The 275,872-nt window shown below is 46.6% G+C and overlaps 1 protein-coding gene across 1 annotated transcript; it reads right to left on the bottom strand.

Annotated features, from left to right (window-relative positions):
• Positions 1–121,444: 121,444 nt before the first annotated feature.
• LOC115081636 (E3 ubiquitin-protein ligase TRIM39-like) lies at positions 121,445–236,924 on the bottom strand. Its single transcript, XM_029586059.1, has 9 exons — positions 236,424–236,924; positions 217,804–217,899; positions 217,115–217,345; positions 213,236–213,258; positions 169,108–169,217; positions 167,977–168,315; positions 138,498–138,503; positions 138,368–138,397; positions 121,445–122,454 (listed from the first exon to the last, which is right to left on the bottom strand). The coding sequence occupies exons 1-9, from the start codon at positions 236,889–236,891 to the stop codon at positions 121,841–121,843; spliced, it is 1,917 nt and encodes a 638-aa protein (XP_029441919.1). The 5' UTR covers positions 236,892–236,924; the 3' UTR covers positions 121,445–121,840.
• Positions 236,925–275,872: the final 38,948 nt, after the last annotated feature.

Raw genomic sequence — 275,872 nt, forward strand, 5'->3', positions numbered from 1 at the left:
ACACACTGTGATAATAAAGATCCTGACACACACCTTGTATTCCTGCACAGCCTCCTGTATGGGGATCACAGTGTGAGATCTGTGACCCCGGGACACACTATGATAATAAAGATACTGACACACACCTTGTATTCCTGCACAGCCTCCTGTATGGGGGTCACGGTGTGAGATCTGTGACCCCGGGACACACTGTGATAATAAAGATACTGACACACACCTTGTATTCCTGCACTGCCTCCTGTATGGGGATCACAGTGTGAGATCTGTGACCCCGGGACACACTGTGATAATAAAGATACTGACACATACCTTGTATTCCTGCACTGCCTCCTGTATGGGGGTCACGGTGTAAGATCTGTGACCCCGGGACACACTGTGATAATAAAGATACTGACACACACCTTGTATTCCTGCACAGCCTCCTGTATGGGGGTCACGGTGTGAGATTTGTGACCCCGGGACACACTGTGATAATAAAGATCCTGACACACACCTTGTATTCCTGCACAGCCTCCTGTATGGGGATCACAGTGTGAGATCTGTGACCCCGGGACACACTGTGATAATAAAGATACTGACACACACCTTGTATTCCTGCACTGCCTCCTGTATGGGGATCAGGGTGTGAGATCTGTGACCCCGGGACACACTGTGATAATAAAGATACTGACACACACCTTGTATTCCTGCACAGCCTCCTGTATGGGGGTCACGGTGTGAGATCTGTGACCCCGGGACACACTGTGATAATAAAGATACTGACACACACCTTGTATTCCTGCACTGCCTCCTGTATGGGGATCACAGTGTGAGATCTGTGACCCCGGGACACACTGTGATAATAAAGATACTGACACACACCTTGTATTCCTGCACAGCCTCCTGTATGGGGGTCACGGTGTGAGATCTGTGACCCCGGGACACACTGTGATAATAAAGATACTGACACACACCTTGCATTCCTGCACAGCCTCCTGTATGGGGGTCACGGTGTGAGATCTGTGACCCTGGGACACACTGTGATAATAAAGATACTGACACACACCTTGTATTCCTGCACTGCCTCCTCTATGGGGATCACAGTGTGAGATCTGTGACCTCGGGACACACTGTGATAATAAAGATACTGACACACACCTTGTATTCCTGCACAGCCTCCTGTATGGGGGTCCTGCACAGCCTCCTGTATGGGGATCACAGTGTGAGATCTGTGACCCCGGGACACACTGTGATAATAAAGATACTGACACACACCTTGTATTCCTGCACAGCCTCCTGTATGGGGGTCACAGTGTGAGATCTGTGACCCTGGGACACACTGTGATAATAAAGATACTGACACACACCTTGTATTCCTGCACAGCCTCCTGTATGGGGGTCACAGTGTGAGATCTGTGACCCTGGGACACACTGTGATAATAAAGATACTGACACACACCTTGTATTCCTGCACTGCCTCCTGTATGGGGATCACAGTGTGAGATCTGTGACCCCGGGACACACTGTGATAATAAAGATACTGACACACACCTTGTATTCCTGCACAGCCTCCTGTATGGGGATCACAGTGTGAGATCTGTGACCCCGGGACACACTGTGATAATAAAGATACTGACACTCACCTTGTATTCCTGCACAGCCTCCTGTAAGGGGATCACAGTGTGAGATCTGTGACCCCGGGACACACTGTGATAATAAAGATACTGACACACACCTTGTATTCCTGCACTGCCTCCTGTATGGGGATCACAGTGTGAGATCTGTGACCCCGGGACACACTGTGATAATAAAGATACTGACACACACCTTGTATTCCTGCACTGCCTCCTGTATGGGGATCACAGTGTGAGATCTGTGACCCCGGGACACACTGTGATAATAAAGATACTTACACACACCTTGTATTCCTGCACAGCCTCCTGTATGGGGATCACATGTGAGATCTGTGACCCCGGGACACACTGTGATAATAAAGATACTGACACGCACCTTGTATTCCTGCACTGCCTCCTGTATGGGGATCACAGTGTGAGATCTGTGACCCCGGGACACACTGTGATAATAAAGATACTGACACACACCTTGTAATCCTGCACAGCCTCCTGTATGGGGATCATGGTGTGAGATCTGTGATCCCGGGACACCCTGTGATAATAAAGATACTGACACACACCTTGTAATCCTGCACAGCCTCCTGTATGGGGATCATGGTGTGAGATCTGTGACCCCGGGACACCCTGTGATAATAAAGATACTGACACACACCTTGTATTCCTGCACAGCCTCCTGTATGGGGATCAGGGTGTGAGATCTGTGACCCCGGGACACACTGTGATAATAAAGATACTGACACTCACCTTGTATTCCTGCACAGCCTCCTCTATGGGGATCAGAGTGTGAGATCTGTGACCCCGGGACACACTGTGATAATAAAGATACTGACACACACCTTGTATTTCTGCACAGCCTCCTGTATGGGGATCACGGTGTGAAATCTGTGACCCCAGGACTCTCTACAAATAACACAGATTGGTCTCTGATCCTCTTCACAGAACAGCTTCAGCTTCTCCTTGTGCTCCTCACACAGATTCTCCTCTTTCTGTCTCACTGAGCTCTCAGAAAGCTTTTTTGCTATTTCTGTCACATTTGCCAGCTTCCTGTTAGTCCTGAGGTTCCTCTGCTGGGAGGTTTGCCTGCATTGGGGACAGGGGAAGTTTGTGTCTCTTCCCTCCCAGGTCCGAGTGATACAGGAGCGACAGAAGTTGTGTCCACATTCAGTGATCACCGGATCTGTAAAATAATCGAAACAGATGGGACAGGAAGCTTCATCTTGCAGACTCTCCTGGGGGTTTGCTGCAGCCATGGCTCTTGCAGGATAGAATGAAAGGTTTCTCTTTCAGTTTCCTGTGCTCTCTGGTGATTGCTTTATCATTAGGGAGTGTCTCTCTGGGACAGGAGGTTTATCAGCTTTCTGCATTCAGCACCATTTGAGCAGTATTTTGTCCTTTTCTCAATACTTTTTACAGCCTTGGAGAGCATTGTTTTTCAAATAACACTGCGGCACAGAATATTACAATCTGTCAGAGGTATATATACTTTTTACAAAATTAAATAACACACAAAAAGTTTTCAACACAGTTTTCAATAGTTTTGAAATCTTGTTTTTATTAACATATTACAGACCATTTGATGTATAATCATAATTTCCAACCCGGTCACTCAGAAACGCCAAAATGATAAAGCTAAGGTAAAGGCAATACATTTATATTTTCCCAGATACACAGTTCCATGTATCACATTTCAAGTATAAATGTTACACCACACATATATATGTTACCATTTTATATGTCCATTTTAAATTATGTTTTTTTATCATTTCTATTTATTTATTAGTATGTCTTTATTTGTTTGTATGTTGTAGCCCCTGATGCAGCCCCATTGTAAGAGGGCTTGTTTAAAGATAGTTGTCTCTGTCCAATAAAGAATCCAGATCGGACATTTGGCTTCTAATTCTGTATTGTTGCCTCCACGGCTTGGTTAGATAGCCTCCCTTGCTGTTTTATCAGTCCATCACTTCTGAGGATAATGTCCTTTTCTCTCTGGAAGGATATATTAAGTTTCAACGATGAGCATCTAAATGAACTCTTTCCAGAAGAACCATTTCTTAAGGACAACAATGGTATTGAGGACTTTATCAAAAAATGGGAAGAGACTATTAACATAAGCAAAAGTCTAGTCAGAAGCAACCTTCATGCCTCAACTCTGTTAGACTATTGCAGGTATAAAAGTATACCAAGAGGCTTGAGAGTCAACAAACCACCCCGTATGTTTAAAGAGGATTCTGAATTTATGACATCCTGGGAAGCCATTCTCAACAAGTGCTCATTGGATCGGATGATATTGATTATTAAGACCACCAAGAAAAGAGAAGAAAAACTGAAACAAACTTTGGATGAACAATTAGAATATTTGAAGAAAAATGATTTATGTTTTGATATTATCTATACTGATTATAATAAAAATGTAGACAGCTTTATACACAGGATTTGAAAAATGATAAATACAATAAATTACAGATTATAAAAATAAAAGAGTATATAGTATATAGTTTGCATTTGCCTAATAAAACCACTTTTAGAAATAACAAAACATATCAACAACCCAAAGTAGATTATCACAGGAGAAACGAGGAAAAAACAAATGACCACATGAGAGCCCAAACCAGGATAGAAATGCTAAAATAATACGCAGCAACACAGATTCAGAGATAGATCCTTCTGCACCTCTGTTTTCAAACTCAACAAGTCAGGTTCAAAAAGTCATTAATTGTAGAGCTGAAACTAGAGCATACGAGGTTGGCAAACTATGGAGAAGAGATTCATCCAAAGACAATGCACCTTACAATAATTGGGATAGACCTTTTTTAAGGGGACAAGGTACATGGAGGGAGAGAGGGAGAGGGAGATACATTCATTATCCACAACACAATCAATACAGCAACCAGTATTAGGTAGTTCTACCACGGATGTAATTGTTGAGGGAGTCTCAGTTTAGTGGACCCTTGGGCCGAACTGTCAGAGACTGGGAGAAGGTGTTTAGTGTCTCTAGCAATCCACAGGTTGGGAGGCAGATGTCAGGCAGGACGTAGATGGTGCTCTTCACCCTGGAAGCTGGTGCTCCCCTGGGAGGAGCCCGTAGGAGCCCAGCCACTGGGACTTAGGTGAGGTTTCACCCCTGGAATCTGAAGCCCCCCCAGGAGGAGCCCGTAGGATCCCAGCCGCTGGGACTTAGGCAAGTAGATTGGAGAACTGGATGGTAACTGGAACCAGACAAGGACAGCGAACCACGCTGTAGCAAAGGACAGGAACTGGAACCAGGCAGGAACTGTAGCAAAACTCAGGTACTGGAACCAAGCAGGAACTGTAGCAAGACTCGGGTACTGGATCCAGGCAGGAACTGTAGCAAAACTCGGGTACTGGAACCAAGCAGGAACTGAAGCAAGACTCGGGTACTGGAACCTAGAGGTGCGCATCCGTTTTCGACGTATTGGCGATCCGCAACGTATTTTGTCCTATCCGTTAAATACGTGGGGAGGCAAAACGCATCGCGACTCCCCACGTATTTAACTTATTATCCGTTTAATTCGCTGCGCCCAGCAGCGCGTGCTTTTCTTCGCCCCCATTAGCTACTAGCTACCTATGATTTGCACAAAATGGTAGCGCCCCTGCCCTACATTCCGGTATCCATGCCGACCTGTCTCACAGTGACTCACAGGAAAGGGTCGGACAGGTCGGCATGGATACCGGAATGCAGCGTATCCGTGCTGACATTTTGTGACATGCACTGAAAGCAGCCAATCCAGTCCAAGAGGCGTGGTCAATGTTAAAAAATACCATTCTAGAAGCACAGTCTAGATGTATTCCACAAATTAAGAAAGGTGGAAAGAAGGCAAAACCATTACCGGCATGGTTAAAAGGGGAGGTGAAAGAAGCTATTTTAGCCAAAAGATCTTCATTCAAAAATTGGAAGAAGGAACCAACAGAAGAAAATAGGATAAAGCATAAACGTTGGCAAGTTAAATGTAAGACATTGTTAAGACAGGCTAAGAGAGAATTTGAATTTCAGACCTATTAGTAAAAATTTGTAACCTATCATTAAAATCATCCATTGTACCTGAAGACTGCAGGATAGCTAATGTAACCCCAATATTTAAAAAGGGCTCCGGGGGTGATCTGGGAAACTACAGACCGGTTAGCCTGACTTCAGTGCCAGGAAAAATAGTGGAAAGTGTTCTAAACATCAAAATCACAGAACATATAGAAAGACATGGTTTAATGGAACAAAGTCAGCATGGCTTTACCCAGGGCAAGTCTTGCCTCACAAATCTGCTTCACTTTTTTGAAGGAGTTAATAAACATGTGGATAAAGGTGAACCGGTAGATATAGTATACTTGGATTTTCAGAAGGCGTTTGACAAAGTTCCTCATGAGAGGCTTCTAGGAAAAGTAAAAAGTCATGGGATAGGTGGCGATGTCCTTTCGTGGATTGCAAACTGGCTAAAAGACAGGAAACAGAGAGTAGGATTAAATGGGCAATTTTCTCAGTGGAAGGGAGTGGGCGGTGGAGTACTTCAGGGATCTGTATTGGGACCCTTACTTTTTAATATATTTATAAATGATCTGGAAAGAAATACGACGAGTGAGATAATCAGATTTGCAGATGATACAAAATTGTTCAGGGTAGTTAAAATCACAAGCAGATTGTGATAAATTGCAGGAAGACCTTGTGAGACTGGAAAATTGGGCATCCAAATGGCAGATGAAATTTAATGTGGATAAGTGCAAGGTGATGCATATAGGGAAAAATAACCCATGCTATAATTACACAATGTTGGGTTCCATATTAGATGCTACAACCCAAGAAAAAGGTCTAGGCATCATAGTGGATAACACATTGAAATCGTCGGTTCAGTGTGCTGCAGCAGTCAAAAAAGCAAACAGAATGTTGGGAATTATTAGAAAGGGAATGGTGAATTAAACGGAAAAGGTCATAATGCCTCTGTATCGCTCCATGGTGAGACCGCACCTTGAATACTGTGTACAATTCTGTTCGCCACATCTCAAAAAAGATATAATTGCGATGGAGAAGGCACAGAGAAGGGCTACCAAAATGATAAAGGGGATGGAATAGCTCCCCTATGTGGAAAGACTAAAGAGGTTAGGACTTTTCAGCTTGGAGAAGAGACGGCTGAGGGGGGATATGATAGAGGTGTTTAAAATCATGAGAGGTCTAGAACGGGTAGATGTGAATCGGTTATTTACTCTTTCGGATAGTAGAAGGACTAGGGGGCACTCCATGAAGTTAGCATGGGGCACATTTAAAACTAATCAGAGAAAGTTCTTTTTTACTCAGCGCACAATTAAACTCTGGAATTTGTTGCCAGAGGATGTGGTTAGTGCAGTTAGTATAGCGGTGTTTAATAAAGGATTGGATAAGTTCTTGGAGGAGAAGTCCATTACCTGCTATTAAGTTCACTTAGAGAATTGCCACTGCCATTAGCAATGGTTACATGGAACAGACTTAGTTTTTGGATAATTGCCAGGTCCTTATGGCCTGGATTGGCCACTGTTGGAAACAGGATACTGGGCTTGATGGACCCTTGGTTTGACCCAGTATGGCATGTTCTTATGTTCTTATGTTTTTAATGATCCTATTGGCCAGCTCCTCTCTAGTATCTCCCATTGGACTGATTCCCCTGACATCATCAGTGAAAGGCAGTTTCCTATAACTCACAGCCCCATTGGCCTCCTCTTCCCATTTATATTTCCCTTCCCCTGAATTCCCCTCCCCCACCACTCTCCCCCCCCCCCCCCCAATAAAGGCAGGGGCAGTCCTTAGTATAAGGGGCGGGGTCTGTGTCACTCCCTGCATGCGCTCCTGCGGCAGGAGGGAGCGGTGCTGGCGCTGGGGGTCTGCACTGGGAGAAGCTGCTCCTGCCACACAGGCGGGAAGGAGAGGCAGAGAGCGGAAAGAGCGGGGCCAGCACAGAGCAAGGGGCAGAGGAGAGTGAAGGCTGCAGGGGCAGCAGATTCACAGCTGAGAAGGGGAAGGGGAGAGGGCTGGGGCATGCAGAGGGGGAGGAGAGGGAGGATGATGTCGGGCAGAAGGTGGGTGAGGGGCAGGGAATAGAGGGACGTGATAGTGATGGAGGAAGAGCCAGGGGAGCTCAGGAGGCTGTAGGGACAGCAGATTCACAGCTGAGAAGGGGAGAGGGCTGGGGGATGCAGAGGTGGAGGGGGAGGTGAGGGAGGATGATTTCAGTTGGAAGGGGAGTGAGGGATGGGGGATGCAGGGATGATGATAGTAATGAAGGAAGAGCCAGGGGAGCTCAGGAGGCTGTAGGGGTGGCAGCTTCACAGCTGAGAGTGGGAGCCTGTGGAAAAGAGACTGCTGAGGTTGGGGGGAAGGAAGAGGAGGAGAATGTTTAGATCAGGCTTGGAGGGGAGAGGGAGGAAGAGGGTAAAGATACTGCTGGTGTAGGAGGGAGGAGAGAGCTGGGGTTACCTATGCCCTGACTCTGCCTAGCAGGGGACCCATTGCATGAGCACCCAGGGCTCTGCCCCCGTGCCCTGAATCTCAGGTAACAGAGAACTGCCCTCTGCTTCCTGCCCCAACCCCTCCCCTCCCAGGAAGCAGGCAGGGGGCAGGAGGGGAAGGGTGAGGCTGGAGGAGACCCTGCAGCAGCTCTCATTCATAGACTGGATCATTTGTATAATTAGTTATATCAGAGGCAGTTACCTGCATATCTGCCAGGATCCATCCACCACTCTGAATTAAAACAAAGAGAAACACGGATCAGAGGTCAGAGAAGAGAAATAAATACAGTGCCAGGCAGAAATATATTTATCAGACTGTGAATAAAACTTACCCAGTCCTGCAGGGGGGGAAGAAACAGTAAGAAATAGAGAAATGGCACCGGTGGCCTTTAGCCCCTACCATGTGACAGGGGCCAACCATTTTGATTAGTGGCATTTTAGATGCTTTCGGCACGGCAGGACCAGCCGCATTGGGTGTTAATTTTTTACCCCATCAGCGTTTGCCCGCGCGGGGGGGGGGGGGGGGGGGTCTAGCGCGGTGAAACCACCGCGGCCTGCGAGGGGAGAGGCCCCTGCAGAGGGGCTGGATTCCTCTTCCTCTTCCGCGTCAAATTCTGACTATATTCGCTTTTTACACAAGGCCTTTTGGGCCAGGAACACTGCAAAGAGATGTGACAGGGACAGAAATTCCTCACCCCCACATTCAAAACCCCGGAAGTGAGCCAGGAGCCGCTCAGAGAAGAATGCCCCCAAGAATTCTCAGAGAAGAATGCCGTCCTTTAAGGTCACAGGCACTGCAGGATGATTCTAGCTCCTTCTCTGAGGTTTCTTTGGACTCACAGGATTAAGGCCTGGCCACACCTCCCCCGAGGGGGGTAGAGGGTGAGGGGGATCTTCAGCAGAGTGCTTCACGAGATTCTCATGGCATGGACGGGGATGACCCTAAGGTGGTCCAGTTAGTCCAGAGCGATGAGCTTATCCCTCTTATCCCGGCTATTTTGAAGAAGTTAGGCATTGAGCCAACACAGGATCCAGCGGTCTTACGGTCCATGGACCCGGTTTTATTGGGTCTGAGGGGCCCGCCTACTACCTTCCTGTTCCATTTTTCGGCGACGGATTTGCTATATCGGGAATGGGATACCCCGGATATGGGCCTTAAGGTTACGAAGGCCATGGATAAGCTCTATCCTCTTCCTAAGGAAGCTCTAGAGCTTCTGCGAGTCCTGAAGATCTACACTGCTGTCGCTGCGGTTACGAAGAAGACGACCATTCCGGTCACAGGTGGTACAGCTCTCAAGGATTGGCAAGACCGGAAACTGGAGCTGCAGCTCTAGAAGATTTTTGAAGTCTCAGCATAGGGGTCAGGGTGGCCATGTGTAGTAATTTTGGTTTGAGAGCGGGCCTGTGCTGGGTTCAATAACTTCTGGCCAACGAGTCTCTCTCCGAGGAGGAAGCCTGGCAAGCGGGGCACCTGGAAGCAGTGAAAGCGTACAGCGCAGATGCACTGTATGATCTCCTGCGGACTTCTGCTTGGTCCATGGTCTCAGCGATCTCCACTAGACGCTTATTGTGGTTACGGCACTGGGCAGCAGATGTCTCATCCAAATCTAGGTTGGGCTCACTTCCTTTTAAGGGTAAGTTGAAGTTCAGCAAGGAGCTCGAAGATTTGGTTCAATCCTTGGGAGAGAATAAGGTCCATCGTCTTCCCGAAGATAGGCCTAAGCAGAGGTCTTCATTTTCCTCCAGATCTCGTTTTCAGGGTGGTCGGAGGACTCGTACGCCCTGAGCGTCCACTTCTTCTTTCCGTCCGTCTACAGGCAGACAACAGTCGTGGTCTCAGTCCTTTCGAGGGCGCTGTTTTGGTAGACCCGGTGCCTCCACGTCTGCTCCAGGAGGCAAAGCTTCGCAATGATGGGCAGCCAGTCCATTCCTCCATGCCAGTGGTAGGGGGCAGACTGTCTCTGTTTTACGAGGAATGGGCCAAGATTACGTCGGACCAGTGGGTCCTCTCTGTGAAAAGAGACAGCTACGCTTTAGACTTTGCATGCCAACCGCGCCAACAGTTTCTGGTCTCCCCTTGCGGCTATGCCGCAAAACGCCAGGCGGTATAGCTTATAGTACAACATCTTTTCGACCTGGGGGCCATTGTTCCGGTTCATCCTTCAGTTCAGCTCACAGGCTGATATTCCATCTATTTCGTGGTACCAAAAAAGGAGGGGTCCTTCCGTCCCATTTTAGATTTAAAAAGGGTAAACAGGTGTCTGCGCATTCCAAGGTTCCGTATGGAAATGCTCCGGTCTGTGATCGCGGCAGTACATCCCGGGGAGTTCCTGGCATCCCAAGACCTCACGGAGGCATACCTCCATGTCAGCATCTGGAAGGATCATCAGCATTTCCTCAGGTTTGCAATTCTGGGAAGACATTATCAGTTCCAGGCTCTGCCCTTCGGTCTGGCTACAGTGCCCAGGACCTTCACCAAGATCATGGTGGTCATGGCAGCGAAGTTGCGCAGAGAGGGGTTTTTGGTACACCCCTATCTGGCCGATTGGCTCATTCGAGCAAAGTCAAAAGCCCTTTGCCAGGAGACGATCCAGCGGGTGTTGCAGTTGCAGTCAGCTCTTGGCTGGGTGATCAATATGGGCAAGAGTTACCTCATCCTCTCTCAATCCTTGGAGTATTTGGGAGCTATGTTCGACACTCGACAGGGTTGGGTCTTTCTAACAAATGACAGGATTGTCAAGTTACAGAGGCAGGTGCAGTCCTTTCTTGGCAAGTCCCACCCCATCGTCTGGGATTACTTACAGCTACTGGGTTCTATGACTTCTATTTTGGAGCTGGTTCCCTGGGCCTTCGCTCATATGTGGCCTTTACAGTCAGCCTTGCTTTCCTGCTGGAATCTGACCTCCGAGCAGTTTCATCTGGTGCTGCCATTGCCAGACTCCGCTCTCTCCAGCCTGCACTGGTGGCTGATCAGGGACATTCTCTCCAGAGGAGTCACGTTGGTGGTTCTGGATTGGACAGTGGTGACCACGGATGCCAGTCTCTTAGGCTGGGGAGCGGTTTGTCTGCAGACCTCGGTGCAGGGGCAGTGGACTCCGAAGGAATCTTGATGATCCATCAATTGCCTAGAGACCAGAGCAGTCTGCCTAGCGCTACAAGCTTTCCTCCCGCTAATACAAGGGAAGTCAGTCAGGGTGTTATCTGACAATGCGACCACAGTGGCTTACATAAAACGGCAGGGGGGCACTCGAAGTCTCGCCATAGCAGAAGAGGTGCGCCTGTTAATAGCCTGGGTAGAACAGCATCTCCTCAGCATAGCGGTGTCCCACATCGCAGGGGTGGACAACGTTCAAGCGGATTTTCTGAGTCAGCATTGTCTCAACCCAGGCGAGTGGGAGCTGGCGAACACAGCCTTTCAACTTCTCTGCGACAGGTGGGCTGTTCCCCATATGGATCTCATTGCAATGTACAAGAATTCCAAGGCCCCACGATTCTTCGCACGCTGCAGGGAATCAGGAGCGGAAGGAGTGGATGCTCTTGTTCTTCCATGGCCGATGACGATTCTCCTCTATGTGTTCTCCCGATGGCCTCTTTATAGGCAAGGTGCTCAGATGCATAGAAGGACACCCAGCGAACATGATCCTAGTAGCTCCCGAGTGGCCGTGCAGGCCATGGTTCGTGGATTTACTTCATCTGGTCGTGGACGGTCCTCTACGTTTCCATCCGATCCCGAAGCTTCTCCATCAGGGTCCAGTCTGTTTCGACCAGGTCGATAGCTTCTGTCTAGAGGCTTGGCTTTTGAGAGGCAGCGCTTGCGGGGCAAAGGTTATTCCACAGCGGTAGTCACTACGCTCTTGCAATCGCGAAAGACTTCTACTTCTTTGTCTTACATTCGAGTCTGGAAATTTTTCGACACTTGGTGTGTGGCGAGGGAAATTGTTCCCACTCGTGCCGCTGTGTCCGATATTCTGGGTTTCCTTCAGGAGGGCTTAGCCAAGGGGCTGTCTTGTAGTTCATTAAAGGTCCAAGTGGCAGCTCTTGGGTCCTTGCACGGTCCAGTGCATGGCATACTGTTGGCCACGCACCCAGATGTTGCTCGTTTCCTGCGGGGAGCGAGACATTTGCATCCACCGGTAAGCTCACCCTGTCCATCTTGGAATCTGAATTTAGTTCTCAAAGCTTTGTGTGCTCCACCCTTTGAGCCCGTGCATAACAAAACCTTGAAGGACTTAACATTGAAAGTTGTCTTCTTAGTGGCAATCATTTTGGCACGAAGGGTTTCTGAACTTCAAGCGCTGTCCTGCCGGGATCCATTCTTGCGCATTTCCGATTCTGGTGTCTCCTTACGCACGGTTCGTTCTTTTCTGCCTAAGGTTGTTTCCTCTTTCCAATTGAATCAATCCGTGGAACTTCTGTTGTTCTCCGATTTGGATAGGGCGGACCCTCTTTCAAGGGATCTGTGCAAACTGGATGTTCGCAGAGCTCTCCTCCGCTATTTGGAAGTTATTAATGAGTTTCGAGTCTTGGACCACCTCTTTGTGCTCTGGAGGGGCCCTAAGAAAGGTAATATGGCCTCTAAGACTACCATTGCTCGATGGTTGAAGGAAGCTATTAATTCAGCTTATTTGCTCCGGGGTCGACCTTTACCTGAAGGTCTTAGGGCACACTCGACTCGTTCTCAGGCCACCTCTTGGGTGGAATGTCATCAGATTTCTCCACAAGAGATCTGCCGGGTGGCTACATGGACGTCGTTGCATACCTTTGCGAGGCAATATCGACTTGATGTTTGGGCACCAGGGGTGGCTAGTTTGGGGGAAGGTGGACTTCGCGTGGGCCTCTCCGGTTTCCATCCCCATTAGGTGCTCACTCTGGTACATCCCAGGAGCCTGGACTGATCTGGGTACGTACAGGGAAAAGAAAATTGGTTCTTACCTGATAATTTTTGTTCCTGTAGTACCACGGATCAGGACCCAAAAAACACAAAGGAAGGCGATCTATAATAGCCGTCAGGATGAACAAAGGGGATAGATGCCAGATGTCTAGTAAATTCCTTTATTGAAGTGGAGACACAAGATTAGCCCGACTCAGGCCGAGTTTCGCCGTTTGAAAACGGCTGCCTCAGGGGCTACAACATAAATAAAATATAATATATAAATATATTAAAACATAATAATATAAATCGAAAAAATGTATTAAAATTATAATAAATATATATTAAAATTGGTGACATATAGGAAGCGCATTAATGCACATAAAATACAAATTATGTTAAACAGCTCTCACAAACACTTATAATTTAAAAACTCACGGTTTGCATAAAGGGATTCAAATCAAGTAGACGTGATAGAGACAATATAAAAAAATTTTAATAGAGACAATATAAAAAAATTTTTTTTTTTTTTTGGGTATTACCTTATATATGTTCTCTCTGATTCACAATTAAAATTATCTGTATGTCGAAGGTCATATAGATGACTATATGACTAACAGCATAATTGAATCTGCAATGGTGTAGAAAGGATGGCATAGTTATCTAGGACAATGATATCAGATATAAACTTAATGAAAAACTGTGTTACAAAAGAAGAGTGCGACAGACTTTGGTTCAAATACTGTACAAATGGGTATACAAAAATTTTTTTTTATAAAATAAATAATTTGATTTATTAATTGGGTAATGATTATGTAGTGAAGGAATAAATGAAGAATGAAAGGATGGATCGGTTAAAATGGACTTTATTGAAACTTGCCCGACTCTGGCCGAGTTTCGCTCTGCCGAGCTGCCTCAGGGGCTTGTTGAACCAGAAACTTGGTTCTATATACTTTTGCTGGTTTTCAAAGATGAAGGAACATGAGTAAACACACCGAATCCCGACTTGTCACTTGTGATTCATAAGTCACTTGTGTGAGCAGTATTGATGCGATTCTTCGTTGAACTAGCACCCGGTCACATACCGCTCTGACAAACGCTGCAAGCGTTCAACGAAGAATCGCATCAATACTGCTCACACAAGTGACTTATGAATCACAAGTGACAAGTCGGGATTCGGTGTGTTTACTCATGTTCCTTCATCTTTGAAAACCAGCAAAAGTATATAGAACCAAGTTTCTGGTTCAACAAGCCCCTGAGGCAGCTCGACAGAGCGAAACTCGGCCAGAGTCGGGCAAGTTTCAATAAAGTCCATTTTAACCGATCCATCCTTTCATTCTTCTGCTGTCCGCTACATTGGATCGGTTACCGGTTTGCTTTCGTGAAGGAATAAATGGAATGTGTATAAATCTTGGATATTGAATTAATTAATAAATGTGAGGTGCTTAATTCAAATAGGGGAATTGTGGCTCCAATATCAATGCGTTATTAAATTGGGTCGGCTTAAAAGCAATCTTATTTATGTTTAACTGCGATCATTTCATATTTTATTTATTTATTTATTTAAAATTTTTATATACCGTCATTCATGTTGCAAACACATCATGCCGGTTTACATATAACAGGGGTGTACAGTGAACAATTCAATAACCTATTTGTGTAGAAGGAAGCAGTTACAAATAACAAGGTAATAGAACTGGGAGGAGAGAAGAAAAGGGAGAGAATAACATTAGGTATAGGTATTTACATTAGTAATAACATTTTTACATGTGGAAGTGGTAGAATCTGGCTGAATAGAATTAATCGGTGTCCGGGAAAGCTTTTTTAAACAGCCAGGTCTTGAGTCTCTTCCTGAAGGTTGTTTTATTAAGGAGCATAGGAGATCGCTCCCGGACCCCCGCTGGATCCCCAGGGACTTTTGGCCAGCTTGGGGGGGCCTCCTGACCCCCACAAGACTTGCCAAAAGTCCAGCGGGGGTCCGGGAACGACTTCCTGCACACGAATCGTTTTTCCGTACGGAAAAACGATTCGCGGCAGAAGCGTAGGAGATCGCTCCCGGACCCCCGCTGGACCCCCAGGGACTTTTGGCAAGTCTTGTAGGGGTCAGGAGGCCCCCCCAAGCTGGCCAAAAGTCCCTGGGGGTCCAGCGGGGGTCCGGGAGCGATCTCCTATGCTCCTGCCGTTGGGGGACAAAAAAACAAAATGGCTCCGGCGCTACCTTTGCCCTGTCATATGACAGGTCAAAGGTAGCGCCGGCGCCATTTCTACAACGCATGGAGGTCCGAGAGTAAAAGATCACACCGGGACCCTTCCTCTGGACCCCAGGTAATTTAAGGCATTTTGGGGGGGTTCGGGAGGGTGGGGGATTTATTTTAAAGGATTGGGGTGGGTTTTAGGGTTGTTTTAGTGTGCCGGTTTTCCCGCCCTCCCCCCCCACTGGACCCCAGGTAATTTAAGGCATTTTGGGGGGGTTCGGGAGGGTGGGGGATTTATTTTAAAGGGTCGGGGTGGGTTTTAGGGATGTTTTAGTGTGCCGGTTTTCGATTTACACGATGTACATGATTTACACGATATTTAAAAAACCCAAACTGCGACGATCCGATTCCCTCCCCCTCCTAGCCGAAATCGATCGTTAAGACGATCGATCACACGATTCACATCTCTACAGGATAATGAAACCCTCCCAGAAATGCCAGGGTGCATGGAGCCCAGAATCCGACTCTGACACTGCCAGTCTGGGGCACAGGTACCCGGCAGACCCCCAATAACTGATGCATTTCTTGTATCTCACCCCCAGGGATAAGCACCGGCTTTCCCGAGTCCACCTGGCTAATAACTCTTTATGGACTTTTCCTTCAGGGACTTCTCCAATCCTTTTCTGAAATCCAAACGCTCTGGCAACAGATTCCATCGCTTGATTGTGCCCTGAGTGAAAAATCCTTCCTACGACTTGTTTTAAATCTGCCACTTGCTACTATCATGGGGCGTCCTCTAGTCCTAGTGAAGTTTCAAAGGGTAAATAACCATTCCCTATTTACCCATTCCACCCCACTCATGACTTATAAATCCTAATCATATCCCCTTCTCTGTCTTCTCTTCCTCCACAAATCTCTCTGTAGAATATACTGAGAGAATTCAGAGATTTACATTTAAAATGTGTTGCATAGGGCAAGCTTTGCAATATGAAATTTTAGCAAATGTAAGAGAAAGTGACAGAATAAATAAGAGATTGGGGAAGACGGGAGAGAACAGGATCAGGAGCACAAACAGAGGAAGGGGAATAGAGGAGCAATCTCTCATCTGTACAGACAGATTGCAGATCTGCATCTGAGAAAGTCCACATTCTGACTGCTAATGATTTAATGCAAACAAATAAAGAAAAATGAAGAGAGAGAGATTCTTCTACCTCCAAAGCTTGTGATCACTTTGTTCACTTGCTGAAGGTATCTCAGTCGGAAATCCAATCTCAGGTCAGTAGAAACAGCCTCTGGTTCTGGAAACTCTGCGTTCTGACACCTACATGTAAGAGAGTAACTGGGATTATTCTGGGAGATGTTCATTCCCAGGGGACAGAGATGGGACAGGTGGAAGGAGGGAGTCATTGGGATTATTCTGGGAGATGTTCAACCCCAGGGGACAGAGATGGGGCAGGTGGAGGGAGGGAGTCACTGGGATTATTCTGGGAGGTATTCACCCCCAGGGGACAAAGATGGGACGGATGGAGGGAATGATTTGTACAAGAAAATTGGTTCTTACCTGCTAAATTTTGTTCCTGTAGTCCCACAGATCAGTCCAGACTCCTGAGTTTTGCCTCCCTTCCAGCAGATGGAGACAGAGAGAAAATTCACAGGCACTACCTCTTAACCCGGTGTGCCACCTGCAGCTCCTCAGTATTACTCAGTACCCAAGCCTAAAATATCTAATATAACTTCTAATAAATCATCTCTAATAAATCAGAGGAAAAGATGAAAATTCATAAATTGAAAACCAAATTTGGAACTTTTTTTGAAAAGACTAATGGGAAACCTATGCCATTCTTCAAATTCTTCAGAATCATTAGGGTAAACAAAACCAGAAAAATGAGCCCTTAACCCCTCCTGGACGGGTCGATGGTGACAGATATATGCGGAACCAATAGACTCTTCAACCAATGGGATATAGTGGCCTTTGAAGCTTTCCGACCTTTATTTGCACCACTCCATAGCACAACAATGTGATTTGACAACCTGAAACTATTTGTGACCTCAAGATACCACAACAAGGCCCTTCTGACATCCAGACATCTTAATTTCTTTGCATGAGACTTACCACTCTCCAAATTTGAAAAGGCTGGAAGCTCCACTATCTGACTTAATTGGAACACTGAAACGACCTTCGGCAAAAATGACGGAACATAGAAACTCCGGAATCCGAACTCCTCAAAAATTGTTCCGTACATGATAGGGCTTGAAGTTCAGAAACCCTTCTGGCTGAACAAATCACCACCAAGACAACCACCTTCAAAGTCAGATATTTTATGGTGGCCCTCTTAAGAGGCTCAAGAGGTGCTTCACACATACCCTTGAGGACCAATTTAAGGCTAGAAAAAGGACAGATTTTACAAACTGTGGGGGTCGCAAATGTTTCGCCCCTTGGAGGAAAATGTTCCACATCTAGATGTGCAGCCAAAGTTGATCCATGAGCCTTGCCCCGCAAGCAGCCTGAGTCTGACACCTGCACACTCAGGGAACTAAAGGACAAACCTTTCGTAAGGCCTCTCTGCAAAAAGGCTATAATCTGCAACCAATGCGCGACAAGGATCAACCTCCTGCTCCATACACCAAGACTCGAAGATTCTCCAAATCCAGACATACACCAAGGAATTAGAGGTCTTGCAAGCTCACAACAGAGTAGAAATAACATCCTCTGGATAACCTTTCTTTCTTAATTGCCCCCTTTCAAAATCCAAGCTGCAAGACAAAAGCAATCTGCTTGACCTGAAAATATAGAGCCCTGCCGCAGAAGATTTGGAAGATGGCCAAGCCTCAGGGTGCCATCCAGTGTTAGATTAACCAGGTCTGCAAACCAAGGCCTTTGTGGCCACTCTGGAGCCATGACAATCACCTTTCCTGGGTGGATCTCTATTCTGCTTACTACCTTGCCCACCAGAGGCCATGGAGGAAACACATAGATCAGAACTTCTTGTGTCCAAGGAAGCACCAGGCCATTATTTTTTATTTATTTATTTATTTCGGGTTTTTATATACCGGCATTCGGGAACGCAGTCCCATCATGCTGGTTCACATAAAAAACAAGGGTGCATCGTAAACAAAACTAAAACAATGGTGCGGAAAAAGGCAGTTACATATAACAGGGAGAATAGAACTTGGCAGGGAGAGAAGAGAAAGGACAGGTTAATAATTCAAACATGTAAACAATAGTGTAAAATAATATACAAATTCAAACATGATAGATAGTCATGGTGTATGTGAGGATAAGGAATGGCGTGGAAGAGATGGATCAGTTTGAGTCCGGGAATGCTTGTGGGTTCCCATTAACCTTTTCTGCTTCATGCTCTCTTCTGCAACTGAAGAAAGGTGGTGCCTTGGCAGTCCTCTGGGTTGCCATCAAATCCATTTGAGGCACGTCCCCCCTGAGAGAAATGAGGGTCATCACTTCCAGCGATAGCTCCCATTCTCTGGGGATCCAACTGTTGTCCGCTGAGATAATCCATCTGCACATTGTTGGACCCCGCTATGTTCAAGGCTGCTAGAGAGACCAGATGCTGTTCCACTCAGGACATCATCATTTCTGCCTCCCGAGCAAACGCTCGACTCTTGGTATCTCCCTGCTGGTTGATGTAGGCCACTGTAGTTGCATTGTCTGACAGGACTCTGACTGCATGGTTGTGTAAAATGGGAAGAAACTCCTGCAGAGCCAACTGCACTGCTCTAGTCTCTAGGCAATTGATGGACCAATTTGCTTCCTTTGCTGCCCAGTGGTCCTGCACTGACTGGGACTGACACACAGCTCCCCAACCAGAAAGACTGGCGTCAATAGTCACCACCAACCATTGAGGAACCTTGTGATCCACCCCGCTGCACTAATGGTCCTGGCCAAGCCACCACGAAAGACTGGACCTGGCAAACTCTCGGGCCGAGCCACTCGCCTGTGCGTGCGATTCAGTATTTAAATTAGGTCCGGTGGTAGAAACGGGCAAAAGGAGGCGCTAGGGACACTAGCGCGTCCCTAGCGCTTCTTTTGGCCCGGAGCGGTGGCTGTCAGCAGGTTTGACAGTCGATGCTCAATTTTGCCGGCGTTGGTTCCCAAGCCTGCTGACAGCTACGGGTTCGGAAACCAGACGCCGGCAAAATTGAGCGTCCGGTTTTCGACCCAACAGCCGCCGGCCGACTTCAAAATTTTTTTTTCTTTTTTCTTTTTTTTTTACTTTTTTACCCTTCGGGACGATATTAAGTCAGAGGGGTGCACAGAAAAGCAGATTTTACTGCTTTTCTGTGCACTTTCCTGGTGCCCGAAGAAATTAGCACCTAACTTTGGGTAGGTGCTAATTTCTGAAAGTAAAATGTGCGGCTTGGCTCCACATTTTACTTACTGAATCATGAGCGAATAGGGATGTGAATCATTTTTTAACGATTTAAATTATCGGCCGATATTTTTAATATCGTCATTAATCGTTAAAGAGTGTGATACAATAGAAATTCCCCAGATTTATCATTAAAAAATCGTTAATCGGGTTAGTGCACACTAACAGAAAATGATACAATTTGACACTTTTCAGTTCAGTTAAGGTCAGCTAGGAATGAATATGTATTCCTATTGGCTGCCCTCTTATTTTGTTGATGTTACCAAGGTTCCCACTGAGGTGATGGTTTAATATATGGAGGATGGGAAATGGAACGGTTGGTAGCTTGACAAAGGGAAGGGAAAGGGGGAGATGAACGGCCAAGCAGTCCCACTCCCTGGTCTCTGAAGGACAGATCTCTTCAGAAAATCAGAGCTGCTGAATGCAGGGGCTGTCTCCCCCTTCACATCCCTCTTCCCCCCCCCCCCCCCCCATTCACTGTGCTCAAGTTTGCAGTTCCTGTGTTAAACTAAACTTTTTTTTCACTAGAGTAGAATAAAATAAAATAAAGTACTTTGTGTATTAAACTAAAGAAACTTTACATAACATGAAATTAAGTACTTCTCTATATTCTACTTTAGTGAAACAAAACATTTAATAAAGAAACTTGCAACCTGAGCTTCAAAACATTAACATACTATAGAAAAACTAAACAAAAAACTTTATTATTAATTTATTATATTTACAGTGGTTAAATTTAAAGAGCATGCTGAGGCTAGACTGGCTACTGGCTAGTGGCCACTGCTGGCACTGTCACTGCTACAGCCTGCTGCCACTTTTTTTTCTCTTTCTGGCTAGTGCGTGCTATATCTGGTAGCAAAATGGCCACGGGGGACAGCACCAAGCACCTCTAGCTAATGAACGTTTCCTCAAATGTTACTTTTAAACCATTAAGTAACAATTTTTGATAGTGCGTACTAACTCACGTTAGTGCGCACTATTCAGAAAAACAATTAAAAAAAAAAAATCATGCCAATCCGATGTTTTTCTCCCCCCAGCCGATCCAGATCGTTAAAATGATCAGGCACACAATTCACATCCCTACGCGCGAATACCCAATAGGGCCATCCCAACAGCGCCCTCAACATGCATTTGCATGTTGAGGGCGCTGTTAGGATCGGCGGGTTGGACGCCCGTTTTCCGCCCCTTACTGAATAAGGGGTAAGGGAAAACGCGTGTCCAATGGCAGCTTAACAGTGCGCTCCGTCTGTAAGCAGTAGTGGGAGATGAAATTCCTCTGACTTTGGATCCCACCGGCATAGCAATGCTTTCTGAAGAGGTTGCATATGAGCAAATGCATCACAAGCTCCCTTTCTTTCTCACACATACACCCTCCCACAAGTTCCTTATAACTCTCTCTCATGCACCCCTTCACACAGGCTCTGTATCACACATACACAATCCCTTCACACAGGCAAGCACCCTCACATACCCAGGATCCCTTTTTCATATACAGCTCCCAATCTCTCACACACATACACACTCCTTCACAATCTTCTCATATAGGCTCCCTCTCTCTGGCACCCACACTCAAGCCCCCCCCCCCCCACACACACACCCACACACACACACTCTATCTCTAACCTCCCCTGCTCTCTCTCTTACACCCTCTCCCTGCTGTCTCTCTCCTTCCCCCCTACTTTTGCTCTCTTTCTCACACCCCTCCCCCTCCCCCTCCTCTCTCTCATCCTCCCTTTCCCTCTCTCCCTTTCCCTCTCTTCTCCCCCTCCTCACACATACACACTTCTCTACACACATTCACTCTCACCGGGGCCTTCATGTTCGCCGCAAGTGGAGCAGATCCCAAGGCACGTGGGGGCCACCTTCTTCGTCATGAACGGCGTGCCAGAGGTCTTCATCTTCGGCGCAAATGGCATGCTCTGTTCCCGGCATGCCGGAGTCTCTTCTGACATTTTCTGTGCAGAATTTGGCAATTCTGTGCAGGGGGCAAATTCTGCATAAATTCTGTGCAGAATTCCCCCAGGACTAGTATTTGTAACTTGAACTGGCCACTATCAGAAATAGGATGCTGGATGTGATGTGTTGTGTGTGCTGGCTGCAGCAGGTCCGTGGCCAGGCCCTCTTACCCTCATTTGCCTGTTCCAGCATCTGGCTCCACTTCCCTCGCGGCCATGGGCCACTGCCTTCAAACTTGGGCCACCCCCGATGCTCCTGCCTCCGCGACAGATGTCTATGCTCCTTATGTCCTCTTCTTTGCCACAGCGGGAAACCAACCCGTGGCCCCGGATGATGATGTTACTGGGTCCCGGTATATAAAGCCGGGCCCAGCCTCAGTAGTTGCCTTTGCAACAGGTCTCCACGCTGGTTGTGTACTTCGTTGCCTCCTTTGGTGATAACTTTCTGTTCCTGGTTCCTGTCTTGTCCATGTTCCTGATCCTGATACTCTTCCTTGTTCCTGTGTTCTGCTTTACTCTATTTGTTCTACGGATTGACTCCTGGACCCGACCTCTGCTTTGCCTGACCACGCTACTGATCATCTCCTGGACCTGACCTCTGCTTTGCTTGACCACCCTACTGATCATCTCCTGGACCCGACCTACGCTTTGCCTGACCACGCTACTGATTATCTCCTGGACCTGACCTACGCTTTGCTTGACCATGCTACTGATCATCTCCTGGACCCAACCTATGCTTTGCCTGACCATGCTACTGATCATCTCCTGGACCCAACCTATGCTTTGCCTGACCATGCTACTGATCATCTCCTGGACCCAACCTCTGCTTTGCCCGACCACGCTACTGACCATCTCCTGGATCCGACCTCTGCCTTGCCTGACTACACTATTGATTGTCTCCTGGACCTGACTATTGACTTGCTTTACCATTCTTCTTTGCCTGCTGTCTGCCCTGATCCCAGCCTGTTCAACGATGCCTCTGCTATACTTATCCTGGACTTGGCCTCTCAGGCTTTGGCCTGTTCTTACTCGGGCGCCCCCTGTCTGCCTCTCGTTCCATTAGGTGCCGGGGTCTCCGGGACTCTGCCTCATCCAGATCAGACCTTCTACTCCTGCTGTTGCTGGTCCCTGGCTGACCTCCTCCTTGTCCACAAGAAGACCTCGGATGGAGGCCCATCTGACTCCATCCGGCCCCGGTACCCAAGGGCTCAACCTGCGGGGAATGAGGGCTGGTATTGGCAAAGCTCTAGCCGGCCTCTGTCAGTCAGCCAGCTCTGACTACCGACGGTGGGGACATGTAGGGCTTGCCCTGTGGGTTGCGTCAACCCCACCTCGGCTCAAGGGGCCACCTCCTACGCAACATGATGGACTCACTGTCTGACCTAATAGGAGAACATTTTATGTTCTTACGTTCTTCTGAACCTTCTTTGAAGAGAGAATGGTGTTAAGTGGAGTGCCTCAGGGATCGGTTTTGGGTTCAGTTCTGTTTAATATCTTTGTGAGTGACATTGTGGAAGGGATAGAAGGTAAAGTTTGTCCATTTGAAGATGATTATAAGATCTGCAACAGAGTGGACATGCCTAAAGGAATAGAGAGAATGAAAAATGATTTAAGAAAGTATAAGAGTGGTTGAAGATTTGGCAGCTGGGATTCAATGCCAAGAAGTTCAGAGTCATGCAGCTAGAGTATGGTAATCCAAAACTGCTGTGTGTGAAGGGGAGTGAAAGACCGATGGGCAAGGAATGGGGGAGGAATCTTGGGGTAATAGTGTCTTGCGAATCATTGTGACAAGGCGATAGCTAAAGCCAGAAGAATGCTGGGCTGCTTAGAGAGAGGAATAACCAGTAATAAAAAGGAAGTGATAATCTCCTTCTACAGGTCCTTGGTGAGGCTGTGTTCAGTTCAGTTCACGTGTATCGAATGGAGGACCATTTGGTATTCTTCTGCCGTCGTTACTATGTTAATATGAGTGAGCATGTGAGATCGTAAGAACATAAGAACATGCCAAACTGGGTCAGACCAAGGGTCCATCTTTGAAATGTTGGAAAGCAATGAGGGCCTCGGGGGACCAGTTCTGGGTATTGCTGCTTTTGTGAGTCATAGACATGAGAGGAGCTACCAGTATCAAGTAATTAGCAATGAAATGGCAATAATAATTTTTGAATCCTAGGAATTGCGGTAGTGCCTGGTCCCACTGGCTGGGGCCATTCTTGTATTCCTTTAAGTTTATCTGGATTCATGGAAAATCCTCGCTGTGAAATGATATATTCCAAGAAAGGTAGACTGGATTGCTCAAAGAGACATTTGTCCAACTTGGCAAAGAGATGATTCTCATGAAGACGATGGAGGACTGTGCGAACATCAGCACGGTGGGTAGATAAGTCTTTGGAAAAGACAAGGATGTCGTCAAGGTACACGACTACTTGATGTACAGGAGGTCTCAGAATATTTCGTTGAACATTCGCTGGAATACAGCAGGGGCATTATAATGACAGAAAGGCATTACCAGGTATTCGTAATGCCCATCCCTGGTATTAAAAGCCGTTTTCCAGATGTCCTCAGGGAATATGCATACCAGGTTATAGGCTCCTCGTAAGTCGAGCTTAGTAAAGATGGACGCCCCTTGAAGGCAATCGAACTCGGAGATCAAAGGTAAAGGGTACTTGTCTTTGCGAGTTATGGCATTCAGGCCATGATAATCAATACATGGCCTCAAGGACCCGTCCTTCTTTGTGACAAAGAAAAATCCCACGAGTCTCAGGCTGTGATAATGGGTAGGTCTGGCCTCAAGGGGGTGTTGTACCTGGTAGGAATTCGATAGGGCAATCAAACTTACGGAGAGGTGGAAGGATATCGGCTTTCTGCTTTGAGAAGACATCCTCAAAGTCTGCATATGGAGCCAGGATGCCAGAGGTAGTGGTCGCCAGAGAAAATGTAGGAGGTGGTACCACCTTTTTCAGACAGGTCTGATGACAAGCTGGGCTCCATTCAGTGAGCTGAAGAGTTCCCCAGTCAAACCGGGGGGAGTGAATCTGAAGCCAAGGTAACCCTAGAACCCTATGAATAGATTTTTCTAAGATGAGGAGTTCCACCTCTTCTTCATGGAGAGCACTGGTGAGAAGACGGACTGGCTCAGTCACCAAGGAGATACAACCGGGCAATGGCTCACGATAAATAGAGGCAATACATAAAGAAGTTTCCAGGGAATGGGTAGAAATACCCAGAAGTTGCACTAGGTCCTTCAGAATAAAGTTCCTCCCTGCTCCAGAGTCTATCAGAACAAGGACAGGGAAGGAACGAGAGTCCCATGTTAAGGTAACTGGTAGAGACAACTGGGGAGCCAGTGAAGTAGCACCCAAGTTCAGGACCCCTACTGAATTTAGGCCTGGAAGTTTCCCAGACAGACTGGACAAGTCTGGAGACGGTGACCAGGAGCCCCACAATAAAGGCATAGGCCTGACTGCCTCCACTGGAGGCACTACTCTGGGGACAAACATCCATGGCCCAATTGCATAGGCTCTTCCTCTTTAGAGATAGGTGGAGTTTCGCCGGAGGTGGGACCCATTGTAGGTGGTGAGCGGGAGCGCTCCATGGTGGATCATCTGGGTGTCCAAGCCTCAAGGTGGCGCTCTTGGAGGCAATGGTCGATGCGGCCTGCCAAGTCAATAAGATCTTCAAGGGAGGACGGTAGCTCGCAGGCCGCTAGCTCATCTTTGAGCTGGGAAGATAGCCCGTCCGGGTAGATAGCGCAGAAACAATCTTCTTGCCAGGATAACTCTGTAGCAAGAGTTTGGAATTCAATAGTGTAATCATACAAAGCTCATTGACCTTGCCATAGGTGAAGAAGGACGGTGCTTGCCACAGCCTGTCATCCTGGATCATCAAAGGTCTGACGGAAGACAGCCACAAAGCGAGACAGCGCTTGTAGGAGCAAACCCGAGCGCTTCCACAGTGGGGAAGCCTATGCCAACGCCTTACCCTTTAGTCGAGACAGGATGAAGGTAACCTTCGTGAGTTCATCTTGGAAGATGGATGTCTACAGAATAAATTGCACATAGCATTGGTTGATAAACCCTCTGCAGAGCTTGGAGTTCCCATTGAAACAGAGTGGAGCTGGTAGGGCCAGCAGAGCCCTAGAAGGTAAGGAAGATGGCTATTGGCTGGCTGGAGCTGGAGCCAGAACTGGAAGACCCGATTGGGCATCAAACTGGGCATGGAGACGCTTGATGGAGGAGGCCAGTGCCTTGAGGCACCGCTGTTGCTCTTGCACCTTGGAAGCCAGTTCTCGGATGGCCTGGAGGGCGGACGGCTCCACCGAGTCCATGGCCTTGGCAACCTGTTGCACTGGAGGTGGACCCTTGGACCCACAGGTGTCCCCACCATCAGGAGGCAGAGCAGGCTGGAGCTTCGCCAATTCCAGACCTCGTTCCCCACAGGTTGAGCCCTTGGGTATTGGGGCTGGCTGGGCTTAGGAGGGCCTCCATCCGAGGTCTTCTTAGGAATGACGAGGGAGTCAGCCAGGGGCCAGCAGCGGTAGTAGAAGTAGATGATCAGATCTGGACAAGATAGAGTCCCGGTGACAAGGGCGCCAAGGAGAACAGGAGACAGGCAGGGAGCGCCCGAGTAAGAACAGGCCAAAGCCTGAGAGACCACGTCCAGAGAAGGTTCAACGGGAATGTCAAAGAGCAAGCTGAAGTCAGGGCAGGCAGCAGGCAAGGAAGAGTGCCAAGACATGCAAGGATCAAACCAGGAGTCAGATCGAGAATGGTCAGGCAAGGGAAAGGTCAAACCAGGAGATGAGCAGGAGCGTAGTCAGACATAGCAGAGGTCAAGCCAGGTATCAATCAGTAGCATGGTAAGATATAGCAGAGGTCAAGCCGGGTATCAATCAGTAGCGTGGTCAAATGAAGCAGAGGTCAAGACAGATATCAATCAGTAGCATGATCAGACGAAGCAGAGATCAAGCCAGGTAACAATCAGTGGAAGTCAAGAAGGGTAAGCACAGTACACAGAAGCAGGAACGGATACCAGGATCAGGAACAGGAACACAGGAAGCAGGAAGAAAACAGGAACCAGGAACACGGGAGGAAAGTAGGAACAAGCAACTAAGCACATGACTAGCATGAAGAGATGTTACCAAGACAAGGAAGCACTGCCTGGGCCCGGCCTTAAGTATCTGGACCCAGTGACATCATCATCTGGGGCCGCAGGGTGGTTTCCCGCCATGGCCCCTTTAAAAGCAGAGCCGATGCGTGCACGACTAGGGTGGGGCGGGGCTCGAGACGACGGTGTCTCCCTGTGGACCACTTGGGGAGGCCCGCCGCGGAGCTGGAACATCCGTGGAGGAGCTGGGAGCATGGGGAATGGCCCGGACATGGAGGCGGCTACCCATGGCCGCAAGAGAGACTGATCCAGGCACTGAGCAGGCAAACGGGGGTAAGTGGTACCGGCCACAGGCCTGCCGCGGCCAGCACACGCAACAGTACCCCTCCTTATGCCAGCAACAAGAGAGGCTTGGAGTGAGGGATTTTCTAATGAGAGCTCCACTGGAAGATGTAAGGAGAGAGGCTGGGACTGAGGGGTTTTCTTATGAGAGCTTCCATGGAAGATGTAAGGAGAGATGTAAGGAGAGAGGCTGGAACTGATTAACATTAATTAACATTGTATTTGTCCCTTGATAATACCTCATGCAATGCTTAAACAAGTTCAAAGTAAGATATTCAGTTAAATTCAGAGACAGAGGGCACTAAGGGTGGTAAAACTGATTCTTTACAAATCTAAAGATCAAGGAGGCTTAGGGTTGCCAAATTTTAACAGTGATGGAGAGTTACAAGGGGGATGGGGATAGATGTGGGGTGCTAAAGAGAGAGAGAAAGGGGCTGAATCTAGAGTCAGGAGAGGGGGATGAGAGGTCTGGGTACCAGGAAGGGAGGCTGTTTTTCTTGTGTGTGGTAGGGTGATGTGAGTTGGAGCAGGTGGGAGAAGAAAGAGTAAGAGTAAGGATGGGAGCCGGGATGATGAAGCAGATGATGATGATGAGGAGGAGGAGGGGTAACAAGGAAGGTCAAAGGGAGAAAGGGAGGAGATGTAGCTGTCACCGTCAGTAACTCTGGGGCTGGCTGCTGTCTTGTCTCCTCTATCTGATGGAGGAGCTTTGCACTTCTAGCCGGGTCACATTTTCCATGATTCTCTGCAGAATCTTCTTCTCTTCCTCCTCCAGTCTGGAGAGAAGGATCTACTTCTCCTCAGTCAGAAACTGCTGTCTCTCCTCAAAGTCAGACTCAATCCTCCGTCTCTCGATCTCTGTCTGGCTCTGCATGGAACAAAGAGATGGAAATCTCAGTAACACTGCCCTGGTTTAGGTGCACAGAGCTCTGGATGCAGGTCCTGCAATGAACAAGGAATCTCTGCTGTTCCCAGAGCCCTCCTGAGCTTTGTGTCACCCTAGGATCCACCACCAGAAACTGCATCACAGGCTTTCAGGAGTCAATCAAAAGCTACAAATATCAAATGCTTTCATCAGAGGAAAGTTATAGGAAAATTGGAAAGCTGGTTTTGCCTCCCTTCCAGCAGATGGAGACAGAGAAAAACTTCGAGAGCACCCTCTCTGAACCTGGTATGCCACCTGCTGCTCCTCAGTATTTACTCGTACCCAAGCAGAACAATAGTACGCAAATAACCATGTAACTCAATTAACTTCCCCTTACCCCCGAACGAGCAGAGGATGAAGAACTGAACTTTGAAATGTGAACCTCCTGGAAACAATATAATAGTCTATGCTACTCTTCAGAAAAGGCTAGAAATAATAGAACTGTACGAGCGGGCTCTCCACACACACCCCTAAATACTTCATTGGGCGGCTGTTTGGACTGATCCGTGGTACTATAGAACCAATTTTCCTTTCCCTGTACATATCTGGATCAGTCCAGACAGCTGGGATGTACCCAAGCTTTCCTAAGTAGGGTGGGACTGTGAGAGCCCCACTCGAAGGACACTGGCACCAAAATTTCCAGCATCCGAATCCTGGATGTCCAAATGGTAGTGTCTGGAAAAGGTGTGTAGAGACTTCCAGGTAGCTGCCCTGCAGATCTCCTGCAGGGAGACCAACTGACATTCTGCCCATGAGGCCGCCTGCACCCTGAGGGAGTAAGATTTCAGCCCACCTGGGAGTAGTCGACCACGGCATATATATGTAGATGAAATAGCCTCCTTCAGCCAACGAGCGATAGTAGCTTTGGGCGCCTTCTGGCCTCTCTTTGGACCATGCCACAGTACAAACAGGTGATCCGATAAGCGGAACCCAGATAGAGCAACAAGGTCCGGTGAACATCCAGCTGCCTCAGCTCCTTCGCATGAGGGTCCTTCAACTGAGCATTCAAAAAAGCTGGAAGCTCCATGGACTGGTTCAGATGAAAGGCTGAGACTACGGTAGGCAAAATTATGGAACTGTTCGTAGCGAAACTGCAGAATCAAAGATGCAGAAAAAAGGCTTCCTGCAGGATAAGGCCTGAAGCTCTGACACCCTCCTGGCAGAGCAAATAGCTACCAAAAAAACACCTTCAGCATGAGATCTTTCAAAGTGGCTTTCTTCAGCGGCTCGAAGGGGTCTGCACACAATGCCTGGAGCACCAAGTTTAGTTTCCATGAGGGGCAGAGATTCTGAGTCAGTGGGTGCAATTGTTTGACTCCCCTGAGAAAGTGCACCACATCTGATGAGTCACCAGGTAAAACCCTTGGATAGGGCCCCTCAAACATCCCAGGGCCAGAACCTGAACCTTCAGGGAGTTGTAAGACAGCCCTTTGTCGAGACCATCCTGCAGAAACAAAAGGACCAGAGTCACTGGAGCTTGTCGAGGATGCACCCCATGAGGCTGACAACATGACTCGAAGACCTTCCAGACACTAGCGTAGGCCTGTGACATCGATGACTTCCAAGCCCGAAGCAGGGTAGATATAACCGCTTCTGGGTAGCCGTTCTTCCTCAACTGTCTCCTCTCAAAAGCTAGGCTGCAAGACAAAAGTGATTCACCTGATCGAAAAATATAGGACCCTGGCGCAGAAGACTGGGAAGATGACCCAGCCGCAGGGGCCTGTCCAAGGCCATATTCATGAGATCCGCAAACAAGTGCCTTTGTGGCCACTTGGGAGCCATGACAATCACTCTTCCCTGGTGAAGCTCTATCCACCTGATTATCTTGCCCACTAGCAGCCAAGGAGGAAACACGTAGAGGAGAATGCCAACCAGTCAAGGGACCATCAGGGCTTTGACTCCCTCCGCACCATAATCCCTTTTGTGACTGAAGACGCTCGGAGCCGTTGCATTTGCCCAAGTCGCCATTAGGTCTACATGAGGTTCTCCCCATCTGCTACAGATCAGACACATGGCCGTTTCGGACAGCTCCCATTCTCCTGGGTCTAGCTGCTGTCGGCTGAGGAAGTCTACTTGTACGTTGTTCGATCCCGCTGCCAACATCTCCAAATTTTGTTCCACCCAGGACAATAGCATTGCTGCTTCGAAAGCTACAGGACAACTCTTGGCTCCCCAGCCGGTTGTCATCACCACCATCCACCGGGGTACCTCCAGATTCACCCTGCATTCCAAATGGTCGTGGGCAAGCCACCATGAAAGACTGGATGGGTAGTGGCTGTAAGTGATAGCGGAAGATGGAATTGTTCTGACAGCGGGTTTCAGTGGGCCAGCAGCGCAGCTTGCAGAGGTCTCATATGCACAAAGGCCCATGGGACTAGCTCTAAGGTAGACACCATGGAACCAAGAACCTGTAAACAATCCCAGACTGTGCATCAGGGGTCGCAGCAAATTCTGGACTTGGCCCTGCAGCTTGCAAATCCTGTCCTCGGAGAGAAAAAAACCTTGCCCACTTGGGTATCAAAGCACACTCCCAAAAATTCCAGGACCTGGGAGAGGTCCTGGAATTCAATTTCGCTTTTGGCGAAGTTGACTACCCAGCCCAGGGACCTCAGGCAACATAAAACTATCTCCAATGCCTGGGAGCATAGAACCTCCGACTTCGTTCAGATAAGCCATTCGTCCAGGTAGGGATGCATCAGAATCCCCTCCTTCCTGAGGGCCACCACTACCACCACCATAACTTTGGTGAAGGTCCATGACATCATAGCAAGGCTGAAAGGTAGAGCACAAAACTGGAAATGTTGCCCCATGATCATGAACCTGAGGAACCTCTAATGGTCCTGTCAGATCATGATATGGAGATAGGCTTCCATCAGGTCCAGGGATGCCAGATATTTGCCCTTTTGCACTGCTGCAATGACAGAACAGAGCGTCTCCATTCGGAATCATGGCACCTTGAGACTCTCATTCACCTTCTTTAAATCCAAGATGGGGCAGAAGTTTCTTTCCTTCTTTGGGTCGACAAAGTAAATGGAGTAACGCCCCTTCCTTTGCTCTAATTGGGGGATGGGAACAATGGCCCCCAGAGACTGGAGTTGACAGAGGGTCTGGTGAATTACAAATTCTTTTTCTGGAGACCCGCAAGGGGACACCAGAAAAAAGTCTCCTAGCAGAAAAGCAAACTTTAATGCGTAGCCATGTTCTATTACATTGAGAACCTACAAGTCTTGACCCACTCCTGGAGAAAGAGGGTGAGACGGCCCCCTATGACGAGATCTGTGGAGTGGGTCAGCCAAAACTCATTGTGCGGACTTGGCCCCGTCGGACCCTTGTCCCGGGCTGTCCTGGGCTGTCCGACATCCACGATATGACTGCGACCAGGGCTGGAACCTCCTCGAGGCTTGCTCTAGCCTGGTCTGGGCCCTGCTCTGGCAAAACCGCCTCTGGCCATGAAAGTGGAAGCAGGCAGAGGAGAAGGGTCTCTGTCCTTTAGACTTATCTTCCGGGAACTTATGGACCTTGTTCTTACCCAGATTCTTGATCAGCTGCTCTAGGTCTTCACCGAAGAGGAGTTTGCCTTTCAAGGGGAGTGCCCCCAGCTGAGCCTTGGAGGAAACATCTGCGGACCAATTGCAGAACCACAATAGTCTATGTGCAGAGACCACCGAGACATTGTACGTGAGGAAGTGCAAAGGAAATCATAGAAAGCATTCGCCCCATAAGCTACCGCCGCTTCCAAGCATTCAACTTGTTTCGCCTCCGGGTGATCAAGATCCTTGGCATTCTGTAGTAACTGCTGTACCCAGCAGAGGCCTGCCTGGAGCATATAAGCATATAACATTGTTTACTGTAAACCGGCTTGATGTGATGTTATCACGAATGCCGGTATAGAAAAAATCTAAATAAATAAATAAATAAATAAGTGCTACATACCACAGCATGAATGCCCAGGGCAGAAACTTCAAATATCTTCTTGAGATAACCCTCTAATTTACGATCCTGGAGATATTTCAGAGCTGCAGCACCTGCCACAGGAATGGTCGTGCTCTTGGTGACCACCGTAACAGAGGCATCCCCTTTCAGAAGCCACAGAAGCTCCAAGACCTCCTCAGGCAAGGGATAAAGCTTGTCCATTGCCCTGCTGACTTTGAGGCCTGTCTCAGAAGCATCCCACTCCCGGAGCAAATCATATAAAGGGAAGGTCATAATCGGCCCTTGCAAGCCCGTGAGAACAGGATCCACTGTATCTGGGCTTGGGTCCAAGGGAGATTACGCAATTCCTAGCTCCAACAGGATATGTGGAATTAGGGGTGCCAACTCGTCATCCTCCTCCACCGACGGTAGGTGTTCAGGTTTGGCATCGGGGTCTGGGGCATCCGGGAGTGGCATGGGGTCCGTAGGACCCTCCCCCGGGTCCAAATCTTCGGCAGTGACCTCCCGAGTGGTCCCCCCCGGGGCCTGGGGATCTGAACTCTCCGGTTCCTGGTTGCTGATGGTGTATCCTCCCTCCTGGGGTTCTTAGCTGGCGGACTCACGGGCACCTGGGGGTTGGGGAGACCCTGCTTAGAAGCACCACTGGCTAAAAAGGTCTGGTGCATTAACAAGATAAACTCCGGAGAAAAAAACGTGGGTCCCATGATATTCCCCTCCGGGAACATGGGGTCCTCACCATGGAGCCCTTCCACTGCTCCTTAGGTAGCCCTAGGGCTGGAACTGGCCTGGGGGAAGTTTCCCCCCCCACACACAGTTATTTATTATTTATTTATTTATTTATTGGTTTTTATATACCGCCGCTCATCAGAGATATCACGTCGGTGTACATAGAACAAAATCCGCAGTTGCGTTTTACATAAAACAGTAAGAAAAACAACTGAGAAAACTTTACATTAAAAACGGTTAAATGCAACAACAACAAAACAATTTATAAAATATAAGTAGATATATAATGATAGTATTATATAAAGTAGTTATAACATTACAATTTATAAGGGTCAAGGGAGAATAAAGGGGGGGCAAGGGAAGGAGAGGATAAAAATTTGGGTAGGGGAGGAAGGGAGAAAGGTGTGAGGGGAAGGGATTATGGACAAGTGGGGCTGCAAATGAGCAAATTCTTCAGTTTTATAAATGGAAAGGAAGGAGCTAGGGTGAAAAAGGTAGGAAAGAGCCTAGTGTTGGCTGTTGTAGAGAGGAGGTGTGAGAGGTTAGAGGAAAAGTGGGGTGTCGTCTTCCGAGGCTAAACTTAATGGAAGAGAGAGAGAGGAGGTAGAGGTAGAGAGGAGAGGGAGAAGGGAGTAAAGCAAGAACATGTGCAGATCATGTGTAGGCTTTTGTGAATAGCCATGTCTTGAGCGCAAATAGCGCTTAAAATCGCAGCCGGGAGCTCCTGAGCAGCAAGCAGCCTCCTGGTGCTCAACTGCTGCAGCCCCGCCCCTACAAACGCGCCCGAGATCGCAGCAGCCGGGGGAAATGCGGCTCTCCAGCCATTCACCACAGCGCAAGCATCGGCTCGTGTGCAGCATGCTGGTGCCGAAGAAGTGCAGGGCAGACGCCGGCAGCCGTGGGAGGGGGAAGGAAGAAAAAAAACACAGACCTCACTTCCAACGTCCTCCCCAGCCCCAAAATCAGCGACCAGCCCCGCATCACAGCCTAATAACACTGCCCGAAGCAAGCTGGAGCTGACCAAAATAAAACACTTTTTTTTTTTAACCCAAAAACTTTAACAGCAGAAAAGAGAAGAAAAGGATATTCCCCTGAAGAGCTGGCAAAAGCTGAAGGAGGAGGGAGCTGGACCACCAGCTGTCACCCTGCCGGCAAATTTAGGGTTCCAACCCCTGCTCGTCCAATGCCTGCAATTAGGGAGGACGTCCCACCAGGACCTCACAACTCCATGGGAGGCCAAAGTTGAATTCTTTCTAATTCCCTTATTTTTTCTTTTTTTTTTTAATCTAGCTTGGATCAAAACCGCAGGTTTTGCATCACCTCCATCTGCTGGAGACAGAGAAATACTGAGGAGCAGCAGGTGGCACACCAGGTGAAGAGAGGGCGCTCTCAGAGTTTTTCTCTGTCTCCTTCTGCTGGAAAGGAAGCAAAACCAGCTGTCTGGAATGATCCAGGTACATACAGGGAACTCTCACTTCACACGTGTTTAGGAGATAAATTTTCATCCTGGAAGGCAAGTAGTTAAAAAGCATCAGGCCCGAGGTATCCCTGGCCTCTAAGGGAGAGAGCAGAAATGATCCCCAATCTGCCTGTCCTCAGCTAATAAGCACCAGAAATACTCCCAGGCCCTCTGTAACAAGGAGTTCCTCGCCCACACCCAGAAGAAGCTGCTGGATTTCTTCTGGGGGTCAGGCAGCACTGGGTCTCTGCAGGGGTCCTGGCTCTCCCGTCAGGAGAGGGTGGGCAAGGGGTCGTGTGTCTGAGAAGTCAGGTGCACACCTTCTGATATAGGCCCTGCAGAGATACCTGTACGCAGACCCCGCTCCGTGATAGGGCCTACTGGCGACACATTTCTTCCACCAAGCGGGCAACCTGCGATACGACTGGCAGATGCTCATCTTAGACACCTCTTGCGGCTGCTGGGATTCCAGAAAGAGGTGCTGAAGGCTTGGACACTGCTGGGACTGGGGACTGGCTAGCAGGCCTAGTGACCTCCTGGGGGAGCCCCTCCTGCACAATCACACTCTGGATCTAGAGGGGTTGGAGGACCTGGCCCTGCAACGCCACCTGGTCAGAGCTCGGGTGACCCGGGTCAGGGACTTGCTAGAAGCTCTGGCCTGAACCGTCGAGCGCCTCCGCGAGCAGGCGCCCGACGCTCTCCGAGTTCTAGCGAACGCCATGCACGAAGGGGCCCCACAGGCTGGGGATCCTAATCCGAACGCACCTTCCAGCCCCCCGGGCTGCTGGCAGGGCCTAGGTTGCCAGAAGGCAGGCCCCCTCGGGAAGCTCAACCTCCTCGTGCCCACAGCCTTAGCAGGCTGTGGGAACTGCCCCTAGTGAACTTCCGAGCTGTGTATCGGAAGGTTCTGAGCCGGCTGGTGGTACATACCATGCACTGCCTCACCCTCGCACCTCGGCCAGACACGCCTTTCAGGGCTTTCTTTATGCACCAAGAACCTGTCTGGTTACATTTTTCCTTCTCTTCACATTGTGGTGACGTGATCGCGCTTCAGGTTTATCTAGAAATGTTTGCAAAGTTTATACAAAAGAATGAGATGCAGGTGACGTCAGAAAATTAAGTTCCCAGCATTTCAAGATTTTCAATCCATCTTTACCCCATTTTAATCAATCGATTTATTTCCTTTTGAGTCCGTCCATGATTGGCATAGAGAGAGACACAGAAATACAGAACAAGGCAACACAGTAAATGAGAAAAGTGGTATAGCTTTATTGAATGCAGAAATTGCCCAATTAGAAGCTCTGCATAAAACATCCCAATCCCAGCCAGTTTATTTAAAACTACAGAGGGCCAGGCAAGCACTTAGTGCACTACAACTAGATGCTATTGCATTACAATTACAGATGGTGAAGCAGGAGCATTTTGAATGGGGCAACAGGCCAGAAGGCTGCTGGCCCGGAAATTGAAAAAGCAAATAGCTCAAAATCAAATTACCAGGAGGAAGTGACGTCACTTCCCATGCTGGTCACATAGAGCGGGGCTCCTCGTCCATTTCAGCGATTAAAGTGCGACTACCCGAGTGATTCAGAGCCGGAAGCAAAGCTTTTAACTGCAGACTTCGTCCGAAACATGACCACTAAAAAAAAATTGGTCAACTTCAAAAAATACTTTTACAACAAAGGAGGGGAAGATCCCGAGGTGGAGGCGCACAAAATGGCGGCGGAAACGGAGTCTGAGGAGCCGGGTGAAGGAGGCAGGGATCCAAGGGGAGTGGACTCAGAGCCCCCATCTCGTGCTGAATTGCACTCCTGGTTCATTGAACTGCGCCAGGATATAAAGATTTTCAAATCAGAGATAGCAGCCACCCTCCAGGAGATGGGTGATGACAACGCTGAAATGGGTCACAGGATTGACGAAGCGAATATCCGCCTCAAGGATCATGAAGAGAAATGGTCAAGCCAACAAAAAGATGTAACTGCCTTGCAAACACAACACATGGACCTTGCAGATAAAATTGAGGACATTGAGAATAGGTCCCAATGCTGCAACTTATGCTTTAAAGGCGTACCTGAGACCACGCACTGGTGACCCAAAAAATTTGTACAATTTTGCTAGGCGAGGTGGGTAGGGATGTGCAGAGGGGCCGCATACGTTCCATTTGGTATTCGTATTCGTCGGGGCCAGATACGTTGTATCCGTTCAGAGGGGGCCTCCGATCTGTTCATACGTTCCATTCGTATTCGTTCCCGGTTAAAATTAAATTAACTACACCCCCCCACCCTTATGACCTCCCCCCCAAGACAGGCCAAAACTCCCTGGTGGTCCAGCGGGGGTCCGGGAGCCATCTCCTGCACTCATGCTGTCGGCTGCCGGGATTCAAAATGGCACCGATAGCCTTTGCCCTTACTATGTCACAGGGGCTACTGGTGCCATTGGTCGGCCCCTGTCACATGGTAGGAGCAATGGACGGCTGGCGCCATCTTGTGCTCCTACCATGTGACAGGGGCCGACCAATGGTACCGGTAGCCCTGTGACATAGTAAGGGCAAAGGCTATTGGCGCCATTTTGAATGCCGGCAGCCGACAGAGGGAGGGCAGGCGATGGTTCCCGGAACCCCGCTGGATCACCAGGGAGTTTTGGCAAGTCTTGAGGGGGGGGTCAGGAGGGTGGGGGTTTTGTTTAAAATCGGCATTTAAGACGGCCGAATGATTCGGCCACGATTCGTTGTATTCATGGGAAATCACGATATGTTTCGCGACGCAACGAATATAACGAATACGGTCCTATACGTTGCAGATTTGCAATATGTTTCAAACGAATGCACACCCCTAGAGGCGGGGACTAATGGTGGATGATCCCAGCCCAGCACGCAGATTGAATGGGTGCACAGGTCTTTGGGACCCAACTTAGGGAATAGACCACGTGATATCGTGGTCTGCTTTCACTCTTTTGCTTACAAAGAAAAAATAGCTACAGCAGCAAGACGACAACGTTCCTGGTGCTGGGAAGAGAATGGAATTGCTCTATATGTGGACCTCGCTGCCACCACACTGCAAAAAAGATTGGCTTTTAAACCAATTACCACCGTACTGACAGCAGCCAACGTTCGCTACCGCTGGCTCTTCCCGTTTGGGATATGGTTCCAGATGGATGGGAAATCATATAGAGCACGCACATTGGAAGAAGCAGCGAGGGCTGTGAAGGAGGCTGGGCTGGCGGTGGAGATCCCAGCCCCGAACACCACTGCATCTAAAGGACACCAGCCCGAGACGCCTCGCTAGCAGCGTGCTCCAATAGGTGGCCGTAGACATCGGAGGAACACCATTGAAGAATTGAGGGCCGATGCCCCTACTTGAACTCCTTGGCAGCTATACTCTTCCATAACTAACTGGATTTCTCCTGCACCAGTGCAAGTTGGTCACAATGTGGTCACTCTGAGGATTTTACGGTTCATAGTATTATTTGGTTCTAATGTTAGGGAATTTATACGCAGCATTGGTTTCAGTTCATACGGTACTTCTAGTGTCGGTTGCTCTGAGGACGGGCAGTGCCATTCACCCGTATGGGTTCTTCCTCCAGTAGATACTGGGAAAGTTGGACCTTTCCCAGATAGTGAAGTGGGGAGGGGAGGGGGAGGGGGGGATGGGTATTTAGCCTCTATACATGTATACTTGCATCAATAAGAGGACATGGTGGGTGCTGTTTCCAAGGTCTTAACTGGTTCTTATCATAGCTAGTCCAAGTGCCTGTAACTAAAAACTCACCTGAGCTAAAAAATTCTAACTTATCCCCATCAATTAAAAAGCAGAATGAAAATACAAACAAAAAACAAACTTTGAAATGTTTGTATGCTAATGCCAGAAGTCTAAGAAGTAAGATGGGAGAATTAGAATGTATAGCAGTAAGTGATAATGAAAAACCCCAAAATCAATCCTTCATATTACATGTATAACTACACTCTGTTCAATTCCAATTCTCAAACAAGAGTTTAGCAATTCACAGCTGTTATCAAAAAAATTTTTTGTGGAAGGAGAGGAACGTTTCATGTACAATTATCATGAATCCCCAACCAGGGTGATATGAATGTGGATATAATCATAAACGGACCTCCTCCAACCAGTGTAGATCATCAATATGTGAACAACACTAAAGTCCAACACTTTTTTTTGAAAAATAATTTTGTGTGTGTGTGTGTATATATCTAAAACATTTTTCTTATTGATAAAGGTGAAATCAATCACTCAGACGATCCAGTTCTTTCAAATGAACGCTCCCAGCAGCCTTGTAAATGATCCCAACAAAGGGTATGGAAAGATGTATTTAAGACATTCATGAAGGCAACCTAGATAGGCATGATGGAAAGTCTCTAATGGCTTAAACATAAGCTCATACAACACCCCGACTTATCTGATGGTTTGAAGGGTCGCCGACGTAGCCACGTTTCAGGTCCATTCAAGGACCTTTCATCAGGGAATCCATCCTCTTATAGATGTCTCGTCGGTCAATGTTGAGCCATTGCCTGCTAGGTCTGTAGCGTGAGTCAAAAGACTCTATCCAAGGCTGACAATGCTTAAAGCTAACGGAAGCGTCCTATTTAAACTGAATGATAGACTAGCTGCGTGACCAATCTCCATCAAGCTCTGAACCAGTGACGTATGCTAGAGTGCAACCAATCAAAAAGAACAGTCTCCATTCAATGCTCAGTGAATCACTCCAAACTACAAAATTGAGTTCCAATCTAATAATTCATTCAACCCTGCCGGGGCTTGTGATCTCAATGTGAAAATCCAAAAGGCTTCCCGCTTATTTAAATGCCTGATCTGATCACCTCCACAGGGGGATAATGGAACTTGATCCAAAATAGTCCATTTCAAATCTGTGAAAACATGACTTGTCTGCACGCAGTGAGAAACAATCGGCGCTGTCAAAGTTGCAGTGTGTAATTTAGATTTATGTTCATTCAAGCGAATTCTGATTTTTCTAGTGGTTCTGCCGATGTATATTTTAGGGCAAGAGCATATGATGGCATAAATAACATGATCCGATTCACATGTGGTGTGAGTCTTGCGAACAACTTTATATTCTGTCACGGGTTCAATCCATATGTCTCCATTGATACTCTGTGGACAATGAGCACAATGTCCACATTGATTATGACTACCTCCCGGTTCGCTGCTGCGGCCATGAGTCACCGCGTGTATCAAAGTGTCACGGATATTCTTGCCACGTGTTGTAACTATTAGCGGAGGATCTTTAAAAATTTCATGTAAAGCCAACACTGGCCAATGTAAACGGATCGAAGCTGCTATAGCTGAAGTGGCAACAGATTGGTTCAATACACACACAAGACCCGGGTCCTGTTTAGGAGGCTTATACGCTAACAAAGACGATCTGTCAGAATATTTTGCCCGCTTGTATGCCCGTTTAACAACCGATTTTGGATAACCATGTTCCAAAAATCTATCGCGTAAAATCTGAGATTGTATTTCAAATTGATTCTGATCCGAACAAATTCGTCTGATTCTAAAAAACTGGCTGACAGGCAAGCCACGTTTGAACGATGGCGGATGGTGGCTATGGAATTTTAAAAGATTATTTTTATCAGTTGGTTTACGATACACTGTGGTAGTGAACTGACCATCCTTTAAACTCACCAACACATCAAGGAAAGGTACTTGATTGAAGGACTGCTGTTTAAGCCATTAGAGACTTTCCATCATGCCTATCTAGGTTGCCTTCATGAATGTCTTAAATACATCTTTCCATACCCTTTGTTGGGATCATTTACAAGGCTGCTGGGAGCGTTCATTTGAAAGAACTGGATCGTCTGAGTGATTGATTTCACCTTTATCAATAAGAAAAATGTTTTAGATATATACACACACACACAAAAAATTATTTTTCAAAAAAAAAGTGTTGGACTTTAGTGTTATTCACATATTGATGATCTACACTGGTTGGAGGAGGTCCGTTTATGATTATATCCACATTCATATCACCCTGGTTGGGGATTCATGATAATTGTACATGAAACGTTCCTCTCCTTCCACAAAAAAATTTTTTGATAACAGCTGTGAATTGCTAAACTCTTGTTTGAGAATTGGAATTGAACAGAGTGTAGTTATACATGTAATATGAAGGATTGATTTTGGGGTTTTTCATTAGCATTGTAGAAATCCTTCTTAAATCGCTTTGGTGCTCATTGATTATAGTTTAGCAGTAAATGATGACATAGACTTAATTGGCATCTCAGAGACATGGTGGAAAGAGGATAACCAATGGGACAGTGCTATACCGGGGTAAAAATTATATCGCAATGACAGAGAGGAGCACTCGGGAGGAGGTGTGGCGCTTTATGACTGGGATGGCATAGAGTCCAACAGGATAAACATCCTGCATGAGACTAAATACAAAATTGAATCTTTATGGGTAGAAATCCCTTGTGTGTCAGGGAAGACTATAGTGATAGGGGTATACTACCGTCCACCTGGTCAAGATGGACATTGAAATGCTAAGAGAAATTAGGGAAGATAACCAAATTGGTAGTGCAGTAATAATGGGAGACTTCAATTACCCCAATATAGGCTGGGTAAATGTATCATCGGGTCACGCTAGAGAGATAACGTTCCTGGATAGAATAAATGATAGCTTTATGGAGCAATTGGTTCAGGAACCGACAAGAGAGGGAGCAATTTTAGATCTAATTCTCAGTGGAGCACAGGACTTGGTGAGAGAGGTAACGGTGGTGGGGCCGCTTGGCAATAGTGATCATAATATGATCAAATTTGATTTAATGACTAGAAAAGGAACAGTGTGCAAATCCAAGGCTCTCGTGCTAAACTTTCAAAAGGGAAACTTTATTGTTAGAAAAAAACTGAAAGGAGCAGCTACAAAAGTAAAAAATGTCCAAGAGGCGTGGTCATTGTTAAAAAATACCATTCTAGAAGCACAGTCCAGATGTATTCCACACATTAAGAAAGGTGGAAAGAAGGCAAAACGATTAACGGCATGGTTAAAAGGGGAGGTGAAAGAAGCTATTTTAGCAAAAAGATCTTCATTCAAAAATTGGAAGAAGGATCCAACAGAAGAAAATAGGATAAAGCATAAACATTGGCAAGTTAAATGTAAGACATTGATAAGACAGGCTAAGAGAGAATTTGAAAAGAAGTTGGCTGTAGAGGCAAAAACTCACAGTAAAAACCTTTTTAAATATATCCGAAGCAGAAAGCCTGTGAGGGAGTCAGTTGGACCGTTAGATGATTGAGGGGTTAAAGGGGCACTTAGAGAAGATAAGGCCATCGCGGAAAGATTAAATGATTTCTTTGCTTCGGTGTTTACTGAAGAGGATGTTGGGGAGGTACCCATAATGGAGAAGGTTTTCATGGGTAATGATTCAGATGGACTGAATCAAATCACGGTGAACCTAGAAGATGTGGTAGGCCTGATTAACAAACGGCAGAGTAGTAAATCACCTGGACCGGATGGTATACACCCCAGAGTTCTGAAGGAACTAAAAAATGAAATTTCAGACCTATTAGTAAAAATTTGTAACCTATCATTAAAATCATCCATTGTACCTGAAGACTGGAGGATAGCAAATGTAACCCCAATATTTAAAAAGGGCTCCAGCTTGCTGGGCAGCTTGCTGGGCAGACTGGATGGGCCATTTGGTCTTCTTCTGCCGTCATTTCTATGTTTCTATGTTTCTATGATCCGGGAAACTACAGACCGGTTAGCCTGACTTCAGTGCCAGGAAAAATAGTGGAAAGTGTTCTAAACATCAAAATCACAGAACATATAGAAAGACATGGTTTAATGGAACAAAGTCAGCATGGCTTTACCCAGGGCAAGTCTTGCCTCACAAATCTGCTTCACTTTTTTGAAGGAAATAATAAACATGTGGACAAAGGTGAACCGGTAGATATAGTATACTTGGATTTTCAGAAGGCGTTTGACAAAGTTCCTCATGAGAGGCTTCTAGGAAAAGTATACAGTCATGGGATAGGTGGCGATGTCCTTTCGTGGATTGCAAACTGGCTAAAAGACGGGAAACAGAGAGTAGGATTAAATGGGCAATTTTCTCAGTGGAAGGAGTGGACAGTGGAGTGCCTCAGGGATCTGTATTGGGACCCTTACTTTTCAATATATTTATAAATGATCTGGAAAGAAATACGACGAGTGAGATAATCAAATTTGCAGATGACACAAAATTGTTCAGAGTAGTTAAATCACAAGCAGATTGTGATAAATTGCAGGAAGACCTTGTGAGACTGGAAAATCGGGCATCCAAATGGCAGATGAAATTTAATGTAGATAAGTGCAAGGTGATGCATATAGGGAAAAATAATCCATGCTATAATTACACAATGTTGGGTTCCATATTAGGTGCTACAACCCAAGAAAGAGATCTAGGCGTCATAGTGGATAACACATTGAAATCGTCGGTACAGTGTGTTGTGGCAGTCAAAAAAGCAAACAGAAGGTTGGGAATTATTAGAAAGGGAAAGGTGAATAAAACGGAAAATGTCATAATGCCTCTGCATCGCTCCACGGTGAGACCGCACCTTGAATACTATGTACAATTCTGGTCGCCGCATCTCAAAAAAGATATAATTGTGATGGAGAAGGTACAGAGAAGGGCTACCAAAATGATAAGGGGAATGGAACAACTCCCCTATGAGGAAAGACTAAAGAGGTTAGGACTTTTCAGCTTGGAGAATTGACGACTGAGGGGGGATATGATAGAGGTGTTTAAAATCATGAGAGGTCTAGAACGGGTAGATGTGAATCGGTTATTTACTCTTTCGGATAGTAGAAAGACTAGGGGGCACTCCATGAAGTTAGCATGGGGCACATTTAAAACTAATTGGAGAAAGTTCTTTTTTACTCAATGCACAATTAAACGCTGGAATTTGTTGCCAGAGGATGTGGTTAGTGCAGTTAGTATAGCTGTGTTTAAAAAAGGATTGGATAAGTTCTTGGAGGAGAAGTCCATTACCTGCTATTAAGTTCACTTAGAGAATAGCCACTGCCATTAGCAATGGTTACATGGAATAGACTTAGTTTTTGGGTACTTGCCAGGTTCTTAAGGCCTGGATTGGCCACTGTTGGAAACAGGATGCTGGGCTTGATGGACCCTTGGTCTGATCCAGTATGGCATTTTCTTATGTTCTTATGTTCTTAGAAAGAGTGATTGGTTTAGATATGCAGTTTCCAATTTGGACACTATATTGTCTATCATGCAGGTAAGATTGGAACCAGTGGAGAGCAGAACCTGAAATACCGATGTCAGTGAGGCGTTCTAATAATATGTTGTGGTTGTCCGTCTCAAAAGAAGAAGAGATATCAAGGAGTATCAAAATATATGAGAGATCTTTGTCTAGGCTTTTTAGTATGCTTGACATTCATTTGAAACTGGGAATGTCTGAATTCGAAAAGTTATGCAGGAAAGCAGACGTATCTAAGCAGACCTTATCGATAATATATCAATTACTACTGACACCTAATGAGTCTAACTTAGCATTTCAGAAGGCCTGGGAAAAGGATCTTCAGTTGGAATGGTTCCCCCTGGGACTGGAAAAATATCTTTCAGAAGATGGGCAAAGGTTATATCGCCACTTCCCTGATAGAAAATTCATATAAACTATTGTACCACTGGTGTATGTACCCCCCAAAACTACATAAATGTACGCCAAGCTTATCAGATCTCTGCTGGTAGGTATGTGCGCTGACAGGCACGTTCTTTCACATGTGGTGGGCCTGTCCCAAAATACAGGAGCTGTAGCAAGGGATGACTCAGTGGACGGGGGATATGATTCCGGGTCTAGAGGCAATTACACCGGGACAGGTGTTATTAGTTTTAAGAATCCCAAGTATTTCAGATGAACACAACAGATTAGCTCACTACATATTGACAGCTACTCATTGCGAAATAGCGAAATTATGGAAGTCACCTGGGGTCCCAACAAAATCAGCCATACAACTTAAGGTGGACAAAATATATTTATTGTCTAAAATTACAGCTTATCAACATAAATGTACTCTTAAATTTGTAAAGACGTGGCATGTTTATTTGACATGGAAAACTTCACAGGACACCGATACTCCCTCATAGACAATCGCTTGTACTGACACTTTGTGTTATATACCACTACAGTGGCTAAGAGATGCGGACTAGTTGCTTGTTTTTTATATACATGTAATGCTATTCAGGATTTCACATCATCTACTATTGCATGTATAGGGGGCGGGGGGAGGGCTAGGGACAGAAAAATTGTTGGGGGTAAGGTGCATGTGTGTGAGTCCCCAATTCGTTTGTCTTTACCGTTACTTATGGGGAACTCGCTATCTTAAACCGGATACATGCTCTGGTATCTTACACTGTGACATCCTCTTTGTTGTTGCACTATTCCTAATGATGTAAGGGATTCACTGCCTACCCCTGAGTTCATTGTAAACCGGTACGATAAGACTTGGTCTTGAGCATCGGTATATTAAAAGAATTAAAATAAACAAATAAATAAATAAATAAATAACATGTTATAGTTAATTAAAAAAAATTTAAATTAAAAAAAAATCAAATTACCAGAATAAGAGCTGCAGAGAGCTCACTCCTGGCCTCCCCTGAGGAAATTCAGCAGCTATTTCAACAATTTTATGGGAACTTGTATAAGGCTGAATCCAGTATTCAGGAGGAAGGGATTAAGTCTTATTTATATCAAGTAGAGCTCCCCTAGTTAACCGACGAAGAAAAGCAGCACTTTGAAAAAGAAATTTCACAAATGGAAATTAGGCAGGTAATAAAAGAGCTCAAGCTCAACAAATCCCCTGGACTCGATGGGTATACGGGCCATTTCTATAAAAAGTTTGTGGATCATTTATCTCCACATCTAATGGAGATGTTTAATGCTCTCCATAATGGAACCTTTCTGTTCCCAGGGTCTAATGTTGCTGGGATTACCATACTGGCCAAGCTGGGCAGAGATCCATTGGAGTTGCGGATCGTATAGACCCATCTCTTTGATCAATATTGACTTGAAGATCCTGGCCAAAATATTAGCTAATCGTTTAAACAGAGTAATGGCAAAGCTGATACACCCTGATCAGGCAAGATTCATTCTGGGGAGAAAGGCCGCAGACAATGTACGAAAGATATTGGAACTGCTATGGTGGGTGAAATAGCAACAGCTCCCCACTGTGCTGCTCTCCGAAGATGCGGAGAAAGCTTTCAACATGGTCTATTGGCCGTACTTGTTTAAAAGTTTAAAAGTTTAGAGAGAATGAATTGTTTCGGAATTGGCTACATAAACTTTATGAATCCCCGATGGCCTGAGTTAAAATCTATGGTGTTTATTCAGATCCTTTCCCAATTCAAAGGGGGACCAGACAGGGATGCCCTTTATCCCTATTGTTGTTTGCGTTTTTTTTAGAACCATTTGCCATCAGGATTAGAACTCAGCCCACAATCTCCGGTATAGAGATCGGGGGAACGGATTATAAAATATCACTCTGCTGATATCCTGTTTACATTGTCACAGCCTCAATAATCCTTGGCTGGAGTGGTGGAAATGCTAACGGAATTCAGCTCCGTGTCTGGATTTCACCTCAATCTCGATAAGTCAGAGGTTCTAAACATATTGACACCATCCGATCAGGTAGCCCCTTTGAAACAGCAATATCCATTCAAATGGGTAGCTCAGAGCATAAAATATTTGGGTATTTTACTTAGCAACAAATTAGAAGACCTTTTTAGCCTAAATTACACTCCCTTGGTATCTAAGGTCTTTAGGGACTTGGAGAATTGGGCTCACCTGCCGATAGCATGAACAGAAAGAATAGCATCGATCAAAATGAACGTCATTCCTAAATCTAATTACCTTTTTCAATCATTACCGATATATATCCCAACTGCTGTACTGAAATGCTGGCAGAAAAGGCTATTTGCATTTATTTGGAAGAACGTCATTCTTCCCTAGGGTTGCAAGCAATATTATGTACAGACATAAATTACGGGGGGGGGGAGTACCCCAGCTGCATTGGTACTTTGCTGCTGCTCAGTTTATCCTAATTACAATTCTCCGCTCAGCTTATCCTGGCATAAACAGGGTGAACAACAACGGTGAGTAACTATTGAACAAGCGATATTGGGAGATATGCCAATTCAGGCCTCACCTGCCAACCCTGGGAGACATGGAGGGTGCAAGGTAATATTCCCCCGTCACTCCAAACCACTCCTCGCATCTGGAAACAGTGGCGACATATATTGGTGGTTAAACGGAGGTATTTTGCCAACACATTATTTTTTCATGATACTAAGTTCATTCCAGGCTGGGACTCACCACTTTTTGAGGATTGGAAATCCAAAGGGATAATTTCTCTTGGAAAAGTGTGGGCATCGGAAGGGCTATCACCTCTTGTTCAGATCACAGACATGTATCGGATAAGGACCACCGCTATATGCCCCTATTTACAACTACACCACTTTATCAGAGAGGAAGCATTTGGGAGGGATCTTGCACTGGGGAAATCGCAGTTTGAATGCTGGTGCAAGCTAGCAGATCGTGTTAGAGGGGGACTCTCAAAGATCCACAGTCTCCTTCAGAAGGATCCTGACCATAAACCAGTAGGGATGTGAATCGTTTTTCAACGATTAAAATTATCGTCCGATAATGTTTATATCGTCTTAAATCGTTATAGAACACGATACAATAGAAATTCTAACGATTTATCGTTAAAAATCGTTAAATCGTGTTAGTGCGCACTAACTCGAGTTAGTGCGCACTAACTCCCCGTTAGTGCGCACTAACTCGATTTAGTGCGCACTAACTGAAAATGATACAAATAAACACTTTCCAGGTCACTGAAGGTCAGTTAGGAATGAATATGTGTTCCTATTGGCTGGCTGCCCTCTTATCTATTGATGTTACCAAGGTTACCACTGAGGTGATGGTTGGGGGGATGGGAAATGGAACTGGAAACTAACGAACACCAACAGAAAATGAAACAAAGTGTTCACACTTCCCAGGTCAGTAAAGGTCACTTAGGAATGAATATGTATGTATGTATTCCTATTGGCTGGCTGTGCTCTTATCTATTGATGTTACCAATATGGTTGGGGGGATGTGAAATGGAAACAGTTGGAAGCTTGACAAAAAAAGTAATGTAATGATCAGCACTCACATGACTAGAACTTGTTTGTTTATTATTTTTGTTAGCAGGCACCTGAAATGCTAGTGCATGTTGAATTTGCCAATCACTGTGCATTTTAGAAAGGTGGTCCTGGCTGGAACTGTACACAGTTCAAATATATGTAATTGATTGTTGGTAAGTGTATTTTTTAAGTAGCCACACTGGCACCAGTATGTTTACTTTTCCTCCTACTTAACTCACTAGCTCAGCTTTGTAAGAAGGGCTTCTCTGCTTGTGTGTTGTTTTTGTTTGGTGTGAGGAGAGCAGAAACATCAGATCTTTATTCAATCTACTACAGTCATCTCTTACAGTGCCCTATCCCTATTAATACCAGGAGTGTTGTGATCTTCCTGCACACAGTGCCCTAACCCTGATACCAGTCTGAGACAGCTCCCTCCCTGCATTACTAGTGAGAGGCTGGCTTCACAGACAGGGGGGAGCTGCCTGACCCTCACTCCTGACTTCCCCCATGTCCCAGCTAGTGAATGGTGTGTGGGTGAGGGGGGGGGGGGGAGGATGGAGAAGTCTGAGACAGCTCCCTCCCTGCATTACTAGTGAGAGGCTGGCTTCACAGACAGGGGGGAGCTGCCTGACCCTCACTCCTGACTTCCCCCATGTCCCAGCTAGTGAATGGTGTGTGGGTGAGGGGGGGGTGGGGGGGGGGTGGATGGTGAAGTCTGAGACAGCTCCCTCCCTGCATTACTAGTGAGAGGCTGGCTTCACAGACAGGGGGGAGCTGCCTGACCCTCACTCCTGACTTCCCCCATGTCCCAGCTAGTGAATGGTGTGTGGGTGAGGGGGGGGGGGGGAGGATGGAGAAGTCTGAGACAGCTCCCTCCCTGCATTACTAGTGAGAGGCTGGCTTCACAGACAGGGGGGAGCTGCCTGACCCTCACTCCTGACTTCCCCCATGTCCCAGCTAGTGAATGGTGTGTGGGTGAGGGGAGGGGGGGAGGATGGTGAAGTCTGAGACAGCTCCCTCCCTGCATTACTAGTGAGAGGCTGGCTTCACAGACAGGGGGGAGCTGCCTGACCCCCACTCCTGACTTCCCCCATGTCCCAGCTAGTGAATGGTGTGTGGGTGAGGGGGGGGGGGAGGATGGTGAAGTCTGAGACAGCTCCCTCCCTGCATTACTAGTGAGAGGCTGGCTTCACAGACAGGGGGGAGCTGCCTGACCCTCACTCCTGACTTCCCCCATGTCCCAGCTAGTGAATGGTGTGTGGGTGAGGGGGGGGGGGGAGGATGGTGAAGTCTGAGACAGCTCCCTCCCTGCATTACTAGTGAGAGGCTGGCTTCACAGACAGGGGGGAGCTGCCTGACCCTCGCTCCGGACTTCCCCCATGTCCCAGCTAGTGAATGGTGTGTGGGTGAGGGGGGGGGGAGGATGGTGAAGTCTGAGACAGCTCCCTCCCTGCATTACTAGTGAGAGGCTGGCTTCACAGACAGGGGGGAGCTGCCTGACCCTCACTCCTGACTTCCCCCATGTCCCAGCTAGTGAATGGTGTGTGGGTGAGGGGGGGGGGTGGATGGTGAAGTCTGAGACAGCTCCCTCCCTGCATTACTAGTGAGAGGCTGGCTTCACAGACAGGGGGGAGCTGCCTGACCCTCACTCCTGACTTCCCCCATGTCCCAGCTAGTGAATGGTGTGTGGGTAAGGGGGGGGGGGGGAGGATGGTGAAGTCTGAGACAGCTCCCTCCCTGCATTACTAGTGAGAGGCTGGCTTCACAGACAGGGGGGAGCTGCCTGACCCTCACTCCTCCGGGGTATTGTGATCTTCCTGCACACAGTGCCCTATCCCTGATACCAGGGGTGTTGTGATCTTCCTGCATGCAGTGCCCTATCCCTATTAATACCAGGAGTGTTGTGATCTTCCTGCATGCAGTGCCCTATCCCTATTAATACCAGGAGTGTTGTGATCTTCCTGCATGCAGTGCCCTATCCCTGATATCGGGATGTGTGCAAGAAGATCACAACACCCCCGGTATCAGGAATAGGGCACTGTGTGCAGGAAGATCACAACACCCCCAGTATCAGGAATAGGGCACTGTGTGCAGGAAGATCACAACACCCCTGGTATTAGGGATAGGGCACTGTGTGCAGGAAGATCACAACACTCCTGGTATTAATAGGGATAGGGCACTGTGTGCAGGAAGATCACAATACCCCTGGTATCAGGGTTAGGGCACAAGTTCTAGTCACATTGACTGATCACATTACTTGTTTTGTCAAGCTACCAACTGTTTCCATTTCCCATCCCCCATATACTGTCAGTAGGAAACTTGGTAACATGAATAAATAAGAGGGCAGCCAATAGGAATACATATTCATTCCTAAACTGACCTTAACTGACCTGAAAAGTGTCAAATTGTATCATTTTCAGTTAGTGCGCACTAACTCCCAGTTAGTGCACACTAACTCCTGTTAGTGCGCACTAACTCGAGTTAGTGCGCACTAATCGGAAAAAACGATTTTTAACGATTTTTTAACTAAAAAATCGTGCCTAAGACAATTTTCTTGCCCTGCCACACGATTTCTATCGTTAAGACGATATGGAAAACGATTCACATCCCTATAAACCAGCATTCATCTTAGCTTGGGAAAAGGACTTGGGCAGGATATTATAGGAGGAGGAGTGGGATCAGATATTTATGCATACTAAAAGGAGCTCAATTTCGGCAATGCTTACGGAAAACAACTACAAAGTTCTACTACGTTGGCACCTCTCCCCCTCTAGACTCCACAGGGCCCGCCTTAGTAAGGATGATTTATGCTGGAAGGGTTGTGGCCAAAAGGGGACATATATCTATATGTGGTGGGAATGCCCCAGAGTGCGACAACTATGGAATGATGACTCCGCTCTTATTTAACAAATTATTCTACCCCCTATACAGCTCCCACCTGAAAGGGTATTATTGAATGCCCCCGCAGATTGCCCAAGGAGCGAGGGGATATTGGTGAACCAAATTTGCTTGGGAACCAGGTGCATAAGAGCAGCAGTGTGGAAAAGGCCTTCAGTGCCCCCACTGGATGCAGTTCTTTTGAAGCTGGATATGATGTGTGAGTTATACAAAGTCACTGCCCACAAGCACCATGCACTTCCTAGATTCTTGCAGATGTGGAGCCTCTATTTACATCTCAAACTCTCTCCTGAGTGAACAAATATAGGTTTCACCTTGTGGTCGCTCAGCCCGGGGAAAGGGCTGAGCGACCTATCGTCCAATGTTAAACATTGGACGATAGGTTTTTTTATACCAAACACCGAAAATGAAGCATACATGGTCATTAATCTATGTTTTGCATAAGAGAATGTTTTTTAGTGTTTTGCAGATGTAGTGTTTAATATCATGCTTACATGCTGTAATGCTGTCATGCTAATATTTGTTTCAATAAGATATCATTTGCAAAAAAAAAAATTTGTAGGCAGGCTTTGCTCTCACTACCAAATATCTTTCCTAGACTCAGTTTTAAGAGGGCTTTTAGTGCAGTTCCCCCCTGCAGCCTTGTTTGGGAGAGCCTCAGTCTCCTATAAAATGGGGGGGGGGGGGGCTGAGCAGGCTTAGTTTAGATCTCCCCAGGATCTCACTGAGAGGAGGAGGAGTTCTGAGGGCTCCCTGGCCTGCAGAGAGAGACTAAGCAGAGAACAGAGAGGGAGAGAGGAGGCAAACCCCAAAAGGAGGGGAGTTTCTGATCTGGCTAAGAAGAAGAGGCATTTTTTTGGTTTCACTGAGCAGCATCCAGATCAGTGAGGTAGATGTTCCCTGCCAGAAGGCTCTGGATTTTCAGTTCTTCAGCCTGCCCTAAGTCTGAGGAGGGGTTGATCCAGCTGTTGAGAGTTTTGAGTAGAGCATGGATGTCTTTGGTAGAGCATTTTTCCAGTGGATTCTTGTGCAAGAGGACCATCTCCCTACTCTCTAATGGGAAGAATTTCCAGATACTTTTTCAGACTCTGGTGAGAGGATACGAAGAAGGAAGAACATGGAGAAAGAGATCATTGTGTTTCTACTTTTGCTCATGATTTTTGCAATCCTCAGTTGGATCTTAATTTTCAAACTGAATTCAATATTTTTCCCCTTTTTGTTGAACACCAACAGAGGACTCTTGGCCGATTTATTTTGCACAGAGTAACTTTGTGATCTGTAGCCCCCGTGATTGTACGATGGATGAATGTGGAGATCAGAGACTATTCTGGGACCCACCACCACACCCAGGCCTTGGAGGTCAACCCTCCCCCCACCCCAGCACCCAGGGTCAAAGTCTGGTATTTGAGCTGTGAGAGAGATCCAGGATTGAAACTGAGGCTCTGGGACATTGCTGTAGGGACCCTCTAACCGAGAGGGGGCTACATGTTAATACATAACCCTGCCCCTTAAAAACAGTAAGGGGGCAATTATCATAGTGCAAAGTCCATGGGTACTTTTTACCAGCAGGTCTTGTGCCAGTTCTCACAGGGAGAGCACCTGCACACTTTCCCTTTGAAAATTACATCCATATTTGCACCTCCTGATTGTGTGGGTACATTTTTTAGTAAAACACTTACCCCAGACCCCAGGAACCCCTCCCACAACTGTGGGTACAACTGCACACAGAGTGGCTCTCCGCATGTAACTTTATCCACTGACACACTGGGCAATTTTCAAAGCTCTTATTTCCTCAGCTACAGCACTGTTTCACCCAGTGAAATGGCTTTGAAAATTCCTCTCTAAATATAAAGAAGAAGAAACTTCAATATATAAAAACCCCATAAGTAAGCATTCAATCAATTAAAACAATAACCAAACAATAAATATCAAAAATAATATTTGACAAAAATTTTAAAGTGAATTTTCAAAAGTTGTGTGCATATTAAATAGCTCGTGCATGTGCAAATAGAACAAAATCGTGTAAATGCTATTTTATTAACCTTGAACATACACGTGCAAATAATTGTGCACAAATAAATTTGTTCATATAAGAAAGGATCAGGCCAGTGGCATTCCAGGGCGAAGCCAACATTTAAGCACATAAATTGCTTTTTTATAATCTGCCAAAGGAATGTTACCTTTGTATATTTACTCCTGCTAATTATGTGGCATAAGTGAGAAGGTACAGAGAAGGGCAACCAAATGATAAAGGGGATGGAACAGCTCCCCTATGAGGAAAGGCTGAAGAGGTTAGAGCTGTTCAGCTTGGAGAAGAGACGGCTGCGGGGGGATCATGAGAGGTCTTGAAAGAGTAGATGTGACTCGATTATTTACATTTTCGAATAATAGAAGGACTAGGGGGCATTCCATGAAGTTAGCAAGTAGCACATTTAAGACTAATCGGAGAAAATTCTTTTTCACTCAACTCACAATAAAGCTCTGGAATTTGTTGCCAGAGGATGTGGTTAGTGCAGTTAGTGTAGCTGGGTTCAAAAACGGTTTGGATAAGTTCTTGGAGGAGAAGTCCATTAACAGCTATTAATCAAGTTTATTCATTTAAATTTTATTTTATTTAAAATCTTTTCTCTACCGTCGCTAAGTCATATACCATCGCAACGGTTTACATGTAGGCACATAAATTAATATAGGTGAGGGCGAACAACAGTACATTCTAACAGTTGCCGCTAAAGGTTCGTTACAATATATCATTAAAGAAAATCAATTGTTTAGTGGAGTAGGTCATGACCAATTGTACCAGTAAGGTACTGTTCACGGGTAAAATTCACTATTCATAGTGTTACAATTATGTTTATAGTGATGTAGAGTTCGTGGACCACTCTACTGTACAATCCTAAGTGCTGTGCGCCGGCATTCTTCTGCCTATTTCTAAATATTTTCTATTCTCCCATCTCTTTATAAAATGCTTGTTTGAAAAGCCATGTTTTTAAACTTTTCTTAAATGTTTTGAGATCTCTTTGCAATCTGATCTCTAGAGGCATTGTGTTCCAAAGTATGGGGCCTGCTAGTGATAAGACCCTTTCTCTCACTTGGGTTAGTCTTGCCGTTTTTACTGAAGGAATGGTTAAGAGATGTAGAGATGCTCATATTTGCATCTAAGTTTTTAGAACTGGGTTATTAATGAGAGTTTAGGGGTAGATTTTCAAACCGCGCGATTTGGCGTACTTTTGCTGGCGCATCAGGCGCCAGCAAAAGTACGCGGGATTTTAGTAGATACGCGCGTAGCCGCTAAAATCCTGGATCGGCGCGCGCAAGGCTATCAATTCCGTATAGCCGGCGCGCGCCGAGCCGCGCAGCCTACCCCCGTTCCCTCCGAGGCCGCTCCGAAATCGGAGCGGCCTCGGAGGGAACTTTCTTTTGCCCTCCCCTCACCTTCCCCTACCTAACCCACCCGCCCGGCCCTGTCTAAACCCCCCCCTTACCTTTGTCGGGGGATTTACGCCTCCCGGAGGGAGACATAAATCCCCGCGCGCCAGCGGGCCGCTAGCGCGCCGGGACGTGACCTGGGGGCGGGTCCGGAGGGCGCGGCCACGCCCCCGGACCGCCCCGGGCCATAGCCACGCCCCCAGGTCCGCCCCCGGAACGCTCCCGACACGCCCCGAAAATGCCGCGCGGTTCGGGCCCGCCCCCGACACGCCCCCGACATGCCCCCGACACGCCCCCCTCAGAAAACCCCGGGGCTTACGGGAGTCCCGGGTCTCTGCGCGCGCCGGTAGGCCTATGTAAAATAGGCTCACCGGCGCACAGGGCCCTGCTCGCCTAAATCTGCCCGGATTTGGGCGGATTTAGGCGAGCAGGGCTCTTAAAATCCGCCCCTTATTGTGAAGAGATTTTAGCACAATGTGAGGTGTGTTTCATTTTTGAGAAATTCTTCAGAGTGCTTTATTTGCAGATCATATAAATAGTTGTCTTATAATGTCTAGGTACATGTTAGCCAGATTTAGGGGTAGATTTTCAGACCGCGCGAATAGGCGTACTTTTGCTGGTGCATCAGGCGCAAGCAAAAGTACGCGGGATTTTAGTAGATACGCGCGTAGCCGCTAAAATCCTGGATCGGCGTGCGCAAGGCTATCAATTCCGTATAGCCGGCGCGCGCCGAGCCGCACAGCCTACCCCCGTTCCCTCCGAGGCCACTCCAAAATTGGAGCGGCCTCCGAGGGAACTTTCTTTTGCCCTCCCCTCACCTTCCCCTCCCTTCCCCTACCTAACCCACCCGCCCGGCCCTGTCTAAACCCCCCCCTTACCTTTGTCGGGGGATTTACGCCTCCTGGAGGGAGACGTAAATCCCCGCGCGCCAGCGGGCCGCTAGCGCGCCGGGACGTGACCTGGGGGCGGGTCCGGAGGGCGCGGCCACGCCCCTGGACCGCCCTGGGCCGTAGCCATGCCCCCGGGCCCGCCCCCGGAACGCTCCCGACACGCCCCCCTCAGAAAACCCCGGGACTTACGCGAGTCCCGGGGCTCTGCGCGCGCCGGGACTGCGCTCATCTGCGCAGTCCCGGGGCTCTGCTCATCTGAAGGCCGGGACCCTGCTACGCCGGGTCCCGGCATAGCAGGGGCCGGCGTAGCAGGGTCCCGGCCTTCCCGGGACCCTGCAGGTCCCGGGAAGGTCCCATAGCAGGTCCCGGCGTAGCAGGGGCCGGCGTAGCAGGGTCCCATAGCAGGTCCTATGGGAGCGCCGGTGAGCCTATGTAAAATAGGCTCACCGGCGCGCAGGGCCCTGCTCGCCTAAATCCGCCCGGATTTGGGCGGATTTAGGCGAGCAGGGCTCTTAAAATCCACCCCTTAGTGTTTTCTCTAATGTGTCTTTTATAGGTAGAATTAGTTGAATATCGTCTGCATAAATGTATTGTGTGATTCCTAGTCCTTCAAGCAGATGGCATAAGGGCAGCATGTATATGTTAAAGAGGGTTGCAGACAGGGCTGATCCCTGCGGTACTCCTGTTTTGAGATTGATTTTTTTCTGATAATGTGTTGTTGATCTGAACTTGAAAAAACCTGTTATTTAGGTATGAACTGAATCAGTTTATTGTTTTGCCGTGTAATCCAATTTCTTTTAGTCTATTTAGTAGTATTTTATGGTTTACTGTGTCAAAGGCTGCTGATAAGTCTAGCATTATTAGAATGTAGTATTTACCGCTATCAAAACCTCTTAGAATGTTATCTGTTAGCGAGAGAAGTAGTGTCTCGGTGCTGTAGTGCTTTCAAAAACCGTGTTGAGATGGATATAGTATGTTATTGTCATTCAGGGAATAGCCACTGTCATCCAAGGAATAGCCACTGCTATTAATTGCATCAGTAGCATGGAATCTTCTTAGTGTTTGGATAATTGCCAGGTTCTTGTGGCCTGGTTTGGCCTCTGTTGGAAACAGGATGATGGGCTTGATGGACCCTTGGTCTGACCCAGCATGGCAATTTCTTATGTTCTTAAGATTAAAATAAAATAAAACCAAGAGCTTTTGGAAGTGGAGGAGATTTAGATAATTATCTGTTACAATGTGACACAGTAGCGCCCAGAGGTTGTTATGGTTTAGAGGTGTTTGGTGGATTCCTTGGTACTGTGGCAGATGACCACGCCCACGGGGGGCAGTCTCATGAGGGACACGCTACCAGTCTAGACTCTAGGAACACAAACACAGATTCAGATCTTTTATTATACAGCTTGAGTTTGTACCACCAGAGGTGGCAGTAGTGGGTTAAGTTCTTGTGATGGTTGTCAGGAATGCAGCTTGCATGTTCCACCAGTGGTGACAGTAGAGAGATGTCCCTCCCGGACAGGATAGGGACGGTTGAAGTTCTCCCAAGTAAGCTGTGAATGAGACAAGCTGAGAGTTTAAGATACTCACTAGATGGTAACTGTAGGTTAGCGATTCCTCTAGATGGTAGGGTGAATAGATGCAAGTACCACGGCAGGAAACGTAGGCCCTCGAGGAGCGAGTACCGGGATCCAGTATGACAACTGAAAGAAGCAGAGAGCCCTCGAGCAGCGGGTACTCAGGTTAGAAGCCCCGAAGGGTGGAAGTACCAAAAGGGTACCAAAAGGGCAGAGAAGCTTAGACCGGTCGAGACCAATCTTTGCTAACTCGTTTGAGCTAGCAACAGGAACAGGCATAAATACCTGGATGTCGTGACGTCAACAGAGGGGGACACCCCCGAGGTTCGCGCCAAGTTTGCAATAAGAATGAGGGTGGCATGCGCGCGCGCACCCTAGTAGGTAATCAGGAAGAACATGGCGGGAGGCTATGCCATAGCCATTCCGGGGAGGCCAGAGAGAGTGGCTTGTAGACGCGGTGGTCGCCATCTTTCCCAGGTAAGCGGGAGGAGCCGGGATCAAGGTGAGGCAGGCGGGGCGAAGCCATTGTAGACTGACGAATGCAACAGTGGTCTTAACAAAGAAATAGATTGGTCTGTGTTTTGAGAGGGGGGTTGGCCTTTAAATGGTGTCTTTGTAGCCTTGGCAGTTTTTGATTGACACTTAAGAATTGGCCGTTTCCGGTGACATCTGTATAAAGTTTGGAGGAAATGAAGGGGTGATTCCCCGGAACGCTGAGGCACCATTAACCCGTTAGGGTGTTTAGGAGATCGAATTGTAATTCCCTCGGTCAGTTTTCAAATGTTTAGTAAGATAATGATTAATTATATTGATGGGAAATTAGGTGGTTGCGGGTCTTTGGGGTTTGGGGTTGCAGAGCTAACATTGTTTTACGTTTTCTGTTTTTGATTTTAATTTTAGGATGAGGGAACAATTCTGAAGGCGTCTATTTGGAAACAGATAGATAATATTTCCCCTGATGAAGGCTTTTTAGCGGAAACATGGTCCATGTTGGGTAACTTTTGAACACTACAGTGGGAGCTACGTATTTGGTTTTTAATACACCCACTCTTTTCAATATTTACCTCCTCCCCCTTTGCCAACTGTTAACAAGTCTTAACCTCATTCACTACATCTATGCAGACGATGTTCAGATTCTGATTCCCATAACAGAATCTATTAACAAATCCCTATCACTCTGGAACAACAGCCTACAAGCCATCACAAATCTTCTCAACAGTCTAAATTTGGTCCTCAATGCTTCTAAGACTGAACTCCTCTTCATTTCCTCCAACCAAGATAACCTCCCGTCTCAGACCCATCACAACCACCTTCTCACACACTCACGTAAGAGACCTTGGAGTAATTATCGACAACCGCCTTAACCTAAAGAATATGATCAAAACCACAACCAAAGATTGCTTCTACAGATTACAGGTGTTAAAAAGACTCAAACCTCTCCTATATTTCCATGACTTTAGGACTGTCCTTCAATCCTTGATATTTGCCAAAATAGACTACTGCAGCGCTTTCTACACAGGCCTACCTAGCTCAACAACCAAGCCCTTACAGATGATACAGAACGCCGCAGCTAGAATTTTGACAAGCACCAAACGGAGTGACCATATTACGCCCATCCTCCGAAACCTACACTGGTTACCGGTCAATCACAGGATTCTACACAAATCTCTAACTTTAATTCACAAATCTATTCATAATATCCTCCATCTCGACCTCGAATTCCCATTCAAACTCCATACCTCAAACAGACCAATGAGAGAAACCTACAAAGGAGCACTACAAGCCCCGCCAACTAAAACCACACGACTCATTTCAACCAGGGACCGAGCTTTTTCTACAGCAGGACCAGCCATCTGGAACAACCTCCCCTCAGAACTCAGACTGGAACCTTGCTTGCTAACATTTAAGAAAAAACAAAACTTGGTGGTTCATACAAGCCTTCCCTGATCCATCAGACTCTCACTAGATAACTAATCCTCTCATGAATAGGGAACTTCACTCCCCTCAACATTCACCTCATTTACTATTTATCTAATCTAATAAGTTAACTGGCTCTAGACCAGACTCGGACATGATTCTCTGTATTTAATTTAATTTAATACTCTCTTAAGACCTTTCTTCTTCCAGCTGAATCAGCTTCCAAGTTCATGATCCTTGTTTTAATGTAACTTTTTACTTTTTTACTTTTCTACTTCCTTACTTTTTTGCTTCCTCTGATTATAAAAAGCTGTTCCTCTTGTTATATGTATCTATCCCCTGTTCGATGTAAACCGACCTGATATGGTATTCATCCTTGAAGGTCGGTATAGAAAAATGTTAAATAAATAAATAAATGTTTGGAAGATAGATTTATAGGAATTATTTAATGAATTTTTGTAGGTGTTTAATAAAGAAGTGCAATAAATTAGAGAAATGTTTATTTATTTTATTTATTTATTTATTTAACAGCTTTTATATACCGGTGTTCGTGCGGGCACATCACGCCGGTTTACAGTAAAACTTGCGAAAGGAGGAAAGTTACAAAAAACAGGGCGCGGGTGTGGGAGCAGGCTAGAAAATACGGGGTGGGTGTGGGGGGAAAGGAAAGGGGAGGAAAGTATAGAAGCTGTGAAAAGTAAAGGAACGTAGCCATAGGTATGGTGGAGAAGTTTACAGCAAGGGGGCTGCGGGGGTGTGATAGCTAATGGGGGGGGGGGGGGTTATACATATTAATTTACTTACATTCTGAATTCTATACATAGACACTTATTTACTTCTAAATTCTATACATAGTAACTTATTTACAACAGATTGCGCGAGGAGCAGTCTAATAGGCGGCATGGGAACGATAATTCCAGGTGGGCATGCAAAGGGATGCGGTGGGGGGGGGGGGAGGGGGGAATGTGGTGGGGGGGGGGGAGGATACTTCAAGGGGAATACTTCAAGGGGATAGTTTACGGGGGGTTGGTTTCAGGGTAGGCCTGTCTGAAGAGCCAGGTCTTGATGCCTTTTTTGAAGTTGGTCAGGGAGGGTTCAAGGCGGAGATGTGTCGGGAGGGAGTTCCAGAGGGCAGGGCCTGCGATAGTGAAGGCTCTTTCCCTGGTGGTGGAGAGATGTGCTGTTTTTAAGGGGGGCGTGTGTAGGGCGCCTGTATGGGAGGATCTTGTGTGGCGATGGGCAGTGTGAAAGTGGGGCATTTTTTTGAGCCAGGCGGGGTTACTTTTGTAGAGAGTGTTGTGCAGTATGGTAAGGGTTTTGTATTGAGAGCGGAAATGGATGGGCAGCCAATGCAGTTGTGCAAGGATGGGGGTAATATGCTCTCTTTTGCGTGTGTTAGTAAGGATTCTTGCCATGGCGTTTTGTAATGTTTGTAGTGGTTTGGTAGTGGATTGTGGGAGACCTAGCAATAGGGCATTGCAATAGTCCACTTTGGAAAATATTGTGGACTGTAGGACTAGACGGAAGTCTTGTGTGTGGAGTAGAGGCTTGAGTTTTTTAAGGATCTGGAGTTTGTAGAAGCCTGCTTTGAGCAGGGACTTGATGTGTGGTTTGAAGCTGAGGTGTTGGTCAAGGGTGACTCCCAGGTCTCTTACAGAGGGGGGTAGGGCGTGGGTGAGGGTGGAGGGGGTGGGTGTAGAGGGGGAGGCATGTAGAGGTTGCTTGGATATGAAGAGTAATTCAGTTTTGGTAGTATTAAGTGCAAGGTGGAGATTGGTTAATAGGGAGTTGATAGCGACTAGGCAGGATTCCCAGAGGAGGATGGTTTCATGGAGGGTTTTTTGAATAGGGATGAGAATTTGCACATCATCAGCATATAAGAAAAAGTCCAGACCTAGGTCAGAGAGCAGGTTGCAGAGTGGGAGGAGGTAGACATTGAAAAGGGTGGAGGAAAGCAAAGAACCCTGGGGGACGCCTTGCTTGAGGGGAACGTGAGCAGATTCAAAGTTATCGAGTTTTATCAGGTATTCTCTGTTAGTGAGGTAGGAGGTAAACCAGTCTAGAACTTATCGGCAATGCCTATCTCTGCCAAGCGGGTAAGAAGGATTTGATGGTTGACAGTGTCGAAGGCTGCCGATATATCTAGTAAAGCAAGAAGGAATGAGTTACCTTGGTCTAAACCGATGAGTATGGTGTCAGTGATAGCTAACAGGAGGTTCTCTGTGTTACGGCCTTTTCTGAATCCAAATTGGGATGGGTGCAGGAGGTGGTGTTCCTCGAGGTAGTCGGAGAGCTGAGTGTTGACTACTTTCTCCAGGACTTTTGCCATGAAGGGGAGGTTGGAGATGGGCCTGTAATTTGCAGGGTCTGAGGGGTCAAGGGAGGGTTTTTTCAGGAGTGGTTTCACAACGGCAAGTTTGAGGGGATCTGGGACTTTGCCGAAGGTGAGGGAGCAGTTGATGAAGTTAGATAAAGGTTTGGCGATAGTGGTGGGAATGGAGAGGAGGGTTTTTGAGGGAATAGAGTCTGCGAGATGAGTAGCGGGTTTCATCTTTTTGAGGATGATTTCAATTTCAAGGGTAGATGTGAGGTCGAATGATTTGAAGCTGGTGTTGCAGTGAATAGGGAGGGGGCAGTTGGTCGTGGGGTTAAGGGGAAAGCGTAGGAGGATGCTGGATATTTTGTGTTGGAAATATTTAGCCAGCTCCTCGCACTTTTCCTTGGGGTGTTCTTCGGGGGTGGTGGGGTGGGGGGTCTTGGTAAGATCTGCGACATAAGAAAAGAGGGCGTTGGCGTTGAATTGTAGGTCGTGAATTTTTGAAGCATGGAAGTCCCTTTTGGCCTTGATAGTGGCTTGCCGGTAGTCGTGCAGTGACTGTTTATATATTGCTTTGTGTTGGGGGGAGGGTTGGCGGCGCCATAGGCGTTCTTTTGACCTGAGGTCCTGTTTCAATTTTTGGAGTTCATTTGTGTACCAGGGTTTTTTTTCGTTCTGTAGGTGGGGGATTTCTTTGTGTAATAAGGGGCAAAGGTCATTGGCTATAGACTTGGTGATATGATTCCAGGAGTATAAGGCTGCATCCGGGTCTGATAAGTCGAGGTTCTTTACAGCCTCGTCTATAGCCATGGTCATGGCTTCAGATGAGCAAGGTTTCCGGAAGGAGATCGTTTTTTTTTCGGGCTGGTAGGATCGGGGAAGGTGAATTCAGGCAGATTTGGGCATTGATGATATAGTGGTCGGACCAGGGTATGGGGGTGGCTGTGGGGCTGTTAGGTGCATAAAGGTGGGAGCTGATAAAGAGGAGGTCGAGGGTATGACCTGCCTTGTGAGTGGGGGAGGCCATGAGTTGTTTGAAGCCTAGGGCTTCGAGAGTGGTTAGAAGGGTTTCGCAGGCCGGAGTATAAGGGAGGGAGTCCACATGGAGGTTAAAGTCTCCAAGTATGACTGAAGGGATGTCTGATTTGAGGTTATCTATAATAAATTCGATGAGGGGGGAGGGGTCGTGTTCGAGAAGGTTGGGAGGGGCGTAGATGAGGCATATCTGTAGGGCTGGTGATTTGAAAAGTCCGATTTCTAGTCTGGGGGGGGGGGGGGCAGAGGGGTTGGGGTTTGAGGTTAAGGTGCTTTTTAGCTGCAAGGAGTAGCCCACCACCTCTCTTTTTGGGTCTTGGGATGGAGAATATGTCGTATAGGTGTTCGGGCAGCTGGTTGAGATAGACATGGTCTGATTCTTTGAGCCATGATTCAGTGATCGCACATAGGTCAGGGTTATCATCTAAGAGCAGGTCGTAGATGATGGGTGCTTTTTTGAGGATGGATTGTGCATTAATGAGGGTTAGGGTAATTGTGGCAAGGCCAAGGAATTGGGTGAGGGGTGATATCATTATGGGAATTAGCGAGTTTCGTGGGTTAGAGGTGTGAGGATGGGGTGTGCTGGGTTTGCGCAGGAGAGGGAGGTGCAAGGTGGGGATGGATAGGATACACATGTCTGAGGGAGAGGCAGGAAACCTCGAACTTTACAGTAGGGGGGGATACGAGGTAATAAGGAGACTGCGAAAACAGAAGGAGGTGCAGCTAGGGGTTGGGGTACAGGTAGGGGTTAGGGTAAGGGACTGAGAACTGACTTATAGTGGTAGGAGATCGCTGTGCGGGGTGTCTGTGATCCCTAAGGGTGGGGGGGGGGGGGGGGGGGGGAGGGCGGAGAAAGGATTAGAAGTACTAAGCTTGGAGGAAGAGGATGATGTTGAGCATTGTGAGGACAAAAACAGGTACATATATTCAGGATCAAAGAACGAACACAGCTATTCAAGGCGTAAATACACACAGGCACTGATATTCAGAATCAGGCGAGGAGTTATACTTATAGTCACAGATTGTTTGCCGGGGGGAGGAAATGGCCGCTTGGCTCTCTTCCTGGTGCTCAGGTGGACGTGGCTCCCGCCACTGGACTGGCGGCAGTTGTGTTCAGGGTTGCAGTGGTTGCTCTTAGCGATGTTGGACGGAAGCGGGAAGGACTTCACCAGTTCCGTGCAATGGTTCTGTACTCGGGTGCGCACGAAGGGGCGCGACAAAGGGGCAGGCCCCTTTGTCGCGCTCCTTCGGCGCGAGACGCCCGGCGCGAGACGCCTGGAGGTATGGCTCCTGAATTTAAAACCCCCTACCGCCGCTGGAAGTGATGTCGTCCGGGGGTGGGTCTCAGGGCCTCTCGGCGGTGCGCGCAGGTCAGAAGCGGCAGGCCTCCCTTCCACGGACCCCGATGGGTCTTCGTCGATCGAGGTGGAGGGAGGGAGCAGGGCCGGAGAATCGCTCAGAGCAGGCAGGACAAAAGGAGCGCCTGGAGGTAGGGCTCCTGAATTTAAAACCCCCTACCGCCGCTGGAAGTGACGTCGTCCGGGGGTGGGTCTCAGGGCCTCTCGGCGGTGCGCGCAGGTCGGAAGCGGCAGGCCTCCCTTCCACGGACCCCGATGGGGTCCGTGGAAGGGAGGCGAGGATAAATGATTAAGATACAGTGCTGTTATGGCTGATACTGTTTGGGGCCCATTGCAAGTGAGAGACAGTAGATTCAAAACAAGGTTCTTTATTCTGATATCATTCTCCTCAGTATAGTATTTAATTATTAAATTTAATCATGTAAAACTTGTAATTGGGTTTCCCTCTCTATTACATTTTGTGGATTTCATTTGGGGAGGTGTTGCTTCTGTGTTTGTCATTTTGTATCACATTTTCTTTAGTAACACTTTTTTGTGCACACTTATTTACAAAAAATGGATGGGAAGGGGAAAAGTAGGGATGAAAAATATTCACAGAAAAAAAAATCCAGGCAGTTAGGGAGGCCCTATCGTCTTAACGATCGAAATCGTCTGGCAGGAGAAGAAAATCGTGTTTGGCACGATTTTTTAGTTAAAAAATCGTTAAAAATCGTTTTTTCCGATTAGTGCGCACTAACAGAAAATGATACAATTTGACACTTTTCAGGTCAGTTAAGGTCAGTTTAGGAATGAATATGTATTCCTATTGGCTGCCCTCTTATTTATTCATGTTACCAAGGTTCCCACTGACAGTATATGGGGGATGGGAAATGGAAACAGTTGGTAGCTTGACAAAAAAAGTAATGTGATCAGTCAATGTGACTAGAACTTGTGCCCTAACCCTGATACCAGGGGTGTTGTGATCTTCCTGCACACAGTGCCCTAACCCTGGCACCAGGGGTGTTGTGATCTTCATGTACACAGTGCCCTATCCCTATTAATACCAGGAGTGTTGTGATCTTCCTGCACACAGTGCCCTAACCCTGATACCAGGGGTGTTGTGATCTTCTTGCACACAGTGCCCTATCTCTATTAATACCAGGAGTGTTGTGATCTTCCTGCACACAGTGCCCTATCCCTAATAATACCAGGAGTGTTGTGATCTTCCTGCACACAGTGCCCTAACCCTGACACCAGGGGTGTTGTGATCTTCCTGCACACAGTGCCCTATCCCTATTAATACCAGGAGTGTTGTGATCTTCCTGCACACAGTGCCCTAACCCTGATACCAGGGGTGTTGTGATCTTCCTCCACACAGTGCCCTAACCCTGACACCAGGGGTGTTGTGATCTTCCTGCACACAGTGCCCTATCCCTATTAATACCAGGAGTGTTGTGATCTTCCTGCACACAGTGCCCTAACCCTGATACCAGGGGTGTTGTGATCTTCCTGCACTCAGTGCCCTATCCCTATTAATACCAGGAGTGTTGTGATCTTCCTGCACACAGTGCCCTAACCCTGATACCAGGGGTGTTGTGATCTTCCTGCACTCAGTGCCCTATCCCTATTAATACCAGGAGTGTTGTGATCTTCCTGCACACAGTGCCCTAACCCTGACACCAGGGGTGTTGTGATCTTCCTGCACACAGTGCCCTAACCCTGACACCAGGGGTGTTGTGATCTTCCTGCACACAGTGCCCTATCCCTATTAATACCAGGAGTGTTGTGATCTTCCTGCACACAGTGCCCTAACCCTGACACCAGGGGTGTTGTGATCTTCCTGCATGCAGTGCCCTATCCTGCCTGCATTACTAGTGAGAGGCTGGCTTCACAGACAGGGGGGAGCTGCCTGACCCTCACTCCTCCCCTCCCCATGTCCCAGCCAGTGAATGGTGTGTGGGTGAGGGGGGGGGAGGATGGTGAAGGGTGAGACAGCTCCTTCCCTGCATTACTAGTGAGAGGCTGGCTTCACAGACAGGGGGAGCTGCCTGACCCTCACTCCTCCCCTCCCCCATGTCCCAGCCAGTCGCACATGCTCAGTGCTGTTCCCCCTCGCCATTTTGATAACAGAGAAGCACGCAGTAGCCATTAGCCAGCCAGAAGAGAAGAGTAAGTGCCAGCAGGCTGCAGCAGGAAAGTGTAAACAGCAAGCACTCAGTCAGTAGTACAGTAGTACCCTACCCACTGTGTAACAGACAGTGCTCTGTAAATTTAACCACTGTAAGTATAATAACTTAATAATAAACATTTTTGTTTAGTTTTTCTTATAGTATGTTAATGTTTTGAAGCTCAGGTTGCAAGTTTCTTTATTAAATGTTATGTTTCACTGAAGTAGCATATTAAATATAAATAGAGAAGTACTTAATTTCAATTTATGTAAAGTTTCCTTAGTTTAATACACAAAGTACTTCATTTTATTTTATGCTATTCTAGTGAAAAAAAAGAAATTTAGTTTAACACAGGAACTGCAAACTTGAGCACAGTCAATGTGGGGGGGGGGGGGGGGTGAAGGCGGATACAGCTCCCTCCCTGCATTACTAGTGAGAGGCTGGCTGGCTGGCTTCACAGACAGGGGGGAGCTTCCTGACCCTCACTCCTCCCCTCCCCCATGTCCCAGCCAGTGAATGGTGTGTGGGTGAGTGGGGGGGGGAGGATGGTGAAGGGTGAGACAGCTCCCTCCCTGCATTACTAGTGAGAGGCTGGCTTCACAGACAGGGGGGAGCTGCCTGACCCTCACTCCTCCCCTCCCCCATGTCCCAGCCAGTGAATGGTGTGTGGGTGAGTGGGGGGTGGGGGGGGGGGAGGATGGTGAAGGGTGAGACAGCTCCCTCCCTGCATTATTAGTGAGAGGCTGGCTTCACAGACAGGGGGGAGCTGCCTGACCCTCACTCCTCCCCTCCCCCATGTCCCAGCCAGTGAATGGTGTGTGGGTGAGTGGTGGTGGGGGGGAGGGATGGGAAGGGAGAGACAGCCCCTGCATTCAGCTCTGATTTTCTGAAGAGATCTGTCCTTCGGAGACCAGGGAGTGGGGCTGCTTGCCCCTTCACCTCCCCCCACCCCCTCCCCTTCCCCTTCTCTCTCCCATATACCAGCAGTGGGGGATGTGAAGGGTGGGACACTTCAGCCCTTTGCATTCTGAGCTTCTGAACTTACTTTTTTTCATCTTCTTTTTTATTTTCTCATTGTAGATGGATCGTGATAGGGAGTCATCCCAACCGTCCTCCTCAAAGGCAGATCGTGATGCTAGGTCCAGGAAGCCCCGGTTCACACAGGCAGATGTGGACCTCCTAGCCCGGCTACTCCTCCTGGATGAGGAGCATCTCTACACCCCCTCAGGCAGCAGGCATAACCTTCAAAGGGAGTCTGCTGCCTGGGTGGCTCTCCAGGAGGAGTTCTGCCGGAGAGCCTCTTACCCGCGTGAGATCGAAGATCTCAAGAAGAAAGGTGAGAGATAATGTTAGTGGTGTATTATATTTATTTATATTTATTTATCATTTTGAAATGGTGGGATTTGTATTTGGGAATTTTGAATGCCACATTAAAAGATAGCTAAGTATTTTTTTATTACTGAATTTTATATATTGCATAAAAAAATAATCTAGTAGGGCATGTTGTATTTGTAATTAATTTATTAATCAATTAATGTTATTCTATTTATTTATTTATTTTATTTATTTAACTTTTTTATATACCAACATTCAAGACGGTGGTCCCATCATGCTGGTTCACAAGAAACAGGGGTGTAATTATAATAAACTTTACCATTTAAACAATAGTGCAGAAAAGCAGTTACATATAACAAGGAAAACAATAACTTGGAATGAGAAGGGAAATGAAGATCAGATAGTTATATATAAGTATAGATAACATTGTAAGAGGTGGCTATTAACGCTAATGTTAACGCTATTTCCTTTCTACCTCTAATTCTCAGGTCGGCATCTGAGACTTCACGTGGGTGATTGGCTTGAGGAGGTCCGCCTGACTTTAGCGCGTCCTTTGCCTGGTAGGTTGTTTGAGAATACTACACAAGTACACAAATATTATTCAATTAATTGTAATGGAATTTGTGTTTAATATTGTTTGTGTCAGTTCCAATTCCTTTTTTTTAAATTTTAACTGTTGTTCTCTGAAATTTGATGTTGTGAGACCCGATCGCGATTGCGTGCGATCGGGTCTCCCTACCTGTTCCCCGCAGGTCAATCGGGACTCCTCTGCTAGCGGTCGGCAGGGCACGGGTTGCGGCGTAATGGCATCCTGCCGGCCAAGGACAGCATCGAAGGAGCCGCGGCTGGCCCCGCCCCTTAAAGGGGCCGGGCCGCGGAAACGAGGTCGGCCCCGGAGATGACGTCAGGTGGGAGGGAGATTTAAACCCCCTCCGCGGTGATTCAGATGCCTTCTCAACAGGTCCCCATCGTGTTTGATCCGGTTTTCCAGCTGACTCCTGCCTGGTTTGGACTCCGTGTTGCCTGCCGCCTGCCTGATCCCTGGACTGCCTTGACTCCGTGTTGCCTGCCGCCTGCCTGATCCTTGGACTGCCTTGACTCAGTATTTGCCTGCCGCCTGCCTGAACCTTGGACTGCCTTGACTCTGTTTGCCTGCCGCCTGCCTGGACCTTGGATTGCCTTGACTCTGTTTGCCTGCCGCCTGCCTGAACCTTGGACTGCCTTTGACCTTGTTTGCCTGCCGCCTGCCTGGACCTCGGACTGCTTCGGATCTGCATTGTCTACTGGAATCCTGAATTGGAGTTTGCGCTGCTTCCTGGGAACTCTGCCCTATACCCCTGCCTGGAACTTGGACTTACTTCTGACTTCTCCGGCCTGTACCCAGCCTGCCAAGGCCAGAGAAGGGTACTGAGGGGTAGCGGGACCGAGACGTCCACCATCTGGAGTCGTGGGGCACCTGGTTCCTCAGGTGGGTGTCTCTCTTTCTCCGGGTCAAGGTCCACAGTATACCGAGCATAACAGATTGAGAAGGCCATGGACCCGGTGGATCTATCAGGGCTTCAGGCAATTCCAGGCCTGGCCCAGCAGTTAATGCAGCAACGTCAACAACAACAACAACAGCAGCTAAGCTTGGAGGCCCTCACAGCTACGGTGGAGCGTTTAGTGCGGCACCTGGAGACACCCCGTGGAGCCGAGGCCGCTGTTCCTGCACCACCTCCGCCTAGCGGGTCTGCTTCAGTTTCTCATCTGCCCGCTCCTCCTCGCTTCTCAGGGGAGGCCAAGTTATGTCGTGGCTTCCTCAACCAGTGCTTCATCAGGTTTTCTTTACAAGCACAGCAATTTCCAAACGATCAAACGAAGACAGCATTTATCATTTCTCTGCTCGACGGGAAGGCTATGGCATGGGCATCCCCCATATGGGAGAAGACGGATCCCATCTTGAGTGACTTATCCAGATTTGTGACTACCTTCCGCCAAATTTTCGATGAGCCTGGAAGATCAGCTACTGCTTCTTCGGAACTACTAAATCTACGTCAGGGGTCCCGCACCCTGGCGGATTTTTCCATCGAATTCCACACCCTGGCTTCTGAAGTAGGATGGCAACCAGACTGTCTAAGAGGCATCTTTTTGGAGGGTTTAGCCCCCCGTATCAAGGACGAACTGGCGGGTAGAGATCTTCCCGAGGATCTAGATTCCTTGCTCGACCTGGCAGGTCGGATAGACCGACGAATCCAACAAAGAGCCAAAGAAGCTAAAACCTCTCGTCAAATGTTTTCCTTGGCTCCCACCTTTTCTCGTCCTTTGGTTACACCTGGTCAGGCTGAAGCTCCAGAAACAAAAGACGAGCCTATGCAGTTGGGTAGGAGTCGGCTGACTGCGGAGGAAAAACAGCGACGACGGAAGATGGGGCTGTGCCTATACTGCGGCAACCGAGGTCATCTTCTGGCTCAGTGTCCCGAACGTCCGGGAAACTTCCGGTCCTAGGAGTCTTGGGGGGGCAGACCCTAGGGAGTATTCCTGCTCCTCAATTTATAGTACCCGTGACTCTTCAAGGCGAAACAGGACCTTTCACCACTCAGGCCCTGGTTGATTCCGGAGCGGGGGGAAATTTCATATTAGCTGAGCTGGTCCGTCAATTACTGATTCCAACACTGCCTAGGGAAACACCATTATTTGTTTCATCTATTCGTGGAGAGAACCTCCCGGGACAGATTTCCTCCTGCACTGCCCCTATTCGCCTTTCTACAGGGGTATTGCACCATGAAGATATTACTTTTCTCATTTTGGAAAAAGCCATCCACCCAGTGGTACTGGGTCTGCCCTGGTTACAACATCACTCTCCTACCATTGATTGGAAAACCCTCCAAATCGCGGCCTGGGGCCCAGATTGCCATAGGACTTGTATTCATTGGACGCATCAATCCACCGTACCGATTGCTGCCACTAAGGTGGTCATCCCATCTCAATACTCAGAATTCATGGACGTTTTTTCCAAAGAGAAAGTGGAGATTCTACCCTGCCATCGAAGATTTGATTGTGCAATCAATTTACTTCCGGACGCCATTCCTCCGAGGGGACGGATTTATCCACTCTCAGGTCCAGAATCTCAGGCTATGTCAGAGTATATCCAGGAGAACCTCGCAAGGGGTTTCATCCGTCCTTCCACGTCTCTTGCAGGGGCGGGGTTTTTCTTAGTACCCAAGAAAGACGGGTCATTAAGACCCTGTATTGACTACAGGGGTCTCAATGCTATGACTCGCAAGGACCGTTACCCTCTTCCCCTGATACCTGAATTACTGGACCAGCTACACGATGCTAAGATATTCTCGAAACTGGACTTACGGGGAGCGTATAATCTGGTTCGAATCAAGCCAGGGGACGAGTGGAAGACCGCTTTCAGCACTCGTAATGGTCACTACGAATATCTAGTAATGCCATTCGGATTATGCAATGCACCAGCGGTTTTTCAGAACCTTATGAATGAGGTTTTTCGGGATATGTTATATAAACAGGTGATTATCTATTTGGACGACATCCTCATTTATTCGAAAGATCTGGCTACCCACCGTAAGGACGTTAAACTAGTCCTCCAACGATTACGAGAAAACCAATTATTCGTAAAATTAGAAAAATGCCTCTTCGAAAAACAGTCAATACCTTTTTTAGGGTTTATTGTATCCACCACAGGATTTCTGATGGACCCTGAGAAGGTGGCCTGTATTCGAGACTGGCCACAACCCACAGGACTTTGAGCCATCCAGAGATTTCTTGGCTTTGCTAATTTTTACCGGAATTTTATCCCGCATTATTCACACATTATTGCACCCATTACAGCCCTGACCAGAAGAGGGGCTGATACCAAAGAGTGGTCACCTGAGGCTCTACAAGCTTTCGAGAGAATCAAGAGTGCTTTCCTTCAAAAACCTTGCCTTCATCATCCGGACCCTAACCGACCTTTCGTGGTGGAAGTAGACGCTTCGGATATAGCGGTCGGGGCAGTCCTCAGTCAGCATTCTGTCCGGGGGGCATTCCTTCCTTGTTCATTCTTCTCTAAAAAATTCTCACCTGCCGAAAAGAACTACAGTATCGGCGACAAAGAATTGTTGGCTATCAAGCTGGCTTTAGAAGAATGGAGGCAATGGTTGGAAGGGGCCCAACATACCATCACCATCTATACGGACCACAAAAATTTAGAATACATCAACAAAGCCCAGCGGCTTAATCCCCGACAGGCCCGCTGGTCCTTATTTTTTTCACGCTTTGATTTTGTCCTAAAATACCGTCCCGCTATAAAGAATGGTCGGGCTGATGCTCTTTCTAGATCCTATGAGACTGGGGATTCCCCTGAGCCCCTTACTCACATCATCGACCCGGCCAAGCTGATGCTTATGGCTACCGAGACGACACCCCCGGGTAAGACGGTCGTTCCCCTCCGACTTCGCCCGAAGGTGCTTTCCTGGGCACACGATTCTTTGTCCGCAGGCCATCCTGGACATGCTGGCACTTGGGATCTTCTATCCCGTTACTACTGGTGGCCACAGATGAAGAGAGATGTACGAGCCTACGTTTCCTCTTGTCCGAAATGCGCGCAGCAGAAACCTTTACCTGGCCGGCCCTGGGGGCTCCTTCAACCCCTTCCGCCTCCTCAAGCACCGTGGACGCACATCTCTACCGATTTCATGGTGGACCTTCCTCGGTCTGGTGGGAACCAGGTGGTCTGGGTGGTGGTTGATCGGTTCTCTAAAATGGTCCATTTTGTGCCCCTGCCCAAGTTGCCCTCTGCTCCTGAACTAGCGGATCTATTTTCCACGCATATTTTTCGCCTTCATGGACTTCCACTCCATATTACCTCAGACAGGGGACCACAATTTACGGCCAAATATTGGAATGGGTTGTGCAAGAAGTTTGGCATCCAACTGGACTTCACGACTGCATTTCACCCGCAAGGCAATGGCCAGGCGGAGCGGGTTAACAGAGGGCTCAAATTATTTTTACGTCTTTTTGTAAATCACCGCCAAGATAACTGGTCCCTCCTTCTACCCTGGGCTGAGTTTGCCCACAACTCCCATATCCATTCCGCCACCGGTCAGTCTCCATTTCAGGTTGTGTTTGGTAGGCAGCCTCGACCCCCGCTGCCTTTACCTCTCGCTGTGGATTCACCGGCTGCTCAAATCTCAGCGCAGCACCTCCGTGAGCTTTGGGTGGCCACCAATGCCTGCCTTCATCAAGCTGCTGCTTGGGCCAAACTGTTTTTCTGCGGGTATTCGGAAAGCACCTTCAGACAGCTTTATGATCTAAAAGACAAATTTATTGATAGCAATACAAAGACAATATAGAAAGAGGAACAAGGAAAGAGGAAGTCGTTGTTTCTCTGGAGAAGCAGGTCAGTGGCAAAGGACATTCAGCTTGCTTCTCAAAGCACAGAGCTCTCGGGCTGGAGTTTTTAAACTTTTTGCATTGTCCAATAGAAATACATTGATGCGCATCTTGGGTGTATTATCTTCTTCTAATATCCAATTATGAACGTTGCTTTATAGTCCAATCAGGTACCGTCTCTGGGGTGTTGCCTTCTTCCGGTATTGAGCTTGCCAAAGCACATGGTGGTGAAATATGTTGCCAGCAAAGTCAGGAAATACATAGCTCAGGCCTAAGGCCTATATACATTCCCCCCTTGAATCGTTTGGGAACGATTCACCAATGAAAGGCTGAGATTGTATTTCCTGGGTTAAATTGGTCATAGCATCAATTTGATATGACCCACCTTTTTGGACTGTTAAAAATGGCTTCCATATTCTTTATGGAGTAGAATCATTCTTTTTATATAACTCACATTCACAATCACAATCACAATTGTTCACGCATTCTCATTATATACTTTGCTTTATTGTCATTCAATCTCACATTCATTCTTCATTCAGATATTGTTCTGGCCTTCTTCCAGTTGATCCAAGATTCTGTAGTGTGCTCCTATTAGCAGCATATAAATCAATTAATCCACTTAATGATTGATTATTGATTATCAATGAATGGTTAGGATGGCTGAAGCAATAATCCATCATTCTACTCAGGGTTAATGCCACTGTCTTAGGTTGCCCACGGTACGCAATCCTAATGATTTGCTACCTGGTGCTTACCCGTCATCGTTAAGCATAACAGCCTGAGGAGATAACATTGCTGCTGTTAAATGAAAGGCTTCCTGTCGTCTTCGCAGATGATATCTCAGGCCATTAAAATAACAAACTTCATTCATTCTCACAATTAACCATTGCAAACTCACTTAGAAATGTAAGCCACTTTAAACTGTGTTTCCCATCAATTAAACCAAATTCTGTGAAAATACAACCTTATCCTTTAGAAAATCTCACTCATTAGCTTCAGAAGGAGATTTAATCATACTCATCATCAGATGTTGACGAACTGCAGCAACTTGAGAGTGTACTTCAGATGTAGAATTTACCATAATATTGAGTCCTGGCACTTTCGACATAGCAGAAGCAAGAGTGCTTCCAAAACGGCGGAAACAAAGGCAAATGCATTATGTCTTAGCCTACCATGCATTTGAACACTATGAGAATATAAACAAATGCTTCAAATCTAAATTAGGAGTAGGATGTCGAAGGAGACATCCATATGGATGAGGGATAAGAAATCTCTGTAACCAATGGGATGGTATCTGCAAACTCTAACTGTGTGGTGTTTAAGAATTGGGGAATCAAATGAATGTCATAATTCTGTCTTCAATTACCAAGAATAACTATATAAACATTTGGGACTACATTAAACCTTTAGACTTACTAAATGTACTCGAATTGAAGAGGACATACTTGTCTGCGCAGCCTATTCACATGAGCTGCCCAAGAACGGTGTGAAGGCTGAACTGACAAACCATGCTGCGGCACATTGCGCCGGTCTGCCATTGGCTCGCAGACATCTGAACAAGTCTGGACTAGGAAGGGCAGAGTGTAGCAACTGGAGATGAATATAACGTGGAAAGCAATAATGAAATCATAGATGGTAAGTCAAACCAGTTATCTATAGTTATCTATGGGACCTAGAGATGAATGATCATCTCAATTAATCATATAATGGATATGAGAGAACTGGGAATAGCAGCAAAACTTTAGTATTTTAAATTAATGTGGTGTGTAACATGTAGATGTATGTAGATATCCAAATCATGGCATTTGCAGAATGGCATATGGGCTTGGAGTATATGGCAATCAATTATTACTGGCATTCGACAAAGCATAGTGTGGTGTAATGCATAACAGTTAGTCTTTGTGTAAAGAGCTGACAACAATTGGGAATGGAACTAATCTGATCAGGGCAATAAGATTCACACAATCATGAGGACTGCATTAATGTAGAGTACAACAACATAAAGGCAAAATATAATCAAGCAAGAGTAGTAAAGTTCAATGATGAGTGACAGATGAATTCTGTGTTAAGGCCGAGACTTCCGTAGAAGGGATGGGAAGAATGGAGTAAGTCCCATAAATGTCGTTTTCAAGCTTTCAGTAAGGTGTAACAGCTTTTCATTCATCACGACCTAGTGGGGATATGTGCTTCTTTAATGGTTTCAGATACCTAATATGGTAAAGTAGCATAAAAGCAAATTAAGCATTTAAAGAAAAGTCATCTGTGGTAAGCTAAACCACAAATAACACGTATTTCAGACATGACATTGAACATATGTTACACTAGACTGACACATACTCATCCATCCAACAAATATACATTCCTTGTCTTCATCACATAGGACAAACAACAGACAACATATAATTTGAGCTCAAAATTCATATCAAAATATGTATCAAAAGAAAAGTGGATCAAAAATCAAAAATCAAAAATGTGTATGAAAAATAAAAGTTCAGAATTCTGTCCAAAAGGTAGAAGTCCTTGAAGACCTGAAAAGTAAATACTAGCATACAATTGAAATATCAAATTAGCAAATATTGTACATATAGATTTCCAACCAATAATATTAAATAAATTTAATCAATAATGTTCTGAGCTTATAGTCAATGTGTCATACCAAATAATTAGAATAATTATAACTCAAATATCAAATAATTAATACTTAAATATGCTACATTTTAAACTAGAAACTATTTCTCCTTTTTTTTTTTCTTCCGTTCACCGCACAGCCAGTGCTGGCAGAACAGATAAGCTGTACTCTGCAGGTTTGCAACACAGACAACTTCCCTTTTTTTTTGTAAAGATACAATTTAACTCTTTAGCTAAAATGTCTTGTCAAACTCATAATTCTCTTCTCAGAATCATAATTCAGCAGCTCAGACTCTAAATTTTAACACTAGTATATGTTCTTGTCAGTACTCCAGTTCAGTATTAAAGGAATGTGAAGTCATTAACGTAACAAAAGGATCAGTATGTAAAGTTGAGAGCAAAGGGGATTTATATTGGTGGGAGATGTGTCTCGCTCCCCCCCTTGATCCCTCTTTTACCACAAACGTACAGTTTAGAGCAGAAAGGAAATAACATGTTGTAAAAGGAAGATATCGCATGCGCTTGGTGATCACCTTAATAAAAATGCATTCACATTGAAAAGAGGAACTTACACTTAAAACTTAAAACTATACGGTACCATTTAAAAATTAACTTACTTATACTAAAAATCCTTATAATGAAAATATACCTGCAAACAATAACATAACTAAATCTTAATAGCTTGAACAATAAGACCAGTAAATACATTAACATGGGAAGCCTAGCAACCCGTCATATCTGTCCACAAGCCCATTAATTTCAGGGCGCTAAACGTCTGTGATGGCTTTACAAAAGTTCTTCAATCTGATAAAAACTGACCACATGCAACTGATCCCAGTGCATGGCTGCTGTCCCTACTACAGAAGACAGGGAAGCACGTAATTAGTCAGGCAAAGTCTGTAGAGACATATCTATTTAATTTTGGATTTTATATACCGGAGGTTCCTGTATGCTATGCGTATCACTCCGGCTTACATGACAGACATCGGGAAGACTGGCAAGGATTTACTAGTCTTATATAAACAAATCCTAGGTAAGCAAATTCTTATCTTAGCTTCTTTGTCCTGAAATGAATATTGCAGTAATGCAAGCAATAGCTATAAAAATAAGGCTCAGAATAAGGAGATCATCCTAAAGGATGGTCGTACTAAATGTGGTTCCATTTAAAACTGTGTTTCATATTAAGTTCACACTGTGTCCTGTCCAAGCTTCACTAAGGTGGCAATGTAAGGTCCTACATACGCAGATACCTTCTCTGATAGGTGTGAACTCACGTTATCTGGGGACATGTATGTTGGTTATTAAAGCCTGGCGTCGTGGTAATGAAGGGGCGTATTTACTCTGACTCCCACTACTCCTCCAATTATTGGGGTCAAATTGTGGTGGAGGCCTATCATTAGGCGGAGGTCTACTTGGTCCCCTTGCAGCATATCTGCCTCTAATATTCCCTCTTGGGAATGAAAATCTGTTGTTAGGCCGATAATGGCAATCCCTACTATAATGACCATATTGTCCACACTGATAGCACTGTATGCCAAGATGATAATGACAATCTTTACTGTAATGGCCAGGTTTTCCACACTCATAACAATTTTTGGGTAGACGACGTTGTGGTGTGGGCCAATCAGGGTGTGGTGTCTCCTCAGGAGATGCTGTAGGAATTAAATGGAAGTATCCTACTGCGGTCATCGCCTTCTCCAAAGGTGGGGAGGGTCCTGTACTCTGCACTAGACATCTGAAGACAGTGTCAGTAGTACTATAAGGAGGCGGTGATGTGGATTCCTTACTAATTTCTTCCTCTTTTTCTAAAAAGGCCTTTGTCATGACAAACCAACTATGAATTTGGACATGGTTTGCCAGGGTTTTTACGTCTTGCCCATTAGATTTACGATACTTGTTTTCCAGAAATGTCATAAGCTGTACGAGCAAGGGCGTGTCAAAGGAGCCTCCTGCTGGCCATGCAAGGAAAGCATCCTTCTCTGCCCACGCTACCCACTTAGAATGGTATTTACGAATCAACTTCTCATTGGGTTTAAGCAGGGCAATGACTTTGTTCAGGGGACATGACTCACTAACCTCTCCTACCATCTTGGGATCTCTCAATATTGCAGACCAGACTACGACACAATTATTAATAATAAATTTCGTGTAGCCACTCTCTTATGAGAAAGAGTGGTTCAACCTTACCTTAATTGTAGTTTTCACCGTACCGTGAATTCACGCTTCCGGTGTGCTGTACTTCTTCAAACGCGAAGGTATTCACAGAGGGACAGGGAGAGACAGCCTGCAGACAGACGAGTACTGAAGACCTATCTACTCCTTTCCGTTTGCCCGGGTTACCGGAATCCACAAGCTCCCGGGGCGGCGTCGCCGAAACAACCGGGATAGGGCCAGAAGGCAGCGTCAGATCTGCCAACTGTTTTCGAACTTATTGGCGCTCGAACGGAATAAACCTATGACTCACTCGTATAAGACAAGTTTTTACTTACCTTTCCAGTCAGCTCCACGTATGTTTGCCCGTAGAATGCTTGATCTGAAGGCTTCTAATCTTGCGTGCTTAATTTTCGCTACGTTTTAGTGTGGGGTCCACCTGACTAGTTCCTACTCCGTCCCTGTAGCATGTTCCCTCGGGGGTTCCAGGCAAGAGTCCCAGGTGGTGTATCGCAGTATTCAGCTTGGGTTTACTGATTGGTACTGTACAAGATCTGCCAGACAGCAGTGCGCGCCAAGGTCTAGGAGATAATAAAAGTTACTGAACAGTTTTTTTTTTTTTTCTTTTCTTTGAGAGTAAGACTTACTTCCTCAAACGCTTCCTTCGTGGTTTCTGAAGTGCTTCAGGTCTCAAAAATCTCAAAGTAGATTCTGGATGCTTCAGGGTAGGTTCCCACTCCCGATCAACGGCACCCTTACTTCCTTCGATGCTGGCAATGAGATATCCCTGAAGGTGTGCTGGTCCGCGATACCCGCATTAGGCCATCCAACCATCCTCTGCTACCATTATGTTTTTCTGCGGGTATTCGGAAAGCACCTTCAGACAGCTTTATGATCTAAAAGACAAATTTATTGATAGCAATACAAAGACAATATAGAAAGAGGAACAAGGAAAGAGGAAGTCGTTGTTTCTCTGGAGACGCAGGTCAGTGGCAAAGGACATTCAGCTTGCTTCTCAAAGCACAGAGCTCTCGGGCTGGAGTTTTTAAACTTTTTGCATTGTCCAATAGAAATACATTGATGCGCATCCTGGGTGTATTATCTTCTTCTAATATCCAATTATGAACGTTGCTTTATAGTCCAATCAGGTACCGTCTCTGGGGTGTTGCCTTCTTCCGGTATTGAGCTTGCCAAAGCACATGGTGGTGAAATATGTTGCCAGCAAAGTCAGGAAATACATAGCTCAGGCCTAAGGCCTATATACAAAACGTATGGCTGACCGACATCGGAGACCTGCTCCCCAGTTTCATTCGGGAGATCGTGTTTGGCTGTCCACCCGTCATTTACGACTGCGTGTTCCATCCATGCGCCTTGCTCCTCGATACATCGGACCGTTCTTCATCTCCAAACGCCTGGGTCCGGTGACTTACTGTCTGCGGCTCCCCTCTACGTTTCGGATCCACAATTCTTTTCATGTTTCCTTGCTCAAGCCTCTGGTCTCCTCCCCGTTTCATGAGCCTCCTTCTCCACATTCCACGATTTCTTCTGAGGACGACTCCGTCTATCAAGTCCGGGAGATTTTGGACATCCGTCGCCTTCATCGGCGATGGGAGTATTTGATCGCCTGGGAGGGGTTCGGCCCGGAGGAGCACTCATGGGAACCAGCTGTCAACATTTTGGATAAGAACTTACTCCATCACTTTCATCGTGCACATCCTGATAAGCCAGGTCCCTCCAGAAGGGGGCGTACGAAGGGGGGTACTGTTGTGAGACCCGATCGCGATTGCGTGCAATCGGGTCTCCCTACCTGTTCCCCGCAGGTCAATCGGGACTCCTCTGCTAGCGGTCGGCAGGGCACGGGTTGCGGCGTAATGGCATCCTGCCGGCCAAGGACAGCATCGAAGGAGCCGCGGCTGGCCCCGCCCCTTAAAGGGGCCGGGCCGCGGAAACGAGGTCGGCCCCGGAGATGACGTCAGGTGGGAGGGAGATTTAAACCCCCTCCGCGGTGATTCAGATGCCTTCTCAACAGGTCCCCATCGTGTTTGATCCGGTTTTCCAGCTGACTCCTGCCTGGTTTGGACTCCGTGTTGCCTGCCGCCTGCCTGATCCCTGGACTGCCTTGACTCCGTGTTGCCTGCCGCCTGCCTGATCCTTGGACTGCCTTGACTCAGTATTTGCCTGCCGCCTGCCTGAACCTTGGACTGCCTTGACTCCGTGTTGCCTGCCGCCTGCCTGATCCTTGGACTGCCTTGACTCAGTATTTGCCTGCCGCCTGCCTGAACCTTGGACTGCCTTGACTCAGTATTTGCCTGCCGCCTGCCTGAACCTTGGACTGCCTTGACTCAGTATTTGCCTGCCGCCTGCCTGAACCTTGGACTGCCTTGACTCTGTTTGCCTGCCGCCTGCCTGAACCTTGGACTGCCTTGACTCTGTTTGCCTGCCGCCTGCCTGAACCTCGGACTGCTTCGGATCTGCATTGTCTACTGGAATCCCGGATTGGAGTTTGCGCTGCTTCCTGGGAACTCTGCCCTATACCCCTGCCTGGAACTTGGACTTACTTCTGACTTCTCCGGCCTGTACCCAGCCTGCCAAGGCCAGAGAAGGGTACTGAGGGGTAGCGGGACCGAGACGTCCACCATCCGGAGTCGTGGGGCACCTGGTTCCTCAGGTGGGTGTCTCTCTTTCTCCGGGTCAAGGGTCCACAGTATACCGAGCATAACATTTGATCTGTGTCTTCGTACAGAACCACACACCAGCAGGGACGTGGCGGGGCTTCCTGGGCCCAGTAGCTGTCAGCAGAGGAGGACGGAGGGAACCGTCACTGGTGGGCCAGGTATTATATTATTAGATAATTGAGCCCTGACCATTGACCAACATGCTGCAAATGTGAATGGGGGATAAATGTGAGACTGAGGGAAGGGGGTATTAGTCACTGTGAGAGGGGAGGGAGGCAGTGGGAGAAAGAGGATGAGTGAGGAAGAAGAACTGTAGAAGAGTGTCATGTTAAAAAATGAACTGAAAAACATTTTTTTTTAATGTAGCACGTTTTTACGGGCTTAATGGCTTGTATTTTGGGCCACAGGGCCAGTACGTATGTTGTAGTACTACTAGTAGTGGTAGTTTGTCTAGTATCTGTCTGAGGCTGAAAATCAAAATTATTGTTTGTGATCAGTCAGTTATATAGGATGGGATAGATGTATGTTATGTTATATATTTATATAATATTATCTCTAATTATCTAGAATGATATCCCTCCACTCTCCCTCTCTGATGTTGTAGAATATAAACTAATTTTTCCAAAACCCTGCAATTTAGTAAACTGAGGGGTTGAATGTATTTTAATATTGTAAACTTGCTGGTGCGTACAATACTGGTTTGTGGCCCTCGAGGACCATAACTGCCCACCCCTGTTCTATATCTTATGTAGAATTTTTTACATTTCTTTACAGGGCAAGAAGAGGCAGCCACAGCCACCAGTGCCACTGCCGGTGCCCAAAGGATGGAGGCAGCCACAGCCGGGCCCAGCAGCACCAGCACCAGCACTGCTGCTTTACTCCCTGCAGGATCTCCTACAAGCTGCGTATGCACTGCACATGCGCAGTTTGGCATATGCTGAAGGAGATCCTGCAGGGAGGAAACACAGCCTCAGGGCAGATGTCAAGGATGTGGAGAGGAGGCTGTCAGCCATGGAGGAGGTCATTCAGGAGCTGAGGGCACAGGTATCTCCTCCTCATGAGATGCCTCGTGAGGAGGAGATGCCACTGCCCTCTGCTCCAGAGCAGGATCCTCCTCTCGGGTTGCCATTCTCCTCTCCATATCCTTGAGTACTGGGTGCTAACAACACATAATTTTTTTTTTGTATTTTGTCATTTTAAAGTTATATTTTTATAACAGTATTATTTAATTTCGTTATAGTTTTGTAGTTAATAAAATGTTTTTAATTTGAGAAATATTAGTGGACTCAATTATTAAAATTATTATAAATTGGGATTTATAGTCAAGAGATTTTCTAACATGCACACAGCAATAAAATTACCAGTGTTATCAATTAGTCTTTCAGTTTCCACTCCAGTCCATCTGCAACTCATCAAGATCAGCCTCAGCTTCCCCCATTTCTCCCAGACCACGACCTAGTCATGATTTCACTGTTAAGACTTATACTATCACTTACTCCAGATAAAGAGCGAGAGTAAATATAAAGCTGCCAAATCTACACATACAGTAAATCTCTTATAAAATAGCGACTAACATACATAAATGTTGGCCTCCACTTGGGAACACCTGGACCATCCTTTTTTTCACATGTGTAGATTTACTCCTGTTGTACTATATAAACAAGTATATGCAATTTAAACACGTAAATGCTGTTTTTTATTAATGCAACTTGAAAATTCAACTTAACATGTATCTGCTCCGCAGGGAGAAATAATTAAATCTCGGCCAGAGAAACCTTTTACTGACCACAGGGAGGTTAAGTAACTCATGACACAACTGGAGATGGTTTTGATTTAGGCACTAACTTAGGTGGTCAGGCTTTATTTCTAGAGAGTGAGACAAATTGGTCCCTATAAACCAGGGTTTTCCAAATAAATAACCACTCACTCAGCCGGATTTTATGCATGATGTAAATTTGCATATACTGAGTCCCCATGATATGCAAATGTATCTCATGCATATTCTTTGTGGATATTCTAAAAATCCAACTGGCTGTGGAATCCCCAGGACCGGTTTGGTAAGCTGAGCTATAAACTGTCTCAGCCTGAAAAATAAACCATGCCCCTATCACAGTATGATATACATTAACTGCTTAGAGAGACTATGGTCAAAACTCAAAAGTACTTTAACTGCCTGTTTTCTAACAGCTGCTAAATAAGCGCACACAGTTGATAGACACAAACTTAGGTTTCTTTCTTGCACATACAAAGTCCTTATTCATCAAGCTGACAAGATAGATGATAACAGCACAGCAGGCACCTGAGGTGAAGAGGCAGGGGCAGTTCTATCATGAGGCAGTGCTTCTGCTGAATGCTCCATCCTGCTGTGTTCCCAAACAACCTTGCATCCCCATCCTAGACAAGAGACTCACTCCTCCTCCCAGTCACAGCGAATTTTCACATTATCAAGCAGCGGAAGGTTCATTTTGATGAAAACCAATTCCTCTACTAAGTCTGGATTCAAACGTGCATGGTGTGGACTCACAATGTTCCCTGTCAATGAAAATTCTCTCACTTTGCTCACTGGTGGGTGGGCAGGAAAGAAAGTGTTGTGCTACTCTGGTAAGATAAGGCCACATTGAAGCTTTTTCTGCCCAATATCTCAGGGGATCTGACTCCATGCTCTGAACTGGCTCAGAGAGAAAATTCTTCACATGAATTTCTGCCACCTTCTTTTGCAGGTATTGTTGCTGGTTAGCAGCACCACCAGTCTGAAATCTGACAAATCTTGCTCTTGCTTTTGAAATAGCACCAGTTTGATGAAATTTGGGAGGAGAATGGGTTGTCATCATGGGAGGGAAGCAGCTGGACTTGCTCTTTTAAGCATCTTACAAGCTGCAACACTTCCTTCGACAAATCTGTCTGATGCAGAAATTCCTGTAATACCTGCTCCAGATCATATATTATAGGAATGATATCACATAATGTGGCTGTAGCTGCACTCAGTGCATCAGTATATTCTTTGAAAGGCTTGAGGACTTACACCATCTGTGCAATGTTTGTCCAGTCCTGACATCCAAGTGGATTTTCCAATCCAATTTCAGATTCCATTGCCAAATCATGCAGAGGTGTCTGTTGTTCAGACAACCTCTCCAACATAAGATAGGTGGAATTCCATCTGGTAGGCACATCCTGAACAAGGTTATGCAATGGTGCCCTAACTGCTTTTTGTTTTTCTCTGAGTTCCTTCCCACTTTTCACACTGCGATTGAAATGCCCAGTTATTTTGCGGCACTTTTCAATCAACCGCTTCAGGGCTTGACGACTAGTACCTTGCACTTCCTTGGCACCTAGCCCCAACGCATCCCTCACTACTAGGTGCAGTGTATGTGCAAAGCATCGGATGCCTTTGAATCCACCATCCTCCAGAGCCTTACTCATATTGGCAGCATTGTCAGTAATGAAATATCCAGTTAAACATTCCATATCACTGCTTCTAAGTAGCCCTTTCCATCCTTCCATCATCCCCTGAATTGTCTGTAAGATATTTTCAGAAGTATGTCTCTGGTCTAGCACTTGAGCATGCAGTAAAGCCCACCGGTATCCTGGAGAAAGTTTTTTGGAGCTGCTGGTGCTACTGCCACTGCTTGTGCTTGTGCTGTCAGTTAATGCCTCATCCAGCTGCCACCAATGTGCTGTTAGAGACAAATATGCATGTGTTGCATTCTTACTAGTCCAAAGATCAGTGGTGAGATGGATGCTCCTTCCCTTTGCCCTTGCCATCACAATCTGCATTTCAGCACGACATTGTGGGGTAGATTTTAAAAGGCGCGCGAATAGCCTACTTTTGTTTGCGCTCCAGGCGCAAACAAAAGTACGCTGGATTTTAGTAGATACGCGCGGAGCCGCGCGTATCCACTAAAATCCTGGATCGGCGCGCGCAAGGCTATCGATTTTGTATAGCCTGCGTGCGCCGAGCCGTGCTGCCTCCCCCCGTTCCCTCCAAGGCCGCTCCGAAATCGGAGCGGCCTTGGAGGGAACTTTCCTTTGCCCTCCCCTCACCTTCCCCTCCCTTCCCCTACCTAACCCACCCGCCCGGCCCTGTCTACACCCCCCCCTTACCTTTGTCGGGGGATTTACGCCTCCCTCCGGGAGGCGTAAATCCCCGCGCGCCAGCGGGCCTCCTGTGCGCCGGGCCGCGACCTGGGGGCGGGTACGGAGGGCGCGGCCACACCCCCGGGCCATAGCCACGCCCCGTACCCGCCCCCAAAACGCTGCCGACACGCCCCCGAAACGCCGCGACGACCGGGCCCGCCCCCCCCGACACGCCCCCGACACGCCCCCCTCCGAGAACCCCGGGACTTACGCGAGTCCCGGGGCTCTGCGCGCGCCGGGAGGCCTATGTAAAATAGGCTTCCCGGCGCGCAGGGCCCTGCTCGCGTAAATCCGCCCGGTTTTGGGCGGATTTACGCGAGCAGGGCTCTGAAAATCTACCCCTTTGAGTACAGGGAAGGAATCACCTGACGGGTAAATGTAGTTCTTGAAGGAATTTTGTAGTCAGGTGCTAAAAGATGGATCAGCTGCTTAAATCCCTCATTCTCTACAATCTGCAGTGGCTGATCATCCACAGCAATCATTACAGCAATTTGTCGTGTCACCACTTTGGATACTACTTGCTTCCTAGTCTGTGAAATTGAAGAAGGACACCACCCCATCTGCTCAACAGTAGCTTGCCGCTGCTGCCGTGGAAGAGGAGAAGGAGAAGTCTGCTTCTGCTTCACATACACACAATCTTCTGAAGTAATTTCCTTCTGTGGCTTCCCTGCAGCTTCTTCTGCAAGCAACAGTGCTCTATGTTCTCTTTCAAGGTGATATTTCATGTTGGTGGTAGTAAGATGTCCAATACTTCTTCCATGGCTCACCATTCTTTTACAATGGATACATTGAGCACATCTCCAATCATCCATAACATTAAAATGATTCCAAATCTTAGATGTTTTTCTACTTTCCCTTACTCTAGGCTGGACATTTCTTGTCATTGTTGTCATCATAGTAGGAGTAGTAGTACTAGGAGTAGAAGTAGCAGAAGTTGTTGTTGTAGTAACCTGCCAATTTTCAACTGGTTTAGGAATAGAGAGGATACTGGCACTGACAGTGGTTTTTTTGGCAATCGGACTACCATCACCTGATTCATCATCACTACTATCACTGTCATTGGTGGTGTTCTTCTCCTCATCCTGAATATCATCATTGTCATCCTCCTCCTCAGACTCAGAGTCCTCTGATTCTTTATTCAACACTTTCTGTAGCACTTCATCTATCAATAAACTTTGCTGCTGCTGCACAGATTTCACTTTCACCTTTCCTGATTTTGCTCCTTCCTTGTCCTGCAAGTTACCTTGCTCTTTTACATTAGCTGCAATAGAAGGGGTATCATTATCAAATCGCAGTTTTTTTCTAGTGACTGGAATTTTCTTTCCAGTAGCACTCTTCTTCTTACGAGCAAACATTTTAAAACTTTATGGCTGCAAGTCCAATCCAGTACCAACAAGTAAGCTGGCACAGCAGTGTACTGAGCAGCACCTAATAGATAAGATATAAAGAAGGGTTAGATACTTAGTTAGTGAGTGACTTCGTCAGTCAGTGACAGGTCACTGTGTGATTAGTAATCTGACTAGTGGCTCACTGGCGTGGCTAGTAGCCAGCCACTAGCCAATGACACTAGGCTACCCCATAATATTATACTTTTACTAGCACTACTAACACAAACAATTTATTTATAAATTTAAGGCTCACGTGCAAGTCCAGCGCCAACACAGCGGTAGTGGCTGGCTAGTGTAAGATGACACACGAGTTTAGTAGTTAGACTGATATTTCAGTATTTATTTAATCAATCACCAGCTGCAGCTAATACAGTCCACTGATTGATTGATAAGATTATATATATAAACGAGACCTGCCTTTTCCCAAAGCTGGAGTCAGTGTCTGCAGTAAAGGAGACCTGCCTTTTCCCCAAGCTGGAATCAATGTGTGCAGGAAAGGAGACCTGCCTTGTCCCCAAGCTGGAGTCAGTGTGAGCAGTAAAGGAGACCTGCCTTGTCCCCAAGCTGGAGTCAATGTGTGCAGTAAAGGAGACCTGCCTTGTCCCCAAGCTGGATTCAATGTGTGCAGGAAAGGAGACCTGCCTTTTCCCCAAGCTGGAGTCAGTGTGTGCAGTAAAGGAGACCTGCCTTGTCCCCAAGCTGGATTCAATGTGTGCAGTAAAGGAGACCTGCCTTGTCCCCAAGCTGGAGTCAGTGTGTGCAGGAAAGGAGACCTGCCTTGTCCCCAAGCTGGAGTCAGTGTGTGCAGTAAAGGAGACCTGCCTTGTCCCCAAGCTGGAGTCAGTGTGTGCAGTAAAGGAGACCTGCCTTGTCCCCAAGCTGGAGTCAGTGTGTGCAGTAAAGGAGACCTGCCTTGTCCCCAAGCTGGAGTCAATGTGTGCAGGAAAGGAGATCTGCCTTGTCCCCAAGCTGGAGTCAATGTGTGCAGGAAAGGAGATCTGCCTTGTCCCCAAGCTGGAGTCAATGTGTGCAGTAAAGGAGACCTGCCTTGTCCCCAAGCTGGAGTCAGTGTGTGCAGTAAAGGAGACCTGCCTTGTCCCCAAGCTGGAGTCAGTGTGTGCAGTAAAGGAGACCTGCCTTGTCCCCAAGCTGGAGTCAGTGTGTGCAGTAAAGGAGACCTGCCTTTTCCACAGCTGGAGTCAGTGTGTGCAGTAAAGGAGACCTGCCTTGTCCCCAAGCTGGAGTCAGTGTGTGCAGGAAAGGAGACCTGCCTTGTCCCCAAGCTGGAGTCAGTGTGTGCAGTAAAGGAGATCTACCTTGTCCCCAAGCTGGAGTCAGTGTGTGCAGTAAAGGAGACCTGCCTTTTCCACAAGCTGGAGTCAATGTGTGCAGGAAAGGAGACCTGCCTTTTCCACAAGCTGGAGTCAATGTGTGAAGTAAAGGAGAACTGCCTTTTCCACAAGCTGGAGTCAATGTGTGCAGTAAAGGAGACCTGCCTTGTCCCCAAGCTGGAGTCAGTGTGTGCAGTAAAGGAGACCTGCCTTTTCCACAAGCTGGAGTCAATGTGTGAAGTAAAGGAGAACTGCCTTTTCCACAAGCTGGAGTCAATGTGTGCAGTAAAGGAGACCTGCCTTGTCCCCAAGCTGGAGTCAGTGTGTGCAGTAAAGGAGACCTGCCTTTTCCACAAGCTGGAGTCAGTGTGTGCAGGAAAGGAGACCTGCCTTTTCTACAAGCTGGAGTCAATGTGTGCAGTAAAGGAGACCTGCCTTTTCCCCAAGCTGGAGTCAGTGTGTGCAGGAAAGGAGACCTGCCTTTTCCACATGCTGGAGTCAATGTGTGCAGTAAAGGAGACCTGCCTTTTCCCCAAGCTGGAGTCAGTGTGTGCAGGAAAGGAGACCTGCCTTTTCACCAGCTGGAGTCAGTGTGTGCAGTAAAGGAGACCTGCCTTGTCCCCAAGCTGGAGTCAGTGTGTGCAGTAAAGGAGATCTACCTTGTCCCCAAGCTGGAGTCAATGTGTGCAGTAAAGGAGACCTGCCTTTTCCACAGCTGGAGTCAATGTGTGCAGTAAAGGAGACCTGCCTTTTCCCCAAGCAGGAATCAATGTGTGCAGTAAAGGAGACCTGCATTTCTACAGCTGGAGTCAGTGTGTGCAGTAAAGGAGACCTGCCTTTTCCCCAAGCTGGAGTCAGTGTGTGCAGTAAAGGAGATCTACCTTGTCCCCAAGGTGGAGTCAGTGTGTGCAGTAAAGGAGATTTGCCTTTTCCACAAGCTGGAGTCAATGTGTGCAGTAAAGGAGACCTGCCTTTTCCACAAGCTGGAGTCAATGTGTGCAGTAAAAGATACCTGCCTTTTCCCCAAGCAGGAATCAATGTGTGCAGTAAAGGAGACCTGCCTTTTCCACAAGCTGGAGTCAATGTGTGCAGTAAAGGAGACCTGCCTTTTCCACAAGCTGGAGTCAATGTGTGCTGTAAAGGAGACCTGCCTTTTCCCCAAGCAGGAATCAATGTGTGCAGTAAAGGAGACCTGCCTTTTCTACAGCTGGAGTCAGTGTGTGCAGTAAAGGAGACCTGCCTTTTCCCCAAGCAGGAATCAATGTGTGCTGTAAAGGAGACCTGCCTTTTCCCCAAGCAGGAATCAATGTGTGCAGTAAAGGAGACCTGCCTTTTCTACAGCTGGAGTCAGTGTGTGCAGTAAAGGAGACCTGCCTTTTCCCCAAGCAGGAATCAATGTGCTGTAAATGAGACCTGTCTTATCCCCAGGCTGGAGTCAGTGTGTGCAGTAAAGGGGATCTACCTTGTCCCCAAGCTGGAGTCAATGTGTGCAGTAAAGGAGACCTGCCTTTTCCACAAGCTGGAGTCAGTGTGTGCAGTAAAGGAGACCTGCCTTTTCCACAAGCTGGAGTCAGTGTGTGCAGTAAAGGAGATCTACCTTGTCCCCAAGCTGGAGTCAATGTGTGCAGTAAAGGAGACCTGCCTTTTCCACAAGCTGGAGTCAGTGTGTGCAGTAAAGGAGATCTACCTTGTCCCCAAGCTGGAGTCAGTGTGTGCAGTAAAGAAGACCTGCCTTTTCCCCAAGCTGGAGTCAGTGTGTGCAGTAAAGGAGACCTGCCTTTTCCACAAGCTGGAATCAATGTGTGCAGTAAAGGAGACCTGCCTTTTCCCCAAGCTGGAGTCAATGTGCTGTAAAGGAGACCTGCCTTGTCCCCAAGCTGGAGTCAATGGGTGCAGTAAAGGAGACCTGCCTTGTCCCCAAGCTGGAGTCAGTGTGCTGTAAAGGAGACCTGCCTTTTCCACAAGCTGGAATCAATGTGTGCAGTAAAGGAGACCTGCCTTATCCCCAAGCTGGAATCAATGTGTGCAGTAAAGGAGACCTGTGCACATGCAATGCACAGGAAGCAATGATGTGACTGCTGGAGTGGTGCACTGCCTGCCTACCTAGGCTTGAATATATTAATGCTGCAGTACTAATAAAAATAAATTATAATTCTGCTAAAATGCCACTAGCTTCGCCAGTGACACTAGGCTAGTAGCCTAGTCAGACATTCACAACCACCTAATAATAATTAATTATTAATTCAGTGATATAATAAATCATTTAAAAAAATTGAGTAGGTTAATATAATAGATGACTGTAGTAGATTGAATAAAGATCTGATGTTTCTGCTCTCCTCACACCAAACAAAAGCAACACACAAGCAGAGAAGCCCTTCTTATAAAGCTGAGCTAGTGAGTTAAGTGGGAGGAAAAGTAAACATACTGGTGGCCAGTGTGGCTACTTAAAAAATACACTTACCAACAATCAATTACCACATATATTTGACCTGTGTAGTTCCAGCCAGGACCACCTTTCTAAAATGCACAGTGATTGGCAAATTCAACATGCACTAGCATGTCACGTGCCTGCTAACAAAAATAATAAACGAACAAGTTCTAGTCACATGAGTGATGATCATCACATTACTTTTTTTGTCAAGCTTCCAACTGTTTCCATTTCACATCCCCCCAACCATTACCTCAGTGGGAACCTTGGTAACATCAATAAATAAGAGCACAGCCAGCCAATAGGAATACATATTCATTCCTAAGTGACCTTTACTGACCTGGGAAGTGTCAACAATTTATATCATTTTCTGTTGGTGTTCGTGAGTTTCCAGTTCCATTTCCCATCCCCCCAACCATCACCTCAGTGGGAACCTTGGTAACATCAATAGATAAGAGGGCAGCCAGCCAATAGGAATACATATTCATTCCTAACTGACCTTCACTGACCTGGAAAGTGTCAATTTGTATCATTTTCTGTTAGTGCGCACTAACTGGGAGTTAGTGTGCACTAACTCCCATTAGTGCGCACTAACACGATTTAACGATTTTTAACGATAAATCGTTAGAATTTCTATTGTATTCTGTTCTATAACGATTTAAGACAATATTAACATTATCGGACGATAATTTTAATTGTTGAAAAATGATTCACATCCCTACTTAGAACACTGAAGATTCTCTTCTGTCTAAGACGCCATCGCAGGTACAGGGATTGTGAGTTACGATTGCAGATAGGAACCGGCACTTGCTCCACTACTGCCACCTCTGGTGGTCTTACTGCCTGTCTAATAAAGAACTATCTGTATCTGTCTCCATATACCAGCCTAGTCAATGGTTCCTCTCAGAGTATCCTCCTGAGGACACTGTCATCTGCCATCAACCCAGGGATTCACCATTTCACCTTAGAGTGCTCATTCCTCACACTTCAAGAGCTGAGCACACTAACTGCTAACTTGTAGTCTTAACCTCTACTGTTGCTAACATCTCTTTCCTCAGGAACTGTATCATACAGATTGCTACTTCCTACAGGAACCATACAGTTACCCATAACAGTTTTCTATCTGATTGCAACCTCATAGCAGAATCCACTACCGATCTAACGGACTGCTAACTCCGCCTCCGGAGTATCACAGATTGCTGCTCCTCCCCCCTGGAGAAGCATATCGCTAACAGAGTACTACTCCCTAGCAGATATCTAGCAGATTGCCAACTCCCTATCAAGGGTCCTTGCAAGATCATTAACAGACTGCTAACTCCTCCCCTCTGGAGGAGCGGAAAGATAATAGATTGCTAACTCCAGTGAATCCGGCTAAGTATTGGAGAAACTAATTACAGCGATTCTGGCTTTAAAGAAAAGAATTGGAGAAGCAGTACTCCTGGAAACTCAGCTAAGGTATCTGATGTTTATAGAATATGGACCCGGCTCACCTTTCTGCTTTGCAGGTTATTCCAATGCTGCTTGCAGGGGAATTTGCATGTATAGCGATTGAATATCCATCGTAACAAAAAGAGTGGATCCACGCATTATCCTAACCCCTTAAGGATGTTCAAAAAATATATTGTATCTTTCAAATATGAAGGCTTGCTTGTCACTAATGGCTGAAGGTGATGATCCACGAAAACAGCTGGAGGTTCCAATATTGATCCGTTTAAGGATACTATGGGTCTTATTGGAAGGTTTGTTAAATTCTTGTGAATCTTTGGGACCGCATATATAACCGGCACCCTAGGTTCACTTTGTACCAAATACGTGTTCTCCATGGTTAAATATTTTGCCCTCTCTATCAGCTGTTCAATGTTATCCTTTAACATATTTGTGGGATCATAATCAATCACACTGTAATACCCTACTTGGGTCAGATATTCTATCATCGCTTCCTCATACTTCACATGGTCCTGCATGACAATGGCACCGCCTTTGTCGGCAGGTTTTATTACCACCTGGTCCATTTCTCCCAATGTTTTCAATGCTTGTCTTTGTCCTTTGGTAACATTTTGGTGAACCCATTGTTATTTATGTTGTTCAAAGTTCTGTATGTCATTCAATACTAATTGTTAAAAATTTTTACATTTATTTATTTATTTATTTATTTATAGATTCTTATATACCGCGGTACGTATATTTCTACATCACCTCGGTTCACAGTGAACAATAAATTAGCAACAGGCTTTACATATAACATGTTCTACAGAAAAACAAGAGTAGCAACAAATTTTACATATAACAGTTAATACATTACGTAAACAGTCAAATAATCAAGTTTTATATAAATAACGGATACAAGAAACCAATATATAGCTCCAGTAAATACAATCACCAAATGAACGTTTAAACGCAGAGTAACTTAATCCAATAAGCCTATTAAAGGGCCGGATTCTAACGTTTAGTTCAAGACGAATTCACAGATTCGCATAATGAAGGAGGTGAAAAGGAGGAGAAGAGTGATAGGCAGAGAAAAACAGGCAAGTGGAGAAAAGAAGTATGAAGCGCAGGATTGGTATCAGTGTAGATCTGTGAGATGAAGGACAATAGAAGAACCTGGTGTGATTGAGCAATTATACAGAAAAACTGATTCTCAAGTTATTTATTGATCATTGATAAAAAGCTTGTTCAAACAACCATGTTTTGAGGTTTTGTTTGAAGGTTTTGTGGCAGGACTCAAGACGTAAGTCCAAAGGCATATTGTTCCACATGTTGATACCCGCTATAGAGAAGGAGCGTTCTCTTGTGGATACATGTTTGATGTGTTTGAGAGGATGAACAGCTAATTTGGCTTGGTGGATATTTCTTATTGCTCTATTAGATGTGTGGAAAATAAACTGATCAGTAAACCATTGCATCTCTTGGTTGTTAATTGATTTATGGATGAGAGAGAGAACTTTAAAATTAATCCTGTATGTTACGGGAAGCCAATGTAGAAACATGAGAGCTGGGGTAATGTGTTCGTATTTTCGCGTATTGGTAAGTAAGCGAGCCGCCGCGTTCTACAGCATTTGCAATGGTTGAATTGTGTTTTTTGGGAGACCTAGAAGTAATGCATTGCAGTAGTCTAGTTTTGGTAAAATTGTGGCTTGTAGCACTGTCCGGAAGTCCTGAGCATGTAATAACGGTTTAATTCTTTTCAGCGTATGTAACTTAAAGAAGCCATTTTTTATTGTAGACGAGATGAACTTTTTTAAGGTAAAGTGATTGTCTATCATGACCCCAAGGCTGCGGACATGTTGCAAATGGGGAACGTCTGCTGTTGGGATAGGTGAATTGTTGGCGGTGTTGTTCTTGTGCGGCGTGATGATGAGGAGTTTGGTCTTGTTAGTGTTTATTGCATGACATTTTTCCATGAGTAGTTCTTTTATTTTAGCAAGTGCCAATTCCCAAGTTTTCAGGGCATTGTCCAGTGAATCATTGATGGGGATGAGGATCTGCATGTCGTCAGCGTAGATAAAATGGCGGAGATCTAATTTATCCAGGAGTTTACAAAGCGGTGATAGATAAACGTTGAAAAGTGTAGATGACAGTGAGAAGCCTTGTGGAACACCTTGTGATAGTTTTCTGGTATTTGATGTTTGGAGACCCATCTTGACACTGTATGTCCTGTCTTTCAGAAAGGATTGGATCCAGCATAAGGCAGTGCCCGAGATGCCAATTTGTGAGAGAAGAGAGAGGAGGGTATTATGGTTTACAGTGTCAAACGCTGAAGAGATATCAAGAAGCGCCAGCAGATAGGAGTGGCCAGAATCCAAGGTTTTTAGAATGGAGTCTGAAAGAGATACAAGCAAGGTTTCGGTGCTATGGTTCTTTCTGAATCCATATTGTGAAGGGAAGAGTAGTTGATTTTCATCTAGAAATTCTGTGAGTTGCTTGTTTATGACTTTTTCTAGGATTTTTGATAATAACGGTAGATTCGAGACTGGCCTATAGTTTGCCGGTTCAGAGGGATCTAGATCGGATATTTTAAGAGTGGGCTTTATAATGGCGTGTTTAAGTTGTGTAGGAAAAACTCCATCTGTTATGGATTTGTTGATGATGTTAGTAATCGCGGGTGCAATCCTATTGGAATAGCAAGGAGTGTTTTTGTTGGCATGATGTCAATTGGGTGTAAAGCCGGTTTGATTTTTTTTAGTATTGCTTCAATTTCTGATGCCGTAGATGTTTCAAAATTTGTTAGAATGGGTGAATTATTTGTGGTGTTTGTGGGCAATAGACTTACCGGCAGCAACGGTGAGGTGAATCGAGCCATGATATTAGTGATCATGTCCTGGAAATAGGATGCTAATTTCTCACATTTATTTTTATCCTCATTTTCTGAATAGATGTTAATTGAGGGGGAGATAATATTAGAGACGTATTGGAAGAGGGCCCGTGGATTGAATTGGTATTGATGAATTTTAGTTGTATAGAAGTTTTTCTTGGCTTCATCCACTGATTTACGATACTTGTGGAGTAGTGATTTAAATTTTTGTAGATGAGTTGAGTCTTGGTTCCTGAGCCATTTCTTTTCCAGTTTATGGAGTTCGCGTTTCATATTTCTGAGGTCCGTGGAGTCCATGGTTTTTTATCTTTCCTCTCTGAATTGATCTCTTTTGTAATTAAAGGGCAGAGTCTATTAGCAATGCTGCTGGTGAGTTGGTTGGCCAGGACTGACAAGCTGAGTTGGCATCAGTGAGATCTAATTTGTGGAGATCATCTGTGAGGGCTTCGATGATTTCTTCCATTTGGCATTTTTTCCTGAATTCAATCGTTTTAATTTTAGGGTGTGTAGATTGGAGATTACTGTTAACTGTGCAGTTAGTGTCTACTCGGTAATGGTCTGCCCATGGTATAGGTGTGCATTGAGGGGGTTCCGTGCTGATTAAAGAGTTCGTGAATATCACATCCAGAGTATGGCCTGCATTATGCGTTGGGCCTGAGACCGATTGTTTAAATCCTATAGCCCTGAGAGTGGAGAGAATTGCTTCACATGCTGGTGTGAGAGGGGAGCGGTCAAAATGTAAGTTTAGGTCGCCTAGGATGATAGTGGGTATATTGATGTTAATGTATTTGGTGATATATTCCGTGAGAGAGGAAGGGTTTTTTTCCAATATGCCTGGTGGTGCATAAATTAAGCAAATTTGAAGGTTCTTCGATTTAAATAACCCAATTTCAGTCTTGTGTGGGGGGAGGCTGGATTGCAGAGAGAGATTGAATTTCTTTTTAGCAGCCAGTAGAAGGCCCCCTCCTTTCTTTTTGGGTCTCGGAATTGAGAATACGTCATATGAGTCTGTTGGTAGTTGGTTTATTATTGAGACGTCCGTGCTTTTGAGCCAGGTCTCAGTTAATGCGCATATGTCTGGGGACTCATCAGAAAGGATATCTCCTAATAGTATGGCTTTTTTTAGTAGTGATTGTGTGTTCAGTAGAAGTATGGAGAATGTCATTAAACCCATGATTTGCGTGAAGGGAGTAGTCATGATAGGGATGAGAGATCTGTAATATGAATTAACTGTCTTCGTTCTCATTGTATTGGATGTGAAGTTAGAGTATTTGAGAACTGGAATGTGTGAGATGAACGTGGTGAATGTGTAGTTCCAAGTAATATCAGTCACTGTATGTGAATGTTTAAACGTGGATAAATTCAATCGTGGAAGCGACAGATTATGAGTCTGTTTAATTGTTGTGTACTAGCGGGGTTTTGTCTGTTGTTGGTTGAGTGCTGATTTGTGTGCTGGTTGTATTGAATGCTGTTAGAGAGCTGCGTGTTGTTACGCAGCAGGTCAGTGACGAGAGCACTGTGATTAGTGTAAGTGATTTTGTCTGGCGCAGAAGGGCCTTACCTCGATAGGCTCAAGCGCCGGTCGCGCGGGTCCCTCTCCCAGCTCCTGCAGCCGTCTGAGGTGATTCACTCTGTGTAGTTGTAGCAGCGAAATGGCTCTTCAGATCGCACCTTTGATTTAAAACATTTGCTGGGCAGCTGCTAATGGCTGCAGTTTCACGGCTGAGACTTCACCCAGGTTGGTGACGCTGTTATGATGAATGAGTAGAGGAGGTCGGCAGCTGAGGAGGCAGTGAGGTATAGTGCCAGACCTGAACGACCGAGGGGTTGCTTCAAGGCTCCCTCGGGGCCCAACGAAGGGGCGAGACAAAGGGGCAGGCCCCTTTGTCATGCTCCTTACATGAGAATCCATGGGCCCCGGGGGGTTCCAACGTGATTTGGGCTTGACTATTATATCAGGGACTTCAGAAGAATTGTTCTGAAAAAACAATTTCAAATTCAATGTTCTAATAAATTTGTACACCGCTATACGGCTCTCAAATGCATCATGGTATGTAGTCAGAATGAATGACAGTCCATTGTTTAACACTTGTTGTTGTGTTTCAGACAAGATTACTGAGGATAAATTGATTATAGCTGATGATCCTTGGTGTTCTGTGTTCTGGCTATGCGTGGATCATCACCTTCAGCCATTAGTGACAAGCAAGCCTTCATATTTGAAAGATACAATATATTTTTTGAACATCCTTAAGGGGGTTAGGATAATGCGTGGATCCACTCTTCTTCTTACGATGGATATTCAATCGCTATACACTCAAATTCCCCAGCAAGCAGCATTGGAAATATCTAACCACGGTGGTCTCAAAAGAATACCAGGAGAGTTTTTGATAACCCTTACTAAATTGGTCTTGTTCAACAACTACTTTTCATTTAAAGAGATAATCTATCACCAAGATCATGGCATCCCAATGGGGTCATCGTTGGCACCGGCAGTAGCCAATTTATATGTGGCAGACTTTGAGGCAAAATACATATATACATCAGAATGGTGGAAATATATTGAACATTGGCACAGGTTTATTGACGACGTTTTTTTCGTTTGTATGATTTTAAACATCTTTATCATATCCCCCCTCAGCCATCTCTTCTCTAAGCTGAAAAGTCCTAACCTCCTTAGTCTTTCCTCATAGGGGAGCTGTTCCATTCCCCTTATCATTTTGGTAGCCCTTCTCTGTACCTTCTCCATCGCAATTATATCTTTTTTGAGATGTGGCGACCAGAATTGTATACAGTATTCAAGGTGCGGTCTCACCATGGAGCGATACAGAGGCATTCTGAAAATCCAAGTATACTACATCTACCGGTTCAACTTTATCCACATGTTTATTAACTCCTTCAAAAAAGTGAAGCAGATTTGTGAGGCAATACTTGTCTTGGGTAAAGCCATGCTGACTTTGTTCCATTAAACCATGTCTTTCTATATGTTCTGTGATTTTGATGTTTAGAACACTTTCCACTACTTTTCCTGGCACTGAAGTCAGGCTAACCGGTCTGTAGTTTCCCGGATCGCCCCTGGAGCCCTTTTTAAATATTAGGGTTACATTAGCTATCCTCCAGTCTTCAGGTACAATGGATGATTTTAATGATAGGTTACAAATTTTTACTAATAGGTCTGAAATTTCATTTTTTAGTTCCTTCAGAACTCTGGGGTGTATACCATCCGGTCCAGGTGATTTACTACTCTTCAGTTTGTCAATCAGGCCTACCACATCTTCTAGGTTCACCATGATTTGATTCAGTCCATCTGAATCATAACCCATGAAAACCTTCTCCATCATGGGTACCTCCCCAACATCCTCTTCAGTAAACACCGAAGCAAAGAAATCATTTAATCTTTCCGCGATGGTCTTATCTTCTCTAAGTGCCCCTTTAACCCCTTGATCATCTAACTGTCCAAATGACTCCCTCACAGGCTTTCTGCTTCAGATATATTTTTAAAAGTTTTTACTGTGAGTTTTTGCCTCTACGGCCAACGTTTTTTCAAATTCTCTCTTAGCCTGTCTTATCAATGTCTTACATTTAACCTGCCAACATTTATGCTTTATCCTATTTCCTTCTGTTGGATCTTTCTTACAATTTTTATTTATTTATTTATTTATTTATTTCTTTTATATACCAACATTCGATCGAGATATCACATCGGTTTCCAGATAACTAAAGGAATAGGGTGGTAACAGCCCTATTTTACATTATAACATGGTAATAAATATAACAAGAATATTTTACATTATAACATGGTAATAAATATAATAAGTTGTAACAGAACTAACAGGAGTACATGGAACATTAGACTATAGTATATAACATATGTACATAAATGGCTTGTTGATGAGGATAAATTATGGTAAGGAGAGCAGGGAGTGTAGGGGGGGGGAGGGGAGAGAAAGGGATGTGTGGGAGGAAGGTAGAGATAGGGAGGGAAAGGGTGGTGTGAGATGCTTGAGTAGGGAGGGAAAGGAGTGGGGCGAGATGCTTGTGGAGGGGGCATGGAGTGGTTGGTGCATTTGGGCGGGTTATGTGTCGGGTGGGAAAGCTTTTAAAAATAGCCATGTTTTTTGAATGAAGATCTTTTGGCTAAAATAGCTTCTTTCACCTCCCCTTTTAACCATGCCGGTAATCATTTTGCCTTCTTTCCACCTTTCTTAATGTGTGGAATACATATGGACTGTGCTTCAAGAATGGTATTTTTTAACAATGACCACGCCTCTTGGACATTTTTTACGCTTGTAGCTGCTCCTTTCAGTTTTTTTCTAACAATTTTTCTCATTTTATCAAAGTCTCCCTTTCGAAAATTTAGCACGAGAGCCGTGGATTTGTACACTGTTCCTCTTCCAGTCATTAAATCAAATTTGATCATATTATGATCACTATTGCCAAGCGGCCCCACCACCGTTACCTCTCTCACCAAATCCTGTGCTCCACTGAGAATTATTTTTATTTTTATTCACTTTTAAACATTACAGCAAGTCAAATAAAACCGCTTATTGAAAAGGAAATGCAATTCTACATACATTGTACAAAATAAATTCTAGATATTGCATGTTATCTCTAGACCTTGTAAGACTGGAAAATTGGGCATCCAAATGGCAGATGAAATTTAATGTGGATAAGTGCAAGGTGATGCATATAGGGAAAAATAACCCATGCTATAATTACACAATGTTGGGTTCCATATTAGGTGCTACAACCCGAGAAAGAGATCTAGGCGTCATAGTGGATAACACATTGAAATCGTCGGTTCAGTGTGCTGCGGCAGTCAAAAAAACAAACAGAATGTTGGGAATTATTAGAAAGGGAATGGTGAACAAAACGGAAAATGTCATAATGCCTCTGTATCGCTCTATGGTGAGACCGCAACTTGAATACTGTGTACAATTCTGGTTGCCGCATCTCAAAAAAGATATAATTGTGATGGAGAAGGTACAGAGAAGGGCTACCAAAATGATAAGGGGAATGGAACAGCTCCCCTATGAGGAAAGACTAAAGAAGTTAGGACTTTTCAGCTTGGAGAAGAGACGGCTGAGGGGGGACATGATAGAGGTGTTTTAAATCATGAGAGGTCTAGAATGGGTAGATGTGAATCGGTTATTTACTCTTTCGGATAATAGAAAGACTAGGGGGCACTCCATGAAGTTAGCATGGGGCACATTTAAAACTAATAGGAGAAAGTTCTTTTTTACTCAACACGCAATTAAACTCTGGAATTTGTTGCCAGAGGATGTGGTTAGTGCAGTTAGTATAGCTGTGTTTAAAAAAGGATTGGATAAGTTCTTGGAGGAGAAGTCCATTACCTGCTATTAAGTTCACCTAGATAATAGCCACTGAATTAACAATGGTAACATGGAATAGACTTTGTTTTGGGGCACTTGCCAGGTTCTTATGGCCTGGATTGGCCACCGTTGGAAACAGGATGCTGGGCTCGATGGACCCTTGGTCTGACCCAGTATGGCATATTATTATGTTCTTACAGGCTGGGGGATGACCTTTCTGCTAAATGTGGTTCTGGAGGGGACTTTGTAATTTGGAACTACGACCTTCAGAAAATGCTTGAAACCCAAATTCTCCACCAACTGCAAGGGCTGGTCATCAAGGGCAATCATTTCCCCAATGCTCTTGGTTACAACATTTGAGGCTGCCTGCCTCCTACCCCGGGATAGCATTACCGCACTCCACCCCATTTGCTCCATGGTGGGTTGTCGCTTCTGCTACATATCAGGGGGTTGCTAGCCTGCCACCTGACTGCTAGAAGGGAATGAAGGCGTGGGCTGACTCTGCTGCTTTTGAGCCACTTTACACTGCTTGGAAGGGGTCCCCTGACTGGTACTGCCACCATCCCCAGATGACAGTAATCTTGTTGGGTATTGCCTCTTCATATGATGCGTCATGCCAAAATTAGATAGATGTCCCATTTGCTTGCCTCTGCTAATATCCCTGGCACAGTAATTACACCGAGCAAAACGCAGGTCATCCATCACGGCTCCAGATCACAGATGTCTTTCGTGATCCTCCCTTCTCTAAAGCCTTTGGGGGTGGATGCTGCCACTGGAGCTGAGGTAGTGGGTGCACCCTGAGAAGCAATTCCAGGGGCCTCAGTCACCCTCTGTGCCTGCGCTGACTGCTCTTCCTCCTCCTCCTCATCATCAGTTTCATCTCTCCCCTGCTGCACTGAAGTGGAGGCTAAGACAGGACTAACTGATCCTCCTAAAGCTTTGTCAGCTATTTATTTATTTATTTATTTATTTGGGATTTTTATATACCGACATTCTCGATACAAATATTAAATCAGGTCGGTTTCCAAAGAACAAAACTGTCGCGGTTAAGGCGTTACAATAAACAGATTTTCTGAACATAAGAACATAAACATCAGTTACAATAAAAACATAAGTTACAATAAACAGATTTTCTGAACATAAGAACATAAATATTAAATATTAAATAGACAACAATAACTCGTCAAATAACGTGCATAAATGTATAAAATAGCTAGGAGTAGATGGTGAGCTAAATTGGGATATACAGGTAACAGTGAACAATGTTGATGGGCATAAATATGAGTAATGCATGAGCTAAAGAACTAATGCATCAACAAGGGAGTCTTTCAAAACAAGTGTGCTGTCCAGATAAGGCGTAATCGGGCTTTGAGGGGATATGGGTGGTCATGGAACTAATAGTGGACTATTTTGCTCTTTGACCCGTGTCGGAGTATTCCTGCGATTCCGGAAAGGCTTGCCGGAAGAGCCACGTTTTTAGGTTTTTCTTAAAAGTTATGTGACATGTTTCTTGGCGTAGATCCGGTGGTAATGAGTTCCAGAGGGTGGGCCCGGCTGTGGAGAGTGCTCGTTTTGTTAGTGAAGTTTTGATCGGGGGAGCATATAAGGAACCTTTGTAGTTGTATCTGATAGGTCTTTGTGATGTGTGAGGGCGGAGTTGCGAGTTTAGATTTAGGTAGGCGATGCCCATAATATCCTTGTGGATCATCGATAATGTCTTGAATGTGATTCTGGCTTTTATAGGTAGCCAGTGAAGGCTGTGAAGAATTGGTGTGATGTGGGCTCTTTTATTTGTGTTGGTGAGTAATCTCGCCGCAGCGTTCTGCACCATCTGTAGGGGTTTTGTAGATAAGACCAAAAGACCTAGCAGTAGAGAGTTGCAGTAGTCTAACTTAGACAGAATTATAGACTGAATTACTAGATGGAAGTCACTGAAGTGGAGGAGTGGTTTCAGATTTTTGAGCACTTGAAGTTTGAAATAACATTCTTTAGTTGTGTTGATAGCGAAGGATTTAAGGTTGAATTGATTGTCGAGACGCACCCCTAAGTCTCTGATGGAAGGGGAGTGGTTAATGGGTGATTTTGCGAATTGGTTTGCGCTTTGGGAGTTGATGAGAGTATGGTTTTCGTCTGGCGAGATGATGAGGATTTCTGTTTTATTTGGATTGAGTATGAGGTTCAGGCTGGATAGCAGAGTATTGATAGATTGTAAGCAATTGTTCCAATGTGCCCAAGTTTTTTGCAGTGATTCTGTGATGGGAAGGAGGATCTGAATGTCATCAGCGAAAATATAATGCTTTAGCTTGAGGCTGGAGAGTAGGTGGCAGAGTGGAAGCAGGTAGATGTTAAAAAGAGTAGGGCAGAGAGATGATCCTTGTGGTACTCCTCGGATTGATTTAATAGTAGGTGATTCTTCGTTATTGATCTTGACTTTATAGAATCTATTCTCTAGGAACGATTGAAACCAGCTATGAGCTTCTCCTTGAATTCCTATATCGGATAGCCGCTCAAGAAGGATGGCATGGTTGACTGTGTCGAATGCGGCGGATAAGTCGAGAAGAGCGAGAAGGTATGGTTGATTTCTTTCAAGATTGAGGAGGATGGTGTCAGATAACGATGCTAGTAGAGCTTCTGTGTTTTGCGATTTCCTGAAGCCAAACTGGAAAGGGGAGAGTATGTTGTTCTCCTCCAAGTACTCAGACAGTTGCTTGTTGACAAATCTTTCCATCACTCTTGAGATCAGGGGAAGGTTGGCGATAGGGCGGAAGTTTGCAGGGTCAGCCGTTGAAAGGTTAGGTTTTTTTAGTAAGGGTTTCAGAATGGCTATTTTGAGTTGATCTGGGACCTTTCCTTGAGTTAAAGAGCAGTTGATGATGTCTGCTAATGCTTTTGAAATTGTGTTGGGAGTCGATAGCAGAAGATTAGAGGGTATGGTATCCAGTGGATGAGAGGAAGGTTTAAGCTTATTGAGAATGATTTCGATTTCCAATGATGATGGGGTCTCGAACGATGATAATCTGCATTCTTTGTAATGTGATGAGGTGCTGGGGGGGCGTTGCTGTCGGCTGTTGGGTGGAGATTGGCTTAAGGAGGTTGGTGATCTTTTTATCAAAGTAGATTGCTAGTTCCAAGGCTTTGTTGGCTGCTTGTTCGTCTGGGATGATAGGTGGAGAGGGTTTTGTTAGGGATGATACAAAAGAGAATAAGGCTTTGGAGTCAAATGTGAAGTTGTGGATTTTTTTTGCAAAGAAGTCTTTTTTGGCCTTGAGGATTGCTAGTCTGTATGTGTTGAGGTGGGATTTGTAGTTTAGAGTTGTGATGGTGGAAGGAGCCTTGCGCCAACTGTTTTCTTTTTTCCGAAGTTCTTGTTTAAGGATTTTAATTGTTGGAGTGTACCACGGATGTCTATTGGCTTGGGGTGGTTTCAAGGATTTGGTGATGGAGGGACAGGATAGATCTGCGACCTCGTTTGTTATCTTGAGCCAGGAGTTGATGGCTGAGGAAGCGTCTGTAAGATCCAGTCGGTTGAGTTCTTTGGTGAGCAGATTGCTGAGACTGTCTATGGAGCAGGGTTTCCTGTATCGTATAGTGGTTGCCGGGTAGATGGGACGAGGCTGGTCTTTAATTTGAAGATTGGCATAGATGAAGTGATGGTCAGACCATGGGACCGGGACACAAGTAGGGTTATTGGTCGAAGTTATGCCGTCGTTGAGAAAGATCAGGTCTAGGGTGTGTCCCGCTTTGTGCGTGGGATCTTTGACAATCTGATTGAAGCCTAGGTGATTGAGTGCTGTGAGAAGGCTGTCGCAGTTATGGGTTAGACGAGCGCTGTTTACATGTAGGTTAAAGTCTCCCATCAAGATGGCTGGTTTGTCCTGCTTAAAATGTTTGGTTGTGAATTCAATTAATGGTGAGGGGTCTGTATCTAAGGTTCCTGGTGGTGAGTAGACTAAGGCTATTTGTAGATGGTCCGAATTGAAAAAGGCAATTTCGGTATTGTTTATTGTAGTGGATAGTTGTGGTGCGAGCCCAAGGCCCTTTTTTGTGGCTAGCAGGATCCCTCCACCCCTTTTTTTGATTCTGGGGACTGAATGTAAGTCATAGAGGTGGTTGGGGAGCTGGTTTAAAAGAACTTAGTCTGTGGGTTTCAGCCATGTTTCAGTAATGGCGCATATATCAGGGTTGTTGTCCGTCAGGTGGTCATTGAGAAGATGGAGTTTTTTTGTGATCGATTGGGCGTTGAATAGTGTGAGCGTGAATAGTGTTAATCCTAGCATTTGAGAGATGGGGGAAATCATAATTGGAATCAATCTCTGGTGTCGGATGCCTAGAATCCTGGGTTTGTTAGATGTGAGTTTGGGAGTGTAAGGGATTGTAGGTATAGGGATAGTGTGCATGTTGAAGTGCTAGTGTGTTATATTGTATCCTTGCTTGAAATCAGGAATTGTGGTTGGGATTACAGGGAGCTGGGAGCCTGAACGGAGGTTAGGTTGAGACTGGTTAGATTTGTGCAAATCTGATCCCGTGGATTCTAAATTTATGGTTAAGAGGTATCTGGGTCTGGATGATGGTGGGCTCCTGTAGAGAGGTGGGGCGTATAGGAGTTGTCTCCTAGGTTGGCGTTGATAGGCTGTCGCCCGCTGAGGTAGTATATTGATAGTAGTGGGAGATTGGATGAGAGGTTGCTGTATGTAGATTAGATGAGAGGCTGCTGGACGAAGGATGGATGAGTGACTGCTGGATGAAGATTAGATGAGTGGTTTCTGAGTGACGATAGAATACTTGCTGGAGATTGCAATGCTGATTGCTGGGTTAGGATAAAGGTGATTGCTGGCGCTTGGTGTAGAATGTACTAGGCACTCTAATGCAGGCAAATGTGAGGCCGTTTGTCTCTGGATGTGTCGTCCTGACCTTGGAGGTTTAAGAGTGAGCGCTAGAGGTATTGGTGAGGATTTTCAATGGCTGACTTGGAGGGTGTAAGCGGCCCTGGCTCTGGGACGCTCCAAGGGGCGCGCTAAGGGGCAGGCCCCTTAGGTCACGCTCCTTCGGTGGGCAGTGGGTAGGCACTAGGCAGTGCCTATCCACTGCCTAGTGCCTACCTACTGCCTAGTGCCTACCTGCCTAGTGCCTACCTACTGTAAAAGCTATTACTTTTTCCGTTTCAGATGAGAATCCCACACAAGATAATTCTTCATCTGAATCAGAAGCAAATAGTGACTGCGCTACATTGTCAACGCTAAGTGTTAGTCGAGACTTCTGTCCCCCTGCTGCTTCTGGGTGTCGACATTTTGTCTGGCATGACTCAGCCTCCCCTTCCCTCACCTCCAAAACTACAGGGTGAGAAACAGGTGGTGGCAATGGCGATGCATCATGGTCAGGTTTCATTTTTTTCTGGATGGAACTGCCTGTCCCTACAAAGAGTTTAGATTGCGACAGGTGCCTTTTTAACTTTAATGGGGGAGTAGCACTAGTGTCTTTTGAAGTGCCTCCTCTGCCAGTCCCAATCACTTGACTACATCTAGCTTTCCCTGACATTATGGATTTAATGTCACTGCCTAGTGCCTACCCACTGCCCACTGTCACAGTGCCTTGCTATGCACTAATGTAACGTGTATGGTTTGCACACACACGCCACTTACTTGTAAGCACAAAAGAGGCAGACTGGGGATTTCACTGCACAGACCGTCCCAATAATAAAGTTCAGTCTGTTAAACTACCCACTGCCCACTGTCACGGTGCCTTGCTATGCACTAAGGCAATGTGTGTGGTGTGCACACACACACAGCTTGCTTGTAAGCACAAAAGAGGCAGACTGGGGATTTCACTGCACAGACCGTCCCAATAATAAAGTTCAGTCTGTTAAACTACCCACTGCCCACTGTCACGGTGCCTTGCTGTGCACTAATCTAATGCGAGTGGTGTGCACACACATGCAGCTTGCTTATAAGCACAAAAGAGGCAGACTGGGGATTTCACTGCACAGACCATCCCAATAATAAAGTTCAGTCTATTAAAGTACCCACTGCCCACTGTCACGGTGCCTTGCTGTGCACTAATCGAATGCGTGTGGTGTGCACACACATGCAGCTTGCTTATAAGCACAAAAGAGGCAGACTGGGGATTTCACTGCACAGACTGTCCCAATAATAAAGTTCAGTCTGCTAAACTGCCAGCCCACTGAAGCCCAGTGCACAGAGAGACTGAGTTGAATTAAACAAACTCAGTTTAAAAAAGCTGGAATTGTTGGCACAGCAGGAAAATGGATGAAATATATTTTTCAATGCAAATTCTACCAAAATTGAATATATCTCTCCCAGCCACAACACCAAAATCATGCTTGCTTGCAGCCTAGCCCAGAGGGTGAATGAAAAAAATGGCACTGCTAGCAGCTTCTCTCCCTGGTACAGAGAGACCATCTCAGATCACCTAAATAATAAACTGCTTAAAAGAAACACAAACAGGGCTAGCTGGCACAAACACTGCAGCCAAATTAAGAATAAAAAGCTTTTTTTCTCTTTCCTAACTAGCCAAAATTGCTCTCAGTGCAGCCTCCTTCCACAAAGCCCACCTCCCCACACCACCCCTGCAAAGAAAGTGCACGGCACGCCTTGTGCTAAAGTATATATAATGCTGGGTCATCAGTAAAATTGTCACAGAACACTGAATGACAGCGCGATTAGCTGCATTCAGTGCATTTCAGGAAAGGGTGGGACAGGTTGGCAGGGATACCAGAATGCAGTGTATGAGCGCTGACATTTTGTGAAATGATTGCAAATGGTGGCGAAGAAAAGAGCGCGTGCTGCGCAACTTATTAAACGGATGATAAGTTATATTCGTGGGGAGTCGCAATGCGTTTCGCCTCTCAACGAATATAACGAATATCAACATATACGTTGAGGATTGCCGATACGGCGAAAATGAATGCACACCCCTACCTGACATAGTAGCACCTAAGCTTGGGATTCCCGCCAGGCTTAGGCGTTGGAGTTTCCCGGATGCACCGGGCAAGCTTGGAGACGATGTCCAGCAGTGCCACAGTAAAGGCAAAGTCCCTCTCTCCGTCAGCAGAGATGCTCGGTTGGAGTTAAACGCCCATGATTTTCCTCCATGGGAACTGCCACAGATGCAGGTGGCGTTGTCATGAGAGGATTACTGGTGGTACATGTCAACTGGTGTCTGGGAACCTTTACATCTAGGCATTTCTGCTGGAGACGATGATCAATCCTTCCAACAAGAGCAATCAAATCTTCTAGAGACACAGGAGTCTCCAGGATAGAAAGTTCATCCTTCAGACTAGAAGTTAATCCATTCAAATAGAAAGCCGCCAGACAATCATCCGTCCATCTGCGTTCTGTAGCCAGAGTCTTGAATTCCATGGTGTACTCAGACAAAGTTCTGAGACCTTGACAAATGTGCAGAAGATCATGTTAAACAACTGCTTGATGCCCTGGATCTCCAAAGGTCTGTTTAAATAGAACCACAAATTCCCCAAGTTTAGTCAGAATGGGATCCGCTCACTCCCACAAGGGAGAGGCCCAGGCTAAGGCTTTTCTCTCCAAACATGATAGAAGGAATAGTACCTTAGAGCTCTCTGTAGGGAAGAGAGTAGGCTGTAGTGCGAATTGCATAAAACACTGGTTGAGAAATCCACGACAAGAACGTGGATCTCCATTGTAACTTGCAGGAGCGGGTAAAGCCAAAGTGGTTCTAGCAAGTGCTGTCTCAGGAAGACCCACCGGATTGGCTATAGCCAAGTGTTGGATTTGAGCACGTAAATCGTCTACTGACAACAGTAGCGATTCCAAGGTCTGATGATGTTGCTTAATGGTGACCGCCATGCCGGTGAAGTCTTAGAAGCGGAAGACTCCGCTGAATCCATGGCTTCAGCAACCTGTTGCGCTCGGAGGTGGACTCTTGACTGAGAGCGGATCTTCTGGGGGTAGGAACCCACTGGAGCCAGCTCAAGGGCGGAGCACAAGAGAGACTAGTACGGAGTTCACCCTGGAAACCCGAGATCTCCCCGAGAGGAGCTCGTAGAGATCCGGGTCGCTTGGTCTTAGGTGAATGATTGGTCTCCAGCGGTAGAAGGTGGTGGTCAGGATGATAGAGATGATCCATAGGTAAGCTGAGTTCAGGATAGGAGACTGGCACGAGAGTCAGTGAACGAGCAAGGTCAGGGCTGGCAGCAGATAAGTACAGAATCCGTGGACAGGCCGAGGTCAGGGCTAGAGGCAGACAACAGCAGGATCCAGGAACAAGCCTAGGTCAGGACTAGTAGCAGATGAGAGCAGGATCCAGGAACAAGCCGAGGTCAGGACTGGTACAAGCGAGAGCTGAAGACAAGTGAACCAGCAACTAGCAATACAGGGGACTGGATTGCTGAAGTGAAGAAGAAGCCTCAGCGACTTCCTTTTATCCAGGAGCTGCTAGGGCATGCCCTCGAGTTGGGTTCCGCCCTGGAACCTATATCCGGAGTCGTAGTCCATGTGCGCGTGCATAGGGCTTGGCCAAAGATGGCGTCCGACTTGGGTTTCGGAGCAGAGCAGGAGGTTCGGCGTTCGGCTTGGTAGGGCGCCGAGAATGTCCGGGATTAGCTGGAATCGCAGGAGAGGGCACGCGAAGTCTCTGAGCTGGAACTGGCACTTGGGTAGGTCTACCGCGGGTCCTCAGGTCCCCCATGGGTATAGCGGTCATCACAGTGGGACATCTGAGCCTGGATGAGCTGGTGGCAGCAGCAGGGGAAGTCATGCCGGAGTCTGGAAGGTGAGAAATGCCGTGTGCAGGCAGGCCGCAGGCGGGGAATGTAACACTCAATTAATCGACTTAATGCAAGTCTGGCTTGCCTACTCTGCCATATGAATTGTCGAAGGGCTTTATTAATCTCCTGAATGTCTTCCTTATGAAGGCAGAGCAGGAGCATCTGAAATAGATATAACCATCTAGGAAGCTCATTCATTTTAAATAGATTAATTCTGCCCATTAGAGAGATAGGTAGATGTGACCACTGTTTCAGGCGATCTTTAAATTTTTTCAGCATGGGGCATATGTTGCACTGATACATTTTATCAATGTCAGATGGAATAAGAACCCCTAAATATTTGAGTTTAGTGTCTGTCCATCGAAGAGGAAATTGGGGTCCCTAGGATTGTTGGAGATTTCCATATACTGTCATTGCCTCCGACTTATCTCTATTAATCTTAAGCCCTGAGAAGAGGCCAGACTTAGTTTGATGGTCAAGTATTTTTTGGCAAAGAAATTTGCGGTTTGGTGAGGAAAATGAGTATGTCATCAGCAAATGCCACTACTTTAAAAGACGTATTTCCCACTTCCAAACCTCTAATTTCACTGTATTCTGCAATGGTCCTCAATAGACATAATGCACAACAGTGGAGATAGAAGGCACCCCTGTCTTACTCCCCTTTGTGGGGTAAAAGAATCAGTAGTATTACCATTGACCAACAGATGTGAAGAGGAGTTTGTGTAGAGAAGAGAAATATATTTAATTACGTTTCCCATAAAACCATAGCAGCCAAGGACTAAAAACAAATAAGGCCATGAGACACGGTAAGGCCTTTTCGGAGTCAAAACTTACTGCAAGTGATGGCAACATCTGGGCTTTACAATAGGCCATTGCCGTTGTTAATTTCACAATATGCAAGCTTGCAGATCTGCCCTTCACAAACCCTACTTGGTTACTGAATATTAAAGAAGGCAAGACAACACTTATACGCATTGCCAGCACATTGGCTAGGAGTTTAAGGTCGCAATATTGGTCTATAGGAGGCGGGTTGAGATAGATCTTTACATGGTTTAGGTAGGACTGTTATGTAGGCTTTATTAAAATCTTTCAGAAACATACCTTTAGCTAGACTGTCTTGAAAAATGTGGCACATAGGTTCTAAAACTTGATCTTTTAAAATTTTAAAATAGTCATATGAAAAGCTATCTGGTCCAGGTGATTTATCCACTTTACTGGCTTTAATAGCAATGGATAGCTCCGTAGGTGTTATGGGCTTGTTTAAAGAGTCTAATTGTTGGGTCGTAAGCTGCGGTAACTGAAGGTTTTAAAAAAACAAAACATCCTCTTTGGGTTGCCCCCCTTATCTATCATCAGTTTATAATTGTGCATAAAAAGAACGAAATAGCTCTCCAATTTCAGCCCCACGCACAGCCCATGTGTCCTGAGGTGTCTTTAATTTTTCTATAAAAGTTTTAATATGGCGGGCCCTTATTAAATTTGCTAGCAACTTACCCGTTTTGTTTCCATACTTAAAGAAATTATGTTCTGGAAATTGGAAGTTCTTCAGGGCCCTCTTTTCGATGCGACCTACCAGCCGAACTGGTCCCCTGCTCAGGCTCGACACAATCAGTGTTTCAGCCCATCGGGGCCCGAGCCTTGGAGCCCCGCTTCGCTCCACTCTCCTGCCAAGCGCTACCCGATCACCTCAACGCAAGACCGCCCACCTTAGGCACATCACTTCCGGCCAGGCAAGCGACCTTTAAGGACCGTGCCGGCCTGGCAGCACTCTTTTCGATGCAACCTACCATTTGATCTGGTCCCCTGCTCAGGCTCGATATAATCGGTGTTTCAGCCCATCGGGGCCCGAGCCTTGGAGCCCCGCTTCGCTCCACTCTCCTGCTGAGCGCTACCCGATCGCCTCGACGCAAGACCTCCCACCCTAGGCACATCACTTCCGGCCAGGCAAGCGACCTTTAAAGACTGTGCCGGCCTCGCAGCGCTCTTTTCGACACAACCTACCAGCCGAACTGGTCCCCTGCTCAGGCTCAACACAATTGGTGTTTCAGCCCATCGGGGCCCGAGCCTTGGAGCCCCGCTTCACTCCACTCTCCTGCCGAGCACTACTCGATCGCCTCGATGCAAGATTGCCTACCCTAGGCGCATCACTTCCGGCCAGGCAAGCGACCTTTAAAGACAGCGCCGGCCCCCGGCGTCGCTTGCCGAAGGAGTGCAACTAAGGGGCATGCCCCTTAGTGTGCCCCTTTGTATTCCCGAGTGTTCCTTAATCTCAGTCTATCTTCCCATTCACTTCCCTTTCTCACCTCCTCAGAAACCCAGACTCCAATCAGACTACCTCAGATTGGACACAGCTATCAACATGCTATAAATTTTCCAACTTTGAAATCCTTACTCAGCCCCTTTACCTCCCTCCAATATTTTTTCTTTTCAAAGCCCCCTCCCATCACTTAAATACTCCCATCACTCCTCCATCTCTCCCCCCCAAACTACACACGCCCTCACTCCATCACTCTCCCTCAAACTCCCCCCTCCCCCCCCCCACTCTAGCAAAATGGCTACATACCCGATACGCAAACTTAAATACAACTACTCCAGACACAACTCACCCCTCCACTCATATTCATGCCCACAACCCAGCTCACTCCTTCCAATCATGCTCACCCCTCTCACACAACTCCTTGGCTTTGCAACTCTCATCATGCTCCTAATTAACTCTCAGTCCTTAAACAAAACAACCCTCATTTTAAACGACTTACTTCTAGAAGAAAAACCAGACTTCTGCGCTCTAACAGAAACTTGGTTAAAAGACACTGACACAGTCTTACTTAACCAACTCCCTAGCTCAGAATATGACATCTTCTCAATCCCCAGACCGAAAAAAAGAGGCGGAGGCCTCCTCCTTGCCTCTAAAAAAGACCTTAAACTATAGCAGCTCCCTGTCAACCTCCCGCTCAAATATGAAGTCGGTCTATTCAAATCACCTCAACTGCAAGTATGCCTAATCTATACCCCACCAGGCACCCTAGAGGCAACCATCTCTCCCCTCATAGAGTTCATAGCAGCAAATATATCCCGCGACACACCAGCCATCGTGTTCGGAGATTTTAACCTACATATCGACTCGCTTCCTCTATCTCCCACTTGCAAATCACTTCTAACCTCTCTCAACGCCATGGACTACCAACAGATCATAACTAACCCCACCCACAGAGCAGACCACTCCCTTGATCTAATTTTCACAAATTCCCTTCTCCATCCAAACTCCCCCACATACACACCGGTACCCTGGTCCGACCACTTCCTCATCAAAGCAACCTGCTCCTTAAAAAACACCATTAAGCGATCCAACACAAAAACAACAATCTAATTCAGAAAACCATGTCCCAGAGATGACCTCATAGACACTCTCTCTGACAATCTCAATAATGTAGACCTCATGGACACCAAATCGGCCCTCACCTCATGGAATCGCATCACCAATGACACAGCCAACAAGTTATGTCCAATAATAATAAAAAGAAATACTTACCTCCGTAAAAACAAAACAACCATGGTACACTCCAGAACTAAAAATCTTGAAGCACAAACTCAGAATACAAGAAAGGACTTGGCGCAAAGATCCTTCCCCAACGCAACTGGCAAAATACAAAACCCTACTAAATGCATACAGACTGAACACCCTCAAAACCAAACGAGACTACTATGTCACCAGAATACACAACCATCATTTCAACCCCAAAGCCCTTTTCTCATTTATATCAGACCTTACCAAAACTTCACTAAAGACCACCCATTGTGAAGAAGCTGAAACCAAATGCGAAGAACTTTCTCAATTCTTCCACAATAAAATAACTAACCTCATTACACGCTTTCCTACCTCCACAACACCTATCAAAACCCCTCCAAAAAACTCCCACGCCAACTTGAACACCTTTGAGATCACCTCTGCCACGGAAATCATCTCAATACTAAAGAAAATGAGACCCTCCACTCATCCCTCAGACACTATCCCTACCAAAGCCCTTTTATCCATCCCAAACACCATAGCCCAACCCATAGCCAATATCATCAATAAATCTATGACCATGGGAAATATACCCAACCAACTCAAACTAGCCATTGTTAAACCAATACTAAAAAAACCAAAACTTGACCTAGTAGATTTAACTATCGCCCCATCTCCAATTTACCCTTTTTAGCTAAAGTTCTCGAAAAAACCGTCAACACACAACTAACTAACTAACTACCTAGAACAGCACCACTTTCTCTTCCCATCACAACACGGCTTCCGTAAGCATTTCAGTACTGAAACACTCTTGACCTCCCTATCCGACTTCATCCTCAGAGCCATGGCCAAGGGCCACACATACATCTTAGCTCTATTAGACATTTCCGCAGCCTTTGACACGATCAACTACCACACCCTAATTGACAGTCTGTCTGAAATTGGCATCTCTGGGATCCCACTCACCTGGTTCAAATCCTATATCAGTAACAGACAATTTAAAGTCAAAATTGGAAATCATGAATCCAAACCTAGCAACATAACACGAGGCATACCGCAAGGTACCTCCCTTTCCTCCACACTTTTTAACATCTACCTCTTGCCCCTCTGCCACCTCCTCGTAAATCTCGGACTCTCGCACTTCATATACGCCGACTATGTGCAAATTCTCATACCAATCACAGACTCCTTATCCAGTGCACTAAAAAATGGGAAAGTGCTCTCTCCTCCATCAACAACCTACTTACACAACTCAACTTAGCACTAAATGCCAACAAAACAGAACTCATGGTCATTGCACCCCAACATCTCAATCCCATACCCACGTTCGCCAACACCTCCCAATCCTTCCCAGACTTCTCACAAAACGTACGAAACCTAGGTGTCACACTAGACACTCAATTTAACCTCCAAAAATTCATTAACTCCACCCTTAAAGAATGTTATTTCAAGCTTCACACACTCAAAAAACTAAAGCTAATCTTACACCTCAATGATTTTAGAACAGTCCTCTAGTCACTCATTCTATCCAAACTAGACTATGCAAATGCCCTACTCTTAGATCTTCCTAAAAACTTTATTACCCCCCTGCAACTGCTACAAAACGCTGCTGCGTGCATATTGACCGGCACACGCAAAAAGGAACACATCACCCCAATTCTCAAACAACTCACTGGCTCCCTGTCACCTCCAGAATTAATTTTAAGTTACTCTCTCTCATACACAAAGCCATCCACAACCCAAATATGCTCTGGTTTACTGATTCTCTACAAATACGCTCCACTACAAGACCCACCAGAACACCCTATCTTGCAACCATATACACCCCTTCCCCCAAACTCATTCATCTTACATCCACCAAAGAACGATCACTGTCCTTAGCAGGACCCACACTTTGGAATTCAATGCCCACCGACCCACGCCAAGAAATTTGCCCAAAAAAATTCAGACAAAAACTTAAAACTTGGCTGTTCACACAGGCCTACACATGATTCCCTCCTCCCCCCCCTAAACTTTTTCACTCCGCCCCCCAGATAAACTTCTGAATTTTCCTGACCCTCCTGCAATACTCAACCCCTCCCCTCACATTAAAATCTTTGTCCCACCACCCCCCCTCTTCCCCTCTCTCTTTCAAAGTACTTAACCCCTAAGCTATTCATTCTTCCTCCCCCCTGCTATACACCCTCCTATAATATTGTTACTTTTGATTTCAACACGTCATACTCCCTTATCTCAGCGCACCCTATCTTTTCTTTACCTCCAAAGTATTTCTCATCCTGTAAAACGTTGTTTCTTAACATACCCTAATGGCAATTTCCTGCCTTATACTACCCTCTCACCTTTAATTACTGTACATAATGTTTGCACCGTTTTGATTGTACATATTGTCGTTTAATAATTTTGCCTAATGTCTTTTCTCATTTAATGATTGTATATAATATCCAAACCTTAATATCCTCTTTACCCTAATTTTATTTCCCCCTTCCCCCTCCCCCCATGTCCCCTCTCCCCCCCTCTCCGTTTAACATCAGTTTCTCTGTAAAAGCCCTGTCGGCTGCATTCCTGTTTTAAGGAAACTGATGTGATGTTTCTAACGAACGTCGGTATATAAAAAAACGTTAAATAAATAAACAAGCTTGGAGTGCACTTACTAAGGGTCACATAATCCTGGTTTATATGCTCTGGAGAGGGCTTTTGAATCATGATACGCTTGGCCCTTACTAATTCAGCTTCCAATTGTAATATCTTGGCATTTATTTTCTCTGGCGCGTTCTTGACAGAGAACCCAGAGGCGGACTTTGCCCACCTCCCACCACTGAGCGAGGGAAGGGAAATCCGCCTCCAGGCGGTGCCAGTTCACCCAGAACTCCTGCACAGCCGCCACCAACTCCTTGTCCACCAGGAGCGAGTTGTTGAAGTGCTAGTGGGTCGACCTGGGCTGCGCGGGGCTGAGCATGACCCTCAGGACCACGAGGTTGTGGTCCGAGAGGGTGGCCATCTCCACTGTGCACCCTGTGGCCCAGTGCATCAGCCAGCGGGACAGATACCACCGGTCGAGGCAAGTGTGACGCACGCACTCCCCCTCCACCTGTACATAAGTGAAGCCGGAGCAGGCATCCGGGTGCTGCTCACGCCAGATGTCCATCAGAGCACTCTGCAGGATAGCCTCCTTCAGGATTTTGGCCTGTGAGGCCCTCCACTCATGGCTCTTGCAATCGAGCAGGCCGAGGGCACCACTTCCTCATCGGGATCCAAGTCACGGAGACGGTCGGACAACTGGTGAAAGAATTCCGCCTGCTCGGTCACGGGGCAGGGGGCGTACACGTTGACGCAATTCACCCTACAGTCCTTGAGCCACAGCCTCACGTGCAGCATCCTGCCCGGCATAACAGCCTCCAAGCCGAGCACCTCCGCCTGCGGGTCCCTCGAAATCAAGATGGCCAGCCCTCCCGAGGTGTGACTCAAGGTTATCTCTCCGTCCCACTCCAGACACCAGGCCGCTTCTGCGTCTGGAGTGGTGTGGATCTCCTGTAAAATGGTCAGAGAGTACCCGCCGTGCTTGATGGCAGAGAGTACCCAGTGCCTGCAGAACCCAGTCCCATAGCCTTTGGCGTTAAGGGTACAGAACATTAAAGCCATTCTCTATCAAGAGGGGTGTTTTGGGTATGGGCACGACTGGCTCCGTCACAGAGCTCGCCGGAGAGTGCATGGTTCATGACCAAATCTTTCCTTGCCCGGAGGGAGGCGGCTCACGAGTGATGCCAGGCCACTAGCTTCACAACCCCCTCCTCAATACGCCACGGACTTTCAACCTCCATAGCTGAAGGAAGCTTCTTCGGCTGGCGTTGGACTCAGGAGGGGGTGCCTCGGGCACCTCGTGGGCAGGGCGGGAGTACCTGACGCTAGCTACTGGGGACAGGAGTGAGAGGGAGGGCTCTGATCCCCGCCTCCGGAGTATCACAGATTGCTGGCTCCTCCCCCCTGGAGGAGCATATCGCTAACAGAGTACTACTCCCTAGCAGATATCTAGCAGATTGCCAACTCCCTATCAAGGGTCCTTGCAAGATCGTTAACAGATTGCTAACTCCTTCCCTCTGGAGGAGCAGAATGATAACAGTATGTTGGCAGAGAAAGACCATTTGGCCTATCTAGTCCGCACATTCATGCCATCTATTCAGCTTTAAAATCCCTACCAGTCCCTCTGAGATCCTCTCTGTTTAAACACATGGCTGGATTACTGTAAAACCATGTACAAGGATCTTACAAGATAGGGACGTCTACAAACTCCAAATGATTGAAAACTCTGCTACACGGCTGACAAAAGGATGCAAGTTACACAACCATTTCACACCAGTGCTAAACAAACACACTGGCTTCCAGTGCCCTGCAGACCCACATTCAGAGCCCTGATACTGAGTCTCAAAGTCCTAAGAGGTGACGGACGTAACTATTGAAGAGAGAGAGACTGTCCCTATGCACATTTCCAGAGCACTAAGACCCTTACACTGGTTTCCAGTGCCCTGCAGTTCCACATTCAGAGCCCTGATACTGAGACTCAAGGTCCTAAGAGGAGATGGACGTAACTACTGGAGAGAGACTGTCCCTATGCACATCCCCAGAGCACTAAGACCCTTACACTGGTTTCCAGTGCCCTGCAGACCCACATTCAGAGCCCTGATACTGAGTCTCAAGGTCCTAAGAGGAGATGGACGTAACTACTGGAGAGAGACTGTCCCTATGCACATCCCCAGACCAGTAAGACCATTACACCTGCTTCCAGTGCTCTGCAGACCCACATTCAGAGCCCTGATACCAAGTCTCAAGGTCCTAAGAGGAGACAGACATAACTACTAGAGAGAGAGAGAGAGAGAGACTGTCCCTATGCACATCTCCAGAGCACTAAGACCCTTACACTGGTTTCCAGTGCCCTGCAGTCCCACATTCAGAGCCCTGATACCAAGTCTCAAGGTCCTAAGAGGAGATGGACATAACTACGAGAGAGAGAGAGAAACTGTCCCTATGCACATCCCCAGACCAGTAAGACCCTTACACTGCCTTCCAGTGCCCTGCAGATCCACATTCAGAGCCCTGATACTGAATCTCAAGGTCCTAAGAGGAGACGGACGTAACTACTGGAGAGAGAGAGAGACGGTCCCTATGCACATCCCCAGACCACTAAGGCACTCACAAGGCACCTCTATTAAAATCTTTCTCGGGAGCAGCTCCTGCCTTATGGAACTCCCTCCTAGAAGAGCTCTGCCAAATACCCACTCCCATTTCAGGAATCAAACACAAGCTTGGCTTTTCCACCAGTCCTTTAATGCAGACTCTTCCTCCTATGGAAATGTGACTGAGAAACCTGCAATGAACTGCCAACTCGCCACTTAGAGCCCGAGCATGCTGCTAAAACATAGCGTTCGGTTTCAGAGCCCTGAGCACTGAGCGCAAGTTACATTTTATTTTATTTTTTTATTTATTTAAGTTTTTCTATACCGGCATTCGCGATAAAAATCGCATCATGTCGGTTTACAATTAACAAGTAGATAGGGAACAAAAGGCAATAAATAACATTGATCTAAGTAATAATAATAATAAAATAATAGTAATAGTAGTAAAAAACGTTAAACAAGAGAAGGCTAAGGAATGCAGTTACAATAAAACAAGGGAGTAATATAACTTGGATCAGAGAAAAGAAGCAGGGGTTTAAATATATATAACATATATGCCAGTCAATGTGCTTATAGCGTTGAAGAATTGCCCTTATGAGGTAGGGATATTAATTACTATGATTAAGGCAAAGTCTGAGCGAATAGGTAATAATGGAATAGGTTTAGTTTAGTTCAGGAAAGGCTTTCGTGAATAGCCACGTTTTAAGTCTTTTCCTAAATGTAGGAAGGCAGGGTTCCTGTCGCAAATCTGGTGGGATGGAGTTCCACAATGTTGGTCCTGCAGTGGAGAAAGCCCTGTCTCTGGCGGTTATGTGCCTCATGGATTTGGAGGGTGGTACTTGTAGGGTTTCTCTATAGGACTCTCTGATTGGTCTTTTGGACGTGAATTTTTTGAGAGGAATTTGAAGGGTGAGCTGAGAGTGTTGATGTATAGCTTTGTAAATAATGGTTATGGACTTATATATGATTCTGTAATGAATTGGCAGCCAGTGCAGATCTTTGAGGATTGGTGATATGTGGTCTCTTCTCCGTGTGTTAGTTAATATTCTAGCAGCCGTGTTTTGGACCATCTGAAGGGGTTTGGTGTGAGATGATGGAAGACCTAATAGCAAAGAGTTGCAGTAATCTAGTTTCGAAAAAATTATTGATTGTAGAATAGTTCTGTAGTCATGAAAATGGAAGAGTGGTCTTATTCTTTTTAAGACTTGGATTTTATAGAAGCAGTCCTTAGTAGTTTGATTTATGAATGCTTTTAGGTTTAACCTGTTATCCATGATAGCTCCCAAGTTTCTTACTTGTGGAGTTTGTAAATTGGGTGGAGGGTTTGTGTCGATGTTACTGTTTTCAGATGAAATTAGGAGGAGTTCGCTTTTTGAAGAGTTTAGTATTAGAGTTTAGTATTTATTTTTAGTATTAGAGTTTAGTATTTATTGCCAAGAGTTTAGTATATAGAGTTTAGTATTTATTGTGTCATTGTATATTTATCTAACGTAGGTATTAATACGGATTTAAAGTTCTGACATAACGCTGTGCCCGTTATTCTAGGTCAAGCTGCAAATAATCCTGGATTATGTGCTCCCATTTTACTTATTGTACCCTGGGTACAACAAGAATTTCTTATTCAAAAAGGTGGGTAATAAAAGCAAATAAAATGTGTGCCTGCGCTTTAATAAAATGAGTATTGGAATTATGTGGCTCCCTGCATTGGAAGAATGCGTGTGCACAGAGATGTGCTGTATTTATAAACACTGCGACTCCTGCCACATAATTCACTAAATAAACCCAAATAAATAAATATAAAATATATGTGTGCTTTTATAAAATGAGCATTGGAATTATGTGGCTCCCTGTATTGGAAGAATGCATGTGGGAGTGTAATTTAGGGCAGAGATGTGCTGTATTTATAAACTCATAATACTGCTGTCACTTTACAAGCAGCGACTGACACTCACTCTTAGGGTCCCGCAGGCATAGATAATGCAGGCTTTCTGCTCCTACTGTTAGTAACCAGTCCCAGCTATTTACACACACCCAACAAACCAAGCTAAAAAAAGCTTCACTTAATCACAGTGTGGTCCCTTCAGGGCATTCTTTATGCACCAAGAACCTGTCTGGTTACATTTATCCTTCTCTTCACATTCTGATGACATGAACGCTCTTCAGGTTTATCTAGAAATGTTTGCAAAATGTTTATAAAAGTATGAGATGCAGGTGACATCAGATGCAGGCACAGTCTCTCTCTCCATTTTGCCAATCTTGAAAGATAAAAATCAAGATCAATTAAATATGTCCAACTATAGACCCATTGCTTCTTTACCTTCAATGTCTAAAATTATTGAATCGGTTGTTTTTCGTCAACTTTCAGACTACATAGAAGACAATAATTTACTTCATGCAAACCAGCATGGTTTTCGAAAAGGCCATAGTACCGAATCTCTATTGATCTCTTCCTTCGATACTATTACTAGAGGATTTGACTCAAATATAGACTACCTTATGGTGTTTATAGACATTTCAGCAGCATTTGACACTTTGAATCATGACATTCTGTTGCTCAACCTGGAACAAATAGGGATAAATGGTACAGTGAAAAAATGGTTTAGTTCTTTCATTTCTGGTCGAATTCAAAGAATAACTGTGGGTAACTCAAAATCTGAATGGTATGCTGTGAAATCTGGGGTCCCTCAAGGATCCACATTATCGCCGCTGTTATTTAATATATATCTGCTTCCATTATGCCATCTACTAACAGGCTTAAATGTGTCCTTTAAAATATACGCTGATGACATTCAGTTTATTGTTCCATTTACTGACAGCTGGAATAAAACCTTCTCCTTGCTTCATTTATATTTAACGGCAGTAAAAACTTGGTTGACACACAGTAGATTAAAGTTAAACACAGCAAAAACTGAATTGTTATTTTTATCAGTAGTGCGAGATTCAAAATTTCAGCCACCGACTACATTTACTTTTGACGGTCAAGACATTGAAATAAAACACAATGCAAAAAACTTGGGCACTATCATTGACACCAGATTATCTATGACAAACAACATATCGGCTGTAGTAAAAAAATCATTTTATAAGCTTCACACTGGCTTCCTATATCTTATCGCATTACATACAAAATTCTTAGCATTATACACAATCTCTTATACAATACAAATTCATTATGGCTCTGCTCTCTTCTCAGAATTTACAAACCAACAAGACAATTAAGATCAATGGATAAATGCATGTTAAAAATACCGTCTATAAAACTTGCACATTTAGAATTTACAAGAAAACGTGCTTTTTCTGTCGCCGGACCAACCCTCTGGAATTCCATCCTAAAAGAAATCCGTTTATTGGCAAATGTAAAAGAATTTAAAAACGCTTTAAAGACATATCTCTTTGCCGTTGCATACAATATCACCTAACAATCCTCACAGTTTTCTGAACCTATCGTCATGAATCACAAAGTTCCGCTATTGATTTTTTGTTAATCTGTTAAAAGCAGCTTTGAATGTATTTGTTCTATTTGATTTTTTTAATTTTTTTAATTTCTGTATTTTTATGTATGTTTTATTTTTGTAAACCGCTTAGTCAGACAGATCCTGTTTAATTTATTTATTTATTTTTATTTATTTAACACTTTTTATATACCGGCATTCGTAGGACACATCATGTCGGTTCTCAAGTAACTGAGAAAGGAAATTACAATGAACGAGGATAGAGGGCTAACTGGAAATAATTGGATAATATACGATACTGGATAAAATACGAAAGTACAAGGAGAGAGAGTCAACGAGCAGAGATACAACTTTGTTGAACGAAATGGAATTTGATTATCCATGTTAAGTTTAGATATGTATAAACAATGTTAAGGAGGCGTGTGTGTGCACTTATGAACTTAGCATATGAACTTATTTACAGTATAAAGGAGGCATGTGCACGAATGTACAATTAAAAGCAGGGGCAGGGGGAGTAGGGAGGGAGGGAACGAGGAGGGGAAAGGAGAGGAGGGTACATTAAGGCAATGGTATATCAATTTGCGGTATATCAATTTTTTTTTAAATAAATAAAAATAAAAAAAATAAAGATTTTCAATCCATCTTCAGCCCATTTTAATCAATCGATTTATTTCCTTTTGAGTCCGTCCATGATTGACATAGAGAGAGACACAGAAATACAGAACAAGGCAACACAGTAAATGAGAAAAAGTCCCAAGTGGTGCATCCAGTCTGCCCAGCAAGCTTTTTTATTTAAGTGTTATTCTTAGGGCAATCTTTGCTCTGTGCAGGATCCCCATAAACCCCATCTAATCTGCTCAAGTTCCTGGTGAAATGCTGTCAGGGTGAGCCCCAAATGTCAGATTCTGTCCTCTACACCAGTGGTCCCCAACCTTTTTTGCACCAGGGACCGGCTTCAAGCAAGACCATTTTTCCATGGCCCGGCAGGGCGGGGTGGGGGTGGGGCAGGGGCGGGGCTTTGGTCATATGGGGGCGGGGTTATGGAGGGGGTTGGATTTTAGTGCACACTTATCATTTAATTATGACATTTATAATGTGAATGTGACTCAACTCACCATAGGTTCAGAATGAGTGGGAGCACTGGGCTGGTTTCCCTTGTTTTCCAAACTTCACACCTCTCTCCTCCACCTGACGCCTTCCCTCTCATGACCTCCCCTGGCTGTGACCAAACCAAGCTCCCAGTCATTCTCACACTGACCCTCAGGGCAGGCTCCCATGCATTCTCACACCACTCCCTCCCCATCCCCCAGGCATGCACACATCCATTCTCACACACACAGACCCCGAGGCAGGCACCCATTCATTTTCACACACACACAGACCCCCAGGCATGCACCCATTCATTCTCACACACACACACACATACACCACACACAGGCAGGCACCTATTCTCACACATACAAACCCCAGGAAGACACCCATTCATTCTCACACACATACACCCCCAGGCAGACTCCCATTCATACACATGCACACACTAAAGGGAGACCCCCTCTCTTTCTTTTGCCAGCAACCTCGGAGCCTCTCTCATTCCTCTGCTGTCACTGATGCCGTGTGGCTATTGGGGAGGCGCTGATTGCTGATTCTGGCACTGAAGCCCATTCTGCTGCCTCCTCTGTGTAGGCCCCATGGGTTTCCACTTCCTCCATGCTGATCTCGTACATTGTGAGATCTGCATAGAGAAAATGCTACTCTTGCACATTCCCAAAGATTACATGTGCCTGCCAATCACTAAAAAGTAATTTATTTTTTTTTACCTTTGCTGTCTGATCTTAGTTTTCTAATTGGTTGGTCACAGGCTTTTTTGTCCACCTTCCCTTTCTTATTTTGTTGCCAATTCCTTTTCTATTGTCTTTTTTTCTATTTCTTTTCTCTCTATCTTCTTCTCTCAAACACACAGTCAGGTTCTCATTCTCACACGCATCTCTCTCTCTCACACACACACACACACACACACACACACACAGGCTCTCACTGTCACATGCTCTCTCTCATACAATCATTCATACACACAGTCTCTCACTGGCACATGCTGTCTCACACACCCAGGCTCTCTCTCACTCCCACATGCTGTCTTGCTCAAGTACAGGCTCTCACTGTCACATGCTCTCTCTCATACAATCATTCATACACACAGTCTCTCACTGGCACGTGCTGAGTCTCTCACACACAGGCTCTGTCTGACTCCCACATGCTGTCTTGCTCAAGCACAGGCTCTCACTCTCACATGCTCTCTTTCATACATGCTGTCTGACTCACACACACACACAGGCTCACTCTCACTCCCACATGCTGTCTTGCTCAAGTACAGGCTCTTACTGTCACATGCTCTCTCTCATACAATCATTCATACACACAGGTTCTCACTGTCACATGCTGTCTCTCTCACACACACAGAGGCTCTCACATGCTGTCTCTGCAAACATTCAGGTCCTCACTCCCACACACAGTCTCTCAACTCATCTCATACACACACACTCTACAGACCCTCAGCCTCTCTCTCACCTCTGGGCCTCCTCTTCGTGGGTCGCCGCAGGATGGGCTCTGCAGCGGCCCTGATCTTCTCGGGCCGCAGCGGCCCTGCTACCGGGCTCTTCCTCTTCTCGGGCCGCTGCGACTTGGGATTCGCGGCGGCCCGTAAGCGCTGCTCCTCTTCTGCACGCGCTGATGCTCCTCCTCCTTCCTTCCCACGCGGTTCTGGCAACGTTTACTTCCGGGGCCACACAGGCAGGAAGGAGGAGGAGCATCAGCGTGTTTAAACGCAATCTTTTTCTTCGGGCCGTGGTGACGTGATCTCCACCACAGCCCTGCCGATCTGCCTGCTGTAGGCATGTCACTGCTCAGCTGCCAGTAGGATGAGGTCCACTGGTGGCCGCATGAGCCTCCCTGCACCCGAGGGCATTGGCTCCCCTCGGAATACCACTGCTCGTGGCACCCCCCAATACTCAGCGCCCTGTGTTTCCACCGGCCCTGGTGCTGGTCTGTGGCAGCGCCGCGGACTGGCAAAAAAACCCCAACGGCCCGGTCCGCGAACCGGTGGTTGGGGACCCCTGCTCTACACCCCTGGACTCTTTATTTATTTGGATTTATCTTGATGGCTTTTCATTCATAATAAAAAGCTAAAAAGCTAAAGCATAAGAAAAACAGACTTAGCACTAAAACACCACACATACAAATAAACTTCCCAACACAGTAACCTGGCACTGGGAGGATCCTCAGAGCTGCTTTATAAGTACAGAAGAAAGGCAGGAGAGTGCCAGTGAGGGTGTGGGAGAAGGTGTAGAGATGAGATTTATTCTCTGCATTGTAAAATGAAACTTCCCCTGCCTCATAGTCCAGGAGAATCCCCACTGCCCGGGGTCTCTCACTCAGGGGGAGCTCGGTTATGGGGGAGGTGAGGGCCCAGCATTTACCTCCAGGGCACAGCCTCACTCCCCAGTATCCCTCCTCAGGTGTTCTTGAGATCTTCCCCTTCCTCTTCACAGAGTCTCTGTACACCCCCAGCTCACAGATACCTCCTTCCTCCATCTTCACCTCCACCTCCCAGTAATGTCTCCCCGAGGTGAAGCCCTTGCGCCCCAGCACACATTGATAAGAATCAAATCTCCGGGGACTGTGGTGGAGGTTCTGCCTTGTCCCTCCCCATCTGACACTTTTCCCATCCTCAGACAGGAGGAGCTCAGGCTGCACAGTTTCAGGATCCAGAGTCACCGGCACTGCAGAGAGGAGAAGACATTAATAAACATGAGCACACACTCCTCATTGGCTCCTCACACATCTCTAACCCCCATTGGTTCCCTTTATCCTCCCCCCCTCACTATTTGAGTCCAAGGCACAAGGCTCTGGTCAGAAAAACAGAACAATTTCACCCGCGCCATTTTTTTAGAGCGCTGGGAGATTAAAAGACAAAACACAGCCTCGGATCAACAGATTGCCCAGTTGGACAAAGGCACGCAATCCGTAGGGAAAGGTACAGGAACCAAAGGAGGACCAGTATGAGACAGTCCTCAGCCAAAACACTGCACTATGGCAGTAAGGAATCACAATGGCCGCAGCCCGTGACCTTTAGTCCCCCCCACCTCAAATTCTCATTGGCTCCTCACTCTCCCACCACTAAACCTCATTGGATGCTTCCAGAGTCACTTACTTTGTCTATGAGAGGAGCTCTGTTATTGGCTGCCACTCACTGGCAGGGCTCAGACATACCAGTGATCCTATTGGCCAGAGTTTCTAATTGGCTAATTCACTGCCGGGCTTCCTATAACTCACAGCCCCATTGGCCTCCTCTTCCCATTTATGTTTCCTTTCTACTGAACCCCCTCCCCCACTACACCCTCCCAATAAAGGCAGGGGCAGTCCTTCGTATAAGGGGCGGGTGTGTGTCACCCCCTGCATGCAGTGTTGCCACCCTTGCTTATTTCCCGCGAGATAGGGTTTCTTTTCCTAGTTATTCGAGGGTTGCTTTTAATTGGGCGGGATTCGTGCTCTGATGGTGCAGTGATTGGCGGCTCCTGCGATGAGGCCTGTCTATAGCAGGCGCACCCTACATTATTGCTGCAGTAAGCCAATCAGAGTTGTAAACTTCACACCAGCATGTTATAGCCGCGCTCGCCAGGCCCTTACCTCCTCAGCGGGGTCCGGTGTTCGGCCGCGAGTCGCTGGATCCAGGGCCGGCCTGGCCGCATGGCGACGGGCTCTCCGCGTGGGAGACGCCGCCGAGCCCCACAGATGACTCCTCCCCCATGGGGGAACGCGCGCGCGCGAAGGGCGGGCTTTTGACGGCCCAGCACCCGGATGTGCTGAACCGCCCCCTGTCTGACGTCAGCACCAGCGGGGAATTTAAGCCGGCTTCTGTCCTTCCTGCTTTGCCTTGCAACGAGGTCACTTCGGTGGGTTAGTTGCTGTTCCAGGTGCTCCTGTTTCTGCTTGTCAGTCTCAGCATTCCTGTTTCGGATTCCTGTTGCCTGTCTTGATCACGGACTGTCTTCTCGCTTCTGATTCCTGCTGCCTGCCTTGATCACGGTTCGTCTCTCTCTCTCCTGCCTTCACTCCTGTTCCAGTCCCGGTCCGGGTTTTCTTCCACGCCAGTCCTCTCCTAAGTCCCAGCGGTCCGGGTTCCTACAGGCTCCTCCTGGGGGGACCTCGGACTTCCAGGGTGAAGCCACCTAAGTCCTAGCGACCCGGGCGTTCACAGCTCCTCTGGGGGCGTCGCGGGTTTCCAGGCGAAGATCCATCTACGGCTGTGCGTGTCTGCCTCCCGACCGCTTCCCAACAAAGGTCGGCCCAAGGATCCACTTCCGGATCATAACAGTTTGCAAGGCCATGGATCCGGCAGATCTCGCCGGCCTACAGGCCATCCCGGGTCTGGCTCAGCGTCTGGTCCAGCAACAACAAGTGTTAGACTCCCTGGCTGCCACCATGGAATGCTTGGCTGCGCGCATGGACGCCGAACCTCAGGCTCCGGTTCCGGTACCTGCACCAGTTCCAGTGGTAACACTTCATTCGCCTACGCAGCTTCCGGCTCCGTCCCGATACTCCGGAGATGCCAAGGCTTGCCGCGGTTTTTTAAACCAATGTTTCGTGCGTTTTGCTCTCCTGCCCAATCAGTTCCCATCGGATGGCGTCAAGGTGGCCTATATCTTTTCGCTCCTGGATGGACCGGCATTGAATTGGGCATCTCCCATGTGGGAGAAGAATGATCCGGCATTGAGTAATTTAAATCGATTTGTGGAGGATTTCAAGGCAGCTTTCGATGAACCTGCACGTCTGACGTCTGCGACCTCAGAGCTGCCCCAGCTCCGGCAGGGCTCGCGGCCCCTTGCAGATTATGCTCTGGAGTTTCGCACGCTCGCCCTAGAAGTAGGCTGGCAAGATGATGCTCTCCGAGGCGTGTTCCTGGAGGGTCTGGCAGCCCGGATCAAGGACGAGTTAGCGACCCGTGACCTCCCGGAGGACCTTAAAGGCCTCATCGACTTGGCAGGACGCATTGACCGGCGGCTTCAACAAAGAGCTAAGGAGGGGCGTCCTCCTCGACGATTGCCCTCATTCTCTTCTGTGCCGTCCAGGTCAGCGAACTCGGGGTCTCGGGGTCCCAATGCTCCGGCTGAAACTTCCACGGAGGAACCCATGCAACTTGGGAGGTAATCTTTGTCGCCCGAGGAGAGGCGGCGGCGTCGCGATCTGAGGCTGTGCCTGTACTGTGGCGGTAAAGGTCACTTCCTCGCACAATGTAAGGAACGGGCGGAAAACTCCCGCGCCTAGGTGTTCGAGAGCAGTGTTCCCTAGGCTGCCTCAATGCAGCTCCTCAATGTACTGTACCAGTGACCTTGAGATATCCCGGTGGTTCTTTTCAGACCCAGGCCCTCATTGACTCCGGGGCTGGAGGGAACTTTATTACGAAGGATTTGGTACAACAGCTTCAACTCGCCACACAGCTTCGAGAACCCCCCTTAAGGGTTACTTCGATTCAGGGTACACCCCTGTCTGGCCGTATTTCCACTGTTACCACACCACTTATTAGGGATGTGAATCGTTTTAGGACGATTAAAATTATCGTCCGATAATTTTAATATCGTCTTAAACCGTTATGGAACACAATACAATAGAGATTCTAACGATTTATCGTTATAAATCGTTAGAATCGTGAGCCGGCACACTAAAACCCCCTAAAACCCACCCCCGACCCTTTAAATTAAATCCCCCACCCTCCCGAACCCCCCCCAAATGAGTTAAATAACCTGCGGGTCCAGCGGCGGTCCGGAACGGCAGCGGTCCGGAACGGGCTCCTGCTCCTGAATCTTGTTGTCTTCAGCCGGCGCCATTTTCCAAAATGGCGCCAAAAAATGGCGGCGGCCATAGACGAACACGATTGGACGGCAGGAGGTCCTTCCGGACCCCCGCTGGACTTTTGGCAAGTCTCGTGGGGGTCAGGAGGCCCCCCACAAGCTGGCCAAAAGTTCCTGGAGGTCCAGCGGGGGTCAGGGAGCGATTTCCCGCCGCGAATCGTTTTCGTACGGAAAATGGCGCCGGCAGGAGATCGACTGCAGGAGGTCGTTCAGCGAGGCGCCGGAACCCTCGCTGAACGACCTCCTGCAGTCGATCTCCTGCCGGCGCCATTTTCCGGACGGAGAATGGCGCCGGCCATACGCGTATGGCCGGCGCCATTTTCCGTACGAAAACGATTCGCGGCGGGAAATCGCTCCCTGACCCCCGCTGGACCTCCAGGAACTTTTGGCCAGCTTGTGGGGGGCCTCCTGACCCCCACGAGACTTGCCAAAAGTCCAGCGGGGGTCCGGAAGGACCTCCTGCCGTCCAATCGTGTTCGTCTATGGCCGCCGCCATTTTTCGGCGCCATTTTGGAAAATGGCGCCGGCTGAAGACAACAAGATTCAGGAGCAGGAGCCCGTTCCGGACCGCTGCCGTTCCGGACCGCCGCTGGACCCGCAGGTTATTTAACTCATTTGGGGGGGGGGGTTCGGGAGGGTGGGGGATTTAATTTAAAGGGTCGGGGGTGGGTTTTAGGGGGTTTTAATGTGCCGGTTTGCGATTTTTAGATTTTTAGATTTTTCACGATTTTTCACGATTTTTCATGATATTTTACCCCCCCAAACGGCAACAATACGATTCCCTCCCCCTCCCAGCCGAAATCGATCGTTAAGACGATCGAGGACACGATTCACATCCCTACCACTTATCCTTCAGACTGGCTTATTTCACACCGAGAAGATTTCATTCTTGATTCTGGAAAAATCGGTACATCCGCTGGTTCTTGGATTACCCTGGCTTCAGCAACATTCTCCTGAGATCCGCTGGAAGGATTTTCAGATCTCCCGGTGGAGTTCCCAATGGTTTCCACTCTTGCATTCGACCTAAGAAGGGGCAACAGATTCTGCTGGCAAATACCGGACCCTTATTACCGTCTCCGTATGCAGACTTCGCAGATGTGTTTTCCAAGGAGAAAGCGGAACTGTTACCACAGCATCGACCCTTCGATTGCGCTATCGACCTGCTTCCAGGCTCCACTCCCCCTCGTGGAAGAGTATATCCCTTGTCTCAGCCTGAGACTCGGGCAATGTCGGACTATATTGCTGAAAACCTTGCTAAAGGGTTCATCCGGCCTTCGAAGTCTCCCGCAGGGGCGGGTTTCTTTTTTGTTGCCAAGAAGGATGGTACCTTGAGGCCGTGTATAGATTACCGTGGACTCAATGCCATTACTAAGAAGAATCGCTACCCGCTTCCTTTAATTCCTGAGTTATTAGACAGACTTCAAGGAGCCCGAGTTTTCACTAAGCTAGATCTCCGTGGGGCTTACAATTTGGTCCGTATCCGTCCCGGGGATGAATGGAAGACGGCTTTCAATACCCGGGACAGGCATTATGAATACCTAGTGATGCCATTCGGGTTGTGTAATGCCCCCGCTGTGTTTCAACACTTAATGAACGAGATTCTTCGGGACTTACTGCACTCATGCGTTATTGTGTATTTGGATGACGTCCTCATTCACTCTTCAGACTTGTCCTCCCACCGGCAACACGTTCGACAAGTGCTCCAGATCTTGCGGGACCATCATTTATATGCAAAATTTGAGAAATGTCTCTTTGAACAAGAGTCGCTGCCCTTTTTAGGGTATATCGTCTCAGCAACCGGATTCCGTATGGACCCCAGCAAAGTGTCCGCCATCTGGAAATGGCCCCGTCCGGTGGGTCTAAAGCCCCTGCAACGCTTTTGAGGTTTGCAAACTTCTACAGACACTTCATTCCTCAGTATTCCCGATTAGTGGCACCCCTAACCGCTCTGACCAGAAAGGGTGCAGACATTCGAGTATGGCCTCAAGAGGCTTGTAAAGCCTTTGAAGACTTAAAAGAGGCATTCCTCCAGGACACCTGTTTACGACATCCGGACCCAACACGGCCTTTCTTCGTGGAAGTGGATGCCTCTAGTATAGCCGTGGGGGCGGTCCTGTCTCAGAACTCTAGTTCCGGACACCTTCTACCCTGCTCCTACTTCTCCAGGAAGTTCACCCCAGCTGAAGGCAACTATGGAATAGGAGACAAGGAGTTGTTAGCGATTAAATTGGCGCTGGAAGAGTGGAGACAGTGGCTGGAGGGGTCCCTTCATCCGGTGACCATTTACACGGATCACAAAAATTTAGAGTTCCTGAATCAAGCCCAACGGCTTAATCCGAGACAGGCGCGTTGGTCGCTTTTCTTTAACCGGTTTGATTTCGTCTTGAAATATCGTCCAGCTTCGAAGAACGTCCGGGCGGATGCTCTATCTCGTTACGAAGTGCGGGAAGAAAAGGAAGATGTCCTTCAACACATCATCGATCCTGCCAAGATCCAGGTAGCCAGTATCACAGTGTCTGCTCTAGGGCGGGTAGTGGTCGCTTGCAGAGATCGCAAGAAAGTCCTCGCTTGGGCTCACGACTCCCTCTCCGGGGGTCACGCCGGAAGAGAAAGGACACTCGATCTTCTAAACCGCTACTATTGGTGGCCCAAGATACGACAGGATGTGCGCCTGTACGTAGATTCATGTCCGGTCTGTGCAAGACAAAAACCTCCCAGTGGACGACCTTGGGGTCTTCTACAGCCATTACCCATACCCACCGAGCCATGGACCCACATCGCCACAGATTTTGTAGTGGACCTACCACCATCTGAGGGTAACTCGGTGATATGGGTCACCGTGGATCGCTTCTCAAAAATGATTCATCTGGTACCACTGCCCAAACTACCTTCGGCGCCTGAGCTAGCGCTACTATTCACGCAGCACATCTTTCGGGCCCATGGTCTTCCGCAAAGCATCGTATCTGACAGAGGACCGCAATTCACCGCCCGTTTTTGGCGTGCCCTTTGCAAGAAATTTGGGGTACAGCTGAATTTGTCCACTGCATTTCATCCTCAGAGTAATGGACAAACTGAGCGCACGAATCGATCATTAAAGACTTTCCTCCGAAGTTTCATCTCCGAGAAAGGGACTAACTGGGTTTCCCTGCTTCCCTGGGCCGAGTTCGCCTATAACAATCATACACACTCAGTTACTGGGCAAACACCCTTTCAGATAGTATTCGGTCGCCATCTAAGACCTCCAGTACCTGTTCCAATTACCGTTCCTTCACCAGCTGCATTGATAGTAGCCCGTCAGTTCCATCATCTCTGGAAAGTAATCCAACGAAGACTTTCCACGGCCGCGGAAAGAGCTCAACGAAGCGCCACTCGCCACCGACGACCAGCGCCAGTGTTTTTACCTGGTACCAAGGTATGGTTAAGTACCAGAAATCTACAGTTACCTAACCGATCTCGTAAGTTGGCACCGAAATACTGCGGTCCCTTTCCAATAGCAGAACGAATTGGATTGGTCTCCTACAGACTTCGTCTTCCTTCTTCTCTCCGCATACATAACGTGTTCCACGTTTCTCTACTAAAGCCTGTGGTGCTCTCACGGTTCCATCGACCAACTACTGATGCGCTATCTTCTTCTTCCACTGGAGAACCCACGTATCAAGTTCGGGAAGTACTGGATGTACGTTTTCACGCCCGTCGTTGGGAGTACCTTCTAGCTTGGGAGGGTTGCGGTTCCGAGGAGAATTCTTGGGAACCGGCTCGGAACATCTTGGACAAGTCCCTCCTCACTCAATTCCATCAGGACAATCCCGGAAAGCCAGGGCCTCTGCGGAGGGGGCGTAAGAGGGGGGGTACTGTTATAGCCGCGCTCACCAGGCCCTTACCTCCTCAGCGGGGTCCAGTGTTCGGCCGCGAGTCGCGGGATCCAGGGCCGGCCTGGCCGCATGGCGACGGGCTCTCCGCGTGGGAGACGCCGCCGAGCCCCACAGATGACTCCTCCCCCATGGGGGTACGCGCGCGCGCGAAGGGCGGGCTTTTGACGGCCCAGCACCCGGATGTGCTGAACCGCCCCCTGTCTGACGTCAGCACCAGCGGGGAATTTAAGCCGGCTTCTGTCCTTCCTGCTTTGCCTTGCAACGAGGTCACTTCGGTGGGTTAGTTGCTGTTCCAGGTGCTCCTGTTTCTGCTTGTCAGTCTCAGCATTCCTGTTTCGGATTCCTGTTGCCTGTCTTGATCACGGATTGTCTTCTCGCTTCTGATTCCTGCTGCCTGCCTTGATCACGGTTCGTCTCTCTCTCTCCTGCCTTCACTCCTGTTCCAGTCCCGGTCTGGGTTTTCTTCCACGCCAGTCCTCTCCTAAGTCCCAGCGGTCCGGGTCCCTACGGGCTCCTCCTGGGGGGACCTCGGACTTCCAGGGTGAAGCCACCTAAGTCCTAGCGACCCGGGCGTTCACAGCTCCTCTGGGGGCGTCGCGGGTTTCCAGGCGAAGATCCATCTACGGCTGTGCGTGTCTGCCTCCCGACCGCTTCCCAACAAAGGTCGGCCCAAGGATCCACTTCCAGATCATAACACAGCAGGTGGGCTCTGTTGGGAGTTTGCTACCTTCCCTGACCGACCAAGGCTCCAACCTCCCTCCCTGCTTTTCCTTGGTGGAGCTCCGAGGAAGTGCTGCTGCACTCCTTAGTCTACCCGAAGTCACCACATTTCCCTTCCTGTCCCTGCTCCCACATGTAGAGAACGAGAGTCTTCCTGAACTTCTCTCCTGCACGGCAGTCCTGCCTCCCCTCCGTCCGTTACCCTTCTTAGCCCTCCCTGCTTCTGCTGCTGCTCTCTCCAGGTGCCTTTTTTCTTCTGCCTGCAGAGTTTTCCTGCTGTTCCAGCTTCTACAAAAGGTAAGGAAAGCCTTTAACTTTTCGACGTTCCTAGATCCGAGGAGGTCGATGACCCAGTGCCGTGTCCCGCTCCAGCCGCCAAGCCCTCCTACGCGGTGGTTACAGCGAAGAGCGCGCCGGGATTGAGTCCGTCCCCCCCCACGAGGACCGCCCCGCTGCCCAGAGCTGGCATCGGGCGTAGGCACGGGTCAAGTGTCCGATTCTGCCAGGGGAGGACCCCCAGGACTAAGCTTTGGCGATGGCAAAGTTGGTGGGCCCCAGGAGTATAGTTTCCTGTGGAAAAATGTACGGTAAGGTGATTTTTTTGGCAAACCTTGCTGCCACGCATAAGGCGCTCATCAAGGGGCTAGTGGTGAAAAGGACTTTCCACCTTTTGGAGCCCCTAGACGGTGTCGGGATGAAGGTGATCCTGTCCAACGTCCCGTCGTTTCTTCCCGACGAAACGGTGGCGGCGCATCTCAGCATGCTCGGGGAGATCAAGTCCCAAGTGTCCACCATCCCGATGAGACACACTGACCGCGCCCTCAAACACGTTGAGTCCTACAGAGAGAGGCTGTGCTGAAGCTGAGGGAAGGGCAAGAGGAGGCTGAGGGGCTGTTCATCATCCCCTTTAATGGATACGCGTATCGCGTCTACTACGTGGCAGGGGAGGTGAGGTGCTTCTCGTGCAAGGGAGTGGTGCACACCCGCAAGGCGTGCCCCTTGGCCAAACTCTCCAGCAGGGCCGCTCCCTCTGCGGCCGCAGCGTTGCGCACCACAGTGGCCAGCCTGGCCCCTCTGAGGATGACTCCGGACTCCTCTGGGCACGGTCAGACTTCCGGCATTTCGTCGGTGCAAAAGGATCCCAGCTCTCCCGTCACGACCGCTTCACGGGCCAGGGATGTGCTCGGAGGGGGTGGGGAGGGGGGAATCAGTGTGTGGGGGGCCAGGGATGTGCTCGGAGAGGGGAATCAGTGTGTGGGGCTGGTGTTTTTTCAATTTGTTCTACACCACTTTTAATTTCATCTAATTTTTTTTCTCATTTCTTCTCCCTGCAGCAGATCACCTTTGTAAGAAAGCCTGTCCATAACTACTACTTCCGTCATTGGCCGCTACGCTACTAAATGGATTTGATCTACTATAGCTAAAGTAAGGAACTAAAATGGAGAAATTACTTGATAATTTCGTTTTCCTTAGTTTAGCCAGATGGACTCAGGACCAATGGGTATAGTGTGCTCCTGATAGCAGTTGGAGATGGATCAGATTTCAATCTGACGTCAGCCCCTAGTACATATACCCCTGCAGGAAGTGCAGCTCTTCTGTATTCTCCTCGAAAAGCGATGTGGATATATGTGTGACTGACTGATAGATTAACTTAATGATTAACTTGAATAACTTTATAACTTGGTTAAACGTTAAAACTTGATTAACATGATTAACTTGAATTGGCTGATTGACTCTAGCTGGAGACTGCCAGTGTACTCAACCGGAAAGCGTCTACACCCGACAGGGTGGATGCCCTAGGTAAACGCAACATAGCTTACCCTTGATTCATGTGTCACGGCAGCCAAGGGTGGGATGCTGAGCCCATCTGTCTACGCTAAGGAAAACGAAATTAGCAGGTAAGTAATTTCTCCATTTCTTAGCGTGTAGCAGAAGCTACTCCCGAACCGGGTGGGAGGCTGCCCGTTGTCCACTCAGAATTGCTCTTGCAAATGCCGTGTCCTCCCGAGCCTGTACATCCAGATGATAAAATCTGAAGAAGGTATGGATGGAGGTCCATGTCGCTGCCCTGCAGATCTCGGCAGGCGATAGCATTCTAGTTTCTGCCCAGGATACTGCCTGGGCTCTGGTAGAATGGGCCTTGATCTATAGAGACGGTGATTTGCCAGCTTCTACATAGGCCGCCTTGATGACTTTCTTGATCCAGCAGGCAATGGTAGCCCGCGAGGCCACTTCACCTTGTCTCTTTCCGCTGTGAAGGACGAAAAGGTGGTCCGTCTTTTGTACGGGTTCTGACATCTCCAGGTATCTGGAAAGGAGTCTGCCGATGTTGAGGTGGCGTAGACTACGGGCTTCTTCCGAATTCTCCAAGCCATCCGTCGTTGGTAGCGAGATGGTCTTGTTCAGGTGGAAGTGTGAGACCACTTTGGGGAGGAAGGATGGAACGTAGTTGGATGGCTCCCAGGGTGAGCCTAAGGAATGGCTCACGGCAGGACAATGCTTGTAGATCCGAGATGCGGCGGGCTGAACAAACGGCCAGCATGAACACCGTCTTTAAGGTTAACAAGCGGAGGGACAGTCTTCAAGAGGTCTGAAGGCGGTTCCCGCTAGGAAATCCAAAACGAGGTTGAGATTCCACAGAGGTACCGGCCACTTTAGTGGTGGACGAATGTGTTTGACTCCTTTCAGGAAGCGTGACACGTCTGGGTGAGAAGCTATGCTGTCGCCCTCGCCCTTGGAGCCGTAGCATGACAATGCGGCCACCTGTCCCTTAATGGAGTTGAGGGACAGCCCTTTCTGTAGACCATTCTGTGTAATTCTCGGCTGTCATGTTGATCCCCAGATTTTCGGGACTTTGTTTTGCACTAAGCAACTGGGTTGCGAAGGACAGCAATACCAATGACTTAGAGTTGTGCATAAGCATAATTACAGTATAACGACTGATGTTTGAGGCCCATTAAGTTTACATGTGCTGTATTGATGTTCCTGTTTAACGTCTGGATTTGCTGTTAATAAACATATTTAAACAAAAAAATTCCAGGATCACGGGAACTTTAAACGAGCGTGGCTTGATGTTGTGGTCTTCGCACCAAGCTTCGAATACTCTCCAAATCCTTATGTATGTTAGTGATATGGAGAACTTACGTGCTCGGAGGAGGGTGTCGATTACAGCCCCCGAGTATCAGCTCTTTCTCAGGCGAGCCCTCTCAATGGCCAGACCGAAAGAGAGAATTGATCTGGGTCCTCGTGGAGGATCGGACCTTGTTGTAGTAGGTCCATGTGTGGAGACAGGGGTAGGGGGTTCCCTGCCAGCAGTCTTCTCATGTCTGCCTACCAGAGTCTTCTTGGCCAATCCAGAGCCCTTGAAGGACCAGCCCCCTGTGTAGGTGAATCTTGTGAATGATTGTGCCCAGGAGGGGCCACGGCGGGAAGGCGTATAGTAGGGTCCCCGGTGGCCAGGTCTGTACCAGGGCATCGATCCCTTGGGACTGTGGTTCCCGCCTGCAGCTGACGTATCTGGGCACTTGGGCGTTGGATCTGTTTGCCAGAAGGTCCATGTCCGGTGTCCCCCACCGATTCACTATCATGTGGAAGGCTGCGGATGACAGCCTCCATTCTCCTGGGTCTAGAATTTCCCTGCTGAGGAAGTCCGCCGTGATGTTGTCTTTCTCGGCGATGTGGACGGCAGAGATCTCCTGTAGATTTGCTTCCACCCACGCCATCAGAGGGTCTATTTCTAGAGACACTTGTTGGTTTCTGGTTCCTCCCTGCCAGTTGATGTAGGCCACTGTTGTGGCGTTGTCTGACATTACTCTGACCGCTTTGTCTCGAAGTCTGTGAGCGAATCGCAGACAGGCTAGTCTGACTGCCCGCGCTTCCAGGCGACTGATGTTCCATCCTGCCTCTTCTGCGTTCCACTGCCCTTGGGCGGTTAACTCCTCGCAGTGTGCTCCCCATCCTCGTAGACTGGCATCTGTGGTGAGAAGGGTCCAGGTTGGAGAGGAGATTCTTGATCCCCGGCTCATGTGGTTGGCCTGCAGCCACTACCGTAGCTGGTTTCGGACTTTGCTGGGGAGAGGTAGACATGCGGTGTAGTTCTGGGATCTTGGGCTCCACCGTGATTACAGGGAGCACTGAAGGGGTCTCATGTGGGCTCTCACCCATGGCACATCTTGCAGTGTGGATGCCATCAATCCGAGGACTTGCAGGTAATTCCATGCTGTGGGATGAGGGTCGATCAGCAAGGTATGTAGCCGGTTCCACAGTTTTGCTCTCCTTGTGGGGGTCAGGCTGACCTTGTCCTCTTTGGTGTCGAATCGGACTCCTAGGTATTCTAGTGACTGTGAGGGCTGAAGGGAGCTTTTGTTTGTGTTGTCCACCCATCCTAGGCTCTCCAGTAGAGCGATGACTCTGCTGGTTGCTTGGTGGCTTTCCTCCGTTGACTTTGCCCTGATCAGCCAATCGTCTAGGTAAGGGTGAACGAGGATTCCTTCCTTCCTCAGTGTTTCCGCCACCACTACTATTACCTTGGTGAATGTCCGGGGAGCTGAGGCTAGCCCGAAGGGTAGTGCCCGGAACTGATAGTGGTGGTTCAGGACCTTGAAGCTTAGGTAGCGTTGGTGTTCCTGATGAATTGGGATGTGTAGGTAGGCCTCTGACAGACCCAGGGATGTGAGAAACTCTCCCGGTTGTATCGCCCTTATTATGGATCATAGGGTTTCGATGCGGAAGCGGGGGATCTTCAGGTGGCAGTTGAATGTCTTGAGGTCCAGGATGGGCCTCAATGTTCCCTCTTTCTTGGGGACGATAAAATAAATGGAATAATGACCAGTATTTATTTCTTGTGGAGGCACTGGGGTTATGGCCTCGAGGGTCAGTAGTCTTGAAAGTGTAGCTTCCACTGCCACCCTCTTGAGGTGGTCATGGCAGGGGGACTCCACAAATTTGTCCGGAGGGGTTCGTAGACAATCCAGATAGTACCTCTCCCGAATGATGGCTAGGACCCACTTGTCCGAAGTTATCTCGACCCATCTGCAGTAGAATAGGGCTAGTCTGCCCCCTATGGCTTCTTTCCTTGGACGGGGCGGCTGAATCTCATTGTGGGGTGCGGCTGGGACCTGAGCTCGAGCTGGTTCGCCTCTTGTTGTACTTGTTCCAAAAGGACTGGTTCCTGCCCATAGGACAAGGCGCTTGATAGTTGTTCCTGTAAGGGTTGAAGCGCTGAGAACTTCTGCCCCTGGAGGCCCTGGGGAAGGGTCGCTGGTTTCTCTTTGCCTTGTCCTCCAGCAGGCATGGCAAAGGGGACTCACCCCATTTGTCGGCCAGTTTCTTTAGTTTGCTGCCGAACAGGAGGGATCCTTTGAAGGGCATCCTTGTGAGGCGCGTTTTGGAAGATGCGTCGGCCGACCAGCTTCGGAGCCAGAGTTGCCTTCTGGCCGCCACCGCAGATGACACTCCTCTGGTTGCTGAGTGTACTAGGTCGGAGGCAGCGTCCGCGAGGAACGATACTGCTGGTTCCATTTCTTCTCCCAGGGTGTTGTTCCTGGTTAGTGATAAGCAGGCACGTGTCACCACGATGCAGCAGGCCGCAATTTGTAGAGACATAGCGGTTACGTCAAATGACTGTTTGAGGATGGACTCCAGCCGCCGGTCATGTGCATCCTTGAGCACAGCTCCACCCTCCACTGGGATGGTAGTGCATTTGCAGACCGCGCAGACCATGGCATCAACTCTTGGACATGCAAGCAGGTCTTTGGTTGCCGGGTCCAGGGGGTACAGGGCTGCCAATGCTCGTCCTCCCTTGAATGTGGCCTCTGGAGAATTCCATTCCAGGTCAAGCAGCTGCTGTGCTGCTTGTAACAGAGGGAAATGGCGAGAAGTCTGTCGAAGTCCCTCCAGTAGTGGGTTCGATTTGGGTTCCCCCGAAGTGCCTGGGCCCGGGGTAGCGAGCTCCGTCAGGCATTGGTTGACTAGGTCCGGGAGCTCGTCCTTTGTGAAGAAGCGTCGCATGGTTCGGTGAGGCTCTGTCCCCAGGGGGAGCTCCCCTTCTTCTAAGGGTTCAGCTTCCTCCTCAGAGATGTCCGAGACCCCATAGGTGGGGTTTTTGGGTATTGGAGGCCTGTGCCTAGGTCTTGAAGGGCCTGGGGCATGGGTGTCCTCCTGTGGAGCATGTGACTGGTCAGCCTGAGGTTCAGTTTGCATTTGAACAAAGGCGTGAATCCCTTTGAAGAACTCCACCCATGAAATCGACGCTGGGTCAAAGCAGGCCTCTTCGCACTGCGTGCACAGGGCGTCGGCCTCCTCGCTTTGTGTGGCTCGGATGTGGCATGCTGGGTAGAGGCCTTGAGCCTTTATCCCTGTTTCTGGAGGTGCTTTGGCTGTCGGCGCGTAAACTCTTTTGCGCTCTGGTGCACTTAAAAAGAGCGTGTAGTTGTGCGCGCAGCTGTGTGTTCAGCCGTAGATATGCACCCAGCTCTGTGCACGCAACTTGTGTGCGCAAGGTTCTATGTGCATGTAAGTTTATGCGCACAAGTAATTTGTGCGCCTAGCTCTAGTTGTGCGCTCTCGAATTGCAAACGGCGCGACGAATAGGGCCAAGATGGCGACAGCAAGCACACGGGCAATATGGCGACCCCCTTGGAGGGTCTCCACGTGGGTCTCCACGTGGGAAGACCCTCGAAAATAGCTAGGGTGGATCAACCCGGTGGCACTGGTCCCTTCCGGTGACCTGTGCTCCTCCTCGGAGACCGGATTCAAGCAGAAGATTTCTACCTTACCTTGTCTTTGGCGCTTCCCGGTTTCGTCCCGGGCGGTCTCCGGCTGCGGGGGGAGAGGGCAAATACCTTCACCGCTGCGCTCGAGAGTGCACCCGCTGCCTCTAAGCCGTGCCCGAGGATCGGGGGCTAGGTCCTCGCCGTGATTCGGCTGCCGGACCGAGGCTTACCTCCGAGGGACCACGGAAATCACCTCGGGAATCTCAACTGGGGAAGGGACCCGAGGGTATCACCGCAGGAGAGCGGGGCTCATCTTCAGGTAGGTTTCTTCTTTAAATTTGGGTTTTCTTCTTTGAATTTGGATCGAACGCTGTGAGAGCGTGCAGATAGTCGCTAACTGCTATGGAGACGGAAAATACTGAAGAGCTGCATTTCCTGCAGGGGTATATGTACTAGGGCCTGACGTCAGATTGAAATCTGATCCTTCTCCAACTGCTATCAGGAGCACACTATACCCATTGGTCCTGAGTCCAACTGCTACACGCTAGGAAAGATATTGCTAAACGTGGGAAGAGGAATGTGAACTAAAATCATGGATTCTCTGTTGTCAGCAATGAGAGTAAGGCTATGTGCAAATTTTGTAAGTGTGACATTTGTGCACATCATGCAGACCTTCTGCAACATGCAAAAAGTTAAGCTCCTTTGTCATCTATGTGACTCACAGACATGGGTGCTTCAATTTCACGTGTTTTGGGCTTTTTTTGGGCTTGTGTTTTTGGAAAAAAGTGCTTGTTCTTTCATGAAAACCTGGCATGCGCTCCTGCGGCAGGAAGTGCAGTAATTGCCCCGTGGGGCAGGAGGGAGCGGTGCTGGGGTCTGCACTAGGAGAAGCTGCACCGGCCACGCAGGCAGGAAGGAGACGCAGATTCACAGCTGAGAGGGGAAAGGGGAGAGGGCTGGGGCATGCAGAGGGGAGGGGGGAGGATGATTTCAGATGGAAGGGGAGCGAGGGCTGGGGAATGGAGGGATGGTGATAGTGATGGAGGAAGAGCCAGGGGAGCTCAGGAGGCTGTAGGGACAGCAGATTCACAGCTGAGAGTGGGAGCCTGTGGAAAAGAGACTGCTGAGGTTGGAAGGGGAAGAGGAGGAGAATGTTTAGATCAGGCTTGGAGGGGAGAGGGAGGAAGAGGGTAAAGATACTGCTGGTGTCTGAGGGAGGAGAGAGCTGGGGTTACCTATGCCCTGACTCTGCCTATCAGGGGACCCATTGCATGAGCACCCAGGGCTCTGCCCCCCCCCCCCCCCCGTGCCCTGAATCTCAGGTAACAGAGAACTGCCCTCTGCTTCCTGCCCCAACCCCTCCCCTCTCAGGAAGCAGGCAGGAGAGGAAGGGGGAGGGTGAGGCTGGAGGAGACTCTGCAGCAGCTCTCATTCATAGACTGGATCTTTTGTATAATTAGTTATATCAGAGGCACTTACCTGCATATCTGCCACGATCCATCCACCTCTCTAAATTAAAACAAAGAGAAACACGGATCAGAGGTCAGAGAAGAGAAATAAATACAGTGCCAGGCAGAAATATATTTATCAGACTGTGAATAAAACTTACCCACTTCTGCAGGGTGGGAAGAAACAGTAAGAAATAGAGAAATGTTAGAGCTTCCAGTTTATAAAACGTCCATGAGAGAACTTGTGACATTTCCTGTGTTATAAAGAAAGAACTTGGCATTTTATATGCGCTAGAATAGAATCATAAACAGATATTTATACAAATGGTAAGTCTCTGTTTTATGTTCATCAGCGGTATAAACCCCCTAGAATTATTCATGTAGTAACACAGTAATGAGGGCAGAAAAGGACCCAATGGTCCATCCAGTCTGCCCAGCGAGCTTCTTATGGGAGTAGCTGCCGCTCCGTGCAGGTTACCCCCAAGCCTTATGTTAAAGGCAGTAATATTTACAATCCACACCCAGCAGCTGTCACACCCATAACAAAATTACTGCTAGCAACATTTTTACAGGGAGAGGAGCCGTCCTGGTGATTCAGACAATGCTGCTTGAACCTGCTTTGCGTTTGGACTTGGCCATAGAAGCCGTCCTGCGCTTTTCCCTGTCTGCGTATCAGGACCCCGGACCATAAAAGTCGAGCCCAGCATTGGTTGCTGTCTGAATCCAATTCCCCTCCCCCACTGTTGAAGTGGAGAGCGATGTTGTAGTTGCATCAGGATCAGGTCAGTTAATTGGCTAAGGGTAGTAATCCCCATGGCTTCTGCTAGGGGTCGCAGCTGCCCCTCCCTGCAGGTTACCCCTCCTTCTTCATTCCCAGTTCCCTGTATGTACCGGGATCAGTCCAGACAGTGGGTTGAGCCTCCTGTCCAGCAGATGGAGACAGAGATAAACGGAAAGGGTATCCTATAGGAGGACAGTGTTCACCCTGCATCCCTTCAGTATTTCTCTGACTCCCGCAGACAGACGAGCCTGTGGTTCCCTCTTTTGTGATATTTCTTTCCTCCTTCAGGTCTTCACTGGGTCAAGCAAGTATTTACAAAAAAAAAAAAGGAACATTGTGTTTTACTTTCACAGGAGACAGTTCTGTCTCCTAGCTCTTGTGGAGTCCTAGGGGGGGATTTTCCCCTTGAGTAATCAGCCTAGGTCTCTCTTTTCCGGTGACCTTTGAATTTTCCCTGCCTAGGGGTGATGCTAGTGGTCCAGTCACTCTCCCTTTTTGATTTGGGTTACCTCTGAGATGTGCTATGCCTCGGGTCCTGTTGCAGAGATAAGCAAGTTTGCTTACCGTAAACGATGTTTCCGTAGATAGCAGGATGAATTAGCCATGCTGTCATGGGATCTGTCAGTCAGGCCCAGGAGGCGGAGCTTGTCAAAGCAGAGAACAGAGCTTTGCTCTCTGCGGCTGCGCGTATGTTCCCACGCAGGAAAGTAACGGAATCTCCTCAGTCTGTGATTAAGCATCAATGTAGTCGAAGACTTGGTGACTGCCAGGGAGGAGGGTGGGTCAGCATGGCTAATTCATCCTGCTATCTACGGAAACATCGTTTACGGTAAGCAAACTTGCTTTTTCCCGTCGATAGCAGGGCTGAATTAGCCATGCTGTCATGGGAGTCCCAAGCTCCCGATCACGTCATTTATGATATATGTGTTTGGACGTGATCTTTGACAGTGTGGCAGTCACCATGGACAGGAGGATAGAGATTGTAGTATTGCTTGCCCTTTCTTCGCATCAGTGGCTGTTTGCTGGTCAAGGCAGTAATGAGATGTGAAGGTATGCAGTGATGACTATGTAGCTGCCTTGCAAATGTCTATGGGTGCACATTCTTCAGGTGTGCTAAGGAGGTTGCTACTGCTCTAACTTGGTGAGCTTTAGGAGTAGACTGTAAATGTAAATTATGTTTGTTGTAACAGAATTTAATGCACTGCGCTATCCAACTGGAGATGGTGCGTTTAGCCACTGGTAGTCCAGGTGCCTTTGGGTCAAAGGAGACAAAGAGTTGAGAAACACGGGAGTCCGACTTCGTTCTTTCTGTGTAGTGTGTTAAAGCTCTTTTACAATCCAGTGTGTGCAGTAGTTTTTCCCTATCGTTTGCATGAGGTTTAGGGAAAAAAGTTGGTAATGGGGTAACAACTTTCGGTAGGAAGGACGGGTGAGTTCGTAGAACTACCTTCTGGTGATGAAATTGCAAGTATGGAGGATAATGGACCAAAGCTTGTAACTCACTAACTCTTCGTGCTGATGTTACTGCAACTAGGAATACTACCTTCCAGGTGAGGAATTTAATGTGTGCCGAGTCCATGGGTTCAAAGGGATAAAGCATGAGCTGTTCCAGAACTATGTTGAGATTCCATGGAACTGGAGGTTTGGATATCGGAGGACGGATGTGTGTTAACCCCTTTATGAAACGAGTCAGTAATGGGTGATTGGATATAGGAATGTCATTGATTGGTCTATGATAGGCGCCTATGGCGCTGAGGTGAACTCTGATAGATGATGTTGCTAGACCAGCTACATATAGAGTATAAAGATAATCAATGAGCAATTCCGGGTAACAGTCCAATGGTGGTACAGCTTTGGAAGTGCACCAGGCAGAGTAGCGTTTCCATTTATAGCTATAATTTTTCCTGGTTGAGAGTTTCCTTGATTGTAACAAAATGAATTGTGCTGAAGTGGAAACTCCTTGTTCTGTCAGAAGGAGCCTTTCAATCTCCAAGCTGTCAAGTGTAGAGATTAGTGTAGCAGATGTAGGAGTGTTCCTTGATCTTGGCTGAGAAGATCTTGACGATTCGATAATAGAATTGGATCCTTGATGGATAGTCGAAGCAGGAAACTGTACCATGGTTGCCTCGGCCAGGCCGGGGCTATGAGTATCAGTTGAGCTTTGTCCGCTATACACTTCTGGATTGTTCTTGTTATGAGAGGTATGGGAGGAAAGGCATAGAGAAGGCCTGTCGTCCACGGAATGAGGAAGGCGTCTTGGGCGATCCTGAATTGGCTTGGTCGAATCGAGCAGAAGTTGGGAACCTGCGCATTGATCTCTGTTGCAAAGAGATCTATCGAAGGTGTTCCCCACTGCAGAAATATGTCCTGGACTAGTTCTGTATTGAGTGTCCATTTGTGGGGATGAAAGATGCGGCTTAGTCTGTCCGCTTTTGTGTTTGCAATTCCAGGTAGGTAAGTTGCTTGGAGATGTATGCAATTCTTGTGAGCGTGTTCGAAGATTGTCAGGGTCTCCTTGCAGAGGGACCATGAACTGGACCCTCCTTGTTTGTTGATGTAAAACATCGCTACTTGGTTGTCTGTGTAGATCATGACCCTGCGTCCTTTCAGGTGGTCTTGGAAGACTCGCAATGCATTGCGAATCGCTCTGAGTTCCAATAGATTTATTTGTAGATTCTGTTCTGAGAGTGTCCATAACCCTTGGGTTTCGAAAATCTCGAGGTGTGCTCCCCATCCCTTGCAAGACGCATCTGTGGTTAGGACTGCATTGTGAGGAGGGGGGCTGAACAACGCTCCTTTGGACAGGGTGGAATCTAGGAGCCACCATGCTATATCTTTTTTCATTTCTGCAGTCAGCGAAACCTTCTGCATCAATGGTTGTGAATGCTGTTTCCATTGGCGCTTTAGACCCCATTGTAGGCGTCTCATGTGTAACCTGGTGTTGGGAACCGTGAAGTTCGCCGCTGCCATGTGGCCCAGAATTACCAAGACTTGTCTTGCTGACGGCCTCTGAGTATGTTTCAAGGTGTGTAGAAGTTGACGGAAATGTGATATTCTGTTGACTGGGAGGTATGCTCTGTTGCACGTAATATCCAGGCATGCGTCTATGAACTGCAACTGTTGTGTTGGTTGTAGGTGTGATTTCTGAAAATTGATCACCAACCCTAGTTCTTGCAAACAGTGTATCACCCGATGGAGGTGATCCAGTAAGACGTTTGGAGTTGAGGTGATTATGAGCCAATCGTCCAGATATGGAAAAATGGTTATACCTTGTTTCCTGAGATGAGCCACCACCACTATCATGCATTTGTTGAATACTCTGGGTGCAGCCGAAAGGCCAAAGGGAAGAACTGTGTACTGGTAGTGTTGATGTCTGTAGCGAAAGCATAGGTAACGCCACGAGGATGGATGGATTGGAATGTGCATGTAAGCATCCTTCAGATCGATGGAGCACATCCAATCGTTGGTCTGAATGAGAGGAAGAATTGACTTCAATGACACCATTTTGAATTTCTCCTTGGTGAGAAATTTGTTCAATTCCCTTAGGTCTAGTATGGGGCGAAGTCCACCCGACTTCTTGGGTATGAGGAAGTACGGGGAATAAAATGCTGCTAAATTGGAGTGTGGGTGGATTTGTCGAATTGCTTGTTGTTTGCGAAGTAAAGCAATTTCCTCCCCCAGTTGTGGATGAGAATTGTGAGTCTTGAGTGTGGAAAGATGAGGCAATATGGGTTTTGTGAGAAATTGGAGTTGGTAACCTTGACGTACTATCTCCAAAACCCATTGATCTGATGTTATTCTTTCCCAGGCTTTCAGGCAAGAACGAATTCTGCCTGGTGGAGCTTGATGTTGTGGTGGCGGCTGAGTAACTAAAAAGATGAAGTCGGTTTTGCTGCAGTAGCCGGCTGCTGTGCCTGCTGCCTCTGGTTACCTGGTTTACCCCTACGTTGGTTTGAGGTATTGTTCTGCGGAGCAGGACGTTGGTAAGTAGGGTATGGTTGGGTTCGAAAAGATTGATAAGATCTATAAGGTCTTCTGGCATATGTTTGCCTACGAGTAAATCCCATATAACGACGTGTAGTCGAATAACTAGGATGTGATGTTAATGATTGTACTGCTAGAGCTTCTTCTTTTAATTTACTGACTGCGTCTTGGAACCTTTCTCCAAACAGGTTATCTCCTGTACATGGGAGGTTTGTAAGTTTCTCGTGCAAGTCTTCACGTATTGAACTGGAATGTAACCATGCTAGTCTGCGGGCTGCAATGGCTGTTGCTGATGCCCTGGATGATGTTTCATGTGCTTCATAGATTGACCGCAAAAGGTGTCGAGAACACTCCTCCATGTCATGAAGAGGCGGAGGTATCTGATCAGCAGTGGAGGAAAGCATACCTTTCATGGCTTGTATGCACTCATATAGGTATTGTACCATGTAGAATTGATGTTGCATAATTCGTGTAGTTAACATCGAGTTATGGTATATTTTCCTGCCAACCTCATCTAGATATTTGTTGTCTTTCCCTGGTGGGAAAGTGGTATGTGACTTTGTTTTCTTGAACCTTTGCATCGCCGACTCTACTACATTTGAAGCATGAGGTAATTGTGGTAGAGTGTATAGTGATGCTTTCTTCATTCGAAATGTTATGTCTGTTTTCCTGGAAACAGCTGCAATTGTATAAGGCGCCTCCCAGGATTTTTGTAAGACTGAATGCAGGATGTCTTGTGGTGGAAGAGATGTTGGTTCCACTTGAGTATCAAAAATCTTTAGACCAAGGGTTTCTGCTCTAGGGTCTGTTTCTTTTTGGACCTCTAGCTGTAGTATGGTACCCATTTTTTCTAGGAATTTTGGGTATGTAAGGTCTTCAGGAGGGGAATACGGCTCCTGTATTTGATCCTGCGAATCCGACAGACATCCCACAGATGATGATGGGGATGTTTTTATTGAAGGAGAATCAAAAGATGTATCATGTATATGAGTTGGCGAGGCTGGTCGGTTTACCATGGGAGATATCGGTGGTTCTGCCGACTGCTCTTGATTAGATTGTGCTTTATGTTCCATAGAATTGTCATCAGCAATATTAGTCATTTTAAATGATGATTGCAGCGTTTCATAAAAACCTGCTAAAGACTGAGACAATTGATGAAATGCTTCTCTTGTATGAGAGGGCATTATCATACGATTGTCTTGTTGTTGTGAGGTACCTGCTTTAAGGTCCATAGAGTTATTTTGAGGTGAAGTAGTAGGAACTTTCCTGTCCTTTTGTTTTTTATTGACTGAAATACATCTTAAATCTTCCGAATCTGAAGAAGTATTAGAGGAAAGAGTTTGTACCACCTCTCTATTTGAGTAGGTACTAGATGGCACTCTACGAGAAGATTTAGAAGTCGAAGGACTTATCTCCCATGTAGCACTCCTCTTTGCCAATCTGTTAAGGTGGGAGTGACCTGAGTGCTTATGATAGTCGTCAGACGATGAATCAGTGCCTGTGGCATCAGCCTCCGAAGAAGAGCTGTGTGAAGGGTAACGTTGTCGCTTCAACTGTGTCTTTAATTTTTGCGGTGAATAATTATGGTTTATGCGCTCAGATTTTGATCTATGCGCTGATTTGGATTTATGTGCGGATACATGTTTACGCGCAGATGTAGAGTTATGCGCAGGTAGGCGCGTATGCGCGACTGTAGACTTATGCGCGCTTGTAGATTTGTGCGCGGAAGTAGATCTGTGCGCGGTTGTAGTTGTATGCGCATATCTTCTTGATACTGAATGCGCAAGGGTTATCGGCGCCGATGTATTCGGCGCCGTGCGCATAGGTTTTTCTGCAGTCGGCACCGTACGCGCAGATTTTCCCGGCGCCATGCGCGTATCTGTTCCGCACGGTGGTTTCTTCTGCGCCATGCGTGCCGGAAGTGCTAGTCGATAAGGTATGCTGCGGCTCTACAGGCTCTGAGGATTTCTGAGAATCCATTGCCCTTCGTTTTTTTATGTTTCCCTTACTTCCCAGAGTGGAGGATTTAGGATCCAGCGACAAAGTTCTCTTCCTTGATGAATGAGCCTCCGACGGATCTCTTGAGGCAAAAAGTTCCTGAAGGCAAAATTCACAATCCTCTCGATTGTGATGTGGTCCGAGACATTTGTAACATCGGTCGTGTCCGTCCATGACCGACGTTACTTTACCACAAGGACAGGGTTTAAACCTCAGTTTTGACATTTTAATTCTATTTTTTAACACTGAGGAGATTCCGTTACTTTCCTGCGCGGGAACACACGCGCAGCCGCAGAGAGCAAAGCTCTGTTCTCTGCTTTGACAAGCTCCGCCTCCCGGGCCTGATTGACAGATCCCATGACAGCATGGCTAATTCAGCCCTGCTATCGACGGGAAAGATTTAATTCCTCTGCTGTGGCAAAACCTATTTAACAGAATCCTCTCAAAATAAAATAAAAAGAAGAAAAAGGCTTCTTCACGGCTGTGTGCTGACCAGTAGGGAAAGAAGCGGCTCCCGCACTTCAGAGCAGACAGGCACAGCTGAGTTCCTTGCGGCAAACTTTACCAGATGCCGAGATCAGCTTTTTGTATTGCCTGTGGGGAGCCTGCTTTGTGGCTCTCCCGCGACGGGCTTTGCTCGGTCTGCTTGCCCGGAGGGGAAGGACCCTCTTTGGCACCTGTTAAATCGACGACCTGAGGTCGGGTCGGGAAGCATGAGGCCGGGCCATCGTCCTCGCAGAAAATCGTGGGAACGGCGGACATTTTGTGCCCAGACCTCGCAGCAGACTCAGAGCCTCAGGGGGGAGGGGAGCCAGATTTTTCTCAGTCGCCGCCTGCCTTAAGCCCTATGGACTCCCCTGGTGCAGATTCTAATCCTCCCCAAGGGGCCCTTGCCCCTCAGTTGCCTGGCAAAGCACACCACTGTTTTTCCACGGAGTTCGTGCTCCTGTTACACAGGTCTTTTTTAGCAAGCTTGGAGGAACAGGGGGATCCCGCTCCGGGTTCCCCCCTCCCCCGGTGAAAATCCCTCGATTGGTTGGTGGCCAGGGCTCTGGCGCTTCAGACTCGCAGGGCGCTACTAGGGTCAGAACCGGACCCGGCGGGCCGGACCCACCTGACTCTCCTCAGTCCGCTCTGCTGCCAGATCTGGATGAGGACCCGGATCTGTCGCTTATGAATCCGCCCGTGGAGGGAGATGACCCACGGGTCCTGAGATTATTTAAATGTGAGGAGCTTGATCCACTTATTCCCTTTGTTCTGGATTGAGGTTCCCTCGTAAGAACCCGCCAGTGCCTCCACTTCCCACACCATGGATCCAGGCCTAGCAGGCCTGAGGGCTCTGCCTCGTACTTTCCTTTTTCATCTTATGCTTATGTAGCTCCTGCTCCGGGAATGGGAATCCCCCGAGTCTGGCCTCCGAGTGGGCAGGGCGATGGATAAGCTATATCCTCTACCGGATCAGGCTCTGGACATGCTTAAGGTCCCCAAGGTTGATGGGTTTGACAGCGGGCATCGAAGCACCACCATCCCGGTGGTGGGGGCGACGACCTTAAAAGATCTTCAAGATCGCAAGTTGGAGCTACATCTCAAGAGGATCTTTTGAGGTGCTGGCCTTAGGAGTCCGAGCGACGGTTTGCAGCAGTCTCATGCAGCGGGCAAGCCTCAGGTGGGTTCAACAACCACTCAGCACCCAGGACCTCCCGTCTGCAGAGGCCGAACAAGCAGAGCGGCTCGAAGGTGCAATTGCGTATGGAGCTGATACCCTTTATGATCTCCTCCAGGTGCAGGCCAGGGCTATGATCTCCGTCAGGGGACTCCTCTGGCCGTGAAACTTGGCGGCGGACTCCTTTTCCAAGTCGCAGTTGGGCACCCTCCCCTTTAAGGGCAAGTTGCTTTTTGGGGAGGACCTGGAACAGCTTATTAAACCCTTGGGTGACAACAAGGTTCATAAGCTGCCTGAGGACCGCTCTAAACAGTCCAAATTCTTTTTTCCTTCATGCTCTTAATTCAGGGGTCAGTGCAGGTACAACAAACTGTGGGGGTCCTTTCAACGGAATACCTCCACCAGATATGGCAACCCCCAAGGATCCGCCACGAAGTCCTTGCAATGAGATGCGGATGACCCATTCCTCCACTCATGCCTTAGGTGGATGTCTGTCCCTTTTTCTTGGGGAATGGGCCAAAATCAGTACGGATCAGTGGGTCCCAGGACCCACTGATCCGTAGTGATTGAAAGAGGTTACACGTTAGAATTTGCTCGGGACCTTCTGAACCGCCATCTAGTCTCCCCATGTGGCAGTCGAAAACGGCCGGCAGTGTGTCAACCTCTCGACAGGCCCCTGGAGCTTGGGGCCATAGTTCCTGTTCCACCAAATGAACAGGGATCCGGCCAGTATTCCATCTACTTCTTCATTCCCAAGAAGGATGGCTCCTTCCGACCGATCCTGGACCTCAAGAGAGTCAACCAGGCGCTCAAGTTTCCCCATTTTTGGATGGAGACCCTGAGGGCGGTCATAGCGGCGGTTCGCTCCGGCGAGTTCCTGGCCTCGCTCGACCTCACGGAGGCTTACCTTCACATCCCAATTCGCAAGGAGCACCAGAGGTTTTTTCGCTTCGACATACTGGGCCGGCACTTCCAGTTTCAGGCTCTCCCGTTCAGGCTGGCCACTGCTCCTCGCACGTTCACCAAGGTAATGGTGGTGGTGGTGGCCTTTCTCTGGCGAGAGGGAGTCCTAGTCCATCCCTACCTGGACGAATGGCTCATCCGGGTGAAGTATCCCGTTCCATGTAAAGGCCTATGCCTATCTGTTCTAAGTTAACTGTAAACTGATACGATGTGCAAACGGTTGTCGGTATATAAAAACTCCAAATAAATAAAGTTTGAGAAGCTCTGTGCGACGGCAGTCAATTGTGTCAGTGCTCACCTCCCTCGGGTGGGTAGTCAACTACTCCAAGAACAACCTCATATCCTCTCAAGCTCTGGAATTTCTGGGAGCTAGTTTCGACACTCGCGGGTCCAAGGTCTCCCTGCCCGAGGCCCGGGTGCTCAAGCTCATGAAGTAGGTACAGCATCTCGTATCTCTCTCATTGCCCACAGCCTGGGACTACCTTCAAGTACTGGGCTCTATGGCTTCCACCATCGATCTGGTTCCCTGGGCGTTTGCGCATATGCGTCCGTTACAGAAAGCTTTGCTAGCCCGTTGGAAGCCATTCTCGGAGAATTTTCAGGTGGTCCTACCACTTCCCGAATCTACCATTGCCAGCATATAGTGGTGGCTCTCACTCGATCACCTGTCAAAGGGTTTGCCCCTGGAGACTCCCCAGTGGATTGCTGTGATGACGAATGCCAGCCTCTCCGGCTGGGGAGCACTGTGTCAGTCTCAATCGACTCAGGGACGTTGTTCCACGATCCAATCCAAGAGGCACATCAACAGCCTGGAGGCCCGGGCGGTCCGACAGGCACTCAAGTTGATCCGTCGCAAAGCAGTGAGAGTTCTCTCGGACATTGCCACCACGGTACCTTACATCAATCACCAGGGGGGCACCAGGAGTCGCCTGGTGGCCTTAGAAGCCAGCAAACTGTTTGCATGGGCAGAGCGCCATTTGGACCGCCTGGTGGCCTCCCTCATTGAAGGGAAGGAGAATGTTCAGTCATCAGCATCTCGATCCCGGGGAGTGGGAGTTGTCAGAAGAGGCCATGGATCTATTCGTGCGCAAGTGGGGGGCTCCCCACTTGGACTTGATGGCCACTTTTGAAGAACGCAAAGGCTCCCAGGTTCTTCAGTCGCGGAAAGGAGCATACTCAGAGGGCGTGGATACTCTTGTCCTGCCCTGGCCTAGCGACGTCCTCCTCTACATATTCCCACCTTGGCCTCTGATGAGAAAGGTACTCAGAACGATAGACCTTCACAAGGGGCTGGTCATCCTTATCGTGCCAGAGTGGCCCCGGAGAATGTGGTTCGTGGATCTCGTGAATCTCGCTCACTTCCCCAACCTTCTACGTCAAGGTCCCGTATTTTTCAGACGGATCGCTTTTGTCTAGCGGCCTGGCTTTTGAGCTGTTGCAGGCCCGTAAGACTTCTCCATCTCTGGCTTATGTTCAGGTTTGGAGAATGTTTGACAATATGTGTGCGCAGACTGGAGTTTCAGCGCGCGAAGCCTCTGTGTCCCTGGTTCTCTCTTTCCTCTAGAATGGCCTCTCTAAAGGTTTGTCTTTCAATTCTTTGTGTGTTCAGGTTTCGGCTCTCGGTTCCCTCTTGGGGAGGCTGGACGGATAAGCAGTAGCGGACCATCTGGATGTCGTACGTTTTCTTAAGGGTGCTAAGCATTTGAATCCGCCTGGCCGGGCTACTTGCCCATCCTGGAGCCTTAACCTGGTTCTTTGTGTACTTTGCGAGGTGCCCTTTGAAACCCTCCAGCGGGCCACGCTCAAAGATATGACTCTTAAAAACTGTTTTTAGTGGCTATTTGCTCGGCAAGGAGGGTGTTGTATTTCCTGGTACTAGGAGTAGCAATTTGTTGTGGCTCCTGCTAGGAGTTAACAATCTGTGATATTTAGAATAGGAGTGGGTGGATCCTTGGACCAGTGGCAGGTGGCCACACCCTTGGGGGAAATCCTGAGAGGGACCACTGGTCAGGCTTGGTGTAGTAGACAGAAACACTAGTTCTTTTATTAGACAATATATTAACCACCAGAAGTGGCAGTAGTGAGCTGGAAATGCCCAGCTGGGCTGCAGTCCCTCAGGCACTGGAACAGCGATCCCAGTGTGGCTGAGCTGTAGAGAAACTAAGAGAGTGAGTAGGCAAAGCATGCAGCGTTCAGGAACAAGACCTTGATGATAACCTCACACAATAGTCTCTTGAGACAGCCCGGGAGTTGGTATGCATTAGGCCCTCGAGGAGCGAGTACCTGTTCCAGGGAAGCTCTGACAGAGAGATTATGACTCACTGATGTTAAGCAACAAAGCCTTCTTAATAAGCAGTACATTAAACCACCAAAGGTGGCAGTAGCGAGCTGGAAGCGCCCGGCTGGGCTGTAGTCCCTCAGGTATTGGGACAGCGATTCAAGACCTGAGCTGTAGAGAAACTAAGAAAGTGAGCAGGTAGGAGATGCTGAATTCTGTAACAAGTCCTTGTTGGTAATACTCACACCGAAGTCTCTTAAGACAACCCAGGAGTTGGAATGCAGTAAGCTCTTGAGGAGCGAGTACCTAGTCCCAGGGAAGGCTCTGAGAGATAGATGGAACACTCACTAATGTTGTAAGCAGCGAAGACTTCTTAGCAGAAGTGGTATTCGGGAGCAGGTCCGGGACATGGGCCCTCGAGGAGCGAGTACCGGTTCCGGACTGCGACCTGAAAAGACAAAGAGAGAGCGAGGCCCCCGAGGAGTGGGTACCTCTAGAGAAGTCCGAGGAGGCAGAGTAGATAGGGTTGCGGAGAGCGAATCCCATCCGCAGATCTGGAGGAAGCGAACCCCTTGCTAACTCGTCTTGTTAGCGAAAGCAGAGACCTTAATATCTGGACCTGATGACGTCATCTTAGGGGATTGCCCCGAGGTTCGTGCCAACATCGGTACATCAGTCGGGCCGTGCGCGCCCTTAGGCATCTGGTCAACCTGGCGGCTTGCAGCGTCGAGCCGGTCCGGGAATACCAGACGAGGACGGCGTGGAGACGCCACAGCAGCTAGCCTTCCATCAACCCCGAAGGGAGTCGCCAACAAGGTAGATAGAGACATAGTTCTCTCTACAACGGTATAGAAAATTTGTATAAATAAAATAAATAAATAAATAAGGTGGGCGGAGCAGAGATGTCGGACAGCGACAGACACAACAGAGGGTTTCCGAGCTGCAAGCTTTATCCTGTAGGGGGCCCTTCCTGTGGTTCTCTGAACACGGTTCCCTCTTTTCTGCCAAAAGTAGTCTCCTCTTTTCATGTAAATCAGTCAGTGGAGCTTCCTGCTTTTTCTCCGGAGGATATTGCTAACACGTCTGGTGGTGACCTATGACGTTTGGATGTTAAGAGTTCTTCTGCAGTACTTACAGGTTACCAGTGACTCAGAGTATCCGATCATCTTTGTTTTATGGAGTGGGCCTCATAAGGGGCAGAAGACCTCTAAAGATACTATAGCTTGCTGGCTAAAGGAAGCGATCGCGTCTGCTTATCTCTGCTGGGGCCGGCCAGTTCCAGAGGGTCTAAAGGCCCACTCTTTGCGTACACAGGCTACCTCTTGGGCGGAGAGTCAGTCGGTCTCTCCACAAGAAATATGCAGAGCAGCTACTTGGAAATCTCTGCATACCTTTGCTCGTCATTATCGCCTCGATGTTCAGGCACCAGTGTTTGGTTCCTTCGGCAGACAGGTGTTTCGAGCGGGACTGTCTCAATCCCACATTAGTTAGGGAAGCTTTGGTACATCCCAATGTCTGGACTGATCCAGGTACGTACAGGGAAAGGAAAATTGGTTCTTACCTGCTAATTTTCATTCCTGTAGTACCACGGATCAGTCCAGACTCCCTCCCATTCTACTTTTTTCAGTCCGCTCGTACTATTTTCCTTTACAGATATGGAGAATGCCTTCTTCCTTGCAGAACTTTTATATAACAAATGTATAAGGCACTGGACGTATCTACCACATAGATAAGAGCTGTTTTCTTGCACTGTTCCAAAATTGCTTGATCTTATTCGGATTCAATTTCCGGTTATGTTAATCTGCTTTTGATAACGTTTATACTGAGGGGCGCAGGGTGAGCACTGTCCTCCTATAGGATACCCTTTCAGTTTTTCTGACTCTATCTGCTGGACAGGGGGCTCAACCCACTGTCTGGACTGATCCGTGATACTACAGGAATGAAAATTAGCAGGTAAGAACCAATTTTCCTCTCTAGCCTTTAGGGATCCACAGTGTTTCCCTTATGCCTTTTTAAACTTGTTTACTGTTTTTGCCTTCACCACCTCTTCTGGAAGGGCATTCCAGACATCCACCACCCTCTCCATGAAGAAATAGTTCCTGATGTTGGATCTGAGTCGACCCTACTGACGTTGTCTTCTTATTGCTATTTGACAAATAATTCTGAATTGTCAGTGCTCCCTCTTTGAGATTTTACTGATTTCTGTGCCAGAAAGTTGTCTCTGTACTGATTTTATATTGTCTCCTTTTCTAAGGCTGATGCTGAGAATAAAACTGAATAGACCTTACAGGGAAATTATGAAAGTGATTTCCAGGGGTAAACAATGAAGGTACAAACACTGAGAGGAGAGGTTTCCAGGGAGGAGATGTTAAAGTTGCACACACTGAGTGTAGGTGTTCTTGGGGGAGGGGGGAAGTGTTAAAGTTGCACACACTGGGGCGGATTTTAAGAGCCCTGCTCGCCGGTGAGCCTATTTTACATAGGCCTACCGGCACGCGCAGAGCCCCGGGACTCGCGTAAGTCCCGGGGTTTTCTGAGGGGGCGTGTCGGGGGGTGGGCCCGGTCGGCGCGGCGTTTCAGGGGCGTGTCGGGAGCGTTTCAGGGGCGGGTCCGGGGGCGTGGTTACGGCCCGGGGGCGTGGCCGCGCCCTCCGGACCAGCCCCCAGGTCGCGTCCTGGTGCGCTAGCGGCCCGCTGGCGCGTGGGGATTTACGCCTCCCTCTGGGAGGCGTAAATCCCCCGACAAAGGTAAGGATGGGGTTTAGACAGGGCCGGGCGGGTGGGTTAGGTAGGGGAAGGGAGGGGAAGGTGAGGGGAGGGCAAAAGAAAGTTCCCTCCGAGGCCGCTCCGATTTCGGAACGGCCTCGGAGGGAACGGGGGTAGGCTGCGCGGCTCGGCGCGCGCCGGCTATACAGAATCCATAGCCTTGCGCGCGCCGATCCCGGATTTTAGCGGATACGCGCGGCTCCACGCGTATCTACTAAAATCCCGTGTACTTTTGCTTGCGCCTGATGCGCCAGCAAAAGTACACGAACGCGCCGTGTTTGAAAATCTACCCCACTGAGTGTAGGTGTTCTTGGGAGGGAGGAGTTAAAGTTGCACACACTGAGTGTAGGTGTTCTTGGGGGGAGGTGTTAACGTTGCACACACTGAGTGTAGGTGTTCTTGGGTGGAGGTATTAAAGTTGCACACACTGGGGTAGATTTTCAGACCGCGCGAATAGGCGTACTTTTGCTGGCGCATCAGGCGTAAGCAAAAGTACGCTGGATTTTAGTAGATACGCGCGGAGCCGCGCGTATCCACTAAAATCCGGGATCGGCGCGCGCAAGGCTATGGATTCTGTATAGCCGGTGCGCGCCGAGCCGCGCAGCCTACCCCCGTTCCCTCCGAGGCCGCTCCGAAATCGGAGCGGCCTCGGAGGAAACTTTCTTTTGCCCTCCCCTCACCTTCCCCTCCCTTCCCCTACCTAACCCACCCGCCCGGCCCTGTCTAAACCCCATCCTTACCTTTGTCGGGGGATTTACGCTCCCGACACGCCCCAAAAACGCCGCGCGGTTCGGGCCCGCCCCCGACACGCCCCCCTCAGAAAACCCCGGGACTTACGCGAGTCCCAGGGCTCTGCGCGCGCCGGTGGGCCTATGTAAAATAGGCTCACCGGCGCGCAGGGCCCTGCTCGCCTAAATCCGCCCGGATTTGGGCGGATTTAGGCGAGCAGGGCTCTTCAAATCCGCCCCACTGAGTGTAGGTGTTCTTGGGGGGGAGGTGTTAAAGTTGCACACACTGAGTGTAGGTGTTCTTGGGAGGGAGGAGTTAAAGTTGCACACACTGAGTGTGGGTGTTCTTGGGGGGGAGGTATTAAAGTTGCACACACTGAGTGTAGGTGTTCTTGGGGGGGAGGTGTTAAAGTTGCACACACTGAGTGTAGGTGTTCTTGGGGGGGAGGTGTTAAAGTTGCACACACTGAGTGTAGCTGTTCTTGGAGGGAGGAGTTAAAGTTGCACACATTGAGTGTAGGTGTTCTTGGGGGGAGGTATTAAAGTTGCACACACTGAGTGTAGGTGTTCTTGGGGGGGAGGTATTAAAGTTGCACACACTGAGTGTAGGTGTTCTTGGGGGGGAGGTGTTAAAGTTGCACACACTGAGTGTAGGTGTTCTTGGGGGGAGGTATTAAAGTTGCACACACTGAGTGTAGGTGTTCTTGGGGGGGAGGTGTTAAAGTTGCACACACTGAGTGTAGGTGTTCTTGGGGGGGAGGTATTAAAGTTGCACACACTGAGTGTAGGTGTTCTTGGGGGGAGTTGTTAAAGTTGCACACACTGAGTGTAGGTGTTCTTGGGGGGGAGATGTTAAAGTTGCAGACACTGAGTGTAGGTGTTCTTGGGGGGAGGTATTAACATTGCACACACTGAGTGTAGGTGTTCTTGGGGGGAGTTGTTAAAGTTGCACACACTGAGTGTAGGTGTTCTTGGGGGGAGGTATTAAAGTTGCACACACTGAGTGTAGGTGTTCTTGGGGGGAGGTATTAAGATTGCACACACTGAGTGTAGGTGTTCTTGGGGGGAGGTATTAAAGTTGCACACACTGAGTGTAGGTGTTCTTGGGGGGAGGTATTAACATTGCACACACTGAGTATAGGTGTTCTTGGGGGGAGGTATTAACATTGCACACACTGAGTGTAGGTGTTCTTGGGGGGAGGTATTAAAGTTGCACACACTGAGTGTAGGTGTTCTTGGGGGGAGGTATTAAAGTTGCACACACTGAGTGTAGGTGTTCTTGGGGGGAGTTGTTAAAGTTGCACACACTGAGTGTAGGTGTTCTTGGGGGGGAGATGTTAAAGTTGCACACACTGAGTGTAGGTGTTCTTGGGGGGAGGTATTAACATTGCACACACTGAGTGTAGGTGTTCTTGGGGGGAGGTGTTAAAGTTGCACACACTGAGTGTAGGTGTTCTTGGGGGGAGGTATTAACATTGCACACACTGAGTGTAGGTGTTCTTGGGGGGAGTATTAAAGTTGCACCCACTGAGTGTAGGTGTTTTTGGGGGGGAGGTGTTAGGGTTGCACACATTGGGGTTGATGCAGTACGATGGACGTTAAGAAGGGCACTCATATTGAGTTCCCGTTTTACTAATGTGCACAAAGCCACCTCCCCTGGGCACTTGATGCAATATTTAAATGAGGGGCCGTGTAAAAAAGGATGCGCTAAGGGAAAATTGTCTCTAGCGCTGAAGTTATTGGGTGCCCACAATTGCAATAAGCTCTCAATACGAGCGTTCACTTTTATTCCACTTCTGGCCAATTCTGCTGAGGGTGATGGACACCCATAGCTAAACGCCCCTTGCTATTGTGTGTGCAGAACTGTTTTTCTAAATGGAACCAATATACATTTATTTTTCAACACCGCAAGCAATATATTTAAGTTTCACAATGATATTAAGTAGGAGGAACCACAGAGGACCACATTTTTTCATTTCTTATGAGCCCTTGACTTGTGGATTGACTTAACACCACCTCTGGGGCTGGAGATGAATCTGTCACAGTCAAATGTGCATTGGGTGCCTTGCGATTTTCTGCATCGTGAGGTGTGGGTAATGGCTAACAATCTCATTTACATGGATTATATATGAGATGAGCGCTTTCGGCTGCGCATTTGTTTTGGACAAACTAATCTCCTTATAGCATTGGATGCTAATCTAGCGCATTCAAAATACGCGTAGACCCAAGCGCTAGGCTGGATGCACTTTATTGTATTGACTCCATTGAGTGGAATTATCCCGGGGAGAGGTGTATAAAGATTGGATGATTTTCCAGGGGAAAGGTGATTGGGGATTTCCCAGGGGATTGTGTGTAAAGGTGCACACATTGAATAGAGGCTTTCCCTGGGGAAGGTGTTAAAGGTGCACACATTGAATGGAGGATTTCCCAGGGAAAGGTGTTAAAGATGCACACATTGAATGGAGGATTTCCCAGGGGATTGTGTTAAAGATGCACACATTGAATGGAGGATTTCCCAGGGGATTGTGTTAAAGGTGCACACATTGAATGGAGGATTTTCCGGGGGGAAGGTGTTAAAGATGCACACATTGAGGGGAGCTGTTGGAGAGGAGAGAGCCCCAGGGCTGCTGCGGAGGCGAGGACGTTACAAAATCTTACCCCCGGAAGATCTACAGGCTCCGGAGACCCAACGTGTGCGGAGGCGACCCCGGTGACGTAGCCGGAAGTCCCAGCTGCTATATAACTAGCAGCTGGTAAGGAGGACCCTTGGGAGCTGTTGGAGAGGAGAGAGCCCCAGGGCTGCTGCGGAGGCGAGGACGCTACAAAATCTTACCCCCGGAAGATCTACAGGCTCCGGAGACCCAACGTGTGCGGAGGCGACCCCGGTGACGTAGCCGGAAGTCCCAGCTGCTATATAACTAGCAGCTAGCGGCGCACCGCCGCCGCCGGCGCGCAGCCTAAGCCGCGCGCTCCGTAAGGCGGCAAAACTCTCTTCATCGCTAAATCGAACTAGCGAAATCTCCAATTGAAATCGCGATCTACAGAAGTGTGAGTAACCCTGTGTGTGTATAGCTTTTCTTGACTTTTATGATGCCCCACACCAAGCGAAAAGGGAAGGTAAGGCCAGATGCCTCAACCCCGGCCAAACCCTCTCCCATACAAAGCAAACTAACAGGGTTTTACCCACCTACAGGCAAAGTAACTCCGGAGTGTCCTATAGCAGTAATGGGGGAAGAGCAAGCTCCTATACTAAAAGGAGATGTCAGTCTAAGTCCCGGAGCTCCCAATACTCCCTCTCCTCCAAAAAACCTCTCATGCTCCAGAGAATCAGGCTCATTTGAAGAACGGACAGCGTTACCTGAAATGAGCACGTTTGAGGAGGTCTCTGAAGCACAGAGGTTAGACTTAGAAGAACTAAGGAGGAAAGACCCTAATATCCATCTTGAAAGGCAGAAGGATGGAATAGGGACCGAAGGGTTGGGGGAAAGATCCCTGAAACCTGGAGGTTCGGACACTGTGTTACTAGTGGATACTGAGTCCAATCAGGAACTTTTAGGAGCAACTGCTTCTCCTACAGCCCTTAATGATACTGCTGAGAGTCCTAAACAAATATCTATGGAGACTTTATGATGTTCTATGATATCTTTACAAAAGAATATCGTAAATTTGAATAATAGCATTAAGGAAATGCAATTAGTGTTGTTAAATATAAATCCTCTTGTATCTAGTAATGGGATAACACTGAAAAAAGTTGAACAAGATATAAATGTCATTAAAAATGTACAATGCAGTATAATAAAGGGAGAAGAGCTACTTTCTAGAAAAGTGGAAAATTTGGAAAATTCAGCAAGATATTTGAATCTTAGAGCAGTAAACTTCCCTAGGTGAAATAAATTTACACCTAGGGAACAGTTGAAAAATTATTTTGTTGATATCTTGCATCTGCCTTCCGATAAACAGCCAGTAATAGCCAATGCCTTTTTTCTAGGAGCAGATAAGCCAGGTGTAAAAACTGATCAGGAAAGTCAGGAGACTCTGAACGTTACTGATCTACTAGAAACATCTTTCAGTGCCCAAATAGAAAGTAGAGGAACTCTTATGATAAAATTTACTCTCTCTTCGGACAGAGACAAGATTATGAAACTTTATATGATAAATCGATCCTCCTTCTACTTGGGACAAAAAATCTGGTTATATCCAGATGTCTCCAAAGAAACCCAGTTAAGGAGAAAGAGATTTATTACTTTGGCAAACCAGGCCCGAACATTTGGGATTCAAATTATAATAAGGTTCCCATGCAAATGTATCATGAGGGTAAAAGGAGAAAAATACAGATATTATGAACCGGAACATTTAGAGAAGTTTCTGAAAGAATTTAGGACCCATAGAGATGCAGGAGAAATTCCCTCCCAGGAATAAAAGATTGGGTTATATTGAAATAGTCCTGTATCTTCTGTAGCTATATAGATTATAAGTTATGGTTTATTTCTTATCTTGCTTGTATGCTCCCCATATGGTTTAGTAAATGGAAACTAGGTGATAATAACTTATGATTTGCAAGTGTAATAGATTTAATTATATTTACCAGTTGTCCATAAAAAATTCTCAAGATTGATTGAGAATTATATATATGTATCTTTTTACTCTGTTATTCAAAGATATAAATAAAGAATTAAAAAAAAAAAGAAAAAAAAAAAGATGCACACATTGAATAGAGGATTTCCCAGGGGAAGGTGTTAAAGGTGCACACATTGAATGGAGGATTTCCCAGGGGAAGGTGTTAAAGGTGCACACATTGAATGGAGGATTTCCCAGGGGAGGTGTTAAAGGTGCACACATTGAATGGAGGATTTCCCAGGGGAAGGTGTTAAAGGTGCACACATTGAATGGAGGATTTCCCAGGGGAAGGTGTTAAAGATGCACACATTGAATGGAGGATTTCCCAGGGGAAGGTGTTAAAGGTGCACACATTGAATGGAGGATTTCCCAGGGGAAGGTGTTAAAGGTGCACACATTGAATGGAGGATTTCCCAGGGGATTGTGTTAAAGATGCACACATTGAATGGAGGATTTCCCAGGGGATTGTGTTAAAGATGCACACACTGAATGGAGAATTTCCCAGGGGATTGTGTTAAAGGTGCACACATTGAATGGAGGATTTCCCAGGGGATTGTGTTAAAGGTGCACACATTGAATGGAGGATTTCCCAGGGGAATGTGTTAAAGGTGCACACATTGAATGGAGGATTTCCCAGGGGATTGTGTTAAAGGTGCACACATTCAATGGAGGATTTCCCAGGGGATTGTGTTAAAGATGCACACATTGAATGGAGGATTTCCCAGGGGAAGGTGTTAAAGATGCACACATTGAATGGAGGATTTCCCAGGGGAAGGTGTTAAAGGTGCACACATTGAATGGAGGATTTCCCAGGGGAAGGTGTTAAAGACGCACACATTGAATGGGGGATTTCCCAGGGGAAGGTGTTAAAGATGCACACATTGAATGGAGGATTTCCCAGGGGATTGTGTTAAAGGTGCACACATTGAATGGAGGATTTCCCAGGGGAAGGTGTTAAAGATGCACACATTGAATGGAGGATTTCCCAGGGGATTGTGTTAAAGGTGCACACATTGAATGGAGGATTTCCCGGGGATTGTGTTAAAGGTGCACACATTGAATGGAGGATTTCCCAGGGGATTGTGTTAAAGATGCACACATTGAATGGAGGATTTCCCAGGGGAAGGTGTTAAAGATGCACACATTGAATGGAGGATTTCCCAGGGGAAGGTGTTAAAGGTGCACACATTGAATGGAGGATTTCCCAGGGGATTGTGTTAAAGATGCACACATTGAATGGAGGATTTCCCAGGGGAAGGTGTTAAAGGTGCACACATTGAATGGAGGATTTCCCAGGGGAAGGTGTTAAAGGTGCACACATTGAATGGAGGATTTCCCAGGGGATTGTGTTAAAGGTGCACACATTGAATGGAGGATTTCCCAGGGGAAGGTGTTAAAGGTGCACACATTGAATGGAGGATTTCCCAGGGGAAGGTGTTAAAGGTGCACACATTGAATGGAGGATTTCCCAGGGGATTGTGTTAAAGATGCGCACATTGAATGGAGGATTTCCCAGGGGAAGGTGTTAAAGATGCACACATTGAATGGAGGATTTCCCAGGGGAAGGTGTTAAAGGTGCACACATTGAATGGAGGATTTCCCAGGGGAAGGTGTTAAAGATGCGCACATTGAATGGAGGATTTCCCAGGGGAAGGTGTTAAAGGTGCACACATTGAATGGAGGATTTCCCAGGGGATTGTGTTAAAGATGCACACATTGAATGGAGGATTTCCCAGGGGAAGGTGTTAAAGGTGCACACATTGAATGGAGGATTTCCCAGGGGATTGTGTTAAAGGTGCACACATTGAATGGAGGATTTCCCGGGGGATTGTGTTAAAGGTGCACACATTGAATAGAGGATTTCCCAGGGGAAGGTGTTAAAGGTGCACACATTGAATGGAGGATTTCCCAGGGGAAGGTGTTAAAGATGCACACATTGAATGGAGGATTTCCCAGGGGAAGGTGTTAAAGATGCACACATTGAATGGAGGATTTCCCGGGGGAAGGTGTTAAAGGTGCACACATTGAATGGAGGATTTCCCAGGGGAGGTGTTAAAGGTGCACACATTGAATGGAGGATTTCCCAGGGGAAGATGTTAAAGGTGCACACATTGAATGGAAGATTTCCCAGGGGAAGGTGTTAAAGGTGCACACATTGAATGGAGGCTTTCCCAGGGGAAGGTGTTAAAGGTGCACACATTGAATGGAAGATTTCCCAGGGGAAGGTGTTAAAGGTGCACACATTGAATGGAGGATTTCCCAGGGGAAGGTGTTAAAGATGCACACATTGAATGGAGGATTTCCCAGGGGAAGGTGTTAAAGGTGCACACATTGAATGGAGGATTTCCCAGGGGAAGGTGTTAAAGGTGCACACATTGAATGGAAGATTTCCCAGGGGAAGGTGTTAAAGGTGCACACATTGAATGGAGGATTTCCCAGGGGAAGGTGTTAAAGATGCACACATTGAATGGAGGATTTCCCGGGGGAAGGTGTTAAAGATGCACACATTGAATGGAGGATTTCCCATGGGATTGTGTTAAAGATGCACACATTGAATGGAGGCTTTCCCAGGGGAAGGTGTTAAAGGTGCACACATTGAATGGAGGATTTCCCAGGGGATTGTGTTAAAGATGCACACATTGAATGGAGGATTTCCCAGGGGAAGGTGTTAAAGGTGCACACATTGAATGGAGGATTTCCCAGGGGAAGGTGTTAAAGATGCACACATTGAATGGAGGATTTCCCAGGGGAAGGTGTTAAAGATGCACACATTGAATGGAGGATTTCCCAGGGGAAGGTGTTAAAGATGCACACATTGAATGGAGGATTTCCCAGGGGAAGGTGTTAAAGGTGCACACATTGAATGGAGGATTTCCCAGGGGATTGTGTTAAAGATGCACACATTGAATGGAGGATTTCCCAGGGGAAGGTGTTAAAGGTGCACACATTGAATGGAAGATTTCCCAGGGGAAGGTGTTAAAGGTGCACACATTGAATGGAGGCTTTCCCAGGGGAAGGTGTTAAAGATGCACACATTGAATGGAGGATTTCCCAGGGGAAGGTGTTAAAGATGCACACATTGAATGGGGGATTTCCCAGGGGATTGTGTTAAAGATGCACACATTGAATGGAGGATTTCCCAGGGGATTGTGTTAAAGATGCACACATTGAATGGAGGATTTCCCAGGGGAAGGTGTTAAAGGTGCACACATTGAATGGAGGATTTCCCAGGGGAAGGTGTTAAAGGTGCACACATTGAATGGAGGCTTTCCCAGGGGAAGGTGTTAAAGGTGCACACATTGAATGGAGGATTTCCCAGGGGATTGTGTTAAAGGTGCACACATTGAATGGAGGATTTCCCAGGGGAAGGTGTTAAAGATGCACACATTGGAGGATTTCCCAGGGGAAGGTGTTAAAGATGCACACATTGAATGGAGGATTTCCCATGGGAAGGTGTTAAAGGTGCACACATTGAATGGAGGATTTCCCAGGGGAAGGTGTTAAAGATGCACACATTGAATGGAGGATTTCCCAGGGGAAGGTGTTAAAGATGCACACATTGAATGGAGGATTTCCCAGGGGAAGGTGTTAAAGATGCACACATTGAATGGAGGATTTCCCAGGGGAAGGTGTTAAAGGTGCACACATTGAATGGAGGATTTCCCAGGGGAAGGTGTTAAAGGTGCACACATTGAATGGAGGATTTCCCAGGGGAAGGTGTTAAAGGTGCACACATTGAATGAAGGATTTCCCAGGGATTGTGTTAAAGGTGCACACATTGAATGGAGGATTTCCCAGGGGAAGGTGTTAAAGGTGCACACATTGAATGGAGGCTTTCCCAGGGGAAGGTGTTAAAGATGCACACATTGAATGGAGGATTTCCCAGGGGAAGGTGTTAAAGGTGCACACATTGAATGGAGGATTTCCCAGGGGAAGGTGTTAAAGATGCACACATTGAATGGAGGATTTCCCAGGGGAAGGTGTTAAAGATGCACACATTGAATGGAGGATTTCCCAGGGGAAGGTGTTAAAGATGCACACATTGAATGGAGGATTTCCCAGGGGAAGGTGTTCAAGGTGCACACATTGAATGGAGGATTTCCCAGGGGAAGGTATTAAAGGTGCACACATTGAATGGAGGATTTCCCAGGGGATTGTGTTAAAGATGCACACATTGAATGGAGGATTTCCCAGGGGAAGGTGTTAAAGATGCACACATTGAATGGAGGATTTCCCAGGGGAAGGTGTTAAAGGTGCACACATTGAATGGAGGATTTCCCAGGGGAAGGTGTTAAAGATGCACACATTGAATGGAGGATTTCCCAGGGGAAGGTGTTAAAGGTGCACACATTGAATGGAGGATTTCCCAGGGGAAGGTGTTAAAGATGCACACATTGAATGGAGGATTTCCCAGGGGAAGGTGTTAAAGATGCACACATTGAATGGAGGATTTCCCAGGGGATTGTGTTAAAGATGCACACATTGAATGGAGGATTTCCCAGGGGAAGGTGTTAAAGGTGCACACATTGAATGGAGGATTTCCCAGGGGAAGGTGTTAAAGATGCACACATTGAATGGAGGATTTCCCAGGGGAAGGTGTTAAAGGTGCACACATTGAATGGAGGATTTCCCAGGGGAATTGTGTTAAAGATGCACACATTGAATGGAGGATTTCCCAGGGGAAGGTGTTAAAGGTGCACACATTGAATGGAGGATTTCCCAGGGGATTGTGTTAAAGGTGCACACATTGAATGGAGGATTTCCCAGGGGAAGGTGTTAAAGGTGCACACATTGAATGGAGGATTTCCCAGGGGAAGGTGTTAAAGATGCACACATTGAATGGAGGATTTCCCAGGGGAAGGTGTTAAAGGTGCACACATTGAATGGAGGATTTCCCAGGGGATTGTGTTAAAGGTGCACACATTGAATGGAGGATTTCCCAGGGGATTGTGTTAAAGATGCACACATTGAATGGAGGATTTCCCAGGGGATTGTGTTAAAGATGCACACATTGAATGGAGGATTTCCCAGGGGATGGTGTTAAAGATGCGCACATTGAATGGAGGATTTCCCAGGGGAAGGTGTTAAAGATGCACACATTGAATGGAGGATTTCCCAGGGGAAGGTGTTAAAGATGCACACATTGAATGGAGGATTTCCCAGGGGAAGGTGTTAAAGGTGCACACATTGAATGGAGGATTTCCCAGGGGATTGTGTTAAAGGTGCACACATTGAATGGAGGATTTCCCAGGGGAAGGTGTTAAAGATGCACACATTGAATGGAGGATTTCCCAGGGGAAGGTGTTAAAGACGCACACATTGAATGGAGGATTTCCCAGGGGAAGGTGTTAAAGACGCACACATTGAATGGAGGATTTCCCAGGGGAAGGTGTTAAAGGTGCACACATTGAATGGAGGATTTCCCGGGGGAAGGTGTTAAAGACGCACACATTGAATGGAGGATTTCCCAGGGGAAGGTGTTAAAGGTGCACACATTGAATGGAGGATTTCCCGGGGGAAGGTGTTAAAGATGCACACATTGAATGGAGGATTTCCCGGGGGATTGTGTTAAAGGTGCACACATTGAATGGAGGATTTCCCAGGGGAAGGTGTTAAAGATGCACACATTGAATGGAGGATTTCCCAGGGGAAGGTGTTAAAGGTGCACACATTGAATGGAGGATTTCCCAGGGGAAGGTGTTAAAGATGCACACATTGAATGGAGGATTTTCCGGGGGATTGTGTTAAAGGTGCACACATTGAATGGAGGATTTCCCAGGGGAAGGTGTTAAAGATGCACACATTGAATGGAGGATTTCCCAGGGGAAGGTGTTAAAGGTGCACACATTGAATGGAGGATTTCCCAGGGGAAGGTGTTAAAGATGCACACATTGAATGGGGGATTTCCCAGGGGATTGTGTTAAAGGTGCACACATTGAATGGAGGATTTCCCAGGGGAAGGTGTTAAAGGTGCACACATTGAATGGAGGATTTCCCAGGGGAAGGTGTTAAAGGTGCACACATTGAATGGAGGATTTCCCAGGGGAAGGTGTTAAAGATGCACACATTGAATGGAGGATTTCCCAGGGGAAGGTGTTAAAGGTGCACACATTCATATCTGGGAACTCTCCTGATTTGGCCCAGAGGCACCGGAAATCTAAAAATTACTGGATCTCCGGACCAATCTTGGAATTCTCTGGGTGCTACAGCAAAACCAATCTGCTTGGACCCGGAAAGAAGAAAGGAACATCCTTGGTCTTGCGTGGCTGAAAAAGGAGGAACTCGATAGAAGAGATCTGAGAGTATGTTGGTGAGTATGGGTGTGAAAGTGAATAACCTGTGTGTAAGGAAGAGGGAGAGAAGTGTGTGCGTGTGTGTTGGTGGGAGAATGGCAGAAGTTAAAGGTGTAAATGGACATGTGGGAGAATGAGCAGTGAAAGTAAGTGTGAACATGTAAGAGTGTTTGAGAGCAAATTTGTGAGCATCCGGTCCCATTGTGCAGTTGCCTTCGCCTGTTCCCCACCCCCTGTTAATCCATGGTAATCTCAGGGTGACTGGAAGTCAAGTTCCCAGGTATGCACTCATTGACTGGAGACATTCCCGGGGGGGAGGTGTTAAAGGTGCACGTGTTGAGTGGAGACTTTTCTGGGAAAGAGTTCTAAAGATGCACACAGCGAGTGAAGGGATTTCCGGGGCTGCTAATGGTTAAAGGCTAAATTTAGCGAGATAACTAGACCTAAATATTCAGCTGGATAAACATCCCACAGAATATACTTCCCAAAATCTGAGGGAAGCTTTGCTTCCAGTGTTTGTCCTAGTGCCGGAAGCATGTAAGTTTAAGGCTGGCGGGCTATGTCCACCCTGCTGCCATTATCATGGTAGTGGGATGGACATCCCTTTATGAGCCAGGAGGGGGTGGAGTTGGGTAAGTGTAAGGAGGAGGTTAGTGGAGGTAGTCTGGGAAACGGGGATTTCATATATGATGCATAGTTCTGATTGGCACTGCCCGTCATGATTGGAAGGCAGGAAAATTGGTGTGAGCAGAAAGGGAACCATTAGGGGCAGTTTCGCTAAGTCCAGCATGAGGTAGCTGCCTGAATGTTTTTATTTTGTGGCTCGTCTATCTGTGTGTCGGTAGTTGGGTTGTCTGACTGTGGTTCTGGAGTAGGTGGTCAGACAGGCTTTGCAAGGGTCTTTCTGTGACTCAGAGGCATGCATTAGGGTGAGCCAAAGTTGGGTGGGGGATAAGGCCTGTTTTTCTGATATCGGGGATCATGGGAGGGGGGGGGGGGTGTGTCAGCGTCACTGTCTGTGATTGAACCGGCCCGGGGTGATCCTGTCTCTGTGCTAATTAAGCCGGTGAATCCTGCATGGGGGAATGCCATGGCGAGTTGCCTTGCGATCCTGGTGTGGCATCATCTGCTGGCCAGAGTAACCTGTCCATTGGGGATTTCATCACTTCAGAGGGATACAGCTCAAGCGAACCTGGGCTGAGTGTGTTGGGCAGACATGTGGCCCTGGCGGGAATAGGGAACGGAGAGTTGGGATCTGCCAGTGGAGTCTCTTTGTCAGGTCTTCGAGATGTTGTGTATATTTGGGTGGATGCTCTGTTTAGTGTCGTCCCTGGGCGGGCTCGGCCTGATGTGAGCACAAGGGGCGAGACTGATTCTTCATCAGGCGTGATTGCGGAGGGATCTCCGTATGGAGAGGTACTTCCTATCAGGGGGAATGGCAGGGCCGATAATATGTGGCTGGGGAGAGTAAAGGCGGGTTGCAAAACCCTCCGGAGGGGACCTAGGAGTTTTGCTACAGGCGCAAGGTTAGGGGCATTGGGGAGTAGTGGTGCTGGTGGTGGGAAGTGGTAAATATGGAGCACTTACGGGTGAGTCAGCCGGGGCACAGAAAGAGAAGTGGGGCCAGGTAAGTATGCAGGCAGGGGCAGGAAGGGTTAAGCCTGCCCTTGTCAGGTTTAGGAGTGTCCAAAAGAGATCTTCCGATTTCACCCGGATGAGCCAATCGTCAAAGTAGGGGTGAACTAAGATCCCCTCCTGCCTGAGAGCTGCTGCTACCACCACCATCACCTTGGTGAAGACTCGCGGAGCTGTCGCCAATCCGAATGGGAGTGCTTGGAACTGATAATATTCCCCCAAAACCATGAACCGGAGGAATCTCTGACGCTCGCGGAGCCCTATGTGAAGATTCGCCTCCGTCAGGTCCAAAGAGGCCAAACATTCTCTTGAGTGGACGGCCGCAATGACCGAGCAGAGAGTCTCCATGAGGAACCGAGGTACTCGGAGAGCCCGCTTCACCGTTTTTAGGTCCAAAATCGGACGAAAAGATCCCTCCTTCTTTGGGACCACAAAATAGATGGAGTACCTGCTGGTCCTGCACTCTTCCGGAGGGACTGGCACAACAGCTCCTAGGGACTTCAACCAATCCAGGGTTTGACTTAGCACCTCTCGCTTTACTTGAGACCCGCAGGGGGGCACCAGAAACAGATCCCGTAACGGGTGGGCAAAATCCAACTCGTAACCATGTTCGATTATACTGAGGACCCACTGGTCTGACGTAATCTTGACCCACTCCTCGAGAAATAGTGAGAGGCTGCCACCCACCACTGGCACCGGGGAGAGGGTCAGCACACCTTCACTGGGATGGTTCCCCCCCCCCCCCATGGCTCCTTGAGAACCCCCGTCACGGAAGGGCCTGCGGCCGCGAAAGGAAGTAGGCGCCAAGACTGAGATCTCTGAATCTGTTGGTGGGCGGGAAAGGCGGGAGCCCTGGCCTGGCGAAACCTGCGCTGTCTCCGGAACCGGGAATGCGCCGTACCAAAGGCTCTGGAGGACCTGGGCTTATCTTCCGGCAACTTATACACCTTGTTCTCCCCAAGAGACTTGATAAGGGCTTCCAGCTCGTCACCAAACAACAGTTCCCCTTTAAAAGGAAGATTGCCCAACTGAGTCGTGGAAGAAACGTCCGCCGACCAGTTTTGAAGCCAGAGGAGCCTCCTAGCTGAAACTGCCATAGCCATGTTGGGCGAAGAAGCCCTTAGCAGATCATATAAGGCATCCGCAGTGTAAGCCACCGCGGACTCCATCCTGTTCGCCTGGTGAGCCTCAGCTGGAGGCAACTGCTGGGAGGTGAGCATTTGCTGAACCCACCCAAGGGTTGCCCGTTGCATGAGGCTACTGCAGACAGCTGCCCGAACACACAGCGCTGACACCTCAAAGATCCTTTGAGAAGAACCTCAAGCCTCCTATCCTGCAAATCTTTAAGAGCAGCAGCCCCGGCCACCGGAATGGTTGTCCGCTTAGTGACAGCTGAGACTGACGCGTTCATGTTGGGGATCCTGAGGATATCCAAGGAGTCTTCGGGCAAAGGGTAGAGTTTTTCCATCGCCCTCCCCACTCGCAGGGTACCTCAGGAGATTCCCTCTCTCGGGTCACAAGCTGCATGAGCATTGGGTGAAAAGGAAAGGTTTTGAGAGGGGCCCGCAAGCCCAAGAGGACAGGATTCCCCTTGACAGGCTCCGTACTGGGCTGCGGGGCCTCAATGTCCAGCTCAGCTAGGACATGAGGAATCAAAGGATCCAGCTCCTCCCGCCTAAATAAGCGGAAAACACGGGGATCGTCCCCCTCTACCGGGGTGGACTCATCAATATCCCCGTCTGTATCTGGGAGGAGCAGGTCCCGGGAAAAGCCCGAAGGACGTGGATCCGGAGCCACCACAGGGGCCGAAGGGGCATCCTGAGCTGCGGTACGTTTAGCCACCTTTGCGGGTGGAGGCTCAGCATCCTGCTGCAGCGCTTCAACCTCCAAAAAAGCCTTGTGCAATAACAATATAAATTTAGAAGAAAAGGGTACCTGTTCCTTTAAGGGCTCCGCTGGGGGAGGAGGGCCTCGGAGTATGCGACCGAACAGGGCTCAGGCTGGGTGGAGAAAGCGGAGAAGGAGGAGACTCCTCTCCCTCTGCAGGAAAGCATAGGCCGGACAAAATGGCTGCCGTTCCCGTGCTAGCCGGGAACGGTGCCGCCTGCGATCGGGATCGCCGGCTGGACCTTCGTGCCAAAATCGCCCCTGAGCCCTCCTCTGATGGGCCTTCCCCCCCTGGGGAGACAGCGTGCACACACTCCTTCACACGAAAGACGTAGCCCCGAGTCCCCACATGAGGAACACGAAAATCCCTATGGCATCCCGGCGACTCTAAAAAAAACCAAACAAAAAACCAGTGAAAACCAGCAAAGGTTACCAAAAGACAGTAAGTACTGCCGAAATTCGGCCTTCCGGAGCTCTGGGAACCTGAAAGAGCGAAGCTCAGGACAGGACACGGCACCCGAGGAATTTCACTTCTCGGGCCGCAGGGGGGAGGGACCGGCCACCGGTTAATCACCCCACTCACCAGACTAGACTGCGCCTCCGGGGATGTTGGCTATCGGGGCGTCCAGCCCCAGCCGTACCTCTACCAAAGCTGCAAACGCCTCAGGAGAATAACACTGTCTTCACTGACTAAAAATGAAACTAAAGGGTGTTTTGGTTTTTTTTAAACAAACTTGATATAGCCAAAGCTGTTATGTCAAAGAAGGGAGAGTTAAACAACTCTGAAAACTACTAGAAAATAAACAATATGATAGGATCAGGACTGCAGGTCCTGCCGACCTCCTCTGCTGGAGTCAGATAAAATACTGAAGGATCGCAGATGGCACACCAGGTTAAGAAGGGTTGCCTTTTCAGTTTTTGCTCTGACTCCATCTGCTGGAAGGGAGACACAACCCAGCAGTCTGGACTGATCCTGGTACGTACAGGGAATAAGAGATTGGGGAAGACAGGAGAGAACAGGATCAGGCGCACAACAGAGGAAGGGGAAGGGGAAGAGAGCAGCAATCTCTCATCTGTACAGACAGATTGCAGATCTGCATCTGAGAAACTCCACATTCTGACTGCTAATGATTTAATGCAAGCAAATAAAGCAAAAGTAAAAGAGAGAGATTCTTCTACCTCCAAATCTTGTGATCACTTTCTTCAATTGCTGAGGGTATCTCAGTTGGAAATCCATTCTCAGGTCAGTAGAAACAGCTTCTGGTTCTGGAAACTCCACCTTCTGACACCTACAGGTAAGAGAGTCACTGGGATTATTCTGTGAGATGTTCACCCCCAGGTGACAGAGATGGGACAGGGGGAGGGAGGGAGTCTCTGGGATTATTCTGGGAGATGTTCACCCCCAGGGGACAGAGATGGGACAGGGGGAGGGAGTGACTCACTGGGATTATTCTGGGAGATGTTCAACCCCAGGGGATAGAGATGGGACAGGGGGAGGGAGTGAGTCACTGAGATTATTCTGGGAGATGTTCATCCCCAGGGGACAGAGATGGGAGAGGTGGAGGGAGGGAGTCACTGGGATTATTCTGGGAGATGTTCATCCCCAGGGGACAGAGATGGGAGAGGTGGAGGGAGGGAGTCACTGGGATTATTCTGGGAGATGTTCATCCCCAGGGGACAGAGATGGGACAGGGGGAGGGAGGGAGTCACTGGGATTATTCTGGGAGATGTTCACCCCCAGGGGATAGGGATGGGACAGGGGGAGGGAGTGAGTCAATGGGATTATTCTGGGAGATGTTCACCCCCAGGGGATAGGGATGGGACAAGGGGAGGGAGTGAGTCACGGATTACTCTGGGAGACGTTCAACCCAGGGGATAGAGATGGGACAGGTGGAGGAAGGGTCATTGGGATTATTCTGGGAGATGTTCAACCCCAGGAGATAGACATGGGAAAGGTGGAGAGAATTTATTTTATTTATTTATTTATTTAATGAGTTTTCCCTGTACGTACCAGGATCAGTCCTGACTGCTGGGTTATGCCTTCCTTCCAGCAGATGGAGTCAGAGAGAACTGAAAAAGAGCGCCACCTATATGCTCTGGTGTTCCACCTGCGATCCCTCAGTATTTCTCTGACTCCAGCAGATGAGAGCGCATAACCTGTGGTCCTGATCCTCTAAATTTGGGAAGGGTTCCTGTCAGGTTTGGTTTAAAATTTCTGGGGAATCCTCTGACTAGATCAACTCTGTGAAAAAATATAATTAAATAAAGAAGTGAGAGCCAAAGCAGGCGAGGCAGGGCATTGCCCTATAGCCTTTTCCCGGACTACCTTGTCACACTGCCCGGTGAGTTAGAGGGGGTGGATTCATCGGTGGGCCGGTCACTCTCCCCCTCAGCTCCAGAGATGCTTAATTCCTCAGAGTTTTTATGTTAGAGGGGTTTTCCTTCCTCTAAAGGCTCCACAAGTTCTGTGTGTTTATTAAAGTTTATTAAAGTTAAAAAAAAAAAAAAGAGAGAGCACTAATTTTTATTGCAGGAGACAGTGCTACAGAACGTAAAAAAAAAAAAAAAAAAAAATTAAATTAAATTTCGGTCTTGGTTTGCCCCATGCCTGTGCGTCTCACCTGGGCCTCCGGAAGGGGTGGCTGGCCGCCCTGACCCCTTTCGCGCGTTTTTTGTCATGCCTAGAGGCACTCTTTGTGCCGCATGGGGAGAGCTGGGGTTCCGCCTCTCTCGCGAGGGCCTCTGCTCCCGGTGCATTCCCGGGGGTGAGGGGCCTTCGCGACGGGCGGTTTCGGGCAGGGGAGCAGCTCTGACACGCCAGAAGGCGCCCGGAGCTGCTTCACTGCCTCACAGTCACAGGCCAGGCTCGCTCCTGATCGCGCAGGTGGCGGCCATCTTGCCTTCCTCCGCGCCGGTGGCGGCCATCTTAAATGACCCAGATAGCGATGCAGGCTCTATGGGGGAGGGAGAAGAGCTTCCCCCCCTGTCCCCGCCGGCACTCAGCCCTCACAAACCCCGCGATTTGCGTAGAGACGATGGCCCAACTCTGTCAGACTCAGCAAGAGGTCCTCCAAAGAGACCTCATCCATTCTCATCGCGATTTGTTTTATTGCTCCATAAAGCATATATGGAAGCTGAAGCTGACTGGGAGCAGGGGTCCCCTGTCCCAGCTAAGCGTTATAAGAATTCCACAGGCCAGGAAGGCCTGGGATCAGGGGTATCTTACATGGTCCCGGCTACGGAACCTCTAAATCAGGGCGTGTCTACGGATATCAGGACCCCCACTCTCAGGACCCCCAAGTACCAGACATGGGGGATGGGGGGGGGGCAGTACGGATCCTGTCGAGGGGGATGACCCACAGATACTCCGATTGTATCACAAGGAAGAACTGGACCCATTAATAGCACATGTCCTTCAGGAACTACAGATCCCAATTCCACAGACACTCAGATTCTTCTCAAGGTGATTTAGTGCTCGCTGGGATCCGTGCTCCGCCACAGACATTTCCTTTCCATCCAAAGCTGTTTCAGATTGTATCCCGAGAGTGGAATACTCCGGAGGCTACCTTGCGGGTCAGTCGAGCTATGGAAAAGCTTTACCCGCTTTCTCTATATTCCTTGGAGCTCCTTAAGGTCCCCAAGGTGGATTCTGCGGTCACAGCTATTGCTAAAGATACCACCATTCCAGTTACGGGTGGCACAGCACTCAAGGATCTCCAGGATCGGAAGCTCGAGGTTCTGCTCAAGCGGATTTTTGGAGTTTCAGCCTTGGGGGTGAGAGCAGCGGTTTTCAGCAGCATGATGCACAGGGCTACCCTCCGCTGGCTACAACAGCTGCTCACGACTCAGGATCTGCCTCCGGAGGAGGCTGAGCAGGCAAACCGCATGGAATCCACGGTAGCATATACTGCGGATGCCTTGCTTGATCTCCTTCGCATCTCGGCCCGCTCCATGGCTTCGGCGGTTTCGGCAAAGCGGCTCCTCTGGCTCCTCCTCTCCCTTCCTCCACCTGTCCCAGGCGGCAGAGTCCAGCTGTCCTGGGCGGCAGACTCCTCATCCAAGGCACAGCTAGGTTCTTTTCCTTTTCGAGGTAAACTTTTGTTTGGAGATGAGTTGGAACAACTTGTTCGCTCCTTGGGGGAGAACAAGGTTTTCAAATACCGGAGGACAAGCCCAGATCCTTCCGTTCCGCAGGCACCTTTCAAGGACGCTTCCATGGGCAGCGTCACTTTCACGCCGGAAGGGGTACTGCATCATACACTTCACAAACACCACCCATGAGATCGCAAGCGTGGACACATTCCTTTCGTGGCAGACGGCCTCCACGAGCTGGCGCATCGCATACCTTCACCAATAATAAGGCGTCCTAATGAGGGGACGCTGGCCCACTCCTCGATTCCAGAAGTTGGGGGACGACTCTTCCAATTTCGGGAGGAATGGGCCAAGATTACCTCCGACCAGTGGGTTCTCGACATTATAAATCACAGCTACGCTTTGGATTTTGCACGGCCTCTTCGCGACCTGTTTCTTATTTCGCCCAGTGGACCCCTGATGAAGCAGTGAGTGGTTTTGCAAATGCTAGTTTGCTTACAAGCCCTGGGGGCCATTGTTCCGGTCCCGGCAGCCGAACAGCGGACCGGTCGCTATTCCATTTACTTCATAGTTCCCAAGAAGGAGGGCACAATCTGCCCGATATAGGATTTGAAGCAAGTCAACAGAGCGTTAAGGATCCCACGCTTCCGCATGGAGACCTTGAGATCTGTCATTGCGGCCGTCCACAAAGGTGAATATTTGGCTTCTTTGGATCTAACAGAGGCTTATCTCCACATAGGTATCCAGGAATTTCATCAGCGGTTCCTGCGGTTCATGATCATGGGGTCCCATTACCAGTTTTGTGCCCTACCATTCGGTCTAGCAACAGCTCCGAGGGTCTTCACAAAGGTAATGGTGTTGGTAGTGGCGAGCCATCGAAGGGAAGGCATATTGGTACACCCGTACTTGGACGACTGGCTCATTCGGGCCAAATCACGGTTACTCTGCGAGCAGGCAGTGCGCTCAGTGTTGAGCCACTGAGTTCCCTCGGCTGGGTTGACAACCATCCCAAGGGCAAGCTGGTTCCATCCCAGAAGTTGGAATTTCTGGGAGTCTGATTCGACACCGGATTGGGCAAGGTTTTCCTACCACAGGTGAGGATGGCGTGTCTAATGTCGCAGGTTCGCCGTCTGTTGGCCTTCCCTCACCGGTGGTGTGGGATTACTTGCAAGTTTTTGGGTATATGGCATCCACACTGGAGTTGGTCCCTTGGGCCTTTGCTCATATGCGACCTTTGCAGGGAGCACTACTTTCTCGTTGGGATCCCAAATCGGAGAAGTTCCAGTTACCTTTGCCGCTCCTCTAACAGGTCAGGTCCAAACTGAATTGGTGGTTTATACTGGATCACTTGCTCCAGGGCGTGGATTTGGAGCCCCCTCGATGGATCATTGTGACGACGGACGCCAGCCTGACGGGTTGGGGAGCAGTCTGTCAGTCTCGGTCCGCTCAGGGTCTTTGGACACTGCCACAGACCAAGTGGTCCATCAATCGATTGGAGACCAGGACGGTTTGCTTGGTGCTGCGCCACTTTCTCCCTCTGATTCAACACCAGGCAGTTCAGATCCTGTTCGACAATGCGGTCACGGTGGCTTATATCAAACGACAAGGGGGCACCAGAAGTCGACTGGTGGCATCCGAAGCGAGCAGGTTGATGGATTGGGCGGAGCAACACCTGTCTCACATAGCAGCATCCCAAATAGCCGGGGTTGACAACGTTCAGGTGGACTTTCTCAGCCGCCAGCAGCTAGATCCCGGAGAATGGGAACTGTCAAACGAGGCTCTAAGGCTCATCATCCAACGGTGGGGGACCCCACGGTTGGATCTGATGGCAACTCACTTGAATGCGAAGGCAGCTCGCTTCTTCAGTCGCAGAAGAGAGTACGGATCGGAAGGAGTAGATGCCCTGATCCTTCCCTGGCCCGCAAATGTTCTCCTTTACGTGTTTCCACCCTGGCCACTGGTAGGAAAGATATTGCGTCGGATCAAATCCCATAGGGGACAAGTCATTCTAGAGGCACCGGAGTGGCCAAGGAGGCCATGGTTTGCAGATCTGATCAACCTAGCGGTAAACGGCCCCTTACGTCTTGGTCATCTGACTCACCTGCTTCGGCAGGGCCCAGTATTTTTCGACCAGGCCGATCGCTTTTGTCTAGTGGCTTGGCTTATGAGAGGCGGCAGTTGAGAAAGAAGGGTTATTCGGAGGTGGTTATTACTACCCTTCTACACGCTTGTAAAACATCCACCTCGGTTACCTACGTGCGAGTATGGAAGGTTTTTGACTCTTGGTGCCGGGGGTTGAAGTTGTTCCCGCGACAGGCTACAGTGTCTCATAATTTGGCCTTTTTGCAGGAGGGTCTGAAGAAAGGTTTGTCGTATACTTCCCTCCGAGTGCAGATAGCAGCCTTGGGATGTTATCGTGGAAAGATTGATGGTGCTTCCATCGCGTACACCTAGACGTAGCCAGATTTTTGAAGGGAGTCAAACACTTACGGCCACCAGTGTGTTCTATCTGTCCATCTTGGAGTCAGAATTTGGTTCTTCGTGGACTGTGTACTTCACCTTTTGAGCCTCTAAAAAGGGCTACGCTCAAGGATTTAACGCTCAAGACGGCGTTTCTAGTGGCTATCTGTTCAGTTAGAAGAATTTCAGAACTTCAAGCGTTGTCCTGTAGAGAGACTTTCCTGCATATTACTGAAATGGGAGTTTCGCACCGTTCCTTCTTTCTTGCCAAAGGTAGTTTCGGCTTTTGATGTCAGCCAGACAGTTGAATTGCCAGCCTTTCCTGAGGCTGATGACACCGCTTCGCGGGAGGAGCTTAGGCAGTTGGATGTTCGAAGAGTACTCTTACAGTATTTGGAGGTTACCAATCCTTTTCGGTTGTCCAACCATCTCTTTGTTTTGTGGGGGTGGTCCTAAGAAAGGAACTAAAGCTTCTAAGTCTACTATCGCCCGCTGGTTGAAGGACGCTATTGATTCTACTTACATTTGTTATGGGCGTGCCGTTCCGGAAGGACTTAGGGCCCATTCTCTGCGCTCCCAGGCGGCGTCCTGGGCAGAGAGTGGATGTGTCTCACCTCAAGAGATTTGCCGGGCGGCTACTTGGAAATCTTTGCGCACGTTTGCTAGGCATTACCGATTGGATGTTAGGGATCCAAAGATGGACTCATTCGGCAGCAATGTGCTTTGAGCGGGACTCTCCAGATCCCACCCCCTTTAGGGCAGCTTGGGTACATCCCAGTAGTCTGGACTGATCCTGGTACGTACAGGGAAAGGAAAATTAGTTCTTACCTGATAATTTTCATTCCTGTAGTACCAAGGATCAGTCCAAGAGCCCGCCCAAAGGAGTAGGAGTCCCGCTTGTCTGCTTGTCTGTTTCTGATGTTTGTTTTTGTTACACAATCTCAGATCACTTGGACAGATGCTATATCGTTCTGTTTTTTGGCACTTCCGACGGGAGTCCAGTAGTTCAAAGTTGTTGTTTGACTTGATCTAGTCATGGGTTGTTACTATACATTTGTCATTCTGCTTTGATATTGATTATACTGAAGGATCGCAGGTGGCACACCAGAGTATATAGGTGGCGCTCTTTTTCAATTCTCTCTGACTCCATCTGCTGGAAGGGAGGCATAACCCAGCAGTCTGGACTGATCCTTGGTACTACAGGAACGAAAATTATCAGGTAAGAACTAATTTTCCTTTATATACCGTCATTCGGAAAAGCCATCAGAACGGTTTACAAAAGCTCAAAATGTTGGATTTTTAACAACTGAGCAAAAAGGGATAACAGGAAGTATATTAAAGAAAGGAGAGATATACAATTGCAAAGATATTAACTGGCATTTGCACTACAGGTTGCACGAAGGGGTGCACAAAGGGGAGGGCCCCTTTGTCGCACCCCTTCGGCACGCGAAGCCTGGTGGCAGGGCGCCTTTCAACGGTCGGAGTTGCCCCCGGTGATGTCGGGGGGGGGGGGGGGCTTCCAATCGGGTCTCTCCCTCACATTGCAGTTCTGTTTCTTTGTTTTTCAGTTTCAAGTGTAATTTTTTTCTTCTCTTCTTTTCCCATGGCGTTGGAGAAGTGCCTCAGGGCATCCAAAGGTGGATATGAGATATAACTACAGGTCCTATCCCTGTCCCCTGGGATTATTCTGGGAGATGTTCAACCCAAGGAGATCGACATGGAACAGGTGGAGAGAATGAGATATAACAACAGGTAAGAGTCACTTGGATTATTCTGGGAGATGTTCAACCCAAGGAGATGGACATGGGACAGGTGGAGAGAATGAGATATAACTACAGGTAAGAGTCACTGGGATTATTCTGGGAGATGTTCACCCCAGGGGATAGAGATGGGACAGGTGGAGGGAGTGAGTCACTGGGATTATTCTGGGAGATGTTCAACCCAAGGGGATAGAGATGGGACAGGTGGAGGGAGTGAGTCACTGGGATTATTCTGGGAGATGTTCAACCCCAGGGGACAGAGATGGGACAGGTGGAGGGAGGGAGTCACCGGGATTATTCTGGGAGATGTTCAACCCTAGGGGCCAGAGATGGGACAGATGGAGGGAGTGAGTCACTGGGATTATTCTGGGAGATGTTCAACCCCAGGGGACAGGGATAGGACAGGTGGAGGGAGGGAGTCACTGGGATTATTCTGGGAGATGTTCAACCCCAGGGGAAGAGATGGAACAGGTGGAGGGAGTGAGTCACCGGGATTATTCTGGGAGATGTTCAACCCCAGGAGAGAGAGATGGGACAGGTGGAGGGAGTGAGTCATTGGGATTATTCTGGGAAGTGTTCAACACCAGGGGATAGAGATGGGACATGTGGAGGGAGGGAGTCGCTGGGATTATTCTGGGAGATGTTCAACCCCAGGAGAGAGAGATGGGACAGGCGGAGGGAATGAATCACTGGGATTATTCTGGGAGATGTTCACCCCAGGGGATAGAGATGGGACAGGTGGAGGGATAAGTTGTACAGGAAAATTGGTTTTACCTGCTAATATTTATTCCTGTAGTCCCACAGATCAGTCCAGACTCCTGGGTTTTGCCTCCCTTCCAGCAGATGGAGACAGAGAGAAACTTCACAGGCACTGCCTCTTAAACCGGTGTGCCACCTGTAGCTCTTCAGTATTATTCAGTACCTAAGCCTAAAATATCTAACATAACTTCTAATAAATCAGCTCTATAATATGCCCCAGAATGAGCAGAGGAAAAGATGAAAATTCATAAATTGAAAACCAAATTTGGAACTTTTCTTGAAAAGACTAAGGGGAAACCTATGCCATTCTTCAAATTCTCCAGAATCATTAGGGTAAACAAAACCAAGCAGACTCTCCAAACATTCCCTCCACCAATGGGTGGGACTCTGAACTGATCTGTGGTACAACAGGAATGAAAATTAGCAGGTAAGAACCAATTTTCCTTTCCCTGTACCTACCCAGATCAGTCCAGACTCCTGAGATGTAGCAAACCTTCCCTAAATGGGGTGGGACTCTGAGAGTCCTGCTCGAAGTACACCACTGAAATTTCCAATATCCGAGACCAGGACGTCCAATCGGTAGTGTCTGGCAAACGTATGCATAGGCTTCCAAGTAGCAGCCCTGCAAATCTCTTGTGGTGACACTCGCTGACATTCTGCCCAGGAAGCTGCCAAGGAACAAGTAGAATGAGCCCTTAACCCCTCTGGGACGGGTCGACAGCGACAGATATATGCGGAAACAATAGCCTCCTTCAACCAATGTGCTATAGTGCCTTTGAAGCTTTCTGACCTTTGTTGCACCACTCCATTGCACAAAAAGGTGATCCAATAACCTGAAACTACTTGTGATCTCAAGATACTGCAACAAGGCCCTTCTGACATACAGACATCTTAATTCCATTGCATGAGACTTCCCACTCTCCAAATTTGAAAAGGCTGGAAGCTCCACTGTCTGACTTAATTGGAGCATAGAAATGACCTTCGGCAAAAAAGATGGGAACATCCTCATAAAGACTCCGGAATCCGAAATCCTCAAAAATTGTTCCGTACATGAAAGGGCTTGAAGTTCAGAAACCATCTGGCTGATCAAATCGCCACCAAGAAAACAACCTTCAAAATCAGATCTTTTATGGTGGTTCTCTTTAGAGGCTCAAAAGGTGCTTCACACATACCCTTGAGAGCCAATTTAAGGTTCCAAGAAGGATACATCTTACAAACCGTGGGGTCACAAATGAGTCGCCCCTTGGAGGAAATGTACCAAATCCAGATATGCAGCCAGAGTTGTTCCATGAGCCTTGCCCCACAAGCAGCCCTAGGCTGACACCTGCACACTCAGGGAACTAAAAGACAAACCTTTCGTCAGGCTCTCTGCAAAAAGACTAGAATCTGCAACCGATGTTCAACGAGGATCAACCCCCTGCTCCATACACCAAGACTTGAAGATTCTCCAAACCCGGTCATAGGCCAAGAAAGTAGAGGTCTTGCGAGCTCACAACAGAGTACAAATAACATCCTCTGGATATCCTTTCTTTCTTAATTGCCCCCTTTCAAAATCCAATCCGTATGACAAAAGCAATCTGCTTAATCTGAAAATATAGGGCCCTGCCGTAGATGATTTGGAAGATGGCCAGGCATCAGGGGGCCATCCAGCCCTAGATTAACCAGGTCCATAAACCAAGGCCTTCGTGGCCACTCTGGAGCCATGATAATCACCTTTCCTAGACCTTTATTCTCCTTTCAACCTTGTCCACCAGAGGCCATGGAGGAAACATATAGATCAGAACTTCTTGTGGCCAAGGAAGCACCAGAGCATCAACCTTTTAAGAACATAAGAATGTGCCATACTGGGTCAGACCAATGGTCCATCAAGCCCAGCATCCTGCTTGCAACAGAGGCCAATCTAGGCCATAAGAACTTGGCAAGTACCCAAAAACTAAGTCTATTCCACGTTACTGTTGCTAGTAATAGCAGTGGCTATTTTCTAAGTCAACTTAATTAATAGCAGTTAATGGACTTCTCCTCCAAGAACTTATCCAATCCTTTTTTAAACACAGCTTCACTAACCTCATCCTCTGGCAACAAATTCCAGAGTTTAATTGTGCGTTGAGTGAAAAAACTTTCTCCGATTAGTTTTAAATGTACCACATGCTAACTTCATGGAGTGCCCCCTAGTTTTTCTAGTATCTGAAAGAGTAAATAACTGATTCACATCTACCAGTTCTAGACCTCTCATGATTTTAAACACCTCTATCATATCCCCCCTCAGCCATCTCTTCTCCAAGATGAAAAGTCCTAACCTCCTTAGTCTTTCCTCATAGGGTAGCTATTCCATTCCCCTTATCATTTTGGTCGCCCTTCTCTGTACCTTCTCCATCGCAACTATATCTTTTTTGAGATGCAGCAACAAGAATTGTACACAGTATTCAAGGTGCGGTCTCATCGTGGAGCGATACAGAGGCAATATGACATTTTCCGTTTTATTCACCATTCCCTTTCTAATAATTCCCAACATTCTGTTTGCTTTTTTGACTGCCGCAGCACACTGATCCGACGATTACAATGTGTTATCCACTATAACGCCTAGATCTTTCTTGGGTGGTAGCACCTAATATGGAAACTAACACTGTGTAATTATAGCATGGGTTATTTTTCCCTATATGCATCACCTTGCACTTATCCACATTAAACTCCTTCTGCCATTTCGATGCCTAATTTTCCAGTATCACAAGGTCTTCCTGCAATTTATCACAATCTGCTTGTGATTTAACTACTCTGAACAATTTTGTATCATCTGCAAATTTGATTACCTCACTCGTCTTATTTTTTTCCAGATCATTTATAAATATATTGAAAAGTAAGGGTCCCAATACAGATCCCTGAGGCACTCCACTGTCCACTCCCTTCCACTGAGAGAATTGCCCATTTAATCCTACTCTCTGTTTCCTGTCTTTTAGCCAGTTGTAATCCATGAAAGGACATCGCCACCTATCCCATGACTTTTTACTTTACCTAGAAGCCTCTCATGAGGAACTTTGTCAAACGCCTTCTGAAAATACAAGTACTGGTTCAACTTTATCCACATGTTTATTAACTCCTTCAAAAAAGTGAAGCAGATTTGTGAGGCAAGACTTGCCTCGGGTAAAGCTATGCTGACTTTGTTCCATTAAACCATGTCTTTCTATATGTTCTGTGATTTTGATATTTAGAACACTTTCCCCTATTTTTCCTGGCACTCAAGTCAGGCTAACCGGTCTGTATTTTCACGGATCGCCCCTGGAGCCCTTTTTAAATATTGGAGTTACATTTGCTATCCTCCAGTCTTCAGGTACAATGGATGATTTTAATGATAGGTTACAAATTTTTACTAATAGGTCTGAAATTTCATTTTTGAGTTCCTTGAGAACTCTGGGGCATATACCATCCGGTCCAGGTAATTTACTACTCTTCGGTTTGTCAATCAGGCCTACCACATCTTCTAGGTTCACTGTGATTTTGCTCAGTCCATCTGAATCATTACACATGAAAACCTTCTCCAGTATGGGGACGTCCCCAACATCCTCTTCAGTAACACCGAAGCAAAGAAATCATTTAATCTTTCCACGATGGCCTTATCTTCTCTAAGTGTCCTTTTAACCCCTCGATCATCTAACGGTCCAGCTGACTCCCCCACAGGCTTTCTGCTTCAGATATATTTTAAAAAGTTTTTACTGTGAGTTTTTGCCTCTATGGCCAACTTCTTTTCAAATTCTCTCTTAGCCTGTCTTATCAATGTCTTATATTTAACTTGCCAACACTTAGGATAATGCATATTTTCTTCTGTTGGATCCTTCTTTCAGTTTTTGAATGAAGATCTTTTGGCTAAAATAGCTTCTTTCACCTCCCCTTTTAACCATGCCGGTAATTGTTTTGCCTTCTTTCCACTTTTCTTAATGTGTGGAATACATCTGGACTGTGCTTCTAGAATGGTATTTTTTAACAATGACCTCGCCTCTTGTACTTCTTTTACCTTTGTAGCTGCTCCTTTCAGTTTTTTTCTAAAAATTTCTCATTTTTTCAAAGTTTTTCCCTTTTGAAAGTTTAGCACGAGAGCCATGGATTTGCTTACTGTCCCCCTTCCCGTCATTAATTCAAATTTGATCATATTATGATCACTATTGCCAAGTGGCCCCACCACCATTACCTCTCTCACCAAATCCTGTGCTCCACTGAGAATTAGATATAAAATTGCTCCCTCTCTTGTCGGTTCCTGAACCAATTGCTCCATAAAAATGTCATTTATTCCATCCAGGAACTTTATATCTCTAGCATGTCCCGATGATACATTTATCCAGTCAATATTGGGGTAATTGAAGTCTCCCATTATTACTGCACTACCAATTTGGTTAGCTTCCCTAATTTCTCTTAGCATTTCACTGTCCATCTCACCATCTTGACCAGGTGGACGGTAGTATACCCCTATCACTATAGTCTTCCCCGACACACAAGGGATTTCTACCCATAAAGACTCAATTTTGTATTTAGTCTCATGCAGGATGTTTATCCTGTTGGACTCTATGCCATCCCGGACATAAAGCGCTACACCACCTCCCGGGTGCTCCTCTCTGTCATTGCGATATAATTTGTACCCCGGTATAGCACTATCCCATTGGTTGTCCTCCTTCCACCATGTCTTTGAGATGCCAATTAAGTCTATGTCATCATTTACTGCTATACATTCTAATTCTCCCATCTTACTTCTTAAACTTCTGGCATTAGCATAAAAACATTTCAAAGTGTGTTTTTTGTTTGTATTTTCATTCTGCTTTTTAATTGATAGGGATAAGTTAGAATATTTTAGCTCAGGTGAGTTTTTAGTTACATGCACTTGGACTACTTTTCTTATTTTTGGAACCTCACTGTTGGGATGCCCTAATTCCAATGCATCATTAGTATCCTTTGAAGATACCTCTCTCCAAACTATGCGCTGCTGAGCGATTGTCGGCTTTCCCCTTTGCTCTAGTTTAAAAGCTGCTCTATCTCCTTTTTAAAGGTTAGCGCCAGTAGTCTGGTTCCACCCTGGTTAAGGTGGAGCCCATCCCTTCGGAAGAGACTTCCCCTTCCCCAAAAGGTTCCCCAGTTCCTTACAAAACTGAATCCCTCTGTGCTCTCTTTTGTGACTGAAGAAATGTATTGCCTTGGCATTCCTCTGGGTTGACATCAAATCCATGTGAGGCACACCCCCCCCCCCCTCCCTGTGAGAAATGAGGGTCATCGCTTCCTGCGATAGCTCCCATTCTCTGGGAATCCAACTGTTGTCTGCTGAGATAATCCACCTGGACATTGTTGGACCCTGCTATGTTCGAGGCCGCTCGCGAGGCCAGATGCTGTTCCACCCAGGGCATCAGCATTTCTGCCTACTGAACAACCGCTCAACTCTTACTATCTCCCTGGTGGTTGATGTAGGCCACTGTAGTTGCATGGTCTGGCAGGACTCTGACTGCATGGTTATGTAAAACGGAAAGAAACCCCTGCAGAGTCAACTGTGCTGCTCTCGTCTCTAGGCAATTGATGGACCAGTTTGCTTCCTTTGCTGACCAGTGGTCCTGCATCACTGGACTGACACACAGCTCCCCAACCAGAGAGACTGGCATCAGTAGTCACCACCATCCATTGAAGAAGCTCGAGATCCACCCCACTGCACTAATGGTCCTGGCCAAGCCACCATGAAAGACTGGACCTGGCAAAGTCTGTAAGCCGTAGTGGGGAGATGAAACTGCTCTGACATTGGATTCCATTGGGATAGCAATGCTTTCTCAAGAGGCTGCATATGAGCAAATGCCCATGGGACTAGCCCCAAGGTTGAGGCCATGGAACCAAAGACCTGCAAGTAATCCCAGACCCTGGGCACTCAGGCCTCCAACAGGTTCTGAACTTGAGTCTGAAGCTTGACAAGCCGCTCCTCCATGAGAAATACATTCCCCAGTCGGGTATCAAAGCATGTGCCTAAGAACTCCAGCACCTGCGAAGGTGAAAGGTTGCTCTTGGACAGATTGACTACCCATCCCAGCAATCTCAGATGATGCAACACCACTTCTACCACACCTTGGCAAAGGACTTCTGACTTCACCCAGAAGAGCCAGTCATCCAGATACAGATGGACCAGCAGGCCCTCCTTTCTGAGACCTGGCACCACTACCACCATCACTTTGATGAAGGTCCTCAGTGCCACTGCTAGTCCGAACGGGAGAACATAGAATTGAAAAATCAGATACAAGGGTTAAGATAACCCTTGTATCTGATTCTCACCCCCCTTAGCGTCTTCTGCTACCCTCTTAACCCCTTTGACACCCCCGTATAGCTCATGACCCACCCTTCTCTCCTACCATCTATATGCCCTCCTTTGTATTTTCCCTCACCCTCTTTCTCTCTGTTCCACCCTCCTTATCTCCGTTATGTTGTTTTCCCCGACCCACCATTTGAATCTCTGAATTACTCAGCTCCACGCTGCTTTTACACCTTCTAACGACAACGTGTTATAGTTTAAAGTTATTGTATTGTTAGTATCATGATCCCTCCATCATAATTGTTCTCCTTAAGATATCTTTATTAATATAGTTGTCTAAGTAACCTTTTATACTCCCTGTTCTCATATACATATATATCCCTTGTATTTTTATTGCATAGATCTATTTATTACACTTATATCTACTGTATATTTGTTTTCCACATTGTTCTACTGTTCTTTGTAAGGGGCTTTGCCCATAAGTTATTAGTTGTATGTAAACCGATACGATGTGCAAACGGCTATCGGTATATAAGAAACCTCAAATAAATAAATAATAAATAATAAATAAAATGCCTCCCCAGGACAATAAATCTGAAGTGCTGTTAATGATCCGGATGAATCCCTATGTGTAGGTATGCCGCTGTCAGATCTAAGGAAGCCAAGAACTCCCTGCTTCTCGCCACTACTATGACAGACCGCAGAGTCTCCATCCGGAAATGGGAAACTTTGAGAACTAGAGTCCTCTTTAAATCAGAATTGGTTGAAAATTTCCTTCCTTTTTGGGCACACAAAATAAATTGATTAACATCCAGTACCCTTCTTGTCCCGGGGAACAGGGACAATGGCCCACTCAAGACAAGCGTCCTGCGCCCACTCAACAGACAAGCGTCCAAAGCATTCTGCGCCCACTCAACAGACAAGCTTCCTGCGCCCACTCAACAAACAAGCGCCCACTCAGACAAGCTTCCTGCGCCCACTCAACAAACAAGCGCCCACTCAGACAAGCGTCCTGCGCCCACTCAACAGACAAGCGTCCTGCGCCCACTCAACAGACAAGCTTCCTGTGCCCACTCAACAATCAAGCGTCCAAAGCGTCCTGCGCCAAGCAACCAACCAACCTGTACTCATCCAGAGCCCTAACCAACTAATTATTTATCTCCTAATTCCAGGCTTTCCTCCCTTCTACCATCCGCCCACCCACTGCGCCAGCTATCCAACAACCCACAATGTCTCTAGTTCTTCCAATACCAATTTTACAACACCACCTCCCATCTAAGAGAATATCTACCAGACGAGCCCTTCACAATAACTTAAAAACCCTCACCCCCATCTTGATTACACCTATCACCCAGCTTTTAGGCCTCTCCCTCTTCTCACTCTCTCTTTTCAATGCACAATCCCTAACAAAAAAATCCCTAATTTTCAATGATTACCTCACCGACGCCAAACCAGATATTTGCGCAGTAACCGAAACATGGCTTAAGCCCTCAGATACGGCTTTAATAAACCAATTACCTACACAGACCTATGATGTCTTCTCACTCCCGAGACTGAAAAAAAGAGGAGGTGGAATCCTTCTGGCCACCAAAAAAAGCCTTAACTTCTCCCAACATCCGTACAGCTCTAACTCAAAACTGGAAGTCGGCTTCTTTACCTCACAAAATCTTCAAATCCTTCTTGTCTACGCCCCCCCAGGGCTCCTAGAATCCGAATTCTCCCCCATTCTTGAAATCACCACCATGCTCATCAACTTGGATACTCCAGCAATCATCTTAGGTGATTTCAATCTGCACATAGACATTCCTTCTCCATCTAACAGCTGCGTAACCCTCCTCTCAGCCCTGTCTGCTATGGGATTCCAACAACTAGTCAACGAACCCACACACAAAGCGGGTCACACTCTGGACTTGATTTTCGTCAATAAAGGCATTACGACTACATCCAATCTGAAGAACAAAAAGGTTCCATGGTCAGACCACACTCTCATCTCTACCTCCTTCGCGCTGAAAGAATCCAACACTCCTAACATCCCCTCACCTTCATTCCACTACAAGAGGCGATGCTCCCTAGAAGACCTTAACACCCAGTTGGTCTCACAGCTCCCATTATTAGACTTCACCGACCCGAACACTGCCATTCGCTCCTGGAACAACATAACAGAAAATATAGCTAATAAGCTCTGTCCTTCAACAACAAAAAAATCTCACACCAATGCTGTCAGCAGACAACCTTGGTTTACCATTGAACTCAGAAAACTAAAACAAAGTTTAAGAAAAAAAGAAGCAATCTGGCGTAAAACCCCATGCGACTCCACTATCTCCTCATACAAATCTATTCTATACCAGTACAAATCCCTCACCTCAAAGTCAAAAAAAGACTATTATGCATCTAAGATTCACAACCTGGTCTTTGACGCCAAAGCCCTCTTCACTTATGTCTCCAGCCTCACCCAAGCCTTACCGCGAGAAATCCCCGGCAACATGGCTCAATCCAAAGCTGAAGAACTTGCTCAGTTTTTCCAAAATAAAATCACCAATCTCCTAACACAACTGCCTCCCGACACCGCCGCCCTCCAGACATATCAACAACCTGCCTACAAAAACGTCAGCTTAAACACCTTTGAACCCGTCTCTTCCATTGAGATACAAGCCATCCTGAAAAGAATGAAACCCTCGTCTCATCCTGCAGACCACATCCCCTCCAAACTACTTCTATCTATTCCAGACACAATAGCCACATCATTGACAAATATCATCAATTGCTCCCTGGCCCAAGGAACCTTCCCAGATGATCTCAAAATGGCCTCAATCTCACCGCTCCTAAAGAAACCTAACCTTGACCCGAAGGACCCCAACAACTTCCGCCCCATCGCTAACCTCCCATTCATTGCCAAGATCATGGAAAAACTAGTGAACTCTCAACTTTCAGATTTCATCGAAGACAACAATCTTCTCTTCACCCCACAACACGGCTTCCGAAAAAATCGAGGCACAGAATCCCTCCTCACCTCGTTGACAGACCTTATCTTATTGGGCCTCGACAAAGGAAACTCTTTCCTATTGATCTTATTAGACCTATCCGCAGCGTTTGACACGGTCAACCACGCCATCCTCCTAAACCAGCTGTCGCCCATAGGAATCAGCGGCACTGTCCTATCCTGGTTCAAAACCTTCCTCAACAACAGAGGCTACAAAGTTAGACTCCAAAACAAGGAATCTTCAAGATTTGACGCCGTCATAGGAGTCCCGCAAGGTTCTTCATTATCTCCGACTCTTTTCAATATTTACCTTCTTCCTCTCTGCCAACTTCTCACCGACCTCAATCTAAAGTATTTCCTATACGCAGATGATATTCAAATCATCATCCCCTTCAAAGACACATACTCTAAAACTCTTGACTTCTGAGAATCATGCCACCTGAAAATCAAACAACTACTCAACAGCCTTCACCTCATCTTAAACTCCTCCAAGACAGAAATCCTACTCATCTCTCCTGAGAACAATAGCTCTAACTCTTCTCTTCCTACCAACCTACCTACCTCACAAGTTAGAGACTTAGGAGTGATAATAGACAACCGGCTAAACTTCAAAGTACATATCAACAAAACAACCAAAGACTGTTTCTATAAACTCCATGTCCTGAAAAGGATAAGACCTCTCTTCCATGCTCAAGACTTCAGAACGATCATCCAAGCAGTCATCTTCTCAAAATTAGACTATTGCAATTCCCTATTGCTAGGTCTGCCCTCATCCTATTCCAAACCATTACAGATGGTTCAAAATTCAGCAGCCCGACTACTAACAGGCGCAAAAAAGAGAGACCACATAACTCCCATCCTGAAAGAGCTACATTGGCTACCCGTATACTTCCGTATCATGTATAAAGCCATGTGTGTCATCTTCAAAACTATACATCAACGCATCTCCCTCAATCTTCAAATACCCCTCCAAGCATACAATTCGACAAGACCTACCAGAGAAGTTTACAGAGGCGCCCTCCAAGTTCCTCCCACGAAAACGACCAGACACATTACCCTCAGAGATCGGGCCACCTCCACAGCTGGCCCTTCTCTATGGAATTCCATTCCTACAGATCTCAGACTAGAACCATGCCTCCTAACTTTTAGGAAAGGACTTAAGACTTGGTTATTCAAGCAAGCTTTCCCAGACACAATCTAATGACACAATCCAAGGACTCAATCCAAGGACTCCCCAAAACATTCAACCATTAACAATACCATTTGTACATAGTATTTAATTAATTTAATTTGTATTTTGTCTAACCAGTTATTCTTTCCTATCTCTTCCTTCTTCTCCAAGTTCTGTGACCCTTGTTAATTGTAACTGTTTCCTTCGATCACCACAGTTTTAGTTTGATGTATTTAATGCACCCCGTTTCATGTAAACCAGCAAGATATGTCCTCATGATTGCCGGTATATAAAAACCTTAAATAAATAAATAAAATAAATAAATATAGCCGCAGTATGGTCTGCTGAATGACCAACTTCTTTTCCGCCATGGCACAAGGAGACACCATAAACAGGTTTCTGAGCGGCCGAGCAAATTGTAAAGCGTAGCCTTGTCCTATCACACTTAGAAGCCACACTTAGAAGCACCCATGAAATGGCTGATTCCAGGTCTGCGACCTCCCCGAGGTCTACCTTTGACCAACACTCAGAGCTGTGCTCCCGAAAGCGAGAGCACACTGGGAGAAAACCTTTGGACCCTCTTGGCTTGTCCTCCAGTAGCTTGTGGACCTTGTTATCTCCCAGATTCTTTATTATTTGCTCCAAGTCTTTTCTGAACAGAAGTTTGCCCTTAAAAGGCAATGCTCCCAGCTGAGCTTTGAACAAAACATCCGCTGACCAGTTCCACCACCAAAGAAGTTTCCTGGCCGAGACTGCCGACATCGTTCGGGAAGATTAGGGAACAAGGTCATACAAAGATAATAGCCACTGCTATTACTAGCAACGGTAACAGGGAATAGACTTAGTTTTTGGGTACTTGCCAGGTTCTTATGGCCTGGATTGGCCACTGTTGGAAACAGGATGCTGGGCTTGATGGACCCTTGGTCTGACCCAGTATGGCATGTTCTTATGTTCTTATCTGCCCCATATGTGAACGCCATTTCCAATCGCTTCACCTGTTCAGACTCCTGGGGTGTCATATTCCTGTCACTTTGCAACTGTTGCACCCTTCGCAAACTAGCCCGGAGCATAAAGCTTCTGCAGACAGCCACCCAGATGCCCAGCACAGACACCTCAAAAATCTTCTTAAGATGCATCTCCAGCTGCTGCCCCAGCTACCAGAATGGTAGTCCTCTTTTTTTAACTGCCAAAACAGAGGCATCCACAGTCGGCACCTTCAAGAGCTCCAGAGTGTTTTCGGGCAAAGGATAAAGCCTATCCATGGCTCTGCTCACATTAAGGCCACTCCCTGACCACAGCTCTTTCACTGACCTGAAAAGGTAAGGTCTTTGCTGGACCCCTCAAGCTGGACATGAGCAGATCCACTTTCTCCAGGTCAGCCTGCTCCTGCAGAAAATATATTCTCAGCTCCGCCAGAACTGACGGGATCAGGAGTCTGAGTTCCTCTCTTTGAAGCAGGCAAACCACCTTAGGATCATCACCCTCTGTAGATGGGGCCATTCCAGCATCATCCTCTGGACCTTGTACCAAGTGAAAAGTATCTGTGTCGGGAGAACCAATCCCAGAAGGCAACACCCGATCCAACTCCTCTGAGGAACCGACCTTGGTGGCCCCTGTCCCAGAAGGACCAGGATCCTCTGAACCCTAGTGGCCCCTGAAGCCCCCTGAAAATCTGGACTTCTTCCTGGGGGGGAGGATCTGTTATCCTTTGCTTAAAAGAGGGTTGCTCCAAGGCCTTATGGGCCAAATAGACTTTATGCAGCAATAAAACAAACTCTGGTGAAAAAGGGGAGGGAACCTCCACATCCTCATCCAGAGGATCTAGCTCCTCCCCCTAGAGGTCCCCTGGGGCCCCTGGGTCTCCTCCATTGAGGGATATACTGGAGAAAGCGCAGGCGGGAGATCCCCTCCCCCTGCTGTAGCTTGTGCCTTACATGCAAAGGAATAAAAAATGGCTGTTTTCTGTCTGTTGTCGCGCTCAGCGGGAATGGATCAATGGCCTCCCATGCTGCAGCTTTAGGCCCACCAGTCCCCTGCTGCAAAGTCAAAGCTGATGTGGCGCCCCCCCCCCCCCCCCTCGATGTGTCCTCCCCACCAGGGAGGCAGCAGTAGAGGCGTTCAGCTCTGCAAAGGTGCACACCAGTCCCTCCACACGTCAATGAAAACGACCACACGGCACACACTGGGAGCTGCAAAGGGAAAACACCGCTGACCCGGAGCCCTTCTGCCAACGACGGGAATCAAGCAAACACATTCCCTGTCCTTTTCCTATTTTCCCCTTTTTTTTTCAATAAACTTTAGAAAAAACAGACAGAAAACATCCAGAAACAGCAACTAGAAGCCTTATCTGAAGGTGGCAGAGGCTTCTCCCAAATCTCCTGAGGGGAGGGAACTGGACCTCCGGCTGTCACCCCTGGTGTGAATCAGCGAACTATGAAGGGTCCCCAACCCCTGCTCATCCTCCTCTGAAAAACCAAGAGGGATGGTCCCACCAGCACCTGCCAACATCCTGGGAGGGAATTTCACCGAATCTATCCTCTTCTATTTCTTCTTGCTTTTTCTTCTTAGGTATAGAACTGCACCTCCTCCATTTTCTGGAGACAAAGCAATACTGAGGAGCTGCAGGTGGCACACCGGGTTAAGAGGCAGTGTCTGCAAAGGTTTTCTCTGTCTCCATCTGCTGGAAGGAAGGTGAAACCCAGGCATCTGGACTGATCTGGGTACATACAGGGAACTACAGGTAAGAGAGTCACTGGGATTATTCTGAGAGATGTTCAACCCCAAGAGATAGACATGGGAGAGAATGAGATATAACTACAGGTAAGAGAGTCACTGGGATTATTCCTGGAGATGTTCAACCCCAAGAGATAGACATGGGAGAGAATGAGATATAACTACAGGTAAGAGAGTCACTGGGATTATTCTGAGAGATGTTCACCCCCAGGAGATAGAGATGGGACAGGAGGAGAGAATGAGATATAACTACAGGTAAGAGAGTCACTGGGATTATTCTGGGAGGTGTTCAACCCCAGGAGATAGAGATGGGACAGGAGGAGAGAATGAGATATAACTACAGGTAAGAGAGTCACTGGGATTATTCTGGGAGGTGTTCAACCCCAGGAGATAGAGATGGGACAGGAGGAGAGAATGAGATATAACTACAGGTAAGAGAGTCACTGGGATTATTCTGGGAGATGTTCAACCCCAGGAGATAGAGATGGGACAGGAGGAGAGAATGAGATATAACTACAGGTAAGAGAGTCACTGGGATTATTCTGAGAGATGTTCAACCCCAGGAGATAGAGATGGGACAGGGGGAGGGAGTGAGTCACTGGGATTATTTTGGGAGATGTTCAACCCCAGGGGACAGAGATAGGACAGGTGGAGGGAGGGAGTCACTGGGATTATTCTGGGAGATGTTCATCCCCAGGAGATAGAGATGGGACAGGGGGAGGGAGTGAGATATAACTACAGGTAAGAGAGTCACTGGGATTATTCTGGGAGATGTTCACTCCCAGGGAATTAGAGGTGGAACAGGTGAAGCGAGTGCAATATACCTACAGGTAAGAGAGTCACTGGGATTATTCTGAGAGATGTTCACCCCCAGGAGATACAGATAGGACAAGTGGAGGGAGTGAGATAAACATACATGAGAGGCTTCTAAGAAAACTAAAAAGTCATGGGATAGGGAGAGATGTCCTTTTGTGGATTACAAACTGGTTAAAAGACAGGAAACAGTCTGATTAAATGGTCTGTTTTCACATTGGTAAATGGTAAAAGTGGAGTGCCTCAGGGATCTGCACTTGCACCAGTGATTTTTAATATATTTATAAATAATGGGAAAGAAATACAAAGAGTGAGGTGATCTAAATTGCAGGAGAGCCTTGTGAGCTTGGAAGATTGGGCTTCCAAATGGCAGATGAAATTTAAGTTCATCAAGTGCAAGGTGATGCATATAAGGAAAAATAACCCTTGCTGTATTTACATATTAGGTTCCGTCTTAGGAGTTACCACCCAGGAAAGAGATCTAGGCATCATCGTGGATAATACATTGAAATCGTCAGCTCAGTGTGCTGTAGTGGTCAAAAAAGCAAACAGAATGTTAGGAATTATTAGGAAGGGAATGACAAATAAAATGGTGGATGTCATAATACCTCTGTAGCACTCCAAGGTCACGAAGATTAGAAGCCAAGATGTCAAATTTTAATCCTTTATTGAAGACTTGGAATGTTCAAAAGTGCCCGACTCAGGCCGAGTTTCGCCCTCTAACAATGGGCTGCATCAGGGGCTGTGACACATAAAAATACATACATAAAAACTCAAATAAATAATAAATATAAAAAACATAACTTAAGACATATAAAATGGTAACATAGAAAATGAGGACATAAAAAGTTTTAAAATTGTGTAGAAATATACCTCTATAGTATCATATAACATTTATACAAATACAGATGGAATATAAACATGCATCAATGGTCTGGAAGGTGTAATATGTAAATTAGAAAGATAAATAGATAAATAAGTAAATAAAAAATAAATGAATATAACTGATGAAAATACATGGTATAAATCCATAATGAAGAAAAACTAATACCTTTGTCTTCTTGTGGTTTAGACCTTGCACATGTATTCAAGAAGTAAAAAGCATCATTTGTATTGGATTACACACAGGTTGCATACGGTTTTCAAACACCTTTAAAAATATTTGAATAGGTGATTAAATGAACAATACAAATAAAACACATAAAACTGTGTAAAATGCTAGAAACCATGAAAAATAAAACTGAATCCATAAAATGACAATGTGTAGTGGGAATAATTGTAAAGAAAAAACACTAAACTACTTTAAATGAATACATAAAATAACAAAGTGTGGTGGGGATAATTCTAAAGAAAAATACACTGAACTACTTGGGAGTAAACACTAAACAAATCTTACTTGGCTGAGATCGAATCCAACAAATTCAAACAAATCTGCTCTATCAATTTAATTTAATTTGACGCAGTAATGATCCCTTTTTTTTAAATATATATAATAAAATTATTTTTATTTTTACTCTTGTCACTGATCATACATTCTTCAGATGCTTGTAGAAAAATTCTATTGGGTAAATAAAACTATCAGTGTTGGGCTACAGGTGATACAAGCCGGGGAACAAACTGTCAAACAAAAATACTGGGGTGTGACTTGGTGAAACACCTATAAAGCGCATCCATAGTGTGCACATCGATAAAATTGAAACAATTAAATAATTAATAATTTAAAAAGTGAGATGTGTGAATGATGAAAATAAAAATGAATACGAAATATGGAAAATGAATTAGTAAGTGGATAAATAAGATTGGAGACACAACCACAAAAAACAAACGCAGTAATGTTCCTTTTTTTTATATATAATAATGTTATTTTTACTCTTGTCACTGATCTTACATTTTTCAGATGCTCATAGAAAAATACTATTGGGTAAATAAAACGAACCAGTATTGGGCTGCAGGTGATACAAGCCGGGGAACAAACTGTCAATCAAAAACACTGGGGTGTGACTTAGTGAAACACATATAAAGCGCATCCATAGTGTGCACATCGATAAAATTGAAACAATTAAATAATAAATAATTTAAAAAGTGAGATGTGTAAATGATGAAAATAAAAATGAATACGAAATATAGAAAATGAATTAGTAAGTGAATAAATAAGATTGGAGACACAACCATCAAAAGTGCATGCGCTAGTCTTAACGGTGCGCTTACAGAAAAACAAATAAAGTTCTATATGCGTGAGACTAGAATCACTTATCCAAGTAAACCGTCTTTAATACAGACTACTATAGCTATGATAAATAGCAAACGGGGTGCTTGTGTATAAAAATAATGTGCGTGTAAAACATGTGAAGTAAAAACCAACTTAAACTAAAAAGAGGCTGTTGGAAAAACTTAAGTATTAATATAATTGGAAAAATTTCATAAGCATTCTTTTGTAAGTAACTTATAACAAACTTACTCGTGGGTATATTTCTTTGCCGTCGCATCTCTTCACGGGTGTAAGCAGAAAAATCAGGAATTGAACCAACCATTTCCGGGAATTTAAACGCTCAAAAAACGCGCGAAAAAAATGTGTCAATCAGGTACAAAAGGGCGTGTCTAAGTGCAACCCGTAAATTTCAGAAACACAGGGTATATAAATGAGGAACGTGAATGTGATGTGAATTAGTCCTGAAAAGTGTAAAAAACGTGAATGTGGAGAAAGTGTGAGTATGAATGGCCATGGAAAGAAAAAAAAGGAAAAAAGTAAAGTAAAAAATAAATGGATGCATGCCTGGAACCTAATATACACCAAAAAATAAATATATCGAAAAGAGTCATTATGAAAGTATTAATGATTTACACTCACTTAGGGCCTCATTTTCCAAAGCTATCGCAGGCTTGCGTTAGCGCGATTTTCTAAAGTATCGCAGGCCTGCGATACTTTAGAAAATGAGGCCCTTAGTCTCTTATCAAACATTTATGTACAATAACCGGATTAAAAATTCAAGACTCTCCAACCGCAGTGCCAATCACAACACCTGAAGAACTAACTGTTAGAAGTGCTAATCAACTCTCTTTCAAAATAAATTATATCGGGCTTGCTCATGGTTCGTTTCTTATACGATTGTATCTCTACATGAATATTAACAAAAAGGAAAAAATAGGAAAAAGTAAACCCAACTAATCATGTAAAGGGGGCGTGTCTCAGTGTGATCCATGTAAATAGGATAAAGAATAATAGATAAAATTGTGAAATCAAGGATACGTGTGTAAAAGGTATACCAAAATGAACTAATGGATAGAAACTATAATTATTTTGTTTTTGCCAATTAAACATAATGTAATCGCTTGAAACACATATATAACCTAATATGTGTAAAAATATATAAATGAACAATAAAAAACAGTTAAAAAAACAATGTACAATTATCCTATTTACATGGATCACACTGAGACACGCCCCCTTTACATGATTAGTTGGGTTTACTTTTTCCTATTTTTTCCTTTTTGTTAATATTCATGTAGAGATACAATCGTATAAGAAACGAACCATGAGCAAGCCCGATATAATTTATTTTGAAAGAGAGTTGATTAGCACTTCTAACAGTTAGTTCTTCAGGTGTTGTGATTGGCACTGCGGTTGGAGAGTCTTGAATTTTTAATCCGGTTATTGTACATAAATGTTTGATAAGAGACTAAGGGCCTCATTTTCTAAAGTATCGCAGGCCTGCGATACTTTAGAAAATCGCGCTAACGCAAGCCTGCGATAGCTTTGGAAAATGAGGCCCTAAGTGAGTGTAAATCATTAATACTTTCATAATGACTCTTTTCGATATATTTATTTTTTGGTGTATATTAGGTTCCAGGCATGCATCCATTTATTTTTTACTTTACTTTTTTCCTTTTTTTTCTTTCCATGGCCATTCATACTCACACTTTCTCCACATTCACGTTTTTTACACTTTTCAGGACTAATTCACATCACATTCACGTTCCTCATTTATATACCCTGTGTTTCTGAAATTTACGGGTTGCACTTAGACACGCCCTTTTGTACCTGATTGACACATTTTTTTCGCGCGTTTTTTGAGCGTTTAAATTCCCGGAACTGGTTGGTTCAATTCCTGATTTTTCTGCTTACACCCGTGAAGAGATGCGACGGCAAAGAAATATACCCACGAGTAAGTTTGTTATAAGTTACTTACAAAAGAATGCTTATGAAATTTTTCCAATTATATTAATACTTAAGTTTTTCCAACAGCCTCTTTTTAGTTTAAGTTGGTTTTTACTTCACATGTTTTACACGCACATTATTTTTATACACAAGCACCCCGTTTGCTATTTATCATAGCTATAGTAGTCTGTATTAAAGACGGTTTACTTGGATAAGTGATTCTAGTCTCACGCATATAGAACTTTATTTGTTTTTCTGTAAGCGCACCGTTAAGACTAGCGCATGCACTTTTGATGGTTGTGTCTCCAATCTTATTTATCCACTTACTAATTCATTTTCTATATTTCGTATTCATTTTTATTTTCATCATTTACACATCTCACTTTTTAAATTATTTATTATTTAATTGTTTCAATTTTATCGATGTGCACACTATGGATGCGCTTTATATGTGTTTCACTAAGTCACACCCCAGTGTTTTTGATTGACAGTTTGTTCCCCGGCTTGTATCACCTGCAGCCCAATACTGGTTCGTTTTATTTACCCAATAGTATTTTTCTATGAGCATCTGAAAAATGTAAGATCAGTGACAAGAGTAAAAATAACATTATTATATATAAAAAAAAGGAACATTACTGCGTTTGTTTTTTGTGGTTGTGTCTCCAATCTTATTATCCACTTACTAATTCATTTTCCATATTTCGTATTCATTTTTATTTTCATCATTCACACATCTCACTTTTTAAATTATTAATTATTTAATTGTTTCAATTTTATCGATGTGCACACTATGGATGCGCTTTATAGGTGTTTCACCAAGTCACACCCCAGTATTTTTGTTTGACAGTTTGTTCCCCGGCTTGTATCACCTGTAGCCCAACACTGATAGTTTTATTTACCCAATAGAATTTTTCTACAAGCATCTGAAGAATGTATGATCAGTGACAAGAGTAAAAATAAAAATAATTTTATTATATATATTTAAAAAAAAGGGATCATTACTGCGTCAAATTAAATTAAATTGATAGAGCAGATTTGTTTGAATTTGTTGGATTCGATCTCAGCCAAGTAAGATTTGTTTAGTGTTTACTCCCAAGTAGTTCAGTGTATTTTTCTTTAGAATTATCCCCACCACACTTTGTTATTTTATGTATTCATTTAAAGTAGTTTAGTGTTTTTTCTTTACAATTATTCCCACTACACATTGTCATTTTATGGATTCAGTTTTATTTTTCATGGTTTCTAGCATTTTACACAGTTTTATGTGTTTTATTTGTATTGTTCATTTAATCACCTATTCAAATATTTTTAAAGGTGTTTGAAAACCGTATGCAACCTGTGTGTAATCCAATACAAATGATGCTTTTTACTTCTTGAATACATGTGCAAGGTCTAAACCACAAGAAGACAAAGGTATTAGTTTTTCTTCATTATGGATTTATACCATGTATTTTCATTAGTTATATTCATTTATTTTTTATTTACTTATTTATCTATTTATCTTTCTAATTTACATATTACACCTTCCAGACCATTGATGCATGTTTATATTCCATCCGTATTTGTATAAATGTTATATGATACTATAGAGGTATATTTCTACACAATTTTAAAACTTTTTATGTCCTCATTTTCTATGTTACCATTTTATATGTCTTAAGTTATGTTTTTTATATTTATTATTTATTTGAGTTTTTATGTATGTATTTTTATGTGTCACAGCCCCTGATGCAGCCCATTGTTAGAGGGCGAAACTCGGCCTGAGTCGGGCACTTTTGAACATTCCAAGTCTTCAATAAAGGATTAAAATTTGACATCTTGGCTTCTAATCTTCGTCACCTTGGAGTGCTACAGAGGTATTATGACATCCACCATTTTATTTGTCATTCCCTTCCTAATAATTCCTAACATGAATTTAGCAAGTAGCACAATTAAATCAAAGAAAACTCAACACACAGTTAAGCTTTGGAATTCATTGCCAGAGGATGTGGTTAATGTAGGTCTGTTTAAAAAAAGGTTTAGATAAGTTCCTAGAGGAGAAGTCCATACATTTCTATTAATCAAGTTGACTTAGGGAATAGTCACTGCTAGTACTGGCATTAGTAGCATGGGATCTATTTAATGTTTGGGTACTTCCCAGGTATTTTACTCCTGGGGGAATTCTGTGCAAAAAAAATTAAAATTCTGCAAACTTTATATTGGTCAAAATAACACTATTTACGTGACAGTCTTTAAGTAATTACATTTTAAATTAATACAGAAAAAAATTATTAATTAAAGATGAGGAATTTTAAATATTTTGAGCAGAATTTCCCTAGAAATTCACTGTAAGAGTGGCCCTTCCACTCGCTCTCCCTACTCCCCTGGCCACTTTGCCCTCTCAAGCCCCAACTCCTCCACCTGCCAGTATCTCTCCCCTCCACCTCTAGGTTCAACCCCTTCCACTCTATCGCCAGTCCCAGAGTTTGACCCCGTTCTCAGTACTGCCCCTCACACAGGCTCCCTCTGTCCCTCCTCTCTCTCACAATGTTCCCTTTCTCTAGTGCACACACACTCCCCCTCATACAGGATCCCTCTCTCTTGCACACACACCCACTCAAGTTCCCTTTCCCTCTCACACATACATCCTCACACAGGCTCCCTATAACTCTGTTTCTCTCTCTCACACACCCCTTCACACAGGCTCCCTCTCACACATACACAATCCCTTCACACATGCTAGCACTCTCACATGCACAGGATCCCTTTTTCATACACACCAGCTCCCAATCTCTCACACACATACACACTCCTTCACAATCTCCTCATGTAGGCTCCCTCTCTCTGGCACCCACACTCAAGTACCCCCCACACACACTCTCTCTCTCACCTCCCCTGATCTGTCTCGCTCTCCCTCCCTCCCCCTGCTCTTGCTCTCACACCCCTCCCCCTCCTCTCTCTCATCCTGTTTCCCTCTCACACCTCCTCTCTCTCATCCTCCCTTTCGCTCTCTCACATCCCTCCCCCTCCCTTCTCTCACACACCTCTCCCCTCCCTCTCCTCACACACACACACCTCTCTACACACATTCACTCTCACCTGGGCCTTCATCTTTGGCGCAAACAGTGCGCTCTGTTCACGGCCTGCCAGGGTCTCCTCTGTCATTTTCTGCGCAGTATTTGGCAATTCTGCGCAAATTCTGTGCAGAATTCCCCCAGGACTAGTATTTGTAACTGTTACAACCACGGAGAGCGCGGTCGCCTCTAAAGCAGTTGTTGTGAGCCCTTGAGCCAGGGCAAGACTCAGGGAGGAGCCCCAAGACCCACCGTGGGAGGTGAGCTGGTGCGAGCATGGGTAGCCAGGAGCAGGACAAGATAAAAATAAGAAACTGCAGGTCTGACCCTCAACCGGACCTGCCCGCCTCAGGATGACCAGCGACGTAATGTTGGTCAATGAACTGTCCGCCGACCGTTCCAAGCCCTTTCAGATCTGCCACTGAGTAACGGCAATAGGCGGCAGGCCGGACAGAGGATGAGGGCAGACGAAGACCTTAAAACATAGAAGACTCTGGAACAAGGTACTGTAGACGAAGGCTTGGGTCAGGGCGAGGACTTGGAAGGATTAGACATTGGCACTGTCCGTCAGGGCGCCCTACACAGCCCGCCCGTGGGGCTGGTCACGGGCCACCCTGTCCTACACCCACGGGAGCGGGATCAGCGCAGGAAAGGAAGCCAGCCTGACGAGAATCCAATGATGGGAACAGGAACCGACCTTGCAATTTACCCTCAGGAAGTCATCTGGCAGACTCGCAGTGCTGGAGGATCAGAGGACTCGGGAAAACTCAGGAGCAGGAACTACTGAAGTAGGAGTGGAACCTTGAAACATCAGACACAGGACATGGAGCAATGATAATAAAAGAAACCACTTAGAACCTGGACCGGCACAGGAGAACCTGGACCAGCATGGCATCCAATCCAAAGGCCAGGATAAGAACATAAGAACATAAGAACATAAGAAAATGCCATACTGGGTCAGACCAAGGGTCCATCAAGCCCAGCATCCTGTTTCCAACAGTGGCCAATCCAGGCCATAAGAACCTGGCAAGTACCCAAAAGCTAAGACTATTCCATGTTACCATTGCTAATGGCAGTGGCTATTCTCTAACAGGTCTATCCAGTACCGAGCGGTAGGAAGAGCTGCGTTAGTGCCCGGCGCATCTGCGGTTGCCGCACGCACAGTGCAGCTCACCTACCGCTCGATCCTGAACTATAATTTCATGCAAATGTAAACCGCGTCTAAGAAGGATCCGTGAAGCGTTAGGCCCGCGCAACCCATTTTACTGGATAGAGCGCCTATACAGTATCCTGGGTGCGCGGGCCTAACGCTTCACGCCACGCTGGTATCTGTCATTTCAAATGACAGGTACCAGGAAGTCAGGACTGCCAGTCCCCCCTCCCCTCCTCCCGAAGCAGGGCGCGAACCACAGCCTTGCTCCGGGAGGAGGGAAGAAGGGACTGGCAGTACGAAGCGGCGAAGCGACTTACTTTTTGCACCCCCTCCGGACATCGGACGACCTCTCCTGCCTCCAGCTGCTCGCGAAGATGGACGCCTGCAAAAAGTAAGTCGCTTCGCCGCTTCACACTGTCAGTGTCTCTTCTTCCCTCCTCCCGAAGCAGGGCGCGAAAAGCAGCCTTGCTCCGGGAGGAGGGAAGAGACACTGACAGTGTGAAGCGGCGAAGCGACTTACTTTTTGCAGCAACGTTTTTTTCGCTTTTTTTTTTTTTTTGCATCGGGAGGAGGGGAGAGGACTGGGGCTGCCCCGGAGACCGGGGCAGCCCCAGTCCGCCTACCCTTACCCCTGCCTCTACCGCAGGGGTAAGGGTAGGCGGTAAGTTAGCAGGTTAAACGCGCGACAAAACGGCAGGGAAAGATAGCGATAGTCGGGGCGCAGGTTACGGGATGCTAGGGAATAGCTAATTCGCTCGTTTGCATGCAATATACATGCTGCGTGCGGAAGGGGTTGGCCGGGGATTTTAGGACGCGGTAGGAGTAGGTTAAAAGGGATTCGGGATCGCAGGAAGGGATAACGCGGCCGGAAAGTGAGTAGAACGCGGCTTAGGAGCAGGGTAAACGCGGCCGTACTTTACAGGATAGACCTGTAAGTGAACTTAATAGCAGGTAATGGACTTCTCCTCCAAGAACTTATCCAATCCTTTTTTAAACACAGCTATACTAACTGCACTAACCACATCCTCTGGCAACAAATTCCAGAGTTTAATTGTGCGATGAGTAAAAAAGAACTTTCTCCGATTAGTTTTAAATGTGCCCAATGCTAACTTCATGGAGTGCCCCCTAGTCTTTCTACTATCCGAAAGAGTAAATAACCGATTCACATCTACCCGTTCTAGACCTCTCATGATTTTAAACACCTCTATCATATCCCCCCTCAGTCGTCTCTTCTCCAAGCTGAAAAGTCCTAACCTCTTTAGTCTTTCCTCATAGGGGAGTTGTTCCATTCCCCTTATCATTTTGGTAGCCCTTCTCTGTTCCTTCTCCATCGCAATTATATCTTTTTTGAGATGCGGCGACCAGAATTGTACACAGTATTCAAGGTGCGGTCTCACCATGGAGCGATACAGAGGCATTATGACATTTTCCGTTTTATTCATCATTCCCTTTCTAATAATTCCCAACATTCTGTTTGCTTTTTTGACTGCCGCAGCACACTGAGCCGACGATTTCAATGTGTTATCCACTATGACACCTAGATCTCTTTCTTGGGTTGTAGTACCTAATATGGAACCCAACATTGTATAATTATAGGATGAACTGAAGAAGGGCCATTTTATAGGGCTGAAGCAGGAAACTCCCTGGGAGGAGCTACAATTGGCCACACCTGGCTTGGCCCTATAATTACAGAGAAGAGCCGCGGGCCGGCCCCTTAGGCATGGCCCAAACCAGGAAGTCCAGGAGAGAGGAAGCAGGCCTCAGGTAGGGCCTGAAGACATTGGTGGTTCCCAGGTCATGAGCAGGAGCTGAATAAACAGTTCAGGAAAGGCCCCGGCTTCATTGCGGCCTCCAGGGAAAAAAGGTGAGAGGCCTCCCATGGCTCCAGCTACGGGAGGGATCGTAACAGTAACTTGGACTGGCCACTGTCAGAAACAAGATGCTGGATGTGATGGACTCGCTGTCTGACCTAGTATGAGAACTTCTTATGTTCTTATGAGCCTTCTCTGAAGAGAGAATGGTGTTAAGTGGAGTGCCTCAGGGATTGGTTTTGGATTCAGTTCTGTTTAATATCTTTGTGAGCGACATTGCAGAAGGGATAGAAGGTAAAGTTTGTCCATTTGCAGATGATACTAAGACCTGCAACTGAGTGGATATGGCTGAAGGAATAGAGAGAATGAAAAATGATTTAAGAAAGTATGAGTGGTAGAAGATTTGGCAGCTGGGATTCAATGCCAAGAAGTTCAGAGTTCTGCATCTACAGAGTGGTAATCCAAAATTGCTGTGTGTGAAGGGGAGTGAAAGACTGGGCAAGGAATCGGGGAGGATTCGTGGGGTAATAGTGTCTGGGGAAGCAGTGTGAAAAGGAATGGGGGAGGAATCGTGAGGTAATAGTGTCTGGGGAAGCAGAGTGACAAGGAATGGGGGAGGAATCATGGGGTAATAATGTCTGAGGAAGCAGTGTGTCAAGGAATGGGGGAGGAATCTTGGGGTAATAGTGCCTGGGGAAGCAGTGTGACAAGGAATGGGGGAGGAATCTTGGGGTAATAGTGTCTGGGGAAGCATTGTGACAAGGAATGGGGGAGGAATCGTGGGGTAATAGTGTCTGGGGAAGCAGTGTGACAAGGAATGGGGAGGAATCGTGGGGTAATAGTGTCTGGGGGAAGCAGTGTGACAAGGAATGGTGGAGGAATCTTGGGGTAATAGTGTCTGGGGAAGCAGTGTGACAAGGAATGGGGGAGGAATCTTGGGGTAATACTGTCTGGGGAAGCAGTGTGACAAGGAATGGGGAGGAATCTTGGGGTAATAGTGTCTGGGGAAGCAGTGTGACAAGGAATGGGGAGGAATCTTGGGGTAATACTGTCTGGGGAAGCAGTGTGACAAGGAATGGGGAGGAATCTTGGGGTAATAGTGTCTGGGAAAGCATTGAGACAAGGAATGGGGAAAGAATCTTGGGGTAATAGTGTCTGGGGAAGCAGTGTGACAAGGAATGGGGAGGAATCTTGGGGTAATAGTGTCTGGGGAAGCATTGAGACAAGGAATGGGGAGGAATCTTGGGGTAATAGTGTCTGGGGAAGCATTGAGACAAGGAATGGGGGAGGAATCGTGGGGTAATAGTGTCTGGGGAAGCAGTGTGACAAGGAATGGGGGAGGAATCTAGGGGTAATAGTGTCTGGGGAAGCAGTGTGACAAGGAATGGGGGAGGAATCGTGGGGTAATAGTGTCTGGGGAAGGAATGTGACAAGGAATGGGGAGGAATCGTGAGGTAATAGTGTCTGGGGAAGCAGTGTGACAAGGAATGGGAGGAATCTTGGGGTAATAGTGTCTGGGGAAGGAATGTGACAAGGAATGGGGAGGAATCGTGAGGTAATAGTGTCTGGGGAAGCAGTGTGACAAGGAATGGGGGAGGAATCGTGGGGTAATAGTGTCTGGGGAAGCAGTGTGACAAGGAATGGGGAGGAATCGTGGGGTAATAGTGTCTGGGGAAGCAGTGTGACAAGGAATGGTGGAGGAATCTTGGGGTAATAGTGTCTGGGGAAGCAGTGTGACAAGGAATGGGGGAGGAATCTTGGGGTAATACTGTCTGGGGGAAGCAGTGTGACAAGGAATGGGGAGGAATCTTGGGGTAATAGTGTCTGGGGAAGCAGTGTGACAAGGAATGGGGAGGAATCTTGGGGTAATACTGTCTGGGGAAGCAGTGTGACAAGGAATGGGGAGGAATCTTGGGGTAATAGTGTCTGGGGCAGCAGAGTGACAAGGAATGGGGGAGGAATCTTGGGGTAATAGTGTCTGGGAAAGCATTGAGACAAGGAATGGGGAAAGAATCTTGGGGTAATAGTGTCTGGGGAAGCAGTGTGACAAGGAATGGGGAGGAATCTTGGGGTAATAGTGTCTGGGGAAGCATTGAGACAAGGAATGGGGGAGGGAATCTTGGGGTAATAGTGTCTGGGGAAGCATTGAGACAAGGAATGGGGGAGGAATCGTGGGGGTAATAGTGTCTGGGGAAGCAGTGTGACAAGGAATGGGGAGGAATCTAGGGGTAATAGTGTCTGGGGAAGCAGTGTGACAAGGAATGGGGGAGGAATCGTGGGGTAATAGTGTCTGGGGAAGGAATGTGACAAGGAATGGGGAGGAATCGTGAGGTAATAGTGTCTGGGGAAGCAGTGTGACAAGGAATGGGGGAGGAATCGTGGGGTAATAGTGTCTGGGGAAGGAATGTGACAAGGAATGGGGAGGAATCGTGAGGTAATAGTGTCTGGGGAAGCAGTGTGACAAGGAATGGGGAGGAATCGTGGGGTAATAGTGTCTGGGGAAGCAGTGTGACAAGGCGATAGCTAAAGCCAGAAGAATGCTGGGCTGCACAGAGAGAGGAATAACCAGTAAGAGAAAGGAAGTGATGATCCCCTTGTACAGGTCCTTGGTGAGGCCTCACCTGGAGAACTGTGTTCAGTTCTGGAGACAGAGACAGGATGGAGGTGGTCCAGAGAAGGGCAACCAAAATGGTGGGTCTCTCCATCAAATGACTTATGAGGAGAGGCTGAAGGACCTAAATATGTCTACCCTGGAGAAGAGGAGGTGCAGGGGAGATAGGAGACAGACCTTCAGATACCTGAAAGGTTTTAATGATGAACAAATGACAAACCTTCCCCGTTGGAAAGAAATCAGTAGAACTAGGGGTCACATAATGAAAATCCAGGGAGGATGATTCAGAACCAATGTCAGGAAATATTTCTTCAGAGAGGGTAGTGGATGCCTGGAATGCCGTTCTGGAGGAGGTAGTGAGTATAGAAACTGTCAGGGGTAGATTTAAAAAGGAGCCCGGATTTTATAAAATCTGATATAAATATTTCTACCCTTAACATAGGGCATGAGGGTAACCAGTAAGGAGCAGCAGTAACTATCACAGGAGACTTGCTGGGCAGACTGGATGGACCATTTGGTCTTTTTCTGCCGTCGTTACTCTGTTAATGAGTGAGCACCTGAGTACAAAAGTATGTACTCACGTGCTCACTCATATTAACTTTGGAGCTGGGATTCTCAGGAACCAGAACCTCTGCTGAATCTAAGCGCAATTTGATTTTATTTACCTGTGCTTTAATGTAATAGAGCTGTCTATTTGCCAAAGATTGTGCCTTGTTCTGTTAGTAAGGGGCAGATTTGATATTGAAACCTGAAAGTGAGCTATTTTGTCCCAGGGGTCAATCTGATCCTTTGTGGCTGTGCTTAGCCAGGAGACCAGAAGCACTAAAGCTTCTTGTGGGTCCCGCAAAGTAAAAGTTTAACATAGTAAGCCAATCAGGGGGAGGGTCTTATCAAACTCAACAACCTTGACCAAGGGTTAACTGTTTAACTGGCTGAAGTTAAAGCTGAATTAGATGCAATAAAGAAAGTTTCACCCACTTTACATTATTCAGGAATTAATTCCCCATTACCACAGAAAAACAAATTTACAGTTGGCTCAGGTAGGATAAGACCTGTGACCCACAAGTCTACCCCCCCCCCCCCTTCACACAGTACAAAACGCCTTCTCTGTATTAAATCGAAGAAGTTCTTGAGAAAGAGATTGAAGTGTTATATGAAACGAATGAAGAAACCCAATGCATACAGAAATTCCATAATACAATCAGTAACCAAAAGAAAAAGCTCACTATGCTGGGTGACTGTCCTCAGAGGCACTAATCTGGGAACTCTCAGCGAGGGAAACCCTACGGTTAAAAGCCTCCCAGGATCACCGGCCAGCAGAAATGCTATTCAAACAGTCAGTGACAATAGGACATTAGAATGTCACCCCCCCAAATACAAATACAAATGCAATAAAAAAAAGACAAAGTGGATAACAAGTCAGCTAAATAAGTCACACAGAGAGTCCAAGAAAAGCATCAACCTGTACCAAAATACCAAAATACCAAAATAGCTGGAAAGCTATGAGCACAAATGCTCGAAGTTTGGGCAATAAAATCCCAGACCTGCAAACCCTAATGGTGGAGGCGGACTTGGACATTGTTGCTGTCACGGAGACCTGGTTCACGGATTCAGACGATTGGGATACGGCAATACCGGGATATAACTTAATAAGAAAGGACAGAGAGGACAGAAAAGGGGGAGGAGTGGCTCTTTATGTCAAAAACAATATCCAAGCATCTGAGCTGCAAGGAAGAAGAAGAAGCTTTATGGGCCGACCTAAAAAAAGATGATGGGACATCAGTTTTTATTGGCGTGGTTTACAGGCCTCCAAATCAAATGGAAGTACTAGACAGAGATCTGATTGAAGACATCCAAAAGATGAGTAAGAAGGGAGAACTGGTGATTGTTGGAGATTTTAATCTACAGATGTAAACTGGAGAATCCCTTCTGTAGAATCTAACAGTAGTAGAGAGATAGTGGATGCCCTGCAAGGGGCTCTGTTCAAACAAATGGTAATGGAGCCTACGAGGGAGGGAGCTACCAATGGAGATAATGTCTCTAATGTCCGGGTGGGTGCCCACCTCAACACCAGTGATCATCAAACGGTATGGTTTCATAATCACTAATACGATACAGAGACGTCGCACAAAGAACAGGGTTTTGTGTTTCAAAAACACGGACTTTGTTGAAATGGGGAAGTACCTGGAGAAAGAACTAGAAGGATGGGAGAAAACGAGAGATATGGAACAACAGTGGGCCAAACTAAAAGGAGCAATTACTGAAGCAACTAATCTATATCTTAGAAAAGTAAAGAAAAGCAAGAAAAGAATGAAACCTATCTGGTTCACAAAGGAGATGGCTGATAAAATAAAAGTTAAAAGAACAGCGTTTAAGAAATATAAAAGATCCCAAAGGGAGGAGCACAAAGAAGAATATCTGGTAAAAATGAGGGAGACGAAGAAAGTAATCAAGAAAGCGAAAAGTCAAGCGGAAGAAAGGATTGCCAAAGAGGTAAAGCGAGGTGACAAAACATTTTTCAGATACATCGGAGAAAGGAGAAAAGTCCAAAGTGGTATAGTGACACTGAAAGGTGAAAAGGATCAATGGGTGGACACAGATGAAGAAATGGCAGAAATATTAAACGAATACTTCAGTTCTGTGTTCACTAAAGAGGACCCTGGAGAAGGACCATCGATAGTTAACAAGAAACTGGAGGGGAGTGGAATGGATGAAACTCCATTTACGGAAGAGAATGTATGGGAAGAGCTAGAAAAACTGAAAGTGGACAAAGCCATGGGACCTGATGGGGTTCATCCCAGGATACTGAAAGAGCTCAGAGATGTTCTGGTGGGCCCACTGTGTGACCTGTTCAATATTTCCCTGGAAACGGGAGTGGTGCCGAGTGATTGGAGAAGAGTGGCGGTGGTCCCTCTTCACAAAAGTGGGAGCAGAGAGGAGGCTGGAAACTAGAGGCCGGTTAGCCTCACCTCAGTGGTGGGAAATGTATTGGAGTCACTGCTGAAGGAAAGAATAGTGAACTATCTACAAGCAGCAGAATTGCTGGACCAGAGGCAGCATCGATTCACCAAGGGAAGGAATTGAATCGAGTAAGAGCGCTCGATGACATCTATTTGGATTTTAGTAAAGCTTTTGATATGCTCCCGCACAGGAGGCTAGTGAATAAAACGAGAAGCTTGGGAGTGAGTGCCAAGGTGGTGGCCTGGATAGCAAACTGGTTGAAGGACAGAAAACAATGTGTGATGGTAAATAGAACTTACTCTGAAGAGAGAGCGGTGTTAAGCAGAGTGCCGCAAGGATTGGTGTTGGGACCGGTCCTGTACAATATCTTTGTGAGCGACATTGTGGATGGGATAGAAGGTAAAGTGTGTCTATTTGCGGATGATACTAAGATCTGCAACAGAGTGGACATGCCGGAAGAAGTGGAGAGAATGAGACGGGATTTAAGGAAACTGGAAGACTGGTCGAAGATATGGCAGCTGAGATTCAATGCCAAGAAGTGCAGAGTCATGCATATGGGGTATGAAAATCCAAAAGAAATGTATTCGATGGGGGGTGAAGTGCTGGTGTGCACGGAGCAGGAGAGAGACCTTGGGGTGATGGTGTCTAATGATCTGAAGTCAGCAAAACATTGTGACAAGGTGATAGCTAAAGCCAAAAGAATGCTGGTCTACATAGAGCGAGGAATATTGAGTAAGAAAAGGGAAGTGATTATCCTCTTGTACAGGTCCTTGGTGAGGCCTCACCTGGAGTACTGTGTTCAGTTCTGAAGACCGTATCTCCGAAGGGACAGAGACAGGATGGAGGCGGTCCTTAGAAGAGCGACCAAAAAGGTGGATGGTCTTCATCAAATGCCTTATGAGGAGAGATTGAAGAATCTAAATATGTATACCCTGGAGGAAAGGAGAAGCAGGAGTGATATGATACAGACCTTCAGATACTTGAAAGGTTTTAATGATCCAAAGTCAACGACAAACCTTTTCTGTTGCAAAAAAATCAGCAGAACCAGGGGTCATGATTTAAAACTCCAGGGAGGAAGACTCAGAACCAATGTCAGGAAGTATTTCTTCATGGAGAGGGTGGTGGATGCCTGGAATGCCCTTCCGGAGGAAGTGGTGAAGGCTAAAACTGAAGGATTTCAAAGGGGCGTGGGATAAACACTGTGGATCCATAAAGTCTTGAGGAATTGAATGAAGAGAAGAGGCATGGGGGGTGGCTTGCGGGAATGACAGCTACTACCTGGTGATTAATACCCTTATTCAATAAACATACACACAGTTAATGCGACTCCAACATTGCTCTATGCTTCAACGGCAAGAGGAAATGTGGGCCAAAGGATTTGCATTCACAAATAAGCATGAGAGTATCTTGCTTCTTGCACTGGTTACTACCCCAAACCATTTAAACATGATACTTCACTTTGAATACATATATAGCGCAACTCACTGCTTCAACAGCAGGGGGGAATGAAGATAAGAGGATCTACATTCAGACAACTACCAACAAGGACTGAATTGCATAGTCTGGGTAAACAAATAAGTATGGAGTAGCTTGCTTATTGCGGTGGTTACTACCCCTAACCAATTAGGCTTGATACTTCACTTTTATGCAGCTCCAGCACTGCTCTGTACATCAATGGCAAGGGTGGAAGGAACCAAAAAAGTTACCAATAAGGGCCCTGACATCAGCGGTCAAAGTAACAGACAAGTATGAGAAAAATAACTATGAAAGCTTGCTGGGCAGACTGGATGGGCCATTTGGTCTTTTTCTTCTGTCGTTACTATGTTAATGAGTGAGCACGTGAGTACGAAGGTATTCAGGACAATCTCACAGGGATCAGAAATCGAAGGATCCAGGTTTAATGCTGTATGAACACAGACTCCCCCCTCCATAGAGATCAGGGAGGGGTGAGGAGTGCGAGCATTCATCAGGCAGCACAGTCCATACAATTACTGCTTGCTGCCAGTGCCAGACCAGACACCACCTCAACATCTCTCTCTGCACTGGGGTAGGGAGGGCTGGAAAGAGATCCATTGGGTGGAGATTGGTGGGAACCTAAGAACATGCCATACTGGGTCAGACCAAGGGTCCATCAAGCCCAGCATCCTGTTTCCAACAGAGGCCAAACCAGGCCACAAGAACCTGGCAATTACCCAAACACTAAGAAGATCCCATGCTACTGGTGCAATTAATAGCAGTGGCTATTCCCTAAGTAAAATTAATAGCCGTTAATGGACTTCACCTGCAAGAACTTATCCAAACCTTTTTTGAACCCAGCTACACTAACTGCACTAATCACATCCTCTGGCAACAAATTCCAGCGCTTTATTGTGTGTTGAGTGAAAAAGAATTTTCTCCGATTAGTCTTAAATGTGCTACTTGCTAACTTCATGGCATGCCCCCTAATCCTTCTATTATTCGAAGGTGTAAATAACCGATTCACATCTACTCATTCAAGAACTCTCATGATCTTAAAAAGCCCTATCATATCCCCCCTCAGCCGTCTCTTCTCCAAGCTGAAAAGTCCTAACCTCTTTAGTCTTTCCTCATAGGGGAGCTGTTTCATTCCCCTTATCATTTTGATCGCCCTTCTGTGTACCTTCTCCATCGCAACTATATCTTTTTTGAGATGCGGCAACCAGAATTGTACACAGTATTCCAGATGCAGTCTCACCATGGTGCGATACAGAGGCATTATGACATTTTCCGTTTTATTAACCATTCCCTTCCTAATAATTCCTTATATTCTGTTTGCTTTCTTGACTGCTGCAGCTCACTGAGCCAACGATTTTAAAGTATTATCCACTATGAAGCCTAGATCTTTTTCCTGGGTGGTAGCTCCTAATTTGGAACCTAGCATTATGTAACTACAGCAACGGTTATTTTTCCCTATATGCAACACCTTGCACTTGCCCACATTAAATTTCATCTGCCATTTGGATGCCCAATCTTCCAGTCTTGCAAGGTCATCCTGTAATGTATCACAGTCCGCTTGTGATTTAACTACTCTGAAAAATTTTCTATCATCCGCAAATTTGATAACCTCATTCATTGTATTCCTTTCCAGATCATTTATATATATATTGAAAAGTACCGGTCCAAGTACAGATCCCTGAGGCACTCCACTGTTTACCCTTTTCCACTGAGAAAATTGACCATTTAATCCTACTCTCTGTTTCCTGTCTTTTAACCAGTTTGTAATCCACGAAAGGACATCACCTCCTAGCCCATGACTTTTTAGTTTTCTTAGAAGCCTCTCATGAGGGACTTTGTCAAATGCCTTCTGAAAATCCAAATACTCTACTTCTACTGGTTCACTTTTATGCACATGTTTATTAACCACTTCAAAAAAATAAAGCAGATTTGTTAGGCAAGACTTCCCTTGGGTAAATCCATGTTGACTGTGTTCCATTAAACCATGTCTTTGTATATGTTCTATGATTTTGATCTTGAGAATAGTTTCCACTATTTTTCCTGGCACTGAAGTCAGGCTCACTGGTCTATAGTTACTCAGATCGCACCTGGAACCTTTTTTAAATATGGGGGTTACATTGGCCACCCTCCAGTCTTCAGGTAGAATGGATGATTTTAATGATAGGTTACAAATTTTAACTAATAGATCAGAAATTTCATTTTTGAGTTCCTTCAGTACCCTAGGATGCATACCATCCTGTCCAGATGATTTGCTACTCTTTAGTTTGTCAATCTGGCCTACTACATCTTCCAGTTTCATAGTGATTTTGTTCAGTTCGTCTGACTCATCACCCCTGAAAACCATCTCCGGAACTAGTATCTCCCCAACATCCTAATTATTAAACTTGGAAGCAAAGAATTCATTTAGTCTTTCTGCAATGGCCTTATTTTCCTTAAGAGCCCCTTTAACCCTCGGTCATCTAATGGTCCAACCGACTTCCCTCACAGGTTTCTTGCTTTGGATATATTTTAAAAAGTTTTCATTATGACTTTTTGCCTCTATGGCCAACTTCATTTCAAATTCTCTCTTCACCTGTCTTATCAATGTTTTACACTTAACTTGACAATGCTTATGTTTTATCCTATTTTCTTCAGATGGATCCTTCTTCAAATTTTTGAAGAATGTTTTTTTGGATAAAATAGCCTCTTTCACCTCACCTTTTAACCATGATGGTAATCGTTTTGCCTTCTTTCCACCTTTCTTAATGTGTGGAATACATATGGACTGCGCCTCTAGGATTGGATTTTTAAACAATGTCCAAGCCTGTTGAACACTTTTAACCTTTGCAGCTGCATCTTTCAGTTTTTTCTATTTCCTCATTTTATCAAAGTTTCCCTTTTGAAAGTTTAGTGTTAGAGCTGCAGATTTACTTATTGTCCCCCTTCCAGTTATTAGTTAAAATTTGATCATGTTATGATCACTGTTGACAAGTGGCCCCACCATCGTTACCTCTCTCACCAAATCCTGCGTTCCACTTAGAATTAAATCTAAAATAGCTTCCTCTCGTTGGTTCTTGAACCAATTGTTCCATAAAGCAGTCATTTATTACATCCAGGAACTTTATGTCGCTAGTAAGTCCTGATGTTACCTTTACCCAGTCAATATTGGGGTAATTGAAATCTCCCATTATTACTGCACTGCTAAATTGGTTTGCTTCCCTGATTTCTCTTAGAATTTCATCATCTGTCTGACCATTTTGTCCAGGTGGACGGTAGAATACTCCTATCACTATACTCTTACCCAACACACATGGGATTTCTACCCATATAGATTCTACTGAGCATTTACTCTCTTGTATGATCTTTATCCTGTTGGACTCTATACCCTCCCGGACATAAAGTGCCACACCCCCACCAAGTTGATCCTCCCTATCATTGCGATATAATTTGTACCCTGATATAGCACTATCCTATTGGTTATCCTCCTTCCACTAAGTCTCTGTGATGCCAATTATGTCAATATCATCATTTGCTGCTATACACTCTAACTCTCCCATCTTATTTCTTAGACTTCTGGCATTGGCCTACAGACATTTCAAAGTGTGTTTTATGTTTGTATTAACAACCTGCTTTTCAGTTGTTAGGGATAATTTAGAAATCATTAGCTTCGGTGATTTTTTACATATAGGCACATGGACTATGTTTGTATTTAATGGAACCTCTCTGTTGGGATGCCCTAACTCTCCTGTTTCATTAGTATCCTTCAAGGATACATTTCTCCGAACCATGCACTGCTGAGTGTCTGTCGGCTTTCCCTTTTGTTCTAGTTTAAAAGCTGCTCTATCTCCTTTATGAAAGTTAGTGCCAGCAGCTTGGTTCCACTCTGGTTAAGGTGGAGCCCATCCTTTCAGAAAAGTCTCCCCTTTCCCCAAAAGTTTCCCCAGTTCCTTACAAAGCTGAATCCCTCTTCCCTGCACCATCATCTCATCCACACATTGAAACTCTGGAGCTCTGCCTGCCTCTGGTGACCTGCACGTGGAACAGGGAGCATTTCAGAGAATGCCAGCCTGGAGGTTCTGGATTTCAGCTTCCTACCAAAAATCCTAAATTTGGCTTCCAGAACCTCTCTCCCACATTTTCCTATGTCGTTGGTGCCCACATGTACCACGACAGCCGGCTCCTCCCCAGCACTGTCTATAACCCTATCTAGGTGATGCGTGAGGTCTGCCACCTTCGCACCAGGCAGGCAAGTTACCAGGCGATCCTCATGTCCACCAGCCACCCTGCTATCTACATTTCTAATAAGTAAATCCCCAACTATGATGGCCGGCCTAACCCTTCCCTCCTAGGCAGTAGCAAGTACCCAAACATTTAATAAATCTCAAGCTACTATTGCTTAAAAATTAAAAGCAGTTTATGGATTTTTCCTCTAGAATCTTATCCAAACCTTATTTAAACCCAGTTACATTAATTCTTCTAATCACCTCCTCTGGCAATGAATTCCAGAGCTTAACTATGCTCTGAGTGAAAAAGAATATTCTTTAATTTGTTTTAAATGATCTGCTTGCTAACTTCATGGAGTACCCCTGGTCCTTCTATTATCTGAGAGAGTAAATAACAGATTCTAATTAACTTGTTCAAGTCCTTTCATGATTTTGTAGATTTCTATCATATCCCCCCTCAGTCGTCTCTTCTCCAAACTGAAAGGAGAATCAAGGATGGGGAAAGAGGAGGTTGGGAGTCGCAAGATGAATTCTGGTGGGGGAGTGGGGTAGTGTTAGTGGGAGAGAATAGAGGGAGGGCCAAAATGGGGAAGGAAGAACAGATTTGTGATTCTCCTTACTATCCCCTCGCCTCCATTCATCAATGCTTTTTATTATCCTTAATCCCCTCAGTCATTCCTATCTCCTTCTCCCCAATTCCTAATCCCACTTCTCCCTCCAGATCAAAAATCAATAAGATCCCTTGCTGCCCCTTTCCCCCTACATGTCCCACCCCTCCCCTCCCCAGCCTCCCCACACACCATTAACAAAAACAGAAATATCCAGCCAATTAGCAAAGATGAGAAAGTAGCTTGTACCTGCTCAGGGTGTCCTTCACATCCTAGAAGAGAAACAAGACAGAGATTATTTCTAGCTCCACCCTACAGATCACGAGCAGCTGTTATCCACTTCAGGATATTCCTCACTCAGCTCTGTGCAATCACATAACTGCCTGTTTATAGAGCAAAGAAACTCCATGCAATGAAAGAGGATCCTCCTTCCTCCTTCTCACAGGCAGGGAGCAGTTTGATGAGGAGCAGGCATTGGGGGCTCCTAATCAGAGCAGCCTGGGTAGGAACAGGAGAGAGGCCGGGACTGAGGGGTTTTCTTATGAGAACTCTACTGAAAGATGTAAGGAGAGAGCCTGGGACTGAGGAGTTTTCTTATGAGAGCTCTACTGAAAGATGTAAGGAGAGAGCCTGGGACTGAGGGGTTTTCTTATGAGATCTCCCCTGGAAGATGTAAGGAGAGGGCTGGAACCGAGGGGTTTTCTTATGAGAGCTCCCCTGGAAGATGTAAGGAGAGAGGCTGGGACTGAGGGGTTTTCTTATGAGAGCTCCCCTTGAAGATGTAAGGAGAGAGGCTGGGACTGAGGGGTTTTCTTATGAGAGCTCCCCTGGGGGATGTAAGGAGAGAGGATGGGACTGAGGGGTTTTCTTATGGGAGCTCCCCTAGAAGATGTAATGAGAGAGGCTGGGACTGAAGGGTTTTCTTATGAGAGCTCCCCTGGAAGATGTAATGAGAGAGGCTGGGACTGAAGGGTTTTCTTATGAGATCTCCCCTGGATGATGTAAGGAGAGAGGCTGGGACTGAGGGGTTTTCTTACGAGAGCTCCCCTGGAAGATGTAAAGAGAGAGGCTGGGGCTGAGGGATTTTCTTATGAGAGCTCCCCTGGAAGATGTAAGGAGAGAGGCTGGGACTGAGGGATTTTCTTATGGGAGCTCCCTTGGAAGATGTAATGAGAGAGGCTGGGGCTGAGGGATTTTCTTATGAGAGCTCCCCTGGAAGATGTAAGGAGAGAGGTGGGACTGAGGTGTTTTCTTATGAGATCTCCCCTGGAAGATGTAAGGAGAGGGCTGGAACCGAGGGGTTTTCTTATGAGAGCTCCCCTGGAAGATGTAAGGAGAGAGGCTGGGACTGAGGGGTTTTCTTATGAGAGCGCCCCTTGAAGATGTAAGGAGAGTGGCTGGGACTGAGGGGTTTTCTTACGAGATCTCCCTGGAAGATGTAAGGAGAGGGCTGGAACCGAGGGGTTTTCTTATGAGAGCTCCCCTGGAAGATGTAAGGAGAGAGGCTGGGACTGAGGGGTTTCCTTTTGAGAACTGCCCTGGAAGATGTAATGAGAGAGGCTGGGACTGAAGGGTTTTCTTATGAGAGCTCCCCTGGAAGATGCAAGGAGAGAGGCTGAGACTGAAGGGTTTTCTTATGAGAGCTCCCCTTGAAGATGTAAGGAGAGAGGCTGGGACTGAGGAGTTTTCTTATGAGAGCTCTACTGAAAGATGTAAGGAGAGAGGCTGGGACTGAGGGGTTTTCTTATGAGAGCTCCCCTTGACGATGTAAGGAGAGAGGCTGGGACTGAGGGGTTTTCTTACGAGATCTCCCCTGGAAGATGTAAGGAGAGGGCTGGAACCGAGGGGTTTTCTTATGAGAGCTCCCCTGGAAGATGTAAGGAGAGAGGCTGGGACTGAGGAGTTTTCTTATGAGAGCTCTACTGAAAGATGTAAGGAGAGAGCCTGGGACTGAGGGGTTTTCTTACGAGATCTCCCCTGGAAGATGTAAGGAGAGGGCTGGAACCGAGGGGTTTTCTTATGAGAGCTCCCCTGGAAGATGTAAGGAGAGAGGCTGGGACTGAGGGGTTTTCTTATGAGAGCTCCCCTTGAAGATGTAAGGAGAGAGGCTGGGACTGAGGTGTTTTCTTATGAGAGCTCCCCTGGAAGATGTAAGGAGTGAGGCTGGGACTGAGGGGTTTTCTTATGAGAGCTCCCCTGGGGGATGTAAGGAGAGAGGATGGGACTGAGGGGTTTTCTTATGGGAGCTCCCCTAGAAGATGTAATGAGAGAGGCTGGGACTGAAGGGTTTTCTTATGAGATCTCCCCTGGATGATGTAAGGAGAGAGGCTGGGTCTGAGGGGTTTTCTTACGAGAGCTCCCCTGGAAGATGTAAAGAGAGAGGCTGGGGCTGAAGGATTTTCTTATGAGAGCTCCCCTGGAAGATGTAAGGAGAGAGGCTGGGACTGAGGGATTTTCTTATGGGAGCTCCCCTGGAAGATGTAATGAGAGAGGCTGGGACTGAAGGGTTTCTTATGAGAGCTCCCCTGGAAGATGTAATGAGAGAGGCTGGGACTGAAGGGTTTTCTTATGAGATCTCCCCTGGATGATGTAAGGAGAGAGGTTGGGACTGAGGGGTTTCCTTTTGAGAACTGCCCTGGAAGATGTAATGAGAGAGGCTGGGACTGAAGGGTTTTCTTATGAGAGCTCCCCTGGAAGATGCAAGGAGAGAGGCTGAGACTGAAGGGTTTTCTTATGAGAGCTCCCCTGGAAGATGTAAGGAGAGAGGCTGGGACTGAGCAGTTTTCTTATGAGAGCGCCCCTGGAAGATGTAAGGAGAGAGAAAAGACAGAATTAGGCTCTGGTGAGCTTCTCCTTCAGGAGACGGTGCTGGTGATCAGGGCAGGGTCTCGCTCTCACTCCCAGGGGTAACTCAGCAGTGGAAGGGACTGAAGGTGACATCAAATTTAAGTCTCTGTTCCCCACTCCAGATCCTGCCCACGTGCATTTTATTCACAGGAGACAGAGAAAGTAACAGAGATACACAACTGCCTCATATAACAACTTCCTAAAGCAGCCAAAACCAATTCCAGATTCCCCTGAATGAAAGTGAGGATTGGTCCCTGAAGGGCTGCGCTCCTTTCTCCTTCTAATGAGGCTCCTCCATCCAATCACTTAAGGCTAATTAACATTGTATTTGTCCCTTGATAATACCTCATGCGATGCTTAAACAAGTTCAAAGTGAGAGATTCAGTTAAATTCAGAGACAGAGGGCACCAAGGCTGGCAAAACTGAAAGTTACAAACCTAACGATCAAGGGGGCTCGGTGTGCCTAATTTTATAAAGTGATGGAGAGGGGGGTGGGGTGCTAAAGAGAGAAAGGAAGGGGCTGAAAGGGGAGTCAGGGGAGGGGGAGGGGAGGTCTGGGGACCAGGAAGGGAGGCTGTTTTTCTTGTGTGCAGTAAGTGTGGGGTGGGTTGGAGCAGGAGGGGGCAGGAAGAGGAGGGGTAGGGGTGGGAGGAGGGGACACAAGGAAGGTGGAAGGGAGCGAGGGTGGAGCTGCTTGTCCCATCCATTCCCGAGTGTCACTAAAGATCTGGGACCCTACAGAGCAGAATCGGGAGTTACTGGAAGATGCTCCCTCTGTCTCTGATTTGTTATAATAAAACCTCTTGGAGGACTTACGTCCCAGCTTTCCAAGAGCCGGGACAGGCTGGGGCTTTCAAGACTTGGCTTATTCTTCCAGGGGAGGAAGATTTACACTTTACACAATTATGTGCAAAATATCAGCAGCCGACCACTGATTGCTCCCGTTATATTCAGATTTGCTGTTTCTTCAATCAAAAGGAGCATTTTTAAGTGGCTGAAAATTCTCCTGAGTGAATCCAACCAAGACCCAGATCTAATTCCTGATCTTACACAATTATAATATCTAGTAATCCTGAAAATCTTCCTGTCTGTACCTATGCACATAATTATTCCTACCTCAGATTCCCACTGATTTATCTGATGTGTTTAGCCTGCCTTATGTATCACTACAGCTGATATTCACAGGGAAATGATTATTTTAGGGTTTTTATATTGTAAGTGAATCCCAGCAGCCCTCATGGCAGACCTGTAACTTCCTTAGAAATCTCTCTGAGCTGTCACCTTCAGTAACTCTGCCGCTGGCTGCTGACTCTTCTCCTCTATCTCGGAGATCAGGAGCTTGATGGAGGAGCTTTGCTCTTCTAGCCGGGTCACATTTTCCCCGATTCTCTGCAGAATCTCCTTCTCTTCCTCCTTCAGTCTGGAGAGAAGGATTCGCTTCTCCTTAGCCAGAAACCGCTGCATCTCCTCAAAGTCAGACTCAACCCTCTGTCTCTGGATCTCTGTCTGGCTCTGCATGGAACAAAGAGATGGAAATCTCAGTAACACGGCCCTGGTTTAGGTGCACAGAGGTCTGGATGCAGCTGCTGCAATGAACAAGGAATCTCTGCTGTTCCCAGAGCCCTCCTGAGCTTTGTGTCACCCGAGGATCCACCACCAGAAACTGCGTCACAGCTCTCAGGAGTCAATCAAAAGCTGCAAATATCAAATGCTTACATCAGAGGAAAGTTCTCTCTCACTTCACACGTGGTTAAGGGGTAAATGTACATCCTGGAGTGCAACTGGTTAAAAAGCATCAGGCCCGAGCTATCCCTGGCCTCTGAGGGAGAGAGAAGAAATGATCCCCAATCTGCCTGTCCTCAGCTAATAAGCACCAGAAATACTCCCAGGCCCTCTGTAACAAGGCAGGATGGATCCTAGGATCCTCTGATTGATCTGGTTCAGGGCACTGAGGAGACACAGACACCCACCCTCAGCTCCTCAGCTTTCTTCTCCTCACTGGATTTAAGCTTCAGAAGATCTTCCAGTTTCTTTCTCAGAGGCTCCAAGTGTATTTGAAATTGTTTCTGTGAAAAATAAACATCTTTCGTTTGAGTTTCAATATTATTTTTAAGAACAGAATTTCCATATAAAGACTACATAGGAGATGATATCACCAGATGGCTGGAAGGCTCATCTGCATACTGCTCCCAGCATCCCCTGGGAGAGGAGTTCAGAGGGCACCGCAAGCAATCCAAGGATTGAATTCCACAGCTGCAGCCTTTGCAGTGGAAGAGAACCCTTCCATTAACTGAGTGAAGAACAATTTAATGGTGGTTAAAGAGGACTGGTAAATATAGCTTTGAGAAATCTTTAGACTTCTAGAAATTTGGTAACAATAACATCCTATATCCTTCTCAACACTATAGCACAGAGACACTTCTGATTGCACTTACAGATAACATTATGAGGGGTTTTGATAACGGTAAACATTACATCCTAGTGATGTTTGACCTGTCAACAGCATTTGACACTGTAAATCATGACATACTCTTAAATAGACTATTTATTTATTTATTTATTTATTTAAATCTTTTTCTATACCGTCGTTAAGGTGGGTACCGTCACAACGGTTTACATAAAGGCACATAAAGTAATGCTATTGTAATCTTACATTTTACATGGGTGCCATACCCATGTAACAGTTTTTAAGCAAAACTGTTACATGGGTAAAAATTGTTAATTAATTAATTAATTATTAATGAGGTTGAAAAAATATGTCTAGTTCAATTCTATAGCAGTCTGAGTACAGGACTCATTCTCTAATTGTAGCTTTATCCTTTACTGCAGAGTTCACTTAAAAATTACACACTTAGGGGTAGATTTTCAAAAAACACGAATAGGCGTACTTTTGCTGGCGCATCAGGCGCCAGCAAAACTACGCTGGATTTTAGTAGATACGCGCGGAGCCGCGCGGAGCCGCGCGGAGCCGCTAAAATCCTGGATCGGCGCGCGCAAGGCTATGAATTCTGTATAGCCGGCGTGCGCCGAGCCGCGCAGCCTACTCCCGTTCCCTCCGAGGCCGCTCCGAAATCGGAGTGGCCTCGGAGGGAACTTCCTTTTGCCCTCCCCTCACCTTCCCCTCTCTTCCCCTACCTAACCCACCCACCCGGCCCTGTCTAAGCCCCCCCCCCTTACCTTTGTCGGGGGATTTACGCCTCCCAGAGGGAGGCGTAAATCCCCGCACGCCGGGACGCGACCTGGGGGCGGGTCTGGAGGGCGCGGCCACGCCCCCGGGCCGCCCCGGGCCGTAACCACGCCCCCGGGCCCGCCCACAAAACGCTCCCAGCACGCCCCCTAAATGCCGCGACGACCGGGCCCGCCCCCCGACACGCCCCCCTCGGAGAACCCAGGGACTTACGCGAGTCCCGGGGTCTGCGCGCGCCGGTGAGCCTATGTAAAATAGGCTCACCGGCGCGCAGGGCCCTGCTCGCCTAAATCCGCCCGGATTTGGGCGGATTTAGGCGAGCAGGGCTCTTAAAATCCGCCCCTTAGTGATTACTGTTGTGTGGTTGGGTGTTTCTTGTTTGTACCATGCATTTCCCTGGTTTCATTCTCCCTTCTCTTTTTGAAAAGCTTGTTTAAAGAGCCAGGTTTTTAGGTTTTTCCTAAATAATATTTCCTAAGAAATAGGCTTAAACAACAAAACTTTCAAGTGGTTTAGATCATATCTCAGTGACATATTTTCAGGTACAAATTAAAGACGCTATTTCAGAAAAAATTAACCTTCAAACAGGAGTACCACAAGGATCTGCCCTCTCCGCCACACTTTTCAACATATACTTGCTACCTCTATGCCACCTTCTAGCTGGTTTGGGAATCACACACTATATATACGCTGACGATATCCAATTAATTTTACCCATTGACGATACAATTGAGAAAACATTAAACTTAGCCAACATGTATCTAGATATCATTAAACAGCTACTAAACCAAATGGAATTAGTAATCAATATAGAGAAGACAGAATTCTTACATTTAGAAAGAAAAAATATGGAAATCAAACAAAACCCAATCAAACTAAAAAACAACCAACAAATAATACTTGCAGAGAAAGTACGAAATCTAGGAGTAATAATTGACACCGAACTAAGCTTAAAACAACACATATCTCTAAAAGTAAAGGAAGGATACGCTAAACTCATGGTCCTCAGGAGACTTAACCAATGCTGACAACTGCTAACTGATTATTGTAATGCACTTCTACTAGGTCTTCCATACACCTCACTAAGACCATTGCAGGTTCTGCAAAACTCAGCTGCAAGAATTTTAACTGGCAAAAGTAAAAGAGATCACATCACTGAAACACTGGCTGAATTACACTGGCTTCCCATTGAACAAAGAATACAATACAAAACACTGTGCACCATACATAAGTTAATATATAACGAACATTCAGACTGGTTAAATACAGCCCTCTGTGTACACGTCCCTAACAGAAACCTAAGGTCAGCAAACAAAGCACTCCTAACTATTCCATCAGTCAAAACTGCAAGACTAACACAAGTACGAGAGAGAGCACTATGACTGTTAGGACCCATACTATGGAATTCCATGCCCCTAGATTTAAGATTACAAAGAGATAGCAAAACCTTTAGAAAAGGTTTAAAAACCTGGCTCTTTAAACAAGCTTTTCAGAAAGAGAAGGGTGAATAGAAACCAGGGATGAGCAAAGCATGAACAATAAAACACCCACACACACTGCTGTATTCACTAAGGGGTAGATTTTCAAAAAGCGCGAATAGGCCTACTTTTGCTTGCGCATCAGACTCAAGCAAAAGTACGCCTGATTTTAGTAGATACGCGCGGAGCCGCGCGTATCCACTAAAATCCTGGATCGGCGCGTGCAAGGCTATCGATTTTGTATAGCCGGCGCGCGCCGAGCCGCGCAGCCTACCCCCGTTCCCTCCGAGGCCGCTCCGAAATCGGAGCGGCCTTGGAGGGAACTTCCTTTTGCCCTCCCCTCACCTTCCCCTCCCTTCCCCTACCTAACCCACCCACCCGGCCCTGTCTAAGCCCCCCCCTTACCTTTGTCGGGGGATTTACGCCTCCCGGAGGGAGACGTAAATCCCCGCGCGTCAGCGGGCCTCCTGCGCGCCGGGACGCAACCTGGGGGCGGGTCCGGAGGGCGCGGCCACGCCCCCGGACAGCCCCGGGCCGTAGCCACACCCCCGTACCCGCCCCAAAATGCTGCCGACACGCCCCCGAAACGCCGCGACGACCGGGCCCGCCCCCGACACGCCCCCCTGCGAAAACCCCGGGACGTACGCGAGTCCCGGGGTCTGCGCGCGCCAGTAGGCCTATGTAAAATAGGCTTCCCGGCGCGCAGGGCCCTGCTCGCCTAAATCCGCCCGGTTTTGGGCGGATTTAGGCGAGCAGGGCGCTGAAAATCCGCCCCTAAATGTGTAGCTTTTAAAGGACAGTCACAATTTTAAAGTTAATTCTGTAATCAAAACCGAGATAGAGAGACCTGGACAAGATTCATTACATTTAACATTTAATATTGATCACTAACTATCAGCTCGATACAGTAATGTTCAGTTGAAGATTTCTCGTCTGTAACGAGCTCCCTGCGCACAATTCGGACGCGTAAGGCAAACCAGCGATACAGTCTCCAGTTTCGCGCGTCCGTAGCGCTTCTTAAAACAGACACGTAACCCTTCCCGCACCCGGCATGTAAATGAACGAATTAGCTGTATAATGAAGGAATTAGCTATTCCCCTCCGATACAGTAACGCGCGCTCAGGTTATCTCATTAGTAACGCATTGTTTTGCCGCGGCCGTAACGTCTTGGTTTACCGCCTCCCCCTAGTAGGAGTTAGGACTGTGAGTCTAGTAACAAATCCATCGACACCGCTTAAGACACTCAAAAACAATAAAACACAATAAAAAAAAAGCAATACAGAGATGATCGAGAAAAAAATGTTTTTTAAATACCTGTCGGAGGGCCGCGTGGGTCCAGGCGGCCGGCGGCGGCGGGAGCCGGGTGGTCGCGTGTTTAATCTAGGCCGCGGGCGGGTGGGCGCCTGTTCCAGGTGGCAGCGGCAGCGGCGGCGGGGGGACACGCGTTAGTTCGAGACGGCCGGCGGGCGGCGGGTGGTCGCGTGTTAAATCTAGGCCGGGTCCGCACAGGCGCGCATTCATTCACTGCCGGTGGGGGCTGCCTCTCCGGCAGCCCCCACCGGCAGTGAATGAATGCGCGCCTGTGCGACCCCTGCGATTCGTCGCTCAAGGCAGTCACATGCCGTGACATCACGGCATGTGACTGCCTTGATCGCGGAATCGCAGGGGTCGCATTCATTCACTGCCGGTGGGGGCTGCCCCGGCAGCCCCCACCGGCAGTGAATGAATGCGCGCCTGTGCGACCCCTGCGATGCCGTGATGTCACATGCCGTGACATCACGGCCGGTGGGGGCTGCCCCGGCAGCCCCCACCGGCAGTGAATGAATGCGCGCCTGTGCCTGACTGCTTTGAGCGCGGAATCGCAGGGGTCGCACAGGCGCGCATTCATTCAGGCGGAGCCGCTGGATGAATGAATGAATGCGCGCCTGTGCGACCCGGCCTAGATTTAACACGCGACCACCCGCCGCCGCCGGCCGTCTCGAACTAACGCGTGTCCACGTCATTTGAAATGACATTTGAAATGACAGGTACCAGCGCACCCTGGTTACTGTATAGGCGCTGTATTAAGCGCCTATACAGTAAAATGGGTTACGCGGGCATAACCCTTCCCTACCGCTTTAAAGCCGCGGCATGCATTTGCATGCGATTAGAAGAGAGAATCGGGGAGTTAGTGAAGAGAACTGTGCGTGCGGGGAGGAAGGGTGCGCCTGACACTGCCGCACTGTTTCTACCGCGGCCTTACTGTATCGACCCGTATGTTACCAAACCTTATGGCACTTTTGTAATCGGACAAATTGCAGCATTATTACTTTTATGTGCCTTAATGTAAACCATTGTGACCGTCCCCACCAAACGACGGTATAGAAAAGATTTAAAATAAATAAATACAAATAAATAAATAAATAAATAGATAGATAAAGGTGAAATAGAGGATTATATTCTTTAGATTTTGTGTGTGCCTGAGGTAATAAGCAAGCCAGAGATAGTTAATTCTAGTGTCTGTCATTCCCACTCACGCAAAACTTAATTTTTAGGCAACAGACACTTTCTCATTAAAAATCAATCAGGGTCTTAACTAAATCGTATTATTGTACCAGTCCTTATTGAAAGTTTATTCATCCCCTTGTAGGACATTAGCTGATTAATTAGTAAATTCACCTATAAATTTAAAGTACTCTCATTCCAACTCCCTTAGTATCCTAAACTTAACTAAGAACTCAATAAAGCTAAGATGAAGACAGCAGTCCAGCAGCAAGAGGGGGGCTTTCCAGTCTTTTGCATTGAGTGTCACATGTATGATTTTTTATCCGCCAGTAAGAGATTGTATGTGTGCACTTTGTGCAAAGAGCTCCTGGCTCTCAGGGAATGAGTCCGATCTCTGGAGGCTAGAGTAGCAGACTAGTAGGAGCTGAGGCAGACAGAGAGGTAGACTGCTGAGACCTTCAGGGACATAGTAGCCAAATCCCAAATCCAATCTGGCAGGCCCAGTGCTGCCTTGGAACAGAAAGGTCTCCCAGTAGGAGAACATCACCCTGGTGTAGCAGGAAGTGATCCTGTAGCAAGGACCTGCTCTTTAGGTGATGTATTGTCCTCTTGCCCTGAGGACAAGTCTCCCAGGGCTACTGCCCAGGAGGGAAGGGTTAGGCTGGCCATTATAGTTGGTGATTCAATTATTACAAATGTAGATAGCAGGGTGGCTGGTGGACATGAGGACCGCCTGGTAACTTGCCTGCCTGAGCGAAGGTGGCAGACCTCATGCGACATCCAGATAGGATTATCGACACTGCTGGGGAACAGCCAGCTGCCGTGGTACATGTGGGCACCAACGACATAGGAAAATGTGGAAGAGTGGTTCTGGAAGCCAAATTTAGGATTTTAGGTAGAAAGCTGAAATCAAGAACTTCCAGGGTGGCATTCTCTGAAATGCTTCCTGTTCCATGTGCAGGTCCCCAGAGGCAGGCAGTGCTCAAGTTTCAATGCATGGATAAGATAATGGTGCAGGGAAGAGGGATTCAGCTTTGTAAGGAACTGGGGAAACATTTGGGGAAAGGGGAGACTTTTCCGAAAGGATGGGCTCCACCTTAACCAGAGGGGAACCAAGCTGCTGGCACTAACTTTCAAAAAGGAGATAAAGCAGCTTTTAAACTAGAACAAGGGGGAAAGCTGACAGTCATTCAGCAGTGCATGGTTCAGAGAAATGTATCCTTGAATTATACTAATGAAACAGGAGAGTTAGGGCATCCCAGCAGAGAGATTCCATTAAAAGCAAACATAGTCCATGTGCCTATATGTAAAAAATCACTGAAGCTAATGATTTCCGAATTATCCCTAACAGCTGAAAAGCAGGTTGTTAATGCAAACAAAAAACACACTTTGAAATATTTGTATGCCAATGCCAGAAGTCTAGGAAGAAAGATGGGACACTTAGAGTGTATAGCAGCAAATGATGATATTGACATAATTGGCATCACAGAGACTTAGTGGAAGGAGGATAACCAATGGGACAGTGCTATATCAGGGTACAAATTATATCACAATGATAGGGAGGATCAACTTGGTGGGGGTGTGGCACTTTATGTCCAGGAGGGTATAGAGTCCAACAGGATAAAGATCATACAAGAGAGTAAATGCTCAGTAGAATCTATATGGGTAGAAATCCCATGTGTGTTGGGTAAGAGCATAGTGATAGGAGTATACTACCGTCCACCTGGACAAAATGGTCAGGCAGATGATGAAATGCTAAGAGAAATCAGGGAAGCAAACCAATTTGTCAGTGCAATAATAATGGGAGATTTCAATTACCCCAATATTGACTGGGTAAATGTAACATCAGGACTTGCTAGAGACATAAAGTTCCTGGATGTAATAAACAACTGCTTCAAGGAGCAATTGGTTCAGGAACCAACAAGAGAGGGAGCTATTTTAGATTTAATTCTTAGTGGAATGCAGGATTTGGTGAGAGAGGTAACGGTGGTGGGGCTACTTGGCAATAGTGATCATAACATGATCAAATTTAAACTAATAATTGGAAGGGGGATAATAAGTAAAACTACAGCTCTAACATTAAACTTTCAAAAGGGAAACTTTGATAAAATGAGGAAAATAGTTAGAAAAAAACTGAAAGGTGAAGCTGCAATGGTTAAAAATGTTCAACAGGCATGGACATTATTTAAAAAATAAAATCCTAGGCGCGCAGTCCAGATGTAGTACATGTATTAATAAAGATGGAAGGAAGGCAAAACGATTACCGTCATGGTTAAAATGTGAGGTGAAAGAGGCTATTTTAGCCAAAAAAAAATCCTTCAAAAACTGGAAGAAGGATCCATCTGAAGAAAATAGGATAAAACATAAGCATTGTCAAGTTAAGTGTAAAACATTGATAAGACAGGCGAAGAGAGAATTTGAAATGAAATTGATCATAGAGGCAAAAACTCATAATAAAACTTTTTTAAATATATCCGAAGCAAGAAACCTGTGAGGGAGTCAGTAGGACCATTAGATGACCGAGGGGTTAAAGAGGCTCTTAGGGTAGATAAGGCCATTGCAGAAAGACTAAGGGCCGGGTTTTAAATGCCCTACACGCGTAAATCCGGCCTGATTTACGTGCGCCTATTTTGCAAAGGCCGCCGGCGCGCGCACCGCCCCGGGATGCGCGTAAGTCCCGGGGCTTTGGAAAAGGGGCGGGGAGGGGGCGTGACTGGGGGCGGGTCAGGGGGCGGATCAAGGCGTTACCGGGGGCATGGCGCTGGCCTGGGGGTGTGCTCGAGGCCTCCGGACCAGCCTCCAGGTCGGGTGATGGCGCACCAGCAGCCCGCTGGCACGCGCAGATTTACATCTGCTTTCAGCAGGCGTAAATCTGCCAACAAAGGTAGGGGGGGGTTAGGTAGGGGAAGGGAGGGGAAGGTGCGGGGGGGTGGAAAGAAAGTTCCCTCCGAGGCCGCTCCGATTTCAGAGTGGCCTCGGAGGGAACGGAGGCAGGCTGCGCGGCTCTGCGCGTGCAAGCTGCTGATTTTGGGCAGCCGTGCACGCGCCGTCCCCGGATTTTAATGGATACACGCGTATCTATTGAAATCCCGCGTACTCTTGTTCGTGCCTGGTGCGCGAACAAAAGCACGCGTGTGCGCAGATTTATAAAATCTTCCTCCCCATGAATTCTTTGCTTCCGTGTTTACTAATGAGGATGTTGGGGAGATACCAATTCCGGAGATCGTTTTCAAGGGTGATGAGTCAGACGAACTGAACCAAATCACTGTGTACCGGGAAGATGTAGTAGGTCAGATTGACAAACTAAAGAGTAGCAAATCACCTGGACCGGATGATATGCATCCAAGGGTACTGAAGGAACTAAAAAATGAAATTTCTGATCTATTAGTTAAAATTTGTAACCTATCATTGAAATCATCCATTGTAACTGAAGACTGGAGCATGGCCAATGTAACCCCAATATTTAAAAAGGTCGCCAGGGGAGATCCGGGAATCTATAGACCAGTGAGCCTGACTTCAGTGCCAGGAAAAATAGTGGATACTACTCTAAAGATCAAAATTGTAGAGCATATAGAAAGACGTGATTTAATGAAACACATCAACTTAGATTTACTTAAGGGAAGTCTTGCCTATCAAATCAACTTCATTTTTTTGAAGGGGTTAATGAACATGTGGATAAAGGTGAACTGGTAGATGTAGTGTATTTGGATTTTCAGAAGGAGTTTGACAAAGTCCCTCATGAGAGGCTTCTAAGAAAACTAAAAAGTCATGGGATAGGAGGTGATGTCCTTTCATGGATTATAAACTTGTTAAACGACAGGAAACAGAGTAGGATTAAATGTTCAATTTTCTCAGTGGAAAAGGGCAAACAGTGGAGTGCCTCAGGGATCTGTACTTAGTCCGGTGCTTTTCAATATATATATATATATATATATATATATATATAAATGATCTGGAAAGGAATACAATGAGTGAGGTTATCAAATTTGCGGATGATAGAAAATGTTTCAGAGTAGTTAAATCACAAGCGGATTGTGATACATTACAGGATGACCTTACAAGACTGGGCATCCAAATGGCAGATGAAATTTAATATGGACAATTGCAAGGTGTTGCACATAGGAAACAATATCCATTGCTGTAGTTATACGATGTTAGGTTCCATTTTAGGAGCTACTGCCCAGGAAAAAGATCTAGGCATCATAGTGGATAATACTTTGAAATCATCAGCTCAGTGTGCTGCAGCAGTCAAAAAAGCAAACAGAATGTTAGGAATTATTAGGAAGGGAATGGTTAATAAAAGAGAAAATGTCATAATGCCTCTATATTGCTCCATGGTGAGACCGCACTTTGAATACTGTGTACAATTCTGGTCACTGCATCTCAAAAAAGATATAATTGCAATGGAGAAGGTACAGAGAAGGGCAACCAAAATGATAAAGGGGATGGAACAGCTCCCATATGAGGAAAGGCTGAAGAGGTTAGGGCTGTTCAGCTTGGAGAAGAGACGGCTGAGGGGGAATATGATAGAGGTCTTTAAGATCATGAGAGGTCTTGAATAAGTAGTAGAGATGTGAATCGTGTGATCGATCGTCTTAACGATCGATTTGGCTGGGGGGGGGAGGGAATTGGATCGTCGCGGGTTTTTTTTTTTTTTTTAAATCGTGTAAATCGTAAATCGGGGGAGAGCGGGAAAACCAGCACACTAAAACAACCCTAAAACCACCCCGACCCTTTAAAACAGTGGTCCCCAACCTTTTTTGCACCAGGGACCGGCTTCAAGCAAGACCATTTTTCCATGGCCCGGCAGGGCAGGGGCGGGGCTTTTGTCATATGGGGGTGGGGTTATGGAGGGGGTTGGATTTTAGTGCACACTTATCATTTAATTATGACATTTATAATGTGAATGTGACTCAACTCACCATAGGTTCTCATATGCATGGCACACTGACCCATGATCGTCACGGGGCTAGATGTAAAAGTACAGTTTGTATCCACAGGAACCCCCCTGACCCACAATAATGGATGTAAAGCAGAATTATGACATTCCCCATACAACTCACCCTACAAAAAAGATATTCTGGTTCTAGTGACATCTCAGTAACAGCACCTCAAACTCCTTCTACTTCCAGGCTCAATAGCCCTACTTATGAAAAGACAGCAGTTTACCACCAATGCATGTCCTCTGAGAAAACACAGCAAATAAGACCGATACAAACGCTTACATGCTAGCAAAATATCTCATCTCGGTAACAGACACAGAACCGACCTAACATACTCCCAGGATCTGTAGTAATGCACATAAACTAATCCGCACACAGTTACACCTGTATTATGGAATATACTCAAACAGGAGCAACCCTATCTATGAAAAGGCAACACTACAAATATTAAATCAGGTCCTAAAAACCAATACACCTCTTATTAGGAAAACAGAACTAGCAAGCAGCTATAGATCCCCATACAGAAATAATTGTAAAACTATACTAATAAGCAGAATAAATGTTTCAAAACAGCTATGAACAGAATAACATCCAACAATTAAAAACTCATAAAAACTATTAAACATTCTCCAAACACCAATAAAATATTTCAAAAAAGCAGACATCACACAATTAAAATGGCAGTCAAGAAAAATAAACTTAAAAAGCCACCTTTACTTACCCCCTCCAGCAGCTCTCCTACTCCCCTTCCCTGCAGGCTGTGGCACTCACCAGAAGCAGCAGTAGAAGCTAAGCTCTATACTTATGGTCCTCTTCCTTAGTGCCCATGTCTCTCACACACACATACCAGTCATGCCCCCATGACCAGTTTCTGTCTCTCACACACCAATCATCTCCCAAACAGTCTTTGGCACACACACACCAGTCACCTTCCTGAACAGTTTCTCTCATGCCATACACACACACACACAGGCTTCCCACTCCCGTATTCTACTTACATATATGGGCTTCTCATTCCCATAATCACTTTCTCTCTGTTATACACACACCAGTCTCTCTCATTTCCATGCTCACTCTCCACGTGCACAGGCTTCTCATTCCCTGAATCACATTCTCTCATATTCACACACACCAGTCTTTTTCTCTCACACACCCCGTCACCTTACCAAGCAGTCTCTCTCTCTCATGCATGCACACTCACCCAGCTTTCTCACTCCCATGCTTTCTTTAACCCCCACAACACCAGGCTTCTTACGCCCATGCTTTCCCACATACCCAGACTTCTCACTTCCATGCTTTTTCTCTCTCTCACACACACACACATCAGTCACCTCCCTGACTAATGTCTCACACTCTCACATACACATCAGTCATCTCATACACATCAGATCATATCACTCCCATACTTAAAGAATTGCATTGGCTTCCTGTTGCTCAAAGAGTCACCTTCAAAGTCCTATCACTAATACATAAGACCCTATACACGGAGAATATGACCTGGCTTAGTAATGCCATTCAGTTCCGCAAACACTCCAGAATCCCCAGACCTCAACATGCAGCCACACTTCAATTACCCCCTCACAGAACTACCAGACTAGATGCAACCAGAAAACGCTCTTTCGCTATAGCTGGCCCCTCCTGCTGGAACACTATGCCACCTGAACTGCGGCAGGAATCATGCCCAAAAAAATTCAAGCAGAAACTCAAAACATGGTTATTCTTAAAAGCATTCACATAAAGTTCCATTCTCCTCCTCCAGCAATCCCCCTTTTGCCTTTCCTGAGTCTAAGTTTCGTAAATATGTATTATCCCTCTATGCTACCTAAGTTCCCCTCCTGCTACCCCACTACCCCACTACCCTACTACCCTTTTACCCTATACCCTACTACCCTCACCCTCCTACTTTTTCAACTTTTTCCCCTGTATAATTATTGTACTACTGGTACTATTTGTATATAATTCATGCATCTACCTATTGTAATTATTTTATTACTATTACGCCTGTTTTATATTGCCATATATCTTACTTCAGTTGCTCTAGTTAAGCATTGTTAAAATTTTCTAATGGTCTTTCATTAATTGAACGTTAATTGTAAAGCACTGCTGCTATCTTCTATCTGTTCTAGCACTGCTGCGAAACTTTGTTTATATGTGAACCGTCATGATGTTACTAAACGAATGGCGGTATATAAAGAACCTCAAATAAATAAATAAAATAAATAAATAAATCTCCTTGAGTAGTCACTTTCATTGTCTCTCACATACACACACATCAGCTCTCTGACCAGTCAATCACACACAGGCTGGCTGCTTCTCTCTCTTTCTCTCACTCGCTTCCTCTTCTCCCCCCCCCGAGCACAAATGGGAGCTGCAGCAGCTCCCGCACGCCAAGAAAGAGGAATCCCATCGGCCGCAGGAGGCTCATGCTGCTGTCTCCTTTCTCGATTACCGACTGCTTCTATTGCTCGGGGACCGATGCTGCAGCCACCGCTGCTACTTTATCACGCGGCACGGCTCTTTCTCCTTCCCGCGCACCGCTCCGTGTATCACTTCCTGTTCCGGGTCACGGGAGGGGGGCAGGCGCGGGAAGAAGAAAAGGCCAGCCGCGGGTGCCAGAGCTTCTTCTAGCGCCGCTGCCGTTCCCGCTGGGCTTGAACGTGCTGACAGCCCGGCGGCAACGGCAGCGGGAGAGACCGGGAGCACGCGACACACCTGCCGGTGCTTGGCGGCGCTGCGGACCGGCAAAAAACTCCCACGGCCCGGTCCCGGTCCGCGGACCGGTGGTTGGGGACCCCTGCTTTAAAATAAATCCCCCACCCTCCCGAACCCCCCCAAAATGTCTTAAATTACCTGGGGTCCAGTGGGGGGGTCCCGGTGTGATCTTCCAGACTCGGGCCACGGATGCATGTCATATGACAGGGCAAAGGTAGCGCCGGCGCAATTTCTATTAACGCACCTGTGGCCCGAGACTGGAATATCACACCGGGACCCCCCCACTGGATCCCAGGTAATTTAAGACATTTTGGGGGGGTTCGGGAGGGTGGGGGATTTATTTTAAAGGGTCGGGGCGGGTTTTAGGGTTGTTTTAGTGTGCCGGTTTTCCCGCCCTCCCCCTTCCCCTCCCCCTTCCCCCAATTTACGATTTTTGACGATAAATCGGGGGAATTCCTATTGTATATCGCCTCTAACGATTTTTGACGATTTAAAATATATCGGACGATATTTTAAATCGTCAAAAAACGATTCACATCCCTAATAAGTAGATCTCACGTGGTTATTTACACTTTCGGATAATAGAAGGACTAGGGGGCATTCCATGAGGTTACCAAGTAGCACATTTAAGACTAATCGGAGAAAATTCTTTTTCACTCAATGCATAATTAAGCTCTGGAATTTGTTGCCAGAGGATGTGGTTAGTGCAGTTAGTGTAGCTGGGTTCAAAAAAGGTTTGGATAGGTTCTTGGAGAAGTCCATTAACTGATATTAATCAAGTTTAATTAGGGAATAGCCACGGCTATTAATTGCATCAGTAGCATGGGATCGTCGTGGAGGCCTGGTTTGGCCTCTGTTGGAAACAGGATGCTGGGCTTGATGGACCCTTGGTCTGACCCAGCATGGCAATTTCTTATGTTCTTAAAAAAGCTGATTGACACACGCCTTGTAGCCCTGCCCAGCCTCCGGTAGGAGAGTCACAAAGTGAGATCTGTGGGCTTGGGAAGGGGCAGATTACAGGAAAATATCAGCCCAGAGTATTTTTTCAAAACAAGCACATGGGGTATCTGATTAACTCATCTGCTTACCTCACCTTGGCCTGATACAGGCCCTCATCAAATACAGAATAAAGACACCATAAAGTCTAAACAGAAATGTGCAGAGAAAAACTGAACAGGAAACTGCAACAAGCCAGACTCTGTTTGCAGTTCAACAATGGATAAACAGTAACCTTGGGATGATAGAGTGTAGCAATCAGAGGACAACGAAGCAATGTGCCAAGGCAATAGCTAAATCCAATGCTGACCTACAGAGAGGAATCATCAGTAAGAAAAAGAGGTAATAATCCCCTTGTACAGGTCCTTCGAGAGGTCTCAGCTGGAGTACTGTGTTCAGTTCTGGAGACCAAGTCCTGTATGGGGGACACGGTGTGAGATCTGTGACCCCGGGACACACTGTGATAATAAAGATACTGACACACACCTTGTATTCCTGCACAGCCTCCTGTATGGGGGTCACAGTGTGAGATCTGTGACCCCGGGACACACTGTGATAATAAAGATACTGACACTCACCTTGTATTCCTGCACAGCCTCCTGTATGGGGGTCACGGTGTGAGATCTGTGACCCCGGGACACACTGTGATAATAAAGATACTGACACACACCCTGTATTCCTGTACTGCCTCCTGTATGGGGATCACGGTGTGAGATCTGTGACCCGGGGACACTGTGATAATAAAGATACTGACACACACCTTGTATTCCTGCACTGCCTCCTGTATGGGGATCACGGTGTGAGATCTGTGACCCCGGGACACACTGTGATAATAAAGATACTGACACACACCTTGTATTCCTGCACTGACTCCTGTATGGGGATCAGGGTGTGAGATCTGTGACCCCGGGACACACTGTGATAATAAAGATACTGACACACACCTTGTATTCCTGCACTGCCTCCTGTATGGGGATCAGGGTGTGAGATCTGTGACCCCGGGACACACTGTGATAATAAAGATACTGACACACACCTTGTATTCCTGCACTGCCTCCTGTATGGGGATCAGGGTGTGAGATCTGTGACCCCGGGACACACTGTGATAATAAAGATACTGGCACACACCTTGTATTCCTGCACTGCATCCTGTATGGGGATCAGGGTGTGAGATCTGTGACCCCGGGACACACTGTGATAATAAAGATACTGACACACACCTTGTATTCCTGCACTGCCTCCTGTATGGGGATCACAGTGTGAGATCTGTGACCCCGGGACACACTGTGATAATAAAGATACTGACACTCACCTTGTATTCCTGCACAGCCTCCTGTATGGGGGTCACGGTGTGAAATCTGTGACCCCGGGACACACTGTGATAATAAAGATACTGACACACACCCTGTATTCCTGTACTGCCTCCTGTATGGGGATCACGGTGTGAGATCTGTGACCCGGGGACACACTGTGATAATAAAGATACTGACACACACCTTGTATTCCTGCACTGCCTCCTGTATGGGGATCACGGTGTGAGATCTGTGACCCCGGGACACACTGTGATAATAAAGATACTGACACACACCTTGTATTCCTGCACTGCCTCCTGTATGGGGATCAGGGTGTGAGATCTGTGACCCCGGGACACACTGTGATAATAAAGATACTGACACACACCTTGTATTCCTGCACTGCCTCCTGTATGGGGATCAGGGTGTGAGATCTGTGACCCCGGGACACACTGTGATAATAAAGATACTGACACACACCTTGTATTCCTGCACTGCCTCCTGTATGGGGATCAGGGTGTGAGATCTGTGACCCCGGGACACACTGTGATAATAAAGATACTGACACACACCTTGTATTCCTGCACTGCATCCTGTATGGGGATCACAGTGTGAGATCTGTGACCCGGGGACACACTGTGATAATAAAGATACTGACACACACCCTGTATTCCTGCACAGCCTCCTGTATGGGGATCACAGTGTGAGATCTGTGACCCCGGGACACACTGTGATAATAAAGATACTGACACACACCTTGTATTCCTGCACAGCCTCCTGTATGGGGGTCACAGTGTGAGATCTGTGACCCCGGGACACACTGTGATAATAAAGATACTGACACTCACCTTGTATTCCTGCGCAGCCTCCTCTATGGGGATCACAGTGTGAGATCTGTGACCCTGGGACACACTGTGATAATAAAGATACTGACACACACCTTGTATTCCTGCACAGCCTCCTCTATGGGGATCAGGGTGTGAGATCTGTGACCCCGGGACACACTGTGATAATAAAGATACTGACACACACCTTGTATTCCTGCACAGCCTCCTGTATGGGGGTCACAGTGTGAGATCTGTGACCCTGGGACACACTGTGATAATAAAGATACTGACACACACCTTGTATTCCTGCACAGCCTCCTGTATGGGGATCAGAGTGTGAGATCTGTGACCCCGGGACACACTGTGATAATAAAGATACTGACACACACCTTGTATTCCTGCACTGCCACCTGTATGGGGATCACAGTGTGATAATAAAGATACTGACACACACCTTGTATTCCTGCACAGCCTCCTGTATGGGGATCACAGTGTGATAATAAAGATACTGACACACACCTTGTATTCCTGCACTATCTCCTGTATGGGGATCACGGTGTGAGATCTGTGACCCCGGGACACACTGTGATAATAAAGATACTGACACACACCTTGTATTCCTGTACTGCCTCCTGTATGGGGATCAGGGTGTGAGATCTGTGACCCCGGGACACACTGTGATAATAAAGATACTGACACACACCTTGTATTCCTGTACTGCCTCCTGTATGGGGATCACGGTGTGAGATCTGTGACCCGGGGACACACTGTGATAATAAAGATACTGACACACACCTTGTATTCCTGCACTGCCTCCTGTATGGGGATCAGGGTGTGAGATCTGTGACCCCGGGACACACTGTGATAATAAAGATACTGACACACACCTTGTATTCCTGTACTGCCTCCTGTATGGGGATCACGGTGTGAGATCTGTGACCCGGGGACACACTGTGATAATAAAGATACTGACACACACCTTGTATTCCTGCACTGCCTCCTGTATGGGGATCACGGTGTGAGATCTGTGACCCCGGGACACACTGTGATAATAAAGATACTGACACACACCTTGTATTCCTGCACTGCCTCCTGTATGGGGGTCACAGTGTGAGATCTGTGACCCCGGGACACACTGTGATAATAAAGATACTGACACACACCTTGTATTCCTGCACAGCCTCCTGTATGGGGGTCACAGTATGAGATCTGTGACCCCGGGACACTGTGATAATAAAGATACTGACACTCACCTTGTATTCCTGCACAGCCTCCTGTATGGGGATCACAGTGTGAGATCTGTGACCCCGGGACACACTGTGATAATAAAGATACTGACACACACCTTGTATTCCTGCACAGCCTCCTGTATGGGGATCAGGGTGTGAGATCTGTGACCCCGGGACACACTGTGATAATAAAGATACTGACACACACCTTGTATTCCTGCACAGCCTCCTGTATGGGGATCACAGTGTGAGATCTGTGACCCCGGGACACACTGTGATAATAAAGATACTGACACATACCTTGTATTCCTGCACAGCCTCCTGTATGGGGATCAGGGTGTGAGATCTGTGACCCCGGGACACACTGTGATAATAAAGATACTGACACTCACCTTGTATTCCTGCACAGCCTCCTCTATGGGGATCACACTGTGAGATCTGTGACCCCGGGACACACTGTGATAATAAAGATACTGACACTCACCTTGTATTCCTGCACAGCCTCCTGTATGGGGATCACAGTGTGAGATCTGTGACCCCGGGACACACTGTGATAATAAAGATACTGACACACACCTTGTATTCCTGCACTGCCTCCTGTATGGGGATCACACTGTGAGATCTGTGACCCCGGGACACACTGTGATAATAAAGATACTGACACTCACCTTGTATTCCTGCACAGCCTCCTGTATGGGGGTCACAGTGTGAGATCTGTGACCCCGGGACACACTGTGATAATAAAGATACTGACACACACCTTGTATTCCTGCACTGCCTCCTGTATGGGGATCACACTGTGAGATCTGTGACCCCGGGACACACTGTGATAATAAAGATACTGACACTCACCTTGTATTCCTGCACAGCCTCCTGTATGGGGGTCACAGTGTGAGATCTGTGACCCCGGGACACACTGTGATAATAAAGATACTGACATACACCTTGTATTCCTGCACTGCCTCCTCTATGGGGATCACGGTGTGAGATCTGTGACCCCAGGACACACTGTGATAATAAAGATACTGACACACACCTTGTATTCCTGCACAGCCTCCTGTATGGGGGTCACGGTGTGAGATCTGTGACCCCGGGACACACTGTGATAATAAAGATACTGACACACACCTTGTATTCCTGCACTGCCTCCTGTATGGGGGTCACGGTGTGAGATCTGTGATCCTGGGACACACTGTGATAATAAATATACTGACACACACCTTGTATTTCTGCTCAGCCTCCTCTATGGGGATCACAGTGTGAGATCTGTGACCCCAGGACACACTGTGATAATAAAGATACTGACACACACCTTGTATTCCTGCACAGCCTCCTGTATGGGGGTCACGGTGTGAGATCTGTGACCCCGGGACACACTGTGATAATAAAGATACTGACACTCACCTTGTATTTCTGCTCAGCCTCCTCTATGGGGATCACAGTGTGAGATCTGTGACCCCAGGACACACTGTGATAATAAAGATACTGACACACACCTTGTATTCCTGCACAGCCTCCTGTATGGGGGTCACAGTGTGAGATCTGTGACCCGGGGACTCTCTACAAATAACACAGATTGGTCTCTGATCCTCTTCACAGAACAGCTTCAGCTTCTCCTCGTGCTCCTCACACAGATTCTCCTCTTTCTGTCTCACTGAACTCTGACAAAGCTTTTTCACCTCCTCCGTCACATTTGCCAGCTGCCTGTTCTTCCTGAGGTTCCTCTGCTGGCAGGTTTCCCTGCAGTGGGGACAGGGGAAGTTTGTGTCTCTCCCCTCCCAGGTCTGAGTGATACAGGAGCGACAGAAGTTGTGTCCACATTCAGTGATCACCGGATCTGTAAAATAATCCAAACAGATGGGACAAGAAGTTTCATCTTGCAGATTCTCAGCCGGATTTGATGCAGCCATGTCTCTTGCAGGATAGAAAAACAAGCTTTCGGTTTTAGTTTCCTGTGCTGACCTGTGATTGTTTTATCATTTGGGAGTGTCTCTCTGGGACAGGTTGTTTATCAGCTTTCTGCATACTGCACTATTTGAGCAGTATTGTCAAATCCAGCTGAAAAAAACACCAGATCCACTGTGAAAAGACTCCAGATTAGGTAAAAAGTAGCAAACAGCAGTGTGAATAGGGGAAGGTGTGATTTTTAAAATGATTCATCATTCACAACCTTTAAATCTGACGGTCTCCCAGATCTGCCATGTCCTCTCCTTGTTAGCCACTTGCAGCAAGAAAACAAACAAGTATGGTCATTCATTTGTAAGAGGAAATCACCTGCTGCCGCAGACACTGCAATCTCCCGCAGGCGTGCAGAGCAAACTCAGCTCTCTCTTAGTCTTGTGCAGTGCTGCCAGCTCCAGCATGAAGAAGAAAAACACCCAATCCTCTGTGAAAGTCTCAGATTGGGTAAAAAGTAGCTAAAACTGCAGTGTGAAAAATGAATAGGGGAAGGAGGGATTTTAAATTGATTCAATGTTCATTACCTTTAAAATCTTAAGAATCTTTCATGCTCCTTTGCTTTAGCTCACCTCTATCAAAAGAAAAAGAGATTTGTGCCCCACTGCTGCCCTGAACAGTGTCAGGAAACATCACCAGGCTCCAGTCCCGGCTTATAATGATAGGGAAGAGCAACTGTGTGGTGGGGGTGGTGGGTGGGTGTTTTATATCCAGGAAGGGATAGAATCCCACAGGATAAAGTTCACACAAGAGACTAAATGCACAGAAGAATCATATAGAAACATAGAAATGACCGCAGAAGAAGACCAAACGGCCCATCCAGTCTGCCCAGCAAGCTTCACACATTTTTTTCTCTCATACTTATCTGTTTCTCTTAGCTCTTGGTTCTATTTCCCTTCCACCCCCACCATTAATGTAGAGAGCAGTGATGGAGCTGCATCCAAGTGAAATATCTAGCTTGATTAGTTAGGGGTAGTAGGGGTAGTAACCACCGCAATAAGCAAGCTACACCCATGCTTGTTTTACCCAGACTGTGTTATACAGCCCTTATTGATTGTTTTTCTTCTCCCCTGCCGTTGAAGCAGGGAGCTATGCTGGATATGCGTGAAGTATCAGTTTTTTTTTTCTCCCCTGCCATTGAAGCAGAGAGCTATGCTGGATATGCGTGAAGAATCAGTTTTTCTTCTCTCCTCCTGTTGAAGCAGAGAGCTATGCTGGAAATGCGTGATGTATCAGTCTTCTCCCATGCCGTTGAAGCAGAGAGCTATGCTGGATATGCATCGAAAGTGAAGTATCAGGCACATTTGGTTTGGGGTAGTAACCGCCGTAACAAGCCAGCTACTCCCCGCTTTGTGAGTGCGAATCCTTTTTTCTTCTCCCCTGCCGTTGAAGCTATGCTGGATATGCGTGAAGCATCAGTTTTTCTTTTCCCCTGCTGTTGAAGCAGAGAGCTATGCTGGAAATGCGTGATGTATCAGCCTTTCTCCCATGCCGTTGAAGCAGAGAGCCATGCTGGATATGCATCGAAAGTTGAAGCAGAGAGCCATGCTGGATATGCATCGAAAGTGAAGTATCAGGCACATTTGGTTTGGGGTAGTAACTGCCGTAACAAGCCAGCTACTCCCCGCTTTGTGAGTGCGAACCCTTTTTTCTTCTCCCCTGCCGTTGAAGCAGAGAGCTCTGCTGGATGTGTGAAGTATCAGTTTTTTTCTTCTCCCCTGCCGTTGAAGCAGAGAACTATGCTGTATATGCATTGAAAGTGAAGTATCAGGCTTATTTGGTTTCGGGTAGTAACCGCCGTAACAAGCCAGCTACTCCCCTCTTTGTGAGTGCAAATCCTTTTTTCCACGTTTCCTCTTGCTGTTGAAGCTTAGAGCGATGTTGGAGTCACAGTAAGCATGTATATGTTTATTGAATAAGGGTATTGTCTCCAGGCAGTAGCCATCATTCTGGCGAGTCACCCACTCTACATTGGCGGCCTCTTGACTTTATGGATCCACAATGTTTATCCCACGCCTCTTTGAAGTCCTTCACAGTTCTGGTCTTCACCACATCCTCCGGAAGGGCATTCCAGGCATCCACCACCCTCTCCGTGAAGAAATACTTCCTGACATTGGTTCTGAATCTTCCTCCCTGGAGCTTCAAATCGTGACCCCTGGTTCTGCTGATTTTTTTCCTACGGAAAAGGTTTGTCGTTGTCTTTGGATCATTAAAACCTTTCAAGTATCTGAAAGTCTGTATCATATCACCTCTGCTCCTCCTTTCCTCCAGGGTGTACATATTTAGATTCTTCAATCTCTCCTCGTACGTCATCCGATGAAGATCCTCCACCTTCCTGGTCGCCCTTCTCTGTACCGCTTCCATCTTGTCTTTGTCTTTTTGTAGATACGGTCTCCAGAACTGAATACAGTACTCCAGGTGAGGCCTCACCAAGGACCTGTACAAGGGGATAATCACTTCCCTTTTCTTACTCGATATTCCTCTCTCTATGCAGCCCAGCATTCTTCTGGCTTTTGCTATCGCCTTGTCGCATTGTTTCGCAGACTTCATATCATTAGACACTATCACCCCAAGGTCCCTCTCCTGCTCCGTGCACATCAGCCTCCCCCCCCCCCCCCCCCCCCCATCAAATACAGTTCATTCGGATTTCCACTCCCCATATGCATGACTTTGCACTTCTTGGCATTGAATCTCAGCTGCCATATCTTCGACTACTCTTCCAGTTTCCTTAAATCCTGTCTCATTCTCTCCACTCCTTCCGGCGTGTCCACTCTGTTGCAGATCTTAGTGTCATCTGCAAAAAGACAAACCTTACCTTCTATCCCGTCCGCAATGTCTCTCACAAAGATATTGAACAGGACCGGTCCCAACACCGATCCTTGCGGTACACCACTTAAAACCGCTCTCTCTTCAGAGAAAGTACCATTTACCATCACACATTGTCTTCTGTCCGTCAACCAATTTGCAATCCAGGTCACCAACTCGGCACTCACTCCTAAGCTTCTCGTTTTATTCACCAGTCTCCTGTGCGGAACCGTATCAAAAGCTTTGCTGAAATCCAAGTAGATGACATCGAGCGCTCTTCCTTGATCCAATTCCTTGGTTACCCAGTCAAAAACGTCAATCAGATTTGTCTGACAGGATCTTCCCCTGGTGAATCCATGTTGCCTCTGGTCCATCAATTCTCCGGACTGTAGATATTTCACTATTCTCTCTTTCAGCAGTGATTCCATTACTTTTCCCACCACCGAAGTGAGGCTAACCGGTCTGTAGTTACCAGCCTCCTCTCTGTTCCCACTCTTGTGAAGCGGGACCACCACCGCTCTTCTCCAATCTCTCAGCACCACTCCCGTTTCTAGGGATCTATTGAACAGGTCACACAGTGGACCCGCCAGAACATCTCTGAGCTCCCTCAGTATCCTTGGATGAATCCCATCAGGCCCCATGGCTTTGTCCACTTTCAGATTCTTTAGCTCTTCCCATACATTTTCTACTGTAAAAGGATTATCATCTATTCCACTTCCCTCCAGTTTCTTGTTGTGTAGGGATGGTCCTTCTCCAGGGTCTTCTTTATGGGTAGAAATCCCGTGTGTGTTGGGTAAGAGTATAGTGAAAGGAGTATACTACCATCCACCTGGCCAAAATGATGAGATGGACGATGAAATGCTAAGAGAAATTAGAGAGGCTAACCAAAGTGGCAGTGCAATATTTTTGGGAGATTTCAATTATCCCAATATTGACTGGGTAAATGTAACAACTGTAGGACACTTCAGCATGACACTTCAGCGTGTGGCAGTTAATCGAGTGTCAATTGAGCAAGCAGCAAATAAGCAACTGAGACATATAATCACCCTTGCCCTAACAGGTGCTGTTTCCGCTATCTTGGCAATACTCTCATTTTAAGAACACCTTGGAAAGCTTAATCAATTTTTAAATAACATTTTAATAATAATTCTCATTATTTATCCTGTTGAAGATTTTTACCATAGTTATGTTTTTATAATATTTCTTACTGTTTTAACTGATGGAGATTTACAAGTCATCGAAAGGAAAAGATAAAATACTTCTGAAGAGGTATTCATATTGTCTGTCGAAGAAAAAACAACATTAAACTGGAAATGTGAAAAAATGTAAACATCTACATTTGGGTTTTAGGTCTTTTGTTAATTCCATTTCTAGTAGATGGAATTTCTTACCTAGGGAAGTGAGAGAAGAGAACAATTTGTTGAGATTTTGAAAAAAATTAAAAACCTGGTTTATGTCAACAAATATGAGGAGGTATTAGTTTATGGACAGGCGGGTAGTTGATTGGTTTAATTTGCCAGTTAGGAAATAAAGTCCTGATTAGAAATGGTAATAATAAGCTGTCTTGCTGTATATTGTATTATTTTCTGTATGTGTTTTTTTGAATTTGGGTGTGTTTTTATTATTTTATGAATATTTTTAATGTATTTATGTTTTATTTTGTACATTGCTTTGGGCGATAAAATTTTATCTGGAAAGTGATTCATAAATGCGAATAAATAAATAAATAAATAAATGTGATCGACATGGCTGCAATGGTATTTTAATAATTCAATTGAACTTACATAGAAACATAGAAATGATGGCAGAAGACGACCAGAAGGCCCATCCAGTCTTCCCAGCAAACTATCACACTTATTTTCTCATACTTATCTGTTACTGCAACTGCTGAGTTCAGGGCCCTTATTGGTAACTTTTTGATTCTAATTTCCTTCCACCCCAGCCATTGATGCAGAGAGTAGTGTTGGAGCTCATCAAAGTGAAGTATAAGGCTTAATATTTGAGGGTAGTAACCGTCGTATCGAGCAAGTTACCCCGATGTTTGTATACACATACTTCTCATATCAATGCCTTGTTAGATGCTGTCTGGATGTAAATCCTCTTTTCCTCATTCCCCTCTTGCCGCTGAAGCAGGGGTCCATGCTGGATATGCATTCAAGCTGAAGTATCAGGCTTGACTGGTTTAGGGTAGTGACCGTCTCAACAAGCAAGTTACTCTCGTGTTTATTTGTTTAACTAGACCGTGCAATTCAGTCCGTGTTGGTTGTTATCTGAATATAAATCCTATTTCTTCATTCCCCCTGCCGTTGAAACAGTGAGCTGCACTGGATATGCATTCAAAGTAAAGTATCAGGCTTAATTGGTTCGGGGTAGTAACTGCAATTCAGTCCTTGGTGGTTGTCTGAATATAGATCCTCTTTTCATCATTCCCCCTGCCATTTAGCAGTGAGCTGCACTGGATATGCATTCAAAGTGAAGTATCAGGCTTAATTGGTTTGCGGTAGTAACCGCCGAAACAAGCAAGTTACCCAGACTGTGCAATTCAGTCCTTGTTGGTTGTTGTCTGAATGTAAATTCTCTTATCATCATTCCCCTCCTGCCGTTGAAGCAGAGATCTGCACTGGATATGCATTGAAAGTGAAGAATCAGGATTAATTAGTTTGGGGTAGTAACCGCCGCAACAAGCAAGCTACTCCCACATTTATTTGTTTACCCAAACTGTGCAACTTTGTTGGTTGTTGCCAGAATGCAAATCCTCTTTTCCACATTTCCTCTTGCTGTTGAAGCATAGAGCAATGTTGGAGTTGCATTAACCGTTTGAACGTTTAGGGCCAGATTTTAAAAGGGTTATGCATATAAGGTACGCATGTAACCCTTTTAAAACCCCCCTGCATGCACCGAGCCTATTTTGCATAGGCTCGGCGGCGCGCACAAGCCCCGGGATGCACATAAGTCCCGAGGCTTCACAAGGGGGGGGCATGTTGGGTGGGCAGCGCAAATTTTGGGGCGTTCTGGGGGCGTGTCAGAGCGTGGCGCCAGCCTGGTGCGTGGTCGAGGCCTCAGGATCAGCTCCAGGGTCGGGTGATGGCGCGCCAGCAGCCCGCTGGCGCGTGCAGAGTTACACCTGCTTCCAGCAGGTGTAACTTTCCCAACAAAGGTAGGGGGAAGGTTTAGATAGGGACGGGGAGGGGGGGGGCGTGTTAGGTAGGGGAAGGGAGGGGAAGGTGCGGGGAGGTGGAAGGAAAGTTCCCTCCGAGGTTGCTCCGATTTCGGAGCGGCCTTGGAGGGAACGTGCAGCGTGCGCAGAACTCGGCACGCACTAGTTGCACAAATGTGCACCTCCTTGCGCACGCCGACCCCGGATTTTATAAGATACGCATGGCTACACGGCTATCTTATAAAATCCAGCGTACTTTTGTACGCACGCGTAGATTTATAAAATCTACCCCTTATTGAATAAGGGTATTAATCACCTGGTAGTAGCAGTCATTCCCGCAAGCCAACCCCATGCCTCTTCACTTCATTCCCATCCTCTAGGCTTTATGGATCCTCAGTGTTTATCCCACGACCCTTTGAAATCCTTCACAGTTTTGGTCTTCACCACTTCCTCCGGAAGGGCGTTCCAGGCATCCTCCACGCTTTCCGTGAAGAAATACTTCCTGACATTAGTTCTGAGTCTTCCTCCCTGGAGTTTTAAATCATGACCCCTGGTTCTGCTGATTTTTTTCCAACAGAAAAGCTTTGTCATTGACTTTGGATCATTAAAACCTTTCAAGTATCTGAAAGTCTGTATCATATCACCCCTGCTCCTTCTTTCCTCCAGGGTATACATATTCAGATTTTTCAATCTCTTCTCATAAGTCATTCGATGAAGACCATCCACGTTTTTGGTCGCCCTTCTCTGGACCGCCTCCATCCTATCTCTGTCCCTTTGAAGATATGGTCTCCAGAACTGAGCACAGTACTCCAGGTGAGGCCTCACCAAGGACCTGTACAAGGGGATAATCACTTCCCTTTTCTTACTCAATATTCCTCTCTCAATGCAGCCCAGTATTCTTCTGGCTTTAGTTATCGCCTTGTCACATTGTTTCGCCGACTTCAGATCATTAGACACTATCACCCCAAGGTCTCTCTCCTGCTCCGTGCACATCAGCCCTTCACCCCCCATCGAATACATTTCTTTTGAATTTCCACATATCACTTGAGGTGATATGAAGACCAACATGGTAACCAAATTGGTAGTGTGGTAATAATGGGAGATTTCAATTACTCCAGTATTGACTGGGTAAATGTATAATTGGGACATGCTAGAGAGATAGAGTTCCTAGATGGAATAAATGACAGTTTTGTGGAGCAATTGGTTCAGGAACAGACAAGAGAGGGAGCAATTTTAGATCTAATTCTTGGTGGAGCACATGATTTGGTAAGAGAGGTAAAGTGGTGGGGCCGCTTGGCAATAGTGACCATAATATGATCAAATTTGAATTAATGACTGGAAGGGGGACAGAAAACAAATCCACTGCTCTCGTGCTAAGCTTTCAAAAGGGAAACTTTGAGAAAATGAGAAAAATAGAAAAAAACTGAAAGGAGCAGCTACAAATATAAAAAGTATACAAGAGGCGTGGTCATTGTTAAAAAATACCATTCTAGAAGCACAGTCCAGATGTATTCCATACATTAAGAAAGGTGGAAGGAAGGCAAAACGATTACCAGAATGGTTAAAAGGTGAAGTGAAAGAAGCTATTTTAGCCAAAAGATCTTCATTCAAAAATTGGAACTAGGATCCAACAGAAGAAAATAGGATAAAACATAAGCATTGGCAAGTTAAATGTAAGACATTGATAAGACAGGCTAAGAGAGAATTTGAAAACAAGTTGGCTGTAGAGGCAAAAACTCACATTAAAAGCTTTTTAAAATACATCCGAAGCAGAAAGCCTGTGAGGGAGTCAGTTGGACCGTTAGATGATTGAAGGGTTAAAGGGGCTCTTAGGGAAGATAAGGCCATCGCGGAAAGATTAAATGATTTCTTTGCTTCGGTGTTTACTGAAGAGGATGTTGGGGAGATACCCGTACCGGAGAAGGTTTTCATGGGTAACGATTCAGATGGACTGAACCAAATCACGGTGAACCGAGAAGATGTGGTAGGCCTGATTGGCAAACTGAAGAATAGTAAATCACCTGGACTGGATGGTATACATCCCAGGGTTCTGAAGGAGCTAAAAAATGAAATTTCAGACCTATTAGTTAAAATTTGTAACCTATCATTAAAATTATCTATTCTACCTGAAGACTGGAGGGTGGCCTGACTTCAGTGCCAGGAAAAATAGTGGAAAGTGTTCTAAATATCAAAATCACAGAACATATAGAAAGACATGGTTTAATGGAACAAAGTCAGCATGGCTTTACCCAAGGCTTGCCTCACAAATCTGCTTCACTTTTTTGAAGGAGTTAATAAACATGTAGATAAAGGTGAACTGGTAGATGTAGTGTATTTAGATTTACAGAAGGTGTTTGACAAAGTTCCTCATGAGAGGCTTCTAGGAAAAGTAAAAAGTCATGGGATAGGTGGTAATGTCCTTTCGTGGATTACAAACTGGCTCAAAGACAGGAAACAGAGAGTATGATTAAATGGGCAATTTTCTCAGTGGAAGGGAGTGGGTAGTGGAGTGCCTCAGGGATCTGTATTGGGACCCGTACTTTTCAATACATTTGTAAATGATCTGGAAAGAAATACAACGAGTGATGTAATCAGATTTGCAGATGATACAAAATTATTCAGAGTAGTTAAATCACAAGCAGATTGTGTTAAATTGCAGGAAGACCTTGTGAGACTGGAAAATTGGGCATCCAAACGGCAGATGAAATGTAATGTGGATAAGTGCAAGGTGATGCATGTAGGGAAAAATAACCCATGCTATAGTTACACAATGTTAGGTTCCATATTAGGAGCTACCACCCAAGAAAGAGATCTAGGTGTCATAGTGGATAACACATTGAAATCATTGGTTCAGAGTGCTGCGGCAGTCAAAAAAGCAAACAGTATGTTGGTAATTATTAGAAAGGGAATGGTGAATAAAACGGAAAATGTCATAATGCCTCTGTATCGCTCCATGGTGCCACTGCACCTTGAATTCTGAGTACAATTCTGGTCGCCGCATCTCAAAAAAGATATAGTTGCGGTGGAGAAGGTACAGAGAGGGGTGGCCAAAATGATAAAGGAGATGAAACAGCTCCCCTAATAGGAAAGACTAAAGAGGTTAGGATTTTTCAGTTTGGAGAAGAGACAGCTGAGGGGGGATATGATAGAGGTGTTTAAAATCATGAGAGGACTAGAATGGGTAAATGTGAATTGGTTATTTACTCTTTCGGATAATAGAAGGACTAGGGGGCACTCCATGAAGTTAGCATGTGGCACATTTAAAACGAATTGGAGAAAGTTATTTTTCACTCAATGCACAATTAAACTCTGGAATTTGTTGCCAGAAGATGTAGTTAGTGCAGTTAGTGTAGCTGTGTTAAAAAAGGATTGGATAAGTTCTTGGAGGAGAATAGGAATGTGCATTCGTTTTCAATGCATTGGCAATCCACAATGCATAAGTCCCTATTCGTTGTAATCATGGGTTCGCGAAACGCATCACGATCCCCTACGAATACAGCGTATCATATTAGTTTCATTCTTTTGGCGCGCAGTGATTTCTTAGCGGACACTTGAAATAGGAGATAGCTAAAATCAGCCCTTTCCTGAGAGTCATAAGTGACCTCACAGCCCTGTCATAGAGTGGGTCAGATAGGTTGGCAAGGAGACCAGAATACAACTTATCACAGCTAAGCATTTTTCTAATGCAGCCAATCGCCGCGCTCACTCATTGCTCAGTGACGCTATTCCTGATGATGCAGCACTATTTATACGTTAAACACGTGGCATTAGAGATGTGCAGGCAAAAAGTTTTCGTTGCGTACGCGATACGTATTCGTGGGGGGTCAATTCCGTTCCATGCGAACGTATGGCGAATTCAATAAGTTGTCGATATGTAAATATGTTACTGCTAAATTAACTACAACCCCCCACCCTCCTGTCCCCCCCCCAAGACTTACCAAAACTCCCTGGTGGTCCAGTGGGGAGTCAGGAAGCCATCCCTGCACTCGTTTGTGGTTTCCTCACAGCGCCGATAGCCTGAGTCACAGGAGCTGCCGGTGCCATTGGTCAGCCCCTGTCACATGGTCACCGGCGCCATCTTGTGCTCCTACCATGTGACAGGTCATGTGGCAGGAGGTCGCTCCGGGACCCCCGCTGGACCCCCATGGACTTTTGGCCAGCTTGGGGGGGCCTCCTGACCCCCACAAGACTTGCCAAAAGTCCAGCGGGGGTCCGGGAGCAACCTCCTTTCACGCCGTGCGTCCGATCCCAATACTCAAAATGGCGCCGATTGCCGCCATTTTGAGACTCAAAATCGCCGTCCCGCCAATACTCAAAATGGCGCCGATCGCCTTTGCCCTTTGCCCTCACTATGACGGCGATCGGCGCCATTTTGAGTATTGGCGGGACGGCGATTTTGAGTCTCAAAATGGCGGCGATCGGCGCCATTTTGAGTATTGGGATCGGACGGACGGCGTAAAAGGAGGTCGCTCCCGGACCCCCGCTGGACTTTTGGCAAGTCTTGTGGGGGTCAGGAGGCCCCCCCAAGCTGGCCAAAAGTTCCGGTTGGGTCCAACGTGGGTCCCGGAGTGACCTCCTGCCACATGACCTACCTGTCACGTGGTAGGAGCACAAGATGGCGCCGGTGACCATGTGACAGGGGCTGACCAATGGCACCGGCAGCCCCTGTGACACAGGCTATCGGCGCCGTGAGGAAACCGCAAACAAGTGCAGGGATGGCTTCCTGACTCCCCGCTGGACCACCAGGGAGTTTTGGTAAGTCTTGGGGGGGTCAGGAGGGTGGGGGGTTTAAATGTTTATTTAGGAGGCCGAATACAACGGATATCTGTTGAATACGTGGGGAGTCGCAATGCGTTTCGCCTCCCCACGTATTTTTCAGATTGCAAAAAATAAGTTGCGGATTACAAATACGTGGAAAACGGATGCACACCCCTACGTGTCATGCCACGCACTTTCTTTGCGGGGATGGTCTCTGGAAGTGGTCCAGGGATGGTGGCTTTACTCAGAACTAGTCGGAGTGTCTCAAATCTGTATTCAATTGCTAGCTACTTTGATAGAATTTTCCATTGAAAAAGATATTTGTTCGATTTGGCTACAGTGCCAGCTAGGCATGTGTTCTTTTCACAGCACTATTTTTTATTAATCTGAGACAGTCTCTGTCTGCGCCACTGAGAGAAGCTGCTATCAGTGGCATTTTGCTGCATATTTTACCCCCTGGGGTAGGTTGAAAGCAGGATTTGGGTGTTGTGGGTAGGAGATATATTCAATTTCTAGCTAGTTTGATAGAATTGCCATTGAAAAAGATATTTCATCATTTCTGCTGCTGTGCAAGCCAGGCTATTTATTTAACTGCATTTTTTTTTATTGTGCTCTTTTAAGCCAAGAAGGCACTGCCTCGTGGGGGTCTAGGGCAGTTTTCCAGACTCACCTATATTGGTAAAGTAGTGCTCTTTGAAGCCAAGAAGGCACTGCCTCGTGGGCCTGGGGGTAGTTTCCAGACTCACCTATATTGGTACAGCAGTGCTCTTTTAAGCCAAGTAGGCACTGCCTCGTGGACCTGGGAGCAGTTTTCCAGACTCACCTATATTGGTACAGCAGTGCTCTTTTAAGCCAAGAAGGCACTGCCTCGTGGGCCTGGGGGGCAGTTTTCTAGACTCACCTATATTGGTACAGCAGTGCTTCTTTAAGCCAAGAAGGCACTGCCTCCTGGGCCTGGGGGCAATTTTCCAGACTCACCTATATTGGAACAGCAGTGCTCTTTTAAGCCAAGAAGGCACTGCCTCCTGGGCCTGGGGGCACTTTTGCAGATTCACGTATATTGGGACAATGGTGCTCTCTGAAGCCAAATCCCCAGTGGGCCTCTTTTTTAGTTACAAGCTTGGTGTGTGCACATACAGCGGTCCCAATTTTAGTGTACATCCAGGCACAGCCTTGTGGCCCAGTGGTGGTTAGCAGACTCACCTATATTGGGACAGCGGTGCTCTCTGAAGCCAAATCCCCAGTGGGCCTCTTTTGTAGTTACAAGCGTGGTGTGTGCATATACAGTGGTCCCAGTTGTAGTGTACATCCAGGCACAGCCTCATGGGCCCAGGAATGGTTAGCAGACTCACCTATATTGGTACAGCAGTGCTCTTTTAAGCCAAGAAGGCACTGCCTCATGGGCCTAGGGGCAGTTTTCCATACTCACGTATATTGGGACAACGGTGCTCTCTGAAACCAAATCCCCAGTGGGCCTCATTTTTTAGTTATAAGCTTGGTGTGTGCACATACAATGGTCCCAGTTTTAGTGTACATCCAGGCACTGCCTCGTGGGCCTGTGGGCACTTTTGCAGACTCACGTATATTGGGACAGTGGTGCTCTTTGAAGCCAAATCCCCAGTGGGCCTCTTTTGGAAATAATTCTTTTAATTGTAATCCCTAGTAGGCAGTGACATTAAATCCATTATGTCAGGGAAAGCTAGATGTGGTCGAGTGATTGGGACTGGCAGAAGAGGCACTTCAAAGGTAGTGCCAGCCCACCATTAAAGTTAAAAAGGGATCTGTTCCAATCTAAAATCTCTGAAGGGGCAGGTTGTTCCATCCAGAAAAAACTGAAATTTAAAGATGATGCATCGCCACCACCTGTTTCTGAACCTGTAGTTTTGGAAGTGAGGGAAGGGGAGGCTGAGTCATGCAAGACAAAAGGGCGACACCCAAAAGCAGCAGTGTGACAGCAGACTCGACTGGATGTAGCGCAGGCACTGTTTGCTTCTGATTCCCAAAAAGCACACCCTGACAGCAGCTCTATTAGTGAACAAGTATCAGGGTGGAGTTGGGATTTACTGCACACCCTCCTGGCGGACAATATTCTAGCATGCCAATATTATAGCATGCATCAGACAGAAGCTGGCGGGCTGGCAACTACACCAGCGAGACAGGAATCCTCAGGCAGAGTTCTTTGTCACAGACAACGGTGCAAACATGGTAAAGGCAATATGCGACTGGCGCTTTCAGAACATCAGATGTTTTGCACACACTCTGCACCTGATAGTGAAGGCAGCTTTGGGGTTGGAGTCCAATCACCAAGAGAATGAATACCTTCCTACGTTAATACCCAAGTTCAAGAACATAGCAGCGCACTTCCACAGAAGTGTGAAGGCGGGGCAGGTTCTCTGACAAAAGCAGACTGATTTGGAGATGCTCAAAAGCGTCTCATTCAAGACATTGCCACCCGGTGGAATTCCACCTGTATGATGATGGAGAGGTTAGTGGAGCTGCAGACACCCCTTCATGAACTTTCTGGTTCTATGGTCATAGGTGTGTAGTAGGGGTGTGCATTCGGATTGACCGCATTAGTAAAACGCAACTCATATTTTTTTTTTACTTAAAAAATTGATTCGACATAAACGATCGGATTTCCCACATATCGAACATAGATATGTTCGATATGTTGGAAATCGCGATTGTTGAGCCAAAATAAAAATATAAACCCCCTCACCCTCCTTAATCCCCCCCCGACTTACCACAACTCCCTGGTGATGGAGCGAGGAGTGAGGACGCCATTTCTGCAATCCTTGGCGAGAAGCATGTGACATCGGCGGCACGTCGAGTGACGCCGGCGTCACGTGATTCCCGGCTCGTTCGCGCCGGACGGCTCGTTCGGCCCAAAAAGAACTTTTGGCCAGCTTGGGGGGGCCTCCTGACCCCCCCAAGCTGGCCAAAAGTTCTTTTTGGGCCGAACGAGCCGTCCGGCGCAAACTCGCCGGGAATCACGTGGCGCCGCGTCACTCAGACGCGACGTCACGTGATTCCCGGCAAGTTCGCGCCGGACGGCTCGTTCGGCCCAAAAAGAACTTTTGGCCAGCTTGAGGGGGTCAGGAGGCCCCCCCAAGCTGGCCAAAAGTTCTTTTTGGGCCGAACGAGCCGTCCTGCGCGAACTTGCCGGGAATCACGTGACGTCGGCGTCACGTGATTCCCGGCTCGTTCGCGCCGGACGGCTCGTTCGGCCCAAAAAGAACTTTTGGCCAGCTTGGGGGGGTCAGGAGGCCCCCCCAAGCTGGCCAAAAGTTCTTTTTGGGCCGAACGAGCCGTCCGGCGCGAACGAGCCGGGAATCACGTGACGCCGCGTCACTCGACGTGCCACCGACGTCACATGCTTCTCGCCAAGGATTGCAGAAATGACGTCCTCACTCCTCGCTCGATCACCAGGGAGTTGTGGTAAGTCTGGGGGGGGGATTAAGGAGGGTGAGGGGGTTTAAATTTTTTTTTTGCACATATGTACATATACCCAACTCATTGGATTTTTTTTATGTCCATATTGGCCGCAAGTGGGACCCCCTTTCGGACATAAAAAATATGAACATAAAATTTTGCTCTGCACATCCCTAGTGTGTAGAATCTAGAGATGAGAATCGGAACCGGTTAGGTTCCAATTCCGATTCAAATCTTATAATTTTTATCGTCCGGCCCAATTGTTTTTTTGTTTATCGGCTGCGCCCGATCCGATAAACAAAAAACCCACCCCGACCCTTTAAACCTGACCCCTTAGCCTCCCCCACCCTCCCAAACCCCCCCCCCCCAAATGTTTTAAAATCACCTGGTGGTCCCGTGGGGGCGCAGGGAGCGATCTCCCACTCTCGGGCCGTCAGCTGCACTAACAAAAATGTCTCCCACTCTCGGGCCGTCAGCTGCACTAACAAAAATGGCGCCGATGGCCCTTTGCCCTTACCATGTGACAGGGTATCAGTGCCATTGGCCGGCCCCTGTCACATGGTAGGAGCATTGGATGGCCGACGACATCTTTAAAAATGGCGGTCCACTTTTGTTTGACTTGATGACCGGGTAACAGATAGTACACAATGTGGACGTTTTCCTTGTGGTCACTGTAGCATGAGCTCATGTTCATTTAGTGGTGATACATTCATTTTTTCCAACCACCAGCCATTTCAGTTAGCTTCTTTCACCACATGTGAATCGCCAAATGTTATTTATTTGATCTGGTGCCCATGCGAGCTGTTTTACAATGGGAGACAACCTGGAAGGGGAAGGTTCGCATTCAGGAACAGATTAGTAGTATTAATCGTATTAAGCAAAATGACCCCTTCATCTCTCATTGGATAGAGAAGGGTCACAGCATCTATGATTTGACTTTTTTCAGTGTTAGTTAAACCAGTGAGTCTAGTCGGGGAAGGGATTTCGCAAAGTTTTATACAGAAAGAACAATCTTACATTTACAAATGGGATACAGTTAACCCAAAGGGCCTTAATAAAGAGGTTGAATGGTCAGCCTTTTTTATAATACAAGGGGTTGCTGTACATTAAGAAGCATGTCATACTATTGGTTGGTTTAGCTTTAAATAAGAGGTCATGTAGCATGATATAGTCCATTCCGCCATGTTTTATGATAAAACAATAGAGGTTTGTGGTAGCATATTATACTTTATTCATATTTTATCTCCGTTTGCATTACATAGAAACATAGAAAATGACGGCAGAAGAAGACCAAACGGCCCATCCAGTCTGCCCAGCAAGCTTCACACTTCTTTTTTCTCATACTTATCTGTTTCTCTTGGCTCTTAGTAACCTTTGGTTCTATTTCCCTTCCACCCCCACCATTAATGTAGAGAGCAGTGATGGAGCTGCATCCAAGTGAAATATCAAGCTTGATTAGTTAGGGGTAGTAACCGCCGCAATAAGCAAGCTACACCCATGCTTATTTGTTTTACCCAGACTATGTTATTCAGCCCTTATTGATTGTTTTTCTTCTCCCCTGCCGTTGAAGCAGAGAGCTATGCTGGATATGCGTGAAGTATCAGTTTTTCTTCTCCCCTGCCATTGAAGCAGAGAGCTATGCTGGATATTCGTGAAGTATCAGTTTTTCTTCTCCCCTGCCGTTGAAGCAGAGAGCTATGCTGGATATGCGTGAAGTATCAGTTTTTCTTCTCCCTGCCGTTGAAGCAGAGAGCTATGCTGGATATGCGTGAAATAGCAGTTTTTCTTCTCCCTTGCCGTTGAAGCAGAGAGCTGTGCTGGATATGCGTGAAGTATCAGTTTTTCTTCTCCCCTGCCGTTGAAGCAGAGAGCTATGCTGGATATGCATTGAAAGTGAAGTATCAGGCTTATTTGGTTTGGGGTAGTAACCGCCGTAACAAGCCAGCTACTCCCCGCTTTGTGAGTTCAAATCCTTTTTTTCCACATTTCCTCTTGCCGTTGAAGCTTAGAGCGATGTTGGAGTCGCAGTAACCGTGTTTATGTTTATTGAATAAAGGTATTATCTCCAGGCAGTAGCCGTCATTCTGGTGAGCCACCCAATCTTCATTGATGTCCTCTTGACTTTATGGATCCACAGTGTTTATCCCACGCCCCTTTGAAGTACTTCACAGTTCTGGTCTTCACTACTTCCTCTGGAAGGGCATTCCTGGCATCCACCACCCTCTCCGTGAAGAAATACTTCCTGACATTGGTTCTGAGTCTTCCTCCCTGGAGCTTCAAATCATGACCCCTGGTTCTGCTGATTTTTTTCCTACGGAAAAGGTTTGTCGTTGTCTTTGGATCATTAAAACCTTTCAAGTATCTGAAAGTCTGTATCATATCACCTCTGCTCCTCCTTTCCTCCAGGGTGTACATATTTAGATTCTTCAATCTCTCCTCATAAGTCATTCGATGAAGACCTTCCACCTTTTTGGTCTCCCTTCTCTGGACCACCTCCATCTTGTCTCTGTCTCTTTGGAGATATGGTCTCCAGAACTGAACACAGTACTCCAGGTGAGGCCTCACCAAGGACCTGGACAAGGGGATAATCACTTCCCTTTTCTTACTCAATATTCCTCTCTCTATGCAGCCCAGCATTATTCTGGCTTTAGCTATCGCCTTGTCACATTGTTTCGCCGACTTCAGATCATTAGACCCCATCACCCCAAGGTCTCGCTCCTGCTCCGTGCACATCAGCCTTTCTCCCCCCATCAAATACAGTTCATTAGGATTTCCACTCCCCATATGCATGACTCTGCACTTCTTGGCATTGAATTTCAGCTGCCATATCTTCGACCACTCTTCCAGCTTCCTTAAATCCCGTCTCATTCTCTCCACTCCTTCCGGCGTGTCCACTCTGTTGCAGATGTTTGTGTCATCCGCAAAAAGACAATCCTTACATTCTATCACTTCTGCAATGTCGCTCACAAAGATATTGAAAAGGACCGGTCCCAACACCGATCCTTGCGGTACACCGCTTAAAACCGCTCTCTCTTCAGAGAGAGTTCCATTTACCATCACACATTGTCTTCTGTCCGTCAACCAGTTTGCAATCCAGGCCACCACCTCGACACTCATTGCTATGCTTCTCATTTTATTCACCAGTCTCCTGTGTGGGACCGTGTCAAAAGCTTTGCTGAAATCCAAGTAGATGACATCGAGCGCTCTTCCTTGATCCAATTCCTTGGTTACCCAGTCAAAAAAGTCAATCAGATTTGTCTGACAGGATCTTCCAATGATGAATCCATGCTGCCTCTGGTCCAGCAATTCCCCTGACTATAGATGGTTCACTATTCTCTCTTTCAACAGTGACTCCATTACTTTTCCCACCACCGAAGTGAGGCTAACCGGTCTGTAGTTACCAGCCTCTTCTCTGTTCCCACTCTTGTGAAGCGGGACCATCACCGCTCTCCTCCAATCACTCAGCACCACTCTTGTTTCTAGGGATCTATTGAACAGGTCACACAGCGGACCCGCCAGCACATCTCTGAGCTCCCTCAGTATTCTGGGATGAACTTCATCAGGCCCCATGGCTTTGTCCACTTTCAGTTTCACCAGCTCTTCCCATACATTTTCTACTGTAAATGGAGTTATGTGGGGAATTATGGGCTTTGCCAGCAAGCCATGTCAGGGGTTAACTCTAACTTCCCTTCTCTCTGACCTTTGCACTGAATGTAGCAAGACTAGCACATCTTAAATCTCTAGCTTATAATTAACCCTCACTGCCTAGGGAGAGGATACCTAGCTGCCACGTATTCAGATGCAGGCAAAAGACAGACACATATATGGTATAAGCTTCAGCAGCCAATGAAATGATCTGTACACACCCCCTGAGCCAATGGTCTAATGACACGTCTGTGTATGCTATGGCTAGGAGAGCCAATGATATAATGACACGTCTGTATGCTATGGAGAGGGGAGCCAATGACAGTAGGGTTGATGGTACACACAATATTGTGATTAACTTATCCACTAAGCTATATTCAGCTGACACTATGTCTTTACTTAATAAAGGGTTGTCTTTTATCCCTGCCCATAGATTTGATGCTTTCACTACTAGACTTGAACTTAAAAAATTTTTCAGCCGTATTCGGCTTAAGGAGTTCTTTGCAGGACAACAGATGTTAGAGACTAAATTCTTCAAACCATCCAGTTGGATGCCTAAAGATCCCCCTGGGGCCTTGGTATTAGCCTTTGAAACCATGGTGTTTAGGGATTTAGAACATTTGGAGGAACATAAGGAATGGGTTACTCATAATTTGTCTAAGGCTGAACGCGCGGCGATCCAGGTATTAAAAAATGATGAATCAGTAGTAGTGAGAGCAGCGGACAAGGGAGGAGCAGTGGTTATTTTGGACAGGATTGGATATGAAGCTGAGGCTAGAAGACAACTTGATGACCAACAATTTTATCTAAGAGTTGACTTTAATCCCAACAATGATGTTTGCCAGATGGTCAGGGAGATATTGGGTAAAGCTGTACGATTAAAGCAATTACGAAGAAAGAATATCACTATATGTTGCTTGAACAACCTCTGGCTCCATATATATACTTCGTACCCAAAATTCATAAAAGTCTTGAAAATCCCGCTGGCAGGCCAATTGTATCAGGGATAGGGTCGGTGTTTGAACCCTTAGCCAAGTTCATCGACAGTTTCTTACAACAGGATGTTGTCCAAATCAGATCATATATCCGTGATTCTACGGATTTTATTAATCAAGTAAATGACATTTCTGAAGTTGTGGGTGGATCATTATTAGTAACAGCAGATATAACTGCGCTGTATACTAATATCCCCCAGATACGTGTATTGGAGATCATCAAGCAGTCATTAGATAAGAGAGAGATTGGTAATATCCGGGCTGGAGTGATCATGCGATTATCCCAGGTAGTCATTAAGGAGTTTATTTTCATATATCAGGATGAGTATTACAGGCAAATTAAGGAAATCCTGATGGGGTCCCCGGTGGCCCCATCTGAGGCCTGCCTTTATATGGCAGCTTTTGAGGAAACATATTTATCCTGCTTTGGCTTTTCAGCATGTAATCATTTGGAAGAGGTTCATTGATGGTCTGTTTTGGATCTGGCATGGGACTGAGGAACAATTGAACATGTTTTTAAATTGGATAAATTCTCTTGATGATAATCTGGCATTCACGGCACAGGTCAGCAGGCAATGCATTACATTTCTAGGTATGGTGGTACCGTGGGTGGGGGATACCTTGGAGACATCGGTGTTTGTCAAACCTACTGATAGAAATTCTATATTACATTTTAATAGTTATCATCCTAGGAGACTTCGTGAGAGTATCCCCATCAGCCAATTTTTACGTTACCGTAGAGTGTGCTCTACAGTCACAGAATATAGGATGAGAGCTTGGGAATTGATGTCAAAATTTCTACAACGTGGGTACCCTAAAGGGTTTGTGAAGAAAGCATTCAAACGTGGGCTATATGCCAATCGGGAAAATTTATTGCTTAAAGCTCAATGTACAAAGTTAGATACAACGGATTGCTGCATCCCATACTCGTCGAGGAGTTTAGAAATTAGAAATATCATCTTAAAGTATTGGCCGATGTTGAATGGGATCCCTGGCTGTAGTGAGTCACTCGTATTTGTGTACAAAAAAGGAAAAAATATACGATCCTTAATAGCTGGACATCATCAGCCTCATTGTGTGATAGTAGAGACAGACAGATGTCAGGGATGCTCGGTGTGCCATAATTGGTTGGACATTTGTCAGTTTCTATACGCTGAGGGTAAATCTCCTTTTGAGATTAGGGATAAGTGTTCATATATAACTGAGAAGGTTATTTATGCGGTAATATGCCCCTGTAAGCTTCTTTATATAGGTCACACCAAGCGACGGATACAGAAGCGTATAATTGAACATAAATGTAACTTACGCATTGGCAAGGAAGGTGCGCCCTTAGTGGCACACTGGATACAAACAAATCACCAAGTTGAGGATTTAAGATTTTTTGTCATCATAAAGCTCAGGGATGGTTTTGAAGGTAATGTTACTCGAAGATTGTGGCAGTTGGAACAGAAATTTATTTTTTGGTGGCGTACATATCAGCCGTGGAGATTAAACTCAGATATTGAATGGAAGGCGTTCTATGGAGATTGAGGTGTAAGCGCCCCTTTATATTGGTGTGATCTATTGGGTTCATACTAATAGTGTTGTGCGGTTACTGTGTTGTGGGATTGTGCCGAATTGGGTTGGGTAGTGTCAGGACATATATAACTGTGAGGATGGGAGTATTAAAGGAAAAATATGGAGTGAATGTAAAATAAAAGTTTTTTGGTGTCCTGGGATTCCCCTCTAGTTAGGACGTGTGCATCAGGAGGTGGGTCTAGATGAGGTAATATGTGCGCCGTGGGACTCTTCATACGTCAGTATGTGAATACTAGGAAGGGGTTTGAGAAAGTGGATGACGAGGTAGTAGGTGCCGGGTTAATCTTCTATTGGGTAATTACCATCTGGTGAAGGGGAGTGGTCACATAGATACAGATGTGTTGAATAGTTAGTGATGGATACATTGCGGCGATGGCAAAGTGTGATTGGTCCGAACATTGGTTATAAGCCATGAACAGTGGGGTAGTAGGCACTTGACCAAGGACTACCATGGATAATGGTATGGTAGTACACAATCGGTTAACGGCGATTTATCTGAAATAGTTGATGGACATAATTCCCCCATGCTGTGTTCTGTGGTATGGTGAGTACATGGGTTGTGAGTTTTAGCCTTTAGGAGGGTTGAGTAGGAGTATAAGGTTTATCCTTGTATTTTTCAGAAATCATGAGTAAGAATCGGGACAACCAGGAGTTTGTGTGGCGTTTGATCCATTAAAGCGTGGGATCTGCAGCTGTTTGGAAATTGAAGGTATTTGAGATCAGGTGTGTAGTCTGTGTAGCTCTGTGAAAGCTGTAATGGTACAGGAAAATGATAATAAAAATTTTTTTCTTGGAAAATTTTGGTTTACTAGTTGTGGATAATATTTGTATTATGTTTATAGTGCGTACTGCGAAATGTTGGTCAACAGAAGTCTCTGGACATGCTATTGATGTTTTTGGAGTCAGTAAGTATCTTTATAATTGGGAGTGTAATTTTTGGTTCAAAATATTAAGTTGGAGAGACATGTATTATTTGTATATTTCTCAGATGCTCGGGTTTGAAAGATTGCTCTATGACAAGGCAAGAAATGATTGTATTTTCCCCTGAAGAAACTCTAATTAGGTGAAACAAGGAACCTTGTCGGGATCAACAATCTTTGATATAAGAACAAACAACGATCAATTGATGGGATGAAGCCATCATGTGAAAAAGAAGAGAATAAGAGTTATATATACAGATAGCCAGCATTTGAACCTTTTATGGGTTGAGTGTGGTGTGACTGTTGATATTTATTGTTATTGTTGGAGTTTGGCATGTCCGGGGGAGTAAAATATTTGAAAAAGTTGAAAAACATGTCTGATAGAAGTAAAATAGTTTGATTTATTACTGATGTGTTTGAGATACATATTATAATGATGTATGATATGTGATATATATACTATGTGTATCTGGTATGTGGGGATATGTGCAATATAATAAATAAAGTTGTTTACATTTGTAAAACAAAAAAGTTTTGAGTGTATGCATTAACAAAAATAATAGATAGACTGTTTCTCTTTAAATCAGTTGAGAATAACAGATGTTATGTACTAGTTAATGATTCCCATAGTGGTGTTTAGTGTCAGTGTGCGGGGACCAGGTAGTTACTCTCGTTGTTGTTTGCCAGGTTACGCATGTTGGCCATTTCAACTGTTAGAAAACTGAGACATGGACATTTCAAAATGAGTGAGAGGTGCACCCTGATGGCTGTCACCCCACATGGTTCTAGGTAGGTAACAGACTGTGTTAACCGACGCACCTCTTATTCTGTGTCATGTAAGGCAGAACAGAAGGTGGCTACACCATGTATAAAACGTTAACTTAGCAGCACAGCTTTTATTCCAACGCCAGTACAAAGGTCCATAATACAGACAGTAATGAAAATAGCCCTGATTCCTAGGCATACACATAATACCAAACTACTTGTATTGAGTGGAAGCGCTGCTCTTATTCGTCAGCCACACCTACCAATGCCATTCCACCACACATCCCATTGCCCAGGGCCATCAGGCAAAGTGTGAAACTATAAGGTTCTGGTGAATCTGGCTGCCAGTCACTAGGGTCTCCTGGGCTCGGGCATTGACACGTGCGGGATCCTGTGGGAGATCTGGACGTATATCCATTGCTAGTCCATGGCGTACTGCCACATTATGGAAAACACAGCACAGTAGGATAATCCTGGCAGCTTTGTCTGGGTCACACATTAAAGCTCCCCCCGTTTTGTCCAAACAGCGAAAGTGGCTTTTAAGAAGGCCAAAGGTGCGTTCAATGACTGTGCGGGTAGCACATAAAGCCTCGTTGTATCTCATCTCTGCAGGCGTGTTAGGCATGTATATGGGGGTGATAAGCCATGGCCAGCAACCATAACCTGAATCTCCCGCACCAATGACATAAGAAACACATTACTGTAAGCTATGTTATAGCCACATGTGACTGCCTACCCACAGCATCCAGTAACACAGTGCAAGATAGCCTGGAACATTGCTGGGCCTTAAAGGCTCATTAATGTTGCCTGACTGCAGTATAGTTAGGAGTTGTCACCTATTATAGCCACTTGTGACTGCCTACCCACAGCATCCAGTAACACAGTGCAAGATAGCCTGGAACATTGCTGAGCCTTAACAGCTCATTAGTGTTGCCTGACTGCAGTATAGTTAGGAGTTGTCACCTATTTATTTATTTATTTAGGATTTTTTATATACCGAAGTATAGCATTCTGCCTTCACTCCGGTTTACATTGGAACAACATAATACATACATTAACCTTAGAACCTTAGAACAACGAGAGACATTACATTACAACGAGAGAAATTACCTATTGTCCTAACCATCTGATATGTTCATCAGTACAGCATTGGATGTGCATGTGGCACGGATGGACTAACTGCCCCTTCGAATGTAGCAAAGGATACAGAGGTGTAGCTGCCAACAACTGTACAGACCAACATTACAGCTGTGAGACCTGCAGTGAAAGGATTGACCGTTGCTTATATTGTTATGGTGATTGTGCATTGCAGGAGTGCAGGCCGTGCTGTCTGGCAGATTGTTTAACTATACACAAGAAGAAGACACTTATAGTTTATAATTTTATTTGTATTACACACATATGCCTATCTAACATTAAAAATTCTCTCTAACTCATACATCCATCACATACACACCACATAAAATCCCATATCCCAATAATTTCAATATCAGATAATTTATACTTTGAAAACGTTTTTAAACATACAATTAAAAAGTATACACATGTGTTTAATAATTACAACATATTATGTATCCAATGAAATAACCCATGAACACAATGTAGCCATAGAGTATCAATGTTAGTCCAACTTATCCGACAAAGATCTTCGTTTCGCCCCCTTTAACTCAGGGGCTTCCTCAGGGATGGACTTCAAAGATATTCAAAATACCACCTCATATCCATCTATAGTACATCTGAACTTTCTCCACCATGCACTGTCAATCTATACTCATGTAATCTTCAAATATACCTATCAATTCAAAAAAATGAAAAAATTCAAAATAATGAAACAAAGTAGAAGACTATCTGAATATGTGCTGAAACATGACTACCTAACCTACCCATGGATCATATTACTTACCAAGCATTAGAACCTTTTCCACAAATGATGAAGCAACATCAAATCGCAACGCCAACTATGATCCTAGTGTCACCGTATATTCAATTCTTTAAACCCCCACAGTATCTAAATCTGTAACAAAAATCACAGATCAACTCATCATCTATTCACTAGAGAGATGTTACAAAATCAACTATGAATGCTGATCGAATATTATCCATACCAATTAATTCTACTGTGGCCGAGAACTATATTCAAAAGAGGATATCTCTCTCCATCATATTCAAACCATAATATAAACTCTCGATTGTAACGTCCATCATCTGTAAAGACAAAGTCCAGAAGAAAGGTAACAAATTTTTGATCACATATGCTTACCCACGCTGTCTTCCAACTGCTACGATTTACCCTTACCCGGAACTGACGCACTCCTAGCGTTCAAACGAGGCGTGATGACGCATAATCCATTAGGCCGCAATATATATACTTTCTCCAAAAAAGGACCGCCCCCAACTAACCTCTTAGCCCAAATTAAAAATTAACAATTAACATACCTCCTTTAGGTTCACACATGAAATTGTATACGTTATACAAATACGTTCCACTCGACAGGTCCATTTAACCCATGCGGCATTGTAGTAGACCATTTGAAAATCAAACGTTGTTCCGCTTTTCGCAACGCGGCAGATAAATCTCCGCCATTCCTCAGCTGGACTCGCTTAATTACCATAAATCTAATATCCTCCCAAGTGTGATTATGTGCGATCCAATGATCAACTAGAGGAGCATGCTCCTTCAACGCCTTGACCCGACTGCGGTGCTCTATAATGTGGGCTCGAATCGTCCTACATGTTTGCCCTACATATATTAAATCACAGGGGCATTCGATTATATACACCACCCCACTACTACCGCATGTGAACAATTCAGGAAGTACATACGTATAAGGCATATTAGGAGACTGAAAGCTTGAACACTGTAATACATGTTGACAAATGGAACATGATCCACAAGGGACCTGGCCCCGAATCCCATCATTCTCTATATATTCTCCATTATGTCCTCTCAATTTCTCACGCAAACATTGCCGTTTCTTGATGGCAAAAATTGGAGGTTGATCAAAAATTTTTAAAGGAGACAAAATATGCCAATATTTTTAAAAGGCATTCTTTATGTCAAACACTTTCCTAGAATGAGGAACCACACAAATTACCCTGGAAGATATATTCTTGTTGCTCAGCAGAAACAGGTTTTCTCTATGAGCATACAATGCTCTCTTGTAGGCTTTCCTAATACAAGACCGTGAATACCCACGTGCTGCAAACCTGTCAGACAAAATTTGAGCCTGGATCTTAAAATCTAGAGTCGAACTACATAGATGTCTATAACGTAAAAATTGTCCAACGGGAATATTATCCTTCAGTTTTTTTGGATGGTAACTGTCATAATGTAACAATGTATTTTTGTCCGCTGCCTTTCTGTAAACCATGGTAACCAACCTCCCCTGGTAAATAAATACCTGAGTATCCAAGAAATTCACTGTTTGAGTATGTTTAGTCACAGTAAATTTCAAATTTACATCACTAGTGTTTAATACCACTAGAAATTGATCCAATTCTTCTTCTAAACCTCACCAAATAAAGAACAAATCGTCGATGTATCTTTTCCAACTAACAATATGAGAATACCAACGGGAAGAATAACTATAGGTCTGTTCAAAATGGGACACATACAGGCATGCAACGCTGGGTGCCATCGGGGACCCCATGGGGATCCCCTTAGTCTGTAAATACAATTGTTGGTTATAACTAAAAATATTCAAGGTAAGAGTGATCTCAGCGATAACCAACAATAATTCAATACATTGGTTCGACAACCCATTACTTCTAAGCTCAGTTTCAATGATGTTAAAGGCCTCACTCTGGGGAATACTGGTATATAAAGATGTGATGTCCACTGTAACCAAAATCCAATTGTCTTCCACCTCAGGAAGATTAGCTAATTGTGTAATAAAATCAGTGGTATCTCGTATGTAAGATTGAATGTTTGATACATTAGATTGTAAATTATAATCAAGCAATTTGGCTAAGGGTTCTAGTACTGTACCTATCCCTGCCACAATTGGTCTTCCTGGGGGCTTTATCAAAGATTTATGAACCTTAGGTAGTATATAAAAATATGCTACCGTGGGACAGGATACAGTGAGAAATCTATGTTCCTTCTCAGAAATAACTTTATCCTTGACAGCTTGGTTCAAAATCTCATTTATCCGTCTGTGTAAATTCTCTGATATATCAGTATCCAGTTGTACATAGGATAATCTATCATTCAATTGTCTCATTACTTCCTCGTGGAAGGCAGAGCTTGCGTCTTTACCTCTTGATCCACTGCCCAAAGAAAGGAGGTACAGGAGGGAGGAAGGCAGAGCTTGCGTCTTTACCTCTTGATCCACTGCCCAAAGAAAGGAGGTACAGGAGGGAGGAAGGCAGAGCTTGCGTCTTTACCTCTTGATCCCTGCACAAAGAAAGGAGGTACAGGAGGGAGGAAGGCAGAGCTTGCGTCTTTACCTCTTGATCCACTGCCCAAAGAAAGGAGGTACAGGAGGGAGGAAGGCAGAGCTTGCGTCTTTACCTCTTGATCCACTGCAGAAAGAAAGGAGGTACAGGAGGGAGGAAGGCAGAGCTTGCATCTTTACCTCTTGATCCCTGCACAAAGAAAGGAGGTACAGGAGGGAGGAAGGCAGAGCTTGCGTCTTTACCTCTTGATCCACTGCCAAAAGAAAGGAGGTACAGGAGGGAGGAAGGCAGCGCTTGCATCTTTACCTCTTGATCCACTGCCCAAAGAAAGGAGGCACAGGAGGGAGGAAGGCAGAGCTTGCATCTTTACCTCTTGATCCCTGCACAAAGAAAGGAGGCACAGGAGGGAGGAAGGCAGAGCTTGCATCTTTACCTCTGGAGTTCTTTCTAAAGAGGAGGGTGTGTTACTAGCAGCGTGCCTGAAGAATCAATCCTTGGATTGGGTCTTTTAAAAATTTTCATGTACGACATAGAGCAAGGATTGTCTGGAAAGGTTTGGCTTTTTGCCAGTGATACTAAAATCTGCAACAGGATGGACAGCCATGAAAGTGTGGAAAACATGAAGAGGGATCTAGTGAAGCTCCGGGAATGCTCTAAGGTCTGGCAGCTAAGATTTAATACTAAATAATGCAGAGTTGTGCATTTAGGATTCAAAAACCCACGGGGAAAGTTACAGTATTGGAAGTGAAATTCTTCTAAGCAGAAAGGAAGAGTGGGATTAAGGTGGCCAAACAAATGGATAAAGAAACAATAAAAACCAGAAAGATGCTTAGCTGCATTGGGAGAGGAATGGTCAGCAGAAAAAGGGAGGTGATATTGCCCCTGTATAGGACGCTGGTGAGACCTCACTTGTAATACTGTGTACAGTTCTGGTGACCGCACCTTCAACAGGATATAAACAGGATGGACTCGATCCAGAGGGAGGCTACTAAGATGGTCAGTGGTCTTCATTTTAATGCATATGGGATAGACGTAAAGATCTAAACATGATTACCTTAGAGGAAAGGTGGGAAAGGGAAAATACAAAGACAGTTAAATATCTCATATGTTTCCGTGCACAGGAGGTGAGGCTCTGTTACAAGGGGGCATGGGATAACGATGAAATGGGGTAGACTTAGGAGTAATCTTAGGAAAGGTTTCCTTACAGAGAGGGTGGTGTAGGCATGGAATTACCTCCCACTGGAACTGGGGGAGGCAAAACCAGGATCTGCATTCAGGAAAGCATGGGATAAACCCAGGGCATCTCTGAGGGGGTGATGGGAATTGTGAAGGTAAATTAGTTGGGCTGATGGGCAGACTAGATAGAACATATGTTCTTTTTAAGCTGTCACATTTCTATGATTAATAGTCTGCAGAGGGAAAGAAGGTTAACTAACTCGCTGACAAGTATTTGCAAAGAATTTGAACTTTCAGTCCAAGCCCCATAACTATTTAGGGTGAGGTTTTTAGCAGAAGAAGGTTCAGAGAAACAGAAACCCAGAGAGAAACTCTGCAACCCAGAGAGACGGTGAGGGCAGGACTGAGAGAGGGAGACTCTGTCCAGTACAGAGTGTGGACCATCCCCCCTGTGAGTCAAAGACTTACTGACGTGGCCGAGGTAGATGGTAAAAATGTAGTCGTGGTGACCAGGTCAGCAAATTCTAAGCTGCTGCTCACAGGGTTGCAGTTTAATATTTACTAAGTCTCTTTCACAATTCCAAAACACCAAGGAATATACAAATATAACAAATACAATAATAATAATATTAATATGTACCATTATTTATACTTTACTTTTTTAGATATTTTATTATATGTATTTCATTTAAATGAGAATATAATATTAATATACCTGTATCTAAACACTCCTCTATCTTATTAATAGTAACGCTCTCTTTTCTCCTTAGTCCTCTGGTTATAGCAAACAAATAAAGAACTATAACCATTAATATATTTATAAATGATCTGTAAAGAAATACAACGAGTGAGATAATCAAATTTACAGATGACACAAAATTGTTCAGAGTAGTTAAATCACAAGCAGACTGTGATACATTACAGGAGGACCTTGTGAGACTGGAAAATTGGGCATCAAAATGGCAGATGAAATTTAATGTGGATAAGTGCAAGGTGATGCATATAGGGAAAAATAACCCGTGCTATAATTACACAATGTTGGGTTCCATATTAGGTGCTACAACCCATGAAAGAGATCTAGGTGTCATAGTGGATAAGACATTGAAATCGTCGGTTCAGTGTGCTGCGGCAGTCAAAAAAGCAAACAGAATGTTGGGAATTATTAGAAAGGGAATGATGAATAAAACGGAAAATGTCATAATGCCTCTGTATCGCTCCATGGTGAGACCGCACCTTGAATACTGTGTACAATTCTGGTCACCGCATCTCAAAAAAGATATAATTGCGATGGAGAAGGTACAGAGAAGGGCTACCAAAATGATAAGGGGAATGGAACAACTCCCCTATGAGAAAAGACTAAAGAGGTTAGGGCTGTTCAGCTTGGAGAAGAGACGACTGAGGGGGGATATGATAGAGGTCTTTAAGCTCATGAGAGGTCCAGAATGGGTAGATGTGAATCGGTTATTTACTCTTTCAGATAATAGAAAGACTAAGGGGCATTCCATGAAGTTAGCATGGGGCACATGTAAAACTAATCGGAGAAAGTTCTTTTTTACTCAACGCACAATTAAACTCTGGAATTTGTTGGCAGAGGATGTGGTTAGTGCAGTTAGTGTAGCTGGGTTCAACAAAGGTTTGGATAAGTTCTTTGAGGAGAAGTCCATTAATTGCTATTAATCAAGTTTACTTAAGGAATAACCACTGCTATTAATTAATTGCATCAGTAGCATGGGATCTTCTTGGTGTTTGGGTAATTGCCAGGTTCTTGTGGCCTGGTTTGACCTCTGTTGGAAACAGGACGCTGGGCTTGATGGACCCTTGGTCTGACCCAGTATGGCATGTTCTTATGTTCACTATTTCAGTTCATTCTTTATTAGCCAAACCTCATTTTATTCCCTATTTTCATCCTGCGCTTAGGCTTAGGATAATCCACCTGCGCTCACCTCAGCACTGGTAGCCAGGGAAGCCATCGTCACGGCTCCGTGCTTACCACCTTATTTTTCAAAGGCATCGCGGCCTGTACTACCTCAGATAGGGGCGTCCGGATCACACCAACTGTCCTCTTAAGTTCCTCAACTTTTGCAAACTTTTACATTTTTCCTAAATATATTAAATATATTCTTTGTATTTTTTCTTAACTTTTATAGTATTTTTCTCCTTTCAAATACTTTTACCATCCACATAATTACCAAAAATATGTCTCAGTCACACTAAAACCCCAAATTATTCTTAATAATTAAATTGAATTTCCAATGTTTAAATAAACTTTTCTTATACTTTACCAAATTTTCCCTCCAGTTTTATAGCTTATTTTTATTCCTAAATGCTTAGAGTGTCCATCGGGGGAAATTGCATATTTTAAAGCATTCCTGGGACCATGGAGCTAGTCCCAGTCAGGTGGTCTGGGTCTCTTTATCTGGCACCACTACCGTTTCATTTATAAAGTACTTCATTTTTTTTATTTTATTATAAATTGATAGCCCCCTGCCCTAAACTCGGGCTCCTGCTGACATCACGGATGACATCATTTAAACTTGCACACCCAGGGTCTGCACCAGGACCCCAATCCTCCCATACCAGTCACATTTCCCCTCTCACTGTTCTCCCCATCCAGCACTCACCCAGCAGTCCCGGTCCCCTGCAGCTCCTGCTCCTGTCAGCTCCGAAGCCCTTTACATGGAAGGGGAAGGTCACCGGCAGTGATCACAACTCAGCTCAGCTGATCCCTCCCGCGCTGCTTGCTCTCTCCTTCTTCTCTCCAGTGCCGTCCCATGGGCCTCCCAACGTGGCTTCTTCCTCGTTGGGGCTCTCTCTCTATTTGGCAGCAGCGCTGCACCTCATGATGGCCCTCCCATTCCTGCACCACCCAAAAATCGCTTCACTCTCCGCCCCTCTACCTGCCTGCCTATCCTGATCCCCCTACAACCAGCAGGCCCGCCTCCTAATAACTGCCTGCCTACTACTTGCGGCCAACTCTCGTCGGCCCACCCCCATTATGCCTCACTCTCCGCCCCTCTACCTGCCTGCCTATCCTGATCCCCCTACAACCAGCGGGCCCGCCTCCTAATAACTGCCTGCCTACTACTTGCGGCCCACTCTCGTCGGCCCACCCCCATTATGTCTCACTCTCCGCCCCGCCCCAATCGCGGCCCCAGTGCTAGGCCCGACTCAACGCCCTGCTCCTGATCGCATCGGGCCCGACTCAGCTCTGCCGATCACAGCGGCGGGAGCAGCAAAAAAAACCAACCCAACTAATCGCCGCCTTTCCCAGCGTCTCCTACCTCCAGTTAAGAGTTAATTTATATTATTTACAAGAGAGTTGAAGAGTCACAAGAGTTGTGGAAGAAAGTCTTCAAGAGAAGTTGGTGAGTGAGAGGCAGAGAAAGGCAATCTGCCAGCACGTTGACATCTTGCTCCTAAGATGCTGATATTTTGCTGCAGGCACTGACACTGCTGTTGCTGTCTTGAAGAGAAGGAATAAAATTCACTGTTGGGTTGTAAGTAGAAGGACAAATCATATTTTCTGGGTGTTAAGTATTTCCTAGAGTTACCTGAAGGATAGCCGGGATCCATCTGTACTGAAATTGAGTAATTCAGAAAGGATCTTGATGTAAGTTATATTTACAAAGGTGAAAGGAGTAAGAGAAGTCTGTGAAAGGTTCATACGTATTCGATGTTCATCCCAAATTCCAGACGGAGGAATCCTTGGGAGGGGTGATAGGGGCGACTGCCCTGGATCCTGCACTTTGGGGGGTCCCCGCACTGCTGTAGTAGCCCCGCCCCCCAGCACTATAATTTGCCGTCAGCTTGGGGATGGAGCCCCCCAGGTCAGCTTTCTGGGGCCCCACTGTGACTGATTCATTCTTGGCCTCTCACACCCCTAAGGTCAGCTCTGATCCCAAGGCGGGTGCAGTAAGACCTAAAAGTGGAAATTCAATGGAACTTCTCAGGATACATTTTACACCCAGGAGGGATTTTCATTTGGTTTAAAGAAAATTTGTGCTCTGTAGGGACGAGAGAAAGTGTGAGCTAAAACCTGAAAGGAGCATTTAGTGCCCTGGAAAGAGGTAAAAGTGAATGATAAAGGTGTGAAGGTGTCAGGTGCTGGTGAGTTGAATAAATGTGGGGCACTAACGTGATTTATTGCCACAAACAGAAAACAGAAATTGATTGTCAGATATCAACTTCTGCCTGGGGCTGAGCATCCTAATAGGGGAACTTTCATCTCCACCCCCACACCCAAGAGATATCACATAAGACTTGCCATACTGGGTCAGACCAAAGGTCCATCAAGCTCAGTATCCTGTTTCCAACAGTGGCCAAGCCAAGTCACAAGTACCTGGCAGGATCCCAAGGGGTAGAGAGACTGCAATCTGCTTATCTCAAGAATAAGCAATGGATTTCTTCAACTCCACCTTAATAATTATTAATGGACTTTTCCTCCAGAAACTTGCCCAAATCTTTTTTAAATGCAGCTAGACTAACAGCTTTCACCACATCCTCTGGTAATGAATTCCAGAGCTTAATTATGTGTTGAATAAAAAATATTTTCTATTAGTTTTAAATATATCACTGAGTAACTTAATTGTGTGTCCCCTGATCAATTAAAGTTTAATTATTCCACTCTACTCATTATTTTATAGACCTCTATCATATCTCCCTTATCCATCTCTTCTCCAAGCTGAAGAGTCCTAACCTATTTAGTCTTTCCCCCTTTGGGGAATCGTTCCATCCCTATTATTATTTTGGTTGCCCTCTATGTGTCACGGTTTCGCATGCCGTGCAGCCTCACCGTGCCCTGATCCAGCCTGCTGTGACACTTCCCCACCAGCAGAGGCCTCCAGTGAGCTCTATTCCAAGCTACCTGAGCCATCTACTCACTGGCTTAAAAGTAGTCATAGTGAATTTATAATGGATTCGTTGTTGGATAGGGAGCCATTTTACTTTCTAAAGTATAGGAGTAATATGATCAAAATGACTGGAGCTAGTGATGAGTCTCATGGCAGCATTGAGAAGTAATTGCAAAGGATGTAAAGAATTAGTTGAAAGGCCTAAATATAAGCTATTACAATAATCAATGTGAGGAAATATAATTGCACGCACAATGGTAAGAAAGTCCTGATAATGTAATAGGTGATGTAGACCAGCAAGTAAATGTAACTTATAGAAACCAGCTTTAATTACATATTTAATTTGAGATTGAAATGAGAGAGAGGCATCCAACCAAGCACCGAGGCTTTTGATGGGTGAATTAGTAGTGAAGCTGATATTGATGGATACAGAATCGTGTTGAGGCGTAGAGTGAGGTCTGTGACTTAAAAAATAACTCAGTTTTAGCGGTATTCAAGAATAGTTTGTTTTGATATAAACATTGATTTAGGGACGTTATACCCCGTTGAAGATGGTCAACAGTGTTTTTCCACATGGGATACTCCTGTATCAATATGTGTAAATTGTATTAAGCCTGATAACCCTTTCATTGCCCAGGTAGAGAATAAAGGATTATCCAGGCCTGGGGTGCCCAGCAAATGTGAGATAAGGGGAAACTTCCCAGTGGGTCTCAAGTCTACTACACAGCAGTTTCCACGCCTGCTGAACACAGCTAAAATAATGGGATTCGAGCAAAGAGAATCTGGGAGCACAGATCTGGATACGTGTAGGAGGTTGCCAAGCTTTAAAGGAACTGCACCATGCCTGTAAAAATCCAATTGGGGAAAATAAATCAGAGCCACATAGCCAATCTCAGAAATGGTGAAGTAAACAAGCTAGTGTTGCATTGATGAACCCTAGGCCGAGACGAGATTGACGCTACCTGAGGGGAAACCCCAATACGTCCTTGTTGGCAGGTGGAACTGGACCTCCATCAATACCAATAAACCTGAAGAGTGTTCTCGTCATCACAATGTGAAGAGAAGGAAAAATGTAACCAGACAGGTTCTTGGTGCATAAAGAATGCCCTGAAGGGTCCACATTGAAACAAAGATGTCAGCATTGTGATTAATAAAAGCATTTTTTAGCTTCTTTTATCGGGAGTGTGTGTAAATAGCTTGGTTTGTTGGGTGTGTGTAAATAGCTGGGACTGGTTACTAACAGTAGGAGCAGAAACCTGCATTATCTATGCCTGCGGGACCCTAAGAGTGAGTATCAGTCGCTGCTTGTAAAGTGACAGCAGTATTGTGAGTTTATAAGTACAGCACATCTCTGCCCTAAATTACACACCCATGCGCTTCTTCTCACTGCAAAGGGGAGGAGTAGCCTAGTGGTTAGAGCAATGGGCTATGAAGCAGGAGACCAGGGTTTGAGTCCTGCTATCACTCCTTCTGACCTTGGGCAAGTCACTTTGCCCTCCATTGCCTCAGGTACAAACTTACTGGGTTATTTATCAAATTGTGTTATGGCTTTTTCGCATGTGTTAAGGCGTTATTGTATGCAAAAAGCACCGTTAATACGTGTGTTAACACATGCACAAAAGGGCTTTACTGCAGATCACGATGCAAATTTTAAATGGGGGAGGGCTAATGTAAAGTAGGAGCTGCTATCTTGGTTTGTGATAAAATGTGTTCATTAACACAGGAAATAACCACACCTTTCTTATTTGCACTAAGGACTTATCACATGTGATATCGCGTACTGCAGTATTACTGCGGCACATACTGCATGCGATAAAAACTCCAAACAGCTACCCAGCCTTCCTGGACCAATAAAAATGCTTGGTTTTTGTAGGTGAGCCTTCCTGAGACCATTTGCTCACTGTCAAATGTATTTATACACCACCACCTCATGCCTCGCCAGTCCCATCGCAGACCACAGCATGTGGAAGCAGGAGAACCTGAACAACAGGACAGGCCACATCCAAGATGTCACAGGGAGTTACCAGCAGCGCAGGCAGAGGCTGCACTCCTGCAGGGTCACAGGCCTGGTCAGCGCCGGGCACATGCCTGGGCCCAGGCGAGGATAAATAGGGACCGTATATTCCCTCCACGTTCTTCCTTGGAGGGCAAGCCTGAGGACGTAGTGGTCAGCAGGTATCGTCTCAGCTCTCAGGCTGTACATGAGTTATATGAAGACATGCGAGTTGATCTGGATCCTGCGACCACCAGGTCCCACGCCGTCCCTGGCATGATCAAGCTGTTGGCTGCAGTCCATTTCACTGCCAGCGGCTCCTTCCAAACCACAGTAGGACTTGTGGGAGGAATGTCTCAGAGCACATTTCCACCCTGTCTGGATCAGGTCATTGAAGCAGTCATGGCCCGCATTCATCGCTACATATACTTTCCTCACAACAGGCAGGGCTTGATGGACTTGAAGAGAGCTTTTTATGCCTTTGCACACTTCCCCAATGTAATTGGAGCTATTGACTGCACACATGTGGCCATCATTCCACCACGGGAAAGGGAGGCAGCGAACCGCAACAGGAAGCTCTTCCACTCCCTCAATGTGCGAATGGTCCGTGATGCAGGAATGCACATTCTGGAGGGGGTGGCCAGGTACCCGGGAGGAGCGCATGACTCCTTTATACTAAGGCAATCGGGCCTTTTTGACAACTTTGAGGCTGGCCTGTACGGTGATGCTTGGCTTGTAGGTAACAGACTTTATCTTTTCTCTATTCCATATCATGCATTGTGGATGTGTGCAATATCACCCAGAAGGGGGGTAATAGTTGTGGGGTTGCCATGGCCATGTTCAGTGTTCCAGCCCAGTATACCTGGCTTGTCAGGGGTCCTAAGCAAGTGATAAGGTTAATGTATGGCTTTTGAACAGCCTTGTTCACTGTCCTGCTGCAGTTCTGTGGGCAAAGGAGTCAGTAATGTAGTGAAATATAAAGCTGTATTATCTAAAATTTCCCTTTCCTATTATTGCCTGTGGTGCCATTACAATGGCTCTGAGGATTTGTAAGGCTGCACACTGCATATTGCTGGCACACTACCTGTACCTGTGATTATATACCGAGCCATTTGGGACATAGGCAGTACCCTTGCCCTCCTGTACTCCAAGTATTGTGCCCTGCGTGTTGCTGGCCTCTAGTATTGCCCCTATAGGCTATTGTGCCACAACCAGAGATATAGCACAGCCTGCACTCCTGCAATACACAATCACTATAACAATATAAGCAAGGGTCAATCCTTTCACTGCAGGTCTCACAGCTGTAATGTTGGTCTGTACAGTTGTCTGGCAGCTACACCTCTGTGCCCTTTGCTACATTCGAAGGGGCAGTTAGGCCATCCGTGCCACATGCACATCCAATGCTGTACCCATGAACATATCAGATGGTTAGCGCAATAGGTGACAACTCCTAACTCTACTGCAGTCACGCGACACTAATGAGCCTTTAAGGCTCAGCAATGTTCCAGGCTATCTTGCACTGTGTTACTGGATGTTGTGGGTAGGCAGTCACATGTGGCTATAACATAGCTTACATTAATGTGTTTCTTATGTCATTGGTGTAGGAGATTTAGGTTATGGTTGCCGGCCATGGCTTCTCACCCCCATACACATGCCTAACACGCCTGCAGAGATGAGATATAACGAGGCTTTATGTGCTACCTGCACAGTCATTGAACGCACCTTTGGCCTTCTTAAAAGCCGCTTTTGCTGTTTGGACAAGACGGAGGGAGCTTTAATGTGTGACCCAGACAAAGCTGCCAGGATTATCCTGCTGTGCTGTGTTTTCCATCATGTGGCAGTACATCATGGACTAGCAATGGATATACGTCCCCACCTCCCACAGGATCCTGCATGTGTCAATGCCCCAGACAAAGCTGCCAGGATTATCCTGCTGTGCTGTGATTTCCATCATGTGGCAGTACATCATGGACTAGCAATGGATATACGTCCTGATCTCCCACAGGATCCCACATGTGTCAGTGCCCCAGACAAAGCTGCCAGGATTATCCTGCTGTGCTGTGTTTTCCATCATGTGGCAGTACATCATGGACTAGCAATGGATATACGTCCCGATCTCCCACAGGATCCCGCATGTGTCAATGCCCCAGACAAAGCTGCCAGGATTATCCTGCTGTGCTGTGTTTTCCATCATGTGGCAGTACATCATGGACTAGCAATGGATATACGTCCCCACCTCCCACAGGATCCTGCATGTGTCAGTGCCCCAGACAAAGCTGCCAGGATTATCCTGCTGTGCTGTGTTTTCCATCATGTGGCAGTACATCATGGACTAGCAATGGATATACGTCCCGATCTCCCACAGGATCCCACATGTGTCAGTGCCCCAGACAAAGCTGCCAGGATTATCCTGCTGTGCTGTGTTTTCCATCATGTGGCAGTACATCATGGACTAGCAATGGATATACGTCCCCACCTCCCACAGGATCCCACATGTGTCAGTGCCCCAGACAAAGCTGCCAGGATTATCCTGCTGTGCTGTGTTTTCCATCATGTGGCAGTACATCATGGACTAGCAATGGATATACGTCCTGATCTCCCACAGGATCCCACATGTGTCAGTGCCCCAGACAAAGCTGCCAGGATTATCCTGCTGTGCTGTGTTTTCCATCATGTGGCAGTACATCATGGACTAGCAATGGATATACATCCCGACCTCCCACAGGATCCCGCATGTGTCAATGCCCCAGACAAAGCTGCCAGGATTATCCTGCTGTGCTGTGTTTTCCATCATGTGGCAGTACATCATGGACTACCAATGGATATACGTCCCGATCTCCCACAGGATCCCGCATGTGTCAATGCCCCAGACAAAGCTGCCAGGATTATCCTGCTGTGCTGTGTTTTCCATCATGTGGCAGTACATCATGGACTAGCAATGGATATATGTCCTGATCTCCCACAGGATCCCACATGTGTCAGTGCCCCAGACAAAGCTGCCAGGATTATCCTGCTGTGCTGTGTTTTCCATCATGTGGCAGTACATCATGGACTAGCAATGGATATATGTCCTGATCTCCCACAGGATCCCACATGTGTCAGTGCCCCAGACAAAGCTGCCAGGATTATCCTGCTGTGCTCTGTTTTCCATCATGTGGCAGTACATCATGGACTACCAATGGATATACGTCCCGATCTCCCACAGGATCCCGCATGTGTCAATGCCCCAGACAAAGCTGCCAGGATTATCCTGCTGTGCTGTGTTTTCCATCCTGTGGCAGTACATCATGGACTAGCAATGGATATACGTCCCGATCTCCCACAGGATCCCACATGTGTCAGTGCCCCAGACAAAGCTGCCAGGATTATCCTGCTGTGCTGTGTTTTCCATCATGTGGCAGTACATCATGGACTAGCAATGGATATACGTCCCCACCTCCCACAGGATCCCACATGTGTCAGTGCCCCAGACAAAGCTGCCAGGATTATCCTGCTGTGCTGTGTTTTCCATCATGTGGCAGTACATCATGGACTAGCAATGGATATACGTCCCCACCTCCCACAGGATCCCACATGTGTCAGTGCCCCAGACAAAGCTGCCAGGATTATCCTGCTGTGCTGTGTTTTCCATCATGTGGCAGTACATCATGGACTAGCAATGGATATACATCCCGACCTCCCACAGGATCCCGCATGTGTCAATGCCCCAGACAAAGCTGCCAGGATTATCCTGCTGTGCTGTGTTTTCCATCATGTGGCAGTACATCATGGACTACCAATGGATATACGTCCCGATCTCCCACAGGATCCCGCATGTGTCAATGCCCCAGACAAAGCTGCCAGGATTATCCTGCTGTGCTGTGTTTTCCATCATGTGGCAGTACATCATGGACTAGCAATGGATATATGTCCTGATCTCCCACAGGATCCCACATGTGTCAGTGCCCCAGACAAAGCTGCCAGGATTATCCTGCTGTGCTGTGTTTTCCATCATGTGGCAGTACATCATGGACTAGCAATGGATATATGTCCTGATCTCCCACAGGATCCCACATGTGTCAGTGCCCCAGACAAAGCTGCCAGGATTATCCTGCTGTGCTCTGTTTTCCATCATGTGGCAGTACATCATGGACTACCAATGGATATACGTCCCGATCTCCCACAGGATCCCGCATGTGTCAATGCCCCAGACAAAGCTGCCAGGATTATCCTGCTGTGCTGTGTTTTCCATCCTGTGGCAGTACATCATGGACTAGGAATGGATATACGTCCCCACCTCCCACAGGATCCCACATGTGTCAGTGCCCCAGACAAAGCTGCCAGGATTATCCTGCTGTGCTGTGTTTTCCATCATGTGGCAGTACATCATGGACTAGCAATGGATATACGTCCCGACCTCCCACAGGATCCCACATGTGTCAGTGCCCCAGACAAAGCTGCCAGGATTATCCTGCTGTGCTGTG

This window comes from Rhinatrema bivittatum, unplaced genomic scaffold (assembly GCF_901001135.1).
Source record: "Rhinatrema bivittatum unplaced genomic scaffold, aRhiBiv1.1, whole genome shotgun sequence".
Taxonomy (NCBI): domain Eukaryota; kingdom Metazoa; phylum Chordata; class Amphibia; order Gymnophiona; family Rhinatrematidae; genus Rhinatrema; species Rhinatrema bivittatum.

What these genes read in the sequence shown, in the direction of transcription:
- LOC115081636 (XM_029586059.1), bottom strand. Translation starts at nt 236,891, where the DNA reads ATGGCTGCATCAAATCCGGCTGAGAATCTGCAAGATGAAACTTCTTGT. An exon ending in CTGGGGTCACAGATCTCACA is followed by an intron (nt 217,900 to 236,423) that starts CTGTGATCCCCA and finishes TATTTTTCACAG; the next exon opens with AAACAATTTCAAATACACTT. An exon ending in CAGCGGCAGAGTTACTGAAG is followed by an intron (nt 213,259 to 217,114) that starts GTGACAGCTCAG and finishes TTTCTCTTCTAG; the next exon opens with GATGTGAAGGACACCCTGAG.